At 45.5% G+C, this 231,544-nt stretch overlaps 2 protein-coding genes and 3 long non-coding RNA genes across 22 annotated transcripts; 4 read left to right on the top strand and 1 right to left on the bottom strand.

The window, feature by feature from the left end:
• Positions 1–3,330: 3,330 nt before the first annotated feature.
• On the top strand, positions 3,331–5,140 carry LOC107319737. Its single transcript, XR_001557913.2, has 2 exons — positions 3,331–3,377; positions 3,636–5,140. It is a non-coding gene; the product is annotated as an uncharacterized LOC107319737 (long non-coding RNA).
• Positions 5,141–27,282: 22,142 nt separating this feature from the next.
• On the top strand, positions 27,283–33,272 carry LOC107319732. Its single transcript, XR_001557907.1, has 2 exons — positions 27,283–27,357; positions 30,952–33,272. It is a non-coding gene; the product is annotated as an uncharacterized LOC107319732 (long non-coding RNA).
• A 14,044-nt stretch (positions 33,273–47,316) lies between these two features.
• On the top strand, positions 47,317–216,235 carry CADPS (calcium dependent secretion activator). Of its 18 annotated transcripts, XM_015875140.1 has the most exons (32): positions 47,317–47,783; positions 74,051–74,164; positions 76,096–76,428; positions 99,326–99,406; positions 102,583–102,819; positions 104,484–104,605; positions 117,742–117,853; positions 121,767–121,906; positions 124,132–124,198; positions 131,592–131,700; positions 132,236–132,448; positions 135,621–135,632; positions 142,215–142,351; positions 147,578–147,765; positions 157,140–157,241; positions 158,030–158,093; positions 158,717–158,840; positions 161,257–161,325; positions 162,183–162,200; positions 170,183–170,289; positions 171,143–171,151; positions 174,819–174,975; positions 175,859–176,000; positions 181,972–182,118; positions 185,180–185,335; positions 188,557–188,704; positions 192,646–192,720; positions 193,634–193,717; positions 197,340–197,372; positions 199,655–199,762; positions 213,298–213,402; positions 214,905–216,235. In XM_015875140.1, the coding sequence occupies exons 1-32, from the start codon at positions 47,412–47,414 to the stop codon at positions 215,082–215,084; spliced, it is 4,065 nt and encodes a 1,354-aa protein (XP_015730626.1). In that variant the 5' UTR covers positions 47,317–47,411; the 3' UTR covers positions 215,085–216,235. The 18 variants fall into 18 exon arrangements, with proteins under 18 accessions (XP_015730626.1, XP_015730628.1, XP_015730629.1 ...); XM_015875142.1 differs by lacking the exon at positions 135,621–135,632; XM_015875143.1 differs by lacking the exon at positions 162,183–162,200.
• LOC116654027 lies at positions 215,149–225,332 on the bottom strand. Its single transcript, XR_004308838.1, has 3 exons — positions 223,041–225,332; positions 216,474–216,573; positions 215,149–215,159 (listed from the first exon to the last, which is right to left on the bottom strand). It is a non-coding gene; the product is annotated as an uncharacterized LOC116654027 (long non-coding RNA).
• Positions 225,333–225,655: 323 nt separating this feature from the next.
• Positions 225,656–230,214, top strand: FEZF2 (FEZ family zinc finger 2). Its single transcript, XM_015875156.2, has 5 exons — positions 225,656–226,707; positions 227,029–227,879; positions 227,960–228,094; positions 228,197–228,329; positions 228,711–230,214. Exons 2-5 carry the CDS (start codon positions 227,085–227,087, stop codon positions 228,977–228,979), a joined length of 1,332 nt encoding a protein of 443 aa, XP_015730642.1. The 5' UTR covers positions 225,656–226,707; positions 227,029–227,084; the 3' UTR covers positions 228,980–230,214.
• Positions 230,215–231,544: the final 1,330 nt, after the last annotated feature.

Raw genomic sequence — 231,544 nt, 5'->3', positions numbered from 1 at the left:
TCTGCATTTCTAGATGGGTTCTGATCACATCAGTTTGTAACATTGATGAGATATTAAAAATAAGGGGGGGGGGGGGGCGAAAGAGAGTAAGAAAAATGACCAAAAAGAAGTGAAGTGCCAATTACATTAAATTTGATACAGGCATTTAGTGGTTAAGCGATGTTTGGATCTCACACCTCAGAAAAAAAACCACATTGTCGTGTGTGACCCAAACCACTGCAGAAACACTGGTGACGTCCAAGGCAAAATTGCTATTGAAATCCGCAAAGCTAACGTGGATTTAAACAAAACCCATTGAAATGCACAGAAGATGGCAATTCGTATCCAGAGTCAGCAAAGCAACTCAGCCTTCCAGGGTGTATGGGAATGTCTGTGTGAGGACAGCCCACAGAAGCTGCTTTGCTAATGAAAATGGAATTGAAAGAAGAAAAAGAAGACATATTCTGAAGGATGCTGGCTGTAAAAATAAATCCCATGTAGGAAGTTTCACTGACAGAATATAATAATTGTCACAGATGACTCTTTGGTACTATCCACAGCAAAAAACACTTGAAATAAAAGGAAACCTCAGCTCAGCTCCCAGCTCCTCTCTGGAAATAGCAGCAACAGTGAATTTTAATCTTAGAGATAATAGCATGTGAGATAGCAAAAAAATAAGAGACCCTCCCTAAGTTGTTGCAAAACATGGTAAAGCAACATGGTTATCAATTCTGGGCTTCATACTGCATAGGTCAGTGTGTGGATCTGATCCTGAGAGCTGCAGTTCTTGCTGAGCTGTGGATCCTGGGGGTTTTTCCTAACCAAGGGATGGAGGGAATTCACCTCTGTGATGTGCCTCAAACTGAATCCAGAATGTCCTAACCGAGCTGGAAAAGTAAGCTCACCAGTGGAGGATTTTTGTTGATAGACATAGCAAGCAAAAATACTACACAAATTTCATCCTTGAAATTAGAACTCTGATTTATTCTCTTATTTTTAGGGTTTTTTTTTTCCTACTGTCCATATGAGGAAGAACTATTTACATGAAGGAGAATTTGCAACAGATTTTAAAATGAATCCCTTGTGTATGTGTGCTGGTAAGATTGAAAATACATACTGGAGAACATCTGAACGACCTGTCAGCAGTGACATGGTAATGACAACGCTGTCCTTCACCCCTGCATCCTCAGTCTGTGATTTCACTCGTGTTCAGAATACAGCAGCATGCAGCAGCATCAGTACAAGAAAGAGAACACTTCACTCTAAGCAGATGCTTAAACCTTACATTCATATCAGCAGGACATAGACAGCTGCATAAACACTTTATTGAACAGGAATAGAATTAAGGAGCCACTTACACACTTTGCTCCATCAGGACATAAACTGGCTCTGAAGCAAATCAATGAATTTTCCTCTTCTATATGCCCATGTGTAAAACATACACCCGAACTGAACGCTAAATCAGAGCCTACTTTCTGCCTCAGTCTAAGTAAATTCTTGTTTGCTCCAGACTCCGCTCCTGCCAGATATTTTTCATTTCAGCTCTGCTAACAGGCATAGCAGGCTCAGCTTCCCCATCTTTAATGAACTTATTTTGATGGACACAATGGAACACGCTCTGCGTGCTCTGCACAGAGAAAAAGGTATGCAGAACCCATCAACAACCACCATGCTGGTTCACCATGGAGGGCTGAATAAAACAACACAGGTGGGGAAATTAGAAACATTAATCTACCCCTAGATCCAGACTTCTACCAGTCTGAAAAGGAAGGTCTCCAGATTGTATAGAAGTGCACCTAATAATAATAACAATAAATCAGCTCCCACCCCTTCTGTGTTTCAGCCCAGTTGGCTGTAGGTATACACAGAGGCACCCATTGGGTTTGCTGCGGCTGAGGCTTTGTCAGCATTACCATTATTAAATCCTGTTTTCATAGTTTTATAACTTGCCTGCGAAAATTTACTCCAGGCTCAGGGCTGACATTTAAAGTGTCAGCTAAGAAGAGATTAATTCCTGACGTCTATTCCTGAATGTGCATGGTTATTGGTTGGGGTTTTTTATTGTTTTTCTTTAAGTTGCATAAAAATAAAAGGAATTGAAAGCTGATGGGTTTGATTATTTTTTCCAAGTAATAAATACTTCCAGCATCCCTGCTTCTCAGGGAACTTTCTAGCGTTGCTTTTATTTGAGGCAGAGATGTTCTTGCTCCCCAATCGCTCAGCTAAACCCAGCTCATTGCTTCAGGTGAGCCAAGCACACAGAGAAGGCTCCTCTGCAAACTGTGCAGCCTCACAAGAGCATGGTGCAAATGCAGCATCTCCAGTACCACCAGACTCACTGTCATAGAAACACTGAGGTTGGAAAAGGCCAGTAAGGTCATCAAGTCCAACCATTCCCATTCCCACCATGGCCATCAACCACATCCCTCAGCATCCTTGTCGTGCAGCCTGCACACCCTCAGCTCACCTGCTGGGTACATCCCAACTCCTCAACATCTTCCTGCCCTCAACTCTTCAACTTTTCTACTCAATGTAAATTTAAACCCACTCTTTATGGAGACCTCCCATCCTTCTAGGAGTGCTGCACTGCTTGGTGTTGCTCAGGAGGGAACTAATTTGGCCAAGGCGGCTCTAAATGACAAACTAAGTTTTTCTCTAGTGGGCATTTAAACTTTTGAAAAAGCAGAATGATTGTAAAGACAGTTTAGAGCCAAGTGTCTGGCAGGCATTGCATTTGTCACTAGGGAGACAAGGGCCATCAATCTAACTAAATTGCTGTGTCTATATGAAATACTTGGCAATAATCAGGAAGTGGAAAAAAACAGAAAACAAGCACAAATTGTAGGCTTTGCACCCTCAGCCTTGCAGGAGTAAAAAAGAGGAATTTTTGTAGCTTCCTCTCTGCCGATTTGGGTTTTGTGCTGGTGGTGCCAGCTGACATTTGCTATCTGCCCAAGCAGCAGCTTGCACAGAGGCAAAGAACATCACCACACAGAGCTGAAAGGGACCTTTCTGAGCCCACCAGGGAGGACATTGCTTGCTAACAGAGCTGTAAGCACGAGGGCCATTAACAAAACTTTCACACAAGCCCCCAGAAAATGCAGGTCCCACTCCAAAGGTCCTCCTGCCCAGGCAGATGAGGAAATCAACAGTAAAATACTTTTGCCATCTTGGTGCACCCATTCTGTTCATCATTCACCCCTCCTCTCATTGCTGCTGGTCATCTGCTCCCAGCTGGGCCAAAGCACCCAGCCCTAATGCAGAGTAGCTGCAGAAATCCCAGGGCAGTTCGCTGTGCTGAGTCAGCCCCAGACTGGCTTTTATTGGTGGCAGGTGGTACAGCTCCTGCTGCTTTTGTCTCCTCCTCTCTTGCTTTGCTGAATGCAGTCTCATTTCAGGTAAGTGTGCTTGGCTTCTGTATGTTTGTTTTTTGTTCTCCTTTCATCCTAGGTACCCACAGTGATTAGATCTGGGTTAGTTGGAGGTTTGTTTATAGAAATGCAGCTTTCCCCCCCAGCCTTCTTTTACAATGATATGTCCCATCCCCATCCTCTCCCTCAAACTGCCAATCTGATTTGTAAGTGATATCAATAGTTTCCTTACACTGTTTTTGTCTTACTTTGTAAATCATATTCCCTTTGTGCCGTACTGTCAAGCGCTTCCCTGAAATCATGATGGATGATGTCCTCTATTACATACTTATCAAGCAATGCCCTGATGTACTCAGAGAATTCAAACACATTTGTCAGGCTCAAGCCTTCCCCCATGAATGCAGCAGTCAGTCAGCAGGTCCCGGTGATATCTGCTCCAGGTTTGGAGGACATCAATTCTCCTGCAGACTTCAGGTGTTTTTTGGTGTCTGTTATGTATCATTGCGTGGGATTCCATTTCTCAAACAGCAAGAAAACAATCAGTGAGACATACTCAGAGGGACAGCATTCTTTAAAAAAGGAACAAGGACAAGCCCCCAAGTGTCAAACACCGTTTTTTCTTATTTTTTGGAAGAGATGAATTACCCTTTCCATCACCCAAGCAGTCCTTTCCACCTGGAAGAACACCTGCAGCCAGCAGACATCAGCAACTCAGTGTGAGAAGGCATATCTTTGGCTGGATGAGGCAATGCTCTGGGCTGGACCTCAGACCATAAGGAGGTCCTGATGCTGAGGAGCTCCATGAGAGACCAGCGGGGAAAGGGTTAAGAGGAGCAGCTCTGATCTGACAAACAGTATGGCTGGAAAGCCTCAAAGGCTCTGTAACACGTGAGCTGGCATATGTCGTCTCCTTGTGTGGCTGGGTGGGTTGCAGTGTGAGTGATGATGCATTGGCATGTAGAAGCCACTGCAGACATCAGAAGTGCCATCTGTATTCTTGTGTGACAACTGTCCCTTGTCGGAGGCTGTCCCACATGCACTTCCTGAACCTGCCCATGTTACTTAGGTTGTTATCACTCCCCAGAAATGCTTACCTAATCTGTTCTTAAAATTGGAGCACAAATGCAGTCTTGCTGTGTTCTTTCTATTCCTTTTCTTAGAAGGAGATCTGGCCCACTTGTGGGGATCACAGCTCAGACCCAGTACATTTCAAATCCCTAACTATATTACAGAATTACTGCCAACGCCCTGTTTCCTACATGCTATACACACCTGAATTTCTTCAGCAGGTTGTCTTATCTGATTAGGTACAACGAGTTCAAGGAAAATCAAAGCCACATATTCCCTGCAGCTTCCTGGGAACTCTCAGCTGGTACTGAGGAAAACATTCTCTTTGTTCATCCAGAGATGGGAACTGTAATGCCATCCCTTAACCCTGTAGGAAGAAAATGTAGTGGAATTATTGCCACTCAAGGATACGTTCTCCAGGATGGCTTTTGGTGACATTGGCAGGAAGAGCTCCTGAGTATTGCCTGTGACCAAGGGTTTGGTGCTTTGTCCATCTGTTTCTTGCCTGCAGCAAACACAAGGCATAAGAGACATATGGTAGCACAGCCTACGCTGACTCCTTGTCAAGTCCAGCTTTATTTTTATTTGAAACAGATAAATACATACCAAGGCCCTCCGTCCTGCACGAAAAGGTACCGTGACAACATTTATGCTGTCTACAGTGACTTCCAAAAGAAGATCTTAGCATTCAGCACAGCATTCCTAGAAGTGTCAGGCACATAGATCAGGTGTATGTGGGACTGCCCAACCTCCAGGCTACCCATTGATTTTTATTAGTGTTTTGCCTGGAAGTCCCTATCCAAAAAGGGAAGGAAATAAGATGTTTCTGGTGCACTAAACCTACAGAGACCTCCAGAGCAAACCTGCACTTGGTGCCCACTCAGCTCAGGTACTGCTGATGGCTTGTAGCTCCAGTATACAGCCTTGCCCACAGGCTTTGCAGACACCCACAGTGATGCGCAAATTAATGTATAGAATGGTGGTTTCACGTTGCTTCTGGGAGCAGGCAAATATTTTAATGACTGTCTACAAATTGAATTTTAATTGTGAACAAATGGTGAGCTATGTCTCTGCATCAGTAGACTCACAAACAGGCTCCTGACCCTATAAATAAATGCTGGCTGATCCTCCGCATTTTAAACCTGCTGATCCCCAGAGAACAACTCTGCCTTTCATATTCCCTCCCCATAAATATTCCCCATTTATCTCAATCATGCCTTGTCAACCAGGGCCACCAACAGCCCCTCACCATGAAAAGGGCCTTTTCTCCCTTTTCTATGAATATTCGGCACCTGTACTCACTCCAGGCCCTCATCAAACTGTCCTGGGACATGGGTAGGATGAGATGGGAAATGGGGAGTGTAGCTCCCTGGTATATCTGGGTGAATCTCATACTTCTCAGGTGGACCGGGTATCCTCAGATCAAAGCATGTACCACTTAAGCTCTCATCAAGTGACAGAAGCAATAAGAGCCATTAAACAAAGAGGACTAATGGGAATTTTAATCTTCTCTCTGCTAAATGATGATGGATGTCAGCAAAGGATATGTGGAAGAGAATATTTGAATAAGCTCCCCATGCTGTGTCTACTGTTCCCAGTGTGTTTGCGTCTGCGGAAAGTTTCTCTGCTGTAAATAAATCATGGTATTTTCGGGGCCCACCAGTGGCACCAAACTTGTCTCCTGCTTTTTAGTACTTTTAGCAAAGTGGTTTCATCCTCTCATCTGTTCACATTGGACTGATTTTCTCACCTCTAGTTTCCATCTGCAATGTTTACAAAACTAGAAAAGCAGCGTTAGGAAGCAGGTTCTTCACCTGTGCCTATAGCAATACTGAGATGGGAGTTCCAATAATGTTTCTTGGCTCAGATGGGCCCTTCAGGTGTAAAATTTTAAATTGGACATTTGGCTTCCTGTGTAGAAAGGCATTTACCTCCCACTTGCCAAAGTCCATTTTCTTTCCATGAATTCATTAGAGCTTATAAATGTCTTCTCATTTAGAACAAGCAGTTTGTAGCATGTGAAGTGATGTCGTCCCACCTCCGGATCAAAGGCTTGAAGAGAGATTTTGGTGACATCCCAGTTCCTGTCACCTCGTCCTGATGTCTGAAAAACAAATGTAAAACTGCCTATTTCCTCTAAGAAAAATCCCAGCTGGTGATTTTCTGATGGCTCTGTAACAACTTCGAAGATACTGTTGAGGCAGAAAGACTAAGCTAAGTGAGGCACTGGAATAAAGACAGCATTCAGGTACAAAATTGATGGCAAAGCTGCATTGTTACAGAGGAAATCTATAGAGAAACTCACAAGCAATTAGAACAAATTCAGAATGTGAAATGTAGAAAGCCCATTTCCAAATTGGCCTGAAAATATTTGCTTAAAAGTGAGTAAAAGCATCACAGTCCCACAGTCGGACAGAATAGTTTAAGTTCAAAGAAAAGAAAAAAATAAAAAAGAAGTTCTGAAAATAAAGGGCTCTAACAAAAGGAGATGATACAAAGTGATTGACAGCATGCTGGACAGAATTGCAATAACAACAGAAAGCTCATTACATGAGGAATTACCACACTTAAAGTCAATCAGATTGAAGAATCCCAAGTTACTAAGGTTGGGCTTGGAGACAGGGTAGTTTAAATGGATTTGTGTGTCACCTTGATGACTGTGCAGCAAATCTTGCCAAGGAGAGGTAAGGCGCTGCAACAAGAACAGTGTTTCTTAGCCATGGTGCTGTTGGATCCCAACTAAATGCAGTTCAGTTCTGTTTCCCCTGATCTTACTTTCCTTCAATGATTCATCAGAAGCTCCAAGATAGCTACAAAATATGAAACTTTAAACAATTTTTGCTTTCAGTAATGCCATTAGCATAGAAAATTTAAAGCAAAGGTTAGTCATCCACTCAGACATGGTCAACAGCCTTACTGCTTCATGGCACTTTTTTAGAAGGTCTCATAAAAATCCAGAGCAGGTCATCAAGCTCTGCCTTTCCTGCAGTGCCTCCGTCAAGGTGCCTTGAGTCCTGTGGCACAAAGGGTACTGTGGTAACTGTGCTATAACCCCTCCTGCATGGCACTGGAATCTTTTCTTCCTTACTCACTCTCTCTGTGATATATTATGACAATTTTGTACTGAATAGTAAGTGTGCTGCGTTTAATAACCATTCAGCAGCTCATGAAAAGTTAAAGTAGTGAGCTGGCAATGTGGTGGATGTGGCTGGATTTAATATCTTGGCCCAAGGAATCTGACTTGTAATTATCTGTCTAAAATACCCATGCGGCTGGTCTTTCCAGGGCTGCAAATGAGCCTTCTGAAAGAGAAAAAAGAAGTAGTAATTTTACATTATTTTCATAGAAAGGTGTAATTAAAAACCTCCTTAGCTTGGTTCTCCATGAGTAGTGGTGAGAGCGCTGCACGTTGTAGGCATGCACCCCGTGTACAAGCTCTTCTCCTTCCAGACCATCTCCTTGCAATCCCCTGGTAATTCCCTCAAGCAAGAGGAGCTGGGCTCTGCTCCAGCTGCCCTCAGGGCAGGCAACACAAAGTTGTGGCATGGAAAGGACAGGACATGGAAGAGCCTCAGTGAGACACAGACCTTCAGGAGCACAGGCTCTGTTGGGCTACATGACTGCTTGCGTCAATTAGGCAATGTGCCTTGAGGTTTGGAAATGTAGGGAGATGTACATCAGCTTAAAATGTCTCTTATCTGGAAAAATATGGCATGATATAAGAGGGAAAAGTGCTGGAGGCTGAAATGGAAGGGAATTTGGATAGAGGGAAGTGCCATTTTCCTCCTTTCCTCCTTGACCTTGAGTATATCACTTGCTCTTTTGGCCTTCTCATCTCTTCTGGAGGAATTGTTAACCAGTGTTACCATTAGTACTGGAGAGAGAGGATGAAGAGAAGATGTCCAAAAAGCCCTGGTTAGATTCTGGCAACTGGGAATAAATAATGTGGTTTTTAAGCTGTTTTTCTATTGCTCATGAAAAACTGTCTGAAGTCATAACTAAAATCTCAGAGGACAGAACCACAAAATTGGTTCTATTTTGACAGAAATGGGCTGATCTTTAAGGTCTTAGTGAGACTGAATGTGTTAAGAGCAGTATTTGTAAGAGCTTTTAATTTCCCTTTATCTTTTGGCACAAATAATAAGCGCTATTATGGTTGGTCCTACTTCATTGTGTTCTGAAGGCATCAAAACAAAATTAACAGGGACATGACTGATCATTTGCTAATGACTTATCTCTTGACAAATTCCCAATGGCACAGCAAGAGTTGTACCCCACATGTGCCACATGAACACTAAACAAGACTTCTAAAGGATTGTATTTCAGCTTTCCAAACAGCTTATGTAAGGCTTCCATAGGTGAACGAGATGAGTTCCTACCAGTCCATGAAGGAAGGCAGTTTACCTCCAAGCATGTCACCCAGAAATGACATGAGTACAGGGGGAGGGAGAAAGGGATTGATTTTTTTTTCCAGTCCATTTTGCCTACTTATTTCTTCACAAGTCTCAGACATAACCCAATAGTCTGACCTCAAGCTGAGTCTTGTTTGATGGCAAAGTATCTGAAGACGTTCAGATGCTTTGATGCTACCGATTTCAGGGGTATTTTAGTAGATTACATATCTGCCAAACAAATTTCATATCAAATCATCTTTTCCTGGTGAGGGCAAGGAGGGGAGAAATGAGCAAGAAGAATGACATTTATAGTCCTTTTTATGACTTTCAAAAACCATTGATCCCCTCAGGGTATCTCACTGTAGGAGCCCAGACCAAAAAGGAGATATGTCCAGTTGTTGATTCAGTCGTTTTCGTGTCATTTTATTTTGTGTTAAACAAAATATTTTCTTCGGAGTCTCTACTCCTTTTGTACTGAATAACAGCTTTGCAGCACCACATTCTTCCAAGAAAAGTGATATTGACAGCTCTATTTTAAGCCTCAGAACAACAGGCCAGTAGGATCCCATGAGCAAGGTAAACCTTTGTGGGGAAATTAAACCACTGAGATATATTTTGCTCTACTCAAACATGTCAGCTGGGTTAAGAGAAGCCCAAGATTTTGGAGAGGTATTAATAAGATAGTCTATCAAATTCTTTACCTTACAAGAACAGTACCTTTTCATCCTAACTTTGCAAGTGCTGTACTCATTGCATGGTGGTATGACCGGCACGGAATGGTGGAAAGCAAACAATTGTTAATTTCTATTTAATCAGAAAGGGAAGAACTGGCAAAAAGCTTTAGGATCTCGGGACAGAAAGGGGTTGCTGTTACACACTGGAGAAAGACCCTTACAGTTTCTGAAAAATTACACATATAATTACAGGGATGCTGTAAAAAGTCATTTCACTTGTTAAGGTAATGTTTATATCTCGTACTGCAAGTTCCCTTTTAAAAAGTAATTCATGCCATGTATGATGGCTTTGACTACCCCCAGCATGGACCAAAAGTGAGTTCTGAGAGCACTATTAAACTGAATAGACAGCTGAAATTTCTGGTGAACTATCAGAACCAAACAGATCACTCAGAAGAAAGGCACACACCTGGAGTTATGTAACGACACAAAAATGTTAGAAAGGGCAGAATTCATAAGGAGGAGTAGAAAAGAAGTCAGGCATTGCCTACAGCTTAGGAAAGGAGGAAGGATTTTGGTCTTTGCTTCTGCAGCCCCAGCCACTGCCCCACCAGCCACTGCATCATCCACTATCAAGGCAGTGCTTGATGGCCACCAGACCTGCTGCCTCCTGGTGCTTATCTCATCCATATGAAGCTACAGTGGGCATTTCATCCCTGGGAATATTAGGTCAGCTGAGTCATTCCACAAATTATTGCAGAAAAGGTCAGCCATGCAACAGCTTTTCCTGGCACAGTCATGGGAGCTCTTGATCAACCAGAGTGAATCGTGTATCATACACAACAGCCTCTCACTTTGGGGTTATTTGCTGTGAAATGACCATGGTCTTGTAACTCAATTTAAAACAGGTTAAAAATTAATATGTCCACAGATTCTGGATGAGATGAACAATGCAGATTGGACATGCCTGCATGGTGCTGGCAGTGGCCAGTTGCTGTCACATAGCACTCATGGGGTGTCGGATCATAAATCAATTCATGCTTGCACCAAATGGGGTGATGCACTCCCTGCCTCACTGAGCTTAAAGTTCAAAGGCACGATGGCTAAATGAGATAAAGAGGAGGTAATATATACTGTTAATTTTGAATATATCCTTTTTTTAATCAACATAGAATTGTTTAAGTTGGAAGGGACCATCTGGTCCAACCCTCCTGCAGTGCATAGGGACACCCACAGCTCCATCAGGTGCTCAGAGCCCATCCAGCCTGACCTTGGTTGTCCCCAGGGATGGGGCACCCACCTCTGGGCAACCTGTACCACTGCATCACCACTATTATTGTAAAAAAAACACTTTTTCAAATCTTGTGATTTGATCTTTTGGTTTTGTTTGATCTTGATCTTGCTTGGATGGAGGCCCAGAGCTTCCAGATCTTTGGATAATCCTTCCAGGCCAAACCTGAATGATCTTCAGTTTTTCTACCTCTAGTTAATAACATAAATTCAAAGGTTGGAAAGTAGTAGAAGAGTTTGTGATGCTTACAGAAATGAGCATCTGTTTAAGTAACGATGAACATATTTCTCCTAAAATTGGTTCTTACAACTACATGTTGGAAGCACATTAGAGCCATTCCGAGCCAAGTCAGCTCCCAGTGCTGTCAGGGAAAGCCTTTTGGTTGACTTGAACTGGTGCTGGAGTAGTAACAGAGGCTTTAATTGCAGCTGCACACACCCAAATACGAAAGTGTGAGCAATGCATGAGCAACAGTAAGGACAAATCTTTCCCAGCAATGCAATGCGAGTGAAAGGGGCTCCTGTTTCGTTCTGTGATTTTGTGCTGGGGTTGTTCACAATTTTTTTCTTTTGTTTTAATGCAAATTTTAAGTAACTCCTTTGGAGGTTTGTATTCAGAGCTAGAAGAAAACAGTACTTAACTGCAGCTTGGCCCTGTGAATGATCATCTTCTCCCCTTCTGCCGAAAGCTCCTGGCTATGGAAAAGTCAGGACAGAGAAATCAAATTTGTGAACAGCACAGATTGCTAAGTCATTCTGCTGCCTCTGGATCTCCTCATCCCCATTTTGCAAATGGGGGGAGTTCTGGGGGAATTCTAGGGGATGGATCAAATAAATATTGAAATGCACATCCAGGCAAGCCGATGATCAAAGTAAAACAAGTGCTGTCTTATAAAAGGAGCGTCTAAATGCAGTGTGATATGGACAGTTATCCCTGACCTATTTAAATGTTTTTGGCCTTGGGCAGCAAAGCTTCATAGGAAATGAAATGAATAACAATACCCAAATGAGATTCACCTCTGCAAAGCTAAATACGCTTCAGAGTTGGAATTATATTTACTTTTAATCTGTATAATCACATTATCTCAAGTGTACTGTATATTGAAAAGAAAGAAGGAATAACCAACAACTTTATTATGCATACCAGTAGCATGCGTTAGGAGATTTATATATACATATTAATTATTGCATGATGGATATTGCTCAGAATTTATCTTTACGACTTCACTGGAGATACAGCAGCTCAGGAATATATTGTATTCGCTGGAAAACCCTGAAGATAAACTTCCAGTTCAGATTAAAGGGAAAGTTCCAGTTCAGATTAAAGGGAAAGGTAAATAGAAGGACTGTGAGAAACACAGCCCAGCAGTGCCAGTGCCCTCAGTCTGAACATGTTCAAGTGTTACTGCTGTCTGTCCAGAAGCAGAGGCAGCCTCAGAGCCGGGGACACAACAAGCAGCATGGTGACCTTTCCATGCCAGGAGTTAGGAGGTTATTTTCAAAAAGTCTAAATTTTAGCTCCCAAATTTATGTCTAGGCATTCGCTGAAGACTTTCAGTAGGAATGAACACATGCACTTCGGTACTGCCTGTGAGATGTCAGCATCTTCTGCAACCAGAAGCTGCATGAGCCTCATGCATAACTGCATCTCCTGGTCTGGATGCTAACAGCAGCAAGGGATGCAAATAGCAATCAGGAGAGCAGATTGTCCCCAGCTGACTGCTTGCAGCCCCAAGGTTTGGTGAAAGTGCTGTGTATTCACTGCAGCAGTTATTTCAGTAGGTGGCTACATGATTAGCAATGGTCTGCGGCTCCAGTCTAAATGTCAGGCAGATCCAGGGCATTTGTGTGTCATTCACAATGCAAAAGTCAAGGTCATTAAAGTGAAGGAGCTTTAAATATGTATACAGCATAAATTAAATGGGGAGTTGGTGCACACATTGTGTCGCGTGGTCCTCCCTCTGCTCAGGACCTTCCCACACCACGTGTTGTCCTCCAGCTTCTGAGCTGCAGTGACTGCTGTGTGCACTCAGCACAAAGAAAATGTGAGATAAGAGGCATTATTGTAACCTCTGTGGGAGAGGTCTGAGGCTGACTCACCAAAATTGTATTCTAAATTGAACGTTTTCGAAAGTATTGTCATGCTTCAGCTAAGTGCCCCAAAACAGAGCAGGCGCTTATTCAGAATTAGATAAACAGCATTATTGAATAATGGTGTAATCTCAGGGAAATTACCTCCCTGTGCCCTGTTCTTGCTGCTGAGGAAGAGCAGCGCAAGGACTGCAGCTCCCAGCATGGGGCTGTGCACATCTATAGGGCAGGGACTGCTCTGACGGTGGGAAATGCTTCACTTTCTGCACAGATGGTGTTCAGAGAATGGCGTACATTTACCCCCTGCTTCACTTCTGGGTCAGGATGGGGCTTGAGAAGCACATGGGAAAGGTTTTTGCTTTGTAGATTTCCTACCAGCAAGTGTAACAGAAATCTTGTTTGGCTTTTCATATCCAATGTTTCAAATTTCAGATTAAAGCAAGAGCTGGGCATGAATTATGTGTTTTGATTAAACCTATATTCCCTGGAAATACTAAGTCTTCTCAAATGAAACTGTTCAGCGGAATGGACTCATTTTGCTCTAATTTTTAGCTCAAAAATAGAAGGAAAAGTCTCTGAAACGGAATGTTTTGGCATTGATGTTTATCGCTCAGTACAAAATGCCGCTCTTCATCTCCCCAGCGATATTAATGTTGGCTGTGAAGCTGGTTTTAGAAAGAAACACTTTAACATAGTTGATACAGATGAGGAGTGCTTTCAATAATCAAAATGACTAACCCAGATAATTTCCCATCTTCACGTATGGTTGCATCCAGGTTTTGACACTGGCCTTCAAATGGGCTGAAGACACATGAGTGTAAGTATATATGTATACTTATATGCAGATGCAGCCTCCTGAAGGAGAATCAGGATGTGCACTTGCCACATGTTCATGTCCAGTTTTCACACATTCACCTCTGAGCAGCCAGTCACTGGGGTGTATGCAGGGAATCAAACCGTCCTGCAACAACACTTTGGTGATAAATAAAAGTGCTAGCACTTAATGAGCCTCGTCTTTTCCTGTGAGATAGGAGTGGAAGAGCTCAGTAGTGTGTTTGTCATGCTGAAGGCATCACAGGCTTTGACAGGAATGGAAATGAGAGGAAGGGAGGAGGAAGGATGGCAGTAGGGGAACAATGTTTGGAATAAAAGCAGTTTGCCAGCTTCCTTTGAGGGCAACAGGGGAAGCAAGATATTTTCATTAATGGATAACTGGCATTCCTCTACTTTTCAATTTTAACAAACCTTCTGATGATAATTACAGTCTTTCTGTATTTATAGCGACCCGATGTGTCTGCAGACAATAGCATCATCTACCAAGCTTTTCTCCTACTACTGCACAAATCCAGCCATTAGTTTTCCTGCCCTTCATTAAAATATGAAAGGAGATAACCAATAAATAACTGTCAATTCCCAGTAGTAGGAAGGGAGGGTTGGAATTAGCTCCGGCTAGGAAGAGCCACAAGAAAATGCGAAGGGTTGGAAAGAAAGGTGGGCAGAGTTGAACTCAAAATCACTGCTACTGTCAGCACAGACAATGCTTACAGGAATGATCAAAGGTGATGTAAATGACAAGGGACTATAAAACCACAAGGTTAATGTTCCAGAGAAGGGGACACGTGGCCTGCGGGCTCTCCTCTGCCCTGGCCATGCCCAGCCAGGCAGAATCCCCATATAATCCTTTTTCTTGGTTTTCATCAATAAATGCACACCTTGGGAGTGTAAAAAAACTCAATACATAAACCTCCCTGAGATTAAAGAAAAGCTTAATAAAATTGATTTCTTGATTTTTCATCCTGTTGGATGCTTCAGGAAGTATTGGGGTGCACAGCCAGCAAAGAGCTTTGTCCCTGTCAGCCCTATATCCCTCCCAGCACAGCAGACTCTGCGGATCCCAGGCATACTCTCTTAAGCTCAGGCTCCTGGCTGTCTCAGGGCTGTAAACCAGAGCAGGCATCATTAAAAGGCACTTTAATCTTGGCTGTAATTTTTATACTGCAAAAAGCATTTGAATGATCAATTTGCATTAAAATAAGTCATCCGAAGCATGGTACCTGCTGCCTTTGAGCTGCATGGGAAATACGCTGCAGAGGTAAGCACGGGGAGGAAGTGGTTTGGGGGTGTTTGTCCCCATCCCTGGCTTCCCCAAGGGCCTATTAAATTCATGTGTTTTTATGTTTTTACTGTCTTGTTATGAAACCACAGCCCTCTTTCCTCTACCAAGCCTGAGAACACCCTCAAATTCCCCTCTCTCTGTTTACCTCCCTTTCCAAAATCATGGTTCTTTGTAAGACTCACTCAAAAACTCACCAGAGCATCTGAAAAAATAGCTTGATACTCCATGAAACCTATGAAAATAAAAGCAATTAGTCCAGGCAGGTGATGGTAGACTATCTCCAGTGTTTTTCAGTAGCAGGGAATGCTCAGAGGAATTTTCTCTCTCTCTGGGACATTGTAATATGAATAAATTCATACAAACAGTGTTCTGTAGCATGGAAATTGCTTTTCTGGCTCGAAATGCAAACATTTTCACATTTCCTGAGTGATCCTAGACATGTTGGGCTGTCTCTTTTGGAGTGCTGCATATTTATTGCTGATAAAGCACAGGCAGTGAGTGATGGAGCAACCCCTTTGCTGAGGGGGATGGGAACTGTTGGGTTGGCTGGAGAGCCTCGAGACTGACAGCAACAAACCCACAGCAGCAGGGATGAGGCAGAGCCCGCATCCTCCAGAGGCACTGTAGAGGTTGCATTGCAGTCAGTCATTTTGTCCCACATCCCAGTGACGCCGTTCGTCACCTGCCCTTCCCAAGGTTATCTAATGATAGCACTTTTATTGATATCCCTAATGGCCACAGACAGGGACGTTTGGTGGCAATTCTTCAAGAACTGGTTAAAAATAGCTGCGGCTCTATCAGACTAGGGATGAAGGCTGTAAAGAACCTCGCAGAGAATTGCTAATCCATGCCTGCAGTTTCATTTCTCAGCTTTTGGTGATGGAAGTGTTGTTCCCTTTACAGGACTTTATGAATAGCATTGCAGTGAAAGATTTGATGTTTAAGTCAATGACATTATGGGCCAAGAGGAGACTGGATGTGGGAAATGACTGTGTATTTTCTGCATGTTGTTTTATGTGAAATCGTAAGCACTACCAGAATGATTTTCCTATTTAATTTTGCCTTTCATGAAAGCAGTGACTGCTTCTAAGCTAACTGGCATTTCCAGTCATATTTAGCATTTGTCCACTCCGTTGTTCTTCAGTTTGCATTTTAATAGTTACCAGAGGAGACTGTTTAAACAGAAAAGTAACTCGTGTTCCTTCTTTGCATGGATAAAAGCGCAGAAAGTGAATGTGATATTAGGGCATGACATTTCTAAGCAGGGAAAAACATCACCTTGGTTTAATGCTGTCACAGCCTGATTGTGCATGACCGCATGGACCACTCTGCAAACACACTGCCCTTCATGGTCTGGTCCTTACAGAGAGAAGAGCACCTGCTTGGCCTCTCCTGAGGGGTAATGTGCAGGGAAGGTGCAGAGCAGAGATCTGGGTGACAGGGAATTGCCCAATGCAGAGAATATAAACACAGATTCCTTCCAAGGGCATGAACGTATCATGGCGAAGCCATGAGGCTGCAAAGAGAAGGCAGTAGTGGTTATTTCCCTTTCCTTATTGCAGGTACTCTTCATCCTCACCATCCTTGGCGTCATTATTTTTTAATCGCTACATTATTTTTTCCTTCCCTGTTTCCCTTTGCTCTGTGCCTGGCACCAGGCTGTGAGCTGTTGTGTTACACAACCTCCGCCAGCCGTCTGCCTTGGGAAGGCTCACCGTAACCCAGATGTGTCACATGAAAGAAGTTGTTCTGATGACAGTCGGAAATGCTTTTGCTTACTTCTTAAAAAAACCTTTGTGGTTCCATCCTGAGAGCAATCCCTGCACAGAGCTCGGAGTGGGTGGATGGAAAGAATTCTCATTGCTGGTGCTTTCCAAATGGTGCCTGGGTAATTAAGATGAGAACTGGAAGCTACAACATTGGAATGACTGAAGATACACCCGTGCAGGGGCAGTCACCATGAATTGGTCAGTAAAATTGCTCAAAACTATTGAATCAAAATAGTTTCAGCTGGGTTCTCCCCATGAAGACCATATCAAAGCGTTTGCAGGGCTCACTCTTTATTTCCCATATGAGGGAGGACTATTGCTTGTGTCACTGATTATGGCAACTGATCCTTGTATCCAAAGCAAACTGGAAATAATAGAAGAAAATATCAGCAGTTCTGACATGCATGTCATAGAATCATAGCACTGTTTGAATTGGAAGGGACCCTTAAAGGTCATCTAGCCCATCTCCCGTGCAATGAGCAGGCATATCCTGAGGCACTGGGCAATTCAGGCATTAGATAAACAGTGCAATGAATGATCCTGGAAGAAATAATCTTTGAAGCACAATGCCTTAGCAGAAGAAACGTTAGGATGAATTGCCACATGAACCAATAAAATTGAAAGTCAGACCCAAACTTATTTGAAATCAATGAGTCCTCTCACTGATTCACCAAACAGGCTTTGAATCAGACCATAAATAAACCTCTGTGGAAAACTAGATGGATATCAGAATAATGTTAATGACAATGTTAGAAGAAAAATAAATCTAGCTTGAAAATATCCTCCCATGATTAACTCCCCCATGCCACTGTATAATGCAAACAAGTATTTTTGCTGTTTATTAAGTCTCTGGCATAGCTGAAGGTACAAATGACTTTTAAGGAAATGACATTATCACCGGCTCCAGTTCCTCATCTCATTGTGAGTTATTTCTCATCCTAAAAAATGACTTCTGATCCTGTTATGAGTGTAACAGACAGTCCATACCCTTAGGACAGATCTTCTTAAAAATAAATTAAAAATACAAGAGTTCTGACTCTCATATGTAGAAGGGAAATCCCTACATTGCACAGTAGAGACTTCTATTTTGAATGACCACATATTGTTCCACTGCTGAGGTCATACTCAGGTCTGTTAGTTGGTGACATTCACAGTGCAGATAAGTATTAGTAGCTATTATTCTTTTTGCATAATTAGATTACCAGCAACACATTCTTTCAGCTTCTTGTTTCCTGATATCATAATAAATGGTGTCACTGTGAATTTCCATGCAAAGAAACACAACTTCATTCAGTTCTTGTATAGAAAAGTCCCAGCTCCCTCAGCCTGTCCTTGCAGGAGATGTGTTCCATCCCTTGGATCATTTTTGTGGCCTTTCTCTTGTCGTGCTCCAACAGGTCCATGTGTCTCCTGTACTGAGGACTCCAAATATAGTTGCAGTATTCCAGGCAAGGTCTCACAGTACAGAACAGAGGGCCAGGATCACCTCTCTGACTTGCTGGCCGCACTTGTTTTGAGGAAAGGTGAAGCACAGTTTGTGCCTTTGTCCTGAGGTTTTGCAGGCATCCATTATGAAATTCTTCCTTCTCTCAGGACCCGGAGTCATAGAGCGCATGACAAAAACTAAATGAGAACTTGGTTTTCACCAGGGTAAAGAATTCCAGAGGCCTGTGATATTAAAAAAGGCTTTGGACAGAGGAGATAACCTTCCTTCAAGCCTCTGGGTTGGAGCTTGACAACTCCAGCAAGAGAAAAAAGAAAATAACCAGTGTGTGAAGTGCAACATTTCCATTCCCAGAAACAGACTTTTTGAAGAATATGGGAGGAAGTTGATTGGAATCTTCAAATTCTCTGGTACCAGCATATGCTATGACATCTGGGTGCCAGTGGAAGAGGGCGCTCAGTATCATTGGTCCTGGCACAACATTGGACCATGGAATAACTCATCGGGGTGGTGGGATGCCAGTCAGCACTGGCACTGCATGGGGCTCTGTGGCCTCTGCACCACATCTAGGACTCAATCCAGAAACTCCAGGAATCAGAGAATCAGCCAGACGTGTTTGAAACATTATCTGACACTCCCTGGTGATAATTCAGTGGTGTCCCTTTTACTCTTTGCCATCAGTTCTGAAGGGCCCTTTTTTTTTTTTTTTTTTTTTTTTTTACTCCTTGAAAAGCTAAAAAACTGCGTCTCATCTTGTCACAAGGGAGTTCAAGGAAAGCTGGTGTATTAATTAGATTTCCTTACAGCTTAATCAATCATTGCTCCAGGCTTGGGATAGAAAAACAGCAACAAATCTTTTTTTTCATTATTTTTTTTTTCATGATAAGATAACCATTTGAGTATTCCTCGTTAACAAGAGGGTAATCTTGCACTGCTACCAAAATTATTACCATTACTTACAGCTTTACAATGTACCATGTGAGTGCCTGCACAGCCTATACAACTGCACAACAGCAGAAGTAGGATTACAGAATCATAGGATGACTAAGGTTGGAAAAGAACACTAAGATCATCAAGTACAACCACCAACCCACACCCACCATGCTCACTAAGCCATGTCCCTCAGTGCCACATCTACCCTTTTCTTGAACACCTCCAGGGACAGTGACTCCAACACCCCCTGGGCAGCCCATTCCAGTGCCTCCCCACTGTATTTGAGAAGAAATCTCAATTTTAATTCTGGCCTTATAACCAGTGCTACATGAATGAAGGAACAAGACAGCATTTCTGACCATAAAAGTGAGAAAACTGCAGTCTTGTCGAGTCCATGTGGATTTCATGGGGTCTTTCCCATTCATCCTTTCTATTTTCACTGAGAAGCAGTTATATCCCCACGGGACCTGCTGAGTCCAATGTGCTCTGGGGAGTGCTAATGGCCATGACAGAGTTCTGCATCTCTCCTCAGCTTACAGAAGAGAGAAGAGCTTGGCCCCACAGCAGCACTGCTGAGCACCAGCCCCACGATGGATCTGCAGCTCCATGCAAAGTTCAGTAGCCACTTTATCCATGCTGCCATGCTAATGCGTTGGCTTGACACTGCCGCAATATGCTTTAAATTACTTCTGTGGAAAAAGCAGAGTGACTAATAATTCCAGGGAGGAATTATTTCACTTTTGGCACCTTCGGTCCATGCAATTTCCAGCAGCTCAGCAGATTAATATTTTGCATTTTAACCTTTACATCCATCTTGAGATACCATTGTGTCCAAAAGAAAATGCTTTGAAAGAAACTGCGGACCTAAGCTGGCTGAAAGACCTTAAATAATGTAAAGCTCTTAAAGAACAAACAGTTCATTATGTAGGTTTAAAACTGTTCATTTATTTGTAACTGGGCCCTTAAAGAAAGATCTGTCAAAGAACATCCAAATGGATCACTGCCTGAGTAGCCCCAGCAAGGGAGGGATTTTGTTTCCCATTCAATATTGCACCAAGGAGGCAATCTTGAGCAACCACTGAGACATTTTTGCAACAGGACTCCTAAGCAGTCTCAACACAGAGAAATTAGAAAGCAAAATTTGCTGATGAAAATGAGAAATGTAAGTATTGTAATGCCTAACTTGTGTTTGTTTTAAGTTTTTGAGGCATTGCTTATGTCTGGGATAAGCAGCATATTTCAGCTATTTAATTACAATGTAAACATTTACAAACCAGAAGTGTATGAATCAGGCTGTTGTTGTCGCTCTGTCATTAACATCCAATTGTTCCAAGTGATGTTTTGCTCTAGGTACGATGCTGAGGTCTTTATTCTACCAGCCTGCCTGTTAGCCTCAGCCTTGCTGTAGCACCATTTATTCAACGGGAAATGGCCCAACTCCCCCTGCAACAAAATCCCCCTAAATGCTGCCCTTATCTACACAGAGCTTTGTGATAGTGTAGGCACACCTCTCTCATTTGCACTCACACAGTTTCTCATCTAATAAATATTGTGCTAAACGTGCACACACACACAAAGAGGCAGACCCAGCACCATGAATTTCTGAAAGCACCTTGTATAGAAAATGCTCTCAGGTTGGAACCATGGTGACCCAGCACTGCCCAAGAGAGCATCTCCCAGAGCTCCCAACCCTACAGCAGCACAGATTGGGCTCTAATAGTCTGTAATTTATGTGTAATTTTGTTACCAAGAGAAGCCATTAGTTGTGCACTAGGTTACCTAATATCTCTGCAATGCTGTCTTTTATTAGGTACTTCTCTGGATTAATATTTACTGTTATTGCTGTGTTTATTATCATTCTAATGGTTATGTATATTGTGTTTATTCTGTGTATCATGAACTTCAGTACATCAGTCCCTGTGGTACCAACTGGCAAGGCCTGGCATGAAATGGGTTTTCCACACGCTGACTGTCCAGAGGCAAAGTGTTTCATTTTGACAGATGCTGAGTCCTGGGGTGGGCAGAGGATGCCCTCAGACTGGCCCTGGGGTCAGGCTCCTTGCAAGGAGAATGTCAGCATTAATAAAAGCAGCACAGAGGTAACCATTCATGGCTATATTATTCAGAGCAATTCCAATCTCCATCCGCCCATCTGAAATGTAATGCATCACGGTGGACTGCCAATCAATTAGCATCCCCTAATTGATTCTTGGCTCTTGGCTCACTGCTGCTTCAGCACCACTTGCTGTAGAACCACGGTGCTGAGCTGACCGCCACCCACTGATATCCAGCCTCCAGGTTGGGAGCAGGCCCAGCAAAATGGCAGCCTCACTTTGCAATTATTTTTTTAACACCAGCTTCATTTTTAAATGATTTCCTTTTAAACACCTGTTCTCTATGTTTGCCAGGAAGGCTCTGCATGCTCAGTGCTTTCCTGGTGTATGCTCCTTTTGAAAGTAACCAAAAAGATGTTTTAAGATGCTGCTGAAGGAGCCTGGATGCTGATCAGCAAGAGCTGCCCAATTTCTGTGTATCCCTGGCTTCAAGCAATGCCCAAGCAGATTCAAAGCCTACTTCAAAGCCAGGGGGAACCCAGGGTGCTGGGAAGGGGGATGGAAAACTGCTTTAGGAGATGGGTGACAGTTCAGCATTTTGATTTATGACTTAGATCTCTCAGTTGCATGTGGCTATCTCAATATTTGGAAGTGGTTATATTGACATATCCATGTTGTAAGCTACCAAAGCAACACCGTGAAGACCATTCACTGTTTCTTTGTATGTTAGTGTCTTACAAGAAAAACATAGAAATATCCAGTCACAAATAAATAAATAAATAAATAAATAAATAAATAATGGAGTGTTTGATGGCTTTCAACTATGATTTTCCAGTCTTTATTGCAATAAATAATCTTGACACTGTCACTCAAACTTACTGAGAGCTAGGTCAAGCAAAGCATATTAGAATAGCAAATTAAATTTCTTTATGAGGAGACTGACAGAACTGTGTTCTGTCATTTGTCTTCCTTTTCCCTTATTCTTTTTTCAGATAGGTTGAGTCTGGTTTGGGGCTATTTGCGGACTGTTTCATTAGGATGGCCATGGTCTGCATTCTACCAGTGGCTCAACTGCACTGATGTAGAGCATGCAGGCTTTGCTTTGTTCTTTGCTGGTGAAAATGCATAGTCAGTGGTGGTGACTATCCTGAAAAATAGTGATTTGTAGCTGTGAATTTTCATTATGAAACAGTGCTGTTGTACTTTCCATGACAAGAAATGGAAGGCAGTACTTCTGGAGCGGTCTAAGTATCTTTTCTACAATCAATACTTGGAAGAATAAATAGATTTTTCATTTAATTTCTGAGTGGAAAACATTCTGTTCCAGCGCCTTTCCTACCCTGAGGCTGTTGGGATAGTGAAGGTGTATGATTTTTACACAACGCTGGTTAGAAGACAAATTAAAATTACAGCACGTTCTAAACCAGATTGGAATATATGTGCGGGGCTTCTTTCATTTGATTTCTTTGACTGGCATATCAAATTGTACAGGCTGGTCACATACTTCACAGGGCAGCAAGTTATTCAAAGCAAAGCTTGAACCGCAGTGAATTTAGCCTCCTGAAAACCCCAGTTAAACTCTCCTTTTCAGGGACTTTGACCCGGGCTGTGGAGAGCTGCAGTCTTAGATTTTCTGGACTGGATGTCCAATGAACATTAAAGAGACTTTATCCCCTGCCCCAAGAGCACAGTGCCAAACACTCCATGCTGTTACAGAGGCAGATTTCAGACTGTTTAGAGAAGGCCCAAACCCTCTTGCTCAGCTCCTCACTTTCCTCTGAGCTGTCACCATCGCCAGACCTTGTACATAAAAAAGCAAAGAAATGAAGCAGTCAGTTCTCACAGCTCCAATTTTAGCAGTATTTTCACAGTTACTATTGTGGCAGAGCTCCACATGACACGAGGAAATCTAGTAGGTCAGCGGCTTGAAAATAAAGTCTAATTTTATATTTAGGCAAGTTATATAAGCGTTTGCTAATTAAGAGAAGTGTTTGCCCATCATTCTCCCAGAAGAGAAAAACACACACAGTGCTCGAAAGGTTCCTTCAAGTTAAAAACTAGAATTGCACAGAACTGCCCTTTCTATAAAACATTTCTAAGAAATTTTCACAGGCCACATCAATATTTAAAAATAAAACCAAGTGTTATGTTTGAAAACAAAGTGAGAAATGTGTTGGGTTTTAAGTAGCACAAGATGATAATGTTAGCACCTCTGCTAACAAAATCTCTGAAGCACTTGAAAGGACCCAATTAAATTAACAGGGACTTTTTGTTTTCTGCTTCTCATGCTGTAGAAGTAATTTGGCTGTCCTTGGCTGGTGCTTTCAATGGAGCTGAACCAGTAACCAATTTGCCAGCTACGGAGGGGCAGTAAAAAATGTAGAGGTCTCCGCTTTTCACTCAACATGAATAATTAGTGGGATTGCTTTTGGAAAATAAGCTAAGTTCTGAGATGCATATTCATTCAGTGGGGAGAGATAGAGCTGACAGCAGCAACATTAGCAGCAGGAAGGAGCAGCAGACACAAAGCTCCTCAGAATGGCAGGGTTTGAGACGTCCAACCCAGAAATCTCCTTTTCCTTGAGAGAGACGAGTGCTGGGGGACAACAGACTGCACTGATCAGCTTCTTCCCTGTAAATGATTATTCAGCCAATTTTTCAAAACGATAAAAGCTCCCCAACTTCTTTCTGAAACCATAGTTAAGAATTTCTTACCTACATTGCATCCTGCTGCTATATTCTAATAACCATCCAGTGCACACTTCCTGCCTGGCCATCCTTCCAGCAGCAGGATTCAGCTCTGAGCTACTGGGTGAGTTACACAGTGAGCCAGCTTTCATCTGACATTAGGATCTCCTTTAACTGGAGGTGTTCACTAACCAGTCATCACAAACTACTGGCAGGGCTTGATGAAAGTTTTGCTTGGAAATGGATGGCCACGTAGGACCATCCCAGGCTGGCTTCTCAGCTCAGTGAATTTTGTTCCCTGCAGGCTTGACTGAGCAAAAACATTGCCCTCCTTCAACGTTTGTAAAAGCACTTGTGAGGGGCTGCTGCCACTGACAGACCTGGCCACCTTCACATGTTTTACAGCCCTTTTCCTTTCATCAAGGTTTCTGGGTTCATTTAATTAATCACCTTTGTTCCAGTTCATTCTACTTGATGATTAAGCCCATTTATCCTAACCAGCTTTCTTCAAACACAGAGAGTTCATATGCATGAAGGATAACTCTCAGCAGTGAGGAAAACAAGCTGCTGAGTGCTATGGCCACATTGCCAACAGTGAGAATGTTTATGGCTGGATTGCAGATACCCTTCAGGAGTCATCGATTAAAGGAACACTTCTAAAACAACGAACAAAATCCTTCCTGGAGGAATGCAAGCCATTTGCTTAGGTGACCTTATTGGAAATAATCAACATTGTTATTATAGTCTCACATATTTAGACAGATTTTCTTGCGACACCCAGCAACTTTAAGGGGAGCCTTCTTTCGTGAGATCCTTTTCCAAGTCAGGCTGGCTGGATGAAGCTCTGAAATGGGAATAAGCGACAGCTAATCTTCCCCCCTGGTCTCCAGGCCTCCTGCAGCACTCCTCATTGGAATGCACCCCACGTTGATCACCTCATTTCCTAACCAGATGAAGCACAATGGTTTCTGGCCCGCCTGGCTCCGGAGAGCTCTCATTACAATAGCAGCCTGGGTATTAAAAAAAGACAAATACCTCCAAGATCCTTGTCGGCCTAATACATTCTTACTAGGGCTAATAAAACACACGTAGTTTAATAGATGAAGACTTACTCATTCTCCAAAAAATATCTTGGTGGGAGTGATGATAAAACTGTTCACATTCTTCCATTTTTGAGCCGAGCGTTATTTGTGTCGCTATGAATCACCGCCTCCGCGAGCAGGGGAAGGGGAAGCCGGCATGGTTCCTGCAGGCAAAGGCTCCAGCTGAACGTGGAGAGGGTTTTTATGGCTTTCTGGGAAGCATTTGTATTGCTGTCATTTTTACCGATGCTGAGTACACGGGGAACTCGAGCTACGAGAGATGTTTCATCGGGTCTGCAAAATGGAGCTTCCATCAGCACTTCCCAAACAGAATTCATGAAGAAGAACTCAGATTTAAAGTGTGAACTCCGGAGCAGTTCAGTCCTTGGTAAAGTGGAGAATTTGTAACATCCAGAACATTTATTCATAGTGAGGCTGGCAGTGTCATACACCCCTCAGCCAGCCTGCCTGTCTGCAATGGTGAGGAGGGATGGGGTGGCCACAGCTAAACCCAACAAGGCCTGCAGATGAGAGCAGGGCTGTCCTGAGCACTGCAGGAACATCAGCAGCAGTTGGGATAGGCAGGTATTTCTGTGCCTCCCTACTGCATGGGAAGCCCAGTGTTAAGAGTGAAGGTGGGACAGCAACTCCTGGTGGGAAAGCAAAGCCAGCTGGGATGTAGCTCCAATACTCCATATTCTATTCAGCAAATCTTGTTTCATTTTCTCTCTTTCTTTTTTTTTTCTTTTTTTTTTTTTTTTTTTCTCTTTTTAATTTCCTTCAACATATTTTCTCTCTTTTCTCCCTCCTTTCCTTTTTCCTGCTCTGTGCAGCCCTTCATTAAATAGATATAAAGCTGCACTGGCTGAAGAAACGCAGCACCTCTTCTTACAGTTTGTTATAATTTTTTATCCCGCAGATAAAAAGTTCACACTTTGCAGTGTTTTATGATGGTAAGCAGCTTTATGAATCTGTGTGGGCCACGGAATAAAGCTGGAGCAAAAATTCACTGCAAATAGGAAATTGTACCTGGTAAAAAACCCTTTGTTTCTCAGGCTTTGAGGAAACTCTTCATCATGGTTGCATTTGAAGAAAAATAAACAAACAAAGAACAACGAAGTTCTATTGAAAAGTAGAGCAGAGTAGCTAGCAGGATCCCCATGCACACAGACGTGCCAGCGTGCACACACAGCTGCACTCTGTGATCCCGGTGTTAATGGCCCAGCATCAACATGCAGGAGCTGGGTGATAATTATGGAGCAAAAGGCCTTTTACTACGTTAAACTCAAAACAAAACACCGGGTTCATGTACTGAAAGTCCTTTATTTCAATAGCTAAGTGAAGTACGTTCAAAAACTTGAATGATAAGAATATTTTATTACATAGCACGCTTAAATGTTGCTTTATGAAGCTCTTGCTTCACCACCTAATCATTTTTTTCTCCTTTCCATAAATCAAGCTTTCATTTCACATTCCTCTGAGAAATACTTTTGTTGTATGTTATTTCTTTTATCCAGATTAGGAAAATTCTCTGAAAAAAAAACCCTGCCTCCTCTTCTCTGAGTCCTACCTGCAAATGATATAAACAGAGGTATAATGAGACACTGAAAAGTCAACACATTAAGCTTCTTAATTAATTATGATTTGCCTATTGAGTTAATAACCTTATAAATCATTCCGCAGATGTGACTGCTTTTTCCACACATAATTGCATTGTTTATCCTATAGAGGCTTTCCATTGAGTATTTAAAGCAGAAGGTACTTGCTAATTGCAACAGTGTGAGTATGAAGCAGTTATTTGCATCATTTCTTCTTGCTCCAGACTTCCAGATATGCAGGCAACTCATAAAATCCCACTAAGTATTTGCATTTCAAGCACACTTTTCTTTTTTTCTAAATTCCATCTATAGAAGACTTTAATTCAGGTGTGTAGATGTATGTATCATACTTGACAATTAACATCCTTTCTATCTCATGTTTTTTGACCCAATATACAGGCTCCAATAATGTACTTAGCTATCAACATAGGGCTAGATAGATTTTATTACAGTTACCTTTATGCCTCTAGGGGAAACACCACTGAATTTAAACTATTTCCTAAGGTGATGGGGAATAAAAAGGTCTGATAACACTTTTCCAGCAAGCAGCAGTTCCCTGCAAGTACTCACACATCACCCATCCATCTATGAGAAATACTAATTAACAAAACACACTTTTTCCCCACCTGATGTTGCACAGAGTTTTGCAATGAGTGATTAACTTGGTAATCTTGATTGAGTGATTAGCTTGATAATCGGGTACAAATTAAGAAGGGGTGGAGGAGGGATGTTGGAGCCATTAGAAGATCAGCCAACCTCTTCCTCTCAGCTCTTGGGATAAGATTTTCAAGGCCATCAGCTTTCAGGTATGTGCTCTATGAGACTGGGGTCCAAACAGAGTCTGATGGCTCTGGTGCTATGTGGTGGGAGGCTCTGCTTTAACCCAGCTGGGGGGAAATGGGGGTTCACTTGTAGGCAGGCTGTACAAACTACTCAAGAAAGAACTAACTGGCTTTAATCTAATTCTCCAGATGCCTTTGTTTGGTGGGCTTGTTTTCCTTTGGAGAAAGGAAGCTTGCACTTGTCTCACTCAATTAGGTGTTCTGGAAAAATTCAGGTGGTTGCTTTACTATAAATCAGGCTCTGTCTCAAGGACAGGGTGTAATGGTAGATTGATAGTGTTGATCTGCAGGAGTGGAAAAAACTGTAGTAATGTACCTCTTAGTCCTGGAGGCCCTCTCTGCATTACCTGCTATGCTTTTTGTTTCTCTTAACAGCCGGTCCCTGTATGATCTGGTGATGAGAATCTGTATAAAGCATTCTACTGCATCTTTCTATATCACTTTTCCCTCTCCGTGTTTCTGATATCAGGTAGACCTGTTTAACCCTTTCCTTCCTCCAGCTGCCCTTCCTGCCTCTCTAAAGCTCTCCTAGCAGTAAAATCCTCTCTGCACGTTCCCCCTCCCTTCTCACAGAGCTCAGGCACCAGCCATGGGCAGTAGGACTCAGTGTGTTGAGCTAGGTGGGCACTTTCTGAGATCAGAGTTATTTCTGATATTAATGAGTGTATTGGCTCTTGGTGACAAGATTTGTTGAGTGCCTGCTTAAAGAGAACATCCAGCATTAGCTTTGAACCTTTAGAGAGATGTCAAATTGGAGTTCAACCCAGGGTAGCTCCCTTCCCATATCTCCCTCCCTACCACATTGTCTGAGTGCTGTGCAAGGTGTGCAAATGCTATTTTCTTTCCTGCTGTCAGCTCCCTTCTCCACATCATTTACTACTTCAAATAACGCTTTGAAAAAGGAACTCTGATGTCTGCTTTCAGATGAAAAATGACAATTTCTGGGTAACCTGTTCATGCACGTTGACAGGAAAGCTGTAATTTCAGGATGGCATCTTTCCCTTTGCAGTCATGAGATTTATTGCAGATGAATGGAACAACTGAGAAGTAATTTCTTAGTCACAATTTTCAATAGATACAAGAGGAAATGCCCTGGTAGTCCATTGAAGGGCTATATTATACATGATTTTTGGAAGGGTTCTCAGTTGTCTGTCTGCCTTCCTTACAGAATGAAAAGGTGCCTGCACAAGCACGCTTCTTCCAGGAAAGCTCAAAGGATCTTGTTTAGTTTAAGTACTGCAACATTTGTTCTGCTCCTAGGCAAAATCAACGTATTTTGAAACAGTTTTTCAGTCTGCCTTTAACTGTAGGATCGACTGTAAGACCAGCTGGGTTAACTATAGAAATACTTGTTCAAATGAGAAACTGCTGTTAGGGCTGTATTTCTGCTGCAGGGTGTATTTCAGTTTGAACCTTGAGGCTTTCCATAGATTTGCAGCTGTACTTTCAGCCAAATGGGGAGAAACCTTTAACACAGGGTTTACACCCATGTGGTACCCATAAACTGTTTAATAACAGATTGATGCTTTTCTTAAGCAATCATGATCAGCCAGGTGACTTTTCACAAGGAGCTCATTGTCACAAAGGCTGCCACAAACCTCCATGGCAGGCAGGACACAATGGAAGTGCTGGCAGCCCTAGAACATGGGGCCACTTATATTAGAGTTACGATAAACACTCTGAAAAGCACTGCCAGTTATTTTAAATTGCTTTATTCTCTGCATCCCCTGATCACTTTCAAACTGAAGTGCTCTTAAAAACTTTAAGTACTCCATTAATTTTAAATTGCTCTGAACTGCACAAGCCCAGAAACCCAAAGCGCTCTTGAAAATTTGAAGCACCACAATTACTCTGAATAACTCCAAAAATGTGGGTTCAAAATCCCTTTTGGTGTTTGTTTTTGGTTTGTTTTTTCTTTTTTACATTCATATTTTCCCCTGCAGGGCAACAAACAGAGCGGAGACGTAACATCTTCATCCCTCTAGAAAATGAAATGCGTGTTCACACAAATCTTTCTGCACGTTGTTGAAGAAACAACTTAAAAATATATATGTATATAATGACAAAACCTTTAATTATAGACAAGCACAGACAGAAAATGTGTGTCCCTTCATATGCTCCAGTCTATCTCAAATCTTAGATGCAGATGGACATCTGCAATGCTGCTTCCCTGTTACTGATGACCAGTAAATCCAGTGCTGGCCACTGTGTTGGTGTAGTATCTGACAGCTGGGCTCCTCTGGGACACCACAACATTTCTGATTTCCATTTGAGTTGGCAGCAATCTTCATCAAAGAATCATAAAACTAAGGTTGAAAAAGACCTCAAAGTTCATCTAGTCCAATGTTCCAGCTCCCAAAAATATTGCCCACTAAACCATGTCCCGAAGTCCCACATCTATCTTCTTCTTGAGCCCCTCCAGGGACTGCAGCTCCACTCACACCCTGGGCAGCCTGTGCCAGTGCATCACCATTCTTTCAGAGACTAAATTTTTCCTAATATACAACCTAAATCTCCCCTGGTGCAACTTGAGGCCATTCCCTCTTGTCCTATCATCCCCAGGAATGGCACTACATGTGCGGTTGTGTGGAATAATGAAATGAGTTACATTAACTGAAACAGTGGGAGAGTGAAGCTTGTAGGTTGATGTAGCAGGCTGTGTGTTCCCAGCTCACGCTGTCAGCAGCAGGAGGTGGCAGCAGGTCCCTCCCTAGGGATGTGGCCCTGCAAGAGGGTGACAATTGGTCACGTAGAAAACACTCAGCAGCATAAAGACTTAAGAGCAAGATCAGAAAGTGAAATTAACTTTGAGACGAGCACCTCCAGGGGATGCCCTGAGCACTGCTGAGCTAGCAGCAAACTATACATATTTCTTATTCCATATGTACTGGACACCTACTGAGATGCTGTTGGAGACCTTGTGCTGTGCATGCACTGCCCAGAGGAGCAGAGCTGGGTGTTCTCCCCATCCCAGGGACAGCCGCCTGCTGCTGCTGCCTTAGTGCAACGTGGGCAGTGCTTAGGAGGAGCCCACAGACAGCAGCTTTCAGCTAATATCTAATCAAAAGGAAATCCCCCTCTGGCAAGGCGTGGGAGGAGCAGCACAGCGCTGTGCTTTACTGGGTACAAGTCACACTGTGATCTTCAGCTGTTGAAGAGCATTAGGGATGAGTAATGCATAACGCAGCAGCACAACAGGTTGGGCCCCTGGTGAAGGCTTTGATTTCAGTGGCAGGCATTGACAAACGGCACCAAGAAATGCTTCGTGTGCCCAGATAAAGCCACCTCAATACTATCTTAATTAGAAACTTTAAGAAGCGTCTCATCACAAAGAAGTTATAGAGTAATAAAAACGCAGGAAGGCTTTTGGGGCCCTCCAAGTCATTTGTTTTATGTTTGTCTTGCCAGTTTTTTTTGTTTTTTTAAAGTAATATTTCTTGCAAAATAAATAATTCAGCGTCTTTAAAAACATAAATATAATCTCTGATCGTTACTTCCAAGAGACAATATCAAATATTTAGGTTTTCCTCTTTTCTGAAGTAACTGTTTCCATTGCAGGATCGTGGCCTCCTGTGTGGCTCAGCAACACAAAGCTTTAATCTTCAGTCAAAACAACTATCAAACACTTTGCAACCCTCCCTGTCATCAAGAAACCTGCTGTTTAAAAGCTCTCTGCTTTTAGGCTCTGATCTCTCTGCTACCTTCAGCTGGGAGTAAAAACCTGAAAAATTGGAAAAAATTGGAGAAAAGCAATTCTTCATCTCTCTGAGGAGACTGATTATTATGGGAATGTAGTGGCATCCTCGGTTTCCTTTGCTGCATCTCTAATTCCACAGATGTGAGGAATTCAGGCAGCACAAGGGCTGCTATCCTTGCACCCCTGAGTGTTTCCCACTGCTACTCCCTCCTTGTTAACGCTGTGCAATCAGCCAGTTCACAAGCAATTAATAACGGTTCTGATTGCATTTCTTCTCCTCTGCCCTCCTGCTGGCAGAGGCATCCGCTCAGGTCTGTCACAAGCTCTTCAGGGCATGTGCATCTTGTCCTCCCACTGCCAGGTGGAGAGAAGTACCTTAAGGTCTTTGAGAGATGTAGGTTGCTGTCCAGTACCAATTTCCTTCATTTACAGTGGTGCGGGTTGATCTTGATTATTCTTGAACTCAATTTTAATTCAATTTTAATTAACAGGACCTTACCCCCAAAAGATCTATGCTGGCATTAAGGCTATGTGAATCCACGAGAAACGTAATGAATATCTGCAGTTGGACATTTGGGCTCCTGAATGAAGCAGTCGACTGCAAAGTGAGTTGGAAGGTTCCCTGCATGGCAGCAGGCAGCACAACAAAAGAATAATGCAGCCTTCATGTGGTAGAATCATAGAATGGCTTAGGTAGGAGCTTAAAAATCATCCAGTTCCAATCTCCTGCCGTGGGCAGGTTGCCAGCTACTAGATCAAAGTCAAGGACCAAGGCTGTTGCTTCTCTTGACAAGCTGCAATATGGAAGGTCCAGCATTCTTTATGGGGTGGTTTAACCCCATCAGAGCCCAATTGCTTCTGGCCAATTAAAGTACAGCAGAACACCTTGGGTATTTTGGCTTTGTTGGAGGAGCAGCAAGAGGATGGAGAAAACTTTCACACTGTGGTTGATCTGTTCAGATAATAGCTGGCCAGCACCACCTCAGTTACATGACCTTCTGGCTTCAGTGCACGTATGCAACAACCAGACTTTCACGAGATCTGAGCTCAGAATACTTGATTTCTATCAGCTCTCAGTAGATTAAGAGAAAAGATTTAACCCATAGAAATGAGGACCCCTGTGGGTAAGGAGAGCAGGCTGTTCTTCTTGCAAGCAAAAACTGTGTGACAAAGGATAATAGAAAAGTGTAACAGTAAGTCAAAGCAGCTACCTGGGATCCAGTAACCTGTAGTATCTGCTGATTGGGCTGGTGCTTCAACAACCACCAACTCAGCATTTGCCTGAGTGGAAAACATTGAAAACCATTGGATTTGAACTCTAGGAAAGTAGAGACCTTGGTTCAATAGGTACCACTCTTATAGCAGTAAATGCAGTCTCCAGCTGTGTCATCACTCTATTAAAAGATGCTGCTTTTCACTGCAAAGCCTGATTCCCACATTTCCACAGTAAGGGGATCCACCTCAGCACTTACAAGTGTCCAACTGCACAGTCTTTCAGAAATAATGACTAATTACTCATTCTCATACCCAGAGCTCTCTTGGAGGCTGTCTTCAGGTCAGGGCTCCACCGCGTACCCATTCTTGCATTCGCAAGTGATACAATCTCTTTCAACACATGCCTGTAACTAAAAGAAAACGTGTGCCGTTTCATCACGTTCGGCTCAGCAGGATGCTCGCCCTGCATCAGGCTCAAGCATGGGTCAGCAGCAAGCTGGATCGATTGGGATTTCACAATTTCATTCCCGTTGGCCAGCAAAGCATTGCCTGGTGCAGCCCCAAGGAGTGATTTCTGCAGAACCGCTTGAAACATACCCACATCATCCAGTCTTTGGCAGCTAATTCTTTAAGCTCATATTTAATTCATTTTGTGTGCTGTGTTGATTTGGCACTGATCTGTCTTCTTGAACATTACATCGTGGGATACCAAGTCAAATATTTTACAGAAGCTAAAATCAACACTATTTCCTTTATTAAGCAAAATTGTAATCTTGTTATAAAAAAAATGCAGTTAGTTTTAGGAGACCTATTCCTCATCAGCCCCCGTTGATGGGATTAATGGTATTATCGCTTACTATTTTTTAATTTCTGCAATTGTTCCTCATTGCCTGGGATCCATTATCTCCCCAGGACCAAAGCTCAGCAGGCCTATAGATATCCAAATCATTCAGCTTTCCCTTCAATAGCAGTTTTTCTTCTCCTGCTGTAATTTTACATGTGCTCCACAACCCGTGTTAAAACAGCATTAGCAGTTGATGAAAAAACAACAAGTTCTCTTCAAAACCTTTCTATGCAAATTATTTAGATGGCTGATTTGGAGATGCTTCAGCAGTTATAACCATCGCTTACTGCCCCTCTGTACTTCTGCTGTTATGCAGATTGTTGTTTCATCATCATCTGATGGGAATGCATCATTTGTGGTTGTTTTTTTTCCCCAGGTTCAGAACAGGAATATTTGCTCATTAAAAACATTTGCCTTTCTGTATAATTATAGCCATTTCTATAATTTCAATTTGGTAATAGTCCAAAGACATTAGTTGACTTCTCTTCATTCCTAATATATTTTAAAGATTTTATTGCCCTTTCCTCTGTAGCCCATCCCTTGTATTCTTTTGCTTCCCTTATCTAATTTATCCCAGTTCTAATTTCCAAATTACATTAATTGCAACTTTCCCCTTCTCTGTTTGTCTTCTGTTTGGATGCAAACATTGCTCCTTTCTTTGTTCGTTTGAGACTCAACTGATCTCTATATCCTTCTTAGCAAACCCTCATCAACGGAGCATCCAGGGCTCTCAGGTGCACAAGTGTGATATCATATAGAGGCATTTCTGGATTTTCCTGAGTTCTGTCTCCCAGTTTGCCATGCCAGATAATTATTCGGTACCCAATGGACATGTGACTACCTGAGGGTTTTTTCAGCTTTCCACTATTATCACTTGATCTTGCACTCCCAAAGGAATGGCGACTTCTCTGTCTCAGAGTTGATTCTACTCTACCTGTCAGCATGAGGTCTGAGAGCAAAGGCTGTCTTGTTGGATATCACGTGTTTTTGCATTAGGTGACTGAAATCAGCTCTCGAGCTTCAGTGGGTGCTGACAGGTATGTAGGGATGTGACATGCTGCAGCATTCATGATCACAGCACTGAGCCAGCCACATTTTACATGACAGCCCTATGGACCCACTTATGTCATCCATACACATAGCTTAGAGATTTGCCCCAGGGAACCTCCAGGCCTGTCAAGTCCAGTCCCTGCTGTCTGACAGAACCTACCTTACTATGATCTCCAGTGATTTTAGTGAGGAAATACTGCAAAACTATTTCACCCAGAGACTTTCTGACCATGTCCCTGTTCATTGCAAGGGAGTCAGACCAGATGACCTTTAAAGGTCTCTTTCAACTCAAATAATTGTATGATTCTAAGACACGTTGTCTCAGCCCTCATCTACTCAGCACTGGAAATCTCAGTGCCTCCAGGCTGAGGCTGCTTCTTACCAGCCCTTCCAGGAGGATGGAGGACCATTCAGTGCCACTGGGTGCTTGCACTCATCTCTTTCAAGCCTGCAAGTTGTTGCTCAGGTTTGGCTGCTGGAGGCCTGAGCTGCAGGTAGGTAATGGTGAAATTCACATGATGAAATCCCATGCCAAATGCATAGCCTCAGCCTTCTCAAGACACAGCAGTCTCTGCCAGCATCTGCCTTTAAATTCTGTGGAAACTCCTACCAAAGTGAATTAGATTAATCGCTCCTGGCAATTAGCTACTGGCACTAACCCAGCTCTCCAATAACACCAGTTTGTGTTTGCTTCTTTATCCACTTCCAGGCAGGAGCTTGTCTCTTGATTTCCCTACCTCCTTCTTTATTCTGACTTCTAGTGCTGAGCACGACGCTATATGGTATGGGGTATCCCTTTGGCCACTATGGTCAGCTGAGTTGGTTTCTGTGCTTTTCTCAGATAAGGAGGTCTCAATGTAAAATTCAGCATGAGTGGACAGCATGTGAGTTGGTCACACACCCTGTCGGTGATTTCATCAGAAGACGAAGGCCACCAAGCTATGAAGACAACTCCCTCCTCTTCGATGGTGGTGCATTTCCTTGTATTTTGCTCAGATTGTTACAAACAAATTGTATCAATTTCATTCACACTGCACGATTTGAATCTTCAGGAGACAAAGGCACATTGGGGGTATGAGTAAATGGAGAGTAAATTGTCATACTCCTGAAAAGCTTCAGGCTTCCAGATGCTGGCTACCTACTTTGATAACTGCATGTTCCATGCAGCAGACAAATAAGTAGTTCTCTGCTAATTTACGTCACTTGGTTGTAATTAGTTTCTAGTAATTCTCTCGTGCAAAGCTCCGTATAAATACAGAATGTAAAAATAGCCCCTTTTCTGGGAACTTGCAGTTCAAATGACACAGAAAGTAGAGCCATAGGAATGACGCAGGACAGCGGCAGGCCTTAACCATCCATGGCTATCTATCAGATCAGGCTGACAGTAGATAAAATATAATTAATTCTCAAGTAGCAAGTCTGTTTATATTAAAATTGTTGCAGAAATACATATTTAGTTAAGAAAGAAAAAGCATAGTTTGTGCTAATTTTACTTTACTGCTAAATACAAGAAGGGGTTCTGTTGAAGTAAAACCTTGCTAGTATATTCCTCTTCTTTTACAGCAGTCCATGCATTTGTCAACCGTTGAGATTCTTGGCAATGCTGCTCCTCCCTGCTTAGACCAAAATCTCTGCTATGGCCAACCACAGCTGCTCTGCAGCCAGCAGTGCTGACTATGCTCTCTCCAGTGCCTGGCTGCCAGGTGAATGGATGCTCATGGAACCCAGATGCTCGTGGTACCCAGGGCAGGGAAGCAGTCACAATTCCAATTCACACGGTACTGCACACATTTGTGGCATCAAGTTTCTTTCTGACAGGCTTTTGTTCGAAGACATCTGTTGGACATTTTTCATTCTTCAGATCATCTTGGGATCTAAAATTTGCTTCTCTGTAGAGAAAGAGTAAGTGAAAGCATCTCCAGGAGCCCACTCACAGTGATGACCTCTATGATACACAGAAAAATTGATTAAATGTACACTTACTTCCCTGCAGCTTCAGCAAGGCCAGCAGGTCAATTATATTAATATCAGATACTCTATTTTATTGGAGATTTCTTGCAGAAATAAATGTCAGCATGGCTGCAGTCCAGAAATGTAAAGAGCTGCTGAAACATAAATGGGTCAGATCTTGTGGTCTGACAAAGCTTTTTCCATCGACTCACATCATGCTATGGATACAATATAGGATTTGCTGTATGGCTGGGAGAAATGTTTGATCAGATGAAGTATCTGAGTGCAGCACAGAAACAAGTGAAATGCAGTAGGTACTGGAATGCAATCCATACCCGCTGATGCTGAAGACCTTATTCTAAACAGCTCCGTCTCCATTAAGGGCATGATCTCATGGGGGTATAAATTAGATGATCTTTGAGGTCCTCTTCAACCCAGGCCATCCTATAATCTCTTACAGGCATAGACAGCACTCAGCACTGCTCAGAGATGAGATGATGGACACATTTCAGACACCTGCTGTAAAATGAGAGGGACCACAGCCCGCAAGTTTCTTTTGTGCTGTGATCTCTGCAAGAGATGGTCCTCATTCTCAAGGACTGAGCGATTTAGGTGACAGGTGGCTCATAGGGTGTTTGCAGCAGCATTAGAGAAATGCCCAGTTGCTGACATTGAGGTTTTCCATCAGTGCACATGGGCTGGAGACAGGGAAGTACGGTAGCTCGGGGGTTTCTTCTGCTCTGCTTTAGTGCCCCAAACCTATAAATTGAATTCCATACCTACTGCAAAACCTTAAACCTCCAGGAGACTTTAAAGCTTGTGCAGTTTATTAAGGACACAGAATGTGTTCAAATGCATAACTTCAAATATCATGGTGTTATGGAAAAAGGTGGAAAGTAGAAGGAAGAGGTGCATGTGTCAGTGGTGCAGTCCTCTCATGCCCCAGCATTGTGCAGGCAGTGTGAATCTGAGCCTGTGCATCCCCAGACAGCTCGAATACCTGATGCAAGCAGAGAAACAACTGAGACACAAAGCTACTACTGTGTTTTTGTGACTGGCAACTGCTCCCAACATTTTATGTTTCGTTTACTTACATTCATCCCCATCAGATTAAATTATGCCTCCAAACGATCTAAAAATGCTGGAAAAATTAAGTAGCTCACCAAGGCATGATTTATTATGTGGGTAGCATTATTAAACTTGTATCTCACACTTTTTAGCACCAGTTTTTCATAAGTTAATTAGCTAAAGCTTTCATGCACCAAGAACACTAACGAAGCCTCTAACAGGCTGCAATCAAACACTTTTGTTAATACAGAGAAGTGCTTGGATTTACTTTTAAAGACAACAAAAGAAGAGTAAGGTCGGATCTTTAAAGAATATGTATTGTGTTGCGTTTCCGGAGGCTGGCTTGCTAGTTGATCCACAGATTATCCCTACAGGATGGGTAAGCGTGCCCCTCTCTACCTGTAAATCACAGTCAGCCGCAATTACTTTTTTTCCCCTTCAGGGCTCAGAAACGTTTGTGGTCTCAGCTATTCCCATGAAGAGCCGAGTCACCATCTCCAAGTCCCATGTCCAGTCCTGAGCAGCAAGGCCAGCTGTCTGAGCATGGTGTAGTAAGGCACAGCAAGTGGCACTCACTGTGATGTGCAGGAAAAAAGAAGAACAACGAATACATATATATATATATATAGAAATGACAAGAAAAATGGCTCAGAACGAAACAGAAGCTCTCAGAAATAGGAGATGATACACGGGGAAGATACATGTTTTGTGATAAAAAAAAAAGAGTGAGACAGAGATTGTAAATATCAGTGTTACAGGGAATATATTAAAGAGGAGCTCCCTGGGAAGGAAGCCAGAATGAAGCTCTGCCACCAGGACTAGGAGCAGCTCTCCTCAGACAGGAATTATCAGGGGATATCAGACAGCATGAGGCAGTCAGCGTATGGATGCTGCTCTGTACGCTCTCAGAGGACTTGCTCAACTGCAGCAATATTTACCTAGTCACCCACTTTCTGTTTCAGAGGGGAAAAGGGCAGCAAACGTTAAGGAAAGTAGCCCTTTGAGAGATTTCTATCTCTCACTGATCTACAGTCACAAGAATTTTAAGGAATGAGGGACAGACAGCTAGAAATAAACACGATGCCTTTATTGGCTTATATATTTTTAGATAAAGAAACATGCCATCCCAGAGGTAGGAAAAATTACATAAAAGAAAGGTGCACTTGCAGTGCTGTAGTGCTTCACACAAAACAGGGCGAGGAAGTCAGTTGAGCATTCAGTGAACAATCTTGAGCTGAGCTCCTCAGGTACCTCAGTGTAATTTATTGCCTCTTAAGAGGTGGCTCGACCAAAGCCTACATGAGTCTGTGCAGGGGGAGTGTATGCTTTGTCACCTCACAGAAAGTGGTGCAATGAAACAGGAGCTAAACCCAGATGGAAAGCTGAAAAGACAGCAGAAAAGATTTAATAGAGACCATATTTAATAAGCTGTGTACATACACCAGCCTCCCCTGTGCTGGAGAGCTTTGCATCAGGGCTGGGGATTGTGAACCGAGGCACTGTTGAAGTGCAGGCGTGTTCAATCAGGAATTATCGGGAAAGATTCAGAGATAAGCTGCAGTCAATCTTGAAAATCCATTCCCATCACTTGCCGCCAAAAAATATCTGATTGCACCTTCTGTTTTCAGCTTGGGCAGAGCCAGCACAGGGCAGGGAAAGCCAGGCAGCTTCCTCCTCCTTTGTGGCAGGGTGTCCTTGCCCACCTGCCCTGACACTCCTGCGTGATCACAGAACGAAACCTGCACAGGTGACAAGAGCTCTGGCTTCTATGGGGACTGGGGAATCCACTGACAAATTTCTGCTATTTATGTTTTTTTTCCAGCTCCTTGTCTCCCCCTGCACATGGCACTATAGGGCTATAGCTGATATTAGCTGATTTTATTCTTCCCATCATTTGAAATTCAGCAAGCAGTTCTGCTTTGCTTCTCCTTTATGCCATTGCTGCTACCAGCAGCCCCCCAAAAGCCAGGTAAGATGACACGGAGAGGCTGTGAAGGAGCAGAGCTCCCTGCAGACCCAATACTGATGTTTTCACCTTGCTTCCAGCCCACCAGTGACCATGTCATCCCATTCATCCTCACCTACAGCACAAACAGCTGCCAGGGGAAGAAGCACACAGACCTGCTCCCTCCAATCTGCACACAGTAAAATGGCTGCAGTAAATCAGCTTGCCAGAGGTTATTCCAGAGAGGCCAATAAAGCAACGCCTGTTCAAACAGGCTGTCGTACAGCCCTGCTCTTTGAAACCTGCTGTTCAGAAGAAACAAGCTCTGTCTCGATAGGCACAATCCTACTGGAGAAATGAAGCCTGGATCTGCAAAACTGCTCCTGAAGTTTAGGATGTGTCCTGAAGCAGTGTGTTGGATTGATATGTTGAGGGCAACAAGGTCCTGAGGGGTGAAACTCCCATTAAGATGATGGGAATCTGGTGGGCATGCAGAGATATTCATTTATGTGCATATGGATGTGTATATACACAGTGCTTGACACCATCCCAGCACTGAGTTACTTACGGAGAGAGAAAAAAATTGCATCTCACCTGAAAGATGCTGCTTACAACAGAAGTATTTGGGGAGTAATGGGAAATGCTAACATTGCACAAAAGCTTGGAGGAGATCCAAGTCAGTGCTTCAAAAACCTACATCAAAATTTGCAGTCCTGTTGCTGCTGCTGCTGTGTGATATCGTGCACAGAGATGCTGAATTACTTAGAAGGCTGAAATCTAAGCAGCTCAGCACCTTTCCTGTCAGTAAATTAGAGAATCAAAGCGAAATCAACCTCTTAAAGGAGATTTCCGTGGCATGAAGAGGAACATTTCCCTCTGTTAATAGGCTTTTAAGAAACAAATTCATCTGGATTTTTCTTTCCCAGCCTGCAAATGTGCAGAATGAGCACAACAGGCACACTCGCAGCACAGACCTGCACACAATATTCTCTTGCTCTATGCAGACTTCAGCAGCTCTATCAGTCTCTGATGTTATCAGGGCTCTGTGCTGCTTTGGGCTGCATCTGCCAATGAGCCTGGAGCAGCTGCATCTCATCCTGGCAGGCACATCCCCAGCTCTGGGCGCGGGTGGCTGCAAAGGGATATTTAATAAGACAAAGCCTTCTGCTTCCTTCTGTCTGGGAAGCCCACGGTGGGAGGAGTGAGGTGTGAATAACTGAAAAACACCCTTTTAGAGCTGGCAAAGAGGAATTTTCTCTGTGAAAACTCAACCAAATACCCCAGTTCCTGAACAGCACCAGAGAGGGTCTGAGCACTCTCACAGTATGGCCTGGTGGGTCGAGATGCTCGCTAACATTTTGGAAATAGGAAGGAGTCACCACCTCTTTCAATATGTGTGAACTTTCAGTTGGAAAAGCTACAACCTCTTTTGCTCTACATTCTCTTTTGCTCTTGCCAGCACCAGCCGAGCTCCTGGATGGAGTTGGATGTTATTTGCAACTCGTCTGATGGCAACAGCAAAGTCCTTATGAGCAGCATCCGGTCTGCCTGCCAAGTCTGAGCCGGTCCTTTGCTGAATTAATAGCAGATAACTTTCCAAGCGCTGTGAGCCACAGCCGTGCCACCAGCGTGGATGCTCTGCAGCACGGGAGTGGTATCTCCAGGAAGCACGAGAGCAGCCGGCTGGTATTTGTTGTCGAATTGTTGATATGTAAGCAGGGAGCATGCTGTGCATTTAAATCACTTTCACACTAAATTTGGAACAGAAATCATTAAATATTTATTGCGTGCCTAAAATACAGCTCGAGCGTCCTACTTACTGATGTTACATATTAATTCACATAGATTTTGCAGGCACTGATAATGCGTTTATTTAAAAGTGGTGACTCTGAGGCATTCATTACGATTGTGCTGTTTAATAAGAAGTGAGATCCGTGCCCCCATAGGAGCTCCATCTCGTCAGTTCTGTAAACCTGAGGAAGTGACTCGTGCAAAGTGAGATTCAAGGGCTCATAATTACTGGGGAGAAAAAAAGCTTCAGCTGGAAGTTCTCAGTAATACACAGCAAACCAGTAAAATCAGCCCTTCCAGAATAAAAACACCCCAAAGCCTATCAGAAATGATGAGTTATTTCCTTAACAGTGGGAGGATGTGCATTCAGAGAAGCAATCAGTCATCCAGAGCATAATTGCTACAAATGGGTTACTACCTTCTCTGGTTGCTTTCCTGAAAGGTGAAGACCAGCAGACAAACTACTGCAGGAAAGTTAAAACTAAGCAAATACACATTGACTTGCAGCCACCCTGGGGATTGCAATCAAGCACTGAATGGCAGCAGCAATCCACCCCAGGTTTTGCAGGAGCCCTATGCATGCTGGAATAGATCAGCTGCAATTATTTCCAGGCTCTGGGCTAGCAGAGTAGAGTGCATTTAATAGAGCTCCTTGTTCCTCCTATTGCAATAAGACTCAGTCATTTTTAATTACGGATGCCTCAAAAGCTGGGAGCCAGCGCTGACTGGGCAGCAAAATATTGTTACAATCTGCTCACTGGTGTTTGGAAAGGATTTTGGTGCTGAACCTGTCATGGATGTGATGCTGTCAGTCTGGCAAGAAAGTGGAGATAAGCAGCTCACTGGTGGATTTTGCTGAGTAGCTACAGACATCGAGTCTGCCCTCTTTCAGGACCTGCTGGGTGAGGCTAATTTGGTGTTACTTATTTTAACACCAGGTGTAATAAATCTCTGAAGTGGGTGCAAAAACCCAAGTCAGTGCCAGGGCCAAGTGCCTGAATGTGCTGTGTCCCAAGTGGGACAGGTTCTGCCCCAGCCTCAGCAGCAGGGCATGGGGCCAGGACATGCAGCACATCTCTACCTCCTTCTGCTTCACGCTATCAGAGAATGCAATTCAACCTCTTCTCCTCTGCCCTGATGTGCCTCTCATCGCCCTTTATCCCTTCTCTCCCTGGTGCTGGCTGCAGCAGGAGCACTCATTTCCTTGCAGGTGCTTCTCAGGTCTGGAGAGCAGCACACAGCATCCTCAAAGGGGAAGGTTTCTGGGAGGAGAAACACAAGCAAACAGCGTCTCAGGAGACATTTTGAGAGGCTGGCACGCTTTCCCAAAGCATCTTCAAACACATGACCCATAAATAGATTAGGAGGTGACCTCATTGCAAGCCCCAGTTTCCTGGCAGCACGGTGTGGGACACACCACTCTCCTCCCCAGCAGGCAGCTGCACGAAGGAGGATGCAGATAACTCACCTGCCTTGTGATCTGAGGAAATGGATTTGCTAATCCCTGCTGCTGCTGCCTGCCCTCACATCCAGAGGCTCTGTAAGGACAATTTATGAAGTCACTCAAGAGCTGCAGGGATGCTGCAACATACTAAGGGTGTTCTGCACTAGCTAGGCTAGAAGCCTTGCAAAGAGGACAGGTGTCTTGTAGCAGCAACTCCCTGGCTACCAAAGCCATGAGTGCTGTCCACAAGGTTCACTATCAGCACAAGTCTGCAGTGAAGCAGTTGTATCCTGCTTCATCGAGAAGGAGTTGGAAGGCTACTCTTTGAGATAGCAACTTGCAAAAGACAAGCAAAATACACAGCTTGTGTTGTAAATCAGGGAGCCCTTCGCCGTAATGATCCATGCACAGGGCAGGGAGGGGCTGAGAGAATGCAACAGCATGAGGAATGCTGAGATGCAGCTGGGGCCAGTGCAAGAGCCAGGCATGCCACTGCCACAGCGAGTCTGATGTGCTTCCTTCCCCATCCCATGTCACTGTGTTGAGGGCTTGAACAAGACCAGCATCCTCCCTGCCCTCACCTGCTCCTGCGGCAGCCAGCAGCCCAGTGTAAATATTAGCTGAGTGTGCATGAAGGGGTGAAAAGAGCACACCGTTTTAAGCCCTTCTGTTTAGGAGGCGCAGTAATCTATATAACACTGTTACCAAGAAACCGGGATTGTTTTCTCTTCTATTTTAGGAAACCGTGAAACAACCGGAGCCTCAGTCATACCAGGATTTCTCTTTCCCTCCTGTAAATTAGCATTAGCACCAAGCAGCAACATTTCACTGTGGCATTCTGTAGCTGCAGACCAGACTCTATTTATGCCTGAACCAAGGACGTGCTGATGAAACCTCCTGCTCACACTGCTCTGTAACCTACCCAGCTGCAAGGAGCACACCATCCAGGTCCTCACTGTGAGCATCCAAGGACACAGCAGCAAGTCCTCAGGAAGAAACAGTAAACAAAGTCCTCATTTACTACCTGTAGCACGGCATAAGTAAGGCTGGCCCTCAGCGACTCCTTCAGTTGCTGCTGAAATTTCCCATTGGAATCAACTGGGAGATCCTTCTGTATTTAGGCAGACTTTTTGCCACCGCTTTTGGCTCTTTGCTTTCCCTCCCATGTCACCTGCTACTATACAAAATCCAGGCTTGCATCACAAACCTGCAATTTCAAAACGAGAGGCTCAGCTGAGCAAACATTTATTCCATGTTTTGAAGGCACACTGCTAAAAGGATGGGGCCATGGTGAGCTACAGCCAGAACAAACGCTCACAGATGTGTGACTCCTGGACTTGCCATGAGCAGCAGCCTGCAGGCAATGTCTGACTGCTCAGGGGCTGGCACTGTGCAGCACCGTGCCCATGTCTTCACCACTTGAAATCAGTTGATCCTGCACCCCACCAAGGCCCCTCACACCTTGCAGCACTTTCAGATTGGCATCCTGCAGGTATAAGGCACATGAAATACTGGGGCTGGGCAGGAGGCAGCAGTGCATTAGGTGCAGAGCTGCAGTCATTGGGTGTGCTCAGCAGCAGCAGAATGCCTTGCTTTCCAGTCCTACTGTTACGTGCAGAGCAAGGGAGTTCATGTGCCCAAGGGGGACTACAGTTGAGGTGATAAACAGCGCAAGGGATGCACTTTCCTCTCTTTTCTCTTCTAGACCATCTCCATAACTTGCTGCCTTTGGCACATGCATGTTTTACAAAGGTGCTAACTGCTTCCAGCATTCATAAACAGGCAGGCTTAGCCCTGTACCAGACATTAATAAAAGGAGAGCAGGTCTGTTTGTTTTTTATGCAAATATGAGCCTCCCACTGGGAGACATTCAGTTAAGCTCTCCCAAGCGGCAGCTATAAATGAAGTTTACTCTTTTGGAGGGTTTCTTCCATACAGTTTGGTCCTGCCAGCCTGAGTGCAAAGGCAATATGTGGCAGTGCCTCGTACACAGGCACAGCCTTTGCAATGCTGAGGCCTCAGTTTCAGCTCTGCTTTTCTTTACATTCCTTTCCACAAATCCTTACCTACACAGATTCCCTCCATCTAATGGGAATAAATGGAGAGGAATACAAATGCTACAGCAGTGATTTCTTCTGGTATCACCAGGCTTTGCCATTTTACGCTGTATAAAATGGAAATAAATACTTTAAATATCCTTAAGCCTGTGCTGCTTCCAATATCGGAGGCCACTTGATATCTCCAGGCTCCAGCCAGGAGAGGTGTGCAGTGTTATTTCCTCCTGGGATGATGCAGGTACTTCTGGGTGCATCAGCTTGTGCTGCTCCCTGTTCATCCTGTAATCAGGAGCAGGCACAGAGTTCAGACATTTCCTCACAGGATGCATTTCCTCTTACTGGAAGAAGCAAGAGAGATGGAAATGTAGGCACACTGGAAATCATTAAGTAATTGTTCTGGAAAGTGTAGAAGAAGCAATTAATTCACGATGCTGGGAACAAATAGACAGAGGCAGATCTGGAGCCTGCTGTGAAGTGAGAGGCCAGAAAGGCCCATGGTTTTTGCAGCTCTGTTGTATCTTGAAAGCAAACAACCCAACATTCTGCATCCTTTTAACCCAAACCATATCCTGGGCAAACAGAAATGCTCGCCAGTATAGTATCAGAAATGGCTTAGCTAATGCTCTCATTTGTTTACATTAACCCACTCATAATGGGTAATTACACAATTACCCACAATGAAATATTTCCAATGGAAGTTACACACACATAATTTCCACAATGGCTCCACTCGTGCTGTTCTCTTCCCATGTGATGCAGACAACAGTGCCTATTGTGAGGCCGCTTTATCATCATGGCTTCAGCCATGATTTTTGATGCAAAATTCGGGGTTTTCATGCCATTTGTATTTTTAACAGGGGACCTTAGAGATCCTTTTGAGGGAAATGCTCCTCATGCCACCCTTGCAGCAATAGAGCTGGAGACAGGGTGCAGATTAGGATCTCCCAAAGTCCCAAATCCACCTTAGCTCCTGCAGAAGTGTCAGAGGGGACATCTCCTGCAGCTGGCACTGCTACATTAGCGCTGCTTTTAGCAGGATGCCAACAGCTGTGACTGGGAGGTGTTCCAAGGAGAGCTGGGCACGTACAGATCTCCGGACAACAATGCCTGATGGCATTTGGATACAGAAAGTAAGAGGTCTGAGACTTTCTGACTTTGTTCTTTCCTTTATACAGGGGAAAAAAAAACCCAAAACATTGATGCTGAATGCTCAGATACAACAACCAGGACAAATGCTGTAAGGGGCATGTGTCCCTGCTTTGCTGGACCAGCAGAACCTCCCATGAACCTTACCTAATCCTTGCCTGATGTCTAGCCAGACCCTGCCAAGCATATCCAATTTCAAAATTATCCAGCGAGCAAAATCTCACCCACTGAAGGATAAATATAATTCTGAAAGCTCCCAAAGAAGAACATTTTTGGAAGGGCGGAGGGAAGCAATTGTGTGTATCTATTTCGCATCAATTAATTTAAGAAATCATTTCTGACAATCTGTCAGAAGAGTCAATCTGTCTCTGCAGAAAGATAGGCAATGTCTGTGATGTTCCTACCAGCAAAAGTTGCTTCTGTCACCCCCAGCTGCTTTTATTCCCAGTGATTCCATCTCTTCTCAATAGTACCAGCCACTGAACCAGATCAAAACTCACCACTGAAAGAAAACCTTTCATTAAAAAAATAGTCCAGTTTTCCTCTGATCATCGTAGTTTCATTGCTGCAATGTCTAAGACAGGGAAGACATGGAGATGCAGCTCTCGAACATTTACTCCCTAAAATACAAGGGTGAGCATGCACAGGAAGAAATGCCTTCATTCTCCAATACAAGAAACAGCTTTTCTTTCTTGAAAATCACAAAGCAAGTCTTGCTGTGGAATTACATTTACCATTATACACTGTGTCATTTCTTCTGTTTTTGTATTTGTTTGTTTTTTCTGTTGGCACAACTGGAATCAAAACACTAAGAGATTACTTGATGGATAGTGTGTATATATATTTATAAAAGGATAATTAAAAAATTAAAAGAACTTTTTGAGATTTTCTTGTCATCACATTAGTGATATACGAGCCCAGGGGCCAGGCAAAATGCCCCATGGCCAGGAATCAGCGTTTGCCTCCTTTGAGAAGTGACAGCCATTTACCAACATGTGTAACAGGTGGTGGCTGTTTTGACGTTTCCAGTGGAAGCACCACTAATTAAGCAGAAAAAGAAATAAACTTTGAAAGCAGCCACCCACCACAAAGACGCATGTGGAAGCAAACAAAGCCTCAATCAGATCTGGAAAGCACCAAAAATTAAAGTATCAAACACACACAGCATTTTCACTGATTCATCCCCAAAAGCTGCTCCTGGAAATCTGTCTAGCTCATCAAATATAGAATAATAAGGGTTGGAAAAGACCTCGGGAAAAGGGGAAAAGACCCCTCACCATGCCCATTAACCACGTCCCTTGGTGCTAATTAGTGACTAAGGTTGGATGGGGCCTTGGGAAGTCTGATGTAGGAGGGTGTAACTTGCTCTGCAAGGTCTTCCAACCCAGTCATAGAAACATGGAAGCACTGAGGCTTGATAAAAACCTTCAGCTTCATTTGTGAGTGTACAATCTGCACGACCTTGTGTGCTGGCCTTGCGGGCTTACAGGATATGGCTGTGGAGATACTGTGGTGCCGGTGTATGGCCACGAGGACACCGTGGTGTCAGCGAGAGGCCGTGGGGACGAGCAGAACACGACCTCCTCCCATCCCCTATGTGATAACCACCATGGCGGCCGCTGCTCCTCTCCGGCTCCCAGCGGGCATGCGCAATAGGGCCGCCGGCGCGCTGTCTCCCTCTTCAGCACCACGGACAGCGCCCCCCGTTAGGGGCGGGGCGGCGCGGGAGCGCGCTCGGGCGCGGTGTCGAGCGGAGCCGGGTAGAGCCGCGTTGTGCCGAGCGAAACCCAGCTCCGGCCTCAACCGCCGCGATGCTGGACCCGTCGTCCAGCGAGGAGGAGTCGGAGGAGCTGGTGGAGGAGGAGAGCGGTAAAGAGCCGCTGGCTCCCGCCGCCGCCCGCCTCTCGCCCAGCCGCCCCGGCGATAGTCCCGGCCCCGGCCCCGGTGGCGGTGGTGGCGGTAGCGGGGGGCTGCAGCCGGGCGGGCGTGCAGGGGGAGCGGCTCGGCCCGCCAGCCCCAGCCCGTCTGTAGCCAGCGAGAAGGAGAAGGATGAGCTGGAGCGGCTGCAGCGAGAGGAGGAGGAGAGGAAGAGGAAGCTGCAGCTCTACGTCTTCGTCATGCGCTGCATCGCCTACCCCTTCAACGCCAAGCAGCCCACCGACATGGCCCGCCGGCAGCAGAAGGTACCGCCGTGCTGCCCTGCCCTCCCCTCCTCCATCGCGGTGCCGTGCCCCTGTTGCCCTCCTGCCCCCCGTATCCCCGCGCCGCCCCCTGCCCGCTCCCGGGCGCCCCAAGGGCAGTGCCGGCTCGGGGCACCTTGACCCATGAGGGCCCCGTCCCGCTGTGTGGCTCCGCTGCCGCCCAGGCACCTGGTTATGCAATATGGGAATTGGGGATGTCCGGGATTTTGGCCGGCTGGAGGTTGTTGAAAGGAGAGAAATAGCGTTTATGGTATTGTACCTTGTCATCCTGCAAGAGGAGTCTGCAAGTTTGATCTTACTGCAAAGTTCCTTTCTCTGGGAGTTGACTTAAGGAGTTGCAGAGCCTCCTTCCAACTTCTCCCAGCGTGTGCTCCCCCGTTCCTTGGCAAAGCGTGACAGCAGAGCTTTGCCATAGAACAGCTGATACTACCACGATGTCCTCCCTGCGTGTGTCACGGGGGCACTGAGCTGTGCCAAGTGCCCCTCATCTGGGCACTGGAGCTGACACGGGGCTGGCTGCGCTCAGCAGCGTAGATGTGAAGTTTCTGCAGCACAGGGATGCAGACAGATCCCAGCAAACACAGCCCACACTCCTTCATGGTGGGGCACAGCTGATGGACGGCTGTTGTTTATTCCTGGTTATAGCTGAGTTTCATAGGTGGCCTTTGTAGCCTTGGTAGCATCCTGCCTCCACAAATGACCTTTATACTCAGGGAAACTCCTGGATGTATCGATGGGAATGACATTCATTCAGCTCTGCTACACCAGAGGACTATTATTAGTCATTGCAACATACGGAGGTAGGGAAGTGTATCCGTTCTGCACGTAAAGGCAGTATAGGACAATCTGGTGCTTGCTGGAAGGTTGGTGATCTGCTTTGTGAGTGTGAAGCTTGTGGCTGAAGATAAGACAAGGTTTAGAGAGTTTTTGATACAGGTTTTTTGCTCGCAACTCTTTCTTTTCCCCAGCAAGTAGCGGGTTTTCAAAGTCGTCTTGATTTTTTGTTTCCTAACTAACTTCGTGTTAGGAGAATAATGGAGTTTATGTTATTCCTTGTCTTGGAGGAACGTGAGCAAACAGAGCAGCTGTTCCTCACGTGAAAGTGAACTGAGGACAGAAAGGAGTATTTCCAAGAGCAGCATCTGTTGGTGTGGGGATGTGAGGTTGGGAAGGAGGATGAGACACAGCTGTGTGGTCAGTGCTGTGCTGTGCAGGGACAGGCAGGGGTGGGAGGCAGGAGGGACGTGCAGGTGGAACAAAGAAATGGAAAAATCAATGACCTGGCAGCAGGACTCAAAGGAATAGGGAAGGTGTGTGGGACCTGGGGCGAAAAACATCTGTTCTGTGTGATATATGGGAAATATGCCTGGCTTCTCTATAAACACGGCTCAAATAGGCATCTCGCAGGGGTTTAGCATCTCCACACAAACTTGGTCCTTAAATGGAGTTTGGGAAGCTAAATTTAACTTGACAACACGTGTCAAACTGAATTCAACCTTTTAAAGGTGATTTCACTCTGGGTTTTTTCTCCTGTATGTTCCCATATTCAGCTGTCACAGAGGTTCCTGGGAGTAAATCCTTGTCCGTGTTCCTAAGCCTGACTCCTGCTGAAGTAGTTCAGAGCACTGCCAGAGCTCCGTATGGGCTCCATGTGATTGCTGTTTTCCTCTCAGATCACTCTGCCAAAACCCCATCCCTCCTTTCCCAGCTGCAGGAGGCCCCAGGGTGACATGTTTGTGACTCGTTCCTCTTTGGGCATGGAATTTTGCTGGGGAGGTTTTGATGGGTTTAGTCTTCATAATGAGAACTTTGTGTGTTGCTGCATATCTGATAGCACTGCAAATCACAGATTGCTGCGTCCTGCTGAGCTGCCCGGTGCTGCTGAGTCCACTTTGTAACTTCCATATTAGTGATGGAAGAGAGGGCAATTGGTTTTGTTGTAGGATGGAAATAGCAGTTCTGCTGCATGTCACTGGAGCTCATTTGGGTCCTTGTGAGAGCCTGCAGGTGGTGTCGGGTGTGCCAGCAAAACTCAGCAAAGAGCTTAAGCTTAAAGTGATCAATTTAAGCACTGTGCTCAGTGCAGAGCAGGTGTGTGGGATCAAACTCTCTTAAACCTGTAGCATTGCATCTTAAAGTATAGCCTTTCTGCCATTTTGGCATGCATGTAGGTGCTGCAACGATTAGGAACGTGGTAAACCTAACACAGCCTTCTAAATAGTTGTGGTTTCTTTATTCTCCTGGGTCGAGTTGTTGCTCTCATCCTATTTTTGCACAAGTTCTTATCTTCAAACCTCTGACATGTCATCCTGGGGCTGCTATGACTCAGGTGGTGGTGGTGGGATTTGTAGGGGAAGTTGGGGTTGTGTGGTCAGGTGCTGCTCTGTTGGACCCAAGGAGCCCTCAGAGATGTGGGGTTTGCAGCTCTGCAGCCAGGATAGGAAAGCAGATGGTTCTTGCTTTCTGTCTGTTCTTTCCTTGCTCCTTAGCAGCACAGAGAACAGAAGATGAGTGTTGTGCTCAACAAATTGTCTGGAATCCACAGAAAATGATGATTTTCAGTTAAAACGCTTATCATTTATTTTGCCAGTGCCTTATCTTAATTTAATTCCAGCCGATATTAAATATTTGCCATAGTTTGGCTATTTATATGCTTGCAGCTGATTGAATCGGGAAGCAGGTAATTAAATAGTCTGGAAGCTTGTTCTTTGGCTGTTGTAAAACTTTGCAGCTCCTGATCTGGACCAATGATTCAATTATCATGGGTGGCACCTCTCAGGCCAGAGATGTTATGAGTGGGGAGGACTCATCTGATCATGCAACCCCGGCTAAAAGCCCGTCGTTTGCAGAGAGTCTAATTTACAGCCTTGCTCTGCATAGTCTAGACGCTCTACTCTCCCTGAAGCTCGTTGCCTTCTGCACAGTTTGTAATTCCTTCTGATGAGTTATGAGTCACTCGTGCTCCGCTCACCTAAGTGGGAAGTGGTCTACAAGTCATTTCCATATGTAATTCTTTTGTTAGCTGAAGAAGTAATTAATTTTTAGTGCAGTTTAGCAGTAGGAACCCAGGCATCACGGTGCTGGTACTAGCAAAGTATGTATGCTACCCCTTGTTAGCTGCTGCCAGTACTTTAATCCAGAGGATTAACATCATGCTTACATTTAGTTATGTACATGTGATTAATATGCGGAGTTTAACAGATACAGTATGATCAATAAAGCTGTTGCTCAGTTGCTGTCAACGTCAGTTCTGCCAGTGGCTTTGGCAGCACCAGGATTTCAGCCTCAAAGTGGTCTCTGCTGTAGTACATCTCCAAAAATCTGGGTTAATTAGAACAATGAGTTCAGGAGAAGGGACCTGTCACCCAAGGGGATGGGTGGACCCCTGCCAGGTGGGTTTTGTTCCCTGCTGGGAATGGAGGCAGAAAAGCAGGTGGCCTCATTTCCTGCTTTGGGACAGCGTGGAGCACATGGGAGGGAAAGCAGAGCTTGGGATGCTGCCTCTGCTTTGCCTGGCTGTTCTTCTGTGTTGGGTGGACATGGTTATGAGCACCGCCTGTAAGTGCTGTCACTTTGAGTGCACAGTTGTTGGTTGAAAAAGTGCTTTTAGTGACCATACTCTGCACTGTCTGCCTGTGATTCAGGCTAATAAGCAAGTCAGACCTTTCCTTAAATTTAAACACCTGAGTCAAAATGTCTTCCAAATGTTTATTCAGCTTAGGGTAAGCCATGCAGTGCTCACAGTTACCATGGTTCAAAACCTGCCCGTCTCAGAGCAGGATGGGGAGTTTGGACTTCCATCTCTGTAACAAATACACACCACTGGCTCGTGACCCATCACTATGGGGTGCACCATGAGCTGTGTAATTCAGCTGACACACAAGTGGGTGGAACGCTGCCCCAACACACAAGTCGTGACTCTCAAACTCTTTGCTCCAATCCTGCAGCCATGGCTGTTCAGTGTGGTCTGCACACACCCAGGTGTTAGCAGCTTAACTTAGTGAAACCTCGATTCAGTCATGCTCTAGGACAAGCATCCTGAGTGCACACTGAGCTGGATTGGACTGCTCTGGGAGCGTGTGGATTCTGTAAGTCAGTGCAGAAGTTTGTTAGTCATGAGACATGTTTGCAATTGATTAGGCATACAGGGTGTGCTGATGCCTGCAGGGTGATTCTCTGGGGAATTTACCATGTTCCAGGCCCAGGTGATGCTAGTTGGCATTACCTGAGCTTGGAAGCATGCCCCTCTCCCAGCTGAGGGTCCCACCAGCTGATTGCATCTGCAGTAGGAAGGGTCTGCTGCTCTTGCATCTGGATAGACGAGGTATAGGCACTGGGGGGTGATGTGAGATGCAAGCTGAAAATCAAGCCAAAGGGAAATTTCTCTAAGATGCTAAATCCTTTCCTGGTTCAGCTCTGCGTATTGCCGACACGGAGCTGTCAAGGCCTCAAGCTTTACCTTCCATCTTAGCTGACTGCTCCCACCCTTGTAATCAGAGATTACAGACTCATCGCTGCTTCGGAAGGAAGCTAATGGGGTGACGCAGCAGGAACCAGCTGCCTCACTACCTGCATGGTGACGATGCAAGGATGAAGGAAGGACACTGAGCTCTGCTTCAGCTGGAGCTGTGCTGAGGGGCTCAGCAGTGTGGGGTGTCCCTGGCCCATCCTCTGCCAGCCAGACCTCCAGGCAGGGCCCATCTGCTGCTGGTAGCTGGGGATGTGCAGCTGCTGGAGCGGTGAGGGGTTGTTTTGGTGTGTGGCCAAGGCCTAGCTGGAGTTAGGGCTGTGCAGATAGTGTGTGGGCTCCCAGGTGGGAGCTGGTGTGGAAGGCTGAGGGAGGCTGGGGGAGAATAAGCAGAGAGAAAATAGCATTTTACACCTCAGTTTCTAAGGTTATTCTGTATCTCTGTTGCTGGACTTTTATTTCCAGTTCCTTAAGCTTGGACCTCTGGAGCCTCCCATTGCAATGCTCATTCTTGGTGTGTTTCATGCAGAGGGATACATGGTAGATATTTTTTCTGTAATCTCCTCTCTGTAGACTCTTCTTTGTCAGCTTTTGTCTCGCACCAGAATATTCCTGTCTGTACAGGAGTCACCCCAAAAGTAAATCGGATCCTGCTGCGTGGGACAGTGTTCCCATCCCCTATTTACAATGCATGCAATTACCCTCCATGCATCTCGGAATTCTAATTGCCTTTTTATTGCTGTTTAGCAGTGTGTTAAAGGTTTTTGAATGCTCATGCCTTGTTTTCTCATTAGCTCTATTTATTCCTCCTTTGGCTCCCTTCCTCAACCTCATCAAATTTAGCATCTTCTCTTCGCCTTCAGGGCCTTGTGTGACTGCCACTTCTCACTTGTTCTCCTGTGTCCTGTCTCAAGTTGCTGCTCTAGATGTTCCATGGTCTTGCTATAGCAGTGTTGGGGCTGTACCCTGCAATGGGCTCCTTTGTTGGGTAGGTTAGCTTGGATAAGATGTGCTGGCGTGTGCTATGGGAGCTGCCTTGCATCAGGCAGGGCTCCTCAGTGCAGCTCTGGCAATTAGTGGCAAGTAAGTGATGCAAGCTGCCTGTTCTTTTTGAGCTATGCTGGGAAATTATGTTCCTCCAAACCACTTTTAGTGCTGCAGGGTACCATGTTGTGATGATATCAGCCCTGTCCCTATGGTGCTGGTTTGTTGGTGGCGCAGGTGCTGGGAATCAGCTGTGCTCTCCTGGGAGCTTTGCACCCACACATACACAGGGCTGCTGCATCATGAGCTGTCCCAGTGCGATGTGGCCTCTCCAGCGCCATGAGTGTTGGGCTGGGAACACATAACTACTGTCACTGTGGTTTTTCTATTAGTGACTTTCCCTCTGATGGCCAAGATAGATGTGGGCCTTGTGCTTGTACAGCACCTGGCACACTGCATGTGTAACTGGGAGCCAGCAGCAGCCTGGATTTGTCTCATGTTGTCTCAGAGTTCAAAGTCCTTTCTAATGTTATTTGCTCTATGATTTAGCCTTGTTGTGTGGCATTTCCATAGCTTGAATTAATTTAATTATCCCCTGAGGTGCTTGCTTGCTCACAGTTGTCCAGGACTTTGTTGACCTCCTCTTGTGTATTGAGGAGCCCACACGACTCTGAATCATCAGTAAACGTAATTGTTGTGTTTGATGCTTGCTCCGTGATATATACAATAAATAAACCTGGCCTTAATACCAATCTGTGCCTCCCCTATAGGCACCTACTTTGTTCCCAGCTGGGTACAGACCAGCCACTCCATCCTAATAGCATTCCTATTGACTAGAGAGATTAATATTTCATGTGAAATTGTACCAAAAGCTTTCTCAGCCTATAGGTACGTTGTGCCCCCAGCACACCTATTAAGCATGATGTCATCTCTGCAAAGATTTGCTTGGCTTACCAGCCTGTGGCCCTCTGCAGCTCATCAGTATGGTGGCTCAAACTGTGTGGTGCTTCCCTGGGCTGAGCTGCTCAGCAAGGTGCAGTTTCTTGGTCTGCCGTCAATGGTTTTATTTTCCTCCTGTGTCAAGTGCTGTGGGCTCACGGGGTGCTGCATTAATTGTTTAGGGCAGGATGTGAGAGAGCACCAGGACCCGACCCATTGCTGCAGTTCAGGCGCTGAACATCCATGTGCTGCCCCTTCTGCAACTGTGTGTGTGTCCTCCCCGCAGCCTGCACAGCTGCTCCCTCTTATAATAAGGCAGTTAATAGCCTTGCATAATTCATGCTTACAAGTTGTACACACTTGCTGATAAAAAGAGCCGATGTTTAATTTACACACGTGGGGTGTCATGTAGACCTGCCTGCATGAGCCGTGCTGAGATGGAAGGCGAGATGGCAGCGAGGTGTGAAGGGCAGGTCCTGGCTGCTGCTCTCTCCTGGCTTTGCAGTGCTAGGAGGCTGCATGGCGGGGCTGTGCTTCTCTGTGTGTGGATACACGTGCTGGCTGTCCTTGTTTTGGGCTCTTGGCGTGAGCTGCACCCCCATCCCGGCCTCCAGATGTTTGTCCTGTGGCTCAGCTGCCTGCGGGACAGCCCATGTGAAACCAGCCACAGAGGGGCTGTCAAACTGGTAGAGCAGCTCAGCTGCTTAAACCCATGCGAGCAGAAGAGCAAGGCCCCCAGTTCCATTCTGTCCGCTGAAAGCACAAGATTCAGTGGCCAGCCAGAAGCAGATGGCTTGCTATTTCTGTGTCCTTTCATTTTATTACTGCAGGTCTGGGAGGGAGTTACAGCTGCTCCAGTAGTGTGGCAAATCATCTCCATTTATCTTGTGCTGTTATGCCTCAGCGATGTCAGATGGTTTCTTTACATTTTGTGTATATTCAGACTAAGCCAATCACAGCATTTTTTCCATGAAAACTTAATGATGAAAGATAACGCCAGGTGATATTTTTCTTCCTTAAGCAATTGATTCTTTTGCCACACACCCTTTGTGTTAATGGTCATCTTTCCTTGCTGTGGTTCAAGAGAACAGATGTGCCTTTTGGAAATATATATATATTTCTACCTGGAATCTCTTTTTTCTTTTTTTCTTTTGTTTTCAGCTCTGATTACTTGCCTTGCAATTCTGTGACCTATATTCAAGGTGAAACTTCTGATAAGTGTTTGCTTTGGGAAGGGAGGCACACGAGCATGTTTTGGAGGAGATTAGGGCCTGTCAGACAGCAACACACATTTCAATTAGACGTGAAAATGCAAATCATTCAGACTTCAGTGCACATCAAGGTGAGACTAGGAAGAACTTTAATCCATTCTGAGATAAAGTTGAAATCCTTGTGTGCTTTAGTTATCCCCAGTCAATTATGCTTGCTAGAAAATGTGTGTTGGCAAGTAAAGCTGTACAGGAAAATCCTCCCATGATATTTTTGTCACTTGTTCAGATGCTTGCTGTCCACATGTAGAACTCATTTCCTCCAAGGGCTATTCCCCTTCAAACAATAGAAAAATGACTCAGAAAGTTGCAGCTGCAGTGACAGCTCTCATGATTTTAATGGCTTGATGATTACTTGTATTTTTGGGTGTCTTAGCCCTGAGCTGGCCTGTGGTGTGCGCTGCCTCGCTGTGATGCAGGGATGCTGAGCGAGAAGGCCTGCCCTCTATCCCTGCTCCATGGGCCTCTGGGTGATGGGCAGGCTGCTGAGGATGCTGTGTACCATCAGTGCTCCCACCCCATGGGTGCCCTGGGCAGGGTGAAGTAGGGGCCAGTGCACGGTGCTGTATGGAGCAGGGCACGGCCAGAGGCTTCTGAGCATCACTAAATAGCAGGTCCAAGGGGTTTCCTATGGCCCTGGTGCCTTTGGGAGGCAGAGCCTAGAGCTGGAGTGCAGCTTGCTGAATCAGAAAGGGGACTGCTAGCCTTGAGACTGTGGGGTATGGAGGGAGGAATTGCTCATGCAGGCACTTGGAGCAGAGCGGGTATGTGCTTGGGAGGCTTTTCTTCCCTTTGGCTTTGGAAGTTTGAACTGAAGAGCTGGCGTGGTGAGAAGGCTGGGAAATATTTTCATACCCTCTGCTCAAAGAGCTAAAGTTGGAGTTTTAGAAAACATGAGGTGAATGGAAGATGCTATTTCTGCTCTCCAGTCTCTCTGCTTTTCATGTATCTTTTTCTGGCTTCTCAGCAAACTTTAATGAAAAAGTAGAGGGTGTGAACCAGGAAAAAAAAGCAGACTTTTCTCTGTTGAAATCGTGTGTACAAGGTCATAGCTGTTTGTGTAGCAAATCTCACAGGACTTGAAAAATGTCCTTGGTGTCATCCTATGCAATTTGTCAGTGGTGTTTATGGACTCACAGCACTACTTTGCACCAGAGATGGCAACCATACGCTGTGGTTATACATCAAACCTCCTTTTTTTCCCCGGGTTGGATGACTCAGGTTTGTAGATACAAGGCTCGTAAGTTGAATGGGGGGGAAAAAAAATAGCAAAATGTGAATTATGCAGCTATTTTCACAGCAGAACACTTAATTATGGTTTCAGATGTACTCGGCACTAGAATAAATGATGGAAATAGAGCAGCTCTATAAATGTCCGTGTGCCTTGGAGGTCAGACCTTGCCTGGGGGATTCTCAGGCACTCCCACCAGCCTCTGCAAGGGGGACGGGAGGGAGGGCAGGGCTGCAAGCACAGGGAGACAGAGGCAAAGAAACAACCCGCATCACACGGGCTGCTGCTGAATCACTGTTTACGCTGTTTCTGTACCTGCTGACTTGATGCATGAAAATAGGATACTTCTATTTTTAGTTCTTACCTTGTGCATTCATGCAGATACTTGCACTGAAATTAGACTTTCAGTGATGGGAGTAGCATTGTGCCCACATGCAGAATACTTCAGAGTTACGGCACAGCAGCAGTTCTCCCATCTCACCTGCACGAGGAGCAGTGTTTGTGTGGGAGTAAGGCAGTGTGGGGCTGAGCACCATATCCTGCAGGCTGCTTGTGTTCTGATGTGCTGCCCACGTGGGGTCAGAGGAGCTGCTGCAGTAGGACTGATCCAGGCAGACTGGGATGCTGAAAAAAGGGGGAGGGGGGGCAATGATGTAGAAAGTCATTACTGGGGTCCAGCATTGCTGCTGTGACTTGGCCAGCTCCAAGAAGGCAGGTCGTGGTGCCTTTATCTTGGGCTGCACAGCCTCTGTGCCTTCCTATAGGAGACATGCTGCGTGGAAACATCCCTACAATTGAGGAGGTGAGGGATTCTGGCATATTTGCTAAATGTAGTAAACCATAAATTAGAGATTTCCCTGCTTAAGTTTGGGGTGGAAAAAGACAAGGGATTGGGGGTGTCATGTGGAATATTCCAGTGAAAGCAAGGCTTTCTCATCTGACTGTACTGGGATTAAAAATAGCATTTGGGAAGGAGAAAAAATGAAAAATAAGTACTCTGCTTTTGAATGGTTTCCTGATCTGCATGACAGCAGCTCTGTGGCACTGCCTGCACTCACTGCTGCGACTTCAGAACTCAGCTGTGATTCCCTGGGGCTGATAAGATTATTTGACTTAATGCATCCTTTAAATAACATTGCCTGGCCCTTCCCACATCTGTAGCCACAGGTGTTTCCCAATGGGGCTGGGAAGCCAATGCCCTGAAAGTGCCCTAAAGCCAGGCAGAGCATCTTCTGCTCTGTCCCTGCAGGCTGAGCAGACAGGCCCAAGAGGAGAGACCCTGTGTTGCCAGAACCCTATTTCTGGCCCTGAGCTCCCTGCAGCACTGATCTCAGGGCAGTCTCACTCCCCACACCTTGCAAGTTCCCATTAACTTTTATCACTTCTCCTTACCCACCCTGCTCAGAGCATGTTTCAAGACACTGGTGTTGCCTTCGAATTCAGCTCCGTTTCCCAAATAATTATTAACTGTGCTGTGAGAGTCTGGGCTGCCCAGAAAGAATGACTGAGTCATTCTGGTACTTGTTCTGGCCCAGCGAGGCCTGATGTCTCCTGGCTTCCTTTGCTATCCTTCGTCATTGCAGTTCCAGGAGAACTCTGTGTCCTTGTGAAATCTTCCTCCCTCACCCTTCTGACAGGGATATCTCCTCATGTCCCTATAGGACAGGCATTGTCTTCCCCACTGATTTTATTAATGCCTCCTCAGGGGAACAGACTTAGGGGGCTATTACAAATGTGTGTTACAAAAGGTGTAGGGTGTTTTCAGCTTGTTTCCCAGGCACTCCCTTACATGGCTCATGTAGGGTGTTTTTTGACTGCTGATGCTCTCTTCACACAGAGCTCGTGGGTCAATAGTCAGTCGCAGCAGATCCCTGTGCCTGGCATGCTTCTTTGCTCCCTAATTGCCTCCTCCTGGCCTCCTATCTGCATCCAGTAAGCAAGCTACAGCCATAGTTAATTACTCTTCTGGGCTGAGTGCTGTATTATAGTCTGTTCTGTCAATACTAATTGTTTTATAGAAATATGAAGTACCACTTTCCCTTCCCTCTGAGGGCTTCGAGATGCAATGTGGGCTCTAGTGATATTGCTCTGCCCTTCTGCCCAGTGTGAACAGGAAAACATGATCTCCAGTTCAGAACAGGAACTTTGGGTCATCTTTTGAAGAGCTGCTTTTGGGATCTGCTCCCATACCTTTCTACTAAAGCTCTTTCCCTTCTTTGATGCCTTGCCAGTACTGTGTTTAAATCTGGTTAACTGTAACACAAGAGCAGAGTGATAGCTGTGGTCTGTATTGGTGAATTCAGGCAGTCCTTTCTTGCACCAGGTTGAGGTTCCTTATTCTTTCTTTTCAGCATCTGGTTTAATAAATAAGTTGCATAAAGGAATAAGTAAATGAAGATGATTTATTCAGGCATCTCCTGAGAGTCCACGCAGCAGCGCATAAGGAAAACTCTCCTGCTGGTACATGGATGATGTCAGCCCCTGGCTTTCAGAGGTGTCCTTGCTTGTTTGGAACCTCCTCCAGTGGCTGGTCTCAAGTAGATATGCACTGCTGATGTCTCTTTGGCAGAGATGTGTCATTCTGCTTCTGTTTGTTGTTCTGGGATAAACACCAGATAAAGACACGTTTGTTCATAATTAGAGAACGGTAAATTAAAATGTGTCCCAAGTGTGTTCAGCTTCCATGTGTTTGCAGTGACGAATGATTTGGGGCTCCGTTTCGATTCTCTTTGCCTCACTGGAGGTTTTGCTGCTCCCTTTGGTCACTAACAGCCTTGCATAGAGCAGGATAAGCTCCAGAGTTAGGTGTTTTTGCACTCATATGGCATTTATAAAGAGTTTACTCCAGCGTGCTCTTAGCTTTTCCCATATCCCATTAAAATAGCCGTGGGGGGACAGCTTTTTAGGCTTGATCTCCCTGTTGTCTGTTTTAAGGGCTGGATATTTTGGCAGCTTTGTGAGCAGGTGTGCTGTCTGCTGTGAGTTTTCATACAAGAGCTTCCCAGCCAAGCACTCGCTAACTCTGGTGCTGTTTTTCCTTACAAGCATTCAGCAGCATGATGTACTGCTGCTGTCACCTGCAGCCAAGACCTTGTTCTGTGACCTTAATATGCATCTCAGCTTCGAACTTGCTCAGTCAGGACTTGCAAAAGCCCATGTTCATGTCCTTTGTATTGTGTCACACGGGCTTGTTGAAGGCTGCATGTAAATTGCTCTTTGCAAACAGTTTTCTGATCTCAGCCACAAATCTGATTATGGTTACATTAGGGAATGGAAGCATGAGAAGCCAAGTCGTTGCTTTAAAATTTTAGCATTAAAGGTCAAGTTCTGCTGATTTTTAATCCTTTGACAGCAGCAGCAGCCTCTTACCTCATGCTCCCACAGTTCTCCCTAAGGAGCACACAGGTTTGGCACGAGGTGTGGGTTCTTCTGCTTGTATTTCAGGGCTGTTTCCTTCCATTCCTTATTAAAATGCACGTGTTTATCCTCATTTAAAGTGATCGTCTGTATCAAAAAGCTAATCATCACAATACCTGGCTTACTTTTCCCCAACAAAGATGACAGCAGTGATACGAGTCATTATGTTGCTGATAGTAAAATTGCTACCTTCAGGCACGTCTTTATGTTAGGGTTGGATTTTTTGGCTGCCACAATTCACAGGAGAGAGACAGTTGGAAATTTTCTCCTTTAATAAGTAGTTTTCATAGCTCTCAAGTTTCCTAATCGAGTCAAGCTGCTATAGCTACCAGACTGGAAAGAGCAGAAGATTCAAGAACCTTTTTCCTCTTAATATGCGGCTGTGTGTGTAAGAATATTGTGGCTTTCCAGAGGTAGGATCAAGTCATAAAGATTTCCTGGTGGGTTCTTGCTATTGCTCAGCTTTTGTGGTCCTTGCTGCAGCAGGCTTTGTGTGTCCTGTCCTTCCATTGCACGTGGCTGTCCCAAGGCACAGTCAACATGCTGGGGTCTGAGGACCCCTCAGGCTACAGCTGGCAGTGTCCTGCTGAGGGTCTGGAGCCACCAGGATATCAATTTCTAGTTTTCAGAGTGAAGTCTTCATGGGATTATAACATAGCATCACATGAGAACATGATTGATTTTTCTTCCTTGCTCCTATGTGGGGAGGCATAAATGCCTACGTAGGAAAACCAGCAGCTGTAGGGAGTATCCCAAATGCCACCATCTGCACACCTCCCAACGTCCGAGCGTTACGCTCTGTGAATGACGACAGCAGGCTCTATCAAGGGTATGACTTGTATTTAATTGTGTTACAATCCCTCTAATCTAGGATTATATCCAGTTGTTTTCTTCATGTGGGATGTAGTCTGTGAGATAAAAGTGGGAACAGCTGGGAGGGGAGAAATGGCTCTGAAAAAGAGGCTGAAAACCTCAAGCATCTGCAGATGCTTTTGTTACAAGCATGAACCTGTCTCAGAACCATCCAGGCAGGTGCACGTGCTGCAAGGACCCTCTGGCTTTGATAACTGAAGACCCTGGGAAGGCAACTGGCTGCAAATGAAATGGTGATTGCTTTCCCCTCACTGAATGAAATCTTCTCTGAGGCGATTATGCAGATTAAAGCTTCCCACTGTAATGTACCAGAATAAATATAGTGGTGGCAGTGTGCTGTGGGTACTGCATGCAGGGTGGCTCTGGGTGCTGTGCCCAGCTCCTTGCAGGGAGAACTTGTATTGGTGGCAATGCCCAGGCTGACCTCCGCTGGTCTGTGATATCATGATGTGGCTACGGGGTAAAGGTTTGCAATGTCAGCAGGCTGGGAATGCCAGTATGATATTTTGACTTGCACAGGGCCTTTTTAACGCAGCTTTGCTTGCAGCGCAGCCGCATGCTCACTTGGAAAATAAACCATCCTCAGACACCTGGGGAAGGAGGCAGTTTTGGAGCTGAGGATGCAGCCAGAGTTTGCCTGATCCAGATGGAGTCCAGAGAAGGAGTCCTGTTAAAATAGGCTGGGAAGGATCTGTTTGAGATCAGTGCAGGCCTGAAGGCACTCAGGTCGCTTTTAATTTCCTCACTGCAGTGTACACCTGTTATTTCTTATTGTGGACGTGGGGAATGTGTTGTTCTCCTCTTTGCAGCAGATTTCTCCAGTGCTTGAAGGACTTCTTTGGCTGTTCCTAGGCTCCCCCTGCTCTGCATTCCTTCTGCTGTTGCTGCTCCCCATTCTGATGCCCCTCTCCTGTTCCCTTGTACCCTCGTGCATCTGATGCTTTTCCTTTTCTCTTTTTCCTTTACAGCACGGTACAACTGTATATGTGTTCAGCTGTATTGCACTCTGCTGACAGCTGAGTAACACTGTGCAAATGACTTAATGTACCCCCAGCTATGCGCTCCAAGTGTTAAGTTAAACCATTACCCTCGGTAACGGGTGGTTTGTGCCAACCTGATAATTGGCAGTAGGTGCCACTTTGACCGAGGTACATGGGAGACTTTGCCATGCCTACACAAAATCATTTTCCTTCTTTATCACAGCATGATTTAACTACCCGGTGTTGTTAGTGCTGTTTTGATTGGGTTATGTGCTGTGTAATTCCAAATACAGTGTGTGCACTGTAACCACATAGCAAATTATAAATTTCTCAAGTGCAGAATTCATGCACGTGAGAGTCACAGAGAACCTTTTCCATTGTAATTAGCTCCTTTCAAAGAGAGGGGGAAAAAAAGGCAGTGAAAAAGGCAGTTGGGTTCAGTGTAGTAAAAGCAGATTTGTTGTGGGCTGGGCCAGGGGCTGCACAGTGCTGTGTGCTTCCCTCTGCTTGACGTGGCCTTGGGGTTGGGGCTGCTGATGGCTCTTACAGACCCTCATGGGACTTTATTTGAGCTATGAGCACCTTGTGGTGTGAGCTGCTGGGTTCTGATAGTCGGCTTATCAACTGCAGAATCACAGCGGCTTCAGATCAGCAAACCTGGAGCTGACCTCGGTGCTGAAATGAGGTGAAGTTCCCCCTGGTTTTTCAGTGTTTTGACAGTTGTTGTACTCTCGTAGGACTTCTGTTTTGTATCTGTCGTTCTCTAAAGGACAAAATCTGTATTTACATCTCAGGCTGGGTTTTATCTAGGCTTTTGCATATCCAGAATCTTTCCCCTGGTACAAACAAGCTTGCAGAGAAGTGCTGAGTCCTTCTATGTGTGGCTAACTTATGAGATTTAAGAAGGTGGAGATGCTGGCAGTGTGTGTGGCAAATTCCAGTGCTGCAAGAAAAGCAGTCTTATCTTTAAGGATGCTTGAAACCTGCAGAAGCCTATGGCTGTGAGGAATCTAGCCTTGGAGAAGGAAATGTTTTCACTGCAGAGCTGAGAAATCATGCTGTGCTGTATCCAAAGATGGAAAATTCTACCTGACCCCAGTCACAGTCGGTTGATGCCCTGAAATGTATGAAATGGAGACAGTGCTGGAGCAGCCCACACTTACTTTTGTGCATGCTGGTCAGCCTTGGATCCGTGTGCTTGTGTTGCAGTGTCATGAATTATTGCAGCCTCCTCTCCAAAGCTATTCCTTAACTTTTTAATTCAGAAAGATCAAGTGAATGGAAATAAATCCCACAAATGGCAAAGATCAACATGATACATGACTGCTTCTGAGGTGAAGCCTTACCCTACAGTGTCAGTAGCAAACTCAAGATGTCTCTCATGTCTGCTGCAAACCCAGTTCATTTATCCTTGCTCTCAGCCAGCCCCATGCCTGCCAAAAGCTGCAAGCATGGTCTCACCACCTCGTTCTCTTCCCATATGGAGAACAGAAAAGTGTATGTTGAGACCTATCTGTTTCCTTGAATGGACCAAAATCACACTGGCTATGGGGTCAGAACCCTGCTTTTGAGCAAGTGTTTTTGTAGGGGCAGGGGTGCCAAATGTCTTGAAGTTATGGTTGTAGTGCTAGACCTTTCCTCCTGTCCTAAGTGCTAGACCACGATGGAAGTTGTAAATTACTGCATTTAATGCAGGGTTTGTTTCTGCTAAGGTACAGTGATTGATCGTAGAATTGCTGTCTGCTGAAACACAGTGAAAACTCTTTATAAATTCAATTTAAAAGGTGAAAACCGCGCTGGAGTATCCTGCTCCTTCCATCCACCTTCCCAAGGACTGCAGCCAGTCTTCACTGTGTCCATTTCTCTGCCGGCTATTGCCCATTCCAGCACTTCTTTAGAAGCAGCTGAGTTCTCCTGGGGGCCCTGGGTCTTTCCTCATGCACACAGCAGCCTTCGTTTGCATATCACAGCTGCTGGGGCAGACTTAATGCAGTTCTGTACTTATTGAAGGCAGTCATCAAGATGGGAGGCTTTTTGGCTTCCTGACTGCCACTGCTGTCAGTGGTTCCTATTAACACTAATGGAAATCACAATCTGGTGTCAGCAACACAGCACGCCCTGTGATGCTGCAGGATAGGCAGCATGGAGGTAATTCCTTGTGTGTGACGCAGAGCTTTGCTGCCAGTGGTCCTGCTATAATGTCATGCTTGCTGTGCTGGCTTGATGCTCCCTTATTTTCTGTCCTGGGCAGAGCCCATAACATTGAGGAGCATGGTAAAGGTTGGTCCTTGTTCTTCAGTCACCACAAATAAGAAGTCTTACCTCTTTTGAATTGGCTTGGTGCTTCAAGGGTTTCTCTGTGGCTTTCAGTAGCAGCATGGAACACCAGTCTCCTCCCAGGAGTGCAGCAGCAGCACTAGAGCAGGGGAGGCAGCTGGTGTCGCCCACCCTTCTGTCAGCCCACGAGCAGCAGAGCTGCACACAGGCTTATCAGGAAGCTCAGCCCCCAGGCTGCTCCTGAGTTTTGCTCTGGCTGCAAAGAGGCTGCTGGTGGCTCAGGATTGATATCTGTACGTTATTGTGCGTTTTCTGCCTATGTCTGCTTGCTGTGTGGTTCATTTGCCACATCACAGGTTATCCTTCTGATGCCAGTTAGTTTTGTTTTGGTTTGGTTTTTTTTCCCTGGTGCCATCTTCAGTCTTTTTTGGTTCCCAGTTGTATCTGGATGAGTTGGAATTTGTTTTGCTCATTTAAATCCCATTTCTGAGAAAGTTGCCTTAGAAATAAACCGCAAAGCTCGATGAAATAGTACATGGTTTGGGAAGAAATGATCGTAGTGTAGAATACTAGAAGTGAGAAATTGTCTTTGCTCCTTAAATGTATGGAGAGCTTAGGTGTACCCCAGAAGATAGTAAGTGGGAAAAAAGCAAAGTTTAGTGGACAGATGCTCAGCCACTGCTGCTGAGTGAGGTTGCCCAGCAGCTCTGCACCTGGGCTTGGCAGCTCTGCCTGGTGCCTGCAGCAGGGGGAGGCAGCTGGGTGCTGGTTCATGGCAAAGACTTGGGCTTCTGCACCAGCCGAGGAAGAAGTCTCCTTGCCAAGACTGGTGCTGGCTGTTCTCTTCCTAACTGGCAGTGGCACTGAAGTCCTCAGGTACCTCATATTTTCAACTTTCCAGGCTTATTCTTTCCAAGATTTCCTGGAATTGAGGGAAAACTCATTGCTGATTGTTATGCGTGCTCTGGCAAGTGATTTCTGAGCCTGCAGGCAGGGTTCTGGTTGGAGCAGACAGCTTTCTGTCTCCTGCACACATCAATCCAAGCACTGAAGGCTGACTGGGAACAAACCGGAGGTGGAACAAAGTTTCACACCAGTTTGTCCCTGTTCTGTTAGTGTGGGTAGGCTACTTGCCCACTCAAGTAACCAACTTGTGCAGATCTCCAGGGTTCGGGGGCTGCAGAAGGGGCTGAAGAGGAAAATAACACTAGTGTCAGGGACAAGAGCATGGATGCTTCCCCACATGAAGCTGCTGCAGCAGGGGGGGGTGGTTCTGGCATTCCTTGTGCTGGGTTTATGGACCCAGCCACATGGCCACAGTTGTGCTGGGTCCTTTGGGGCAGCAACCAGGCAGCTTGGTGCTGGGATGTGAGAAGGCATTTGTCTTGGAGACAGCGTCAATCAGCAACGCCTCCTCAAGCACCGGTGTGTGGGTCCCTCTGCAATATGGCACAGGCTGGCTGCAATGTTGGCTGAGCACCCAGCACCCCAAGTGAAGCACCCAGCTTGATCAAATGTTTTGGGTGCTCTCAGGTACATAACCGTGTTGAGGAACATTTAAGATTAGTGTTTTCCCTTTCAATCTCTGCAGGTAACAGTTGTCTCTAATGGTTTGGTGTAGGCTGAGATTTTAATAGGACTGCTCCGGTGTGAAGCGGGGCTGAGGCGAGCTGAGCTGCTGGAACCTGTGTGCACACACGTGATGTGGGATCTGTTTTGCCAGTGATGGGATCACAGCATGCGGGGTCCTGCCCCAGGAGCTGTATCCTGCTCTGTGTTCTGCTGCCTGCACAAGCCTGCTGCCGTGACATAGCCGCTTCCACATGCTTGCTGGAGGAGGAAAACAAGAAGGCAGTGATTTGATGTGTTGTGCTCATTCTTTAGGGCTTATTTTCCCCTTTTTTTCATGTTTTTTTGACTCTTACAGTTTCCATCATCTCTTCTAGGGCACCTGGGAACAGAAGGGCAGCTCCAGGATGCAGAATGCCTTAGGCAAATTCTAGCACAACTGGCTTTCACAAAGAATAATCTGATTTTGTTTTTTTCCTCCTTCTCTGTGCCCACATATTTTCTGCTCCTACCAACATTGAAATTATATGCTTGACATCTGCTCTGTCTCCGTTGCTTTCTGTGGGGGTTTTGGCTTGTGCTCTCGACACACAGGCACTTGCTACCAGATGCAACAAGAGTCACTTCTTCCTCCTGACCTGCAGGATGGGGCTCTGCCCACAACCCACTCCCATCACTCCTTCAGGGCTTTTCCAGCCAGTAGCACAGTGATAGTAGGGAACAGTGAACCTCTCAGAAGTGACTGGAACTTAAAGCCCTTAAAATTACCCTGCATCCGGCCTGAAGAAGAAGAATGACACCCTTCTCTTTTAGGTACAGCCTTCATTATATTCCATTGCAGAGGATTCCTTAAAACAGCTCTCACTCCTGTAACAGAAAGTCTTTTACGTGTAGCTGTGTTTTTTGTAAAGGATCTTTATGCGGGGCCACATGCAACTGATGGCTGGAAACTGCTGGACTATAGGTGTATAATGATTATACCAAACTTGCTTTTTGCTAGGTTTGTTAGAAAACTGGTATCTTACTTTTGTCCAGAAAAGTTATGGATGGACGCTAGGGTACCTGGTTGCAGCAGACCCAATCTGACTGCTTTTACTTCTCTAGGGTTCTGGAACATGGAAAGCAGCACTGAGAGGTGTTATTTGTCTCTAATTAAACCGAGCAGGAGGTGACAGGTGAAAAGAAACCAGCATGCCTGCCAGAGGCATCAAAGGAAGAGGGATATTCTCCCAGGAAGCTGTGATATCCCACCTGTCCTTACCAAATGCTCCTGAGGGTTGTAGCAGAGCTCAGACCACTTGCTGCAAAGCCAGCCAGCAGATGGCCTTTCTCTTATCTCAAAGACCATTATCAAGCTGTACGCCTAATTTCGTGCAGGCAGCTAATTGCCCTCTTTGGAGACACCAGTGCATGACCTGCATGCACTGCACACGTGCTTCATGTGCATCCTGGTGAACACAATTTGCCATGGCTGCATTTCATTTTTATTTACAGCATGAAACTGAGAAATGGGCAGTGCTTCCTCCAGCTTCCCCTGCTGGGCGAGTGGATTCTGAGCTTGGAAATCTGGGAACTTGTCTGAGGTAAATTAGACCTGAAGGTATATCCCTATGGGGCTCTCACCCCATCTCTGTGATGCCTGAGAAAAGTCCCCAGGTTTGCTTCTTTCATTTTCAGCCTCCTGTAACATTCCGGTTGAGTACAGGGGCTTGGAAAATGTGGATAACTTTAACAGTGCATATTTCCATAAGGTAGGTAAGAACAACTGTAATAATAAGCCTTTCCAATTGAAATCATCATCATAGCAAATAATGTATCCTGATGCCTTTCTCAACGATCTATGTACGTACCTGCCACCACGTCAATGCCAGTTCCCACACCTCACGTCTCTGCACAGCAATGGGCTGCAAATGCAGTGCTGTTTTCTAGCAACAGTTTGCTGCCTTGGACCAAACTACCTTCTATCAAACTTTTTCTTCCAGCACCAAGCAACGTGCCCTTGTAAAATCCGAGATTACTCACTTCAGCAGGAAATATGAGGAGGAGGTACGCTGAAGTTTCACACCTTTTCTCTTGTTTCTCATCTAGAAATGAGTTCTGTTCTGGCTTGAGTGATTGATTGAACCCTTTTCAAGTGCTGTCTGAAGGAGACAACTGATCTTCTACTGGATCACAGATATATTTGGCTCTTAAATTTTCTTAAAACTGAGAATGTTTTCTTTCTTAGAGTTTGTTTCCTGGAAGTCATAGCACACGCACAGAATAAGGGAAAACTTCAAGCCTGGCAAGTTGCTCTTAGCCATAGCCCTGGTGTGTAATAGCTTAGATCTCTTGCTGGGATGCTTTTAAAGCAACTGCCTTTGGGCAAGACCCATTGCTCTGACTTGCCTGTGCTTCCCCTTCCATCCCACTAAGCCCATCTCAAGCTGCTTTAGATGGCAGGCCTTTCTTCTGGGGGGCTGAGAGTTTTTTCTTGGAGCAGAGCAGTGTGTGGGTGCAAGCAGGGCGCTGCACTTCAGCCCTGTGTGCCTGGAAGCTCTCACCAGTTCTTGCTGTATTGTTCAGTAGCATCAAAGGTATTACCTCCCCTGGTAACTTTGCCAGGCTGAAAATGGCACTTTTCATAGAGGCTGGGACACACCAGGAGTCCTTTAGTCCCCATTCATTTGTCCATCTCTTCTGCTCAGTGAGAAGTGTTCTTAAAATAGCTTGTGAAATGGAGGAGAAAGTCAGAGCTTAATGATGAAAAGGGTATGAAAATAACTCGAGTGATGGTGGGCACACGTGCCTTTTTGCTCAGAGACAGGACTGATTGTTGTTTGCAGATCTGAAGTATCAGTCCAAAAATCTTTGGATCACATTAACACTTTCAAGTCAGCATGAGCTGCTGTATATGTTAACCAGCAAGGATGATTAGTTCTGCAGTATGTAAGATCTGCCTGGAGTGGGAACGTTGAGATGAAAATAGTTCAAATGGTGATTTGAAAGTGTCCCTTTAAAAGGTAGCTTGCTTTCTTCTCACACAGCCCACCATCCCAGTCTGTGAGAGGTTCTCAGTCTTCTCATGCGTGTAGCTGCTTCTGAAGAGAAGCAAAGTGCTGCTGTTCTCCTTTCTCAGAGTGAGATGAGACACAATAGAAGTGGACAGTAGGGCTGTTGGGGCGTGAGGAATTGCCTGGGTTCTGCTCTCTAAGGGACACACCAGTACAGCCAACCTGTGTTCCCATCCCATCCTTCACCCTCTTCCTGGGTTGATTTAGGTTTTGGATAATGAACAGTCCTTGGGTTGTGCCCGAGATCTACTGATACCTTCCTCTTTGGGGAAATATTTGATCTGAATGAAAAAAAGGAACTGTTTACAAGGGGAGATGCAGAGCTGGATGGACACACCTGATAGAAACACAGGCGGCAAGTGAAGCAGGTAAGTGGTAAGGACAGTAGGCATCTTTTGGTGTCCATGTCCAGGTTTCCTATGCAGTAGCAGGTTGCAGATGGAAGATGTCAGGGGAAGGTGGTCATGGGAAGCCCTAAATCCTGACTTTGCTTTGTTCTTGCAGCAGCACACACTGTTGCATTTCAGAAAGTGGGAGCAACCATAATAGCGTTTTATGTCGTTCATATGTGTCTAAAGAGTGGCGTGGTGAATCACAGAAAATAAATGGCTTTGAGAGAACGAAAAATAGTGAGCATTTAAGCTCCTGCAGGAGAGTGTTTTCTGCTGTTTGAGAAGCAATGAGCAGCATCGCTTGGGCGCTGAGAGGAGCGAGGTAACGCATTCCTTCTGGAAGCAGCCTGCACCACAGCAGGCTCCAAGCACTCATCCTGGAGTAAGGGATGTGCTGTGTGTGTGTCCCCTGGGAGCAGTGATGTCGGGAGTCAGCAAATCACAGACTGGCTCCTGTCTGTGAGTGTAGGCAGAGGGAGGGAAGGGCACGTGCCTGCCTGCTGTGCCTGGAAAGATGCATTGCGGCTGTCAGGAGCCAAAGCACAAGGAGCTCGCTGGTAACAAATATTAAACTTCTCTGAAACAACCAGAAAATATGCTGTTAGGCAGCTGGGAGGACTTCCCTGAGATACTATCACTTGTGTTGATAGCGACAAGCCGGTGACACTCAGCAGACCGCAAAGCAGCCATGTCTGCCTAGGAGAGATTGCAATTAAAAAGACAAATGCTGGGGACATAAGCCACCCCCTGGTGTCCCCTCTCCTGTTGGGGGGAGCAGAACCAGCACAGGGGGAACATGCTGCAGTTCCCAGCTGCAGGACAGCCTGGTTTGTAGTATGATGCCCATAGCTGGGAGTGTGGGACAGGTGCAGGGCTGGAGGTGATGTGTTGGCGGAGGTGGTCAGAGATTTAGTGCTGCATGTGAAGGTGATAAAAGAACAGTGGCAGGTGTGTTCTCAAGCATCTTCCCTGAAGCAGCTGCTCCAGCTCCTTTGGGCCAGGAGTACAGGGTTGACCCCCTATGGCTTTCCCCTGGGGGTCTGTGCCCCCCAGCACCAGTGCTCTGCTGCTCTGGCCCCTAGCACATCCCTTCCATAGCCAACCTTCTGGCTGTGTAATCACTGACAGTGAGGGATGCTCATTTGAAAGCTTGCTTTAGCTTTCTCCTGAATTACCTGGTGCTGAGGAGCAGTAAAATATTTATTAGATGTTACAAAACCAAGCCCAGAACAACAGCCTGCTGAGCAGTTAAATATTCCTCCTTGAGGTGGTACTGGAACAGCAGGTGTCCTAAGGAAATGGAGCTTTATCTGCTCCCGGTTGTGTGCTGCAAGCTGATCGCTCTGAGACTAAAGAGGGATGCTCCCTCTGGGAATTCCCTGCGGTCTTCCACTGAGCTGCTTCTTGCCAGACACAGGTGCTGCTGATGCTGACATGGTGCCTGCAGAGCAAAGGGCTTCCAGGCTCCTGGCTCTGATATCCCTGTGTAAATGCATCGACTGCTGGTTCGTCAGAGGCTAATTGAAGTTGGTGCTGATGTTCCATGATTAGAACCACGGTGGAGAGATGGCACACACCAGAGTTTGTTCTGCCCCATTTCTGAGGTCACCAGCTTGTTCTGGGCACACAGTTTCTTTATTGTCAGGCCAAGAAGGCAGGAAATGTTTGGATGCCCAGATGACCCAGCTGCTGGTGAACTCTACCCAAGAATGTGTTCTGCTACAGGGAATGTCTCTGCCAAGTGTTTGCCAAAATACCCTGCAGTTCCCTGATGATGCCGAGTGCTGAGGGTGCCCTGCCTGGTACCAGCACTAGTAGTTCACCATCCGTGGGTCAATTAATTACGATTTTAACAGGCACATGTTTATCTGGCAGCCAAAGCATGCATGTGTTTTAGATAGATAAAGGCTGTGAAATGCTTTGCTGTGCAAACAGACCGTGACGGTGACGTGGGATGTTCACTTGGGTCCAATATGTGCCAGCAGGGTATTCTCTAGATTCTGTCAAATGCAGAATGTTATTTCTTGTGTAAAGGCTGCTGGGCCTTGCTGGTGGTTGTGGGAAGTGCAGCAAGGGCTGGAAAATGAAGGGAAGGTTGTTAGAATAAACCTCTGTGAGCCAACACAGCACTCCTGTTTCCTCCCGGCACTTTTCATCTTTATGTTTACAACAGAGAGCACTGTTGAAACTAAGTTTAATATAAAAGCAATTAATTCTGGCTAAAATTGGCTTTCTCGATTACCTCTGTAACTGTTATATGGACACAGATCAATATAGCAGTGCTGTTTCACAGCCTGGTGGAAGACCCGGGGTCCCGTTAGCCATGGAATGGTCCATGCTGCGTGTCTACTGTGTGTCTCTCCTTTGCTGTGGATGTGAAAATGTGTCTAGAGCTTGGGGTGAGGAGGAGGCAACTGATGCTCCAGTAGAGAAAAAAATCCAGTGATTCATTTCCACAGCCCCCGGGAGTTCGTGTGCCAGATGAGTATTGGGAGCTTCTGTGTATTTCAAGAAGCATCATTTGTTTTGAAGGTAGCCCATTCAATATTGAGGAAGTAGCAGAAAGTATTGCTGCTAGGTAGTATTACAGGAATTGAACAAGCAAAGACTTGTGGAGATTGTACTAAGAAATAACCTGGGAAAAATAATAAAAATGTCATGCACATTGATAAAATCCCTAATGAAAAGCCTCCTTAGCTCAGGAGATCCGTGCTACTAGTTTGTCTTGTACCCTGGCGCACTGATTTCAACGTTGCCTGCAGTTTTCCTGTTTCTTTTCTTGGTTTTCTTATGGCTTTAATTCTTTCGCTGTTTCTGCTTGACATTCACAGTGGTTGCTAATGCAATATCGTCAATACATTTAATTAATGTCCTGATTTTCTCCTCTTCCAGATAATTAAATGCTTAATAAAAACAGACCTAGCACCTTCCCACAGGTATCTCCCACTTGATCACTACATTGTCTCTGTCTCGTCTTGTTGCTGACCCAGTTTTCTTTCCAATTCCATCAGGAGCTTCCATCACTTTAGATAAGTCTGGAGCCTGTTTTGCATCTGATGCCGTGTATATTGCTCAAGGGTTTGTGCTATCTGTAGTGCTATTAGCGAATGCCACGGAGGGTTGTAGGTATCTAAGAAGGCAGGTAGGCTTTTCTATCAAAAAATTGAATCCTGCCAGCATTAAAGGCAGGAGCTTGGCAGTGCTTTTCTGCAGGGCTTGTTTCAGAATGACCAAGTTGAGGTGAGTCAATTAGAGGGATGGTTCTTGCTCCACCCTAGTGACTCTGAGCCTTGTTGTGTGTGTCAGACTCTCTGAAGTCTGGTTTCTTCCTGGGCTGATGTTTTGGGAGCGAGAATGACCATTCTTCCTGGCATCTGCTCTGTTAGCAAAGGCTGTTGTGTGCTTTCTGAAGCAGAGATAGCCAGTCTTGCTTTATGAACACCTCTCCATAAGCACCAGGATAAACTAATACCAGATTATCACATTAAATGGCCATTGCTCACTAACCCTCCTCAGCACAGTGTTGCAGAATTAATTACCATTATTTGTGGTGTTCGTTACCGCAGTCCCTGAACACTCACTGCACATGGTGCATCATCCAGACGTACTGATATTTATCGTCACATTTTCCAAGTGGTCCCTCTCCTGCTTTTTATCTCTAGCCATGTTTACCAGGCTTCATTATACTTTAGTCGTTTGGATATCTGTGGTTTTTGATGCTTTATTCAAAGCCATTTAGACCTTTAGAGACATTACTTTTATTTCTTTCATCCATTCTAATGGACTTGCTCCTTCTGCTGGCATATGAGAAAGGGGAAAAAAAAAGCTCCTCTTACCCTTCCCTAAACCTTCTGGTCATAAGTAAATAATTATCCTATTTTTTACTGCTCTTTTCCCTTTCAGTTTGAAGTTGTCATGTATGCATCTTGTTTTGCTCCTTCTCTTTTGTCTAAATTAATTCTTATCCTCAAACTTGAAGTAGGCACGTAGCAAACCAGATACAACAGCACTGAAATCCCTACAGATGAATGTTACCCGCATCTTAAAGTATTTTACTGCCACTGCTGGTACATTACTTACAAACCTGCTGTGACGTTGTGCAATGAGCTGAAAAGGTAGTGGTGGGTTTTTTTTGTTGGGTTTTTTTTTTAGCTACATCTGTTTTTAAATTGACAGATAAATTGGCAGAATAATGGTGTGTTATATTACAAGGCTGAAATAAAGCCCTATGGAACTTTTATTGATGTCACAGTGCCAAAATTAGAGTTGTCTTGTAAGTTGTACCGGCTGCATGCTGGGCAGAAACTGTTTTGAGCAGTGAAGGGACAGCAAAGTCTTTGCTTGGATAAGGTGAACAGGTTTGCCCTTGAATTCACATCACGTGGCATCAAATTCTTTTGCTGCTGGTGCTGGCTAAGGTTTCATCTGTGACAAACCAATAGAAGCCAACAAGCCTGAATACGTAAAGAAATAAATGAAAAACACCCAAGAGATGAGTCCTCATCTTCTGGAAGGCAAGTCGAGGCTCTCTGGGGAGAGAAAATACTGTGTCTGCCAACCGTACACACAGCAGTCTGCTTTTGACTTTGGTGTCCTGAAGTGGTAAGAGTCTGTTGTACTAAAAGCAATAAAAGTGCGTTTTGTGGTGGTGGGGTTGTGTAGAAATGATGTTCAGGGTAATTTTAGATGCTTGTGATTCTTAAAAGAACAGGTACTGTAGAAGAATACACGTTGTTTTTTTTTCCCTTCGTATATAAACCTTTCTTGACTAATGTCATCCTTTTGGTATGTTTTGCAGATTAGTAAGCAGCAGCTACAGACATTGAAAGAACGTTTCCAGGCCTTTCTCAATGGGGAGACGCAAATCGTAGCAGATGAAGCATTTATAAATGCTGTCCAGAGCTACTATGAGGTAAGCAGAGGTGATTTCACTGCTCATATGAATCACTGTTCTCACCTCTTTAATGGACAGGGTCAAATTTTGAACAAACGGACTCTTTGTACTTCGCACTTGCTCTTTTTTTGGTGCTTTGTTGACAGAGTTTTTCCTTTTTTAACACATCAAAAGATTTGTGAAGCTGAGGGTGTGCAGATGTGTTGTCTGTAACTCAGCAGTGGCTCTCTCATGCCCATGGCATATCCCATAACTGGATTGTGGAGCAGCTCATCCTTCTTTTGCATTGAGAGAGGTCTTCCTGATCTTCCAATCAACCTGTTGTAAAACACAAGTGCTCTAAAACAGAGGAGGAGTGGGGGAGGTATACCTCACCAGAACTAGATGGCACTAAAGAATGTGGAGCATCTCTCGTAATTGTGCTAAAGAATGATTGTGTGTGTCTTTCTTTTTTTCACCTCTTTGCATGCAGCCTTTTAAATAATCTTTTCTCAGAAGGAAGAAGGTTCTGTTTCTGCAGGAAATCAGAGCTTGTGATTTGTATGAGGAGGGTTGCTTGTGTTTTTTTTCTAGCCTTTCTGCAGACCATTTGTCTTTCTCCCTAGAGCTGTACTGTCATAAAAGGTGAAGATCTTGAATTGCCTACATAAAATATTTCTCTGGAAGTGGAATCTGAGAGATCCAAAATCAGATACTGAAACTGAAGAGAATTTTAACTCTATAAAAGAAATGACAGCAGCTGCTTCTGTGGTAGGAAAGCACAAATTATCCCTGGATTAACTCTATTAAACTGGCCTAAGAGTTACTTCTCCATCATTCTCCATACAGGAAGGAAGCTCAGAGTAATTTAAATTTCTTATCAGGAAAGAAATTGCCAATAGATCCTCAGTTTATCACAGCTTTGCCAAACAGATGCTTTTAGAGAAAATTTTCAAGATGGCGTGAGCTGCATTTTAGGATGTAAGAGCAGCATAATCTGTTTAGATGATTGGGCAAGAAAATGAAACTGCTTATAAACAAACAAAATACATCCTGTGACTCTGTCTGAAAGTGTCTCCTGACCAGCTCCTGAGTCCTGTGCTGTATAATTACATCAAGAAATCAAACTTTCAGACAACAACTATACATTTGCTGTTCAACTGGACCATTGCCCTACATAACTTAGGCCATGAAAAGCATGATGCAACTTTCAAGAGCTTTATAGCAACCTTCAAGACTTGGTTCCAGTGTTGCAAGACGAGGCTGTGTGCAGCAGGGATATTGGCCGTGACCTCCTGCCATCTCCTACAGTCGTCATGCTGAGCAATTTCTCAGCTGCAGGCTGTGCTGGGAGCTCAGATTCTGATAGCTCTCATCTGTTATCTAACCTGAAAACCACTGTGCACACCCAGGATGTTATCACTAGTGTTCAAGCTCCATAAGGATAAGAAAGGCATACTGGTACTGTTGCTGCACAGGCTGTCCCCAGAGTTGTGCTGGTCCTGGAAGAAGGCCCACTTCCATTCCCCGTGGACACCCATGTTACTGAGCATCTGGGAACACAGAGTACCGTGTTGCTGAGCAATACAAAAATCTACCATGTTCTCAGGTCATCCTTGAGCTTTTTAATTATTGAGAGCTGACAGATACACCCCTGTGCTGGCACAGCTTCTTCCCAACCTGCCACATTCATCAGTTCTCAGCAGCATTAATAAAACAGCACTTCTTGCTAGGCATTGATCGCCCTTCTGCATTCAGGGCTTGGAGGGGGAGAGCCAGCACAGCATCCCCCTGTCACCTTCTCACTCATTGGCTCTCTATGGCTCCCATGGAATCTCCTGCTGTGCTGGGCCCTGTTACATCTGGACCCTCCGTTCTTGCAGTGGCAAGAACACCTTCATCAGCTGCCTTCAGGAACGAGGGGGGATTGTTCTTAACCTACACCATCTGAACTTATCCTTTCTTCACAGGTGTTTTTGAAAAGTGACCGTGTGGCAAGGATGGTGCAGAGCGGGGGATGCTCGGCCAATGACTCCCGAGAGGTCTTCAAGAAGCACATTGAGAAGAGGGTGCGCAGCCTGCCTGAAATCGACGGCCTCAGCAAGGAGACGGTCCTGAGCTCCTGGATGGCAAAGTTTGATGCTATTTACCGCGGCGAGGAGGATCCCCGCAAGCAGCAGGCCAGGATGACGGCGAGCGCTGCCTCTGAGCTCATCCTCAGCAAGGAGCAGCTCTACGAGATGTTCCAGAACATTTTGGGGATCAAGAAATTTGAGCATCAGCTGCTGTACAACGCTTGTCAGGTAAGGTCCTCCTCTTTGCGCAGGGGGGAGATGGAAGGGGTTCAAGGGCAAGTGGTTGCTGGTGGAAATACCGCTGTTATAGACTGGAGACTGGGTATGACTAGATGAGAGAATTTCCAGAAAGAAAAGCATTTTGGTTCATGGTGGGATTTGTGCACTGCCAGTTCTGTTCTGACAGTCTAAGAAGGCCTCCTTCTCTTGCTTGTGTTTTTTCTCTTAGTTGGTTTCTTAGGGGTTTATGTGGTTGTTTTACATAGTCTTTATAAAAGTTTGCTTTCCTGAAACCCCATAGAATTGCTGAGATGGGAAAATTTCGTTCCTGAGCTCTGCTTCTGGTTGAGCAGGTCTTTCATGGGGCCCAAGAGGGCTGTTTTGCTGTGACTTGGTTGCCTTTATACTGTCACATCACCCACCTAAATGACAGAAGCATTTTATTGCAGCCTGCAATAACCTTATTAGTGTTGGAAGCTCAGCTGCCCTGAGGGTGAACATCTTATGCAAACTCCCTTGTTTAGGGGAGAGGGGAAGCAGCATGCTGCAAGGCAGGACTGTGCGCCTGCAGACCAGTGCCTCATTTTCCATGACTGTTGCTTCCCAAAGCAGAAAGAATCCCAAATCTCTACTGCCTCGGGGCTGCTCTGGTTGCACCCAGTTCCCAGGTGAATGCAAACCTTTCCCATGCCTCTTTTTCCCCCCTCAGTGAGATCTGGTACCCCAGGGATGCTGGGCTGGGTGCTGCAGAGCTGCTCACACCAGCCAGTGCCTCAGAGTGTGGTCCTTCCATCAGATATCAATATCTCAGCAGGATGAGGGATGACAGTCACAGGAGGGGCATGGTAATGCTAGGGAGAGTTTTCTGAGGAGTAAACCCTGTAATGATGGGGTTCGGCTTCTAATTGGAATGAATACATTTGAGACCAATTCTGTCTTGTGTCTAGACATTTCCAAGTTTGTTCAAGACGTGCAAAATTATTTTGGATGTTTTTTTTTTTTTATCTGTAAGGAGCTTAATTATCTCGCATTTGTTCTTCATCTCAGTCCTTTATGGCAGAGTAGGGAGAGGATAAACGTCCCTGACTAAGGCTTGTTCACAGCAAAGGCGTTAGCAAGGACTGCATCAGTCCTCATAAATTATGTTTGCAAACTAGATTTCATGCCTCCATCCCCTGATGGAGAACTTCTGTAATATCAGATCCACAGTGTTGTCAGTGGTGTGTTGAGAGCTGAGTCAGTTTTGCAGTTGTTTTTTCTAACCTGTACTCACTCAAGCCCTCAGTCTCCCATCCTCCCTGGCCTGCTCGCAGCTCAGGAACTTGGATGGCTTTGTGTAAGCCTGTAATCTTACTCTCTTGCTTTGTGGCTCCCAGGGATGCAGAAAGCAGTATTTGATCGCTGCTGCACTGCTCTGTAGATGATCTCTGCTTTTGAGAGCCTCTCTGGCTGGCACCTTGAATCCAGTGGCAATTTGTGCTGGCTGCTCCCTGCAAATTGCCTTCCTGTATGCAGCAACCCATTTCCTGCTGTAGGCCATAGCTGTACTCCGGAAGCCAAGAATCTCTTGTAATTTGAGCTTCCAAAGAATGATATAATTTCTGCTGGAAGTGAGTATCAGCATGGGATTTGCTCAGTTCTTAGTACCTGCATAGCAAGGATGAGCTGAGCACTTCGATCCTGCCCTGGAGCACCAAAATTGCTGTGGACCTTTACTCCTTCTTGCATTCTCCTAGTTAGTCGGTTGCAGGAGATAGAATTAGAACTTATCAACCTTAAGCTTCCAGCACAATCCAAAGCTGCACATCACTCATTTGGATTATTTTTTGCAGCAGAGCTGCTGGGTGCAGTGACTGATGTGCATTGAGCAGTGGTTTGGTAACCTGCCCCTTTTCCTCTTCATCTCTTATGACAAAATGCTTATGTCAGTTGTGGAGCAGATTCCCTGGAGCACCTATGGGTGGTGGAGGACACTGGGGGCAGCTGTTTATGGGGGAATGGAGGCAGGTTCTTTACTTTCAGATGTGCTGTGGCCATGGCAGGGCTGGGTGATGCTTCTGTATGATTTCATTCCAGCTTCGTCTCCCCTCCCCCACTTTAAATTTTCATCAATTCTCATTTGCTGTATCTGTATCTGCCCGACAAGTGCTGTTTTGCAAGCACCTCTCTTGGTCTGTCAGCCTGTGCTGCAGATCAGCAGTGAGCTCCCTGTGCAGCTCTCACCCCGCACAAACAGCAGGAGCTGCAGCTCAGAGCCCACCCTGCGAGCTTTGTGGCCACTGACACCTGAAAATGGTCATTGCTTTTCATTCAGTGTTTTACTTCAGTCCCGATTTATTTCAGTCAGTGCAATTATTTTGCTTCCCTGACTTGGGCTGCCTAAAATGATTGTGTACTGAGTTAAATTACTGTGGTATGACTTGTGTCATCGGAGTTAATTGGGAGTAAAACTGGAATCCTTTTCTTAATAACCTGATTGAAGCTCCCATCCCATGTTTCCTAAGAGCAAGACATGTTGTATGTTCTGTTTGTGGATAAACTTCAAGCAAAAGGAAGACATTGGTGGGGTAAAGCGTGAGCAGGAATGGTGCTAGGAGCCCCAAAAAGTTGCTTGTGGAGCAAGGAACATTTCTCTTACGTGCCCTCTTATTACATCAAATCACTAATTACATAAAGATTGCAGCACTGGGACCGTGTTTCTGTTCACATATGAAATATTACTTTGTTTGTGCAGGAGGAGGATTTCTAAAGGGATTTTTTTCAATGCAATATCCCCAGGTGGTATGAGATGAGTGCGTTCTTAATGTGATAGAGATGATACAGCAGGATCTGAGACAGCGAAAGGGACTGATGTGGCTGGAAATGTATTTAGGAAACAAAGATGGGAAGCGGTGCTGTAGCAGAATGGGTTTGGAGGGAAGGGTTGTTAAGCACAGCCTCTGACTAAAGCGTTTTAAATAATACAGAGACACTAAAGTTGTTGTGCTCTTTGGTTTTGCATAATACACGCAGTGTGGATTGGTGTTGCTGCTCCATCGGGGTTGGTGTCTCTGCTGAAGGAGAGGTGTTGGAAGCTTCCTGTTCTGCTCCAGAGCTTGGGCCTGGCTGTCCTGCTTTGCAATGAGCTGTGGTGGAGTCACGCAGGAGAAACATACGTTATTTTAAGGTGTTGGGCATTTCCAAACTTGGCTTTTTGCTGCAATCAGCTTTTCCTTTGGCCCAGCTCTCTATTTTGCACTGACTTTGATGGCTGAATTGCAACAGCATCTCTGGAAATCAGGATGTGGTCTTGTTATTCCCCATCTGTAGGGCAGTGATTTACTTCTCTATCTCACACTGTGTCTGAAAGTCATTTTTAGCACACTCTGAAGAGGAGATGCAGTCGAGTGCTGTTCAGTTAATCCAGCTGCAGTGATCCCATCCAGAGCCAATCTCTGATAAGCTCTGTGCTTCTGTCCGCCCGCACTGGGCTCTCAGGCTGTCCCTGCAGCATTGCCTGAATTCACACGCTGCAAAATCAGCCTTTCTCTTCCTCCCAAGGCCTGGAGCGTTCCATGGCATTTCTGTTCCATCTGAAAAATGTCTGTGCTAAGCTTCCAATTTCACCTAATTCCCTTAGAATGAGAAACAAGCAGCTAAATATAGGCATGTCAGACCTGCTGAGTAATACATAGTAATGCATGGTTGAAGGTCATGTTCTTTCAACATCTGTTCCTGTCCATCTGGGTTGTAGATGTAAGTTGCATGCACGTGTGTGTGGTACAGCACAGAGCACGTACCAAGACCCTATATCACCCAGAGGGATCAACACCACTCTTCTCTGTAGTTATTTTGCATGCTTTAAAAGGACCTGTGATCTCAGCTAGGAAGCTTTTCAACCCAAATCTTACCAGCCAGAGCGGGCTCAAAATTGGAATGCACTGTTATGACGTTTATTTATCCAGCTGAATTAGGATGCTGTGTCCAAAGGCTGACATCTCTCACAAAGCAGGAAAAGCTCCCTTGCCAGAAAACAAAATCAAAAAGAAACTGGTTCCAGAGCAACCAATAGAAAAGATATTTAGAATTTCTGCCCCAGATAAAATATTTGAGTTCATCTCAATTCAGTATTATACATAATCCGCTATGATGGTATCTCTCCTTCTACCCATCCTTCATCCTTTTGGGCTGGATATTAGGAAAATCTTCTCATCCAAAAGAGTGGTGATACATTGGCACAGGCAGCCCCCCCATAGTGGTGGAGTCTGTCCCTGGGGATGTTCCAGAGCTGTGGAGATGTGGCACTGAGGGATGTGGTCAGTGGGCAGTTTTGATGGTAAGTGAATAGACTCGATGGCTGTATAGATCATTTCCAACCTTGATGATCCTGTGATTCTAAGATTCGTCTCTTCCATTCAGTTGGTTTTCCCAAACCTGATTTTCAGTGTGGTGTGTTGAGACCTGAAGGCTGTAATAGTTAGCAGAGATGCTGTGGTAGCGCTTGGAGGATGTGGTCTGCTTTGGTCCAGGGCTGGAACACATCGGGGCAGAACACAGGAGGCCTTCAGCAGCACGGACAGCAGGATGAAGGTTAGGCTGACCTCAAAATTGCAGTTTGATTTGTGTCTCCTCGCAGAACCAAGTGTTTATCTTTTTTTTCTGGTGAAAAATACCCAGCTGCACCTTGCAATGAGAGCTGAGCCCAGGGTCATTGTACACAGCATGGGGTTACCTGTCCGTGGTCATCTGTGTCTTCATTTCAGGGACGTTTTTTAGCATTGGATCACTCTTCTCTGCTCCCTGTGTGAATTCTGGAGAACAGAAAGCAATTCCTTTTCATCTTAGCTTCCTTCTGGAGCTCAAAGTCTATGAAATGGCCATTAGTAGAGTGCTGGATGTTTAGTGCTGGCTTCATTGACCCCTGCAAAGGGCACAGCAGATGGTAGCACAGAGCAAAGGGCTGCCCATGTTCTGTACCAAGGCCCAGAGTGTTGGCCTGAGCCCATTTCCTTTTTTCCTATCTCCTTTCACTCCTATGAAGCACCTTTTGCTCGCCCCACCAATCTCTGCACCGACAGCATCATCCCCTGCCTCCCTTAGAACAAAGCCACCGCCAACAAAAACGGGCTGAGGGGCTTTCAAGACGATCAAAAGCCTCAAAATCCATAAAGCATCATACACTGTTTTCAGTAATTCAGTATTTATTTCCATGGAAACGGAAATGGCAGCCCAGAGCCTTCTGCAGGGTTGTAATTACTCTTGTAGCAGCCCATGGCAGCCGCAGTGTGCCTGTCAGCTGCAGCCACTCCGAAGGATGGCCGTGATTTAGAACTGGATGGGAAATTGAAAAAGGAATAAGCGTTGGGAAGTGAATGGAATTTCCCCCTTTGTAATAGTGCTGTGTGGATGGGGTGACTCAAGATGGGGAGCTGCCCTTCTTTTGCTTTGAAGAGCTGCGTTTGCATGGGAGGGAGGAGGTGGGGGTAAGGCCGGTAATGGAGAGATGTGGTGGCAGAGGGCAGTGCTGCTGGCCTGGTGTGTCACATTGCTGCTGTGTTCTGGGGAGGAAAATGCATCAGTCAGTCTGTGTCAGGGCAGTCTGTGCAGCACTGGGCGTTGGGTTTGTGCAGGATGTGTATGGACGCCTGTGTGGGTTTGTTAGCAGTAGGGTCAGCCCATGTTCTGTGCTGTTATGGACTGAGAGAGCAATCTTGGCCCCTGTAATTAAATTTAAAGCAAATTAGCTCTTCTATTAAACAAAATAAATCTGATGCAGCCTAATGCTGTATTCTCCAGCTATGGCTGATCAATCGCTCCTGCGAAGAGAAGGCAAATGCTGCTGAGCAGATGGTCTTGGCTGAGGCATGGTCAATTAAACTAATTAAAGATGCTTTCATTTAATCAGAGGGTGTTTTAACCCTGTTAGCTGCCAGTTGGGATGTATGTTTTTGTACACTGGGAACTTCAAGTTCTGGCCCCACTATGGACATCTTTTGGTATTACAGCCCCTTTACAGAAACCAGACTAGGGTACATCCATAGAGCAGGTGTTTAGCAGGGAAATTATAACATCATGCAACAATAGTGAAAACATTCACTTGCTTCTGATGCTCACCAGAGATATTTATGGGACTGGAGAAGTCTTCTGTGCTGAGTCTTTCCCATGCCACCCCTTGGCAGATGGGTGTGGATGCTCTCTGCAGCAAAGCCAGATGTCATTTGTTCCACCAAAAGGTCAGCAATCACTGGTGTCTTGCTGTAGTGAGTTATTCAAGGGGCAGGGGCAGGTTTCAGTTTCCAGACAGGCTCAAGAATGGAAAGTCAGCCTCTCATTTCTGCTCTCTTTTGGTGCATAAAGTGTTTTGGCTGCTGGGAATCACTTCACTGTGTGGTTCTGGGGATTGGTTTAATTCCTGATTTGCTGCAGAAACCCACAGGGTTCGTTCAAGCCAAAGTTCTTTTTTGTTTGCTTAATGGGGCACATGGTTGTTTGTCATAAGTGGGCATCTTTACCATTTCCTGTCCCATATCCCTTTGGATCTCCCTAATGCCCTCTCCCATCATCCCATTGACTGGTGACCTCAGCCAGTAAGGCAGGTGTGACCAAGAGCTTGCTGATCTAATGGAAGAAACACACAAATTATCTCAAGCTGCAGCAGGGAGGACTGACATACACAGCCCGTTACTGACACTGTCAATGGGCAGCATTGAGGGGCTGCAGCATCCCTCTGCATTTCCAACAGCTCATACAAATCCAATCTCAAACAGTTGTGCTTTATCCAGAGGGCCACGTGGACAGCTTCATGCATCACACCAGATCTGTCCTACTCAGCATTATTGATCCCTGCAGGTACATTAGGGCTGAAGTGAGGGTGATTTTCAAGATGTTCATCCTTTTGTGATAGTGGTTTTTTAATTCTCCTATTTAGTGAGGTTTTTACTGTGGTGTGATGTCAGCAGAATGTTCTTTGTTGTCTTTGTGGACTGATTACCATTGAGATATCTCTTCAGTTTTATTTTAGTTTCAATTGGCCCCATGAATACTTCTCATCAACTGCATTCATGCAGCAAAGGAATGCATAAAATAACCGTAGTTACCTTATGAAATATCAATGACTTGACATTTTCAGTCTACCTTAACCTCTCTATTTAGGGACTGCTAATTCTCTTCTTTCACCAACAATCTATTTGTTGGCATGACTTTCCTGCTTCTTAGCCAGACTGACTTTCTTTCATCGAATCAGGAGCCTCATTTCAAATGGACGTTTATTAATACCATTCTGATTCCTTGCCACCACCTTGCATTTGGGAAAGACTAAGCTGAGCAACCCATTCCTGACAACTAGTAGGACCAGTTGGGGAAAAAAATCCTAAGGACTGAGTTGTGAGCTGATCTGTTGATGCTGACACTTGCAGGCTGGCAGAGGGCTCTGGAAAGGGCAGCACTTTTGTCCTCAGATATTTAATTGGGAGAGCTGTGCCAGTGCCTTCTGCCTGTGCTGGTGCCTGGCAGCTTCCAGCGCCCAGGAGCAGATCAGAGCCCGTGCAAGGGCAGGAAGGTGGATGTTCCCTGTTACAGCTGTACAGAGGGAGAGGCTGAGGCACTGGGGAGGGTTTTGCAGAAGCTAGAGAAATAGGAAAAGTTCTTGAGCATCATTAGATGTGACAATATAAGGGAAATGTAACTTGAAAGCATTTCATTGGAGAGGAGATTTGGGATGGCACAAAATAGACATTGCAAAGGTGTTTCCCTTTGTGTTTGCAGAGAGAAAACTACTGGTGAAAAGTTGGGGAGCAAATGGAGAAGTTGCTGAGTTCAGGGGAACCTCTTTGCACTGACAGCCCTATTGATCTCATGGCACACGTTGCCATTCCATGTCCTCACAACACACATTAGGTCTGCCCAGGGCAAAGCGGCAGGAGGATGTTGAGTTGGGCTATCACGTGGCCTGGTTCCTGGAGGTGGGACTCATCTCTCAAAATACCACCTTTATTTCAGGCCTCCCTCACTGTTCTGGCTTTGAACTCAATAGAAGCCATCAGAAGTAAGAAGCAGTTCCTCAACATGCCTTGTTTTCTTATTAGGAAAGGAAAATGCCACCCCTCCTCTTTGTCTTTCTCTCAGCCAGAGATGGCGAGCAGAAGACGTGACAAAGAAATGACCCCATTGGCCCCCTTCTGAGAAAGCAAGCTTGTTTTTTATTTCAGCAGCATTTGTTCCCTGCAGTACGTGTTCCTGTCAATCAGCCCAGGAGGCCTTCAGAGACAGAAGGGGTGTTATCCAGACCTCTCTCTCTTTAAGCAACTAACTGCTAACTGCAAAAGAACCCATATGGGATGCTTAACTTGAGGAAGGCTGGAATACTTAATAAGACATAACTGGTGCATGACCCTGCACTACGTTAAGGCCTCTCTCTTCCTTCTAACTAGAAAAACAATGCAGAGGCTAGAATTTAATTTTGCTCATAGGTCTTTAATTTGAATTCCCCATGAAAATCTTAGTGCGTTACAGCTCTTTCAGTCCTCACATGTGTATTTTATCACAGAAATCCTGTCGCTTTCCTAGGGGACTCTCAATGCCTTTCACGTGGGCAGCAGTGATGTGTAGCAGTGACTCTTTGTGGCTCTGCTGGAGGCTGGTGCCAGAACTCCATGGTCTTTATTCCCACCAGGAATATCTTATCTGAGCATCAGCGCTGCTTGTCTCTGAGCTGCTGCAGCCTAATGCCTCGCACTTCTCTTTCTTTTCATTGTCTGAAATAGAGCGATCATCCTTGTGACACACATCATCTACTAAGTGAATATTTTGAAAGTTCCTTATTAATGTTTTACTGAGTTTTCTCTAATCTTCATTTCTGAAAGAAATGGTTTCTCCAAGGCTTCCTCTTCCCCTTTGCAACCCATATGGTGTTCAGTATTGCAGAAAAGAGAATTATTTAAAACCAAAAAGTTATTCACCAGTCCTTTCCTCCACTCTCTGCATTTCATTCTTCAGGTGTTGCTGTGCTACATGACAAACATTTCATGCCACAGCTTGGGAAGTGATAGACAGTGTCCTTTGAATTCAAAAGTACTTTGGAAATCGGATGGATCTGGCCTTAGAAAGCACCGCATGAATACAGAACACCACTAGGTTAATCATCTAGTCTGCATCTTAAAAGGGACCAAAATAAAAATAGAGAGTAGGTATATGAGAGGTCAAGGATTTCTTCAGACAGATGCCTAAACAGACACATATTTGTTCCCACCAAACTGGCTACAAATGGGGAAGTTAACAACAAAGTAGATTTCCTGTGTTTCAAATGCTCAGTGTCAATATCCCTACCTACAGGGAATGCAGCTTACATAAGCTGTTCTTTACTGCTCTTTCAGTGTTGAGTTTTCGTATTCAATATCCTGTGTTTTTCTGGATCATCTGATCCTGCTCGTTTTGTGAGAAATTAGAGCGCAAGCTCAATGGGGAATTCAATGCAAGACATTAAAATACGGCCTCTCGTGTGTTTAAAAGGCAGCTCTGATAATGTCCTATAAAACTGCAGGCCTCAATCAAAGATTCTTCGCCGTGTAATGAGGAAGTGATGTCTCTTGGCAGGTGTGATTGATCATGGGTCTTTGTGTCTTGTAGCGTTTGCCCAGTTCTTTTACCTCTGGAAAACATGGCAATAAGAATCTGGGAGGTACATAGTGATGGCACCATCATCTTCATCATTCATTTATGTAGCCTTTGTATAAAAGCCGTTGCAGTCAGCAACAAAAGGGAGAAAGCAGTCGCATCCCTTTGTTTCAATGAGGGTATGATGGCATAACAACATTGCTTTCCAAAGAGTATTTTGATATTAAAGGTAATATTGAGCTGATGTTCACACAACACAGAAGTTTAGAGAGATGCATGCAGCTCTAGGGGTTAAGCAGCCAGCATTAGGTTGGACTTAGGGGACCTGTGTACTTTGCCCGTGACATGGATGCTGTAGATCTGGGTACTGTGGACATTTGCTTCTGAGTTACAGTAAAGAAGTGAGCTTTGCCTTGCAACAGGGCTCTATACCTGACCCTGAGCCATTGGCTTTTGTGGAAGGTTTTTAAACCTAAGTAGCTTCATTAGTCACCTTGCTAAGTTCAGAGAAGGCAATGAGAAAGTCTTGTGGGCGGTTTGAAGTATAACATTGTAATAGCAGAGTAATTAAACGGTCTCTTACTTGTTCTTAACACCAGTCATTTGTCCTGCTGATATTTCTGCTGGTTTGCTGCCGAGCTGGTGTTGTGTAACACTGGTGAAATAACTGCAGGCATGTGCTTGACTTCCAGGAGTCTTATGTGCCAGTGTGCAGAGCTGAGAACTGAGCTGATAAAAATAGCCATGAAACCAAGATGCAGTTACATGGTGAAGTTATTGGCACATTAATTAAATTGGTGAGGCCTGTTATGTCTGACGAGAACATCGTTGGCCAACCACACCGTTTTGTTTTGTTCTAAAATGGTTTTAAAACCCAACCTTCTTTGTTTCTTTCACATGGAGCTTATCAGCAACTCTTCTTCATCACTGTCCCTGCTGTCTCCTTATGGCTTGGAGTCTCTTCCCTCTCTGTGCATACCCAAATTCTCAGAAATACAGAAAATAGCCGTTTCCATCGTTTTCCAGCTCAGTTCTTCATTCACCTTTCTGCTCGTGTATTTTCTCTTCAATTGGCCTTTTCCTCCCTCACAGTAGATTTTGGCTGGGAACGGTTGTGCTCAGATGGTTAAATAGCAATTGAGGGTAAATTAGCTGAAAGAGCTGTGACTGCCACTGCCTAAATGATTCCAAAATAACTTTGTGGAGGAGAGTGGCTGTCGGGTCAAGGGAAGCAGCTTGTTTTGGATCTGCTTGGGGTGAATGAAGCTGGAAGGGATAACACAGGTTAGATTAGCGAAGAGCAGGATGCTATAAATAATAAGTTATGTGCTATCAAGGATCTGTAATAAATTATGGCGATGGCTTGCAAGTGTACAGCAGCACCTGCTCCCATTAACATCTGCAGTATTAGAAGGAGGTAATACAAAGAAACCTGCATGGTTTCTTTGAGGCTGCTACAACAGCTTCCTTTGGGGAGCCCCCACTGACAGCATGGTCCTCAAAAGTGGAGGATAATGATGGATGCTTTGGGGCTCTCCCATAGGTGCTGCTGGAGCCCATCCAGCACACAGCCCTGCCCCTTTCTGGGCTTCTCTGTTGTCAGCCCTGCAACTCCTGGTCTTCTTTATTGCCACTTAACGTAGGCAGTTGTTCAGGGTCGTTGCCTGGTCAATCTGTTCTGCAGTTACGTATAGAGACTGCAAAACAGCTGAGAGTGCCTGGCAGCTGGTAGAAATTTTATTTGTGCGGATGAAAAGAGGCAAAGATACGTTCAAAGGGATAATTGGGATCATTCAACTTTCTTATCATAATGGTGGTTGCAGTTTCATCCCTCGTAAGTCTAAAAATATAAGCAATGTCAAATATCTATTTTTTTTCTCCCAAACATACCAGCAAAAACATTGAGTTTGTCATGTCAGAGTGTGGCCCACTGTGAGGCTGTAGCATTCCAGTTAGTGGTCTGGGGAATCACAGAATGACTTGGGTTGGAAGGGACCTTCCAGCTGCATCCCTCAGATTGTGTCTTATTGTGGTTGGGCAGAGTCAGAGCAGTGTGGGATGCAAGGGCAGGGGAGCATGGCTCCATGCTGCACCAATGTGCACAGCAGAACGGGAGCTCTCTCCACTGTTGCATGAAATTACTGGATGCCAGACATGGATCAGAAGTAAATTCGCTGCTTTTCAAAGGCAGAGAGTTCATAAGAATCATTAATAACGAAACGCTTTCTGTCTGGGTTAGTGCTTTGCAGACTGGAGGCTGCAGCTTGCAGGAAGTGCTGGTGAGCAGAGGAAAAAATGGGGTCAGATGATGCCCTGCTGGAAAAGGTGTAAATGGCATTAAGTCAGATGTAACTGGAAGTCAATAGGGACAGACTGTTAGATCTGAGTCGGCCTGCCCCCAGCATGGGCTCCCTAGGTAACACTGAGGGGCGTGTTGTCTATCTATAATGTGGTAGAAAAGACCTCTACTACATCAGAACATGAGATCTGTGCTATAGAAGTGTAATGAAAAGGTTTAAGAGTCGTGTGGAAAGGCAAGAAGACAGCTTAGCTTGCCTGGGGAAATGGCTCAAGGCTTATAGCAGCCTGGAACTATGCATATACAAGCACAGGGACATCCTGCAGGGTGCAGGTGGGCAGGTACCAGCTGTGCTCCTGGGCAGGCAGTGCTGGAGGAACAAAGGTTGCCGCCGTGTATCTGTTTCCTGAAGCACACGCCATGTGTTTTTGTAGCAGATAAGCTCAAGTTCGATTGCAAGATACAGCCTTTATGTAGCAACCACAGGCTGTTTAATGGGCGTTATGCAGGAGAGGATACTGCTTTGCCAGATGGAACTTGTTACGGATTCTGCACAGAAGCAGAAGTTACGAGGTTTGTGCTGTGCAAATAGTTATTTGTTATATGTTTTGGACTAGATGGGAAATCTAGTCCAGACTACACATGTTCCTAGCGTGTGTCATTGTGCAGGCAAGAGAGCAGCCAGCAGCCTGCACCTGAGCAGTTCTGCGGTGCTGTGTCTTGGGGAGGCCATCTCAGCTGTGTGCAGGGCTGCAACAAAGCTTTTTGTAAGCTGTGGCCAAGCCTGGCCCCCATATCCTTAAACATTAAGATGCAGGGAGCAGCTGCTTTGTAGCAGCTCATGCAAATCTGGGATGAATTAAGTGCTTTGGAGGTACTCAAGGAATCAGCTGAATTGTTTCAGGAATGCTTCATCTCCACTCTCAAGCTTAAAAAAGAAAAACTGGGGACAGGTCTAAACGTTTTAGAAACAGAATGAAATATATATATGTGTGTATATATAGATAGATCACAGAAAATATAGTAAGGAAAACTGTCTGAAAATGAATGCATTTTGAGGAGGTGGGGGCGTTTTTGGGTTTTGCTCAGCCTGCAAGCAGAATGATTCAGTTATTCCCTTTGCTTCCACCTAGGGCTGTGGCATGGTCTGCAGTTCGTTCCTTTGCACCTGCAAAGCATAAGGCAGGTCCCTGTGCCTCTCCCAGTGGGGTTCTCTCACTCCACCATTCTCAACATCTCGCAGTGTTTGGGATGCAGTCCCCTCAGGGGTGCTTTTTTCTGTTGTTTCTCCCCATAGCTGCAGCTGGAGGGAGAGAAGGACACAGACGAAGCTGCTTTTCAGCATGGAGATGCAGCAAGGAGAGCAATCTGACCCCGTGGATGGTTGCATGCGCTCAATATTTCTTTCTATGCCCTGGGTGCTGGCTGCAGCCCCTTGGTTTCCATAAATCTGCTTTAGCAAGCAACTTGATTAATAGAGAGAAGCGAAGGAAGGGGATGTGAGATGTAGGTTCCGTTTGTGCACGACGCCACAGTTTTATAGCCTGTAGCATCTGCTGGTCCCTTCATTTGAAGGAACAGGTTGACTATAGCAGCACAGCTTTGACATGGTTGCAGTGCAAAATGCAAAAAGCACCGAATCCTGTGAGGGTGCTCCAAGCGTTTCTCTTCCCTTTGATCTCTTCGTCGGTGATTTTTTTCTCTTTCTGAGGAGAGCTGAGGCTGCCATTGGAGATGGGCGGCACGAATGCTGCAGATCAGCGGGCACATTTGCACTCTGCATCCAGATTCCAGCTGCATATTCTGCACTCCCTTATGTGTCCTTCCTGCATGTGAAGTGCATTGCCCTCCACGGGAGCTTAAAGGAGAAGGCGGAGGATGGAATCCAGATGAGATGTGTTCAGGGAGGAGATTTTCACCTGGTTTTTGCAATGCACTGCTGTTCAGAAAGCGTCAGGAGACTTCAATAGCAGCAGAGAATGTAATGCTGTACTGTCAGCATCTAATATATTTTCCTTAACTCTGTAAGCAAAAGCCTCCTGCCCTGGTAACATTTTCAAAGGAAGGAGGTCACACCGTGCTGAATGTAGCTCAGAGTAAGCAGCATTTCCTCAAAAAGCAGGAGGTCAGAGAGCTCCTTGCAGATGAGATACCTGGAAGAGTTACAGTGAGGCCTGACACATAACCCAGCTCATGTTCCCTCCCTAAATCAATCCATCTTTTGTTCAAGAAGCTCTCTCAGGTGAGGAGCAGGTCTGGTAAGGCTTCCTCTGTCTGCAGAGGTGTGTCATTTGGGGTGGCAATGCTCTGTAAACCCAGGATGTGTGATGAAGAAGGTACTGAGCAACCAGTGGCTTTGGGAGCTGTGGGGGTTTTTGGGTTACAAAGCACAGTTAGCTTAACAGTGTGAAAACCAGCTCTCAGCCACAAGAGGCAACAGGCTGAAGTTGCACCAGGGGAGGTTCAGGTTGGGTATTTGGAGAAGCTTCTTCTCAGAAAGGTTGATGATGCATTGGCATGGGCTGCTCAGGGGGTGGTGCAGTCACTGTCCCTTGTGGTGTTCAACAACAGCAGAGATGTGGCACTGTCCCAGCCCCACAGCCCCAGTGCTGCAGAGCAGCTCAGGAGCTTCACCTGCTGGTTTTCCCTGTGGAGAAGGGTGTTAATGATGGGATGTGATCGACTGCCATTTGCTGTTGCTACTGTATTATCTCTATTTGAATTAGCTTGCGGTAACTGCAGTTATAATTTAACACCGTCTGCACGGCTGAATTTTTAGGTGGCTAATTTTCAATTGCAGATCACTTAATTACATCTCACTTCGTATAAATATTTGCAGCAGGAGTTAATATTTTCTATTACGCCAGACACAAGGTTGGTGCTGTCAGGCAGGAGCAGCCCCAGCCCTCCTTATCTCGCAGTCTCTTGCTGATGGACCAGGAACCAAGGCCTTGTGCCGTGGTGGAGCTGGAGGGAGGCCATCAGATGAATGCTAATTATTTTAAAGAGAGGTGGCTTTTCCAAAATACAGTGATAAATCAGAGATTATTGCATGGCTAACAGCGTTCCTTCCATTTAAAAACAGGAATTTCCCTCAGATATAATTTTCTCTGAAGTCTTATAATGAATAGCACAACATGTTAGGGCAAAGAACTGACCTTTTTATTAGCCTGTTAGGTGAAGCTTATTAAGGTGGTGTGAATTCTTATGTGAGGTTCTTAACCTGACCTTACAGGTTACACAGACACCTCTGGAGGTGTTCCCACATCCTTACTGTGTCACTCATAACCCCACAGAGTGACAATGTGCTGCAGCTTTGCTTCTGACTGTGGAGGCTAAAGCCCATTTTGAGTGATGTGGACATTGTATTTACTGTTAATTAAGATTCTAATCAAGGGATTGGGATCTGAGAATACACAGATCTTTATTCCTTGTAGTTTGCAATGAGTTAATCGCAGATAATTCTACCTATAACAAAATATTTGGAACTGAACAGTAGTGCTTTATTGTCACGTGTCAGAAATCTAGATTATTTCCTTCATATTATTTGATTTGGAGATGATAAGCTATAAAGAAACACAAGCAGACTATGCATGGCAGTCTACCTTGGGCTGCATGAGCTCTGACTCCTGATTTGGAGCTCCGATTTCTTTCATGGTGCGGTAGCTCAGCATTTGCCCCAGGCAGGCCTAAAAGCATCCTTACGCAACACATAAGCAGTGAGTATTAAGGCGTGCTCAGAGGTCAAGAGATTCTGGACAGCTTAGTTTTTAAGCCCTTTCAGCGTTGTACACCTCTCATGGATGATCTTGCAGAGGGATTTGTGGGGTTCAGAAGTTCTCTAGAGACAGATTGGGAGGATATGCCTTTTGAGTGGAAATATTTTCCCATCCCTTTGGTATTTTTAATGTCCTGATAAATGTTTGCAAAGGCAGATGATGCTTTTTCTTCCCCCTCTCTGTTTTTCTGCCTCTGTTTTTCATGTATTTTGTTTTATCAGCACTCATAAATCTGTAGGTATCTCTGCACTAGCTGCATGCTGGGTTTGTTTGCCTCAGCCTTCCCCAGCCCTGCAGCACAGCACATCCTTGCAAAGCTGAGGTCGAGGTCTGCTGGTACAGGGGTCAGGAACTGAGATAGCTGGGGGGGGGAATTTCCCTTTTCAAAGCCTTTCCACACAAGGAGCCTGGCTGACACCTGCTTAAAGAGCCACCAGCATGAAGGAGGGCATGAGGAACCTCTACACTTCTCCATGTGTGTGCTTGCAGAGATGTTGTGCTCCACCAAAACGTGTTGGAATCCCGCTCAGCTGATGGGGTAAGCGTTTCTCAACAAGGCAGCATTTAGATGAAGGGTTTGGGCCTGGCTGTTGTGTGCGTACATGAAGTGTGAGAGCCCAACCAGCTGTGGAATGCAGTGACTTCTGGCTCTGCTATTGGAGTCAGCACTCAGGCAGGGAGGGGCAGCTGGTACATCCCAGTGTATATTTTCACTCGCATTTCTAGCACAGCCCCAAAGCTTATGAGCTGTGAAATGAGATTTCTCTTAGAGGGGAAAGCACCAGCCCTAACCAAATGGTGCAAATCCTTTGTGCTGTTTTAAATCAATTCCCCCCCAGGACCCTTCGCTTCCTTACAGCAGCGGTGGTTCATTGAGTAACACAAGAGCTTGCTGGGATAAAGGGAGCAGGCACTGATCTGCAGCTGCTTAGCAAATGCCTGGGAATTTGGAAATGATGGGCATCCTGCAGAAGGTCAGGATTTGTGTGTGTAAGAGCCAAATGGTGCAGGGCTCTGCTCCAGCAAGGGGAGAGAATTTGTCACCTTGCGTGGTGGATTGCTTAATGAGTTCCATAACATTTACAAACAACAGAAAAACCCCACACTGACCAGCTTTTGCCCAGTGTTAAACCATCTGGGCATGTGGCACTTACACTGCCAAACAACCTGGCCAAGAATTAAACCAGCGTTAAACCTCTCCCATTCTCAAGTATGTAATGAGTTATTGGATTTTTTTTCACTGAGTTGATGGATTTCTTTTAACTTTTCCTAAAGTTTTTGAGAATTGGTTTCAGCTGGAAACTCTGAAGCTCTCCTGCTTCAGATCTTGTTTCTACTACTGTTTCTGGTCAAAAATATTGTGCCCTGGGAGCAAATGTTGGCAAAGTAATAGATGCAGATTGTCATTACTTGGGTTAATGGAAGTTTATACTGTGTTAGAAACATTCAGCACTTCTCTTGGGTTAAAGAAGTGGTTTTAAGAAGTCAGAGGAGAGGTAGCCTGGAGCATCACTGTAGCACAGAGGTGCAGGGGTGTGTTGGGGTTAAATCACATCAGTCTTAAAACAGCTTGCAGCAGGCTGGTGCTGTCTTAAAAGCCTCTCCCCTTGGCAGCAACTGTGTCTGTATTCTTCTGTCCGTGTTAACAGTCAGGGGTACAAGGGTCAATTTGAAAAGAAACCCCTCATCACACATTTCTTGCAACTTTGCTGCTGGTTTCAGGGAAGGGTTTTTCTACAGGGGAAGGTGGTATTAGAGGGTCATCCTTCTCCTGCAGGAGCAAGGCACAGCCCTCAGATATCTTTCTTTCTGGCTAGAGATCATTTGACATCTGTGGAGCTGGCCCAGTGTGCCAGTTAGGGTTTGGACAGGTTGGAGCAAGGCTGCTGCCTGAGCACCCTTCTGGAGCATCCTTCCCAAGCAAGCTGCAGGCATTCCCTTTGCTGTTAGATTGGTGTATCCGGAGGGTTTCAGAGAAGCCCCATCACAAAAATATCCCCTTTCATTTTAATCCATTGGCCTGGAGTGGGTAAATGAGGCTCAGCTGCTTTCTGACAATCTATTTTTTGGCTGCAGTCCCTGAAAGAAGGGATTGTCTGTGTGCATCAAGTGACCCTCTCAGCAGTAAAAGTGATGAGTCGGGCAGACCAAGTCATTGCAGAGCCCTTCCAAATAGGATGCAGGCCTGTAGTAAGCCCCAGCCCCTTCATGAGTTGGAAAAAGAAGGAAGATGTGCTCAGATCCATGTTCTGGCTGTGCTGATGCCCAGCCCCTTCTAAGCTGACCCAAGAGGTGGGCAACACCTGGGACATTGTCCCTTTCCCTCTCTCATTTCAAATCCCAAGGCAGCTGGCAGGCTTTGGGTTGCAATTTGCTCCACAAAGGATTAGCATGTTCCCCAGGGTATTAGTGACGTAAGCTACAAGATAATTTAACATCCCTCATACTCCCAATTGAGCAGAGAACACAGCATCCCACCTGCATGCAGGGAGGGAGCCTGCAGCACCTCCTGCAGTCTAGTTGTGAGGTATCAGCTGAGCTGAGGGCTTCATAGCCCTGGTGGAAAAGAATATTTCCTCAATTATTGGAACTGTTAATGGGAAAGGATGCTGCAGGTCAACTGGGACTGTGTTCCAGGTGGGGTTTGTCCTGGTTCATGTCACTGTATCTGCTAGAGCAGTGGATTTCTGTTAGGCAGCAGAGGGCCTCCATGCAGTGAGTCACTTTGGGGCCATGTGTTCTTCAGCTGGAGCACTCCATGGTGCCAGACACCTCGGTTACTAGTGAGCCTTGACTGATTGATTAATTATTAATCGAAGGGGACTTATGAATTTTTCAGCATTTTCTCTCACTGTGCATTACAAAGCGAAACCTCCCTTTCCTAGACAAAGATCTCTCCTAAAGCCCTACATCAAAGCTGCAAAATTGTCACCCATATTGTGTTCTTGTTCAGCCTTCACATCCAGCATGTTTGCTTTGAAATACCTAATCTACCATTTGCTGAGCTACATAGCTCCTAGCGTGCCAAACGATGGGAGCCCTGGGACTTCCTCTTGGTGGCTTTTGGCACCAGTAACCGTACATGACACAGTGATCTGGCTGCATGTCGGGTTGCTGACTGGCCAGCCCAGTGTTCAGTGGGTTTCCAGGAGTTTGACGTGCTGTCATGGGAGAAGCATTTCATTAAATCAATGTGTTGGAAAATCGGTGCAACCACTGAGCTGGTTTTAGTTCATTATTTTATGAGGACCGTAGGTTCAGCCACTTGGTGTCAGTAACCTTCCTTCCTAAGTCGTGGCTGCTTGGGGTTCAACAGAGCAAAGGTAAGGAACCTAGAAATCAAAGTGTCTTTATTCCTCACGCGGCACAAAGCACATCCCCATGCCTCTGCATTGCCAGCATGTTTAGAATGTGGTTTTCCAGTGCTGCATCGTGCTCTGCAGCAGTGTGTGGTGCAGGGGGATGGCTGTGCTCATAGCCACAGTACAACCTTCTTCAGAGGGAGTACACTTCAGCAAGCCCCAGTCATCGCAACTTGGTGCCATTTGCTTCTCTTTCTGGGAGGATGTTAGCATTAATAGTGACTGGCAGGGATGGGTTACGCTGTTAAATGGTCCCAGTGGTTTCTGGCTCCTCTCCTGTGGCTGATGACAATTATGCCGACAATACCTGTCACTGGTGCGACGTGCTATAAATGCCAGGCTGATGGCTGCGCCTCGTGTCTGCGTGTCGCTTCCTGTCCTTACACATCCTTGTAGCGTCCTACAGAGTTATTTGTAGCAGGAGCTTCAAAGTGCTGGAAGCGCGATAGGTTGGTCTGCTCCCTTAATGTTTATAAGCATTCGGCGTTGTGTTAAAATTGCATGTGTCTGTGGGGGGAGAGCCCCATCAATACTTGGTAACACGGCTCTGGATGGCATTGGGTCGTGCTGCTGGCAGAGCTGAGGTCCCCTAGGCTCAGCCTTTCCTCTGCAGCATTATGTGCTGCGGAGAGACCAGCGAAATGGCTCCGGGTATAGGGATGGATAAAGGAGGGAGCAGGGCAGCTTTTGGAGCCATGGCTGTGATCGTAATTGTTAGGCTTTAAGCTGTGATAAACTGAAGCCTTAAGAGGGGCTTTAAATATATAGCACTTTGCTCTAAAACCGCTGGAATGTAAAGTCTCCATTAACGCTGTTAATGCCCTCCTGGCTTTTTCTGGGGTGAGTGGAGGTGAGGCAGGGCTGTGCCTTTAAAAATCACAGGGCTCAGCCCGGTTTGTGCAGGGAGGTGTTTCCCAGAGGAAGCAAACGATTTCAGCGTGGACTGGGAGGAGTTTGTTCATCTCACTGCAAATCTTAGTGCTCGGTTAGATTGGTTTGCTTCCCTTCTCCTCCACTTTGATAGGAGCAGTGAGACTACCTGCCATCCCTTGGGATACTACAAGGCAAAGCTCTGCAGCACGTTTGTTTCACGTGCTCAGAGTCACATCCCAGAGTCATAGAACCATTAAAGTTGGACCTCTGGGATCGCCACATCTAACCCCAGCCCATCCCCACCATGGCCATTAAGCCACGTCCCGGAGTGCCACATCTCCATCATGAAGGTCTTCAACCTCTTTTCTTTCATATTATAAGCACTCATTAAAACGTGTTCACAATTAGCAGTTTATATGCAAAAAAACCCAGGTCTTTTGCAATATGTTTTCCTCGCGGTTAACAGTCACCATGTGGTTTAAAGTGGGCGTTCACCCCGCGATGCCTTCAGTGACAGACAGGCTGTGATTCTGGAAGATTTTGGGCTCCACTCAAAATCAAATCTGCATCATTTTATTTTATTGTTATTGTTTTACTTTAACAACTGTTACACCGACGTTGATAATCTCTGCAGGGCAGGCAGAGAGAAGTAATGTTGTATGCGGGCAGACATATGAAAACATCTAATTTACCAGCAGGCAGTTGGGTAATGATCAGTTGAGAATTGCAAATTATGTACGTCATCTATTTGTGGTGTGCTGCTGAAGAAAAGCCCAGCGCGTATGACAAATCATATACGTCCTGATATTTATAATGCTTTTCCCATTTAATTGACTGGGGCAACCTTATGATTTATTTCCTTGCTTTATTCATAGCATACCCATAACATAGTTGTAATGCAGAACGAAACTAATTCATTTGCTCCTTGGCTTTGTATATCGTTTACGTATTTGCCTGTCAAATATTTGAATATAAAGTGGGCATACATATGGCAGGAGATAAACAGCTCGTTCTCTAGTTAAGAAGTCAGGTTGTAATGACGTTCGGGTCTACATTGCCTTCCTTGGCTGTTTGATATTGCTTAGATAGCATGGATTACGTTCACCCTGTACCTTGTTTCACGAGCAGAGTATGTTTTATGGGCACCAGCACCGCACTCTTAATAGCCCTTTACAGTGTTATGGCTGTGTAAAACGCACGCGGTGTGCTTTGATGTCAGCAGAAGCAGTGACTGAGCTGTGGGAGCACTCACAGACTGCAGCCTCGCCCCGCTCCTTGCACAACAAGTGGGAGATGTTCTGCTGGCTGTCGCAGGCTGTCGGTGAGCTTCTTTGTCATCTCTTTCCAACAGACGAGTTCTTGCTGTGGGGCTGTTTTGCAGAGTCATTGAAAATATAGCCTGGAAATACACTTTGTTTCCTTGAAGTCTGGGTTACCAGCTTGGCAGCCCATAGCTCTGGGGAGGAGGGCAGTGCCCACCCAGCTGCTGCTGCAGGGTGCTGGTGGGTGTTTGTTGCCTCCTAAGAGGAGTAACCTGTGGTCCGATCTCCCCATGACATCAACTGTAGCATCACTGCAAAACCTCTGCAAAATCAAGAGAGTGCAGAAAGTGTGAGACAGTTTGCTGGCTCGTTACCATACCACAAAACATCTCTCCTCCAAAGAGGCATCCTTGGTTTCTAAATTTGGCGTCTGAGCTATTTTGGGTGATGTGATGATTAGCCTCAATTACTGCAGCTCGGATGGAATTCAAGTAATGCCCCCTTTTTTTAGAGCTGCAAAGCTGTGGAAGTCTGGAATTGTGCATTTCCTCCCTTTAATTGAGCAGCTCATCACATTACTGATGTACGAGCATCAGTAGCGCGATGCTTTTGTTTGGGGGATAATTACTGAGGGATACTTTGTGGCTCCATGCTGGTTTGGGGATGAGGAATATACAGGTGAGAGCAGCATGTTGTGAAGGGTGCACTGGTGCAGCTGCAGTGGGTGAAACCGAGGTGGCCACGCCAGAGATCATTGAAGCAACATGGAATTCGGATCAGGGTCCTAAGCCATGTCGTTTTCTTGTGTAATTAAAGCTGTAATAAAGGCTTTCAAAGCCTAATCAAAAATGTATTTTCCCTCAATCTCAGCCATAATGAATGTCATCTCTTTGGAAAATCTGCACTGAAGCAATTTGTAGCTATCCTCCTGCATTCACAGTGCTCCCTCCATGCAGGAGTGAGCGTGTCTGCAAGAGGACACAGGTTACATGGGCAGATGCTGGTTTGGGAGTAAAGCAAGACTTTTCAGCACACCTGGGAAGCTCTGACAGAATTACTCGTAACTCATCAGCCTGAGAACTGAAACTTTTGTCATTGCCACAGCTGTAACTTTCCAGACTGCACTGCACCAGCCCTGCTATGTTCTGTAAAGCACTTTGTCTCTAGAGGAGGATAAAACACAGGGAGGTGGTGAAAGCAACCCCAGACCAGCAGATAAACCTCATTTATGTGTGGCTGTCATGGCAGAGCTAACATACAGCAGCTGGTAGCCAGAGGGATCAGTCCTTGAACCCTGGCTGGTTAAAGCACAGATCGGGAGGTCACTGTCTATAGGCTGTATTTCAAAAAGGGGCAACAATGGGCTTGAGGCTTTCAGAAAGTGGTTTGTGGGGGCTAACCTTGGATTCCAGAATAACCAGAAGAGGGCACGTGGATGGGAGAGCCAGCCCTCCCCTGTGGGGTCATGTTTACCAAAAGTGAACCAAAATGGTGAGGTGAAGGCTGCAGTCTGTTTCTGGGTGCCAAGCAGGAGCAGGAGGGTGTTTGTTTGGTGATGGGGACCTTGTGTGCAGGGGCTGTGCAGGCATCTAACGCAGGGTTAGCACATTCCACTGCTCTTGTCCCTCTTGGGGACATGATACACATACTTTGAGTGGTCACCCTGGAAAACTGAATGGCTTCTGAAGGCTGTGCATCGGTTGACTTTGAACCTTAACATTTTTGTTTGGTTTTATATAGCTGGACAACCCGGATGAGCAAGCAGCACAGATCAGACGTGAGTTGGATGGGCGTCTTCAACTGGCAGAGCAAATCGCCAAGGTAAAAAACCACAACTTTACATATCTTCTGCACTGATAAGTGTGCGAGTAGTTTGTTGCTCTTCCCAAGCCTTGAACTTCCCTCACAGATTTCTCCTCCCAGTAATCACAGTAAAAAATGAGCAGTTCTTCAGCTATGAAGAAAGCAACTATTGTGTCCCTAATGAGTTGAGTTGGTTTAGGAGCTTTCAAAATATTTAGGTGCATTATGAATCCTCAGAACTGGGGAAGAAAATGTCCTGAACTGAAGCAGCTGGATCTGTATATGTACATCTGAACCCTCCTCACATTTCCATGCTGGGCAGTAAGATATAGCATGTAACAGGAAGCCAGGAATTGCCCTACAGTGTTTGTGCAGCACACTGGGCTGCTGTGAGCCACAGTTCCCTGCCTGTAGGTACCTTCTGCCTCAGTAAGGATGCTGCACATTTGCTGTCTCAAACATGTTCACACTTGGCATGAAGACAGGCAGGCCAGCATTGCACCCCTGTGGGCATTGCTGCCATCCAGGGCAGCAGACGTGGGAGTTTAAAACAGGTTTTGTAATGACACACTCAGCAAAGTGCCCTGGGGATCCTTCTGTAACGAAACATCTCCCTAGGAGCAAATCACACCTCTCTCAGTACAGATTTATTTGGCCTCTGATTGACCACTTGTGGAAAGAAATTCTGGACCCTGTTGACATCAGCACAGCCAAGATTTTATCTTTGCTTCTGATCGGATGCTCTGAGCCATAGATAAAGCCTTAAAGGGGTTGAGGACATTGGGAATGATCTGTCTGGCTTCTTGATAATCTGGGAACTATTATCAGATGGTAAAGGTCTAATCAGAGAGACTTAGCTCAGGCTGGGTACCCGTGTCCCTCCCTGTGTGCACAAGGAGCTGTGCCCAAGTGCTGAGGCCTTTGTGAGAAAGGTAATACCAGGAGCAAACTGGCTGCAGCTTCTTTCCTTTGTTCAGCACTTGGCCTTCTGCCATTTTATTTTCAGGACAATCTACAATGTTTTTTCTTTGCAGTGAGATGTACGCCCCTGTGTGGTGCACTGCTGCTCTGAGATGGGTAGCCAGGCGCTGGGTACCAGGCAGATTGAGACTGTCTGGTTTTGTTGCTTCATTTTCTCTTTATGGCATGTGCATAGCTCAGCAGCAGCCAGCAGAGGCTGCAGCTTCACGAGCTATTTTTGCAAACAACAATTTGCCTTTTCCACTCACCCCCAAGGATACTGCAAACAAGCCGTGCCACTGCTGGACCTGTGTGAGACAGTCACACCAAGGTCCCAAACACAAGCTGACATTTCCTAGTGCAGAATTCAACCTTCAAATACAGCAGTGCAGCTTGGAGGGAGATTAGCAGTAAACATGACTTACCTGTTATCCATTTGGCAGGTATTGATATTTAATCTCGTTCGCACGGCTGCTGGAGGCCTTCTCTCCTGAATGTCAGATCCCACCAGCACCTGTCTGCAGGAATGCTTGTTCTTTCACACCCATGAATGCTGCCTTTTAGAGGCATCCAAATGACCTTTTGAGTCCTTCTCTGTATCTTCCTTTCTGGGCAGGGCTGCTTTCCCTGTAGCACAGAGTAGGCACACAATTCAATTCTGTAAGAGGACAGTGTTTCCAATTTTATCTCCAATTTGCTGCTTTTAACACAGTTTTGCTGCACAGGGAGACTTGCGGTGCTCATTGAACCAACACTTTGCTAAAGGCAAGTTAACTCCTCATTAGGAGGACATTTATAGGTAAGAGGCAACAGAGGCAGTGGATTCTAAAAGGACCTCATATCATGGTGCTGCAGGACCATGCTGGGTAACTTGGGACTGCAGCTGCGTCTCTGCATTTCCATCATCACACCCAATCGCAGTGAAACAAGCTGCCTGATTTTAGCCTTGTTATAAGAAGCTGCTGGTGACACGTGGTGGACTGTCTCAGGCTTTGCTGTGTTTGTGAAGAGGTTTTAGGGGGGCAGCACCAAAGTCGAGTCCCTGGAGAGAGTGGCAGCAGCAGGGTGGAAAAGCAATCCTGTTTGAGCATCGTTGCTTCAGCAGCAGTTCTCAACATCTGAAGCCACAGTGTGTTCTTTTCTTTCTCTAGAGGTGGTTTGCAACTTTCGTAATGCCTATGCAGTAACACAGACTGATTAGGTAGTTTGTCTTACACCAGCTCTAATTTACTTGAGAGAATTGCTTCCCAAGATTGAGACTTGAAACAGAAGATTGTGCAGTGTAAATGCAGCCGTGACCCATGCTTGTAATGGGTAGGCTGTTGAGTGCAGTATTTTTCCAGCAGCCTTATGACAGTCTTGTAGAATGAACGTGACCTTGTTTTCTTTTCCAGCGTATGTTTTACAAACTGCTTTTTATTATGTTATGAATTGCCACTGAGAAGATGCTTTGCATGTCAGCTTCACGTTCTCTGACTGCAGATGCTGCTTTGCTGTTGTACACCTCATACAGATGTTCAAAGCCTGAGTGCATTCAGGGGGTGGGTAGACATATCTGAAGGTATAGGGCATAGATCAGGGGTCCTTGCAAGAGCTGGAGCATGGGCAGCAGTTCAGAGTAGAGAGCGTGCTCTGGAGAACATCACATTTTGCTCGTAGTGTCACATTAGTTCTCATAGTCTTGTTAATAGCAGGCAGCATGAGGGGATCTCCCAGTGAAGTCCCCAGGAACCACAGGCAGAGAACTGCTGGCATCAGGGTTGTCTCAGGAGACACTGGCCCTGACAAGTAGTGAAGAGGGTGTCCTACCCCTGCTTGCAGTTGGGTCCAAGCAGTCCTGCCCACGCGTTGCTGGTTTCGCCTCCCTGGGCCCCTCTCACAGGTAGGGCTCACAAGTGTTTGCTCATTAGTAAATTGCTGTCGGTTGCAAAGTTCAGCCGTGAACTGACCTGGTGTTTCTGCAGTTGGGAGTTAATACGTATGAGGGAAGCCATTTGCAGACAGGAAACAAATGAAGTGCAAGTGCATGCAAGAAACAGCAATGTTGGATAGGGACCAAGTAGTAATTCTATGGGAAGCTAATGATAATGGCTCTGCATTACACAGGGGGAAGCTGTAATTTGTCATCTGGTTGGTGGGCGTTCCCACCTCTCTGCAGATGCTCCCGCGGGATTCTCCCAGTGCTGATTATTATCAACACAATTCATTCTGTTGTTTCTGTTTTTAAATCCAAGGAGCGCAAGTTTCCCAAGTTTGTGTCCAAAGAAATGGAAAACATGTACATCGAGGAGCTGAAGTCGTCTGTCAATCTCCTGATGGCCAACTTAGAGAGCATGCCTGTGTCTAAAGGAGGCTCCGAGTTCAAGCTGCAGAAGCTGAAGCGTAGTCATAACACCTCGATAATTGACATGGGAGAAGAAAATGAGAACCAGCTGTCCAAGTCAGATGTTGTGTTGTCATTCTCCCTGGAGGTGAGTTTGATGCTGTGCTCCAGCAGGCAGCCTGCAAAACTGTGTGGAACAGAGATTTCAGCAGCCAACTTCTGCAGAGTTCAGTCTTAACAGTGAGGTGGAGGGAGATCAGTAGGAGTCGTTTTCTGATCTCCATGAGGATCAGCTCCTCTCTGAGTTACCAGAAGCTTTGCCTCTAGTCACATACTGTCCTTTCTGGTTTCTCATCATCTTGCTGGAAATAACTGTCAAAGATAAATGTCTGAAATTTCCTGTTGATGTCTACCTACTGGCTCAGAAATCTGCCTGTTTTTCTGACTGCTTCATAAGGCTTGTTTTTGACTACACAGCAGCAACCCCCAACCAAAATCCATTTCCCTGTATTGTTTCTAAATCCACTGCAATAAATGCAAGGATTGATTGGGCCTCTATGCTTTTCAGTACCCCTGAGATGCGCACACTAGCCTGGCTACTGCACAGTTTGTTTTCTGCAGCACTAAGGGAAAAAACCAGAACTTTGGGCTGACTGCTCTATGTGTATAATGCTACAGGAGTTCCTTGTTGGCTGTTCTAGTTCTCAGTGTACTGAAACACACTGTAAATGTCAGTGTTTGATTATTGCCAGTTAGAGGTGCCACTTTATTTCTCTGCAAGCCCTGCTTCCTCTTTGGAAAATCATTAAAAATTGCTGATGTTTGAATGTACCCAGCAGATTGGTGTGCAGTTTGTGTGGAAATACTGTAGTTTGCTGGCTTGCCATTTGCTTTGTGTTGAGCTCTGAGTTTCTGCTGTGGGTTGAGCTGTTGGTCTATACGGTGCTGCAGGGACACACGCTTTCCTCCAAAATAGGCTGCCTCTGTCCTGAAAGCAGTGCTGCTCTAGTGCTGTTTTCAGTTGAGTTAATTGTTCTGTGCAAACATATCTGTGGTCTAGGCGAAGCATTTACTCCATGGAATTATCAGCATCTCACATGCACCAATACAGAGATGTTGATTGTCAATGGGTTTATGTTACAGTGTCAAAACAAGTACCAGGATGGGGTCAAAAATGTAGGCTGCAGAAAAATAAGAAAATCCTGGTTTTGTGTAGTTTCCTGTTTATTTCTCACCCTAAGGAGTCTCCTGTTTGATATGCTGTGCCAATGCAAAATGTACAGTACTGGCTGTCGAGTCTCAGAGTTTAACTGGTTAGAGGTCTGAATCCATCTCTAATATTCAGTTCAGTCTTTCTTAAAATAGGACCCAGAGACAGTGCCTTCAGTGGCAGCATCAAATAAAGCCTGACTTCTGAGTGTTACTGTACAGAGGAGCAGAGAACTATCACAAAGCCCTGGACCTCTCTGTCGGAGAAGCTCGTGTAACGTGTATAGCTATGAAAAGACTCATCCTTACAATGGGATGTCAAAAATGCTTTGCTCCAGCTGAACCCTTCCAGTGGGAAGCAGGAGCTGAGTGAAGCACTGACTTCAGGAGGTGGCAGGTCTGTTGCTCTGCACACCAAACTCTTGCTCATCAGAGGGGAGCCAAGACAGGCCTGCCAATCTCCTTGCAGGCCTCCCTATTGCCCCTGCTCCTTGCCCACCCAGCAGCAGTGAGGCCCCCAGCTCTGGCTGACCCATGGGATCAGCAGCCACAGTGAGGTCTGAGGGAAGGTTCTCCTCTCACACTGCCTTCCTTTGCCTGCAGGTCGTCATCATGGAGGTGCAGGGTCTGAAGTCGTTGGCCCCCAACCGCATCGTGTACTGCACCATGGAAGTGGAAGGTGGTGAGAAACTGCAGACTGACCAGGCTGAAGCATCTAAGCCAACGTGAGTCTTGCTTTTCTTTTCACGTATGCAGAGCATCACCCTGTGACTAATAATGGCACATAAGCCCTGGCTGAGGAAAAAAAAAAGGGTGTTAATGACAGGCTTATGTCTCCTTGTAGCATGTAACTTTGTGCCTGTACGTAAGTACTGTGCTAAATAGGGTTGGAGTTAAGCAGGTGCTTAAATAAGTGCTTGTCTGAGTGTCCGTCTGAACTGGTGCCATCAGGTATAGGTACATAATCTCATCCTTACTGGCAGGGTTTTGGCGACCCTTTGAGGAAGGGAAACAGCAGCCACAGCCAGTGGTGGAACAGTAGAGGAGGGGAAGGCTTCAACTCCCTTGGTTAAAGTTGTGTCTGAGGCCATAGTGCTCAGGTTAAATTCAAGGTCAGAGTTTTGTTCTGTTCTCTTTGACCCAAACTCAACAACCCCCACCTCAGCCCTATGCTTTGCTTTTCCTGTTTTCTCCAGATGTTGTATTAACCTGCAAGTAGTAACTAATCTTTGTTAATTTGGAAGGAAAACACGATGAATGGTTTATTTTCCTTCATGTGGCTTTGAGACTGTTTTCCTCTTGATCACCACGGAGATTTCACTCTTTAATGACATTTTGTATGCACATCCTCATATAATTTCTAAGATGAAATAAAGCTCTTCCAGAGATGCCAGGTGGTGCAGGAAAGGCTGTTGTTGGGATGTTCCCTCTCGGACTCCATATCCCATTTCCTATGATGGATCAATCCCTAGTGGCATTTCACCAGGAGCTTTCAAAGCTCATGGAAGGAAGGAAGCTTGTAAGCAGCTGAAACCATGCAGTTGCATCACATGCAAATGTATGAGCACTGCGGGCAGATGGTTCAGGACCAGTGCTCTTATGGAGGTATCAGCTAACATCTTTCATCAGCTGCCATCCTCCCATGGAGGTACAGAAAATGCTGATGCTTTGCATCCTGTGCTGTGCCAGAAGAATACGAATCTGCAGTAAGTGATTTAAACACAATATTCCCAATCAGGGAAAGTGCTGCAGCCTGGTGTACTTCTCAAAACGCATTAAAATCTGCTTCAGATAAGGAAGTAGGAGAGCTGCATGTGGAAGAAAATCTCCATAAGAACCTGCATTTATCACTATTTTAGGTTTTCTTGTTGCTTCAGTGAGGAAACTTGAGCTTTATCTGGATGAAATTACTGCGCCCCATATTGAATATCAGACTTTTGCTGGTTTGCATGTGCTCTTTTGTCTTGGTACGTTCATTCTGCTTTTGCTCAAATAATCTGTCCTTCCTTATGCAAGCCTTCTTGCTGTCAGCAATGGGTCCGTTTATACAAGTGTTGTTTTGGAAATAAGGGATGCAGGAGTGTGCTCTTTAATTGAATGGGTCTTTTTATCGTAATGAAATGTACAGTGTCTGGGCAGAAAGCCATCAGCCCTCAGGAACATGCAGCCAACACTGAATGCTACAGCATGGTACAGGTTATATAAGTCCATCACCCTCATCCTCTCTGTGCTGAGTTCATACAGAGGTGCAAGTCAGGTTGGAAGTCTTACGCATTGGTCCATCATTTGGGCCAATATGTATGAAAAAACCTTTTTAGGGCTTGGCAGTTCCATTTCTTGAGGGCCCTGGGGCTTACATCCAAAACCAAAGGCCACCCAAGGCAAGACTGTATGGTAGCGTTCCACAGAAACCAGAGGCCATCACAGAAGATGTTGCCTTTTTCCTTCTGTGTGTAAGAAGTACATTGTTCATTCACCTTGCTTCCTTACTCAGGGAACACTGAAGCTGAGTGAAAGCAGTTTACTGCACTTACCTTCTCCTCTTTAGACAAGAAGAAAAGAGGGAATGAACCAGATGTGACATGTTTGTCATTTTGCTTAATACACGACTTGAATGCCCTCAGGTATTTTGGTAATGCACGCAGTGATAGGAACTGCTCAGAAAAGTCCTTGGCGTGTTTTGTCTGCTGTGTTGCAGACAAAAGATCTGTGCTGAGCCAAAATAGACTTCTGAAGTGTCCCTTGGATGCCAGCATCATTTTCACTGAGGTCATTCACACCACATCTGCTCATGTACATTTTATCGTCAAGCAAAGCATGCTGAGCTACCCCATGGAGTCCCATCGTGTTCCCCAAACCTGAAGATTTCTGTGTTTTTGCCCTGGGTGCTGCATGGCCTGGGTGATGTGGGGCAACTTCGGGGGATATTCAGCATCAGTGCTACCAATGCATGAGCATTGAAGCAGGGGAGTTTACACATCCCAAATCATCTGTATCTCAGATGCTCAAAAAATAGGAATGCAGCTTCATTATCTGTGGGTAGATTAACACAAAGTACAGTTCTGAAAAGAGGCTGTATTCTTTCAGATTAAATTGAATTTCTTTGAACTGTGAGCAGTTTTTGAGAATCAGATGTTCAGAAGCTTCCTAGTGATTTTGGTGCCTGAATCCTGTTAGTGGAGCCTGGAAGAGGTAGGATGAGCAGCGGGATGTACCAAACAGACAGATCAGTCCTGTACAAGGGGTTTGGCTCTCAGGATGATGGTAAATACTTCTTCTTTTTTCTTCTTAAGGCTCCATGTTGGATTCCTGACATTTGAAGCACAATCCCCTCATGTAAGGATTATCTGTCTCAGCACGGGTACTGAGGATGGCACAGCTCTAGAGAAAGGCAGACCTGAAATAGCAAGGGTTATTTCAGATCAGGCTTGTAGTGTATTATTAGTAGTGCTTTTAATAAGTTGTGTAAGAAAAAGCTTTTGTGTTGTGCCCTAACCCACAAATGCCTCTACATAATATCCCAAATCCCAGTCCAGGCAGGATTTTATTGCTTTTTGCACCAGAACAGTATTCTTGCAGGCCCTGGAGGGTTTTATTTCCCTGCCAGTTGTCTTGATATCTGCTTTCTGCAAAACTCAGAGGGTGCAGTGGCTTCTGCACATCTCTAGTGGTGCCCTACCAGGAGCTGCTTTTCTGATGTGTCTGGAGAACAAGGTGGCCACCGAGTCTGGGAACAGCATAAAAGGTCCAGTGACAGCATCCCTGTCCTACAGTGTGCAGAAAGGCTGTGGGATGTATTTGAACGTTGACCTATGCCTGTAGCAGTGCTCATGGGCTGTACCAGTGATTCACCTTCTCATAACACTGCAGTTCTTTGATGTGAGCAAAACAAAAGAAAGGAAGGAGACCTGAACAACAAGATCCTGCGTGCCTTGTAAATAAACACTGTATATCCACCTGGACATACTTCATCGTGGAAATGAGTCTCATTCTCCCCTTGTTTATAGTAATGAAAATTGCTTGTACCTGCACTGAGCTCAGATGAACTATCTGGGTTAAAAGCAGTAAGCCGCTGATTGCTGGAGAATGTGCACAAGGTAGTACTAGAGTGAAGAGACTCAACTCTCACCTGAGTCCACATCAGGTCTTATGTTGCTCATTACAATCAAGGGCTTGAGCCTTGCGCTCTCTCCAGAAACTCAGTCTCCATTGAACAGTGTCTTTGGTGAACTTTTAAACTTCTCTGACTCTGCCCCTTCTGTTCCCTTTGATGTTGTGCCAGGAGACAGATGCCCTGCATTATCCTTGTCATTGCTCCAGATGCTGCTCTTCTGTTGACTTTCAGGGTGCTCTGATGGGTATGTTGCTTAGCTCTGCCCTAACAGGCTGCCCTTGTTCGGGTCCTCACACCAAACCCTCTCTACAAGCTTATCACCTGATGAGGGTCTTAGCTTCGGATTGGTATGCAGTGTACTACTGACCATGAGCCCGACAGGAGCTGTACTGCATCCTCCTGCAGTGCCCTGTGAGGGTCTCTTTCTGAGATACGGGCATCAAAGTGCAAAATATTGCAGGAGGGGCAGCTGCAGGGCAGGGATGTCCTCCCTCTTTGCAGGGGGGAAACTCTGGTCTTTTCATTTGGGAAACCCCTGCCTCAGACTCTACAGTTTGAAGTGATGCTTAGTGGCTTTGCATGAAGTAGGAGCATGCTAAGAGTGTTTTGTTGCACTCAGTGTTTTGTTGGCACAGTTAGCTGGGAGTTGCTGTAAGCATTCCCTAGAGTAAAAAAGCAAAGGTCCTTTAGAGATGAGCTCACACGTATGAATTACAAATAAATGCTCTATGCACTGTAGTACAAGTTTAACTCCAATAAACTTGTAAAGGGGTTTATACTAACATGAGCAGAAGCAGCATAGCTCCTAGCTCCCACTGTGTATCCCACTGGGTACAGTGGGTGCTTGTGGTGCCTTTCCAATGGGTACAGCTCATGATAAAAAGCAAAGCAATAGGCCATTTTAGAAGGAAGCTTTTCCACCTCCACCCCCCTCCCCCCTGCCCTTTGGATTTGCTTCAGCATAATGATAAGCTGCCATAATTACCCAGACTGATTGGCTTCACTTCCCTTGTGCATAGTTTTGATTCACAACTGTGCAGATGTTTAGAGCTCTTTTTCCTCAGGAAACCTACAGGAACCTTATGATTGTATAAGAGCAGGTGATGGAGCCCTGGTACAGCTCATGTGAGGCCAACACCTTTGGGATACCAAGCTGGTCCCATGGGTGAGGCTCTGAGCAGTGCCTACCTTGGCCATTTTCTTGTTGTCGTTCATTTTGGAGCAGCAAAGGGAAGTCATTCCCATACCAGTCATTCTGTCCATAAAACATCTCTCTTCCTTGGCTGTTATCTGCAAAATGAACTCATATATGGTCCTACTGCTCACCAGTGCTATCGATAAGTGTTACACTAGAAATGGTGTTGAAGAGTAATGAAATCTTGTTTCAATAGACTTAGCTCTTGTAGTTTTCCCTGTAGTCTTGCCTCTGATAGCAAGTAAATGCAAGCTCTGGCTGTGGTTTTTTTTGACCTTTGGAGTGTACATAGCATTGCTTTTGCATGGATTTTTTGGTGTCTAGTAAGGATTGAGCTCATGCACCTTTCTTTCACTCTCTTTTCTAGCCAGCTGTCTGAATTCTTGACTGTTCCTATGTATTTGGGAATTATGTATTCCTGTGATAGCGCATACATTCAAATTTAAGTAGTCCAGAAGGTGTGATGATGCCCAAGGCAATTTTCATCTACACCCGTCTGCTGCATCACTCCCTTGCATGCAACCAATGTTAAGATGGGCTAGCAAAGACCAAAAGGACATGGAAATGAGCCTAGGATCCAGTGTGCTAAAATATTTGCTAAATTAAGAAGAGAGCTGCATAACAAAAGTCCTGGGGTACATTCAGTCTTCTTAGTTAATATCCATAATTGGTGTTTAAGAAAAAACCACAAGCCATGCCTTCATCCAAGTTCTGCACGTCACCCGCCAAGTGCAAGGCAGGGGACCAGACATGAAAAGTGCCAAGTTGTTGGTTTATTTATCAAGTGCTGTGTACAAGTAGAGCACATTATTATTTAATGAAGGGTACTGCTATTGCTGTTGCAGAGCATTGTAGGAAGATACAGAGCGTGGTTTAAAGAACAGCTTTAAAGAAGTGCTACTCTGCTCATTCCTGCCCAGACAGAGCTCTGGATGGAGGAATGGTTTAATGGGATGACCGACCTTGACTGTCATTTGTCAATGTTTCAGCTGTATTTTGTGAGGATGAAGGTGGAGACCTGTTTCCTTTGTGAACATGCTGAGGTCTCCTAGTGAGCAGCAGCACTGTGTATGAACACGAAGGGAGCTGTGTACTGTTGGCACTGCATGGGCAAAGGCTTTATTGCAGTTTTCAGCTCAGTTTACATCCAGGAGCTACTTTGCTGCTTTCTTCTACTTAACTTTATAAGGGAGAGTCTCTGCTATATGCCAGTAGTCTGTATGTTCAGAGAGAGGACTTCTCTCTTCTTTTCCATATTCTGAGTTTTCCTTAGTTTGGATTTCTTTCAGGCTGGTAAGATTTAATAGAAATGATTAACCACATCTGAGGTTAAATAGTTGTTTATGTAAAACATCTGGCTTTGTGTCTGGCTCGGTGGGACATCTTTGCACTGATTCAGCAGTAGGACTCTGTTCCTACATGGCATAGCAGTGAGAACGTGCATGGTATTGCAGTGAGCTTATGCAAGAAGTGCTAACAGCCGCAGGTAGTAAATGCACGCAGATTGATTTCATGAATGAATCTTTGATTCCTGCCGTATCCATAGCAGGAACACTGATAAAGTATTGTCAGGCACACAGGGTAGGCAACCCTTGTAAAAGCAATTATTCTTTCAGTTCAGACCTCCTAATAAAAGGTAGCTGGGATTCCATTTCTGTGTCCTCCTGCTGAGCTGTTTGCCTCTAATTGTAAAATCATAGTATTAAGCATGAGCACAGGGCATTTTAAAAGCAGTCATCATTTAAATCACACCAAGTAATCACGGTGCTTATTTCTCCCATAAATGCTCTGAAGATTGTGGCTTTGCCATAAATTCTCCTCCAAATCAGACCCATTTCTGCAGTAAAAAGCAGAGCCTGGGTGTGCATTCCTGTGTGCACCTGGTGCCACCGTGCTGGCTATACAGGCATGTCAGAGGGACATCGCTGGGGCAGGAATGCCATCTCGTGGCCGTGAATAGCTATTATGTGACGTAATCTGTCTTCCCATCCTTTATTTCAGCAGCTTCCTTGTGTGCTGGCTGCAGGGTGCTCAGCAGGATGGGGTCCATGTGTGACACTGGGATGGTGTCTCAGAGCAGTAGCAACAAAACTTGAACAGGAGGTTTGGAGCAATCCCTGGCTGTGGTAGGAGCTGCTCCATCCTTATCTGCTCACCTTCTCCATAACACATTTAGAACTATCTGCAGTGGTGTTTTGGGGTAAATAAGCACACTTTCCATAAACACGAGAATTTTAGATGATAGTTGGGATTTTTTTGGCATTTGAGTGATGCACCCTCCATGGGAAGGAATTATGTTATCCCAGGAAAGCATGGAATCTCTCAGAAAGCTGTTGAGTTGCCCATCAGTGCAGGTATCAGTGCTCTGTGCACAGCAGGAAGGCATCCACAGCCTGTGTACCTACCAGGGCAATGACTTCTCTGCCATCTGCATGCTGCCTGTGTCAGAGCCAGCTGGTCTTACCTTCTAGGAAAGCCTTGAAGGTGCCGGATTCGTTTGTGCTGTCACTCCCACATCAGCTTATTCCTTGGGGAATGGGGCCGAAATGCTGTTCTACCATCAATAAGAGAAGTGAAGCAACAAATGTGAGCAAAAATAGGACATGTTGTCCTTCTGTGTCTCATCACCTTGGTTATCCTGTTCTGAAGGTGAGCAGCCACCTGCTTACAGCAGGAGGAATCTCAGAGGAGGCTGAGCAGGTCTTGGGAGCCAGGCTGTGTGATGAATACAAACCATCCTTAATCCATTTCTGTAGGTGGAGAAGAAAGATACCTGTCTTCACGCCCGAATTTGATTTCCTAGGCGAGGACACTTTTGCATGGATGAAACCAGTGTATTCTCTGCTTCTAACTGTAGCCATTGCGGTTTTCATTTCAAATCTTTCTGTGCACCTGCAGCAGTGGATGGACGTGGGCTCTTGGAGGACAGGGTGTTGCCTATTCCATTGGCTGCAGGAGGGCAGGTTTGCTCTGTGCCTTCTCTAACATTGTTTGAGCTTCAGGCATCTGTGATTTCTGTGCTAAGGCTGCTCCCTGGAAAGGTCTCTTCTGGGAGGTGGAGAGCGGGCTGAGGAAGGAAACCATCATTTCTTAGTCAAGTTTTTGGGAGAAAGTAAATGTAGACAGCCTGTAGCAGTGCAGGCACCTTCCTGCACCAAGCAGCCATACCAGTTTTGCCCCAGACAGGACCACATGCACGTGCTGTCCCCCACAGTGAGGTGCCGTGTCCCTGACTGCTGCTGTGTGAGTTGGCTGTAATGTACCTCTGCAGTGAACACACGTAGGGAAGAGTGAAGCTCTCCTCTAATACTTTTTCCTTCTATTTTCTGTCTGTTCCCGGTTTGTTTCATGCAAGCTGCCGGGCAAACTTCTTTCAATAAATGTATCTGGAGAGAGAGGAAAGGTGTCCTCCGGCAGTTCTGAAGCCCATGAAAACTGATCATAGATCACTTTTTAATGTCAGCCCCATCGAAAGCAAATCACTCTCCAGCTGCTCCCACGGTAGCCTACTGACAGGCCGAGCTGGTTAGCAGGGCTGATTCATGGCCCGGTGATATAATTCAGTTGCACTTGTTCATTATTTACAGAAATCACAGGCATCATTGCTGTAGCTGGATGAAGATACAGGACTGTGGATAGAAGAAGGCTCTCAATTGTAAAATTAGTCAGGGGCTGTGTAGACTTGCTGGAGACAACACGATATGAATGATAGGATTTAATTCATTCACCTGGGTATTAATATGTAAGGTCAGTGCTTGTAAGGTCATTGATATGAAAGTTTCCCTTAGAGGCAGGTAGGCACTAGAGGTGAATAGAAATGATGAATTGTCTCTCAAGGACAGCTGAGAAAATTCTGACTCATGTAAGTGGGCTGCTGTGAAGAGAAACAACCAGACTCAGATATCTGCTTCCTGGTCTACTATGCAATACAGTAGGGACAAGACCCCAGAAGCCTCATTTATATCCCAAATAGTTTTCTCATACGTACTGAGCGGTGTGCAATTATCAGCATCATGGTCTTGGAATGATTTTGTTTTAGTAGTACCTTCCCTTCTGGTTACACATCATCTGTTTCATTCACAAAAATACTCACAATCTTTTAGGCAGTCTTGTTAATAATGTTGATAGCACCTTTAGGGAAATGTTTGTTCTTAAAGCTTCCATGCTTCCATACCCTGATGATCTGCTTATTTTGCTTGTAAAAAGTAAAGCAAGTTCAGCTCATAAAAGGTAAAACAGGTTGTCAGGTTAGCACCTGGGGTACATCTCACCCTCTGGCCTTTTTCAGCCATATGAGTTTAGCTGCTTATATGAAGTTTGATGCCTAACTGGAGACCCAAGTAGATCCAAATGATATCAGTGGAATACAGCAGGTGGCACAAATAGGGCTATAATTCTTGCACAGTCCTTATGCGTAGCATTAATTCCTGGCTAACTTCGGGTCTTGGGATACATTATGCAGGAAGACATGCTGGGCTGGAGGTTTCAGGTGGAATTCAGGAAATTAATATGGTCCTACCTGAGAAGGTATTGTCAGGATTTTGATGCTTGCATACTTTCTGGATAATTCTTGTATCCTTTTGCTTTGCAGATGTATTGTTGCTTTCCAGTGTAAGCATGGATTCTGACATAAGGGAAGAGATAGTGTGGCTATTTCTTGATAGAATTTGCCCAGAATGGGTCCAAAGGCACTTTCCTAACAAATCAATTTCTGCAGTAATAACTTGCTTAAGTATAACATGTGAAAACAAAAGCACTACACTGTTATTCCCTCAGAAGTATCCTAATACCTAACTATTATCCAGAACTAATTTTGTGTACAATAACTTAATACACAGCACAGATAAACTGCATACTCAGATTGAATACAAATCATATTTCGGTGGTATGAATTATGGCCTTATGCTGAGCATCACTATGGCAACTAATGACATCACTGCAGGCTCCAACCTGCACAAAACCCAACTTCTGAGGGTCTCTATTTGCTGGCATGGGTTTTTTCACGGTGATTGAGGGTATAAATATGTGAGCACCACAGTGTTGTCAAGGGTTGCTATGTGTATTTACTGCCATTGGAAAGATTTATTCCCTTTGTGGTTACTGTTGTTCTTGTGAAGGAAACCTAATGAAAATTACTGTTTGTATTTGGTTAGTAACATTTGTTGATAGCATATGGTCTGGGAGTGCTTCAGCAAATAAGAGCTTTTTAATAGTAAACAGAGCTATGAGTTCTATAAAGCAGCTGCTGTCAAAATACGCAGCGTAAGGTTGGATATTTTATTACTTTCTCCTCTTATCCAAATTGAGATTATCCTCCCAATTTTTCCTTGCTAGTGACAGCGTGGTTGTTTTAAGAGAGAAATCATAATCTCCAATTAGAAAATAAGACTATTTCTCATGTTTCAAACGTACATTTGGAAGCTGATGCATCACATACGAATGAGGTGTAATATTGGCATCTGACTCGAACTGCGGTGCTGGAGGTAATTTCTGCCAAACCCCTGCTCCTGCTCCCTGGCACTTTGATGCATCCTCCCATGAGATGAAACATAGAACAGGATGCTGGAAAAGAAAACATCAGAGCAAAGTTGATGAGGGAACTAAGTTTGTTGATCAGCTCATCTGCTGAACTCAGTTGGACTAGATAGGCTTGGAGAACAGAGCATTAAGCCATATTCCTTCTGCACATAAGAAAACAATTATTTTTTCCCAATAACTTCTCAAATACAGAAGCTGCTGTTTGGTTTTTCTGTCTGATAAACATATAATCTTAGTGTTTTCCCAGTCATTTCAAGGGAACTGCCCTTCAGCAGAGGACCTAATTTTGAGGACGGGAGGAAATGCAAGTCATTAACAGGATGAGGATGAATGGGAGTGGTTCATGAGATGCTGTAGCTCTCATCTAACTTGCACTATTTTAGGTTGCGTCATGTACTCCTTCACATCACTCTGTTGCTCGTGACATATTGTCTGTTTATTTTGGTCTGTAAAAAACACCTTTGCGATTCGCCTTCAAGCTTGCTTGTACACTTTGCATGAGTTTCAAAGTGCAGTGAATATTCAAAGTCTCTGGGAACAACGTGGAAATTTAGCTCATGATGAATTAAAAGACCAGAGAGCAGTTCTTATCTGCTAACTTCTTGCTGGGCTTTGGCATGGTCAGGCATTGAGGAGCATCCTCTTTGCAGCAGAGCCATCCTCCCAGCCATCCCTATGCCTTTCACCTTGAGCTGAGCTGTTCTAACAAGGAGTGCTTTGAGTCAGGGGTGCTTTGCTTAGCCCTGCCTGGAAGTTTGTGTCTTGCTTTATTGCAATTACTTCCTACTTTCTAAGATGTAGAAATCTTGAAACATGTCTGCAAATCTGAAGCACAAAAGCACCGTGGTTTCTTACCTCTTAGTATAGAAGGCATATTTTTTTCCTTATTCTGCTACTTTTGAACTTGTTTAAAGCTTCCAAATAGGCATTAGTTCAAGTTTCACTTAATTTTTGTTCCAAGATGCTGTTCAGTTTGTTCTTGTTTGCCATAGGGAGATGTTTCCTGAATCTGAAGAACCCTATGCAGGTGAATGATTTGAGGTGTTGATGTGAATATCACTGTTTGAAAAAGCTTTGGCCTTTGGGATGTTGAGCTGACTTGGTATTTCACAGTTCTCCTTTGTCTATGATCTTCCTGAATCAAAGCTGACTGTTGTGTAAGTTCTGGGTAACTTTGAAAGAGTAGTCTTCCTGTAACTGAAATAGAGCTCAGCTGGGTGTGGTAATGAGTAGAAGCAACCCAAGATGAAATTAATGTATTGATTATTGAGAAGAGGCCACTGAAATTCCTGCACTGGGTTCTGCAAGTTTGGAGGGGTCTGCTGGGCATATGTGATCTCCAGAATTGTAACAAGGATTAGCAGTGGGTCCCAGGGATTGGCAATGCTCCCTAGAGACCGGCAGGTTGTCACCACTGATTAGCTGAAGAAAGGAAGTAAGTGAACTAGAAGGATCCATTTAGAAAACATAGCAGGAAAGCTGTTAATCCGGGCAGGGCAGAAAGAGACGACCTTTCCCTGCCACACGTTGTGATTATGAGCACAGAGAGCCCTGTGCTCTCATTTCCCAGCACAGCAGCATCCCCTTATCCAGGTGCTTGGCCTGAGACTAGTGTTGCCTTGTGCTGGCTATGCTGGGGTGTGAGCGAGGAGCACAGGGTGGTGAGTGCAGTGGGGAAGACAAAGCAGTACCCATGGGAATGCATGGCTCTGACAGGTACCAGTGTGCAGCTGCTGCCACCTCCTGCATCCCGCGAGGATGCTCACCACCAGAGTGCAGATGGGCCCTCCTGGCTCACCAGGCAGCAGCTCCAGCTGCAAGCTGCTCACTGGGGATTTGACGCACTGCTTTCCCAAATCTCTGCAGCAGGACAAGGACAAGTCAGGGTCAGCTTTCTCTGTGCTGGCCCAAATGGCTGTGCAGTCCTGTCTAAGCTGGGGTAAGAATAAGGCCCAGGGGGAAAGTGTCTGCAGCTGAATGCAATGATCTGGTCTCCATGTGTTCTCTGATGTCCTGGTTCAGAGGAAACCTCTTCTGTGACTGATTGGAAGATATTCTCATGCCTGTCACTGAGCCTTCCCTAGCAAGCCTCCATAGACTTGTGTAAGGAAGGTCAGCTGCAGGGAGAGTTCCAATTGCAAGGCTCAAAATGGCAACTTTTGCAATCCATGTCAGCAGGCTATGGGTCCAACCCTGTGCCTGGAGCTCATGGTGTTGTATTCCTCAAAGAACTGCTAGTTGCACATGTTTTTCTACCATAGTGCAGTTTAAGCCTTAACTGTACTAGGCAGGTCTTAGGATGCACTATTATGCACTATCCTGTGGTTCATTCAGCTTCCCTAGCACTGCTTTTTAAGCCTCAGTACCTGCCAAGAAGATAACTCTTGGAGTACAAATAATATATAGTGCTTAGGGTTCATTGTGTGCTTGAAAGGTGACCATACCCCTGCCCTTGCCATCCCCTGCTCATGCATCTCGTGTCCTGTTCTGCAGTCCCACCTAAGGGCTTACACTGTGTGTCACAACTTGAGCCTAAGTCTGGACTAGAGGGCTGGGTTGAGCCTCAGAAGAGGACCCAGGTTAAATGTGATGTTTCTTCAGAAAAAGAAAACTTCACTGTGAACCTGGAAATGAGGTTAATTAGCCAAGAGAAGAGCAGAGGCAATGAGTGATTACAGATGTCCTAGGTGCAGGTGTTCTCCATCCTCAGATTCTGTTCTAACTATACAGGCTGACAGTGTCAGAGACATATTGTTCTCTCTTTCTAAATCCGTTCTCTTAATTTTGGTTTCATGCTGCTTCCAAATAACCATCTTTTCTCCCAAAAGAACCATCATGGTTTTTCCAAACATCTGTCCCCCAGTTCCATAAGAAGATAATTAATGCCCTTGTCACTCAGTCAGCCCAACCACTTCAGCTTATGCCAGGCACGATGTTTGTGGTTAACCATTGCCCACCCAAGCAGCAGTGCTACTGGCCTGTCACTAGAGCTGAGCGTGTCTCTGTTTTTACAGCTGGGGCACCCAAGGAGACTTCACGACAACCCACGCGCTTCCTGCAGTGAAGGTGAAGCTGTTCACAGAGAGCACGGGTGTGCTGGCACTGGAGGACAAAGAGCTCGGGAGGGTAAGGACATTTTGAGTTTAACAATTTTTCCTTCTGGCCCTGCTTTTCTAGAGAAATCTCTCCTGTACGGAAATATCTTTGGAGGACAACATGCTCTGCTTCTTTGCCAAGCTTCAGGAGGGAAAGAAAGCAAGCTCTCCACTGCTGGAAAGTAATGCACCTCGCATGCTGTCTTTGTTGTTAGTTTTTAATGGCAGCATTTCAGTTGGCTGTGCCTGCGCTGAGCAAAAGCGAAGGATCTTGTGTGTGATATTGGCAGTCCGGAAAGCTTTAGAAGTTGCTTACGGAAATGGACATTCCTGAGGCAGAAAAAGGGATTATGCTGTAGCAAAAAGAGAGGATTTAAGTTTGGCAGGAGTGTGTTAAGCTACTCTCATATCTACTGAACAGCCAGTGCACAGCTTGAGCATCTGAAAGCACTGTTGGCAGTACTTATGGCAAAAGGCTTGAAATCCTGGCTCCCCCAGGGACCGTGGCTCAGCCACTGGCTTCAGTGGGGCTGGGTAAGGAGTGAAAGTGAGGGTCCACTGCTCCTGTCAGTGGTGTTAATAGCAAAGAGCTTGCATTGCCTTGGCACCAGCCATGGGATATCAAAACCGCCCTTCTCACCCCATCCCTGCCCCTCACCTGTGGTCCCTACACCAGACCCTGGGACTGGTGTCCCTCCAACACACCACAGTGTACTCTATCTGCAGACAATACTCTGGGGTTTTCAGACAGTTCAGTTCATCTCCATGGATTTTTTGTGTTTTGCATTTACATTTGTCACAGTCCCATGCCTAAGCAAACTCTGACACCCCCTTCCTCAGCTCCCTCAGCAAGGGAGGCCTCCTTGGTGACGTGGGCTGGTCTCTCATGCTCCTTAGCTGTACTCAGAGTTGGGGAGAAGAAAGCAACATTGAAGAGCCTGTACTACACATTTAGGTGCAGCCTTTTAATCCTACTCAGAGAGAAAATCTCAATCCAGAGTGATCCCACCTTGAAGTCACAGATGGTAGGAACCTCACTGAGCCTGGTGCACTGGTATCACCAAGGATGCTTCACAGCCACATTGTGTCTTCAGAACACTAACAAGATTTTTCACTAATGCCGTTCATACAAATGCCAAAAGTTCTCTTAGGTCTGAGTGAGTTGTTGCTCTAATTTATATCTTTACAGCGGAGAGCACCACAAATGATTTTGTCTTGTATAATTTGTGTCCATTTTGACTATTTGTCTTTTCACATTCTCATACCGCCCCTTTGTTCTTGCACTTGAGAGAGAAAAAAGCAGAGTTATTCCTGCTTTCCTCATCTCATTTTTCTCTTCGAGGATGGTCGCAGCCTCTCCAGACCCTGCAATGCCGCTGAGGGTTTTTCATCCCCCGAGTGGTTACACTCGCTGCGGACCCGCTTGCTTTGTAGGCCTTGTTTCCCCTGGCAGCCATGAGCAGCGCTGACTTTGCAGCTCTCAGGAAGCAATTAGCCCTGCGCCTTGTTGTGAGAAAGATGTCAGGTCCCAGCACGGCCCTGTTGCCCCGAGGTACGGAAGAACTGGCCGTGCCAACACACGTGAATCCTGATCCGGTGGGAAGCCATTGCCCCTGGTGAGCTCCTGAAATCCCAAGAATGTGGGCCAGCAGCAGCGGGCACAGGGCGATTTCCTCTGGCCGGCGGCCACCGGTGCTTTGAGCAGGCCGAACTTCAAAGGGCCGCGCGGGTGCCTGCAGCGGCCGAGATGACGCGTGTCCGATTGGGCCGCGTCAGGATTTCTTTTTAACGAAATAATGAAACCAGGAGCGTGCTAAGCCCCTGATTTAGCTGTTTGAATGGGCATGAACCTGTCTGTGGAGAGAGAAGGGAAGCAAAGTCTCCGTGGAGCAGTTTTATACACAAAAACACCCATGCTTAGCTGTCCTTTGAGAAGAGGCTTTGTGCTCTGCCAGGCCGGCACAATGCTCACTTTCTATTGCAAGCATTGAGCTGGCAGCTGGCCGGCACTCCTCACTGCACCGCTTGTGTTGGAGGGAGAGCTGGAAAGAGCTCCCAAGCCCCGAGCTGCTGGATGGGCAGCTGAAGCCATGGGAATCCATCCTGTCCCTATTGAAGCCAGCTGCAAAGTGCCTGCAGACCTCAGCCAAGGCTTCATCCACTGAGAGTAAGGAGGAGAAGAGCCATGAATTGCAACAACACTGTACAAAGTTTGTGCACCGTCTGATGGAAAAGAGTTAGAAATTGAAGCAGAGTTTATCCCAAACACCCCAAGTGGCTCCTGCCTTGTGGGGAGGTGCAGTTTAATGCAAGGCCTCGGTATTGGGTGATGCTCAGAGCTTGGGTGCATCCACGTTTCTGACAACACCCATGTGCAGGACTTGCTGCTTTTCTTCAGGTTTTGCTGAAATACAGGTATTTTTTCCAAGAGAGGTAAACGTCATCAGAAACTGATGTTGCTCGGTTAATCTAGGTGACTAATAATGGATTCCTGCCAGAGAAAGCATAAATTTAATTCAGTAAAGAACGTGTGAAATAATGTTTATGAAAAAATGGTGAACTTAAAAATCTAATGATGTTAACCTTAGGCTTTGGAAGAAACAAATAATTTTTAAAGTCAATTATCAGAGGTTAATAGCATCAGGTGTATATTAGTGGGAGGAAAAAGCCTGCTTTGTTGGCTCAGCAGTAAAGGTGAGTTTCACCGGAATATGAGTATAGTTTGGCTGGAGTTTGGCAGGAGCCTGGACAAAGCGTGAGTGAGTAATGAGTGATGGATCACAGCAAATAACAAGGGTGAATGCTACCATTTGTAAAGGAGTGTGCTTGCATAAATGTTAATGGATTTAGATACTGCATAATGTAATGCAGTACAGTGGACACTGTAATGAATTTGCATCCAGCACAGGTACCTCCAAGAGAGAAAATGTTGGAAGAGAAAGGGGCGTAGGAGGCAGAGAGCATCAGAGAGGACATCATTCCGATGTGAAGACAGCTATAGCTTTGCTCTGCTCCCATTCACTTTGCAGATAGACATTTTACAGTCACAGGGTTAAGTCACTTTAGAGGACACGTGGAAGCATGAGGACAAAACTGTGAATGCTGTGTAGTTCTTGAAGAATATTCTGTGGAGTGAGATGCTTAGTGAATGAGTGGAAAAGCACAGCTATGATCAGAAGGGATTACTTGGAGCCTTCCAGTTTCTTTGATTAGCCAAGCACTGCCACTGGTATTCATCTGCACAGCTCCACTGAAATTCCTGGTGTTGCACTGATTTACCCCAGCTGGAGATTGCCCCATCATTTCCTCTCTGCATGAAATGAAAGCAGAAAGTGCCGCAGCCACTGCTGTCATGATGTGCTGCATATTTGATCTGTTGTTATAGCACAGTCAGACACACTGACCTATCTACAAGGTTGTCTACTGCGTACAGTCTTGCCAGTAAGCAAAATATTAGAGCAACTTCATCAGTTTGATTGTAGTGATTGATAAGCCATTTTAGGTATAATGTTCCGTGGCGAACCTCCCATGGAAACATCAGGAAGTTTAGAGGCTGTCAAAGTTGTATGGCTCTGAAAGTAGAGGACAGGCAACCTCAGCAACAACTTATTGGTGGTTTGCTATCACATCAGTCCATCATCACTTCTAGACTGATTTGCCTCGGTAGCTGCAAGCTTGCTTACTGTCCACTTTTCTTAAACAGCTGCAACATGGGAGCCGATACATGCAGTTCTGTTCTGCCCAACCCTATAAAATATGTCACATTGAGGACTCAGAGAATATATAAAATAACCTCAAAATAATAAGCTGCATGTTAAAACAACAACGAAAAGTAAGTCTTAGTGATGGGAATTTCCACACTGACTTTCTGAGCTCTTCTGTTGTGCTGTTGTAAAACTCACATTGAGAATAGTGTTGAACATTCTTGCTTTTGGTGCTTGCAGGTTGTTCTCCATCCCACTCCCAACAGCCCAAAGCAGTCAGAGTGGCACAAAATGACAGTTTCCAAAAACTGCCCAGATCAAGACCTGAAGATCAAGCTTGCTGTACGAATGGATAAGCCCCAAAACATGAAGCACTCTGGGTAAGTGTCCTTATCTGAACTCCATTTGTTTTGCATGAGCATTAGAAAATTTCTCTTTCTTAAGATTCTGAAAGTTAATCTTTTTTCTCAGGTTCACAGATCAAAAGAAATGTAAATATAGAAATGACATTAGTTTGGTCATTTATAAGGAGCTTTCCATACTCTTAGCATAGGTACTCATTCTTAATACATAGGGTTAGGGTTAATACATATGAACTAAACAATTTAAACTTTAAATGGTATTCCCTGGCAAATTGCTGGATTGTTTTCTTCCTATAAGGAAATAAGAAGTGAACTGCCTACCTCTTACTGGTGTGTTGTATAAGTTTTCTAAGTTATTCTGTATTTCCCCATGCTGACTTCTCACAACCTAAAAACCAGTGCACCTTCCGCTTGAAATGAACTCCAATGTGATCCTCATTATTTATACAGAGATGCACAGTACAACTAAACAGCAGTTGCCTGGAGGGAAACGAGAGAGTCTAAGTAGGACTGATAAAGTGGGGTGTTAAAAGGGGAGTCTCTCCCCTCTGTGCATCATTATCAGAGGATTTGGGGACAAGGGGATCCCCATCTTCCTCTCCAGGCTTCCTTGTGTCCCAGACAGAGACAGAAGAGGCTGTGACGCTGTAGGGCAGGAAGGAATTTTTTTAGTTCAAGATTATTTAATTCCTGTGCGCTGTGACCTGACCTGAGCTGGCCAAAAGGGAATAGTTCTTATCTTTTCCTGGTGTCCAGAAGCAAACACTGATACATGCTTTTTCACTAGTAATGCGGTTACAAATTAGATAATCTTTGGGAAGATCTAGCTAAGGTCATTGCCAAGGCTTTCCTCTCTTTGCTCTTCAGAGCTGAGGATGTGATAAAAAGTAGAAATTATTTAGGAAAATCACTACTTTGATAAACTCATTATCTAGTATCTTTTTGGGAGCTGTAAAAGTAACGTTGCCTCATTTTTGTTAATGTTCTCTTAGGTTCAATCCATTAGATGGATTAAATCATGCATCTTTCTTATAATTTCTTTTCCTCATCTTCCTGTCTTTTCTGTTAATGAGATCAGAGCCAATAGCCAGATGTGAAGTTTAATTTTTCCACTGTGAACATGGCACCAAAAGCAAAAAAAGAACAATTCTCCTGTCATGCTTGTTTCCTTGATCAGGTCTGATGGCAACGGGGCTGAGCAGTCCTGGCTTTTCTCATGCTCTTTACAACTAGTATTTCATATACAAGATGGTGCTGGAAACAGTGTGATTTGTAATATTAGCTTGCTATCATAACCGAGGTTCTCTTTCTGCTCATTTTAGTTGCAGCAGTAAACAAGACAATTATTTCCCTGTTCTCAAGCTCAAAGCCCATATTAGCACAATGCTTGGAGTTTTGTTAAACATTCACAATGTACGTACGTTGAATCTCTTCTAGCATAAAAAGCCACCAGCATAACCAAAAAGGATTTGTTTTCTATTTATAGAGCCAGAATCAAAGTAATTATAATGATACGTAAAACATATTAGCGCTGAACAATGTCTTTGTAATTACTCCTAGTCTGGTGCTGCTGCTATTTTTGCCAGTGTTTATATTGCGGTGTCACAGCAGCTGCTTCATCACAGAGATTAAATGCTAATTTTGACATTAATTTTAAAAGTTAATTCTTCCTTTGTGGAATGCAGTAAGTTCACTCCTTCTTAGAAATTATTCAGTCTGCTCATAGCCAAAAGATTTCAAGGAATTCATCTTCAGCTGTTCAGCAAAGTGACCTGGTTTAGTCAGTCCAGTGTATGGTGAGCTCCCTGGCTCTGCCTTTGATGCAGTAAGGTGCCCTCTCATTGACACTTCCCCTCAGCCAAATGGTTTTGTGAAGGCTTAAAGCAACACTTAGGGTTCCTTTCTCTTAATTCTGCCATTGCAAATGTATTCACCCATCTGACCACATAGCAGCTATTCACTGGCATTAAAGGGCTTCAGGATTCTGAGCAAGCTGTAAAAAACAAAAAGGAAGAAAGGAATAATACTGTGTAACATCGAGACTCTGGGAGCTTTTTGTGTCTCTTTCTTTGCAGGTTATTCGTTCAGGCTAGAAATAATCACATTCAGTAATGCTGCCAAACTTGAGAGTCTTGTAATTACTCCTTCTTCTGCATTAACTTTGGTTTCTAGCTGTGAAGAAAAGATACTGTAAACAACAGCTTGTCATTTGTGTACTGAATTCATTTATTCTTTTCTCCTAGATATTTATGGGCCATTGGTAAAAATGTTTGGAAGAGATGGAAGAAACGATTCTTTGTCCTGGTGCAGGTAACAGATTTACCTAGAAGTGACTTTCAATTACAATGTGATGTATTTGTTCTGACCTTTTACAGTGCTGTGTAACTACTGCAAAGCTGTGGTTCTGTGTTGGTTCTTTGTTAAGCCCTGGGTCTTTTTTTTTTTTTTTTTTTCAATTGTGGATATCTTCTCAGGCACAACCCCATTGCAAATCATTATCTAGGAGTTCTGCAGTGCAACTGAATGCATGGTGAAATGGAGAATCAGTTTTAGGGAGGAATTCAGTGAGATGGGAAGGAAGCTCAGTCTGTGTTGGCTGGAGGTACTTGAGTGCAGATGCTCCCTTTTCAGGTAAAGTTTCAAGGCCCTTGAAATCTACAAAAGTTTTGTCCTTGGCAGCATCAGAGTCAGTATTTCAGTCCTGATGCTTCTCTAATCTTCAAGTTCATTGCACATTCTCATTCTTTTTTCTTTTTCTTTTCTACTTTCTGCCTTCCTGGTTTCAGTAGACCTGTATATGGTTGTTTAATGATTTCAAGTAAACAGACAGAAGGTGTCTCACATGAGCTAAGAGGATATGGTCATTACTTGACATATTAGATCTTCCCTTACCTTCCTGATGGCAGCTGAAGGCACTAAACTGAGAGACATGGGGCCCTGGTCTGGGTGGCTGCATCTTCACCCCAGCCTGACCAGCACTGTCAAACAGTGCACTGGGATCCATCTCTCCCTCTGCCCTGTCTAACTTCCCCAGGCTGTGCTGTCTACAGCTATGAGAAATAAAAAATTAAACAGTTGCCTATATCTGTCCAAGCAGCGTATTTAGATTTAGGTTAAAAATGATGGGTTTAGGGCATTTGTAAACCATTCTCAGCAACATCTCATTTGCAAATGCACCCTCCATGCAGGGACTGGCCAGGTGGAAGGGGATCCCACAACTGAATGGGGGTCCCATAAGAGACAGAAGAGGCCATGATTAAGGAAGTACCTTTGGGGAGTGCTGCACAACGAGCCTGTTTTTATGTGGGGGTTCAGGGGCTGCTTTTCTCTGTGTTTTCTTGTCTGTTTTCTGTGTTGAAGTTAAAAGTGCCGGGGCAATGCGTGATCACCTGTAAAGCAGCTTGTCTTTGAGGGGCAGCTCATTACTGCAGAGTTCTCAGGAGCGTTTTCCTTGTGAGCAGGAGTTTTCCAAGGCAGGATCCTTTTTCAGAGAGCGTCTGTGTATAACAGGACAATTCCTCTTTCCTAAAATAGCTTCTCCCATACCAGAGTTTATCAGTACTTCTGTGTTTGAGGCTCTGCAGGTACGGCCGCTAATCCCCACTTTTCTCTTAGGAGCCTTCATCTGGCCTTTCTGTGGGGTTGCAGTTCTTTCTCTCATCTTCAGTTGCTATATATTTCTCAGCTTGCAGTGGAACTGAAGCGCTCAGTTATTCCATGTTTTCTTCTGTTACTAGGTCTGTATTCGTCAGTTGGCATATGCAAGTAGAATTTGGCCAGAAAAGCAGTTCATTTGAATAAGATGAGCAGACTTTTGCCCCCAGAGAGTCTCTGTAGCCCACCTCAGAAATTCCAGCTGCCGCTGCAGCTCCTCTGTTACGTTACCGTTTGCTCAACATTTGGTGCAATGTAAAGTGTTCTGCCGTACATCAAATATAAACAAGAAACACTCTCTATGCAGTCCCTCAGATGTAGTTTGAGCATATTGAACATGTCAGCAGGCAATAAAGATGGAATAAAAATACTTTGCTGTCCGTATGTTTGTCGTTTGCTTTTCATGCAATGCAAAGGATGGGTGCTGATATGAACAGGGATTGGCAGTAAAGGTGTTGATGTCCAGAATGCTCTGAACTCTGCTGAGCACAGACAGGGAGTAGCCCCAGCAGGATGGTGGGCTGGCCTGGCTGCAGGAAGAATGGACAAGGATCAGGCTGTGTTTTAGGGGCTTAGTAAGCCACGCCAGGCTCCTGTTGGCACCAGTGCCAAGAGCTAGAGTCCAAAGCTTAAAATCCCTTTGGGATATTGCAGTGTGGTCAGCAGGGCTGTAAGTGTGCATGAATAAATATTTCCTTTCTCATCCTTCATCTTTGTCCCTTACCTGTAACATCCTCTGCCACACCTCTCCCCTCTCTTGCAGAGTAGCCTCTTCTCCCCACTCCCATGTCCTCATTCAGATGGAGGCAGCTGGCCCAGCCCCAGTTCCTTCAGTGCCCTGCTGTGGTGTCTGGTACCAGAGGTTAAGAAATTCATGGTAATAAATACTCAGACTCCTCTTCCCCATCTAAACAAGGCACAAAGGTGCCAAGCTGCATAGGCAGCACTGTGGAGGAAGGTGTTGATGGCAGTTTGGCTCTTTCCTGTCAGTAATGCCTCACCAGTATGAACGGAGGATTTGCACATGTATGGAGATAAGGGAGCTCTACAGGGAGTGTTCCCACTGATACTTGGATCCTGAAAGCCCTGCAAAGAAGGGGAAAGGAGCAATAACTCTCTTGTAATTTGGGCGGAATAATCCCTCGCACCTTCTGTGTCTGTGAAAGCTGTACAGGAGATGGTTTGTTTGGGTTCAGTGGGTGAGAGCAGCTCCTTTGTGCTGCTTCTGTAGCTGGGCCTCACCCCTTCAGCACATGCATTGCTGGGCAGTCCTCATTCCCCCCTTGGTGAAGGTGAGCAATGTGATGTGGCCCAGGGAGCTCAGGTGCATTATTACTGCAGGCACCTGTATAACACAGGGGAGAGTTTTCTTCTCCAAATGAATTGCAGTCCTCTCTGCACACTGCCCACCCTTCTCGTAGACACCCTTTGAGATGAGCAGCAGAAGAGCAGAATACTGATTAGATGTAAATTACATGGCAGAGACTCGTTACTTGCCTAATTTTAAATCCTGAGATATGCAGTGTGAAAGTGATGGCAGAATATGGCCCTGAGCTTGGATGGAAATGGTCCGCAGCATCGCAAGTGAGGAAAATGCTTCGTAAAGGCAGCAGTCATGCCAATGGCAGTGGTAAGAGAAAGCAATGGGATGATTTAGGGCAACATTCTCTGTGACTGGTTGGGAGAGAAAATGTCTATCCAGCACAGATGTTGTGTTTCATAAGTTGCTATATCAGCTAACTGAGCACAGCATACAAATTTCAGCAGGTTTGTCAATTGGACCCTTGATCACGCAGGAGCTGGGATTTTTGGTAGCTGACAGAGCTTGCATTAATTCTTCGCGTGGTCTAATGTGCTCCATTGGCAATAACGCTGCTGCTGGTTCTGGTGGGCTTGCCAGTTCTGCAATAGGAAATTTCCTCTAATGATTCATAAGGGCAAGTGAATTAATTACATTGAGATTTCAGACTGAATCTGTTTTCCTCTTGTCATAACCCCATTTCTGTGCGCTGGCAGCATATGGGAAGTAACACTCCATGGTACCTGGATGACATGTCTGCTGAGTAGCTGGAAGCAGTTTTTGTCTGATTGTGTCTCATGGTGTTTGCAGAACGTTGTTGGATGCAGATCAACTCTCTGCAGATTAAAACCAGTTGCAGTGTCTGCGCCTGGATCTATTGTTCTAGTGACAGACTCCCCGCACTCGTTATAACTTAGAGTAATGGTGACAGCTCCTGCTTTTAGCAAAACTCAGCTCGGAATGAAATGAAGTAAGTGTTCAGTAACTCTGCATAACCAACTGAACTGGGAAATAATTCCACAGCATTGCGGTGTACCACACTGCAGTCCTAGCCTGTGGTCCTCAAATTGAGGAGAATGACCTAGAGCTGGTCCCTGCAACCATATTAAATCATGTTTTCGTTCAGACCCTCACTGGGAACTGGGCATAGGCAGTGAATGCTGAGAAACCCTTGAGTGTTGGTGATTGATACAAGACATTTGGAAGCTGCTGGTTAAGCAGCTGCATGTCTGCTTGCACCTGGATGCCTGTACACAGGTGAGCTGATGGTGTGGGCACGACTTCCCATCAGGCAGACCCACCCAAAGAAAATATTTGTGTTTGGATGAGGAAGCTAAGACAACTGCTATGTGCAATTGTTTAGGGATGAATGGATGTGCTGAGATGTGAAAACTGTTGTTTTCACATTTGTTTCTTTAAGCTAGATCATTTCCTCTGCTCATTTGTGTCAGTAAAGGGCTTGGGAGGCAACATACAGCTGCAACCAGAGGACAAGAGTCTCCCATCAAAGTAGAAAGCTGTATTACAACTGGCAGTATCTTAGCACAGTTTCTCTCCCTTGGGACAAAATACATGCTGTTAATCCAGGAAAGGTCCGTTTAAGAATTTAACCCAAGTGGGGCAGTGTTATGTCAACACTGGGAAAGAGGGAAGCGGATGACTGAGCTGTGTTGTGCTCAGAGTGCAAGGGACGACAATTAACAGGTTTGAGCTGGATTCTCAGGCAAGCGTTGCTGGCTAGAGCAGGAGTATTTGGTGGAAAAACAAGGGTGAAGTCAGTACTGGTTAATACATACCTACTATATTTATTAATCACTGGGATTATATAGCTGGTGACAGAATATGGTCAAGTGCCAAGAAAGTCAGATCTAATTTAGCAGCCTGGGAATAGTGAACTTCGGCATTTGTCTCCCGCTGTCTCTTTCTTCTTCTCTCAATTTCTTTGCCTTTCTCTTTTTTTTTTCCCCCATTGTGTTCCTTCTGTTCTTCTGTCTCAAATTATTTTCTAAACCATTTTCCTTTTTTTCATAAGGAACCAGCCAGAACAGCCTTGGATTATTTCTCTTCTTTGAGCTTCACTCAATTCAGCTTCCTTAGCTGCTCCTTTCCTGGCCCTCATCTGGTCCCTGGATCAAATCCCAGTTGCTTTGAGAGTTTGTCCCTTACTGGGCAGAGATTTCCCCTCAGTCTTCCTTCAGTTTCCTCTGTATCCATGCTTTTTTCAATTACTCAAACCATTCATCTCGCCCATCCCATCTGCTCGCTCTCTCTCATACTCAGCTATGGTTCAGTGTGAACTCAGCAGGCTGCAAGATTAATTTCTGCTATTAACTGTTTCTCTGGTCTGGCCACTTTGGAGCTTCTGCAGATGGCAGGCTCTGTATTTTAGAGGACTGTGCACAGTATTTTAGAGGGCTGACGAGAGGCTAACTGCAATCTCCACTTAACCCTGCAGCGCTGTTCAGCAGTGAAACATGACAGTGTCATATCAAGCTTTCTAGAATCTCATTTTGTAAGATTTTTCTTTATTGCTACTCATAAATGGAAGGAGCCACATCTTGCTGGTATCCAGGGCACAGCTTGATTCTGACCCCAAGCAGTAAATTGGCATACCACATCTTTGCACACAAGGTGCTGGCTGGAGTTGTGTTTGTACAGGCACTCTGCATGGCACCATTGGCTCCTTTTCCAGAGGACATTAGTAGCAGTCCTGGCTGGTTGCATGTTGTAGAGTGACCTGTAGGTTTCTCTAAGAGATCTCTTGTAATAATGATGTAGAGCAGCTTCTAAGGAAACCATGTGGATACGAACAAGAGAACAGTTTGCCTCCCAGAATGGATCCACCAAATCTTTTGTCCACACCTGCCCACAGCACAGGTTGGAGCCAGATGATATTTAAGGTCCTATCCAACCTAAGCCATTCTGTGGTTCTATAATCTCTCTTCTGTAACTTTTAACATGGAAGGTATAAGCTTGGAAGTGCCTGTATATGTTTCCATTTTTTTTGGTTGTGTTGGTACGGTTGCTTTATCGATAGACATTAACAGTATTTGCTGGGACCAAAGTTGAAATGGATTAATTGAATGTGAGGAAGAGCTTGGCATTCAGACCTCAAGTTCAGGGTCAGAACAGAAGAAACACCAACTGCTGAATGGCTTTTACCTGTTGCTTAGAGCTTTACAGGATAAAAGGAAAGCACGACTTGTTCCAATGTTTTCAGTCATATCAGTGTAGATTAGCAGCAGTGCATTTCAGGAGTTGAATTTGTCCCAATTCAGGAGTTGAAGTACAGGCTGTCTGCAGCAGAGGAACCAAATCCTCACCATTCAGATGAAGTCCCCGGGATCGTACTGTGCATAAAGCACATGCGGGAGTTTGTCCAGGAGATGGCAGCAATATCCTGCTATTCGAACTGAATGAACGCTGCAGGAGTCGTCTGAATGTTGCGCTGAGGGGCACTGGGTTATTTTTAGATTTCTTCGCGTTAATCTTTTTAATTTTCGTGGTTGCCGCTACGACGGTACGCATTCAAAGTTCACAGCATATAATATGCACTGGTGTGCTCCTGCTATTGGTCTGTTACTTGTCAATCTTTCCTCGGTGCTGGTAGCTTTAAGGAAGTTGCAAGATGCTTAAAGCATCACTTTCAGCCTTCCTCCCACAAATGTGTTAATGATAGGGTTTATTCTTAGGTGGATGCTGGAGCTGTTCCTGGAGGAAGGCATGGTGCAGGCAGGCTGGCAGCTAGCAGAGCCCGCAGAGGGCAGCAAGACACCGAGCGCCGGCTGGGGATGCTCAGCCAGGTCCCATGACTTAAATAAATGGCATTTATTAGTGAAGGGTGCCACTGAAATATATGCCGTTTGTAGATTTGTAACAGAATGGTTCAGAAGCAAAGTCCGCCAGCTGCTTGGGTGATGCAGAGAGTGCAACCACTTACGTGGAGCCCATCTTTTGGGATCTCTCCCAGCTGCCCCATAAATGACGAGCATGATCTGTAGCTGCCCACCAGAGTTTGAAAGATCCCTCAGAAGTCAAAGTTTCCTTCAGAGGTCAAGAAGACGTCCACACTAATAAAATTACGTAAGGCGTCCAGGATGTGACACAACCTTACCAAAGTCATTTGAAATCATTTGACAGTAAATTTCCCCTTGAGTTCTTAGCCTGGAGCACGGAGAATCCTCTCCTCTCTGGCCGGGCTCCTTGCTGCCCATCCAGATCGTGATGCGGGGAGCACGTGCGGGGCCTTGATGCAGGCTGATGGCCCCCCAGCGGCGATGGGAGAGCCCGGCCGAGCCCTGCAGCTGAGTCGGCTTCCGTCAAGAGCTTGACATTGAATGTATCGTGTCATGCAGATGGTACCTCAGAGGAGTGAGAGCTGCCATTTACAGCACTGATGACAACAACTGCCGAGATCAGTGGGATCTTAAGATTGCTTTAATATGACTGGCACCTAGCAATTTAGCTCACATTGTTTGTGACAGGGTGTCACTCTTGCACTTGTCTGGGGATGAGTGATAGAGCTTCCTAACGCATGGTTCTTCCTCACTGGGAGGAAATCAAACCACTGCGTATACCAGCATGGAGAGCAAGGATGTGTTAGGAGAGTGCTTTGAAAATGTATGATAAAAGTTCAGCCTCATGAGCAGTGATCCCCTGACACCCCAATCCCTCTCAACGTATAAATGCACAATTTGGATTCCTTGTCACCATCACCTGATGCCATCTTATCTTTGTGATTTTCTTCAGGTTAGTCAATATACCTTTGCTATGTGCAGCTACCGGGAGAAAAAAGCCGAACCTCAAGAGCTGCTGCAGCTCGACGGATACACTGTGGACTACACCGACCCGCAGCCAGGTACGGCACCAGCCTCTCTCTGCTGTGGGTGCTTTTGATGCCTAACAGCCCCCTAACTCTCCCCCTGCTTGCAGCTGAACTGTGATCAGCATCATTGTAAATATGTTTGTGTTTAGGCTGATCATTAGCTATGCATGACTTTACTATAAATAGATGGGAAGGAGTTGAGCAGAGTTGCACAAGAGGAGAGCGAGACTCATCTTTTCTGGGGAGCCTAAGTGAATTATATGCTTACCCTCCTCATGCCATGGATAAATGTCCCTCAGATGAGATGACAAAAGACACAGTAGGTTTGTAGTCAAGACCTTGTTTCCAGGCTTATTTTGCTGGTGGGGAGATGGGACAATGGGCACTGAATCAGGGCACAATTAGAAGCAAGCATCCAACCAAGCAATTCTTGTCCACAGGGAGTTCTGGCTTTGCTGGGGGAACCCAGTGCATCAGGGCTGGGGGTGGCAAGGGGGAGCCTGTCATCAGCCTCAAATTCTTAAGCTGCCTGTTGCCATTTTCAAAGCCTGCCTTCCTCTCCTGCCAGGTTTGGAAGGTGGCAGAGCATTCTTCAACGCTGTGAAGGAAGGAGACACAGTGATTTTTGCAAGTGACGATGAGCAGGACCGCATCCTGTGGGTCCAAGCCATGTACCGAGCCACCGGCCAGTCTCACAAACCTGTGCCGCCTACCCAAGTACAAAAGCTAAATGCTAAAGGAGGAAACGTTCCCCAGCTAGACGCCCCAATCTCTCAATTTTGTAAGTAAATAAGTTCTCTTAGACAGCAGAAGTCTTTGAAGGAAAGATTTTTCTGCACTGATGTAAATCAATATTCACACACATGTTTCTGACTCCAAAACAAATCTTTTTCATTATCATTAAGCTGCTTTTTACATCAGTGGATCCAGAGCCACTTAACCTGTCTGTTTAATACAACCAAGCCCAAGAAACCAAATTCCTTGGGGAAATTGTCAATGAGTATTTGAAAGTGCAGTACTTGATGGAGAAGAGACTGGGATCTGAGAGCCTGCAACCCAGCTTGCTTTCTGCACACACCCATCTTATCCCCGCACAATAAACTGCAGACCCAGATCAGAGCAATTCATTAGTGCCATTAGCTGTCTGTGAAATGTATCACGTGCTCAGAACTACAGGTGCAAATCTTGCAAGTATGAAATGCACACACAAAAAGAGGTCTCCTGTTGAATATTCAACTGTAGGAAAACATATGGTATTTTTAACAGGTTGCTTTGCAGGCCAGTTAGATGTGAATTTAAAGCAATCATCTTTTAAGTGGTAGCTACACAGTGCGTCCTGTGCCGTTATACCCAATTGAGTTAATTTGAAATTTAGAGCAATTTCTTTTGTCTTCCAAATGACATTTGATTATAAACCAGACAAATCCCTCCTTGCTCATTTTTCTGGAGGGTCCCTCAGTAGTGTGTCTTGAATCCCTTTGTTGTATAACATGCAGCACTTCTTGCTCATTTCATCAAACTAAGACCAAGTAAAACAAGGAAAAGCAGTAAATATTAGCAAATTTACCCAATTACACCAGATTTTAGCAGTTAAAATTGCAAGGCTTTTAAGATTTTGAATATGTCTTTATAAGCAACTCAGAAAATCTACCCCTTGCTTATTTATTTGGGCATCTTTTATATCATTTTAACTTTGTGTCAGTATTTATAGAAAGCAGTAGTGCAATATATATGTTTCAGTGATTCATTTTACAGCAGAAAACCGCTGCTTGCCTTTTCTTATGTGTGTCCTCTCCATGTGCCTGTACATTTTGGACTCCCTACTGTCTGGCATTGCTGCTGCCGTGAATGAGGACATAGCATGATGCAGCTTGGTAAACATAGGCAGTATTTTCATCTCAGTGCCCCTCATCCTGTTCAGCCAATTCATTTAAATAATTTCAGAGGCAAAAGGTTTAAAGGGTTGGGATTGAGAAGGATCTCAGAATGATGAGATGGGAGGTGGCAGTTGGCCTCCTACAAGTGGGTTGCATTTACCTCTACCCTGAGTGTTTAGTCTACAAGTTCTTGGGATGGGAGGGAAGACGCTCGTGGGCATGAGCCTTTGGATCCGTTGTCCCCATTCATAGCCATGTGAGGAAAGCCAAAACCCTGCTTGGGTTCATGAGAGATCTCACTCCTGGACCTGCAGAGTCCAACCTCAGCCTACCTCAATTGTACCAGCTCCAAACCCATATCATTCAGGCTCTCCCATGCTGTGTTATATTGTGTTGTGCCAAGGCATAGGATCCAGTCAGCTACTCACTGCAGTGATAACTTGCTTCTTCAGCATCCTCTGGGCTGGGCATACCGTTCCTTTGCTCCTCAATATTCCTTCCTCCTCCCACTTTGGACGTGGGTCCCTTTCAAACATTTTTGTGCATAGCGTCTTCAGTTTTCAGGAGGAGGAAGGAAGCACGATAGAAGTCCTTCATCTCAAGAGCAAGATCTGCTCAGTTTTCATATTTCAATGTTTGTATGCAGCAGCGCTTGTTGGAATAGTCAATGGGTGCAGCAGTTTACTAATGAGAGGCAGAAGTGAATCATGCATGCCATACATGATGGCTTATCACGAGTCTTAAATACACAAATACATACCTCAGCTCCTTCAGTCTTTAAATTCAATTGTATCAAGTACTGCATTTTTAAAAGGGTCTTGGTTTGTTATCAGTTGTTTTTGGTTTGTTTGGTATGGGTTTTTTTTGGCCTGCAGAAAGGTAAGGACTTTTGCAAGACATTTTATTCTTATACATTTATCTTTATACCTGTCATGTTTTTGTGCTTATTAAGTCTATGGTAAATGAAGGATTTGCAAAGAAGTAAATGTTAAGCAGTTTGATGAGTAACTGTTGTCGTAGCGTTCATGTTGTAGCAGTCCAAAATGGCACATGCACATGCATGCACATGCAGAGAAAATCCAGCCCTCCGCTCCTGTGCCGGAGCTGTCTGTTAAGCAGAAACCCGGGAGGAACACATTTTGCTGTTGGGAAAACTTGGGAGCTATAGTGAATTCATTTGGTTCCCGCCTCATTTAAGTGAGTAAATACAAACTTAGAGCACTACTTAAATTCTTATCCGCCATTCGGTAGCGGCACTTGACTTGGAAGCAAACAGACAGCTCCAAACAAGGGTGGAATATGTTTTATTTGCATTTTAAGTACTGAAAAAATAGATCCTGCTATTCATTAATTTTTGTATGACTCTACGGTCCCTTTTATGTGGGTGAACAATGCCCGTTAGAGTGAAAAGTTTTGCTTTTTTTTATTTTGCTATAATTTAAAAGAAAAAATCCATTACCGCAAAGCTGTGCTTTTCTCCAGTAGTCGCATTACAAAAGAAAGAAAACAAAGCTGTTCTTGTTTAATGTTGAAATCATGCACAGTATTATAGTCAATAATGCTGCCCATACATATTATACCTTTTGGTAATATTTAAGCTTCATAAAAGTGGTCACTTGTCTGAAAGCACCAATCTTTGTTCGTTCTGTGTTAGTGATGCATTGAACAATATTCCCAAACATGCTCAGCGTTCACTTTTTTCAGACCCCTTTTCTTTTCCACATGAAAGATTGGTCAGTAATTGTCTTACATATCACTTGTGCTTATATTTCATTTTTAATGTCTGTTGATATTTAATGACTGTTAATCACGCCATATACAAAGAGTTGGTTGTTTTGAGAATTTGTAATGATTTGTTCCCCCATGATCCGTAGATAGGCTTGTTGAGCTTCATAAGAAATTTTCAGCTCTAAGTGTTCTTTTGGTTGGTTTGGTTTTCTTTTAAGTTTCTTTTTCATCCTTTGCTTGAACCCAAATATTTAGCTGCTAGGTTAGGGCTCCTGTCTGCTTTCCTGAGCCTTGTTGCTAGTCTTTATGTTATTCTGGTTTGTTCCTTCTTACCCTGCTAACTTCTAGCTGGACTCAAGGGTAAGTGCTTCCCTGTAGCTAGCACAGCTCAGATAATCAGACTAGATTATCTGACGTATGCAATGTGCTTTTTTTTCTCTTAAATCTTTCTCATGTTTAGATTTTGTAGTACAAACTTTCCATGTTATTTTCCTGAATTTAGGTTTGAAATGTAAGTTTCCATACTGAAATTAGGATGCATGTGATGTTTGCATAATTGCCTTCTCTCCCTGGCTTTCACATTGGCATCAAGTGATCCTCTTAGTAAAGCCAATCATTAACATCTCTATTTTTCATTCCAAGATGTAAATATTAATTAACATCACAATAAAACTGTAAATAATACCTTCTTTTGTTTCATGGAATTTACATCTAGTTGACTGCTTACTGCCTGAAAACAGATAATTTTGCACTCTGACAATATCCTTTCTTTCCATTCCGATGCCGAGCTTGGTGCACTGCACCAGCATGTGGGGCTAACCACGGACTGCTCAGAGCCTAGAAAGGTAGGGCAGGAGCCTGGCGAGCTCTAGGCAAGGTGCAGGACTTCAAGGAGCCAAAAACTACCCCTCCACCTCCACGCATGAGCCCGAGTCCTCCAGGTTTAGTAGTTCCCTCCCACGCCAACACAGCAGGGGATTATTTCGGCGAGGACCCCGGCCCCCTCTGACTTAAACCTGTCAGACACGGAGGGGCTGCTGCTTCCCCTAAATTATCATAACCAGATATGTTAGTGGGGTCTCAGCCACCAGCCAGAGCTGAAGGATAAGCTAGGGGAATTGTTAATTTATCCTCAGTCGTTACCTTTTCCGACTGGAACACCTGCTCTGAAAAAGATAAAAGCACCAAGTTGTGCTGTAAAAGAGCTTCTCCTTAGTCTTTGTTCAGGCTTAAGTACGCACTGTACAAATCCTTTACTGGTGCCAAAAGCTTGCTTCTCTAATACCTGGTGAGTGCCTGCTTTCCTTAGGAGGGAATAGCATCAGTGGGTCATGAGAGCTGGCAAATATGTATCCGGAGTATCTGAATGCAATTATGAGAAGGAACAGGTGGTGTCATCCCTCCTGGCCATCCAGCAAGACTCCTTTTTTCTCCTTTCTCCTTTTGTTTCTTTTTCTTCTTCTTTTCTGTGTGTGAGTATGTGCGTGTGTGTTAACTATACCCCTGGGTAGCAGGCAGAATTCCTTCTCAGCAGACACTTTCTTTTTTCTTTCTTTTTTCTTTTCTAAATGTTTGGATTTCCAAAGAGGATTCTTACCAGACTTTATCACTAAAAGTTCAATTTGACTGAAATACAGATTTTTGCCACTTTGAAAGAAAGAAAGAAAGAGTGAATGAATGAATGAACTTGGGTCTGGCAACATTACATGTATTTGCACTACAATGCATTACTATCCTATTAGATTATTTTATTAGTTTTGTGCTTTAATTGCTTTATTTTCGTTAGATAGATAGAGATATCATGAGAACGCTGCTGTGTCTTCTGTATTGTCAACTTGCAGATGCTTCATTGAAGGAATGCAGAATTAAAATGTTAATTCAGTTCTCACGTAACTTGCATGAATTTAAAAATAGCCTGTAAATCACTTTTATGTGCTTTAAGAAGCATGAGGCTCTAACTGATAAAATACAAATTCACAGGGTTCTGCAGTCATCCAGTGCAAAATATTTTTAAATAGTTATAAAAACGCTGTTAAGCATTGTTTGGTATTATAAATAGCTCTTCTAAAATCGTGTCTTTAACTTAGTGCACAAGGAATTATATCAGTGCATAGTAGAAAATCCCATTCACTTAATTACCAAGCAGCAGGTAACGTAGGTTTCAATTCAGCGCACAGTGCGTCTGGTGATGTACAGGAGCATTCTTAATCATTTCTTAAAATCGTAACTCAAGCAGGAGAGAATTTGTTTGCAGCAAGACGCCATAAAACAAAAGACTAAACAGCCGATTAAACGCCAGGCTATCTTCTGAGACGGGATAAAGTGAGAGGAGGAGGCGAGCTCAGGGAGGCTGCAAGCAGTGCAGCATGCAGGGGCTCTCTTGGAGAAGCCGTGCCGTGATGCTGCCGAGAGGGGATGGGTAAGTCACAGCCTGGCTGCCAGCAGCTGGCTCCTCACCAGCACCCAGGCATTTTTAAGCCCAGCATGTGGATTTTCCCCCAGAACATCGATATTGGCTAAGGAAACCCCTTGCTCTGCTCGGTGCTTCCATCCCAAGTTGCAGCCCACACTATGGCAGCTCATAGGAGCACATCTTTGCTCTTGAGCCCCCAAGCCCAGAGAACTTCTTCCACTTGCCCAACTGTGCCAGTGAAGACTTTTCCAGACGTATCTGTAAATGAATAGCTGCCATCAATCATTGTCATTCCTTTATTTCATGTCTCCTGATGAGGTTGACTAGTGTCATTGTTTGTTACTGTCCAAACCACATCTTCATTCTTGTAATGTCAAGCAGATATGACAAGCACACATTTTCCAGATGAGTAAGATACAAAGTCACCTTTTAATTTACAGTTCTTTGGTTGTTGTTTTTTTGGTTTGGTTTGGGTTTGTTTGGTTTTTTTTTTGTCTTTTTTTTTTAACCAACGAATGTGTTTTAAATACTGGATTTTTAAGTTGCCTTTGGTACTAAAAGTCATTCATTAATGAAAAGAAAGAAATCCCGAGTGAAAAAATTCTTACAATAAAATGGCTACCTGCAGCCTTTTATAACAAGAATTCTTTTATGGAGCTTGTCCCCCATTATTAACTTCACTGCTCTAAGTGCAAAATCTGCCAAAATTATCATTGCAGCCAAAAAAATGCAGAGGGCGGTGAAATACATTCAAAAAAAAAAAAAAAGAAAAAAGAAAAAAGAAAAAAAAAAAGGAAAAGCCAAGATTGAAAGATTTGATGATTTTCTCTCTTTTTAAACAACAGTTAGAAGAGAGCCCTAACAGGGCAAGATGGTGGGACAGTCCTTTGTTTTTCATTATTGCTGTTGTTTAAATCTTTGTGTTCCCAGCGCTGGCAAATCCTGGCGGCTCTGATTTCAAACACTTGCACAGGGTGTGTGTTTGGCGGAGGGCTAGTTAATGGACTCGGTGTAAGATGCAAACTGGATAAAGATAGGCAAAATGAAAAAGGCAGTAGTTAAGAGGAGACAATAATGTAAGCTCCCAAGTGTAACACAAAAGCTGGGGTCTGTAGTTTGGAAGAAGAAAGGTTTGCGGAGGCTGTGCTGCCAATTTACCTCTCCTCGCAGCCTCCCTTCTGAGACCACCAAAGAGCACCTTTCAGCTGCACTTGTGTGCAGCTTGTCTAAATATGTAAGATAACTTCTGTGGGCCTGCAGCAGCATTTTGTCTGGGAGCCGAACAAAGGAGCACCAGCTAGCTTGGCACAGCACCTTGGAAAGGGATTGTAAGTTACTGGAGCATCGTATAACTTTCTTTCTTTGGTTTCTCCTTTCTTTGTGATTGGAGTAGGGTCAAAAAAGCAGCTGTATTTGAGTGAAACAATTAATTTAAAGTACTTACAAATTAGCCGTACAGTTTGGGTACAAATATTAGCCATTCCCATTTTGTTAAAAAATCTCTTTTAAACTGTGCAAGGCATTTTGAACAAGGGTGGACTATATATAAAACTTTATAGGCAGATGCCAACATAATTTTAAACCACAGTTCAGCTCTGTGGAGTGGAGGAACAATATATTTAGATCCCTCCTTGTCTTTTTGTGTTTTCTAGGGATTTAATGCTTTCAGTAAAGTTCAATTCCTAAATTCCATTTTAAATCGAGTCCCCTGGAGAAATCAAAAAGAAAAACAAATTGCAGATTTCACATTTATTTTCTGATAATTAAAGGAAGCTGTTTAGAGTATGACTGTTTTTGCAACCTGCTCCTGGATATTGTTAAGACTTTTAAACCTCTAGAGCAGTGCAGATGTGGCATTTTAATGAACTCTGTGTGTGTCTGACCATCCTCCAGACATCTCCTGTTCCACCACACCTGCTGCAGCCCCGCAGTAGGTGTACACCCAGCCCAGCACCAGGGGTCTTGGGGGTGTGGGACCTGCAGCACGGTGCATGGAGAGCTGCTCCTCTTCCTTTCCATGTCAGAGAACCATGCTTTGAGTCACCGACCAAGCAGAACTTGTGCTCGTACTACCTTGAAGTGCATCTTGGTCGTGTAAGCTCATGCAGTGCCATGCTCAGTTCCTCCTTCTCCAATAGATGTTCTGAGCTGGGGAGGTTTGGGGGAATGGGCCTTCCAGTAGGTGCCCAGTGCAGTAATGTGCACAATTGATAAGCACAAATACAGTTGCCCCTGAGCATGGATGGTCATGAGCCATTCAAGTGCTCTGCCAGTTCTCAGCAATTGCCATGAAATTGCTCAGAGAACACAAAGTGGTAGGAATTTGATTAGTTTGGAGTAAAAAAAATCATTTCCAACATGCTTTCTCGCACATCTGCTCAGGAAAGTTCACCAGCTAAAGGGCTAGAGGACTCTTCACATTTCCAGCTGATTTACTCAAATCTCAGAGCCTTGCTTGCAGAGCAAGAGGATTGACAGTGTATCAGGGCTCCTAATTGAAAAGTAATAAAATCTCTGAGTGAAGCTGGCAAATTAAGGCCTCCAGCCAATTTGTCAGCTTGCAGTCAACTCCAAGGAACCCGGGAGAGCAACAGTCCATTAAAAATAGCCTGATAATATCTGCTAGAGCATTTTGTGGGTGCTAGGGATAGGTCAAAACCAGCACGGGGGGAACTCTTTGAGAGTGAGCTCTGTCAGATGGATCTTGGCCCAAAGGGACAGATGATGGGGCGGAAAGCTGGAGACTGGCTTTGCTGTGGCAGTGATGCTCTGACTGAGGAGGTTGTCCCTGTCCTTAGAGCCAGCCCTGGTGCTTCCACCTCAGTGCTGTTTCCTCTGCACTGAATGCACAAAGCTGCCAGGAGGCAGAGGGGAGGAATTGGGAGCAGAGAGAGGCGGGGGGGGGGGGGGGGCTAGAAGGAGTCAGTGCATGGGATGGAATAGAGGAATGGACCAGCAAAATGCATAGAATTGGCTGTTAAAAAAGGGGTGGGGGGGAGGCTGGGGTGAAAGAAATTGAAATCAGCATTTATTCAGCAGGGTTTTAGTGAGGAAAATTGCCAGCTACTGCTGAATTAAGTATTGCTAGCAGCTAATTGAAATGTTACATGTTTTAATTTGTCTGATTTCCTTCCAGTGGGTGATGTTATTTATATAGTTTGTATATAGCTAACGACAGACTATACAGAAAATGCAAAGATTGCTTCCAATGATCAGCAATATCTGAGAGCACAGACATGAGCGAGGCAGTTAGGAATGCATGCCATCCTTCACAGATTAATATAAATAGTTAAATAAAACATACATAAAAGAATACTATCTCATTATCATTTAAAGCTCCTTTTAATTTATTTCTTTTTTTCTTTTTAATTAAGGATTTTTGTTTCATCTGGTAAAGAGCAATTTTGTTTTGAAACAAATACAGTTACCTTATAGTACTACTGCGGAAAACTGCATTTTTGTGTCCTTTCAACCACATTGTTTCAAGGCCACCCAGTTCCCTTAGGAGGCTATAAACAGGGGAAGGATTTAAATCCCATTCTATTTGTCGAGGATTTGGCAAGAACCCATATAGTAGGAAGCTGAGCACAGACAAAACCGAGTGAAAGGTGTCTTTTAATTCCCCGGTCACTGGTGGAACAAAGGCTGCTCCCAGCGGGGTCCCGGCTGGCCGCACCCAGGCTGGATCAGTGGCTTCATTTCAACCGGTGTACTTTTAGTTAACTACGTTGAGTTTAATTAATTAGCTGCTAGGAGTTAGTGCCCATAAACGTCACCAAAGCAGAGAAGTGTGAGTACGGTGAGACTGTTAATTCACCCAAAAATGGCAGCTCAGAATCCGAGCAGAGGGAATTCTGTCCCTGTCAGGATGACTGGCAGCTCCAGCACACTATCAGGTTACTTTCTCAGTGCTAACAAACTACACATCAATTTAACTTATTAGCGATGTTTAAAAGAGCATCTTTTTATTTCTTTGAGGTAGCATTTAACGTTGCCATTAGCAAAAAATTGCCACGGGGAGACAAACATTGGCATTTGAATAAAGAGCAACGTAACTGGTTTGATACCTAGAAAACCTAGTAAATATAGAGAAAAATGCTACAGCTCTAACTTCATTAGAATGGCAGAATCTATTATAATTAACTGCAGCTAACTAAATAGGAGCTAATTTACTTATCTGAGCCAAAACTCTGTTAATTCGTAGCCTATTGTAAGATACAGAATAAGTTATTGGGTTTGTGTTCTGTTTTTAAGTACAGAATAAATGCACTGTAATGAGCCATTGACAGGTTGTTAACTCTAAAATCTTTTGCCTGATGCAATAAGATTGTCCAGAAATGATGCAAGTTGACAATGGGAGGTGAAGAGTGTACTGTGTAGCCTGCAAAGAGGAAAGTTGATGGCAATGTAGGGAAGAGGAGATATTTAGCTTTCATGCTTCATACTGTATATTTTTCTGTTGTTTTTGTCCACTAAAATATGTTATATCTCTCTAAATGGTGTCTTTCTCTATATGTATAAATGAACAGATGCAGATAGAGCTCAAAAGCATGGCATGGATGAATTTATCTCTTCCAATCCCTGTAACTTTGACCACGCTTCACTCTTTGAGATGGTTCAGCGCCTCACTTTGGACCACAGACTTAATGATTCCTATTCTTGTCTGGCAAGTATATTCTTTGGTCTCTAGTGATATAAACACCAAGCAGCAAAATCAAAGCTAGTACGACTGGGGGCTAATCCCCCATTGCTGGAAGATTCACTTCTGTTTGCACCAGGTTTGAATTTGGGCCAGAGGTATTTTCTTTTGAGAGGCTACCTCCAGTGAACTGACTGCTGTTCTTCTCCAGTAGCACTGTCTTTATAATTTCTGTTTGCAATGTTTAAAATGTTTCTTCCTGCAAAGATAAACTCCTGTGTGGGGATGTGCAGTAGAGAACAGAAGCAGTGTTTTGCAGCCTCCCACACTGCCTTCCAGAGTGTTATGGATGAAAGAGCAGGGGAAGAATGACGGTCTGGTACCACCTCCCATGTCAATGGAGTCACACCAGGAATAACTGTTGCCCATCCCTGTGTCTCGGTATGAGCAGGGATCCCGAGCAGGTAACAGGTGGGACCAGATGGAGAGCTGCAGGGATCCTGCAATCAGCCCTTGCTCATGTAGTCGCATGCCCATTATGTTTGTTCCATTAGCAAAGATTGCAGCTCTCAGGCCATTGCTGTATAACATCGTCTGTATGGCAGTGGCACGGAGATGCTCCATGACAGCTTGTAATTTTTGGCTGGGTGCAGTGCTTGGTGGCTCTTAGCGAGAGTTTATATGACAAATAACTTTTAGCAATACAACATGAACAATCAATTTCTAGTGATTTGGTGAGTGGATTTGAAGAGGCTCTTAGTTTTTGAGAAAACAACAGAGTGAAGCCTCTCTAGAGCGTTCAGATGAGATCTGAAATGCAGGACCTGTCCTGAAAGGTGTGAGACAGACCCTGACCTGCTGCACGCAAGTCTCCACACTGGGGTTTCATTGCTGGCTTCTCCCGCATAAGAACCACCCTGATAGTCTCCACCTTTAGCCAGTTGTGCAGTCCGTGGATCTGTCACTGTTGAGTGACTTTCTTTTAACAGCAACAAACTGGGAACACAACTGAGTAGCTGCCAGCAGGCCTGTCCTGATCAAATCCTGTCCTTCAAGTGCCCCTCCACCATGGTGCTCCTCTCATCTGCCCAGCTCCCAGGACCACACGCACTCATTGATCTCAAGAAGACTGAGATCCAGTAAATGCCATTAGCAGTAGGCTGTTACCACCTTCCTAATGATAGGCAGGGCTAGGAGGAATGGTTGTGGACATCCCCTGAGGTAAGGATGGGTTGAGGGAAGGCTCCAGGTACCCAAGTGGTGTGAGTAGGCTTGGTGGGAGAACTGTGTGACCTGCAGTGGGTTTCTCACCAGCTCCATCAAGGACTTTGCTACAGCAGGCAGTAGGTTTGGCATGCAGCTTCTGCTCCCCACGCATGGCTGGCTCTAGGAAGACCATCCCCATCCATGCATGTCTGACAGGTTGGCTTGCAGCTAGTTTGTCTCTGTGCAGCCTCGGGCCCAGTGATGAACCTGTGGCCTTTTAATTAAATTCATGGCTTAAGGATAGTCACAAGGCCATGGCTGAAAATTATTAACAATGTTTCTCTTCAAGACATCCACCAGCCATACATCTGCTTGTTATTGAGATGTTTAGGTCTCTTGGTAGAAGCTACTGGAGTGATGGCGTCCCCTTCAGCACCAAGACTTGTGCCTCTTCAGAGCAGAGCATCACCAATTAACGATCTTCTTTCAAATCACCCATTGCAGAGTGTTATGGAGAAGAGAATAATGGGCTGTGTTCACCTACACTTGGATTTCACATGCTTCTTTCTTTTAGTGTGATTTTGTCCTGATTGTGAAGTTAAATCAGTCTGGCCTCAAAATTTCAGTTCAACCGCATGGAGCTCTCATTGCTCTTGAGGGGTTTGTGGGAAGTTGATGATCTCATCGTGCTGGCTTGCCTATAGGAGTTGTGAGCCTTTGGTAAACCTGCTCTGTCTGCTCTGTGTGCTGCTGAGCAATCGTTCTTCCTACAGGATGTTCATGTGCAAGTCCCAAAGTGTTTTGCCTTGTCCTACATCTTATTTTCCAACGTTGACTTGGAGGTACCATGGAAGACTTACCCAGACACAGTGGCTTACCCTGACACGGAGAATAGCTCAGCTTTGCCTCCCTTCCATGGAACCAGGTTAAACAATGTTAATGTGAGCCCACTCGCTGGCTGAGCCAGGCGTCCCTATGAAAACAAACAGGCTGTCTGACTAATCTCAGCTATGGCAGAAGTGATGTTTGCTGGCAGAGAGCACTGTGCTGGGAAAGGGGAAGAGCGTTGTCGGCATTGCTTACTGAGGCTCTTGCCCATCGACCACAAGCTGAATGCACAATTGCTTTCACAGCTCTTCCTGGACTTTCTGATAGGAAAAGAGTATGTAACTCTTCCAGCCTTATATCAACCCCACGCATTCATGGATCTTCATTCCTATCTTCATGGACAAGCTATTTCTGAGCCTTCCTTTCTACACTTCCCAACTTACTACCTTCATTCAGCTCGTCCAGCTGGATCCCTGCTGCAGCAGCTGTGTCAGGATTCATGGAATTCACATCAGAACACCCAGCTTATAGCAAGATGTGGTCTTCCAGAATGCCCAGCCTAGCAGAGATAATGGGTGAAAGAGTCGGATGAGAAGGCCCATAAAGCAAGCCTCCAAAATGAAATTATCCAGGTGTTTTTTTTTCCCCACGGTGAATGAGAAAATGCAAGTGCTGGCAAGTGAAAATTTTCCCTCAAAAATCCTCATTTTCACAGAAACTGCACTCTGCCATTTTGAAAGTTTTCCAGCATTTCACCAAACCTGACAGGCCGTAGCTCAGAAGCTCCTGCTGCACTCCCTGCTGGTGCCAGGGATGCATGGCATGATCTCAGTGCCATTCAGCTTCTAAGACACAGTCAGTTGAGCTCACTGTGCTCTTCAGCCTTCTTCCAGTGTCCACTGTGCCTTTCTCAGTGCCGCTGAAGACCATCTGAGAGACCAAACTGAGCTACACCTAGCCATGTTGGATGAAATATCCGGTGTGTCACTGCCAGTTGTGTTTGCCAGGCTGGGAGGGTGGCAGTTGGTTGTGCCAGGCAAATCTTCATCAAGAGCCAGAATCAGCTTGAAGATGTGGGGGATTTGTCTGAATACAGCCTTTCATCAGACCTTAGGTTTTTGGGTTTTTTTTTTTCTGAGGCTATGAGGAGCAGCACTTACTGCCCCTTTGTACCTCCATCCATGTTTGAGTTTTTTATTTCATATCTCTGCCGTGCAAAGGGAAACCTTCTGGTCTTCCTTGGTCTCGATCCTCCCATGGCTTCCTTGCATGTGCTCTCGTGAGGTTCAAGGTATGAGGCTCATTACTGAACCTCTGAGCTTCTGCTCAGGCTTCCCTGTGTTGCACCAGGGGGGCAATCTTGAGGGTTCACCCCATCTCTTCTGTCTGATCAAGTGCTAGCACTTCTTGAGCTCTGGTGCAGAGGAGCAGTGTGGAGCACACTATATCCAGCCTCTTGCTTCCTTCACCCCAAACCATGGTCTTGATAGCTGACTCCAGCAAAATTAGTGCTGTCCTTCCCACTGATGTCAGTGTTGCGAAGATTTCAGCCTGAAGGAAGGATCGAGTCTTTTCTATATATCAGGTGAATGCAGCAATTTAAACTGCATTTCTACCCTGGTAACCAAATCCACGCATTTATCTATTTCAGAGCAGTTATGGTATTTCTATATTTTTCCCGTACCTAATTACCAGAGGCTTAAGAGAAAAGAGGCAAGGTGAGGAGATGGTCCGAGGATGTAACGAACAGGCAACATAAAGAAATCCAGAATCAAGCACAATGCCTCTAACCAAAAAGCGAGCAAAAATATCAGTAAAAAGCAGTGAAAGCAAATATACCCCTCCCAAAAAATAGCCTTCCAGAGTGCTGTCCCATCTGCATTGTTCTGTATCTTCATTTTGAAATGTGCACTTCCAGTGATCCCAGAATTGTAGCTACTCCCTATATCTATCATTTTCCCCTCATTATTTTAATTCTTTTCTCAATCTGTTTTGGAGTTGGCCCAATAAGGATGAGCAAATCCTTCTCTATGTCTTTGAGCTCTTAATTGATATTTCTTCAACTCTTTTCAAAGCAGCTATTTTGGCATCTAGAAAAGATTTGGTGTCATCTGAGTGGTAGAAAATATATTTTAATCTTTCACAGCAGTGTTGTTTCTAAGATGTAGCATTTGGGGTAACAGATGGGGTGGCAAAGAAGTTGCCTATAGGGGCAGTGCTCTGCCTCAACTACTCTCCCGCCCGCTGCAGGAACTTTTCAATTAAACGATGAAAGATTTTGCAGCTTGATGCATTCCAGAGCTGCGTCTTAGCAATTGTTTAGCACCCAAATTTCCATGTAAATATTGACGGTTTTGCAGCGTTTTGAAAAGCAATCTAAAGAATATTCTCGTTCTCGCTAGCGCCTTTGCTGAAGGCAGAGACACACTTTGGCTGTCCCGGGACATTCACTGGTTGCTGTGCATTCCCCTCATGGGGCAGAGAGTCCTCCTCGGGAGCATGGACCTATGTCACCAAGCCCTTAGGACTGGTGGACAACAATTGTTGGAGGCTTGTGGATGCTCAAAGAAAGCTGAAAGAGCTGTACTTGCTGCAATGCTGAGGAGCGCTGGCCTGCCAGGTGGTGGGCGAACTGAGCGCGTCTCCAAGGGTACGCAATGAGAACGACACGAAATGTCCTTCTGATGCTGTGGATCTGCCTTCCTCCATCTTCAGGACGTTCCTACTTGCCAAATGCAAGAGAAGTCATTCAGTGCAATCCTCCATGTTCTCCCTAAGATCACTCTTCTCACTCCTGGCCAAATGTGCAGTCTCTTCCCCAAAATGAGATTACTGTTTCATGTTGCTTAAATAATATCTTTGTCATCTCTTTAAAGGTCTGAATCTTTTCTTTCTTTTTTTTTCTCTCTCTCTCTTTTTTTTTTTTTTTTTTTTTGCTAGGCACTGACATGAACTGGCCTCACTTTTCAGCATTTTAAATGACATTTCCTGTTAATGGTAGAGTAATATCTTTTTGTTAACAGTTGCACTGAATATATGCTGTGATAGGCGATGATATGCAAACTGTATTGTTTAAGAATGACCTCTCTCCTTTTTTCTTAATGTAGCCTTAGGTTTGTATTTCTTTTATTAGTACAGTTGACCACTACACTTCCAAATCTGATAGCATTTGTATTTAATAACTTATATTTAAAATCAAGTCTCTTTATTTCTAAACAGGGCTGGTTTAGTCCTGGCCAGGTCTTTGTGCTAGATGAGTATTGTGCACGTAATGGAGTGAGAGGCTGTCACAGACATCTCTGCTACCTCAGAGATTTGCTAGAGCGCGCAGAAAATGGAGCTATGATTGACCCCACCTTACTTCACTACAGCTTTGCCTTTTGTGCATCACATGTTCATGGCAACAGGTAAGGAATTATTCTTGGCTAGCAGCTCCCTGCCAGCAAGGGATGACTTTGTCAGATATAGGTTTCCTTGGATATGTTTTCACGCTGGATGTTTGGCAGCAGCACTTCTAGTGGCATAGTCGGTTTGTTTGTTTGTTTCATTGCTTGTTTAATGTAAGCAATACAAATGCACATAGAGGATCCAGAGAAAAGGTTGGTAACTTTCTTACCCAGACACCTGCTAGATGCAGTTCTGGACAGGATAGAGTTGAAGTACATGTGACAGTCGTGGGTCAAATATAATGTAATGGGCATAAGCAATATCCTGCACTGATTTAATTACTGCACAAGGGGATCTGACAAGTTGCAGCAATGAAATTTTCAGCAGTATCAAACTTCAGTGTTCAGAAGTGCTCGAAGCCCTCGGGCACCTCTGTCTGATCGGCAGCACGATGTCAGCCCTTGCATTGCTCAGGCATAATTGGGAATTTTATCTGGCTGCTATTGCAAAGGAATTTCAGTTTCAGCAGTAGCCCTTTCTCTCAAATGTGGAAAGTCTTTGATGGCAGGGAGTGGAGCTGTGCTTTTTCCATTTCTATTCATTTTGTTGTAACGTATTGCAGCTTCTTTTTCTGCTTTTTTTCCCCCCTGTTAAATTACATTATATACTTGGAGATATTGGTATCTCTCCTGCACGTGCTGCTGAAGAAAGGAGTGTTATAAAATAATAACATGTTTTCATAAATGCTCTGGTAAATAACATCCTGAATTATGACACATACTGCCCAGGTTTCACATTGCAAGTCTGCCGCTTGCTTTGCAGTTAGTTCCATACATCTTGTCATGGAAACCAAGTTTTTGCTTCCTTAGTTTCTTTTTCAGTTATGAGTTTCTTTCACTCGTTTGTTCCATCTTTTGCCAATTGTTCTTTGATTTCACTTATTTGCTTTCAGTTTAGTTTCCTTTTCTTTTGCTTTGTGGTTTTTATTTCATGTTTTCTTCTGTTTCTTCCACTTGTGCTGCTGGTCTTCCCCTCCCGCACATCCCAATCACTCCCCAAAGCCACCACATGGCAGAGTTGCTTGGCGGGTCACAGCCAAGCGCAGACGGCGAGGGGGGCAAAGTGTCTCAGCCCTCCGCTGCTGAAGTGGAGACAAAAAAGGATTCCAAAAAGGAGTCCAAAAAAAGGAAAGATTCCAAATCCCAGCCGAATCCAGAGCCGAAAAGGTAAGTGAAACACGCAGTGCACAGCAGTGTGTTGTAGCTGGCAGCAAGCTCCTCGGTCACCGAGCACATTGGGCAGGCTGCGGGGCTGTAGCATGCAGGGGTTAGGGGTGAGTGTGATTCAGGTGTGTTCAAGGAACTGAGTGTGTACCCTTGGTTTGGAGATGGGACCTGGAACAAATCCTGTTTTCCAGAGCTGTGTAATGAAAAGGAAGTTGGCTACTGGTCATGGCTATTTAATGTAGCACTTCTCACGGTTCAGCATAACAGAGCCTCAGGATGCATCTGAAGGTGCCATGGTGCCTTAAGCCCTATTGTGCAGACTCCAATGCTGTGCCTCTGTGGATTCCAAGAGATGTGGGTTGCTGCTGCGCTTTGCTGGGACACAGCCGGGTGCTTCCAAACATGCAGCTTTGTGAACCTGGTCTGGTAGATTTGTTTAAAATATTGCAAGAAGGGAACTGTTTGCTTTTCTCCATCTTAGCTATGGCTGGCTGATGGCTGACTCTAAACCAAATGGCTGAGGGGTATATTCCCTCTCAGTTGTGGCCATCTTCTTGTCTCAGGGCTGCTGGGGCATCATGCTTCTTGCCAGGACCACGGTGTGGTGAAGAGATAGGTACAGAAACCGAGTAGTGTGGTGTCTGCTGTCAGGAAGTCAGAGAACCACAGGGGGTCTGCAGGAGAAAATGTGACCCCCTTTCTTTCATTTCTACTAATAGAAATCTTAGTGGCTGAGTAGAAGAGCTGTGATTTCTTTTCAGAGCGCTGTTTAGGCCACTTACACTGTGCGTTTGAGAGCTGGCTGGCAGAGTGCACAGGGAAGCTGATATTAACCCACACAGTGCTTACTGGCAACTGCAATGTGCCTAGGGCTGGATTCTCTTTTCTTCTGCATCCCTCCCTCCCACGTACCATACTCATCCGTTGCCTAGGGTTAGCCAGGGGCCATGCACTGCCCAGAAAGCCTGTAGAGGAAAATTTCCCATGTATGTTTGATAGAGATGGGAGCACGCCCATGGTTGGGACTGTGAAGCACACAGCACTTTGATGGAGCATCTTGTATGCCGGGTACCACTGCTATCTGTGTGCTCCAGTGCAGGGGGAGGATTCAAGTTAGGAGGCATCTTTCTATTTAAGAAAGGCTTATTTCCTCTGTCAAAACTGAGAAAGTGTTGATTTGATTTTCTTTATAAAAAGAAGTTACTTCACTTTTTAGACAGAAAAAGAAAAAAAAGAGAGAGAGAGAGAAGAGAAGTTGGGTAGTTTGATTTCTTCAGAATGAGGTTGGCTGTCAGTCAGAATATGCCACCCAGCACCGAAGGTCGAGCGGGGAGATAATTTCATGTGGCTATCAATCTCCTGTATTAGCAGCAGACAGTGATGGAGCTGAGGTGGGCTGTCTGTTTGCATCGCGTTTGTGTAAGGTCAGGCAGCGAGACAACAGTCGCTCGCAGTCAGCGGGGAGGTGCGGGGCGCTCGGATGCCGGGGACAGCCCGGAGCTCGGGGTTGACAGGATGACAGGCATCAGTGCGGGCGCGTTGCCTCGCCTGTCCGGCACCGCCGTGCCCGGGTGGAGCGGGTGGCATTGCACCTCCAGCTCCGGTCTGACCCCGCCGCCACGGCAGGTGACGCGGTCACAATGCGATTTTGGGGCTGGTTTGGAGCCCTGGTGCTTTTGATAGGGTTTCTTTTTTTTTTTTTTTTTTGCCTCCCTTTGGGCTCCTGTAGCTTATTCAGAGCCCTGAAAGCCCGACATAATCTCTCCAAAAGAAGGCTGTAAATCACTGCTATTTGCATGACAGTCCCCTTGGTTTTTTTCTGTCAGTTTCTTCCTTTTTGGAATAAGAAACGTGGTTAAATGTAAATTGCATGTCCCGAGTTTCACCTCCTGCAGATACCTGTGTGTACTGTGCTGTCGAAAGGGCAGGGGCCAGCAGCCGGCAAGCACACACTGCTGAATACTCAGCTCTTTCTGCTCCCTCCGTACTTGCTACACGCCCAAACTGAAGGCTTTTCACTGCTGTGGCCACCAGCAATTTCATAGCAGGGTTTTACCCACCAGGTATCGCTTATGCCTTTGTGAAATTCTGCTGTTATGTGAGGTTTTATGATTTCTGATGTCTGTACATGCATGAAATGCAAGGAACACATCGCATCACTTGGTCACTGACACACTGTCTGTGTGCTTCTGGGATGAGTATCACATCGAGGCCATGCTTTCCTTTACCAACAGTCCTCCAAAAAGTGCCATAGGCAATAGACTGGCATGGTTTAAAGAAAGCAGAGTTCCATGCCTAACTTTCTTCAGATTAGCACCAAAAAGGACTCTTTCTATCCTTGCTAATCTGAATCTTTTACAGATAAAAGTAAAATATTGATAGTGTGTGTGCTAAGTGTTAGCAGACGTTGAGCTTATCCAAATCACGATGCTGGCCTGAATCTCCTGCAGTCTGATAGCATCCTTCTTGGTGAGCTGTTCAGTGGCTTTTACCCAAAGTCGCGACGCCACCAAGTCTCTCTGCTAAGTATGCTGGTATGTCACTGACCTATGCTTTCCTCTGTGAGCTGTGTTTTACAGCATAAAACCAGAAATAATGTTATTGTCACAGACCTTGGAGGCTCAAAAAGTCTGCGTTAACACTTTCATATGTTTTCCCTTTATTTTCTAATTGTGCATCTGTCTATTCCATTTAAAGGCAAGATTTCCATACCATGACTTTAAATTAAATTTTAAAAAAAAAAAAATCCAAACCAACAAAACAGGGCATTTTGGTCCTCGAAGAGAAGTGCTAAATACATCAACACATCCCTACGCTCAGATGAGCAGCCCTGTCTGCAGACCTTGCAGGGCGTAACACCATAACCCCTCGTTAGGTGCCGGCTCCGTGTCGCGCCAGCCCTGCAATGACACAGCGTGCGCGGCGGCCGTCTGTCGGATGCAATCCGGCATCGCCCGCGACCGGCAGACACACGGCTGGGGCTGACGTGATGCGTTGCAATAGGTGTGGGATGGCAGTGCTCAGAAGCCATTCGGTTCAGCCGCGTGGCGTCGGGGGTGTGGATGGCACATGGGAAGCGATGAGCCGTGACTTGGCGCTGGCATGGAGGGGAGCGGGAGCATGAGGAAGGCAGGCTGGGAGGATGGAGAGGCTCGCACCTGCGGTGGTGTGGAGGGAAGGAGAGTGGGCGGCAGAATAAGCCAAACAAAGGGCTTTCAGCTGGTGTGAATTCCCAGAAGAAAGGGACACTGGGCCAAACTGGTGTTGGCTGAATAAGCTTTTTGAAGGAGCATAACCAGGTGGGCTCTTTCAGGTCGTCTTTACTAGGGGCGATGTAGGAGATCGGGACACCAGCTGTGGTCCCGCATCCTGACGTGGCCCAGCACCGGTTCCCCCTGTGAGCTCCCGCCAGGCAGCCTCCCAAAGCCATCCTGACACTCGCTGTCCAAGGCGCTAATCATCCGTGTTTACTGCATGGCTCATATGTGCTGCACCTGGCAAGCAGCAAGGGAGCTGAAGGCAGCACGTGTTTTATATTTGAGTTGTTACTTAAAAAATCAAATTATTTGCATCAGTTTTTGACATTGTTTTTTTTTCGCTGGCTGTGAATGCCAGGGCTCACAGTGCATGCAAAGATCTGTTTGCTACGTGTAAGCAATATTTTCCCCAGTAGAAAAAGTGTAGACAAGTTAAACATAAAAGGTGTAAAAGATGATCTGTCTTTCCATTCGTGAGCCGCCATGGTATTTCGTACAGGCTTATGTCAAAGAGATTAACCCACTGGAGCTATACTGTATATTTATAATTGCATACAAATGCATGCTATTGCTTCATATATTAGTCTTTGTTAAAAATCATTTTGATATATTTGTTTTAGCAGCATAACTAGCCCTGGGGGCACTGGGTATAATTAGAAAAGGGCATGGGGGGAGGCGGGGCTAGTAGAATAAAGCAGTGGCCTTAGGATCACAGGTCCTAATTATAATTTATAATTAACTCTGGAATTTGCACAAACCGTCCAAGCTAAACAAGGACTACCGTTTTCGCTGTTTAAATTGCAGCCCCTTTTTTGAATTTCACCACCTGCTTTGTTGATGTTGTTATTTTCATGGTTTATAACTTAAAAACAATGGGGAATAGGGAAAGCAGCATTTAAAACTTTCCGTGTGAAATATTTACGTTGGGAATTGACTAGTTTTGAGCCAAGATAGTGCATCTGCAGCAGAAGGAGCGATTCAAAACTTGTTTACTTATAATTAAAAATTTCCTTATTTATTTTTCTTGCCTTTTTTGCCCTTCTGCTTCCCTTTCTGCCCACAACTTCTGCCACACACCTCGAGTGTCCATGAGCTGTAGAGAATCAAATGAACTGGTGTCCCCACTTAGATAGCGGTGTTTGTTCTGTTTGCAGACCTGACCCCATAGGTTCAGACCCATTTTGTCATCTGTGGCTCTGCACAAATCATGTACGTACAGAACTATTCTTCACTACCTTGCTATTTTCTCATTTCCCATCCCTGCTTAGCTCAGTGTTACAAGGATGTGGTTTAAGACTGTGAGCGCATTCGTTTCCTCTGGCTGTGTTTTAGCCAGCCTTGCTGCAGAAATGCTGCTTGCTGGAGGAGTCGGCGCTTCTGCCCATCAGATAAAATATCAAATGTAAAAGTTGAGCTGGAGATCACTGTTAAAAATGAAATCACCAGTAAGCATCAGAAATAAGTTGGTGAGACCTGAACTTCTCTTGTGGATTTTTTTCAGCCCCACCAGCTGCGTAATGGAATTGTTTAGAGCACAGAAGTGAATCTTAAATGCTAGGCTACATACCCTTTGTGTTCTTGCAAAGGGAAAATAAATATGTTCTCTCAAAAAGATAGCATTTTCAAAGTATATTTGACTTGCATATTTAATTAGGTTTTAAAATTATCCAGCTAATGAATTAAGTGCAAGGCTTTCGGTGGTGTTTTTCCAGTTCTATGTATATCCTGCATTTGTCACTAATTAATGAGTTCCTAATGCTTCAGCTTCTGAGAAGATGAGCAACAAGATTAACATAACTAGTAAATCCGAAGATGTGCAGCTGGGTTATAGTATTTGAAATTTGACAAAAACATGGGAAGTATTATTATTTGTGACATGGCTCAAGATGGGGGATTGTGAGGAAAGCAAAGATGACAGAACTGGTGCTAACCACTGTGACAACAACTTGAAAAGCAGCCGACATGACATCTTTCCTATCATGCTGCCGAAAATGTCAACTTTGTGAAGGACAGTGAGAAAATGGTTTGCCGAAAATTTGAAAGGTAGATTCGAGAGATGCTCATCATGTCAGATGCAATATAGTCCACAGCTGGGTGAGAAAGGGAGTCCTTGCAGTGGTGATGGCTCTCTCTTGGCAGGCCCTTCCAGACATCCACTCTGCTCCAAAAATGGCTACGGCTGACCTGTAGCTTGTCTCAAGTTTGCTGGAGCACAATCCAGGAGAGCAGCATGCTGCCTGTGTCATGTGTGGGTCCTCTGTGGGGCATCTGGTGGGAATGGACTCTCCTTCCTCGTGCCTCACACTGGCTGCTGGCTGTGGGGGCCGAGGGGCACCATGGGTGAGGGCAGGGCTGTTTGCGCCTGGTCTTCATTCTCCAAAACCCACCATGCCTCCTGTGAAAGCAGGTTGTGGATGGTGGTGGTACATCAGGTGTTTGCACCGCTTGTTACATGCTTGTTTCTGATGAAACACGGGCCCTTCACATACAGTGAGGGTACAGTTCATGTGGGAGGGCTGCAGCCTGCCTGCGCTGTCAGACATACGCTGATCCTGCCTCGACCAGCACCAGCAGTGGGATGCCCAATCACTGCGTGCAGCGCTGGTGTGGTTCTCACATATTACTGTGCTTTGCTTCCAGTTAAATCCCTTCAATATGTCTTTTAGAGCGAATGGTAGTTTTAAAAGCAGCCTTTCCTTGAGTAAGCACTGTCTTCTGAGGGAGCAGACCTCACCTAGACTCACCCAGGTGCCCTGGCGATAAGTCTCCCTGTTGGAGGCTGTTGACCCAGCAAAGGGTAACATAACTTTCAGACCATTTCCAGTCCATCAGCAAAGCGCTGCCAGCGTGGGCGGCTTTCACTACCTCATTTGTCAGCACTGACACAATTAACCCAGTGACACCGCCGGTTGTTACGGGTACAGGAGTGCCAAAAGTCAAACGGGAGATTCAGCCCTGCCCTTCGTGTACAGCATTTATCACCGTCTGCCCCGAGTCATTTGCCTGGGAGCAAACCAGGCACTGCAAGGTGCACAGCACAACAAAAGGCAGGGATATCTCTGTCGGAGTGTTAAGAACTTGATGGAATTTGGGAAGAAAAATGTATTGAGCATCTTCAGACATTAATTTTGCTCTATGTCTAATTTTTTGCTTTTTTTTTTCCCCCTGTGGCTTGCTCATTTCTTCAAAATAACTGTTCCTAATTAGGTACTAATGAGACCAGATCCATACTTCCAAAAATGTTTATGAAATGTGTTCCCCAGATGAGACATTTTATCCAAGTTTTAGCCTAAATCTTTTTCCCTTGCGTTTTTTTTTTCCTTAATGCACAACTGAATTTGGCAAACAGTCAAACAACAATTTCTGATGAAATGCTGTTTAAATTTAAGTACACCCCTTGATATTCAAGTTGTTTTTTTTTTTTCTCTTTCCGTGTTTTAAGTTTTATTTAAGATAGTGCTTTGAGACTGTGCAGTCAATATCACATAAAGCTCGCTGGTTACTCTCCTGAAATGTTATAATTGTGTTCACTTGTACTGGAATATCAGAGTTTGCACTTGTGGTATTGAGAAATTTCCATATATGGGGTCAAGGAGAAGAGATGGTACAGATTTTATTGCTTCTCGTTTTTATAGCTTTTTTGTTGGTTTTTTGTTTTGTTTTGTTTTTTGTGGTTTTTTTTTTTGGTGTTGTGTATTTTTTTATTTTAAGTTTAGGGCCTTTGATTCTTTAAGAGGAAAATAAAGCCAACCAATTAACCCCTGACAGGAGGTTCATTAGAAGCTTTGTAATCCCTTGCCAAGTCTTTTGTATAGCCGAACCAGTCTAGTACTGAGGATTTATGCAGCTTAAGCCGAACACTGGAGGAGGCCTTTAAGTAAGAACATTTGTTCAATTTTAAGACGCCTTACATTACCTAAGAGCGCCTGTGCCAGCGGAGTTGCCCAGGAGTACACAAGTCTGCAGACTTTGCTCATCAGGGCTGGGAAGCGGTGCTGCCGATTGTCTGGTGCGCCGAGCCCTTTGGTGATGGATTAGGCTCCTCTGCCCATGCTGCTCCACTGCACAGTTTGCTGTCTGGGTGCAGGGAAGAGGAGGGCATGGTTGCTTATAGCTGGGTCTGTGGCAGGAGGACGGGAACATGGGGACACCCATCCCAGCCTGGGAGAGCCGTAGCAGCGCTCGTTGCACACTGTGCTCGGTGACGGATGGATGAGGAGCGCCCGAGGCAGACCCAGTGCCTGGGGTCTTACAATGCAGTCCTGTGCACACAGTAAATGCCAAGGTGTAGCAAATTCTCCCTGAAATTCTGTGATAAAATGTGTTCGTTGTTATCATTCAGGTAAAAAAAAATACTTAGCACTTTCTAGGTACATTTTGGCAGAATATATTGAATATATGGTTGACTTCAAGAAATTATTGTAATAAGGTGATTCAGTCATACAGAATTTTACATTCTGTTCATTTCGAAGCTTGTTGTCGATATTCTTTATGCTGTGAATTATGTTAAATTAACAGCTGAATTTTTCTGCAGAAATTAAGTCTACATTTTGCCAGCAATGAGCCTAATCCCACTGTGAAAGCTGGCGTTGCGCTCCTTGTTGTATACCTATATGTAAGAAGGGATTCTGGTTTTTCAGGCTTTTCTGTCACAGAAAAAAAACATGGGAGGTTGGGGGGGTAGGGGGGTGTCCATTTACAGATTATCGTTCCGAGAGGGGGTATTTTTTGCTTTCTTGCTTTCTGATATCTCGGTTGTGCTGCTGTGACTGCTGCGTCTCAGCTTGCTCTGTCCTGGGTCTAATGGCTGGTGACATCTGTGTCCCAACCTGCAGCATGTGCTTTGCTGCGCAGATGATTTCCCAGGGTCGTGAGGTGGAGTCTGAGTCATTCATGGCATTTCTCCTTCAGGCCGGATGGGATAGGAACGGTAACCGTCGATGAGAAAGAGCGATTTGAAGAGATCAAGGAGCGGCTGCGTGTGCTTCTGGAGAATCAGATCACACACTTTAGGTAAAGGCAGAGACTCCAGGCTGAATGAGAGAGGACTGATTTCCTCCAAACTCCCTCCTTTAATCAGCAAAGCCAAAAGGCAGGTTTTAAATGCACGTAGAAATCTTGCATAAGCGGCACAGACCTGAGCAGGGCAGTGACGCTTGCACTGTAGCGTGTTTGTATCTGGAGAGTGACTTGAAAGAAATAACCTTTAAACGGGTATTTCAAACCATCTTGCTTCTGTAGGCAGAGAAATGCTGTGATTTTTTTTCTAAAATTTAACCCCCAAAATACCCTGTTCTCTTATTTCTGTTCTCAGTTATTAGCCATTTGTATTTACTAGCATACAGAAGGGCAGGGCTTTCTTTGGGTATTTTGATATTACAGAAATGACAGAGCCTACCCCCCTTAAAAGGGATAAGCTACCCCTGTAGCACACCAGCTTCATTCTGTTGCACGTGTGGGTCAGTGGCACAAACTAGCACACAAGGTCTGTGCCAGAGCCCTTGAACCTGGGTCTCCAGCTGGAGATGGCTGGAGTTTTGTTTAATTTTTACAAGGAGATGGTAGTTAACTCTTTAGGTCTCTTAGGAGACCTAAAAACTCCCCAGGTGACACCCAGATTTAATAAACTAAAACTAGCTGACCTTCCCCATTGCCTCTGATTCCATCTTGCTTTCTTCCATCTGCACTGTGAGCCCTTTCTGAAAATTACCCAGTGGAAAGAACACTAAGATTGGGGCCAGATAATCGTTTGGACATATGTGGAAAAGCATATTCATAGCACCATGCTGTGATTTTTCTAGGTACTGCTTTCCATTTGGCCGTCCAGAAGGTGCACTAAAAGCCACTCTATCGCTGCTGGAAAGGGTAAGCATAAAAATGACAAAGAATAGTTAAAATTACCTGCGTTCATAAATCTTTCCATCCAGGAGAGCTCAAGGAACTGTTGTTTTGTAGAGGATGTCCAATTCTGGTAGTTAATGTTGAAATATTGGTGGGGCTGTTGGTTTCTCCTGCTTCAGCTTGGAGGCCAGGCGCAGCATTGCCCTTACCACCACTGAAGGTGGTAACTGTGCCAGCATAAGGACTGGCTGTCTCTGTGATGAGCATCTATGCTGCAGACCCTTACAAGCAATGCCTTGTTGTTAGCCCATGCAGCTGAGCCCAGACATGAGCCCAAGTCATCAGAAGGGCAAACTTTGTCCAGCCCTGGGGAAGCTGGGATAAATCTTAATGTCCTGCCCTAAGAAATGGGAAGCTCAGATTTTGGAGCATGCCATAGGATACAGATAGAGACAGGGAACACTGGGGAAAGGGTAGGTCCCACATCTCGGTCTGGCCAAGGTGACCCTGTCGTGGGTTCTTCCTATTGTGTGCTTACCCCGAGAGCCGCGCAGCACTGGGGCAGAAACGGATGTGTTTGTTGGGCTTGGAGAAAAAACAGTTATGTGTGCCTGATGCCACAACAAATCAGATTTTCTTGTGTCAAGGTTCTGATGAAAGACATAGTTACTCCAGTCCCTCAAGAGGAGGTAAAAACAGTCATCCGTAAATGCTTGGAGCAAGCAGCTCTAGTCAATTATACTCGACTATCAGAGTATGCCAAAATTGAAGGTAAGGCTCTTTCTTTGTGAAATTACATTTTTGTTATATTTCTAGGTGGCAACTGTGGCTGGGAGCTATTTGAAAGAAACTCATTTGCTATTTATTCACTTGTCAATAAAACTGATGTGATTATGAATCATTTTTGTGATGTTTGCTTTTGAAGCAGTGAAAGCTATGTAAAACATCTTTTTTTTCTGGGGAAAAAAAAAAAAAAAAAGAGGGGAAACAGTTAAAAGGAACTGTAGCTTTTTTTTTCCTTCTTCTTCTTTTTTAAATATCATTAGTGCATTTGGCCAGTGGTTTACTATTCAGACTCGCATCGTGGTTTTAAAGAACAAATTGAGAAATACTTGGGTTGTCATCTTTGCAGCTGAAGGTACAGTGCAGCTAATTGTTTGTGACAGTGGAGTTCAGGAAGCAAATGAAAAATAAGAAGCTGAAAAGCTGTTTAATCTGTGCTTAATCATTTGTAGCCAATTTAAAATGTCTTTTTCTGGGAGTGTTTTGTTGTCTTTGCACTGTGCATAGCAGTCATTGATCAGTTGGTCCCGTACTTGCATCAGATTTCTTTCTTGTCACTCTAAATCCAGCATAGCTGATATTATTGACCTTTTAAGTTATGGGAGAATAATAACCAGTGACCAGAGACACATGTAGCCATCAAAAAGACATTTTAAAGCTTGCTGGAGGATACGTGTCAGCTGAAGCACTCTGATCCAATAGTTCTTTACATGTTGATCAGTTTATGTTGCTACCTTTGTGGGCTGCTGTTCCCAACTTGAAACTCCTACCCAACTGTATCCGAGTTTGCGATTGCTTAAACCCGTATGTTCCAGATGAATGGTATGTTCTGCTCTAGACTTTGGGTTTCTGTCATGTGTGATGTGAAGCTTTCCTACAGCTGAGATTATCACTGTACGCCTCTAGGACAATATTGAGAGGAGAAAAAATAAAACGGCTCCCTCTGATCTTTTCTTAGTTCTTGTTTACGTGAAAAATTGGGTTGTTGTATGACAAATTGTCCAGGTTCTGTACATGACATGTCCTCTCTTTTTCCATTTTTATTTTTTTTCTGTCTAACGATGCAAATTGTGTACCAGTGGTAATGAATTCATTGTTATGCATCCAGTGAGAAACACTTAAGAATTGGGCACTAAAAGGATGTTTATCAACTCTTGACTTGGTAATGAGTGACTAAAATAGAGAAGGAATGAAGGTTCCATAAGCACTGCATTATCAGGCAATTTATCAAAGTACTCAACTTCACAGGATATTTTAATTGGTGTATTCTGTAAAATGCAATGTTTAAATATGCTTGACAAGGCTGGAGAAGGACCGAGAATCAAAAGCAGCTTTTCTGTTGATGGATGCTTCTACCCAGTGCTGGCTCCCTTAGGTTCTCTGTGTAAATATCACTAACCCATTGGTAAGATTTGCTCTCTTCTTTCAGATAAATCTATGCAAAAACAAACTTTATGATCTGTAAGTAAAAATGCATTCATTTCCAAAGTAGAACAATTAGTGTGTACTTTTCCTTTTGTGCCTCAATTCTTCTTGGTTGTGTTAATTACCTGCCCTCTTTTTTGCACTGTGACTTTTAGGTCTGGGAATACTTTGAAGCAACGCATTTTTTTTTCCAGCAACCTTTTCAGGGAAATAGTTCATTCCACACTACCTGCTCTCTTCTGCTTTTCTCCTCCTTTATCCGTGATTGGCCACAGCCACTTTTTTATCCCGTTTCTATAAAAGTGGTTGTAACACCAATTTCAAAGCATGCTGGGCTTGTTAGTTCAAACAACCCAACATCCGCCAGCTGCATGCGTCAGGTTTTCTCTCATGAGCATAGTCCACTTTGTGTTCCAATAGTTGCTTAGAAGAGCAAAGAACAAATTTGCCTCGGCGAGGTGCATCTCTGGATGTCGTGCGTGGTTCTGAAATCTTGCTTTCGAATGCTGACGTTTGAATAACCACGTGTTGAAAAGAGTTTTGTCAGAGATGCAAAACAGAATCAGTGGCAGCTTTGCTCGAGGCTATGTTTATGAAGAAATACCTGTGAAAGCCTTAGATACTGAAGGCTGAAATCCTTAGTATCTCGGAGCCTTAAACCAGTGAATATCTATTTCCCTCTATTCATGACGTTTTGATCATATTCTTGCAAACAATTCTGAACAAACCTCTAGAGTCATGGTCACAGCCTCTCTTGTGACTCATGGGCATGCTGAATGGTTAATCCAGTCGATCTCCAATTTTAACCCTTTTTTATTTTCCTTTTTTTTCTTTTTCCCCCTTTTATCCTGTATGTATCCCAAAATACTCTACGGCTATTTTCCTTTTAACCTGATATGAAGTTTTCCTCTGACCTATAACCTTATAACCTCTTTACCTCTGACCTAAGCCTCTTGCATGCCCAAATCCTCTTTTATAGGGAAAAAGAGAGAAATGTATGAGCATCCTGTCTTCTGCTTGGCCTCTCAAGTGATGGATTTAACCATTCGTGAGTACCTACCACCCTCCTCTCCATGCTGTCCTCACTCTCTCTGTTCTCATTACCTCAAGAAAGTCCAGATCCAAACAAACTCACTCTCCTTGCTTCAAGTCTTTTAGCATTGGCTTGTCTGTTGCTTCTGTCTGTGAAACCCAGTGTGAGAAGTCCAGTCACTTTTTATCAGCCTAAAACAGGTTAGACAATTTAGCCATTTGTTTGTGATAAACTCAGACTGTTTGTAAGTTTTTTCAGTTACTCTTTATGTCCGTGACCTGAATGCATTTTTACTTTGCTTCCATGTAACCCCAATTTGTAAAGTGCTTGTCACTGGTACACAATCAAAGGGCAGCAGCTACACCGGGGAGAAACGAGCTAGCGGTCAGGTAAAGGACGTGGGGAAAAGCCGTCCCTTCTCCCGCGTACACGATCTGTAATGAAGCCTGCGTATAAGATCATGTGAGGCTGTCCTTCCTGCGTGCATCAGCTCTTACATGTCTCCTGGCTGTTCTCTCAAGCGGAAGCGCTGTACTTGCTCTCCTCATGGATTTTTGGGTTGCTCCTCTCCGCTGAGCTTTGGAGGGGACACAGGAGCCCGGGTGCCGCTCAGAGAGCCCCTGTACATCCGCAGAGCTCGTGCTTTCCTATTTCCTATTGGTACAGCTTTATCTTTCATCTCTATGAAAGGAGATTTCTTTTGGTAACACCACGCTGCTGGGCGGGGGGTGAGACGGGGTGACTTATCTTATTTTCAAATGTCATATATCACGCATTACTGGGGGGCTGTGCGATCCACTTGCTCATTAATCCTGCCTATCTGTTCTTGTTTCTCTCTTTTCTCTCCTTGTTGCTTTCTCTCTTTCATATAGAGAATCAAAAGGATGCAGGTGAACAATTGTATATGCATTATAAATTGCTAGGACTGTTAAGTTATATTTATTTTGTTTTTCATAGCTCCTTAAGATATGTACTCCTTCAGGCTGAAAATGGAGATGCATTAATACTTAAGGAGTTAATTTGTGCTGTCTACATAACCTCTTTTGTCTCCATCCTTAGAATAGAGTGTAGGTTAGAAGTACCTTGTAGCAATAGAGTGTCTTCTTAAGAGACAGTTTTAGTGGACAACCTAGCCTCTGTAAAAGGGAAGTATCTTGTTTTCCTAAAGAACTGCACCTCATTTTTGATGCAGAAACGTTGGTGAGCTGGCCATTAACTTAACACGCCCAACAAGCACATTTCTGATGAAATTAACGTTCATTTTTGGTTTTCATAACTTCTGTTTTATGCCCTATTGGGAGAATCGGTTTGGTTTTTGGTTTTGTTTTGGTTTTGTTTTGTTTTGTTTCAGTTTTATTGTTAATGTGTAACAAATGATCCAGTCAGACAGAAGTCATGTTTGTCTCTTGTTTATAACCTGTGGTGACATGTGGTGAGGCAAAGGTTCAGCACAAACCAAAGTGCCTGAAGTGCCTGTCTCTTCAGAAGGGATTTGGAGGTCTGTAGCCCCCTGTTCTTGTTTCTGTTGTATGCCACAGTCCTGCTTTGAAAGTCCTTGAAACCTGAACTGTTCATCCCTTTTTGTGAGTAGATTGTTGTGTTATGTGGAGGGGGGGAGGAAAAAAAAGAATTGATTTGACTTCAGCTGTTATCAAAGGGAAATTGCTTTTAAAAGGCTGCACAAGGGGCTAAGTTTGTTCTACCCCAGTTTCCCCAGGCCCCTGCAGCTCAAATTTGGCTCTGGATCTAGAGCATGGCACTAAAACCAATTTGGGAAATGAAGATTAATTCTTCTCTGCAACTAAGAGAGGTACAGGTACACAAGTTGCAAATACAACCATTGCAAGCACAGCTATTTCCGGTGGCCACAGTGGGCTGTTGTGCGTTAAGCACAATTCTTGCACTGGGCATCCCTCTTGATGGCTAAGGCTTGTCACGTGTGTCAGGTTTAGGAACTGAGAAGGACATGTCTAGGCCCAGTTTGGTTTAAAATGCAGCTGTTACCTGGAGCTCAGAGTGAGTGAAGGGACACAGAAGGTTGTGGCTGCCCTGCTTTGTACCCACAACTCTCCCAGTGTCTTAAATGAAAAATTCTGGGGCATTGTCAGCAGGATTCAACTTGAAACCAGTTCCTCAGATTAACTGGAGTCAAAAGTGAGTAGGTTTCGGTCTGATTTTTTTACTTGTTTTGCCAGAAGCAAGAATGAGAAATAAGGTAATGAACACAACTTAAACGCACAAATGTCACCTTTCATTCTTCTTTCACCTGAAATAAAATGTAGTCTCATGCCTCACCTAAAAGTGTAGATTTAAAATAGAACACTAAACAGAACATAATTCTGAAATAATTGAAGATTAATGGCTTGTTTTAACTACTAATCAGACAAAACTAACAACCTTGTAGTAAGTGCTTAGTCCACATATTCATGTCAGTAGGGAATCCATTTTTCTTTTTAAAAATACATGACTTCTCCATCCCTTAAGCACAGGAACTGAGGAATGCACTGCATTGCATTGGAGTTCATTGGCAGTGAGGGATCCCATTTCCGTGAATGCCACTTCACCCTGCTGGAGCTGGGTGCAGGCAGCCTTAGCTGGTGCCAGCCACAGTGGCAGTTGTCAGCTGGACCATTTTTTGTGTTTAGTGTAAGACTTGGGTTTTTAGGTTTTGACTACTTCTCTCTTAGCGGCTTGGTTTTGGCCTCTGTACCCCTGGGGATGAAAAACAAAGGAGATGTGGGGCCAGGATGGTTGTTGCCTTTGTGCATGGGGCAGAACTGCCATCTGGGCAGCTCTACAGGCAGAGAAAGAGACTTGGGAACGGATAGACCTGTGATATTCATTACTTTGTCCTCGGGGGAAGTCAGCTTCTCTGGGGTCAATTGGGGGCCAAAATTGCAATTTTTTTGCTTGTCTCCCAACATCCTCAGTCCAAGGATGCAGTTCCCTGACCATGTCAGCAGCAACTGGCACTGGCTGCAGAGTGTCTTGTGCGTCATGCATGCCCAGCAGGCACAAGAAGGTCCTGGGCTGAGGAATTGCATGCAGAAGGGGCCAGTATTTGACTTCACAACACAGCAGGTTGCTGCCAAGCAGTGGTATTTGTCACAACGCTCTCACTGGCCCTTGTCACAGTCCCCGTGCTCTCTTCACATCACTCGTGTTTCCTATTTCTGGATCTCAGCCTGGGGAGCTCCCTGCACATACCCGCAATATTTAGCAAGTGTGCTGGTGCTGTAGGGGCTGAGCTGCCTGTTTGTTAAGGTAACCTGGGATAAGAGGAGGTGCCATAGGATTTATCAGTTCATCCACCACTCAGCAGTCACCCCAGCAACTGTGATAAAGCACAAAGCTCAACAAGGAAACCAAACAAAGTTCCCCAAATAAATATGGATGCAAAATGTAGGAAGATATTGGTCTTTGAGGCAGGAATGGAGACTGAAGTTGTTAGTAGACCATTCGTGTAGTCCAGACATAACTGCAACATGTATTTGTCTGCTTACTGAACTGCTGCTTTGTTTGGTTTGTTGAAGTGGCATTTAGCTGGGTTTAGCAGAGAGCTGTTAGGCAAATTGCTAGCTTTTCTCTTGCCCTTTATAAAACACTGTTTGGAGCAGCATCAGAGTTGTTACTAGAGCTTCAGGGGTCGCAGTGATCTGCTCTGCAGCATTCTTTCTTCAAGGCTCTTACCAACCACAGAGCAACTTGATGCCTGAGGCATGAGATAGAATTCGGATGTGCAGGAACTCCTGACTAGGCTGAATAATCACCATAAAGTCAGGAGGTCGGTTCTCATTTCAGTATGTTGAATTTTGAGAGCTGAGTCTCCTTCTAAGTTGAAAAACCTTTTTGATGAGTTTTTCTTAATTGTGAATCTTGGTTTGAGAGAAAAAGTTATCATCGATGAAGTCCTTTCCAGGCACACATAAGTCATTTCATGAGGATAAGAAAGGCTGTTTTGCCTTCTCTTTGGGCTGTGTCCATTATTCTTTATCGTTATCTTGAGAACAGCAACTCTGTCATTGCCATGATTGGCTCACAAATGGATGCACACAATACTTACACACCAAAGCCTTTGGCAGGGCTCATGTTTTTAATTATTACAAGGAAATCACAGAGTTGGTAGCTGTGCTTGCGAGAAATGCGGAAAGTCAACACTGGTCCTTGCTTATTGAGGCTTAATTCTCAGTGGTGTGGTTGTGTTAGCCCTTCCACCTCACACAGACTGTGATACTAAGTGAGAAATACATAATAATACATAACTGGAATATATTCTGCTCTGCATACAGTGAATTTTATGCAACACACTTTCCCAAAGTAGCACTGATTTTACAATACACCTGTTAGGCTCACTGCACTCTGAAGCACAACATACAACCCCAAAACTCTTACTCGCCAAGTAATTCTGGTTTCTGCAAGTGTTTTATTTGCAAGTATCAGGCAGAGGTGTATAATGCAGTCTCATGCATGACTTTGTCCAGAGGAGTGCTATCTCACCAGCAGCTCTTGCTGCTTCCTCCTCATCCTTCTCTGCTCTTGACTATTCCCTTTTGCAGAAAACACTTGCACAAGTCAGGTCAGTTTGACACTGTGGGGCCTGGATGTCAGTGAGGGCTGAAATGTGTTCACCACTGGGGCCCATGGTATCACCTCTCTTTTTCGGCATGTGTGTTTTGGTGGTTGGTGGCACAGAGGTGGGCTCATGTTTAGGGACAATTTCAAGTTGTGGTGCACAGAGGTGCAATGGGGTGTGGAGTTCCAGGAGGCCAGCAGTAAAATCTCCTTCCTGAGCATTACGTGGTTTGCTCAGCAGCCATCAGTGAGTAATCAAATTGATTTCTTGCTTATCTTTTAAATTAGGCTGAAAGTCATTAGGCCAGTGCCCAAAGAACAGTTGTTTCTGTCACATGAGGCTGGGAGGTATTATTTCTGGGGACAAAGCCACCCTGGGTAAACACTGAGCATAGATCAGGGTGACTCCAGTGATAAGGAAATAGATTTGCTTTTCTTGCTATAAAAAAACAACAACAACAAACCCCAAACCAGAAGCTCAAATCTAAGAGTCTGAATTAAATAATTACATCTCTAAAAAGACTAAAAGCGTGTGTGTGTGTGTGCACGTGTGCACTGTATGTGTGTTCATGTACGTGTGTACCTCTGTGTATGGGGAGAAGGAACAAACCTAACTTGTACTCTTTAAGTAATGGTTGACTCAAATATTCTTTATTATGCTCCGATAAGTGTTGTAATTCTGTGAGATTTCAAAGCAATCAGAAATCTACTTTGCACAAGCCAACCCTTTTTTTTTTTCTCCCGCTGGAAAATGCAATCAAAATGGCAAGGACTTTTGGCAATAGAATGTCCAGATAAATATGCCAGATCCTTTGCAAGTGGAATTATTAAAAATAGTCACTGTGCTGCTAAAAACTGTTATTAAATGTAATAGAAACTATTGTGTTAATATATTCACGGTACATAATTCACTCTCTGAGTGCATGTAAAAGGAAAGGCTATTTTCTTTGAATTTTTCCTATGCTGATATTGTAAACTATATGACAGATGGGTCAAGTCCTGATTGCAGTATTCTAACATTTGGAATAGCAAGTAACATATTTGATAGAGCTGGCAAGTTTTTATATATGATTCAACCCAGAATATAAAAGCCACTAGAATTCCAAGTTGAAAATAATTAAATGAGCTGGAAACGATCAGGAACCACACATTTTTAAGTGACAGATTTTTTTACATGTTTAAATTGCACAAGAATATTTTATAGCTCCCTTTAACCAACAGTGACGTTTAATTCTAAAATGTGTAATTGATATTTACAAAGCAATTAATTCCTGTGGCTCGTTATTCTATTGCTAAATGTACCTAAGCATGGGGGCACTGCCTTAAAGTGGTCATTTTCGGTCACCTTCTGTGAATTGCAGAGTTTTAGCTCTGTTTCCCAAATTGAGGTTCCACATGAGGTGCAGCCCCACACTTGTGTTGGATGCTTGGCTTTCTGATTGCACAGTGCCATAGGATGTTAGAATCTGCTGACTCCTAGAATTCTTGTTGTCAGACGGTGTCGTTCCCGTGTTAATACCTTAAGCACCAAGAAGCAAAACCCTGCAGCTTTTTCCATGTCTATTTGATCATTTCTGCTTATGTTCCTTTCGAAGTTTCCATCCTTTTGTCACTGTTATGACGTCATTGTCTCTTTACTTTTGGCGTCCCTCCGTCACGCACCAGCAGCCCGTCCATCCAAGCCTAAGCCACCGGCTGGGCCACCGGCATCTCCTCAAACGCAGACTAACATGATTAATCATATGCTCAAAGGCATGGCCAAACAGACGCCAAGTACTGTAATAGTCTTCCTTCCATTTATTCAGTGGTTTTCTAGCCTGGCAGTTGCTTGTTTAGCCTTAGCAAGCTAGTTGTCATGTGCAGCTTTATAAGCCACCTAGTGCGATGTGGTAGGTTTGTAGAGACTTAGAGGTAGCGTTTATTTCAAAATGTCCACATTTTTTTGTCTAGCAATGTCTGACATATGCAACATTTTCAAATATCAACGTCAGCACAAAATAACATTGTTGTTGCATAACATTTTGCATGAAAACTATAAATATGTATGAGCTTTACATGATGTTGGATGAAATGTTTGATAAGTATATCGTATATGTTTCATGTAACTGTCAGTGCTCCAGCTATCTTAGCGGAATATTCTGATGTATAGTAACTTAACCAGGGAAATATTTAAAATAAGAGGAAAAAAAAATTAAGATTGACATCTGCTGGCTGCCAAAGTTGTATAAGCATCAATATTTTCTTTAAAGACAGCATCTCTGAGCAGTTGTTCTTATTAACACTTTTGTCTTTTAGTTGTATTTGAGAGCAGATCAGTGTTGCAAATGAGAATGGGTCTGATGCTGCTCTGATCGATGGAAAAGCTTCCCCCTGGTTTTAAAGGTGTAGAAGCAACCAGAGGGACATTTCTTTGGGTTCTCTTTGCTTAAAAGGAAGAGTTTTTTCTTCTTGTAACTAGTGAGGTGTTGGATTGCATAGGAAGAAGGACAATGAGTTAACCACTAGTTCTCCAATTTCAGTGTTTGCCCAATGGAGTATTTTAAGGATGGTCTGGGAGCGTTTCTTTTGTTATTGTTTCCAGAGATACAAGAAATGAAAGGAAAACCAGAGAGGAAACCCCAAGGCCCCTATCTGTGGTATCCATCAGCAAAAGTGTAGCATTAATTTGCCTTGATGCATCTCTCAGCTGAACCAAGCACCTGCAGTGCCAGATCTCAGCTGGCCTTGTTGCTCAGCTCCTCTGACAGCAGTACTATGTACCCCTCTTAGCCCCCTTCTGAGAAATATTCCTCTCCTTTTCATGGGAGATTTGTTGCCCATAAGAATAAATCCAAAGTAGGAGCAGGTGAGATGCTAAGGTAGAGATTTGTGTCCTCAAAACTCACCAGGCCTTCAGCAGGCTGGGTTTTGTGACCTGGGGCTCATCAGAGCAAAGTGAGACACCTGTGTGCAACCACAAGTTGCTGTTCTGTCAGTAAAGAAAATCTAAGCTGTAAGGTATTTGCAAACTGCTGATGCATGCAGGGGTCTGGAGCAAGATGCTCAACTGCCTTATGCACTTAGGCATAACCCAATCTGCTGGCTTAATGTTGGACACCCCTAGATGAATACCTTGCTGGTGGAGGGGCTGTAATTCACACACCTCTAGCATTTGGCTTTGTTGTGCTCACAGAGAGACCAAAATGTATGTAGGTGGATAGGTATGAGCTGGCTGATGTAGCTCCCAAAGCATCATCCTGCTCCTTGCTGTAGTTAGTACAGCAGAGCTGGGTTTGCAGCCCGTCATTAGCAGGAGGAACACCTCTGCAGGGACCCACGGCAGCACAGGCATGTCTACAGGGAGCAGCACTCCTGCTCTTCTCCTTGGAGCTGGGAGTGCTGGTGAACCACCATGTCAGGTCACAGAAGCCCCATTGGTTGCACTCAGCCAGTCCTGTGGAAGCTGTTGTTTGATGAACAGGTCACGATTTTATTTTTCCTGTTAGTCCTGTTAAAGTACTCTAAATTGAAAACCTTAAACGTTCCAGGTTGTTAGCACCTCAGATTTGTAATGCGTTAATACCAGTTACCTGGGAGAATGTGATTTGATTATTTTAATAAATGTTTTTAGAAAATACTGCAAAAGAACTCAATAGAGCTAAAGCACAGGCTCCAGGATTTAAACTCCTTGGTTTGTTTGCGGGGTTTTTGCTGTAAAGTTGCATCTCTTTTCCCATATCAATCTTACGTATGAGCGCCAGGTGGGCGTTACCACTTTCCACTCCCTCCAGCATGCGTAACTCCTCGACCTTTGTGGAGTTAAATCCTGGAGCAAGCCAGACCTGCAGCTTTTGCTTTCAGTAGCAGGTGGCATTTAAATTGCTCGAGTTTGACGATTTGTTAAAAGTACAGAGAGATTTGTTTCAATTGATCTTAAAAGTGTGTTAAATCGTACAGACACGATCTGCAGTGCATCATCTACTCTGTAGGATACATATTGTTCATATATTAGTGGCCAGATGCTGTCTTTAAGGGAATGCAATGTTCTTATTTGAGCTATTAAAGTGCCACTGCCTCACCATAAAGCAAAACAACTATGACTATATTGTGAAATTTGGAGCTGGAGCACTGTATTTTCATAGTAGAATAACGAATGTGGCTTTCTGGTTGCACAGTACTAATTATACAAGCATTTAACATATGCATGAAAAGATCTTTAAAGCTGTAGAATATTATGGGATTTTTTAAACCTCTAAAATTACTTGCTTTACATTGAGCTTTTCGCTCTGCCTGCCTTTTAACTCAACTTCTTGTACTACAGAAAATGTAGGCCGGTTAGTCACACCAGCTAAAAAGTTAGAAGACACAATACGTCTGGCAGAATTGGTAATTGAAGTCCTCCAACAAAACGAAGAGCACCACGCAGAGGTGAGCAGCGGTGCCCTGTGTCCTGCAGGTCTTGAGCAGGGTCCGGTCGGTTGCTGGTGGCTTTGAGTGCTTATGGGATGTCTCCTGAACAGGTGCCGGGTTATCTTTTATAGAAGGCAGTAATGGGGATGAAGTGTGATGAAGGCACATGGGACAGGTTGGGAAGACTGCTTTTCATAGGGCAGGGAGGGCCAAAAGGGGAATTGATTAAATCCTGCTGTCCGGTACATCAGTCCGCAGCACCAGCAAGAGCCACATATGTCCACCACCAGCTCCATACCAGAGCGGTCCCATCCTCTTAACTCTTCAAAGTGCTTTAATGGAAAGATTCATGTTTTAAAAACACTGTAACCGTGTCAGGGGCAAATAGATGTTAGAGGACCCCGAGGCTCGACCCTGGAAACCCTGAGCCCCGAGGCAGCCAGCAGCGCTGCCAGGACAGTGCCAGCTCACAGGGACTGCCCCAGGCAGCGACGTTGCCCACCCATGTAAGTATCTGCAGGATCGAGCCCCGTGTTGGCTGTAAATCTGGGGCTCTTGGCTAAGTGTTGGAAATTGAACATTCTGAAAATCAGAGCGAACAGTTATTGTGTATGACTGTAGGTATTGTAACACTCATTCACTCTTCCTTCCTTCCCATTTTTGTATATACTGACTATATTTTGCGTTAAGAGCATTTGGTAAATAATTTCACAATCACCTAAAAATCATTCCGGGGTATATTACATTTGCAATATAACTTAACTTATTGATAATACACAACAATCCACGACACCCAACTAATGCCTGCTTGCATATTTAAATTTCCTCCCTGTTTTTCTACTGTTCATTCAATCTTGGATGATCCTGGCAGGGGAAAGAGGTATGTGACTAAACCGAATGACACGAGTCACTCCTGTCATATTTCGTGCATGCCCTCTCAGTGCCATGTTTCCTACTGGGATTTTACCTGGTTTGCCCTCGCTTCCGTAACTTTGACCAAGGAATGTAACAGCAACTCCCAGTCGGCTGCTTGTGGAGCTGGTAGCCTTACACAGAGGGTCAGTGTGGCGTAGCAGTCCAGTCCATGCATGTAGCAATGGGTCTATTTTACGAGCGCTGCAGTTACATCCCAACACAACCCTACCCGCCTGGAATCTCTCCTCAGCCTGTTGTTACCTCTGTTGTTTTGCATTCACCTGATCTATAGTACACTGTGGTGGAGGTGGACTGAGTTCTACACAAGTGACTAGAATGGTAGTGTTCTTCCTCTGGTTTTGTCTGTATGTGCCTTGTACTGGATATACAGTATTTATATGTAGAGAGAGAATATACATGGTGAAGAGTGAAATGAACTTCACTTTTGCAAAGCAGGGGGTTGCCTGAGAGCTCTGCACTTACACATGAACTGCAGGAGCTTGCCCAAGGATGATGAGTGCTTTATTCCACTCATCACCAGCTTAGGCTGTGTGTGCAACCAGCCTGGAAAGAGCTGATTTTAAAGCACCAGTTGTTTAGGAAATAGTGGACTTTTGCAGCAGGCAACAAGAGGGCCCGTGGTGTTCAGCCAGCTGCACTGCTCTGATCCTCACATGGAAGAAGATTCAAAACTGCTCTTCAGCATCTTCTGTGTCACAAGGCTTTGATTAGAGACAGAAGGTTAACGCCAACACGGATAGGAGGCATCCTGGCCCCTTGTTCTGAATGGTGACCTGAAAGACTGACATTTATCTCTGTCCAGAAGCCCAGCACTCTGTTGGTATGTTATTGAATCCCTGTCCCGAGGGTTTCTGTGGCATTTCAGTGGTGTTCAGGCAGTGGGCCAGCTCTCTGCACACTTGGAATTGCACCCAAAGGAACAGAGAGACGAGAGGCTGGCTGATTTATCAGACCATCTTTATTATGCATTACAGCCCCATTATTCTGTTCCTGTGCAGTGAGAAGTGCTGAGGTATTGCATGTTTTTTTCAAATTATTCCAGATGAGAGGGTTGTTTTTTTCCCCCCATCTTGTCCTTCTGTCTGAAGGTGAGAAGGTTCAACCTGCAAGGTGAGATTTCTTGGTCTGCTTTGGATGTTCAGCAGAATTCAGTGGCATCATGAATCAATGGCATTGCTGAAGGAATGCCTTCTTTTCTGATAATCATGATTTTTTTCCATTAAAATACACCCCTTTTTTTATTTCTAAGCATGGACATCCAGGCAGACATGCTAGTGAGAACCCAGAAAGGAAAACTCAGAGCATGGAATATGTTCAAAAGCCATTAGACCAAAAGCGTCACGTCTTCTCATTGGGGTTAGTCCTACCCATCTCAAAGAAGCACAGACAAAAATGCAAAAGAAACAGCAGTGCCTTGGTCCTGGGTAAGAGCTGGAGGTCTCTGCCATTGCAACATCTCTCTCACCAGATGTCTTCCAGCTCCGTTTTTGTCTCCCTGGATGACTGATGGCACATACCAGAGACCGTGATCTTCACGTATTTCTGAACTCATGTTCTCTCTCTATGTATACATATGTGTATATGTATATATGTATTTTAAGCCCTTGAGGTCATACATATATACATGTGTATCCATGTGTAAAACATACAATAATAGGTGTGTTTGGCTAGAAGGAACACTCTTTTTTTTTTTGCCTTTACATTCGAGTAAAGCAGGTAAGTGGATGGTAAATACAGAAAATGTTACCATCTTGAAGGAGCTCTTCAAAATATGGTGGTTTTGCTCCCACTGCAACAGGGCCTGTCCTCTGAGAGTAGGGAGAAGGAGGTTGAGGAACCTGACATAAGTCAGAGACATGTGGAGATAACAGTTGACTTTTCCAGCAGAAGGGAAACAGTGACTGGTTTGGGCATTATTTTTTTCCCCCCACAAATGATGTGCTTTTCTTCCTCATTCTTTTAAAATAGCAATTTTTTTTTCTTTTTTTTTTTTTTTTTGTGGAAGCAGGTTATATTGCAGGACTCTGCAGCGATTATGTCGGACTTGTTGCAGAAGATGCTCTCTTGCCTCCCCTCTCTTCCACCCCCCAGACCTTGGTTGCCACTGGTCTTTGGGGCCAGCTTGGATTCTTCACTGTAGCAGACATTGGGCTGCCCAGACATCCCAGGGACGGAGTTACTTCATAGCACAGTTCATCTCTCCCATGCTCCCACCATGGGGCTGGCCCAGTACTAAGATTAGCTTGGGATTTATTTGGTTATTTTGGCTATTTTACATCTGAAATGTGCTCAGGGTGCATAATGCCCAATGTCACATCCAACCTATACATGTCTTAACACCAGTTTATATCAACTCATGGAATAACAGCAGAATGACTGTTTTGAGGGAGGAAAGGAATGGAAATAGTCCCAAAGACCTCCTGACAGTGTCGCTGCCTGCTGAAAAGTCAGTCCAAAATAGGAACTATTATAGGGGTCCATGGCACTGACCTGGTGGCAAAAAATACCCGTTCCTAAATGGCAGTTCCTCTGAACTGAATGCCTTACGCCCAGTCTTTTCTGCTCTATCTCTAGCCTTCTGCCTATGCTAGAGGTTTCTTTCTCTTGCAAAGTGCTGGAAAGCCATTTCTCAGATCCTTTAAGTCACTGAGTAATTTTCTGTCGCTTACAAATTATGGCACATGGTCCTAACGACAGCCTTTCTCATATTGCATGTTCCCAGCCAGAAGTGATTACTAAACACGCATGCATGCGTTTGGAACATTCACATCTGAGCCATGTATGATGTGAATGTCACGTCAGAGGGCCCGTCCAGTCAGTCTGAAGGACCCATGTGCATGAGAATGAGTTACTTCACTGATCTTTCTTGGTTTTCAAGATAGATTAGATATGCATATATATATATATATATATATTTTTCCTGCCTCTTTGAAAATACAGGCTTGTAGAGCTATTTTTTTTCTTATTTTTTAAAATCTTGGCATGTTGATAATAGAGCTTTGTTTCCTGATAAGTAGCGTTAATGAAGGTGGTAGTGTATTTAGATGATGTGTATAGCTGGCCATGTAAAATGAACAGTGCTGTAGTAACTTCTACAGGTGATGCTTGAATCACTTCTAAATAAGAGTGAGAGGGACTTAGGGCAGATTTTAATGTCTTAGGCAGTTTTTTAAAGAGAAATAGAAGTAGTGAAGCCGAATAAAATCTGAACTGCTGAAAAACAGCATAAAACCCACCCACAGTGAAGAAACTCCCTGATTTCTATCATTTGGAAGAAGAATTAGTTGTTTTCTGACAATTAGCATAACTAAAGATGAATCAAGTAATTTATTGTAAATTGAACAGACAGAACCTTCTCTGCTGTGTTACACCTGCCTGCCTTTATGGTGGAGCCCTGAATAGATCTTCTGCAGGAAACCTTTGTATGACAACAGCAGTGCCTAATTCCCGTGATTAGCGCTGTACGTGCAGGCCAGCACTGGAAAGCACTGTTCTCTTTACAATAAAGGTAGTTTCCACGGGGTGCACATTTTTTGGAGATCTGTGGCCTGGCATCTGTGACTGTGCTTTATTGGAACTAACATACTGCTCTGTTATCTTTTTCTACCAAGGCCTTTGCTTGGTGGTCAGACTTAATGGTTGAGCATGCGGAGACCTTCCTGTCGCTGTTTGCGGTGGATATGGATGCTGCGTTAGAGGTGCAACCCCCCGACACGTGGGACAGCTTTCCACTCTTTCAACTTCTAAACGATTTCCTCCGTAGTGACTGTATGTATTGTATTTTGGTCATTTCTTTTCAGTGGGCGGCTCAGGTTACTGCTAATACTTCTCTGTGCTGCACAGAGAGCTGAGCTGGGTAGAGAGGCACAGTGCAGACTCTTAGCATCGGCTTGGTTTGGTTCCACTTCCACTAGAAAAAAGCAATTCTGTGGTGCACACACAGACACCCCTTAAGTCAAATGCCTCAGATGAAGGTGAGAAGTTGAACTTCTATTTTGTTTCATCTTCTCAAGTCTTTTGTAATGGCTGCCTGACAAGCAGGGAATTATGTACACCGTCATTAAATGTGTGTGTTGTTTTATATGTGGGTGCTGCATTTTTTTTTTAGCTTGGAGCAAACCAGTCCCTTCTTTAAAACACTTCACTGAAGGAAGGAAAAGATTTAAATTAAATGAGAGTAAGAGGAATTCACAGAGCATGGTGCTCTGTGAAATAAGGCACTTCTCCAAGGCATGGAGAAGGCTCACGCCTTCAAACCCCACCACTCACGAAGCAGGGACTCATCCTCTGAGAGTGCCATAGTAGTGAGTAACTGAATAAGAAACAATCCTCCTACCTGCAAAAGCCATAATGTTTGCCATGCGGTATTTCTTATACCCATTTTATTCCCAGGAGATAACAATGTATTTGTAACCTGTAAGTTTGACATTAATGGGAAAGAAGATTTGTTGTCTGTCTGTCTGTTTTGATGAAGGTGCCATTCCTGCTGTCTGTGTCGTGAGCGTTGGTGCTCGATGCCAGCTCCTGTTCTGTTCTCTGAGTTTCTTTCTGTTTGCTGACAAACTTGTTGTAATGAAGTGCCACGCTGTGGTTTGTTACAGAGCTTTTAGTAACAGTAGTTTCTTACTATACTTTTATTTATCTATTCTAGATAATTTGTGCAATGGAAAGTTCCACAAACACCTCCAAGACCTGTTTGCTCCACTTGTTGTTAGATATGTCGATCTGATGGAGTCCTCAATTGCACAGTCAATTCACAGGGGCTTTGAGCGGGAGTCATGGGAGCCAGTAAAGTAAGGAAACCTCCTTTGATACAATCGGAATTTGGGTGCAAATGGATGGAGATTCATACAGAGATGAATTAGCAAATATTAGATTGGACATGCAGAAAGTGCTTGATGTTTTCTAGTTGAATGCTAAGAATAGAAGGCCTGAACTCTTCAAGGTTTTGAAGTTAATGAAGGAAATTATATTTGCTGTTTGAAATGCATTGCTGCCTCAGTTCAAACCGTGTGCTTTTGGACCTGGAAGCATGAAAATGTGAAAACTTTCTTAGCTGGCATGGCTTTTTGGATCCCTTCCTAAGATGCCTGTCCCAGCGCTGCTTTGGAACTCAGATAGCTCCTTTTCAGAACAAAAAACCTTGCTTTGACATGTTCGGTACAGCCCTAGAACCTGAGTGAGTCACTGCTGAACTGATTTTTCCCAATACTCATTTTTTCCACCCACTCCATGGAGGTAAAGCACATCACCCCTATAGTGAGTGGTTGTGGGCAGCATCCCCATCAGCTCAGCTTGTCCCAGCCCCAGGCAGCTGCAGGGGTGCAGGAGTGACCAGCCCAGAGGGGATGTGATGTGATGAGCCATTGAGCAGAACCACTTATTGGATGTGGAGGGGTAGGAGTTGGCCAGCAAAAAATGAATGGCCTGAGAGAAATCCGAATGGAACTCAGGAGCTGGTGAATGTAAAAACGTGGCATTTGCTTGAGATTGCTGCTGTTATTTCACAGGTTTTGAAGCACTGCTGAACCCTGCTGTGCTTGCTCTAAAAACTCATATTGGGTCCTGTGACGGAAAAGAATGGACTTTTCCTTCTGTTAACAGACTTAAAAGGGAAAGATTGACCCTGTGCAAGTACCAAGAAGCTGACAGTGTCCCAGGCTGGGGACTCAGACCAGCTGACTTCTGCAGACATATTTTCCCTGCTTCTTTGTGATTCTCTAGGCAAAATTAAGTCGCACTGTGCTCTCAGAGGTTGCTGTGTAAAAGAGCGTGTGGTCTTTCAGGGCTTTTCACACCAAATATGTTCGGTTTACAAGGAAAAGAGATTTTGTTCAGCAGCCAGCCTCCCATATGCAACCTGGAATCTGATTACCCAGGTTTTTTCCTTTCTTTCGTGAGCATCCTCAGCATCCATAAGGATTCTGCCTGCCAAATCACAGGCCTTTTCTTGACACCTGATCATCTCCTGTGTTTTGAGTGGGGTTAAGTGGCTGGCGTTCAGGAGTCTCTCTCACTTTCCATTTGCCGTCTTTGGTCTGCAGGCTAACAAGATTAAAAATCCTAAAAAATCTTGTTTCAAATAAGCAGATGTGACCCAGAAAACATAGAAGAAATAGATCTTTCGAGTAGGAGAATGCCATTTTTACAGCCACTCCTTCAAGCAGAATTGCACTTCGAAGTTAGCATTAACTTTAATTTCAGAGTTCTGCTTTAGCAATGAATCTGTTTGTATCTCCTGTCTGTTATGAAACAGAGGAAGTTAATTCAGTGTAACTGTGTCCACCTCGTTTGAGTGGTCACAAGCAATTCATTCTGCTTTTTCCTTTTTTTTCAGAAGATGATATTATTTTGGCATTCTCTGACTTGTGGCATAACTGTGGATGTACATGAGTACTTGGCTGTGGTACTTGCCTGTCAAAACGCTTTGTCCCTGGCTATGCCAATATCTATCATTTTCAAGTTATCTTTGACACTTTTTCAAAGGTCTTTTCTTCGCTATCTTGTAGCGGCTTTGCCCTTTGGGGAGCTTCAACTGCAGAATGCTTTGAGCATCACAGTTCTGAGCAGAAGCCCGGGATGGATTATCTACATGTCGTGCAGCCTTGAGTATTAAAATGCTTTGTTCCAGCAGGAAAGTGGGTGCTTTTCACAAGAAGCTCATGTCCTTCTGGTGAAAGGATGAACTCTGGGTTGTTTTTTTTTTCACTAGTTGCTATTTGTTCTTGTGTCTCGCACACAGAGGTGTGAGTTGCAAATGCTGCCTTTGTTCAATCAGACCCAGCAAGGAGAGGAACCGGCAAGCAACAGAGGGTGACACATGCTGTGTGAAGGCAAAGGGGGGTGCTGTTCCTAAGACCTTATGGCAGCTTTGAGGCGCCGTTCAGAACTAATTGTTGAGGATCTTCATCGTTTGCCTCCTGGGCAGACCAACTGCTCTTCTTTGGCGGATCTACAGTGAACTTGCAGGAAAAACTGAGATCGGAGATAAAGTTGATTTCATTTGCCTTCTTGTATCTAATTCCTTTTTACCTTACGTATCCACTGAAGCACAGTTGAGTTTTCAAGCTAGTGATTCTCCAGTATTTCACGCCAGCCAATTCCCATCCAAGTCTCAGCCCTCTGCTTCAGACTGTCCAACAGAAACTTTCTGGAACTGGGTACGCTGTGAGAATGTGGCTCCATGGCTTTGCTCTGCTTTGAAGAAAGGCCTTCAGGTTGGCCAGGAAAGGCAGGTCATTATAAATGCCCTCTGCACTGAGCCTCCTGCAGTCCCACTTCAGATCTCTGCAGTGAAATGCAAGAAGGAAGTATCATTATCTCCTCTGAGCCAGGAAACTATTCCACAGCACAGAGGCTTTTGAAAGGGTATCTCTACACTCATGCTTGCAGTCAAGGCTGAAATATGTAGCCCACCATAACCTGACCAGATGGCAGTTTGCAGGCATGTATTTCTTCTATTTTCATTGCTGAATACTCTGCACCTTATGCTACAAAGAGTTAGGTACAGAAATCACAAACAGTGAGGGAGATACTGTGAAGTACTGAAAACACGGGGGAAAAAGCATCGATGTAATGTGCTCATAAGGGCTCTGTAAGCTGCCTCTGCAGAGCTGCTGAATTTGCAGGGGGTCCTTGCCCTATAGCTAGAGCAGCTGGTGTGCTCGTATGAATCCACACAGAGAAGCGTGGAACACTTGTCCCTAGCACAGTCATCCAAATACGGAGGATACAGAGCAGGTCTGTTCTCTGGTGAGTTGAGAGGTCTTGGAAAAGTAGGGTTGTGCAATGGGTTTTTCGTGCTAGCTTCCCAGGGAACACTGATTGATCTGCAGCCAGCAGACACGTATGTGTGTGTGTGTGTCTCTGTGTGTGTGTGTCTGTGTTAGAAGATCTTTCTGAGCAAATGCTAAAACTGGTGCAGGGACAGCCAGTTTGAGCTGCTTGATGAGGAGGTTACTGACTGACCTGAGGCTGTCCTTGCTGCACTCTCATCCTACCTTTAACATCTACTGACCCTTTGCAAACTTTATGGATTTATCTTTCATGTAAAATGTAAGAAATTGAACTGTGTGATTATACTAATCATTGGAAGAGGGTGTACAGTAAAGCTATAGAGCTAGTGAAAAATGTTTCCCCTTCAAAGAAAGCACTGCTGTAGTGAAAAGGAGTATTTTTGTTACTATTCTGGGTGTCAGTCAGAGAGAGGAAGAGCACAGATCTGACTGCTTACTTCACTATAAGCTCTTTGCTTCACATCAAGGCTTTTGTGAAAAGATTTGCTCTCGAGCATTTGCTCAGCCTAGACAGGAAGGTAGTGAGCATTTCTGGTGATGGAAGAGACAGGAATCTGCCTCTTCAATCCATAAACCATCACGCAGGACCTCAGCATTGCCACAGGGTCAGGGCTCTCATTTAGCTCTGCTCTGAAACCAGGAGACCCCTCGGTAAAAACACAGTGATATCCTGCCCTCCTTCCTGTCCTGGGGCAGCCCTGCAGGAGTGTCCCCTGTGCATTGCAACGTGTTTCCTGCCATCAGCACCACCACACGGTGCGGTGCGAGCGTGGGGATGCTGGCACGGTGTGCTGCCAGTCTGTCTGCACTGAGAATTCCCTCACTGGCAGCACAGGTGAAAGCCATTTCCATCGCCAGCAAATGGGGTGAAGCAGAAGAAACCAGGATAACAAGCAGTACAGCTCCAGAGTGCACGTCTCTTCTCAAACGTATCAGGATCCAGTCCCAAAGCTTCTTAAATGAGACAGAACTCATCTTGTTGATCCAAATGCCCACATTCCCTGCCTGATGGCTGAGGTTATATTTAGCCATCTATATTAAATAGGCATTGCTAGCTTTTAGATATAGTTTCTCTTCTTGGACCTGTGGTTTTTATGGTCTGAGCAACTGCGGGCTGGAACATTTGTTGGTAATATTAATCATTTTTTACAGGTCTCACTGCAACTGTTAGTCAGATAATTAGATGAGTTGAACCTGCAAAATTGTGCATGTCAATTCAGGAGAATATTTTTAAAATTAGTTACTGTATGTTAACGTAATACACGGCATTATTTTGCTGTTCTGTTTCCTTTTAGGAATACTAACTTATTCTCACAGCATATCCTTGCATCAGCAAAATAATGTGTTGTATAAAAGAAATATGTTTCCGTGTGAATATAGTATACTGTTTACTCTAGAAGTCACATTTTATTAATACAGTGTTTTTATTAATATAACACTGTCACTTCTTGAATTTTAATATTAAAACCAAAGGTCCTCTGATTTATGTATTTACCATCTGGCTAAGTTATTTAAGTTGCTTTTCCTTATACATTTATATGTTGTCCACCTCTTGCTATTTCTTTATTCCGCAGCAGTATTTAACCACATGCAGTGCCATTTCTGAAGATTCAACACACTCTCAATCACTGTGAAGTCTGTGTCTCATTCAGTAATCATATCATCTTAATAGGCAGATACAGGATGAATGGAAACAATGGGTGGCTTTGTTACATCAGTGAATTCTCCTATCTGCTTACTGTCTAACAAAGAGAGCAAGCAGATAAAGTGAAATCCAATCTACTAAGAAGCATAGAAACATAAGAAAACCAGAACAGACGTATTCTTTTTCCACTGGAAGAAGGTTTTGGATTGTGTTTTTTCCACCAACAGAAGCCTGAGCATCAAAGTTGGGTCCATGCACATCAACAGAGAAGCTTCAGCAGTACAACACGAAACTGAAAGCCTGAAGTCCTGATTCCACTTTTACCGAGCTCAAATAATGATCCAGAAAAGATGGTGTTTTGCAAACTTCAGGCATGTGGTGTTGCTATACCACACATTGTTTCAGGAAAAACAATGTTTCAGATTAAATTAATACATTAGCCCATTTTTAAAAGATCTCTTTTTGCATAACAGTTGCATATCTGAAAATGCTTGTTGAAGTCGTGATGCTCAAGTACACTTGGTTCATAAATTAACTTTTGATTGCCTTAATCACTCCCTGGCCCATTTCCAGCCAAGGAATGTTCGTATACCAGCCCCAAATGTATTAAATGCAATTCATTCAAAGTGCACATATGTGGACCTGGGCAATTTGTGAGACGCAGAAATGCAAGGTTGAATTTAGGGCACAAGTCTTCCTTTAGGAAGTGATTAGTCCAGATTTTAGCATAGCTTTGTTATTTTTAGAGTACAAGAAAAACAAGTGTTTTTTGGAGTGAATCCTGGCTTCGTTGAATTTGGTGGCAAGAAAAACTCTGAAGAACTTCAGCAGAGTTAGAATTTCAAACTGTGTTTATTATTTTGAGTCCTGATGCCAAGAAAAGCACCCTGACTTTTCTGGGAGCTTGCTTCCTTCAGCTATTTCATGTATCCATCCAACCTGAGTATCTTGAACCGAGACTCACTTCCTGACGAGATAGGTTTTTCCAAGTAAAGGCTGCTCCCTGCACTTTGAAACGGTATCAGGAATTGAAGGTTAAGTTATTTTGTGTGGGTGTTTGAGTACTCTGTTAATCTGCTACTTTGTGATTCCCCTTCTTCTTTCATTCTTTTTTTTTTAAGTAACTTCCATTTGATTGCAGACTGCAAAATCAGTACAGTTAAGCTTCCATACCCATGCTTCTTTCTGAAATGTTTTGCTTTAGTTTCCTAACTGTCGTCGTGCTGTGAATTCTGCAGATTTGTTTATAAGTGTCACGTGCTTCTGCTACATCTGCATTGTCACTGTTATGGTATTTTTTCTTTCTGTCTGTTTCTTCCACAGGAGTTTAACAAGTAATCTGCCCAATGTGAATCTACCAAATGTGAATCTCCCTAAAGTACCAAATCTACCAGTTAACATCCCGCTAGGCATCCCACAAATGCCTAGCTTTTCTGCACCGTCATGGATGGCTGCTATTTATGATTCTGAGTGTGTATTCAGTTCAAATTAGATCTCATTTAAATTTAAAGTCATCTTGGCATGGATATGTATTGTTTGTTTCTGTGCATTATATAAAACTTTAAAGAGTGATACAGTTAATTAGACGTTTTCTGAATGAGACACTGATGAATTTCTGGCATGTGTATTTTGAGGGTTTTTTGTATAAATCTTGAAAATTTTCTTACTCCCACTGAGAGTTTGAGCGAGTATCTTGCTTTACAAAACAGCTGTCACCAATGGGACATGTTCTGGCCAACATATGAAACACGGAGTGCATAATGGGAAATGATGTGTCTCAGAAAAGAGTTTTGTCCAAAAGAGAAGATGAGCCAACTTCAATGCCAGTCAACCAATTTCTGTGGACCAGATGTAGATCTAACACTGAATTTTATTTAATGCAAGTTCCACATTCCCCAGATGATAATTACTGTCTTGATTTTGATGAAACAGTTTAACATAGAGGAACAACTCTTATTCAGGTGGTGAGAGGGCCCAGAGGGCAATTGAAATTCCATGTCCATCGCTGTAGCCTGGGTAATCCTTTGGCCAACTAAAGAGATATTTTCAGAATGAACCTTTGTCTTTGGATGGAGAAAATGGGCACTGTGTTAATGCAGTTGCTCCCCAGGAGCCTGGGGCTCTACTCTGGCTCCCTGTGTGAGCTCGAGGTGCTCAGGAGGGCAGCTCTGGTTATCCCCACCTGAGCACACATCAGGCAACTTCTGCTCTTACTCCAGTTTTCCCCTAAAGTTCCCAGCCACCAACCAGTGCAGAGAGGAGTACAAGCGGGCTAAGCCCAGACCTCAGCATTGGAAGCAGTTGGTGTCTCAAGATGTCCTAACACAGGATCTTGGATCACCCCATTTCTGCTGGGCTATCTATGGTTATGCTAATATGAGATGGTCTCAGCCAGCTCTACACAGATGAGCTGCTTTTTCCCTACCATCTCCTTAATCTTAAAGAATAAAACCAAAGAAGCTTCCCAGGTTCTCCCCCATCTCTGTCAGTGGAACACCCTAGGTTATATCTACACCTGGGGTCCACCAAATGCCTCTGCCATGCACAGGCTTTGCGTAAGTAAAGCAAACACTGGTGTTTAATTTTTTATTAGATTTTTCAATTTTTTGTTTCAAAGCGATACAACTCATATTCATGCTAAGAGAGCTGTATTAAAGGCTAGATTAGGCAGTTGCCTGTAAAGAGTACTTGAAAGTTTTAATCTTTTTCTCTGTGCATGCTGTGTGGTATTGCCTTGAAAAGATAAGAATCATGTCATGACAGAATATTGGATAATCCCTCTGAAAATGTGAACGTTAATGGTATATTGCAAGCTGCCTGTGTGACTGGAGTAATTGCGGTGCTCACGAGCAAAATATTAACAGTGCAGCTTGGAAGTAAATCTAATATATTGTTAACTCGCATGTAGTCCTAATCAAAAGTGAGAAAAAGACCAAAAATACTAATTCTAAAATTCTGAGACCAAATGGGTGTGATAATGTTGCTGTGGTAAATACCAATTACTGCATTTGCACATACTTAATTATTTCAGACAGAAATCCAAATCTATGCATTTCCAAAACTGGATTTAGACTGGTAAAGCTTTCTTACACCCGGGCAGAGGTTTGAACCAGGAGAATCCAAAAATCGGTGGCTAGATCAGCACTGGAGCCTTCTGCACACTTGTCCCCTGGTTAAAGAAATGCCTGATTCTTTATCTTTTCACTTTCCTGGTTTCCTTTTACTCACCCATCCCCTCCATCAAGGATGTGTTACCTGTTGCTTAGTGTCAGATCTGTTTCTCTTGCCATGGAGATGACCCATGCTCTCTATTGTTCTCCCTGTGCTAACGGGACCACAGGGCCCCGCATGTTGGGATCATGGTTTTCACCTGGTGGTAGCCATGTATGCATTGGCTCCGATTTCCTCTGGCATTAACTCAATGCAGCTGGCATCTGTCACAATAGAAACACCCTCCCTCATCTGTTTCTATAGATGATGTCAGCACAAGTGGTGATGCATGGTGTGCTAAATATCTTATAAATTACTGTGTTAGCATTAGTGGTATGCGAGGAGGGGGTCGAAACTCTTGAAGCTCCCTTGGTAATTGCTCTGAAAAAAGTGAGGGAGACGAAGAGAGGGAGGGAGAAGGGCTATGGATGCATAAATTCCTCTGCACAAACAGAGCACCATCGAGTTCTATATTTTTGTTCTGTCAGTGGAGGTTTGGGAGATATAATTATACTGTGAAAAGAGCCGGTGTAGCTGCAGGACCAAAGACTTCCATCTGGGCAAGGGTGGGGTTCGAGAATACAAGCTATGGAGAGAAATGTAGAGTTTTGTGACAGGCCAAAGATGTTGCAAAAGAAATTTGAAAACTAAAAAAAAAAGAAAAATCTGTTGTCCTTTAGATGCCTTTGCAAGAGGCAGATCTGTGGAGAGCTGCAGCAGTCAATCCAGCCAGAAGACCTGGCTATGAGATGCCCAGTGCCCTCAGCTCAATGGACTTACCCCCTGTTTTTCTCCAGCTGTTAAGAGCTAACGCGTGTCCTCGCGCACCACTTGTTAGCACTGCCCCATCCCAAGAGCCGGGCCCTCAGCGGGCGGGACGAGGCCACCTAAAAGATACGGTTTGGAGGGGGGAGGATTGCATGAGACCCCACATCTTAATAACTGCATACATTCCGGTATGGTAGTTATTATTGACCGAGGATTTTTCTACCACAGTTTCTGGCCTTAATTCTTAATAATCGCATATGTTAATGTGGTTATTAACTAAGGCTGATTTTTACCATACACACATTCTTCCTGTTAATATGTGTAACTCGGTGTTGTCTCACTCATCTGGTCTGGAGAGTTTTGTGGGTTATGACAGCAAGGTAGATTAGGCAACTGTATGGTAAAACTCAAAATCCTGATGGTGGAGATTGCCAGCGTTGTCCTGTGTATGAAACTACTGTCTGCTCCACACTTGTTGCAGGAATGGTCTCCACATCAGGTTACAGGGAGCCCGATGCCACCTATGACTTTTTTTCTCCTTTTGCCCTGTCAGCAATGGATCAGGCACCTCAGAAGATCTGTTCTGGAAGCTGGATGCCCTACAGACCTTCATCCGGGATTTGCACTGGCCTGAGGAGGAGTTTGGGAAACACTTGGAGCAGCGTTTGAAGCTTATGGCGAGTGACATGATCGAGTCCTGTGTGAAGAGGTACGTGTGCACATGAGCTAGACAGGAGCTCACAGGGAGCAGCACTTGGTTTTGTCTCACTATCAGTGTTCCCAGCTCACCTCTGCCCATCACCAACTGAGCACAGAGGCACCCACTGCTGTGAGCCATGGGCTCCGCAAACACTTGTTTGCTTGTTGAGACTCTGGAGAGAGTGTATTCATATGGCAGTGATGGGTTGCATCCCATCCCATCAATGATCCCCTAAGATCATTGGACTGGATGATCTTAGGGGTCTTTTCCAACCTTAATTATTCTATGATTCTGTATTCACAAGAAGGCAGGAAGGAAATGAACCACCCACAGTTTCAGGCTTTATGGGCTGTTAACTTGTTGGCACCTCACAAGAGGTTGAGTCTTTATCAGTGCAGTTTGCTGTCAGCAGGGCTGAATGCTGAAGGCATAGCCCCAAGTAAGATCCCAGCTAGAAAACACAGATCCATGGGGAAAAAAAAGAAAAAAGAAAGAAAATAATAATAATAAAAAAAAAAAAGATAGCGTAGCTTGGCACACAGGCTTCACATCTGCTGTTGAAAGAGTAAAGGCAGTGCATCATCAGCACAATGCAGGATGCTCACCTGCAGATCTTCCAAAAGAGAGAGGTTTCTTTAAAAACTTTCAAACACACAGGCAGCTGTCATTCTGAAAACAAAATGTTACCCTTAAATTGTCAAACTTCCCACAGTAATTTATGTTCATTTGGTGTCAGAGCTGATTAGGCAGGAGGAAGAAATGAACTTTGCATTCCATCGCGCAAAAATTAATAGACAAAGAGACAGACCAAAGGCAAAACGAGTGCCAAATACAGCTGGTACTGCTAATAATAGATGCAATGTGTGATGTGGCTGTTCTGTACCACAGTTGCCTGGCCACTCCGCAAGCGCGAGCATGGGGTTTGTTGTTCACACGTTCTCACAGTCTGGATATCCAACGTCACCATAGGAGAAGGCACGGTTGGTCCCTGAGATGGAGGCAGGAGGCTCGCCTGCTGGCAGCAGGCAGCTCGGGGCCTGCTCTCACCCTTCTGAAAGCAATGAGGTGGCCGTGGTGTCTTTTGATTGGAGCAAGTCACCCTACATTGCAGCAGCTGGTTTTGGTCCTTTGGCTGGTATGGAAGCTGATCTTCAGTTGTCAGGTAGTTATTTAAGAGTGAATACAGTGCTGTTCGTTCCTGTAAACAGCAAATGCTTTGCTGGAGACAGCATAAGGCAGTTCCTGGTCTCTGTTCCCTTTGAAACTGGACTTTGACCCATCCCAGGAGTCTTCAAGGCCAGGCTGGATGTGGTCGTGTACAACGTGATCTGGTGCCTACTCTGCTGGTTGTCTGCCCTGCCCATGACACAGGGTTAGAACCAGATGGTATTTTAGATTGTTTCCAGCCCAAGTCATTCTATGATTCTGTGATTCAATGGGCAACTTTGCTGCATCTGCAGTGCAGTTGTAGCTGTGATGATCTACAGAAATAAGATCAGGTGAGGTTGACTGAGATAACTGGGAAAAATAAGCACGTTTCCAGGTCCATCTGAGGACGAGAGCTGGCCTTTTCTTCCCAACTGCTCCAGCCCTTCTACAAATACATTGCCCCTCTGTGAAAACCTGTCCCAGCTTGTAATTATATGACTATATATAATGGTTCTAAGCATAAGTAAGTAGGAACATGCTCATCTCTGAGAGGAGATGGAAAATCCCAGTCACTTTTGGTCCTTTCAGTAATTATCAAGATTCTAGTCCCCGAGTCCAGGCTAAATCTGGCACTGGTAATTAAATCAGTTCAAATGCCACTGCTGATGTAAACCAATATGCTGCTTTCCCTATTTATATCACCTGCAAACAGGGCCTGGCTAAGGTTTCTTTAGCAATTTCAGTTTGACACAACATTTTTCTTCGCGTCTGTCTCTGAACTGTTGAATGCCATGGAAGAGCCACCCCGCCTTCCACGCTCGGTTGTATTTCGGGGCTGTCAGGAAAGCAGCCCTTGCAAGGCAGGGCTCTTCTGCTAATGCATCCAGGCATTAGGACCTCCATACCAGTTCAGATCTGATCCCAAGAACAGGAGTTTCGCATTTGTAAATTAGTTTTCATTTGCATAAACCTTGGGGGATCTTTCAAGATCGGAGCTATTCCTGTGCTGCAGCTGATACTATTTGTTATTTCTAAATAGAAGTTCCTATGTTAATTTGTTGGCAGATGCTGTTTGATGTGATAATTGTTCTGTGCTAGGTTAGATTAGTGAAGTACCCCTGGAATCTGCAGAGGGGCTCAAGAGAAAGATGAGGCAATGCCCACCATACTGTGGAGCTTCCCGATGCTGGTCAAAAACAACTTGGTATTTTCATACACAGCGCAGATCAAATTCTGTAGTCTTTACTTCTAAAAAGCTCTGTGTGGGCTCATGTATGTTCATACATACATAGCTGTGCCTGTTAACTGAGACAGGGGAGGTTCAGGGTAGATATTAGGAGGCTGTTTTTCACACAGAGGGTGGTGACGCACTGGAACAGGTTGCCCAAGGAGGCTGTGGATGCCCCATCCCTGGAGGCATTCAAGGCCAGGCTGAATGTGGCTCTGGGCAGCCTGGTCTGGTGGTTGGTGACCCTGCATGTAGCAGGGGGTTGGAACTGGATGATCATTGTGGTTCTTTTCAACCCAGCCCATTCTGTGATTCTATGATTCTGTTCTCGGGTTGATCACTTTGATGAACTTTGAGTTGCCTAGGAAGTTTTGGTAAGCAATGAAAGTCATGCAGACCCAAAACCATAATGATCCGACAGTGTACTTTCAGTCAAGCAATGAAGAAGATAGTAGATATATTGTAGTAGATATCATCAAGCAATAGTAGCTTCCTTTAATGCAGCAGGCTTGCTATTTGTGGTTGTAAATCAGCTAATGCATCCAAATGATAGGTGTACGCTGACACTGCTGCTTGTAGCATCATCACACTGTTTATCAAGCATGAGAAAGTCATGGTGTCTCTGAAACCGTTGCACACTTTATAAATAGTGTGTATTCTGGGGAGTGTGTTTCTTTTTAAACTGGAAAATCACTTTTAGTAAAAGCACATTTGTAAGGATTGTACTGTAACGCTCCCAGTAGCACTCAGCTTTCTGTTTTGTTGAACTCTTCTAAGCCTTGTGTTTCACATTGTTACCAGCTTCAGGATTTTAAAAAGAAACTGAAGAATCTTTTTCTGCTTTCCTTAACAGAACCAGGATTGCATTTGAAGTAAAACTGCAGAAAACCAGCCGATCAACAGATTTCCGAGTCCCTCAATCAATATGCACCATGTTTAATGTCATGGTAGATGCCAAAGCTCAGTCAACAAAGCTTTGCAGCATGGAAATGGGCCAGGAGGTAAAAATGCAGGTTCTTCTTTTCACAGCTTTTAAAGGCAACGTAATGAAATTTCCTGTCTCCTGTTGTGCTGGGTTCAGAGATGTGTTATCAGTTGTGGATTTAGCCTTCCGTATAGAGGGTGCAGATGAATATGCAGGGCGTTGCTACCAGATAAATCTGATAAATTTATACACTCAGAATCCCAGTCTCTTCGGAATGATTTTTTTGAAAGGACTGTGGTGGGCATAAGGTACCTCTGAAGCTTGCTTAGTGTGAGACGACCATATGTATTAAATGATTAACCCCATTTTGGAGCCAGGTATCAGCAACAGACTTCTGTGTATGGCTGTTTTCTGGACACAAACACACGGAAAACAACAGTGCCAAGTCGTTGCCAAGACTCTTGAATGGAAAAAGAAATAAGAACTTACTTAAGTAGACTGAAATTCCATTGGTTGTGACTTCCTTGAATACAGGCTGTAACCAGCAAGATCCTGGATTTCTATTTTTTTTCATGACTGGTTGTTAATGGGGACGTTTTGGAGATCAAACTCATTCCAATAGCTTGAATGCAAGCTCCTTGCATTCATAAAATCTCCAGATGAAGTGTTTGCATGGCACAACTGCCTCTTTATTATAGCATGACCAGGACTTAATCTGCATCTTCCCCTGCTCACATGTAATGCTCAGTAATTACAGATCTGCCTGAGCTGCTGCAGGAGGTGTTGGGCATGGCAGCACTGAACCTGTGGCAAGCAGCACTTGCAGGGGTAAGAGGTTTTAACAGCAGAATTAAGAGACCTGCAAAGCAGATGTAAATTAGCAGTGCATAAGTTGCCATGTAGGGCTGCAGGATGGTGTACACTCTCCCTTTTTCTTTTCTTCCTTTTAATGTGTGTTTCTACACCCCATCAGTTTGCTTTTCATTTTGGCTACCGCTACCTCCCCTTCCTGAAGCTGCAGGTTGAGGTGCTTCTACAAGGCAGGGGTCATGGTAAAGGAACAGAGCTCTGCTTTTGGGCAAAGGGGCAAAATGCTTCCACTGCTCTCCCAGTCTCAGTGGTAACAATGGAACAGATGTTTTAGGGTCTTTATTGGGATGACATTTTGGCGTGGAACAGCCTTCTGGTTTTTCCTTGTTAGTACTGTACATGGGCAGGCAGACTTGGTGCACTTTATGCCCTCATTCTGGGGCTTCCTCCCACTCCGTGGCCTTTCTCTGAAGCTCACCTTCAATTCCGCTCACTTTATCAGATACTTGAATGCATTTTGAGAGCATTACCCTGTGAAACAAACACCCATCATTTCATTTCCATTTCCTTGTCTCTAAAGGCAGCTGTTAAAACATTTGGTAAACATACTTTACCATCTTAAATATTTATTTTTCCTCTGAATTTTTAATACATCTAAGGGGATAAATGTATGTATTAAATGTTTCTCAGTTGGTCTAGTATGTTTCTATTTAATATCTAAGGTCAGATGGTCCTTAGAGAAATACAACGTACACACAATCTGTTACATGACAAGGCAAGATACTCATCACATAAAGTCAAGTTGAATCATTGTAGTGCACTGATTACGGATTGTAATAATAGAGCTAATAGAAAGCCTCAGTGAACTCCGCCAGCAGCAGTGGCTGAGCTGAGCAAAGCAAACCAGTTGGGTGATCTTTAACCTCAGGTGTTTTCCTAGGTAATGCAGAGGGAGCTGTTAGGAAGGCTGGTTTAGGAGCCAGCTATCTCTGAACACTGTTCTGGGTGTCACTTATCAGTTGCCAGCACAGGGGCTGATCCAGATTTTGCGTCCTAATGGGAAGGTGTGGTCCAACCCCTTTGGACACTGCCTCTGGATTTGCCTAGGGCCCACTCCAGCTCTCAGAGCTGCATTTCTGTTCCATTAGTGCTCTTATTTGCTTTTTTAAGCATCCTTTTCTGGGGATGGAGAGGTGCAGGCTGGTGCCATCACATTTCATCTGACCACCTTGGTGCTGAGCCCTTCTTCCACCAGCCATCTCCCACACCTCCTTCATTTCTCCTCCATCTCCAGAGCCCTGGCAGCCCTCCAGCTGTTCTTGTTCTTTTCTTTCTCTCCTGCTCACCTTCCCAATCAGACCACCTGCAGTTTCCTTCTTGAGAAGTCAGCCAAAGATCTTCAATACACACACAAAATTCAGTTCCAGAAAGAAAACATGGTGAGGAAGATAAGCCCAATATACACTAAGCTCCTTTAGCATCTTCCTTAGCAAGTCCTGACCTTGTGTGTTGAGGACATCAGCAGCTCTCACCCATATCCAGCTCTTCCCAGTCCCTCTCAGCCTACAGCCAGGTCTCCAGCTGTGTCAGCTGTGCCAGGTCCATCTTCAAGCTGATAGGGCCTAACTGCATTAAATACTTGAATCATAGGCAACTGTGACTGCTACAAGGGACTCGTTATATGTCTCGACGTTGAAATGGAATCTCCAAATGCAAACACTGCTTGTTGGTTTATGTTTAGGTGGGAGCAGCCTGCCCTGCCCCAGTGGGCATGTAGGCAGCACCACAGACCCCTGCCCTGCTGTTGGACAGCCCATAGGGGACTGTCAGCAGATAGTTCATGTCCTGTTGTACTTGCTGCAAACACTACAGGCAGGAATCTCTGACATTGCAGTGGAAGGTTTTGTTCACATTTTGTTTTCCCCAGTAACTGTTTCTGTTGCTGTGCATGACGCTGTTATCATAACCACATCTAAAAGGTCCTTTGTTGTTTTTTGTTGATTTGATTTTTATTTGTCATTTATCTTCATATTTTCTTTTTCCTGTCTTTTTGCACTTTTCTCCTTATTTCTGTCCCCAACCATCTGAAAAGTTTGCTAAAGAGTGGGTAAGTGTGTCCGACTTCTTTTCTTCGTTCTAAATTCCCATGTTAATACGTTGTTGTCACAGACAGGAAAAAAAAGGAACAGTAGAGCAGTTCAGACTGCTGACAGACATTGAGACCAGCATCTAGCATTTGTAAAGCCCTCACAGTCTTCGTTCCCAAAGTCTGATTAGTATTTAAAGCAGATTTGTCTCTTTCAATGTGATTTGATGTTAACATTTTAAAACAATATTAATGCCAAGTGGTAATGAATATAGTGACTAGCACCAATGCTTGAAATGTTTGACTGAAAAATCAAATGTTTTGTGTTGGAAAGCAGTCATAATCAGCATTTTCTCAGTCCATTGAAAATAAGAATATACTGTATGTTTTCACTAATTAAATCTTGTATTGGAAACAGGTCTTTTCTAAATTAGTGGAAGACTGTATTTTAGTACCTATTCTAGCCATATTGCAGCTGATTGCAGCAGAGCTCCCAAGCTGAGGAAGGTTTGGCATGTGCAGAATTTGGGCTGCAGACAGACACAGAGCTGCTGCAAGCAGTGGCTGTGGTCACCAGTGCCGAGGTGAGCTGCAGGGCTGCTGGTGCACAAAGCTCTGCACTTGGTGCCATCTTTTGCATGAGAAAAAAAAAATAGTCTCCATTTGCTGGGTTTCTTTAAAATCTGTTTAGAGTCACTGAGAACAGCATTTGGACAAGTGCTTTGTTTTAACTTTGTACCTGCTGAACCTGACACATCACACACAGTGCTTTGCTGAAGTAGACTGCAGAGCACCACCTCGGTGGTTCAGCCCATTGAAAACTCCCAGTCATGGCAAAGCCTCCCCTCCCTTGTGTAGCTGTGGCTCCTGGAACTGCAGACATGCAGAGGAGGGAAGGGTTGCCCATATTCCACAAACTGATGGAGGATTTGCCTGGATTCAATGTCTCTAATTGTAAATAATCACAGGCCACTGTAGTAGGGCACATGAGAATCAGCTGCATAGTTCTTCAGGCTAATACTGCTGCAATGTTTATCTCAGGAAGAGACTGGTGACCATAAAGCTCTTGCCTATGATCAATGCTAATATTTTCCTCCACCTTTTCTTTTATTTTTCTTTAGCACCAGTACCATTCAAAAATAGATGAACTAATTGAGGAAACTGTCAAAGAAATGATAACACTCCTAGTGGCAAAGGTAACCTTCAGCTTCAGGTGAAGTGATTCACTGCTAACAATGCTTTTTAATATGTGTTTCCATTAAAATCTGACACATTAAGACGTTGAATTGGCTTCTTGTTTTTCACAGGAAAGATCATAAATCTCCCCAGCCTTTCATAGTGACTCTTTGATGATTAGGAACTGCATGAGTTGCATTACACTGTTAGCAGGATTGGCGTACTAGCCCAGAAGTGGTCTTAAATAATGGAATTTCTATCTGTGGGGTACCAGCATCAGCCCATGCAGTTGGGTGGCACAGCTGTGTAGACATTGGGTGTCACTCAGGCTGGTCACCGCCCCTGTGATCACCATAGGGACCCAAGATCACCATATGCTTTCCTAAGAAAGTAATTTAGAGGCAACAGTAGTGGGAAATGCATTCCCAAATGTCAGGTTTCATTGTTTGGAAATTGTGTTTTTTATCAGACTCAGCTCCTCTAGATCGGCTGCCAGCATTTCCCAAGGAGTGTTGTGTAGGTCTGGTGTGCTGTGCTAACACACGGGGTGCTGGGAGGTAGGGAGGAAGATGGCAGGGTGTTTTTTCCTGTAGTTTCAAACTTTCTGAGAACAAGTCATCCCTATTATACAGTGGAGACCTTTAAACATATGCCAGTTGGATTCTTCCACAAGAACAGCCATCTAGCTGCATGCTTGACACTGTGTACTGGAGCAAGGACCACCAGCTTCTTCCCTAGCAGAGGCTGTGCTGGTTGCCACATGCCACACTGCGCCCACATCCCATCCCCACGTCCCATGGCCCCATGTGCGAGGCCACGTTGTCCATCCCTTTGGCAATGCTGAGAGCTCCAGTGGCTTCTCTAAAGCCAAACCTGATTTGTACACCCTTGTTCAATTATTGAAAATAATCACTGTGTTTTTTGTGTTTGTAGTTTGTCACCATTTTGGAAGGAGTCTTGGCCAAACTGTCTAGATACGATGAAGGAACTTTGTTTTCTTCTTTCCTGTCATTTACTGTAAGTACAGACTGTATCTTCCATTCTTTGTTGGCTTTTTGTTGTTGTTTTTGGGGGTTTTTCCTTAATCTCCTGCTCTCCCAGGACTAGGTCAGCTACATAATAATTGTGCCATTCTGTGATACTTGGACTCTTGAAATTTCCCCATGAGCAGACAAACCTTGTGTTCAGTACTTGGATGCCTGAAAAGCATAGGTCATCATTTGTAGCATCGTGTAAAGATACGATCAGTTATCATTCAGGTTGGTGGAATTCATTCTGTTGAGGAAGCGTATGAAGCTGCACTGTAAATCCAAGTTCCCTAGTTAAAGAAGTTGCTTCATTGCCATCTCATGTGAATGAGGTTTGTGGCTTTTATTCTTCTAGACATAACAGTGAGCATTTTAAGAAACTAAATAAAGGAATTCTAGGGAGTGCCATTTTTCTTTCTAGAAGAGATATGGGGAAATACCCTACCCATAAGGTTATGGATAAGGAGCCTCTGATATCATGTTTCACCCCAGCACTGCAGATGCAATCCACAGCTCATCACATTGTGTATTTACTAGAAATATACTGGACAAGAATCTAGGCAAAACTGGCCTCAGTATCCTCAAGTATTTAGCAATCTGAACTGCATTCCAGAAAGGGTTTGGGACAGCTTTTTAAGGCAAACAGATAGTAGCTGATTTCCAAAGGTCTTCTGAAAGTGCAGGGCTACAGAATTTACAACAGCACTTTTTTTCTCTCATCTGGGCTGATAATGGAGAGTGTGTGGGGTTGCTTGGAAAGTTGCATTGAAATTCCCATATACCCCCAGGTCTATATTGTGAGTCCACCACCTCCCTGGGCAGCCTGTTCCAATGTCTCACCACTCTTTATGAGACTGATTTTTTCTTACTATCCAACTGAAACATCTCGTGGCACAACTGAAGGCCATCACCTCACGTTCTGTAGCTACCTGAGAGAAGAGGCTGAACCCCACCTCCCCTTCACTTCCTTTCAGGGAGTTGTAGAGAGCCATAATGTCTCCCCTGGGTCCCAGCAAGGAGCAAGAGACACTGCAGAGGGGCAGGGCAACTGGGCAGGGAACAGCTCTCACTTGGTCCCAGTGTTTGCTGTGTGTGCTGGTTAAGGAGAGGCTGAGGGACAGCCTTGACCTCTTCAGCACTGTGCTTGGGAAGCCTGTGCGGAGCATCTCCACTCCCTGCAACTCTCTGTGTTTAGCTTTTGCAGGGCTAAATACAGAAATTCTCTCTTGTTACAGCATGATTGCACCACCTCCCACGTTTTCCCTGTCTGAACAAATACAACAAAGTGTTATGGTCCAAGCCGCTGAGATCTAGGAAGCATTAGACTCCCACCCCCTTCTCCTGACTTCTTTCAGCGCGTGTTTTCCAGGCTCTCGGCAAGTGGCATGTAACCAGGGGTCTTGTGACAGACAGTTTTATCACCTAGTAGGCTCTCCTCATTTCCAATTCTTGCCTCGAAATTCGAGATAAAATTAATGCATCTGTTGTCCTAATAAATTCTCAGTAGCCACTTCCCCTCACGGAGCACTTTGAGGGGAAAATACCCTTCTAAATTTGGCCAGACTTTTTTTTTTCTTTTTAATTTTATTTCTGTGTGTTGCTACATTCAAGTGCATCTCAGCAGCAGCCCAGGCCCTGGATGGGTGTCTGCATGTGAAGCTCCACTGAGTCACAGGAATGACAGCTGCTAAAATTCCCTTTAATCTGGATGGCCTCCGTAGGCGGAGAATTACACCTACGGTAATTAAAACTAAAGACTGCATATTACCCGAGGGAGACAGAAGTAAAAGATCTTATTTTTGTTCTGCACAAAAATTGTATGGTAAACTGAGACGTTTCATGGCAAAGTCACATCATTTGTGAAAAACGGCAGCCTAGCAAAAATCACACAACATCCGGCAGTTTGGAAATCTCACTGAATGTAGCCAAATCTGAGTTCAAAGAAAAACAAGTAATTATTCTGATTAAAGGGGAGTGGGCAGGAGAAGAAGCTCAGTTTTGTTGTGGGTGGAGGGGGGGGATGGCAGGAAGCTGCCTGAGCTATTCTTGCTGCCTCTTGGCTTGGGGGAAGGAGAGGCGGTGGTACTGAACTGGGCCCAGCAGCGCTTCGATCCAGGTTTCCCCTGGCTGCCCCAGGAAGGAGCAGTGGGGATAAAAGCAGCTCTAGGATGAAGTGCCCAGGCAGCTGCTGGGAGCAGGCATACCTGTGAGTGAGATGAGCATCACCTCTTCTCAGGGAGCCAGTGCTTGGCACAAGTTGTATAGAGTCATAGAATCATTTAGGTTGGAAAAGACCTCTAAGATCAGATAGTTCAACCATCAACCCATCACTGCCGTGTCCACTAAACCCTCGTGCCACTTGAAAACCACCAGCTCCCTGTTTTGCCACTTGCTTGGCAACACATGGCTGGGACTTACCCCATGCCCCTCCATCCCTCTCTGCCCCCAGGAGCCAGCACTGGGGATGGCCCCATAGCCCCTCCTGCCCTCCCTGCACCTGCTGCCCAGGCACTGCGAGTGCTTGCAGCGTTCACCTCAGTAATTACCACCAGTCTGGTCTTTTGTATCGCCTCATTGTGCTTAATTATGCACCCCCCACACACACCATATGAGTACTTCCACCCACTCTCACATTCTGTCTCACACATACATTCATTCTCTCATTCGGGACACATAATTTATTCATCCCAAGATGCAACTGTGTGCGTGTTATATTTAGGCTGTTTTAATGGTAGCTTTAGAAATATTTAAAAGCAGGTGAGCTTTTACACCCAAACAAAGATGGCCGGCAATGCTTACCCTAATTAAAAGCAGAAGTGTTGTGGAAAATCCCAGCTAGACACTTTCTAGACACGGTGCCTTATGCTGCAGTGGTGAAAGGGTCTCTCTGGCCAGCTGGGAGCTGCTCAGTTGGAAAAGTTGGACCCGGCCTTTGGGGACACCCTGCCACGTGTGCCAGGCAACAGGCAACCGCATTTGGGGTCTGAAAGGCTCACAAGGACACCTCAGAGTGCAGGGTCCTCCCTGCAGTACCCTCCAGAAAATAGCATCTTTAAAAAGGGGAGAAAAAAGGTCATCAGGTATCCTCATGCTGCTGACAATGATCAGGAGGCTGAGAGGCTTTAGGGTGCTGTTCTGGTGCCAGAGCACCCCAGTTGCAAGGTGGGATGCATGAGGGCACAGTGCTTGTGTTGGAGCCCATGGCTGTGCCATCCTGCAAAAGAGACGTGGTGCTCATTGGGGCCACCCCTGCACCCTTAGGCACAGCTCCCATGGGGACAGTCATAGAGATACATGGCGCTGAGTGTGGAACAAGGCCACCCCAGGGCAGTAACAGTGTGTCCTGGTGAACCCCATCTTCTGCTGCTCGCTTAAGGAGAGGAGGGAGAAGCACAGCGCCCACACTCATCTGTTGCTATTAGAGCCTGTAGAGCAGGGAAGGTGCATGCCCCAAACAGTGACAAAAACACCACTCTTCCCTGTTATTTTAGGTGGGAAACATAATTTTTGTCATCCTTTTCCCCCTGCTCAGCGCTGCATCACATTGCAGCAGTTCAAAGGAAAAGCCTGAAAGCGTACCAATAGTGACTCTGTTCTTGTTCCTTTTACAGGTGAAGGCTGCTTCCAAATACGTGGATGTACCCGTAAGCACAATTTAAACAACTTGTATAGTAATTTGCTTTGTGCTTTGTTTTATGGCGTGTGTAGCAACCCATGTGGCACATTAACAGCCAGGGTTGAACCATTGGCCCTCACACTTCTAACATTTGAACTGGAAAGAATGTCTCCACTTACCCTCTTACAGAGACCTGTGAGGCTCTTTAGGCACTCCTTTGCAGGTGGTGTCCAAAAGGCACCACCGTTATGCAATTGGCTCGAATCACATTAATAATTAAAAAAAGAAAAAGAAAATAGTAGAAAATAAAAGCTGGAGCGGTGCATTCTGTTAATTCTTCATTTGGACTTGTGCAAATACAGAACAATTTCCAAACAAAAAGGTCCAGACATGTTAGAACTGAGCCAACACATGTCTAACACATTAGCTAATCTATTTTATTTGTGTTCTTCTAATGGTTGGTTTATTTCTCTCTATTAGAAAAGGAAATGACTCTATTATTAATTTTGGGAAATGGTGGTGATCTAACAACATGTGTTTGGGAAATTGTTAATGAAAATCATTTATTACTTCTTTTTTCTGTGATTGGTATAGAAAAATTCTGTATCATCAGCTCTGATTAGACTTTGATTCGTAAGGCAAAGAGACCTTGGTGTTCTTGGAGCGCTTAACTTGCCAGAAACAAACATTGAATTGGAGTTGAAGTAACATTTGTGAATGTTGGATGGAATAGGGAGTTACTGTTATGTTATAGGCAGAGGGGTGATTACAAATGAAGATCAGTCCTTAATAGAGCACATAAATCCTGCTTCGGTCCGTCTGGTTGGCACATGTCAGGAGTGATTCGGTTGAGTTTGGTGACCTGCACGTGTAGTGGGCAGGGGTCTTGTATGGATGCAGTTGGGCTGCATTTCTCGTATGACAAGGTGACAAATCTATTTTGCATCTTGGGCTGCATCTTCTGAGCTCTCTCTCCCACAGTAGATAGACTTTTCCAGTGAAGTGACTGCACCTTTAGTCCAGCATGGAGAAGACAAGCTCTGGAACACCAAGAGCTCTTGTTTGCTTTGAGATGTCCCAGCACAGACATCTGCATCTTGTTCTCTTTGAGCAGTAGAAACAAGTTACTGAGAGCATTGGAGGGAGGGGCCCAGAATATGTTGTTCATATCCTAGCAAATGTGGAGATCCTTTATTTGACACTCCTTGTCACTCAGGCGCATTTTAATATTAGTCACCACAAGTCTGAGCATAGAACTGTTCCCTGGGGCACCCAACATAGGAGATGATGTCAAGTCCATGTGGTCTCTCCCACACCGACGGCGGTTCTCTCCCACTTGCTCACTCGAATGTTTACACTGGTTCTGACAAAATCAGCAGCCAGCCCCACACAACTCCCACCCCACTGCCAGCCAGCACCACCATGCTGCTTCATGTCCCTGTTGTAGGGGAAAGAGGGGAAACGGCGTGGTTGAACAGATACCCACCAGTTAAATCTAGCTTGGCAGGCACTGCTGCTATTGCCGGACACAAAGCAATGCCTTCAGTGCCACCTTCCACGATCAGCCCGCTGAAAATTGCTTGAAAGTGTAACACTTGACTACTGCCACATTTGTTTGTCCTCATTGTTTTTCAAATTAATACCTTGTCATTGTTTCAGTAGGTGTTAAGAAATGTTACCAGCTTCCCAAGGGCCCAGCGCTGGCCCTTCGCTTGATAATTGTTTGCTTTGTATTGAAAAACTCCCTTCCTACTGCTTTCCAAACTGTCCTCATTTTCACCCTGGAAATTACACAGATGTGTTAACTAACTTCAATTTGCAGCGGCTGACAATCGTATCTTGCAGAGAAATGATACTCTGTGATCTGAGGTAAATCACAGTAATGGCAACTAATGACACTACTTATTAACAAACTTACAGTGTGCCATGGAAATTTAAGATTTTGTGGCAGCTCTTGTAATGAGTCGTGTTACAGCATTTTAATGGCTTTCCTTTGAGGTAAGTTGGATTTCAATCTATCAAGCGATGTGAACTCAGGATTATTGTTTCTTAAAGTATTTCCCCCACCACTGGCCTCAGTTCCCATTTTCCTTAGGGAAATGCTCTTATCCCTGTCTGGTGTCATTGCACGGCTCTGTGCTGGCATGGGCACGCTGTCCCCATCCCCATCACAGCAGGTAAGGAAGGGGTGAATTGCACGAGGACGGCAGGAGAGAGACAGAGGAAGAGAGGCAGTGCTGAGGGTACGTGGAGGAGCGGCTCCTGTGCTGTATTCATGGTTTTCTCTCTCTCTCTTCTCTCCCCATGCAGAAGCCGGGGATGGATGTTGCTGATGCCTATGTGACATTTGTCCGCCACTCTCAGGATGTCCTGCGTGATAAGGTCAATGAGGAGATGTATATAGAAAGGTTATTTGATGTAAGTAAATGCCTTCTCCTCCTTGGACACCAAGCAGGAGAGACCCAAAATGTGACAAAATAAGACAGGAGGATAAGTCACATTTTGAGAAAATTTATTGGTTATAGCTTTAAAAAATAAATAAATCCTTCCTTTCTTTCTGACTAAGGCTCGTATCTGCTCTCTGCCTGCTTTAAATCTCTACTCTAATGTACTGTGTCTTGGTCTGTCTGTGCCTGGATTTCAAGGGAACAGCATCTTCTAAGAGAGCCCTGACTATATTTAAGCTTGTGGAAAATCTCTCTGTAACGGCACATTTCGGTCATTGTTCTCAATGTGAAAATTGGAGCTCATTTGCTGAGGGCCATCTATATCTCCTGTGCACAACTCACAGTGTCTGTCACTGACGAGCTCTCCAAAACTGGCAGCAAATCATGTGTACCAGATTTTCATTTATAAGGGTAACCAGCACACTGCTGGTTTGGAGTGGACATTGCGAAGCTCCATTATATGGTGCCTGACACAGAGATCAGGTTCAGACATAGTTTCTGTGGTCTCAGCAGCATAGCAGGAGGCTGACCCAGATGTTTGGGATTTTCTCTTATTGCACGGGATAAATGCATTGGCCTGTGAGAGAACAGTGACCTGTGGTGCCCATTTGTTTTGGGTTTGGATGCATGTTAACCAATGTATGTTTCTGCTGCTACTGTTGTGTTACAGCCTTTCTGTCCTCCTAGCTGTTCTATAGCAAAGGTTTTCTGCTAATGGCCAGCCTGTAGCATTAGTGTCTCAGTCTCCTCTAGGGTATTTGTCCATACAGCGATTTCTGTTTGAAGCAGCTTCTGTTCCCCTCTCCTCCCTCCCCTCTCTCAGCAGTGCCATCTCCAGCTCCCAGCTCTGGCACTGTAACAATCTGACTTGCTTTCTCTACTCGCTCGTTTGCTTCCTCAGTGTGTAGGGAAATCTGCTTTCCTTCCAGCCAACCTCCTCCTTTACTCGATTTCTCTCTTTCTGCGCATTTTCTTTCCCTTGGAAACCTCTTCCTCCTTCTTAATTCCCCCTCTTTCTTTCCCCTGTGCCCTCCCAGATTAAAATGGAACTTATCTCTCATGTCAAATGTTTTATCACATTATATCAAGTGGCATGAATTAGAGTCAAATAATCTTACTGTGTACATCTACTAGCATGACCCATATCCACTGAGAACGCCTCATTCATGCACGGAGCACACCGCTGCTGCCGGCCCCGCGCAGAGCACAGCCCATCGAGCAGGCACGGGGAGGATCAAAAACAAGCCACAAAAACAAAAGCCTGTCGCTTCCATCTGCAGCAGGCCTTGCGAGTGCACTGCTCGCTTGTGGGGAAATGCATTCCACGAGCAGTTAGATTTCCAGAGCTCATCTGGACTGTTCTTTTTAATGCCCACACTGCCTTTTCCCTCATCGTTTCCCTATGATTCACAGTTGGTGTGTTTATACCCTTTGGGCCATTATTTCCAATTTTCCAAAAGCTGTAATTAGCACAAATATTGATTTCAGTTTGATCCGTTCGTACTTAGTTTTACCAAGCCGTGTTTTAAACAAATTAACAGTGACAACAACCAAAAAGAGCAGCTACCTTGGTGGAAAGCAAGAAGTGCAGAATCTTTCCTTCCTTCTCTTCTTCCCACGAGTCTCCCTGCTCCCTTTGGAGGGTGGTAACCTCAAGGTGGGACACCCACGCGATGTGCTTTGGGCTGAGGTTGGCACGGAGGGAAGGGACAGAGCTAGTAAGGAGCCCAGCAGAAACAAAGGGTCCTCAGGCTCTGCTGGTCCTGTTTCCCAAAGCAGTGGTAGGTGTGAGCTGTCTTTTTTCTTAAGATAGAGGGATAGCCACAAATGGTCTTTGTGGTGCTGAATTGGACTTGGGCCTGGTTTTGTTCTTGCTCCCTCCGATGCAGTTGTGGAGCAATGCTTGGTGTGGGGGTTCCTCTGAGCAGTGAGATTATTAGCACTTTGGAAGCTGTCTCCTCAGTGAGCTCAGTGCTTGCACCAACCAGGTGAGCCCTACTTTGGGCTGCCAGGCAACAGTGAAGTGCCAGTGGTGGGTAGACCCCTCTGACTGCAGTATAGGGCTCAGCTGCTTGTCTGTGCCATTAAAGAAAAGACCTATGTCTTTTGGGTGTTTTTTTTTTTTGGCTTTGAGCAGTGGAAGAGCAGCATTGCATGGTGTGAGGTTGACTCCTGCACACTCAGTGGGGTTTGCAACCCTGTGTTGTTCCCAGTTGCCCCATCTCCTTGCAGCTCTGCCCAGCATTTCCATTCATTTCCCTCTTTGTTTTCTCCCCTTAGCAGAGGCTGCAGGGTGCCATCTCCCACCACAAGCTGGGTTTATTCATGGCTTTGGGCATTTTATACTATTTCTTAGCTCCAAAGCCAGCTCTCCCTTCACCACTCCTTCTGTACTGCAGTATGGGACTGTACTGTTCGGGGGATATTGATGTTGGTGTTTGTGGGAGATTATTGCAATATTTCTGTGTGGTCTGTGCAGTAATCCTCTTCATTCTGCAAATTAGTCAGGGTTGGGTGGTGTGTTTTTTTTTCCCCCAAAATAGAGTCATCGTCTTAATTTTAAAAAATCTGTATTCTTGGGATCATTGAACGAACAGATTGATCGTGGAGTTCTGCTGGTAATCAAAACCTAACTAGCTTTTTGGCAGTGCTGTTTACTGCAGAGTAACATGACTTATTTACTTGGCCTGGCTCACTAATTTGATAACATTTAAAGCTAAAACACAGTAATAAGGCCCCGTTGGTACAGAGCACTGGTAGATGAGGAGTTTAAGAATAGAACTGTGGCATGCAGCCCTTCCACGAGGTTCTGTGTGCTTTGGGACTGAGCCGCTGCGATGCTTTGTAGCAGCACAGGGGGATCTCAAACTCTGTTTGGTGCTGATGGAGCACCAAAACCACATCCTTGTTTCCAGAGAGATGGGGATGAAGCTGAAGAATGGGGGCATTTAAGGGTGATTTGGATTCTTTGACCAGTCACAGAATTCAGCTCCCCTTTAGCTCTGGGCACTCATGTTCTGTAGGACTGGAGTTCATGCACCCATGGTTTTCTCTGAAGGCAACTGGAGCTGTGCTTGCAAGGGCTGTGCTGCAGTGGAAGTTGCTTATACGCGTGCATGTCTGTGCGCCCTTAGGTGCACACAACACAGATTTCAACCCGCCAGAGCGTAAGTGACGCAGAGGGTGAATGGCTGAAAAGTAGACAGTGTGGGTGCCAACCTCATCAGTTGGTACACACAGCTGTGACACAGAGCAGGAGCACTCCCTGCCCGGCCGCGGGTGAGCATCACATAGACAAAAGGCTCCGAGTGCCGGCGAGCCGCCCGCCATCCTCCACTTCCAGCATCCCGCCGCAGTCTCTGAATAGCGCAGATGGCATTTTTCTCTCTGATGATTAATGCAATATCTTACCAAAAAAAAAAAAAAACAACAAACCCCACCAACAAAAACATGCTTTTGATATGAGAGATCAAAACACCCAGAGAAGCTCCTCTAAGATTGCAAGGACCTAAAAAAAAAAATTAATTTATTTTTTTCCTCCTTGTACTTCTTGAAGACACCAGCCTGAGTAGAAGATAAGGATTAAGGCAGATATGCTTAGCGTCGCTTCATCTGCTTAAATCTAGCAGTCCCTGAGATCAGTGATTAAAAAGCCATCTCTGACTTTGATGAAATCCACTGCCATGGTAATTCTGTGCCTCTGATAGCTTTCTTATGGGTCCCACGTCTGCCTAAACCGGACATGGAAAACATTTCACTGGAGATGATACATGGATTATATGGGTCAATTATACACTTAATCTGCCTTCTGGGGATTAAGTGTGCATGGATTGACCCCGCATATTTGGCTTGTCCTTGGCAGTTATCAGATCAGGAAGGTTGCCTTTACCAAAAAGTCTGGTAAGCACTTAATCACGTAGTGATACCGTGCGGGAGGCGGCAGCGCTGCCCTGTGCAGAGGCACTTCTACCACTTCACTGTCACCGTGTTCTGCTTGCTGGAAGGTCTGTGGCACCAGACAGAGCATTTCCCTTGAAACATGAGTATGAGCCTCCCTCTGCATCAGCAGGGTCTGGGCCTTGCTCAGCCCTCTGCCCAGCACAGCGTAGAAGGGACAGTCACCAGAGTCCTCTGCAGCAACAAAGGAGGGACCAGGCAGGGCCAGCAGGGGAGCAGCCTCAGGCTTAGGCCAGGGTCCATCCCCAGGGCTTAGGCAGGAGCAGAGCTTTGCTCTTTGGTTCCGCAGGCAGCAGTGCTGTCCTGGTGTCACATCTTCTGGGGAAGAACACTTGCTTTCCCAGCCAAGAGTGCAGCAGTAGCACCAGGCTGACGCCACAGCTCAGGACTGTCTGCTGGGAGCTGGCTGCTGAGTGCCAGGGGTGGTGAACAGGAAGGATGCAGGGAACTGTGCGAGTCTTCCTAAAATCAGAGCTCTGGACTTCAGCAGTTCCTGCTTGGATGCACAGTTCCTGCTTGGATGCTGGCAGCTCCTTCGAGCAGCGCTTGCAGGACCGTGGCATTTCTTCCCAGTCAGCCTTACGCAGTGCAACCAAATGCCAGAACAGAGCCCTCCTCACCCCCCCGTTTCCCTCCCCATCTCTCACCCAGCAGTCAGGCCATGAGTCAGTGCCGCTACTCGCGGTGCGTTAAATTACTCATAGGAGTTTGGGTTGTGGGATCAGGGAAGAACGGATGCAGGGCTCAGCTCTCATCCCATCTCTGCCTGCAGCTGCACGCAGTGTGTTCCCCAGGACAGACAGCATCCCGCTCCCTCCCACACAGCAAGACTGCTCATTAGGGCACAGACTCTCTCCCACTCCTGTCCTGATATGGCCTCCACTGAGCTGTTTCTTCTGCATTGCTTTTTGCCTGTCTTTTTTTCCCCCAAGGACAAGTTGTGCCATGAAGGTGATTGGGCATCTCTACCCCCAGGAGTGCTTTTTGTCCCCTGTGGATCTGCAGAGCCTTGGACCCATACCTGCACCTCTGGGAGTGAAAGGGACATAATGGTGATGCCCATTATCCGTGTGGATGGATAATGGATGGGCCCTTTCCTTCGGGAGCCCTTTTCATCCCATGCACCTGGATGAGAGGAGCTGATTCCTGTCCCATTCCATTCCCACCCCTGAGCTCTATGGGCACGTGCAGAGAGCGGCCTTGCATCTGCTTGCACCGACAGCCCTTGTCCTCCCATGGAGTGTTCATTTAAGTAGGCTATGTTTAATTTATTTTAGGGAGACTCTTAATAAAATAAGTCCTAGATCTGTCACTGGATTTTACATGCTCATAAGGGTTTTTTTTCCTCCTAAATGTCTTTATCAGAACAGCTTTTCATGTTCCAGTAGACATTTGGTTGAAGACAGTTAATTTGATTTCTTTTCCAGAGGAGATTTTCCATTAATCATTCTAAGCAGGCAGCCTGATTGCTCTGTTGCTCCAAGGTCAGTGCTGCCCTGATCCGTGCGGCACTTTGAGGGCAGCGTTTGTTTCAGGGTGTGGGATTGTGTGCTCCCCCATAGCAGTGAGTGGCCCTAACAGGAATAGGGCAAGAGGTGCATGAAAGACAAGGAGCCCAGAGCTGCCAGGGAGACTGTGTAGGCTGCAGTGGACTCAGCTTCATTTCCCCACAGCCCATTTTGGGATGGTTTCCAATTCAATCTAATATCAAGTGTAATTAAAACATTCTTTAGCATGCATTGCTGGGCTGCACCTCATCGATCAGCCTTGCATCAGGATTGCATTGCGTCAGTGAGGCGCTGCGATCGGGACAGGAAAAAAGCAGTGCACTGTGTGGATACGGCGTTATACCCAGCTTCCGTATATAGGAGCTCAGATTTTAGCATGTCAACTTCATTTCTTTTTTGAAAAGAAAAAAAAAAAAAAAATGGAAATAAGCAGGGAATATTTTAGAGGTTAAAAAAAAAAAGTGTTTGAGAACAGGCGATCAGTACAGAAGTGGTTGTGTGTTGCTTTAGCTGCTTCCATGCTCCTTCATTTAGGAGCTGTGTGTTTAGCACCCACCCTAAAGATGCCCCATCCTCAGAAACCACCATGGGTCTGACCCAGAGCCCATCCAGGGTCAGTGCCAGTCCGGGTGCCCGGCTCTGCTTTCATTCTGAATCTCTCTCTGATGAAGGCAGAGTTCTTACATCATGCAAAGTGTGTTTCTTTCTCTGTGTGTGTGTGTGTGTGTATGTGCGTGGTTTATTTTTGGGAAGGAAAAAAAATAATAGTAATGAAATTCGGTGATGCCATTTGCATCCTAGACAGATGATGAGTTGCTCTGGCTAGCAGCTTAACCCTATTATGCAATGCTGGGACTGTGACATTATTAAATAATACTAATTAATCAAATAATAACTCTCTCATATAGCTGCATAGTCAGTGTGAATGAAATCTCCCTGTTAAAGGATAGGGCGTAGAGGGAAAGGCAGTGGGAACTGCAGCCCTGCACCCACAGCGGTGGTGTCATGGGGTGTTGGGGCAGAGGGGGGTCTGGAGGGCTGGAAAAGGTGTATAGCTGCTTATTTAGTGAGTTTGTGATGGGGGGACCCCAGGCACAGGAGTGAGGTTTTTAGAGAAGAAATACTATTTTTAAAAGGGAAAAAAAAAAAAAAGATTTTGAGGTTTCTGGGGATTTATATCAACTGGTTGGCACTTCTTTACTTGAGCTCTGTGGATTGAATGTGGAGATTAATAGAGCTTTGGCTGATGCTCCCATGGGGACCGACTGCCCCAATACTACTGAGCACTGTGAGAGCAGCGGATGGGGCCCAGGGGATTCTCACATCCCAAAGTCTCACCTGTGCAGAGAAGCTCAATTTGCACAACACCGCCTGTTACCAAAATGTAGATTTATCTCCTCAAAGAAAAGACAGATGAATTTGAGGGAAAATTACCTTTCTAATGCCAAAAAGAGGGCTGCCCAGAGACCCCTCAGAGCTTTGCATTTGTGTTCTGTAGAGCTATATGAAATATGTGCCCTTCTGTGTGGTTTCACATACCTAAATAGTGTGTGCACATAAGGAATCCTGTGTGATGGAAGAGCAACCCAAGGATCTGCCTGGTTGAGCAGCAGGAAGGGAGCTCTCGGGTTCCTCTTTGCAGATCCCGTTGTGTTGTTTCATGGTCTTTGGCAATAGCGAGAGAGCATCTGATCTATACAATATTGGTGCGTATCCAATTGTTGGTGAACATCAGAAGTTTTGAAACACGGTTGTGAGAGAGAAATATCAGCTTAAAGCCTGAAAGGCTAAAAAGCGGCGAGCCCCACACGTAAATGCCATTATGCACTTAATGAGGCAGGGCTTAAAAAAATCAGCCACACAAGTTGGTTTTATCAAAGAAAATGTATAAATAACAACCAGTGATTCAAACCGCCTCACAAAGGGAGTAGCGGGGAAGGGAAGCGAGCACTTCACTTGTGGCATTCAGATAATAGTATTTACTACACTAATCTTTTTGGCTTAGCGATTGACAATCAATATATGATTATCAACAAGCGCTAACGCAAACAAAAAGCTTCCATTCCTTTTCTAACCGCGTCCCATCGGTCCCTTAAATTTAATTAAAAGCGGACAGCCCTCCTTGCCGTACAAATTAGAGCTAAAATCATATTAAATATTTGTTCTGCAGGGAAACAAAAGTGTCAGCTTGTGCTGCCGGCTTTGGCTGCTTTTTTTTTCCCCCCCTTCTTCCCTTTTTTAACACAGAGGGGGAAAAAAAAAATCCCAGCTCCTCAAAGTTAAAATAAAGTCTCTCTCCCTCCCCGTCTCCCAAGACTACTGTCTATAACATGTTGTTCCTTATAGAAAGTGGGATATGGTGGCATTTGCTTGATTAACTTGCTCGACAAAAGTGACAGCTGCTGTGGGTGCATGTAGCTAAGCTGCACAGCGCAGTTCCGCCTTTGTACATCTGTCAGCAAAAAAGGAGGAATAAAGAGTGAAAAGAGACAAATTGGTCCCAAAAGGCAATCCATTCAACTCAGGAGGTTTGCTCTATTCAAGCACTCGCTGGGAATCTCAAGTGCTAGGTAGCTTATTCAATTTCATTCATTCTTTAGAATGAGCCCACAAGTGTTTAATTTCTTATTCTGTTGAATAAAAAAGGGGGAGCTTTTTTTTTCTTTCTTTTTTTTTTTTTTTTTTAATTGAAGCATTAATTGTAAGACTAGCTGATCAATGCCTGCGATATTAACTCATTGCGTGGTTTCTGTTGGCTGTGTGCTCGTGGCCCCACGGCCGTGCCAAGCCAACAGCTCTGCTCTGGGGTTCTGGGTGCACCCACAGCATCCTGCAGGGTCCCCAAGCCTTGGTCTTGCATGATGTGGTGGAACTGCGTGGCAGCACTGCCACCCCTTTGTTTGTGGTGCTGCCTGTGGCCTCAAAGCCAGGATGCTCTGAGACAGGGTGAATTTGATTCTCTGTGCTGGAGGAGGGTCTGTGGGCAAAACGTTGGCCTGGAGGAGTGGGTAGAGGGGTCCCCTTGCCAACAGCATGCGACGATGCACAGAGAATGACTTTTGTTGAGTAGAGAGAAGAGAATCACAGGATCATGGAATGGATTGGGTTGGAAGGGAAATTAAAACCCACCCAGCTCCAACCCTGTGCCATGGGCTGGCTGCCCCTCACCAGCTTAGACTGCCTAGGGCCACATTCATGGCCTTGAGCACCTCCAGGGATGGGACAGTGAAGTTTATGAACAAATGTACTGGAGACTGCTGTGTGGGCAGGTCAGTGTTCTATCTGTGCCATCCTTGAGCCAATGTGGGAGGATGACAGCTATGTGCGCGGGGCCATGCTGGTGGCACCAGCTCTCCAACCCTGTTAGTGCAGGGCTGGGACAGGGCAGAGTGTTGGACCAGCCACCGCTCCATCCTGGCAGCATCGCAGCAGGTTTTGGAGCAGGTTCTCAAACCCAGGTTGTCTTCACTGCAGTGTGTGTTACAGCTTCCCAGAAACTTTCCTTTTATAAAGAAAAGAGTAGGAAACTCTGTTGGCTGCGAGTCTCTGCACTTCTTGCTTGCTGTCATCACCAAGTTTTTAGCATTGCAGTGACTGAGTGGGACCAACAGCCAAAAAGCCACTGAAGAAGGATGGAGAGGAATGGCCCAGTAGTCACACAAGCCCAGAGGGACATGTGTGGTCCTTCCACTGCTGCCATTGAGCAGCCTGGGCTGTGGGTGCACACAGTTGATCAGCTGTCGTGGACTGTCAGCTGTAAGTCAGCTGAGCTGCTGGCCTATGGGATGGATGAAGGAGAAGGCACAAGGGGAAGGAGTTGGGAATTTCTAATCTATATATTATTTTTTCCTGGCTGATCCAGTTGCTTTGAGAGCAGAATTGATCTTCCTTGGGGAAATAAGACCCAGCATCGCTCTCTCCTCCCCTTGCCGTACCCCTGGAACACCTTGAATTCAAGGCTTCATTTCAAAGCTGCCTTTCAGCATTGCAAAACAAGCCGGTGTCTCAGACAAAGAGAGGAGCCAGCCGGCGTTCGGGGTTTCCTTGTGCTGTGTGTGTCACAGTTTTAAATAGATTTGCCCTGCTTGGATTGGTTCTGGTTGGAAAGCAAGTACTGAAATGAGAGGTCATAGGGGAGAGTTACTATGGTAATTGAGTAGTATCACCAGTAGTTTTGCTCTTATGAGCATTAAAGCACATAATAATAGACAAACAACAGTGGTTAAAGCAAGCAGGTAGGATTACTATGTTCTTTTGTCGGAAGTATATAATGTCTCGTAGTCAGTTTTAAAGACTTCTCAACCCCCAAATCCACCCAGCAGTCACCTGCTGAGTAATTTTGTATGCCTAATCTCTAGCCCTTAACTACAAGCTTTCTGCTAATTTGAGGCAAATGGGTATTTTTGACACTAAATAGGGCAGTAAAGAATCCCTGACCTAGAAAAACTCCATTCCGAGGCACTGGGAGCAGAAAAATATTCTTTCAGCATCCTTGTGAGACCTTTGCAATGACATAAAATAGCTTTGACTACGCTGTGTTGCAGCCTTCGATTAATGGTTTGCAGAAACTTGCTGAACATCCCCACTACAACTTCCCCCATAAAACTTGTCACTTCAGATTGCCATCAGCCACCACAACAATAATCATTTCATGCCTATTGCTAATTGCAAGCACAGCTGAGGCTCAGCGGGGTGCTCTTGCACAGTCCCAGGCCTTTATACCAGCCTCAATCTGTTGTATGGCACTTGTTCACACACAAAAAAACTACCAGTAAAGGCAGAAAGAGGCAGAGTCACAGGTTCCTTGTAATCCCTCTGCTACCCTGCTGACAGCCCAGCCCTATAAGCATTCCTGGTTTTGTCCCGCTCTTTACAAAAGCTGAAGTGACCTTAAGCTACTAGTATGTAAGCTTTTGAATGAAGAATACAGCTCCTTCAGGTGCCTTAAGAAGCAGTGTTGCATCTGGCTTACGAGATTCTGTTTGCCGCACCCCTGGGGTGAGCTGCGGCTTCCTGTAACATGTAAAATATGAGTGTGAACTCAAGGTTCATGGCAAGGAACAGGAGGTCATGCTTCCATTCAGCTCGCACCAAAGAGAACGGGGGTTTGCAGATGTTCCCGGCTATGTGTAATGACACCACCTCCCGGAAAGCAGGAGCCCAGCACGGGGTTCTTTTTTTTCCTTTCCTTGATGAAATGTGCCACACTCAGTGTGCTACTTGCAGATTTATTCATATCAATTTTTGCCATTTATATATTCAGAGACAAGCTCGCTATTTCGGCAACTTATTGATCATGCATTTGCATTCCAAAAAGAAGGAGAAAAAAAAAACAGCGATCCGATGGCTGGGGCAGGTTGGGATGCACAGAGCAGTGCTCACAGCCCTGCACTGCTTCTGCTGTTGGCCTGGAGCGTCCCAGCTGCCGCGATGCACCTGGCTGTAAGGGCTGCTGTGAACAGGAGGGGCCAACCCCAAAGCAGGGTTATGTTCCTGGCTGTGCAAATGGGACATCTGCTGGCTGTGACCAGGCTCTGGTGCCATCCTAAGGGCATTTGTTTGCATTTCCTCTGCTGTTACCCAGGAGCCATCCCTCACCCTGTGCCCCTTGGGCTGAGTGCAGGTTATCTGTAGGGATGGCAAATACCATCTGTAACAAGGCGGGTGGCTGTGGGTTGAAGCTGGGCTCTGTGGACTCATAGAAGCATCACTTTTTAAAAGCCAGAATGAGTTCTGAGAAACACGTTTATACTTTGGTGCCTGGGAACGCATTGCAGCCCCCTGGGAAGGGCACGTTTGGGCTGTGCCTTCTGCACCTCATGCATAGGGACAAGCCCCAAGGAGCCCCATGTCCAGGAGGACATCAGAGCCCACCGGTGTTGCACTCTTTTGTCTGAAATGATCTCGTTCCCATTATGGAGCATTTGGCTTTGTTGTTGTTGTGTTTTTTCTAATAATATAATCATATGCAAATGTTATCCTCTTTGGAGGGTTAGTCATGAATCAGAGGGCTTGTGCGTCTTGTAGCGCATTAACACTAGTGATAGCTAAAGGGAACATTTAATTTATGGGCTAACTTATTTTTATGAATATGCAGGGCTTAAATTCAGCAGTTGGTGCGTGCTCTATGAAGTGACGTGACGGTTTTGTGTATCAAGATCAATGAATTACACTTTGTCTTTTTTTCACAAGGCAGAAAATCTTTGGAGTAACTCAGCTCTGAGGAGAGCTCCTTTCATGCCGCTGAGCAGTGTGCGAGGCTGAGCCCCCATGGGGTGGGATTCAGTTCTGTTCCCCATCTGTGCAGGTGTGTGTGGCACAGGACAGACATGGCAGGACCTGCCTCTGTCCCGTTCCAGGGCTGCACGGAGCTGCATGTCACAACTGAGGCCCCATCTGGCACCGGGACCTTAGGGACAGCCAGCCACAGCCGACAGAGCTCCCTCTTTCCTCTCCAAATTAGCTTCATTCGTGCTCTCAGCGCTTGCCAGGTCCCCATCCTGGAGATGAAGAGCCAACAGAAGTCTCAGCCCCAAGCTGGCCCAGCAGGAAATCACCACTTGGCATATCTTTGGTGGCTCTTCCATCCCTTTATTTCCTCCATTTTATTAAGAGATGCTGTAGAAATAGAAGTACTGTTAGAACAGTGTTTGTGGCAATAGGAGGTTAATGCTGTTTTTTTTTTCACTATTACGATATATTCAGCTCCGTGTACAGACAAGGCAACAGTTCCTACACTGTACAGCTCTGAGCTGATGAGGCACAGTCTAAGCGCTATGCCATCAATCATAGAATAGCCCAAGTTGGAAGGGACCCATTAAGGATCAACGAGTCCAACTCAAGAAATACCATAAAGAGGGAAATCTCTTCCCCATGCAGGATGCCGGGTCCTGGTGGGGGATGGCAGCTACTGAGTGTGTTGTCTTCTGGTTTGATAACCCAAGCCCTCATTTTGGCTGCATTGTGCTCTTCTAGCTTTTATTTGCTGTGCTCAGCCTTGCATCAGCTCTTGCACGTGGCATGCAGACACTGACAGTGAGGAAAAGGTGCAGTGATGGGAGGAAATAATGCCTGAGTCAAACTGATGCGAGGCTTTAGGTTAGTTAGGAAGAGGCTTCGTTGCCAACTAACTTGAATGGGGATCGATTGGGATTTTTATAATTTGATCTATGTTTTTTTTTCCCTCTTTAGCTGGTTCTCGATAAATTCCCACAGTGCTGCAGTACAGGGTTTTGATCCATGCATGTCTAAGAGTAAACAAGAGGACGGCTGCTGTGCACACAGAGCTGTGATGGTCCCTGGGTGCAGCCCGTTTGGGAACCATCTGTGGTGATGAGCACACAGAGAGGTGCTGTGGTCCTCATCACACCTGGCCCAGCTTCTGTGCCTCTCAAGGGCTGTGCCAGCCCTGCTGTGTGGGGCACTGAGCTGCATCCTGCACTGCAGGGCTGGCAGGCTGCTGCCACGCAGCCGCAAGCCTTTCTCACAGGCAGACAGCAAAATTTCTGCCCTTGGAGGGGCCCTGCAAGCTCAGCAGCTTGAAGCAAGCTCATTTGCTTGCTGCTTTGCCATCTTTCTTAACTGTGAGGCCAAAACCAAAGCATTTCCTGCGCTGCTCCCATAGATGCCTGCACCATCCCACCCTTGCCCTGCAGCTCCCCAGGGCTGCTCAAGGCGACATGTGAGCGGTAAGTACCTGAGTGTGGTCCTAAAGGCAGGGCTGTGCTCGCTGGGGCAGGGAATGGGTTAAAAACCGGACCGGGCCAAACTCCCACCACTGCTGCCAAGTCAAGTCAATGGCAAAATAGGATTACAGAAACCGCACGGCGTTGCTGGTGGCCGCTGCCCCCGCAAGTGAGATTTGCTGTGGTTGTTACTCCAAGTTAAAAGCTCGTGCATGGAAAATCTGTGTAAAAGAGGGTGCCTGTCTCCCCCAGAAGTCTGTCACATCCCATTAACGGGCTGGCGGTGGGGAAGGTTGGTCCCGCTGCGTGCTCGCTTGCAGGGCGCGGGTGCTGGAGAAATGCTGTCTCTCTTGCAGCAATGGTACACCAGCTCCATGAACGTCGTCTGCACCTGGCTGACGGACCGCATGGACCTGCAGCTGCACATCTACCAGCTGAAAACGCTCATTAGGATAGTGAAGGTAACACCTGCTGTGCTTTCGTGAGCGCCTTGCTGCTGAAAGGGACGCGTGTGTGTGCGCAGTGAGTTCTGATAGGGAAGCGGTGGCAGGTAGAAAATGCAGCCCTTCGTTCAGATGCATAAAATGAAGAAGTTTATCAGATGGATAAGCAGGAGCTTGAAGTGCACATGCATGCACAACTTGAGTGGAAGCAAGCTCAGAGTAGCCGCTTGCATGAGAAGAGGGAAAACAGTGCAATTCAGCCCTACCTGTACAAAAAGCACACTGACGCCGCTGCTCTCTGGTGCTCTCATGGGTTAAATCCAACCCAACCTCTTTTAACACTGTTTTCCTAGAAACACACAAGCCTGCCTATGGCTTGTGATTATCGTCAGAATGCAAATGAGGATTGTTCTCATAGCTAATTGAAGCTGTTTCTTTTACAATGGGTGTACATAATCAACTCTTAAGAGATCCCAAAGGTGAGATAACATACCCTGAAAGTAACGTTGTTTTTCTTGGAGTGCACGTGTGTGTGTACGTGTGTGTCTTGGGCTAAGGATAATTATTTCAGTGTGAAATCACAGTGGTTTACATAAAATAATAAGATCACAGAAGGGGGTAAATATATTTTTGATCATTTTAGGTTCTGTCTAATGCTTTTTTTTTGTCTAGTATTTTATAATGTTTATGGTCTTGTGTGCAGTGAACACATTGAAGGCATGAATAAATTCAAACTGAGCAGTATTAGTGTGCTTTTCGCAACTGAAAACAACAGCACAGGCAAATGACTTCTCCTTGTCAGCTGGCTGAGGAAGGCTTTCTTCCTTGTGCTTTATTTATACCAATATTGCTCTCAGAAGCAACTACAACACATCCAAGGACTTAAGTGCATAGTAGGAAATAGTTTCCACGCAGAGCACAGAGCATAATGAATGGCACTCAGGGGCCAGAGTTTTATCTCACAGGGTCAAGAAGTTTTAAAACATAGATAGAAATGCAAGGAAATTAACCACAGTAATGAGGGAAGTACAGCTGACTGTGGAAATGCAACTCCAGCTTCGGGATAAGGTGAAGAGAGATTGAGGAATGCGTGCCGTGTGCTTATCTTTGTGTATGAACAGTTTTCTCTAGTATCCTGGATTTAGCTTATTTAAACTCAGTATTGTAGGCAAGATTACTTAATGCAGAGCAATCCAGGAGCATGTAATCACATCTGCAGCTGTGGGCAGTAAGTGTTGTGAAGAAAAATAACTTTATAATAATTATGGGCAGCTGAATGCATCTGGAAGCCAGGACAGTTGCTCTGAGTACTGTACTGTACTGTACTGAGTACTGTACTGCTTCTACATGCTTTTAGATGTGCCTTATGGAAACCTCCATCCCAGCCTCTTAGACAGGTGGCCCCAAAGCATGGGGACACGGGAACATGGGGGGCTCACTCCTGTGGCAAAGCTGGGGAGCCAAGGGCAGCCTGAGCTCTGTGCTGTCTCCTCCTCCCCTCACACCTCTCTCCTCTTCAGAAAACATACCGGGATTTCCGATTGCAAGGCGTGCTGGATTCCACCTTGAACAGCAAAACCTACGAGACCATTCGGAACCGGCTGACAGTAGAGGAGGCCACGGCGTCGGTCAGCGAGGGCGGAGGGCTGCAGGGGATCACCATGAAGGACAGCGATGAGGAGGACGAAGAGGACGACTAGGGCAGCTGTCCCGACGTCCGTGCATGTACCTCGTCCATAACTCAGTTAGCCACATTAGGAATTCTTCTGTCAGCTCTAAATGCCCATGAGAAGTTTACCAATACAAATGCCATGTTAGCTGTGTGGTAATAAGGTTAGCACCTCTCTTCGATTCATTGGTTTCCTGATTTCATATCTGTATGTTCATAAGCAATATGGAGCACCATTGTTTAATACTGTTAATGGAAAACTACATAGAAAACATACTAGGTGTGTCCCTGTTATAATTAAACAATGCTTCATTAACGTACTGTATATACATTGATGGTAAATTGTTGTGAAGATGAGTGAATCGAGTCCTTTCATTTCTTTGTTTCTCTTCTGTGGATGCCAACTGCTTAAAATTAATAAATAAATTACAAAACCAGCTTTGTTTTTAAAAGAAAAATGAGGCGATTACGAATGATTTTTTTTTGTTCTCTCTGTTCGTTTAAAAACCAGAAAACAAACAAACCCCGACAGCCGTTTGAATCATTCTGCATCCCTGTTAATATCCCAGGCTCTTCCCTTCAATATGCAGTTAACTCCATGAAGGCTACATCCCAAAGGATTAGTCATTCTAATTGCCACACCAGATTAATCCTATCATTATGGATATATCATGCCACATTACAAGTCCAAAGCAGTTGCTTTATGTTGACATTTGCTCCTCTAAATGTTACACTTTTGTTTAAATCTCAAATAACCGTCTATGTACAAAGACAACTTTAATTACAACCTTAGACTATACAAATGTGTTTATAACAATATATTGAATATTTATTTCAGTAGGTTGTAACCATAATTTACAACTCCTCTGTTTAACAATGGGTTTTATATATGTCATGTACATTGCATTTTGAGCAGTAACTGCATGTCCATCAGTCCCCCCTTCCAGAGCTTTTCTTTCTGTGTAAAATAGTGATAATCCATCTTGCTTTTTTTGCCTTATACAAGCCGACAGTTGTAAAAGTGTGAGAACTGTGGCTTCTCAATAAATAACTATTCAGATGTCCTAAGAATAAATTATGGAGTCTTTTTATGTCTGCCTTAGAAAAGAAATAAAAAAGAAATAACATAAGCTGAGATGTAAGAGCCCCCACCTCTCAGAATAAAGGCGTTTTCTTTTCTCATGGGTGTTTTTACAGTTTATTAATTTAGAAGATGGTTTCCCAGTTTATTCCCACAGGTCAGGGTGGGACCACGCTGCGTATTCCCAAGGTACGCGGGCATTTTGACTGTCACCACCCCGGTTGTTTCCACCATTATCTGCACACTGCACCCTGTCACCTGTCTTTGGATGTCTAATTGATGGTCTGCTGTGGTACAGCCCACACAATTACACGGTCATTAGCCTTGCCCAACACTTACCTCACACAAATAGGCTTCAGTCTGTATCTTCTCCTAAAGAAGCCAATGGCAGCAGCCTGCAGGGCATTTACAAACACAGGACACACAGGCAGACTCCCAGCTGGAATTGAAAAGCAGACAAGAGAGAAGCAATAGAGCTGATGTCCTTCACCCTCAAAGGTGACAACCTGGGGAATGAGGACACGAATTCACCACCCACAAATAAACAGTGGGAATATGCTGGAGAGCATCCTGCCTGGCATAAGGAAGCATCAAACCAAAGCATCTTCCAGTGCCCAGGAGTCACAGACACACCCCAGACAATGGGAAGAGATGGATGTTGCTGGGTCCCAATTGAGGCCGCGGTGCCCTACAGTGCTGGGTTTTGGGTCCTTCTTCTCCAGTAGTAGAGTTTACCCAAAGCTCTGGAGGTTATCTGCTGCCCCACCTGGATCACCATGCCTGACACATCCAACACCCACCTGCCCACGGTGAGCTGTGTGCATCACCTCCTTGGGACAGGGACATCAGTGGGCTCTTTGCTCCTAGTGGATGTTGGCCATGCACAGTTAGCAGCACTTGCACGTGATAAGCCATGTGATGCACTATTGTAGAGAAGCTATGAACCCCTACTGTGACCCAACAGATCACTTAATGATTTTTGCCCACAGTGCAGACAGAGGGGAGAAGTACCTTGGGGACTACAGCCTTACAGACATATCTATCTATCTATTGTTAGGGACATGATTTAGTGGACACAGCAGTGATGAGTTGGTGGTTGGACTATGTGATCTTAGAGGTCTTTCCCAACCTTAATTATTCTAAGATTCTGTCCTGACCTCTCTATGCTCAGAGCCTTGAAGCACGCTCTGAAGCCCGCCTCAAGCCAAGTTCCTTTTGCGTATGCACACTCATGTCCTCCTCTTTCTTTTCTTCTCCTGCCCCAGATAATACTATGAATGGCTTCAGCTCCAAGAGGAGGCAATGGGAAGACCTTACTTGGGGTGGTCAACAGAGCAGTAGCAAAAAGCACCAGGGAAGATCCAAACTTGCAGCTCCACTCCCAGTCACACAGAGCAGAGTGAGAGAAGCAGCTTGGTTCTGCTCTGGAACAGGTCCCCCCCCCCCCTATTTTTTTAATACATGAAATATTCACTGGGTGAAAACACAGCCCACTTCCACCTGCCACCTTTAAAAACAGTGAGCCCTGCTCGGTTTTTTGAATGAAGAGCGTGGGTGCAGCCTTCAGGAGCTGCTCCCTGCTGTGCATCACTCCACATAGGTGCTTCCCGGAGACGACGGTGATGGACACGTCTCTGGGTTTCTGTCATCAGAAAGGATCCTGTGACAGCTTTTCACATGTCCTCAAACCCCAGCACAACAGCTCAGAGACTCTGCAATAACCCTGAGAATATGGGAGGCTTAATCACACGGCCACAACAAGGAAGCATCCAAACTGGGTTGGTGTTGTCTGAACAGTGTAAGCCTGGGCTTAAAGCCCCCCATGGCCAGCACTATGCTTTGGTTTGGCCTCTGGCTTCTGTAAGGCAAATCTGCAGCTTGGGCAGCACCTAATAAGGCTTTGCTGATGGATGGGAGCGCTCTGGCAAACCCAGCTAGGAAATGCAAAGGTCTGCTGCTTGTTTCACTTCAACCCATCGCTGCGACAGAACAAGATCCAACAGTCAAAGGACTTTCTGCCAGTACAACTGCACCTCGATGAAGAATCTGCCAGTACAGTTATGTCAATCAGTTTTGGGGAAAGAGGAAAACTTCATTCCTCTGCCAGCAAAATTTTAAATGATAGATCAGGCCAAAACTTCTCTCATATTTACAGAGAAGTCCAGCGAAAATATCCTTTGACAGACTTACTCAAAGCATGTGGCATGGAGACTGAAAATGCTATCAACTATTTGACTGACAAGTGTCAGCAGCTGTTCATCCAATTTGTTTTATATTTCAGCAACTAACAGATTCTTTCCCCTCTGCTGTAAAGCATGTCTCTTGGCCCAAAGGCATCTTAGAAATTGCTTTCCTGCCTTTCCAGTGACCAAAACGTCAAAAATATTAGAAGACAATTTGGTTTCAGAAGCAGAAATAGGCACGCAGCAAAGCAAGGATGATTTTGTCAGTGTTCAGTCTGGGTTCTTTTTTAAAAAGTCACAGCAAACCTAAGGCAAAAATTGCTCCTCTAAGCTTTAAGGAAAAAAAAAAAAAATGCCAAAGCAAACAAAGCCCTCAGTAAATCAGCACAGGTTAAACCACAAAGGATAAAAGCACTGATAGAATGGCCAAGCAGAATGCTACGCAGCTACATTCCACCCTCCACACTTAGTGAAGTTCAACACTATGACTGTCATCACCAGTTTTTGCTCAGAAAACTTCTCCATGGTGCCACGATCCAACACGGCCACCTCCATGTCAAGCTGAGGAGAGTCCCCCACACCACCCACAAAGCTCAGCCTCCTTCCTCTTAATGCCTTCAGGACCTATCTGATGCCTGACTCTGCATAAGTTACAATTACTGAATTACAAGAGTAGTTATGATTACAACTGTGAACTTGTGTGGCTATAAAGCCGGTGTGTCACCTCTCTCCATTGAGCTGCATTCAGCGGTGTTCCCTTTATCCAAGTGCACGGAGGTTCCTGAGCTGAACACAGAGTGCTATTTTCTTCAGCTGTTCTACAAGATATATATTCCATTGCAAGTTGTAAATCTGTATTTGTTGTAACTATGCAAAATATGGGAGAAAAAAAGTGCAGAGATTATATGCAATCTGCCAGCAGAGTTGTGTGCCATGAGGAAAATGCCTCACAGGTCAAAACAAAGAAAAACACTGAGCAACAAATTAGTTGCAGGCGGTAGCTAATATGGAGATCAAAAGATTAAAATCAACATGCAACGATGAAATCACTGGAATAATAGGAGCACTTAAGAAGATTAAGTCAATAACAGAGTCCAGCAGTAAAAAAAAAAAAAAATAGAAAAAGATTTTGATTATACTATAAAATTTGATATTGGGAGAGCAAAAGCAATTACAACCACGACATGCTTTGCTCTCCCCGCCTTAGACCATCTTGGCTCATTTCCTATGCAAGGAATACAGTTGTTGAAATAAACAGAAATGTTATGACTCGAGTGCTCGATTCAAAAACAAACCAGGTGGTCAGATCAGATTGGGGACCGACAAGAGGGGTCTGAGCAGAGAGGACTTGTTGCAGATCCTGGAGGACGCGACAGCTGGGGGGGAACAAAAGCTGTCCTGCTTAGGACTGTGTTCAGCTGATCCCAGGGGTCCGGTCCAGGCTGTCAGAGCCTCCCATAGGGCACAAGAGCCACAGCCACCTTCAACAGGGACACAGCCAGCCAGCACACAGCCCAAAGGGAATGGGAAGGGACCGCTGATGGGTGGCTAAAGCTCACTGTGACACACCTGCCTTCAGTGGAACCAGCCAGTAGGGAGGGATGAGCCATTCTGGCTGTGGGATGTGGGCACCAGAAGTCTGAGATCCCCCGGGCACTGTGATGCTCTGCATTGTGCTAGGAGCTAGAGCAGCTCTCGGTGCCACACAGCTGATGGCTCACCCATGTTCCTCTACATTCAGCATCACTAGCCCCACCGCCACCCCCAACTCCATAATCACAACCTTGGCTCATAATTAAATCAAACAAATAAACTACTGGGCATTCTCATGGAATTTGTGGGTGTTCTTGAGCATTTGGGGAATACTCAGGCCACACACTGAAGTTCTTCCCTGCAATGAGCAGGTCTGGAGCTCCATTTTGAGCTGCTGGGGGGACATTTCAGTGGTTCTTTCAGCTCACATCCTGCAGGGCTGAAATCACACAGACACAAAAAGAGATCCTTGATGCAAAGGGTTGCAAAGCAACAGCTCCACCTCCCAGCTACCATCAGCCTAAGCAAAGGCAAATGTAGATATTGACCAACATGACCCACAGTACAGCCAGTCGGACAACACTGAGTGGGGAGCTGAAAAATGACTGCAGAAATGGCAGCTGTAATTGGCTTTGGAAAGGTTCTCCCTCCAATTGCTTTGGGTTTTTTTGCCTTTGAAAAGCACGGAATTTTGAAAATGAGATGTTTTTCTCCCTCATTAAGAAGGGAATCATTCAGAACACGTGGGGGTTGTCCCACTTATCTCTTTTTTTTTTGGCCATCCTTCTTTCAAGTGAAAAGGGGAAGGAATGGAAACACAAAACAGGAGTGGGCTTCTACCCATTCTCGCTGCTTCTTGCTCCTTTTTCCTGAGATGTTTTCAGTAGGAAAGTGAGAACAAGGCCATCCCCCCATTATATTCTTCTTCTCTACTTCCTCCCACCTTTTATCCTAAATAGCAAATAAGGGGAAAAAAAAAAAAAGAAAAAAAAAAAAAGAAGAAAAAGAAAATTTTAAAGCTCCCACTCTTTCAGAATGAAAAAGTACCACATTTCAAAACACTGGGAAGGGACATGTTTCAGTTTCAGTTTTCAGAGATGAAACAGAGCATTGACCCACTACTGCAAATGTGGGAATGACTCTTTGGAGCAGTAAGGGTGGCCACCACCCTATGGCATCTTCTTCCTTCCCTTGTTGGCCAGGTGAGCTCCTGGCATGGGGAAGATGCCACTGACTCCTGGAGGACAGCAGTCCAGCAGAGGGACCTTCACCCACGGTGCTACCACTCCTCACAGCAGCGTTTGGGGCACAGAGCCCGGTCGGGATTGAGCCGTTTGTAACCATTCCTGTTGACAGCAAACTAGAATAGGTTCTGGCTCACACTCCCTGAGCTACGGAAGGAGGAATGAGCAGAGAAAGGAGTTCATTCAACTGCTTCTGTTTGGCAGCTCTGCAGGACTCTCAGCATGCACAGAAAGGGATGTGGCAAGTGGGGAGGTGCCATTTTTAGAATTACATAAGCCGCTCTGATTGCCATCAGGGTAGTCTACATGCAGTTGGTGCCATGGTGTCTTACCAATCACTCTGCACTGGGGCTGCCGCAGATTGAGGAGCAGGTCAGGTACCAGCTCCTCCAATTAGATACAGGTTAAAAATACCAGTGCTTCTGTGCCATCACTGCCAAAGGCAACCAGCCGCTGTGCTCCCAAAATCCCATTCTGCTTGCTCTGGGACCCACTCAAGCCCCAAAACCCAGTTACACTACGCTGAGTTGCAAAAGGGCAAGCAGTCAAACAGGTAAAAGTGCATCCACACCCATCTCAGCCTTTGTTCTCTGCATATCCCCATTGGTGTCTCACTAATTTGTCCTAAAAGAGTCTGTCTCCAAGCACTGCAAAAGGAATTCCAGATAAACACCTTGGGCCATCCCTGGGCAGCGCCTGGAGGCTACAGCTGCTGCACTGCTCAGAGAGCAGCACCACAGCCCTGCTCCCCTGCAGCCCAGCACCACCCTTGGCCCTGCACTGCTACATCTGGCACAAAGCCACCAAGTCTCAAAGCCACAAAGTCTCAAAGCCACAAAGATGCAGAGATATGGAACCACAAAGCCATGGAGCCACGTCAGAAGCTGCCTCTTGACTGGCAAAGGTAGCCCCATCCTAATTGAGAACCAAGAGCTGGCCGTATGATTTCACAGAACGAATGCTTGGACTAATTTTCCATAAATCCTCATATTCAAGGATCTTTTACTAGCTACTCCTCAGCTTTTCCTTGAGCTTCACATCTTGCACTGACAGCAAAGATGTGCCATAGCTCTGAAACTACAGATAAATTTACCTTTCCAAAGATCTTCCCTGACAGACTGCATTTTGCAGAGAGAGTACAGGAATAATCCCAAAACTTAGCTGTGAAAAGCTGAAAACTGACCAACTTTGTCAGAGCACAACTATACCACAGTAGGAACATTTTCTACCCTGATTGGAATGAAGAAAAAGAGCAAAAGTAATTCGGAGCGATCCACATGGTAATCTTTATCCATTGTACCACAAAATGATGATGTAAAAAAGCAAAGGTTCTATAGATGGATAAAGAGGAAGAAAAGATCAAGGATCAATACATTTAATAGGCAAAGGTATGTCAAAAAAACAACAACAAAGTGACTATAAATCTAACCTACATGGGCAAGGTGACTCTTGAGTAGGAATATGGCCCTGTGCGCACAACATGGGCTTCACCTGGTAGCGAAAATAAGGTGATGACAGCAGGAGCAGATTTGGACCCTGAGCGGGTTTTAAAAGACTGCTCTGCATGGAGTGGCCTCACCTTGATCACCATGCATCATTTGGGCACCACAAAATAAGAACATCAAACAATCACAGAAAGCCCAGTGGAGGGCTACAGAGATGGAGAAGGGCCTGGAGGTAAGACTGTATGAGTGGCTGAGGTCCTTTGGTTCACTCAGCCCAGAGAAGAAGGGGCTGAGGGGGGGGGTCTTGTGGCAGCCTGCAGCCCCCTCATGGCTGCAGGGAGAGCTGGAGCTGAGCTCCGCTCTCTGGAGACAGCAGCAGGGCCTGAGGGAACTGCATGGAGCTGCGTCAGGGGAAGATCAGGCAGGAATCAAGGGAAGGCTCTGTATCAGAGGGCAGTGGGCATGGAACAGGCTGCTCAGGGCACTGGGCACAGCACCAACCTGCTGGAGTTCAGGGAGGTTGGGCACGGTGCTGAGCCACGGCGACTGGGGCAATCCCATGTGGGGCCTGGAGTTGGACTCAGTGCTCCTTGCACCTCGGGGTAATCTAGGATCCGATGATTCTGTTCTAATTGCCTAGGCTGGCAGCTCAGAGGGGTGCCTTTCACCTTCTGCTATTAAAAAATAAAAGTCAAAAAAGAAAGAAGCATTGAAAACATACGTACACTTATGTGTATATACACACCTAAAGCAATGCAGAGCAGGAATCAAAGCCACCATTTCTGAAAGCCATCAAAACGTAACACTAACAACTTCGGGCAGCTTCCGCTGCGGAGTTTAAGCAGCTGCCACGTTAAATAACGAGGAGGATCCCAGGTTATCTCCCAGTGGAGCAGAACGCGGCCGTACAGGAGGGGTCGGACCGCGGGATGCCGGGCGGCCGTCGGGGGCGGTGGGACGCGATCCCTTCGTTCGGTTGCTGAAGGCGGTGGGGACACGGCTGGTGGATTTCGATGTCAGAGCCCGACGAGCTTTTGGGGCCGGGGCTGCGGGGTGAGGCTGCTCCCAGCGTGAAAACTGGCGTTGGGTTAAAAAGGGGAGGAAAGGCTTAGAGGTTTGGGCACGGAGTCGGGCCGCTCTGTCTGGCCGGGCACCGGGAGTCGTTTTTTCTCGAGAGGCAAACACAGAAATAAAAATAATAATAATAACAATAATAAACGTAAATAATAACTGTAAATAAACACGTGCGTTGTGAACGGCTTTGCGGGGCGCATTCCCAGAGGGAAAAAAACAACAACAACCAAACAAACCCCCTCAAACCATTTCTCTCCTCCTAACGTCGGGGTGAGGGATGAAGCCTCCGACGTGGAGCAGCCGGCACGGAGAGGCAGAACGAGGCTTGAACCCCACATCCCAGCCACCGTGCGGCCCTTCCCGGCCCCCCAGAGCCGCTGACACCGGCCGGAGCTCGCCGTGCAGAGGACGAAGGCGCGGCGGTGGGCAGGGCACCGTGACTGGGGCAGCTGTATCAAAGTCAGTCATTTTTAATACGCTTGCCGGAACAGCAGAAGTCGAATCGATAGAGACAGCCTCCAGCTGTGCCTAAACCCGCGATTTCAATTAAAATACTGAGCTTCGATGCTTGGGTCTTAACCGCGATCCCAAAGCCCGGCCGCACAAGGCATGCGGCACCCGGGCACGTCGCAGAGGTACGGCCCGGGCCGGCCCCGGTCTCCGCGGGGGCTCCGTTGGGGCTTCCTCCGGGGCCGTGGGAAGGAGGCGGCCCCGGGGCTGTCGCTCAGGGTCCCCGCCGCGGCTCCTCGCTCCCGGGGAGCCCCGAGGCCTGCGGGTCCCGCTGCCCCGAGCAGGGCGGGGTGCGTAGCGGAGAGCTGGGGGGACGGACCGGAGAGCAACGGGGAACGACGGCCCGGGAAGGGCGAGGGCGGCGAGGAGAAGCTGGCAGAGAGCTCCCGGCCTCGGCTCCGCAGCCCTCTTTTATCCTGCCCGAAATCATCTCGTTTACAGAAAATATTTGTTTGCACTATTAGTTGGTACTGGAGTTAATTACTCAACGTGTGAGCGGGGAGTAATATGGATAAAAGCAGCCCCAGTGTTTATTGTGTGGGTGAGCTGTTGAGCGGTGCTTGAATAAACTGCAATTAGGGTTAGATAGAGATTAATTAACATGTGAGTGGCAAGGTGTAAAATAGTTCCCAACCCTCCACTCAGTATAATCTGCAGGCGAGGAAAAGAAGTTTGTGGAGGCTAATTAAATACTTTGCTGAAGCCGACGAGCCCCGGCAGCGAGCGGAGCCCCGCCGCCTCCTGCCCGCCGCCCGGCTCGGGGCTCGCCCGCAGCCAAACATCGGGAGCGGATCGTCCCAAGAAGCGGGATGGTTCTCTCCATCCCTTACAACAACCGCTAGGGCAGGGACGTCGGCTCCGGGGACGCCGACAACCGATGCTGCAGATGCGGGATGACCCCTCGATGCCGGCGGTCCCCCCCCAGCCCGGGGCACAACGCTCCGCTCCACCCGCCGGGAGCCTACGGGCCGCCTCCGCTTTCAAAGTTTGTTTCTGCAGCGTGTTGTGGTTCGCAGGTGAAAAAGCCGACTGCAAACAGCCGCCAGCGAGCTGCCCCGGAGGGGAGAGGAGGCGCGGCTTTGTCAGAGCCGCACGAAACTGCCGAATCCCTCCAAACTTTCTTAGGAGTGCGAGGGAGGCGGAAAAAAAAAATTATATATATATATTTATATATGTATAAGTTTATATATATATATGAGTCTTTTCATTGCTTGCTTTACCCTTAGCCAGGCTCAATCTAAACCCCTCGCTCAACCTCCCCCCCTCCCCATCCCTCCCCCCAGCTAATCCTCCCCTTTATTTTAGAAACACACAAAACCAGGTTCCACGCAGCGCTATAGTGGCTCCCAGTGAAAGAGAATGGAGCGCTGTGAATCGCTGGGGGAGAATCGCTCGGGCTGAATGGCCCCGAGAGGGTCCGCCAGGGCCGGGCCCCTTCCCCCAGGTGGGCTCCCCAGCTCCGCTCCTCACACCGCCGCGTTCTGCAAACCCTCCCCTCCCGCCCCCAACTCCTTCTAATTAGAGAAGAAGGGAAGGAAGGAAGCCCGGCACCCGGCCGCAATAATGTCGTGCATTTGGAAAGGGGGGAGCGGGAGGGGGGCAAGAAAATGATTAAAAGGGAAAGGGAGATGCACCCGCTTGCACGCCCAGGGATGCGGGCGTCTCTCGGAGTGAGCGTTTGCAAAGCTCCCGTTCGCAGCGCTCGGCCGCTTTTCTCTTTTGCCCCTTTTTACTTTTCCCTTTTTTTCTTCTCTCTTTTTTTTTCTTAAAGCAGCACAAACCCAACCCCGGAGTCGACCCCCTCCGCGTTTATTTAAGGCTAATCACCAGCCACTCTGCGAGGAGGTGGGGGGGGGGGAGTGGAATTAAACTTAGTTTAATTAACATTAATACACCGTCCTAATTAATGGGTTGGCTATTAATTTATACATGCTGGGGAGGCTCGCAGATAAGTGACAATTTATTAATTATCTTCCAGCTCGGTTGCAACGGAGCTGATTGCAGATGGGTTGCCAAAATAACTCGAGCACGGTTGCGTGGTAGTCGCTGTAGGGGAAAAAAAAATCATTCTCCCCCTTCTTTAAAAAAATAAATAAATAAAATAAAAAGCAAAAAATCCTCACGCTCACTCCGAGCGGCTCCTCTATAACCCCAGCGAGAACTGGAGCACTCTTTTCCACCCAACTTGTGAATCGCACTTGCCTTCTAATTTGCCACATGCAAAACGATTCCTCTGCTTTGCAAGTTGCTTTTTAAGAAGGGAGAGAGAGAGAGAGAGGGGGAAAAAAAACCCAGCTCGCACACGAGCGATTTGAGCGTCTTAAACTGGAAGGAAATCGTGCGTGGAGGAGGGGGGGGGTTCTCTTCCTCTCCCTGCCCCAACCCACCGCGCTCCAGCCCGGCGCCTGGGCTCGGGGAAGATCCATGGTGGCATCCCCATGTCATCGTGCTCCAAGTGACTTCATGTGATGTCAGCTTTAAATGTACGAGGCGGTGAGCTGACGCTCGGGAAGATGTTTGCTATCAAAATGTGACTGCGGCCGCACCGCGCTGCTTGGATGCGTCTCGTCGGAACCGGGCTAAGGTAAGGGGTACCGAGGCAGCTCCGCGCCCCGTCGGTGTGGCTGGGCAGGGCGGCAGGGGCTGGGGGAGCTTCTTCTGTCTTTCCCCCCCCACACACCCCCCTTTTAAATACTAACAAGGTCTAGCTCGCATGTTACTTTAGCGTGTTCCGCTTAATGAGCAGTAATCTGGTACCCTACGTGCCATTGTTCTTGGATATGTTCATTTGAATGTAAATAGAGAGGGGGTGCCGGTGGGGGGGGAGGGGGGGTAAGTGTGTGGGGGGGGAAGAGAACAAGGTGCTTATTAAATTGATTTGTCTCCTGGCTTTTCTGGAATGCAGAGCCGAGCGCAGGAGCGAGCGGCCGCTCAGCCCAAGTTCCCGCACGGCGCAGAGCCATGGCGAGCTCGGGGTCGCTGGAGACGGTCATGCCTTCCCCCTGCCCCCGGCACGACGGCCGGGCCGCCGCCGCTAACCCGTCCAAGAGCCTGGCCTTCTCCATCGAGCGCATCATGGCCAAGACGTCGGAGCCCAAAGCAGCCTTCGAGCAGCGGCACAGCGGCCCGGGGCCGGAGCCGGAGGCGGGCAAGAAGCCGCTCAGCCTGTGCTCGCCGCTGCCCTGCGTGATCCCCATCCCTCCGCTGGGCTACGAGGTGCCCTCCAAGACTCTCCTCAACTACTCGGAGCTGTGGAAGAGCGGCCTGCGGGGCGCCGGGGGGCTCTGCAAAGCCAACTGCGGCGTGTGCTGCAAGGCAGAGCTCGCCCTGGGCCAGCCCAGCGGGCGGCTCATCAAGCCGCAGGTCATCCACCAGGCGGGAGCGGTGCCGGCAGCCCCCCGCTCCCTCTATTACTTCAACTACCTGGATGCCGCCTACCACCCGGCCGACCTGCTGCACGGACAGCTCTTCCCCGCCGGCCTCCTGGGTCCCCCGCCGCCGGGGGGACTCTCGGCTCACCAGAAGCTTTTCCTGCTGGAGAACGCCAAGCTGGCGGGGCTGGCGGCCGAGAAGCTGCCCCCGCCGCCGCCCTTCGCGCACAAGGAGCGGCTACCGGGTCACCTGGACCAGGTGATGAAGGAGGCGGCGGCAGCGGAGCGCGGCGGCCCCCCCAAGGGCCACGCGAAGCTGGGGGGGGGCGGCGGCGGAACGGCGGAGGGCAAACCCAAGAACTTCACCTGCGAGGTGTGCGGCAAGGTAAGGGGGGAACGGGGCTGCGGGACCGGCCGGAGCGTGCGGGAGCGGCCCCGCCGCGTCTCACCGCTGCTTCCTCGCAGGTGTTCAACGCGCACTACAACCTCACCCGGCACATGCCGGTGCACACGGGGGCTCGGCCGTTCGTGTGTAAGGTCTGCGGGAAGGGCTTCCGCCAAGCCAGCACCCTGTGCCGGCACAAAATCATTCACACGCAGGTAGGTGGGAAGGTGAGGGGCGGAATGGGGTAGGGGGCGGCTTCCTCCCGCAGCCCCTAACGGGCCTCTCGTTTCCCCTCCACCCCCCCCTCCCTTCCCCAGGAGAAGCCCCACAAGTGCAACCAGTGCGGGAAGGCGTTCAACAGGAGCTCCACGCTCAACACCCACATCCGCATCCACGCCGGCTACAAACCCTTCGTCTGCGAGTTCTGCGGCAAGGGCTTCCACCAGAAAGGTGAGCAGGGCCGGGCCGGGTCGGGGGGGGGCTCCGTCATCATTAGCGGGGATTTAACGGGCCCTGCCCGGCTGCGGGAACGGGGGGTGCGGGGCCGACCCACCGCCGCCTCTCCCAATTACTCTCCTAAGCCCGGCCGCAGCGCGGGGACCGCTGCCGGGGCTCCCGAAATGCTTTTTAAATGAGAGGTGCGGGGCCGCGGGCCTAATCCCGGGCGCTCTTCATTTGTCGCGGGTCACCGGGCTGACCCTGCCCTCATTTGTGCCCCGGCGATGACGCGGAGCAGCTCTGACAGCAGGACGGGGCTCAGGGGTTCACTTCCTGCCCCCCTCACCTGGCACCCTCGGTAACCCCCCTTCCCACCTTCCTCCTCCCTCGCAGGCAACTACAAGAACCACAAGCTGACCCACAGCGGAGAGAAGCAATTCAAGTGCAATATCTGCAACAAGGCTTTCCACCAGATCTATAACTTGACTTTCCACATGCACACCCACAACGACAAGAAGCCCTTCACGTGCGTCACTTGCGGCAAAGGATTTTGCAGAAACTTTGATTTAAAGAAGCACGTCCGAAAGTTGCACGACAGCGTTTCCAGTGCTCCTCCTCCTCCTCCACCGCCCCGGGACCCAACGCGCAGCGGGCAGAGCTAAGGGCCAGCACAGCTAATGGCCGGCACAGCTCCCGGACCGCCGCTATCCATCCCAACTGCAGCCTTCGCTTCTCTGTCTCTTCCCCAACGAGCTCAGCCGTCGGTAGCAAGCGACCCCGAGCTGCAGCTGTATATAAGAGGAATCCTATTTAACGGTGCTGCGGGCCAAGAGGGGCCGGGCCGGCTGCCCCCCTCCCTTCCCCCCCCCCCTCCAGCCAGGACAGCGCTCTTTATACGTGTCTGTAAATCTCCATTTTAAATGTACGCTCGAATAAGTGAGGAATATATATATATTATATATATATAATCTATCATGGGACAATAAACCGGCCCTTCGTAGGTGTCTCATTTCCCACTCCGGCCCTGAGCCGGGCGGAGCGGCACTGCCCGGCCCCATAGGGATGCGGTGTGCGGGGCCCGGAGGAGCCCGAGTGAGGGCTGCAGGGCAGGAGGGGGCCGGGCGGGGCCGCCCCCGGGAGAGGGGCTCGGAGGGGGCCCGCAGTTTTCCGGTGCCCGCAGCTTTCCGGTGCCGCTCTCGTTCCGGCGCTATTCGGCCGCTCCTCGGTGCCGCTCCCCGCATGCAGATGAAGTGATCTCACGCTCGCTTTCCGAGTAATGACCCAAATTAAGAGAGAAAACACAGACCCTTCAAACCGCATTACATTAATCTAATCACTCCCAGCAGGCCTCAGAAACTCTTTTTGATCAGAATACGGATAATCAAGCACTTGGATTACACTAAATATTCCTTTCTCAGCTCCCCCCTTTCCCTACTTTTAATATGCGAGTGTCTATTCCGGCCACGTCGTTAGGAACAATATTATTCTAGCGGAGAAACGAGGCTGATCTCTGCGTGCCGCTCGGGCCGGGTTCGCCAATGAAGCGGGGAACGAGCGCGACACCCGAATGCCTGGGGACGCCGCGATGGGGAGTTCACCTTTCCCCGCTTAATGGAGCGATTAAAAGGAGGGAGGCGAAGGCGAGCACAGCTCTGCGCCGAGAGCGGGGCCGGGAGGTGACCCCGTGCTGCGCCTTTGCGGGATGCGGTGCCGGGAGCGGCGCTCCGAGTCCCCGGGACTGAGCTCATCCTCACTCGAATTTTGGGTTTTTTTTTTCGATGCCAAAACGATCGCTTTGATGGTTTGGAGAGAGTGAGGCGCGGAGAGCGATGAGCATTGATGCTGGTAGCGGGGAAAAGATCGGGGGAGAATTTGATTTAAAAGACTTTTTGGGAGAGTTTCGGGCTAGAAAGAAATTACTACTAATAATTGGGATCCCCGTCGCTATAAGTCACGGCTCTTTGAAACCTTAGGAGAGAGGGAATCCATCCCCAGGCGAAGGGGCTGTAGGCTCAACCCCCCGCAAGCGGATCGCGGCTGCAGAGCGCACCTCGGCAGCCAGATGGGACGGGACGGGAGCGGCAAGGAGGGTCCCGGGAAGGGCGGCGGGACGAGGAACCGCGGCGGGACGAGGCCGAGCATCCCGCAGCCCCGAGCCGGTCCTGCCGCCGGTGCCGGGGAAGCGCACCTCGGGGCCGGGGGGCGTCGACGGCCGGAACTGCGCTCGGCCCCGCGCCCTTCCCGAAGCCCGGTGGGTGAGGGCAGGGCGAGGAGCCGCTCCCAGCTAAGGGGATGCAGAAACGCTCTTTTCCTCGTTTTGCTAACACGCAGCGCTGCCTGCAGAGCTGTCGGAGCGGCAGCCTCGTCGCGGCTCGGAACGTCCTCGGGACACCTCAAAGAGCCGCGCCGGTCGCCCCTTGGGGGGGTTTTGTCACGTCGTTCCTCCCGGGGGCGGCGGGCAGCGCTCCCAGCCCGTCCTCGCTCCGGCCGCACCGAGAAACGGATGGCGAGGAGCGGAGCCCCGGGAGCGCTGCCCGCCCCCGGCCGGGCTCTCGCCCCCATCCCGGCACACACAGGCGGCGGGTGGCGGGGGAGGGGCGGCTCTGTCAGACGCACACACGCCAGAGACTCCAATTATCTTCTCCCTCACAAGATGTTTCTGCTGTCCACGACTGCTCACACTTCAGCGCTCTTGCCAGCAAGCCTCAATGGTAACACAAAACCCGCACACAACCCCTTCTCCCGACGCCGCAGCCGCGCACACAACAGATTGAGCGGTGCCGGTGCCTCGGGGGGAGGGTTAGAAGTGGCTCCGGGCGGGGAGCGGCACGAGGAGCTGCCGGGTTCCCCTCTCGGCCCGGCCCGGCCCAAAGCGGACTCCCGGGCCGGGTGCGTCGCGTCGGGCACCGGGAAGCGCTCGAGCCAAAGGCAGCCGCGTTGCCCTTTTCCCTGCACTCCGCTCTCCAAACGTCTGAGCAACCAGTTTGCTGCTAGAAACATGTTAATTGCCAACGGAGCTCATTAAGGCATGCACATGCAAAACACAGCGAGGGAGATTAAATGGACAAAAGCGCAATAATGAACTGTCAACAATCGAACCCATCTACAAGACCAGGAGCACTCAAGAATGAGGCATTTAGAGGCAACAAAGGATTGTCTGGGACAGGAAGAAAGGACGACCTAGACTTTTGTTTAGTCAACACAATTGATTACAAATGAGAGATTAA

The sequence above is a fragment of the Coturnix japonica genome, chromosome 12 (genome assembly GCF_001577835.2).
Source record: "Coturnix japonica isolate 7356 chromosome 12, Coturnix japonica 2.1, whole genome shotgun sequence".
Taxonomy (NCBI): domain Eukaryota; kingdom Metazoa; phylum Chordata; class Aves; order Galliformes; family Phasianidae; genus Coturnix; species Coturnix japonica.
This window is presented reverse-complemented; position numbering and strand designations above follow the sequence as displayed.

Bases quoted from the DNA above. Each gene is read 5' to 3' on its own strand.
- FEZF2 (XM_015875156.2), top strand. From the start codon at position 227,085: ATGGCGAGCTCGGGGTCGCTGGAGACGGTCATGCCTTCCCCCTGCCCC. The intron at 227,880-227,959 runs GTAAGGGGGGAA...GCTTCCTCGCAG, and splicing joins CCTGCGAGGTGTGCGGCAAG to GTGTTCAACGCGCACTACAA. The intron at 228,095-228,196 runs GTAGGTGGGAAG...TCCCTTCCCCAG, and splicing joins ACAAAATCATTCACACGCAG to GAGAAGCCCCACAAGTGCAA.
- CADPS (XM_015875140.1), top strand. From the start codon at position 47,412: ATGCTGGACCCGTCGTCCAGCGAGGAGGAGTCGGAGGAGCTGGTGGAG. The intron at 76,429-99,325 runs GTAAGGTCCTCC...GGTTTTATATAG, and splicing joins TGCTGTACAACGCTTGTCAG to CTGGACAACCCGGATGAGCA. The intron at 192,721-193,633 runs GTAACCTTCAGC...TTGTGTTTGTAG, and splicing joins TAACACTCCTAGTGGCAAAG to TTTGTCACCATTTTGGAAGG.